The sequence below is a fragment of the Bufo bufo genome, chromosome 7 (genome assembly GCF_905171765.1).
Source record: "Bufo bufo chromosome 7, aBufBuf1.1, whole genome shotgun sequence".
NCBI classification, from domain to species: Eukaryota; Metazoa; Chordata; class Amphibia; order Anura; family Bufonidae; genus Bufo; species Bufo bufo.
The window spans coordinates 141,357,579-141,587,209 of record NC_053395.1 but is presented as its reverse complement, the minus strand read 5'-3'; the positions used below and the strand labels follow the sequence as shown (position 1 = coordinate 141,587,209).

The window sequence follows — 229,631 nt, the reverse complement described above, 5'->3', positions numbered from 1 at the left end:
TAATGAGTGTTTGTAATGTCAGAGAGCAGAGATGAGGAGCCATCAGCTACTAGATCATCTCAGCTATGTACAGAATATTTTAAATAAAGACCTGAAAAAATAAGTATAATGCAATAATTAAAAAAAAATTGCCCCCAAAGGTGTACATATCCTTTAATCGTAAGATGTGACGCGTTGCTTCTGTGCAGCCTAATATTATAGAGCTTTCTTTATTTGCAAAATTTGATTTGTTGTCCTGTGGCTTAATCTATAGCCAACTCTTGACATAAGGGGTTATTCAAGTAGCATTTTAGGATAGGGGTAACACAGGGACAGTTGGACGTTGTAAAATTGTAGGTTACCTTTATAGTCCCACCGCCTCCGTGTTTGTCTATAGGTGACAGTAGCAAGTAGTCTAACATGGATGAGATTCTTGCAATGATCGCAAATCGCTTGCAGTCTTTCACCTATAGGAAAGCACATGACAATCACCACAACGTAGCCTTTCCATAGCCATACGAACCTAATATTTAATAAATCAATATAGTGTATATATAGCAATGGAAATAAAATAAGTGGACTGAATGTCGCTGCTAACCATAAGTTTATCTTGTTAGTATAAACTAGGTATGGTACATAGTATAGCCATGGGGAAGTATTTTGGACAAGATCTTATCTCTTGTGTAGTACTTCTATGTATATGTACTTGACTACAATCAAAGCTCCACTTTTCCGTTGCAGAGCATCCAATATCCAGCAGTGACATAGCTCTAAAGAGGACCTGACTTTTAAAAATAAAAAACTATTCCCTGACCCTATTTTGGCCGCCCTTCAAAGTGTTCAGACTTCATCTGACTCTAAGCGATACTGGACGAGGCATCTCTCGAGGTGGGGTCTTCCACATCCTCCTAACTCTTCCTGTTATGATTGGACAGCGTCAGAGCAATCCAGAAGACTCCATCAGGAGAGAAGGGATGTGGTTGCTGCCCCCCTGGCAAATCACACAAAAGGCTGAATAATCTGGGAGCTGGATGGAATTTGGTCAAGGAATTATTTTTCATTATTTGTCACCAGTTTTATGGTGGGCAGCTTATAGCAGCATAAAACTGGTGACAGATTCCCTTTAAAAGTCATGACAGGTTGTCTTCAAAAGATAACATTTGATGCCTGCAGCTACCACTAGAGGGAGCTTAGCAGCATACTGTATTATTGAGGTCACTGTATAACAGTATGCGGTAAGCTCCCTCTAGTGGCAGCTGCAGGCTGCCAGAAACTTCTTGTTCATGCAGGTAACGTGGAGCTCTAACCACTATAATGGAATGTTAAGAAATTGTGTGGAATTATTATTATTTTTTTTTTTACCTAAATCTACCTTTACTGCACCCAGTTTACTGGTTTGGAAATGTCTTTTTGTTTTCATATTATGCATCATTTATGACCTTTTATTTTACTCCTACAGATAACAGCCACAGGGTAGAAACCATACTATAACAGTACATGGTGCACAAAACCATTATCATGTACAAACACATAGACCGGCGTACACCACCGGTCTATCATAACCCCTAATTTATAGCAAGGCCTACATCTCATCATAAGTTAGGCCCAGCCTTCAGCACTCTGTGCGTCTGAACTTAAATCTACGGCAGCTCCTGGCTTCTTCTAGGCTAGAAAACTGGTGTAAAACAAGATAATTGTGGTGGGCATCTGGCCCCACCCCCACAAAGGTGGAGAAATGCCACTTGTGCAAACATTTTCGCACCAGAAAACTGGGAGAAATGTATGATAAATCTGGCGCCATGTCATTGCCTTTTATATTTCTTAATTGTATCTTTTTAAGCAGTAAAATGCCATTTTCACCTGTAATTTCAAGAGGAAACCTATTTCCTCGGTCTGGTAGGTCTGGTCACCTCTCCACTGTGCCTAAAGCTCTTCTCTTGAGGCCAATGTTTCTTGGTTATTTCCTATAGGAGTCTGTAGGTGCCTTCATAACTAATCTTATAGTGAATTAAACATGCCGGAATATAAAGAGAAATAACGAAGGGTGAGTTCTTAGCCAAAGCATCTGACAGATCTCATTGCTTTCTAATGAGCAGTGTGAACAGAGCACAAAGCTGCATTCAAATGGCCATAATACTGCCGTGTACTGGAACCCTATAGTTAGTGTCAAGGCTATAATCCAGTCCAGACAGCAGGGAGACCTTACTGAAATGTTTTGGGATGGATCTAATCCTGTTCTTGGCACTAAATATACTGTGTCAGTACAGAGCCATATTGCGCTTGTATGATTGAAAGGGAAACATTTGTTACAGATTTCACCTTATGTGGTGCAGAGAGTGAAATCCGCAGTGGGGTCACGCAGAATAAATTGATTTGATTTTAAATATAAAAAGATTTCTTAAAATTTCATCCAGTGCTGGTACGGTAAAGTGAGTGTGGACTTGACACACTCAAATCCACAGTTTATCCATCCCATTTGGACGTACCCCAAATCATACATTTTCATTTAGAAACAAAAAAAAATGATGCTCCATTACTCTTCTCCATCACATGGCACACGCAATGTCTGTTTTATGAGCCTAGGGCACAGTGATTTACAGTATATAGCTAAATATGACATATCAGTAGACTTGATGGCACAGTAGTCATACAATGAGGGCTAAGCAATAAATACATGTTGGGCCCCGTTCACACCGATTTTGAAAAGGCAAAAATCTGCAGTGTATTCTGTGGCAGAAACCCCTCTGTAGATTGTCAATGCCGTGAACCTGCTTGGGGTTTAGCCCACGACTTGAGCTACACCTGTCCGGACACTGCTCCAAGTAAGGGCCCGTCCTTTTTTGGCACGGTCGTGGCTATGAAGTGCAGGGTGGCCTCCCACTGAAAACAATGGGGGGCAAGTTTAGAGCTGCTGCGGATTGTTGGAGCAGAATTGGCACCAAATTTTACTTATGGATTGTACTAAAGCTAGATTGTGGTAGCACTATATTATATACAGCAGTAGTTCCATGCATCCTACCACAGAATACTTATTCCGTGTGTTATTTCTGGCCACTCTGCTCAGGTAGGATCTGCATGATATTCAACAGGATTTACTTGGTCTTACTCAGTATATCTGCTGCAATATAGAACAGTAGTCTCTTAGCTAATGGTCTGTTCCAGTCCTGAACCACCACTGACCCAATATCAGACTTGAATGTGAAATCTGCATGATGAAGCACCTTCTGAAAGGAAAGCCCTGCTTGCAATTAGAGGCATACGGGGGTACACCATGGGTCCATAAACCTCTATGGGAACTATATTACAGTGCTCTGAACTTCTGAACTTGTACAGAGTGTAAATATGGCCATGTGCATGAGGATGGAAGCCGATCCAGTTTATACCAATGATAGATCAGAATATGAAGTATGTAATGACAGGAGGAAAGTTGTTGACCAAAATGTTAAAGGGCATCTGTCAGCAGTTTTGTACCTATGACACTGGCTGACCTGTTACATGTACACTTGGCAGCTGAAGGCATCTGTGTTGGTCCCATGTTCATATGTGCCCGCATTGCTGAGAAAAATGATGTTTTAATATATTCAAATGAGCCTCTAGGAGCAACGGGGGCGTTGCTGTTACACCTAGAGGCTCAGCTCTCTGCGCCCTTTGACAGGGCCAGGCAATGAATACGTTAATAGACCTCGTTCCTGTCAATGTGCATTCAGAGTGAGCAGAGCATCTAGGTGCAATAGCAACGCTCCCAGAGGTTTATTACCATAACTTCATTTTTCTCAGTAATGCAGCTGCACGTGAACATGGGACCAACACATAATATTTGGCACATTCTTCATTAGGAGAGGACCTGGCCTTATCGTTGTAGTCAATGATAGAACTGCACTTCAGCCTTAAAATGGAACTGATGAGAAGAAGAATGTTCTGATCTTTCCAGGATGGCTGCTTTACAGACTGCTTGGTTTTTGGAGAGATGATCGCACACAAGTTTTAATGACTACATCAGTTCTGAGGTTCAACAAGTCTCCTTTAATTTAGATATAGAGCATTGAACAAATGTATGCGAGATGTTCTCACCACACTCAGAATTGTGAGCAGGTAGCTGGTGTCCTCCATTCACCTTTCCCCCAAATTTAACCCAGTAGTTTGTCATATGCACATTGCCATTTATATTGCACCTGATATACAACAGTATTGGGCATAGACCAACAAAGGTAGTTGCAGTTATATATTTCCAAAGTTATGAGTGTATGGGATAAAGCGTAGACCTTTTCCAGAAGTTTGCATAAACTACTTATGTAACTAATATGTAATAACTAAGTGCCTAATGTATGGGACTAGTGGACAGAGGAAAGTCCTATTCACATGTCGGTATTTGATCAGTGATTGTGAGCCAAAACCAGCACTGGAGCCTCCACAGACCTATGGTGCAAGAGAAAGAGCTGCACCTGGTTTGGGCTTAAAATCACTGACCAAACACTGAGTGTGAATAAAGCATAAGGCTGTATTCACATCTGTGTCAAGGGATGTGAACATAGTCTGACCTGTGCAGTTTGTGCTTCTAGCACAGGGATCGGCAACCTTCTGCACTCCAGCTGCCGTGAAACTACAACTCCCAGCATGCACACTTGCTTGGCTGTTCTTGTATCTCCCATAAAAGTGAATGGAGCATGCTGGGAGTTGTAGTTAAAGAACAGCTGGAGTGCCAGAGGTTGCTGATCCCCGTTCTAGACTCTGCTTCAATTCATCTTTGCTATTACATGCTTTTTAGAGCACTAGAGACCCCTAGTGGTTGAGTTGTAGGTTGCAGTGCTATACTAGTAGGAAGGTATACATCTACAGAATTAGTGGAGGTTGTAAATAAATGTTCATATACTTCAGAAAGTATAGACTGATTGTGGATCTGATCAGAGAGCGTATGTATTGAACATGATGCTTGAGGAGTGACCTCATTAGAGGCGGTGAGACGCTGTGCAGCTGGGAGCTTTGGGGGGTTATTAAGCTGACAGTGGCTTCAGAATGTAAGGCAAATTTATATTAATTGTAGTTATTATACTACAGGAACAATAAGGGTGGAAGTGGCTTATAACTGTAATAGAATACACGACAAGATAATGCTATGGGGAGCAGCACTAGATCTTGGGTTTCCATTCTGTTTCCTTTTTCCTGCTGTTTCTTCACAAGACTGGCATGATATTTCTCCTCCTAATATGTATGGTACAGTTGGGAGACCAGTTTATTACTAAGATTTGATCCGCTGTTTTGCCACAATTGGTTTATATTATGTGCCAATAAATCACCTCCAAAGTGACATGGAGAACTGTCCCCCTTCACTCTTTGAATGAATATTGCTGTGTATTAGTAGCTCCTGTTAAGTCCTAAATAAATCAAGTATTAAAGCACAGTTTGCTGTATTGTGTGTATTCAGGATTACTCTGTTTAGACTAAGGCTACACGTTGACTTTGGCCATGACCAGCATCAGTGAGCCACCAGTACAGCCTCAAAAATAATGGACCTGAATGGGGTCACAGTGTGACTTTGAATTTCCCCACGACTCCTGAATCTGTGACCCCCTAACAGTTCCATTATGCTCTGAGGCTGCCCTTTTCCACAGCTGTCTGGGTAAACTTGCCAAGTAGCCCCAACCAGTATGATAACAGTAGTTATGTGCCTCCCAAAGACACATTGTATATTCTATAGAAGAGCCTGCTGCAAAGCAAGCTTCAGCTGTTACATCCGAAGTCACTTCGGATTAATACTGTACGGAGATCTGTCTCTGTATAGTAATAGAACGTATGGGCTCTGATGTGGCGAAGTTAGTTATTCGCACGACTTAGTTGAATAACTTCAGTAATTGATTTTTAAAGTGGAAAACTTCGGAACCAAAGCTAAGGTCGGTTTCAAGTTTTATAGTGTTCTTCCACTTTAAAAATCAATTACCGAAGTTATTCAACGAAGTCACGTTCGACTTAGTGAATAATTAACTTTGCCACATTGGAGCCCATACATGTTAATATTGCGGGGACAGAACTCCGTACAGTATAAATCCGAAGTTTTGAACGAAGCGACTTTGGATGTAACATCCAAAGCTTCGCTCATCACTAGTTATCACCCTTTTCAGCAAAAGGAAGTCTACTCTCCTCGAGTTCATATGTTATGAAACTGGAGAGGCGGATTACATCCCTACCCAAGTCTAAGTAAACTGCCAGCAAAGATAAAAGGGGCAATTTATCATACACTGGCATTTTACACTGGTGTATGACATCCCCTACGCTGCCAGGGGATGCACCTAATTTATGATCAGGCACATGGCCTGGTGGTAAAAAAATTATAATAATTATGCTATAGAATTTATGAATACCACAAAGTGCCAGGAACAGTAATACTATTTGAGTCTAACTAAAAGGGGTTGTCCCAAAATACAAACTATCCACAAGATATTGAATAACTATCTGGTGAAGGTCTGACTACAGGGACCAGCACCAAATATGAGTTCCTTAAATGAATGGAGTGGTGGTCAGGCGTACATCCTTCTGCTTCTCCATTTATTTTCTGTAGGACTACTGGGGATAACTGAGTCCAAAGCTTGACAGTCTTTTTCAGACCTGTAAAGAATGAATGGAATGTTGGCATACATGCCTGACCTTTTCTCCATTTGGAGAATTCGGGACCCTTTTTGTGAAGGGTGGGGATCCCAGTGGTCACCAATCAGATAATTCTCCCCTATTCTGTGTATCGGGGCTAAGGTTATATACTTGTCAGACCACACATGGAGTACTGCGTACAGTTCTGGGCTCCTGTGAACAAGGCAGACATAGCAGAGCTGGAGAGGGTTTAAAGGAGGGGAACCAAAGTAATAACTGGAATGGATGGACTACAGTACCCAGAAAGATTATCAAAATTAGGGTTATTCACTTTAGAAAAAAGATTACTCAGGGGAGATCTAATAAGGCTACATGCACACAAATGTTGTTTGTTTCAGTGTCCGTTCCGTTTTTTTTGCTGATAGAATGCAGACCCATTCATTTCAATGGGTCCGCAAAAAAACGCAGACAGCACACTGTGTGCTGTCCGCATCAGTATGTCTGTTCTGTTGCCCCGCAAAAAAAATAGTGCATGTCCTATTTTTTTTTTCTAGTTTGCGGACAAGGATAGGCATTATTTCAATGGATCCGCAAAAAAAAACGGATGCCATATGTAACGTCATCAGTTTTTTTTTTTTTTTGCGGACCACAAAACAAATATGGTCGTGTGCATGTATCCTAACTATGTATAAATATATCAGGGGTCAGTACAGAGATCTCTCCCATCATCTATTTATCCCCAGGACTGTGACTGTGATGAGGGGACATCTACTGGGTCTGGAGGAAAGAAGGTTTGTACACATAGAAGAGGATTCTTTACGGTAAGAGCAGTGAGACTATGGAACTGTCTGCCTGAGGAGGTGGTGATGGTGAGTACAATAAAGGAATTCAAGAGGGGCCTGGATGTATTTCTGAAGCGTAATAATATTACAGGCTATGGCTACTAGAGAGGGGTCGTTGATCCAGGGAGTTATCTGATTGGAGTCGGGAAGGAATTTTTTTTCCCCTAAAGTGAGTAAAATTGGCTTCTACTTCACAGGTGTTTTTTTTTTTTTTTTGCCTTCCTCTGGATCAACTTGCAGGATAACAGGCCGAACTGGATGGACAGAAGTCTTTTTTTCAGCCTTATAAACCATGTTATATCTCAAGACCCATTTTAAGGTAGATTCTGTTCTTGGTTTGTATTTACTAGGGATGAGCGAATTTCATGTTATGAAATTCGTTTGCGCTTCGTTTGGTGGTAAAAGCAGAGGATTCCCCTGCATAACTGAAACAGGACAGATCAGTTATGCAGGCCATAGACTTCTATTATGATGGAATGAATAACGCAATGTCTCTAAGGCCTCATGCACACGACCGTTGTTTAGGTCCGCGCGGACCCATTCAATTTAATGGGGCCGCAAAAGATGCGGACAGCACTCCATTTTTTGCAGATCTGCGGTTTGCGGACTGCAAAAAACGTCACGGCCGTGTGCATGAGGCCTAAAGGTATTGCGTTATGCATTCCGTCATAGAATTGCGTTATGGTCCGTGGTAACGGAATCCATAAAACAATTCTGCTTTTACCAGTAAACGAAGCGCAAATGAATTTCAAAATATGAAATTCGCTCATCTCTAGTATTTACCCTTTTTCTGCCTGTTTTACATTTGTGATATACAGACACCTGACATTCTGAAAACGGCATCCAGTACTATAAAATGGTCCCTTCATGCAGTTTTTGCATCAAAGTGTAATGTTTTATTACAAAAAATGCAAACAAATGTTTTACCTTTCCAAGCCTCAGGCCTTATGTAGATGACTGTCTCACAATGGCCTAGCTTTACTAAGGGCTCATGCACACAATCAGTATACTGGCCGTTTTTTGAGTTCAGTATGCGTTACTTCTACTGAACTATTCATTTCAATGGGTCAGCAAAAAAAACAAAACTGAAGGGTCTCCGTGTGCATTCAGTTTCCGTTCAAAGATAGAACATGTACTATTATTGCCCGCAAATCACGTTCCATGGCTCCATTCAAGTCAATGGGTCAGCAAAAAAAAAATCTGAACATATACGGAATGTACTCCGTATGTCTTCTGTATCCGTTCCGTTTTAGCGGAACCATCTATTGGAAATTATGCCCAGCCCAATTTTTTCTATGTAATTACTGTATATGCCATACGGAAAAACGGAAAGGAACCGGAAACACTACTGAAACAAAAAACGGATCCGTTAAAAACAGCCCGCAAAACACTGAAAAAGCCATACGGTCATGTGCATGAGCCCTAAGGCTGTAGATGGCGTACGCTTTGACCGGCTGTCTAAACCTGCACCAGATTTATCACAGGGGCTCAGTCTGGATGATAAATCTGGTGCAGGGATGAACACTCTTCTGATTCTATACCAACTATTGGTTGGCTTACTTTGAGACAGATTTTTTTTTTTACTCCAGAACTGCGACATTTTGGTGCAAAAAAATCATAAGATATATATATATATATATATATATACAGGGCTCCAGACTAAAAAAAATATAAAGGAGCCTTTGGCTCCTAACCTGAAATTTTTAGTCGCCAAATTTAAAATACATATAATTACGGTATAATAAAAAAAAAAACATGTCTTACCTAGGGTTGTCACGATACCAAAATTTTGACTTGATTTCGATACCATAAAAAAAGTATTGAGATACTCGATACCGCGTGAAAAAAAATAAAACACCAAAAAAGCCGCGTGCATTCCACATTTTATGGAACGCCTGGACCATAATAGAACAGTCCGATCCTAATTTTTGTCAGGACAAGGTGACTAAAAAATGGCAAATTGCACTTTTTTTTTTTCTTTTTTCTGTTACGGTGTTCACCGCATTTTTTAATATTTTAATAGTTTGCATTTTTTCGGGCATGGTGATATGTAATTTTTTTTTATTGTTTATATATTTTTTATGTAAAATTGGGCAAGGGAGTGATTTAAACTTAATATTTTGGTGTTTGTTTTTTTTAACCTTTTTTTTAATTTTTTTATTTAATACCTATTTACCCCCTTAGGGGCTAGAACCTGGAATCTTTTCATCCCTTGTCCAATTCACCCTGATAGATCTCTATCAGGGTGAATAGGACCTCACACTCTCCCTGCTGCTCTGTGCTTTGGGTTGGGGGCGCACTGCGCCACCAATGATTCGGATTTATAATACTGGGGTTTGGGGGGGGGGGGGGGGGGGGGTGCGGTGCGCCTAGACCCGCCGATGCTCTGCCGCTTTCACAAACTGACATGACACAGGGAGGGGGCTATGGCCACTGCGCCACTAATGAATATCGTTTATGCTTAATACAGACTCAGGCTGCGGATGTCGGACATATCCCATACCCGGCACCCTGGGGGGTTAATAGCGGCAGATCGCAGCGCGCAGTCATAGAGGCTGGGTGCCGGGTATGGGATATGTCCGGCACCTGCAGCCTGTGTCTGTATTAAGCATAAATGATATTCATTGGTGGTGCAGTGGCCATAGCCCCTCCCCTCCTCCTCCCTGCTATCAGCCCATTGGTGGCAGCACAGGGGGGAGGGACTGCCTCCTTCTCCCCTGTGTTGTTGAGAACATGGCTGCGCTGACAGCAGTGCGTGTCATGTCAGTTTGTGAAAGCGGCAGAGCAGCGGCGGGTCTAGGCGCAAATGGCGACAAGACTACAAAGTACAAAGATAGCATTCTTTAGAAATGTTGGCCCATATTGATAGGATAGGATCTTGCAGTTGATGGAGATTAGAGGGATGCACATCCAGGGCACGAAGCTCCCGTTCCACCACATCCCAAAGATGCTCTATTGGGTTGAGATCTGGTGACTGTTCAAGAAACCAATTTGAAATGATTCGAGCTTTGTGACATGGTGCATTATCCTGCTGGAAGTAGCCATTTGGGTGATGGATACATGTTCTCATTCTGTTTATGCCAAATTCGGACTCTACCATTTGAATGTCTCAACAGAAATCGAGACTCATCAGACCAGGCAACATTTTTCCAATTTTGGTGAACTCGTGCAAATTGTAGCCTCTTTTTCCTATTTGTAGTGGATATGAGTGGTACCCGGTGGGGGTCTTCTGCTGTTGTAGCCCATCCGCCTCAAGGTTGTGCGTGTTGTGGCTTCACAAATGCTTTTCTGCATACCTCGGTTGTAACGAGTGGTTATTTCAGTCAACGTTGCTCTTCTATCAGCTTGAATCAGTCGGCCCATTCTCCTCTGACCTCTAGCATCCACAAGGCATTTTTTCCCACAAGACTGCCGCATACTGGATGTTTTTCCCTTTTCACACCATTCTTTGTAAACCCTAGAAATGCTTGTGCGTGAAAATCCCAGTAACTGAGCAGATTGTGAAATACTCAGACTGGCCCGTCTGGCACCAACAACCATGCCACGCTCAAAATTGCTTAAATCACCTTTCTTTCCCATTCTGACATTCAGTTTGGAGTTCAGGAGATTGTCTTGACCAGGACCACACCTCTAAATGCATTGAAGCAACTGCCATGTGATTGGTTGACTAGATAATTGCATTAATGAGAAATAGAACAGGTGTTCCTAATAATTCTTTAGGTGAGTGTGTATATATATATATAAATTTTTTGGGTTGGCATTTTTATTTTGCAGACTTCTCTTCATGTAAAAACCGCTGCACTTAAACACAGGAGGACACTTATCAAGACTGGCGTTTCTATGCACCAGTATTGATCCACCTGCACTTATGCCAGTTTCTGGTGCAAGTTATAGTAAATCTGAGCAGTTGGAAGCTCCACCATTTTTCTTCCAAAACATAAGGGGCTCAAAAAGTCGGAAATATGGTGTGTGCCATAATTTGCAACTTTTTAACATCACTATAGTGGTATAAAAAAAATGTCCCTCATAGTGTAAAATTACCATAATAGCAGGGTCATATAACTAATGCACGCATCAGTTTTTATCTAAAGGTTTTCTTGGTTGTATTCAGTGGAAATAAAAAACAAAGTCGTTGCATGCTCCATCGAGTATCATATGTTTAGAGGAATTCGGGGGGGGGGGAGATTAGTTCCATACATACTAGAAGCAAATAGGTACAATGGACAAGACTATTTGTGGAGCTGTCTGGTAGAAGTTACATGTAAGTTGCAGTTTGGGTTGTATAACAAAAGGACTGCAGGGGTGACACTAAAACATATCTTGTACATGCAACTTTGCAGGACTGAAGGGAACTGTCACAATGAACATGATGTCTGAGCTGCAGCTATCAAGGTATAAATGTAATACACTGTTCAAAAAAATAAAGGGAACACTTAAACAACACAATGTAACTCTAAGTCAATCACACTTCTGTGAAATCAAACTGTCCACTTAGGAAGCAACACTGAGTGACAATCAATTTCACATGCTGTTGTGCAAATGGGATAGATGGCAATTAGCAAGACACAATGAAGGAGTGGTTCTGCAGGTGGTGCCCACAGACCACTTCTCAGTTCCTATGCTTCCTGGCTGATGTTTTGGTCACTTTTGAATGCTGGAGGTGCTTTCACTCTAGTGGTAGCATGAGACGGAGTCTACAACCCACACAAGTGGCTCAGGTAGTGCAGCTTATCCAGGATGGCACATCAATGCGAGCTGTGGCAAGGTTTGCTGTGTCTGTCAGCGTAGTGTCCAGAGCATGGAGGCGCTACCAGGAGACAGGCTAGTACATCAGGAGACGTGGAGGAGGCCGTAGGAGGGCAACAACCCAGCAGCAGGACCGCTACCTCCGCCTTTGTGCAAGGAGGAACAGGAGGAGCACTGCCACAGCCCTGCAAAATGACTTCCAGCAGGCCACAAATGTGCATGTGTCTGCTCAAACGGTCAGAAACAGACTCCATGAGGGTGATATGAGGGCCCGACGTCCACAGGTGGGGGTTGTGCTTACAGCCCAACACCGTGCAGGACGTTTGGTATTTGCCAGAGAACACCAAGATTGGCAAATTCGCCACTGGCGCCCTGTGCTCTTCACAGATGAAAGCAGGTTCACACAGAGCACGTGACAGAATCTGGAGACGCCGTGGAGAACGTTCTGCTGCCTGCAACATCCTCCAGCATGACCGGTTTGGCATTGGGTGAGTAATGGTGTGGGGTGGCATTTCTTTGGAGGGCCACACAGCCCTTCATGTGCTCGCCAGAGGTAGCCTGACTGCCATTAGGTACCGAGATGAGATCCTCAGAACCCTTGTGAGACCATATGCTGGTGCGGTTGGCCCAGGGTTCCTCCTAATGCAAGACAATGCTAGACCTCATGTGGCTGGAGTGTGTCAGCAGTTCCTGCAAGACGAAGGCATTGATGCTATGGACTGGCCCACCCATTCCCAGACCTGAATCTAATTGAGCACATCTGGGACATCATGTCTCGCTCTATGCACCACAGACTGTCCAGGAGTTGGCAGATGCTTTAGTCCAGGTCTGGGAGGAGATCCCTCCAGAGACCGTCCGCCACCTCATCAGGAGCATGCACAGGCGTTGTAGGGAGGTCATACAGGCACATGGAGGCCACACACACTACTGAGCCTCATTTTGACTTCTTTTAAGGACATTACATCAAAGTTGGATCAGCCTGTAGTGTGTTTTTCTACTTTAATTTTGAGTGTGACTCCAAATCCAGACCTCCATGGGTTGAAAAATGTGATTTCCATTTTTTTTTTTTTTGTGTGATTGTGTTGTCAGCACATTCAACTATGTAAAGGACAAAGTATTTTAGAAGAATATTTAATTAACTCAGATCTAGGATGTGTTATTTTTTTGTTCCCTTTATTTTTTTGAGCAGTGTATATAGTTTTGTGGGAAAATGTTCAGTAAAACTTCAAATTTATTAATTTAAATTTCTGTGCTCTCTATAGTGGTCATGTGGGAAGTCCTACTCAGTGATTGACAATATAAGCACTGATTAGGACTGCCCACTGGACTCCTAGGCCAAGCATAACCAGGAATTAAAATAAATGCTATACACAAAACCACATATCAATCTGGGCAGCTCCCCCTGTTCTGTAACATGACACATTCCTTAAAAACTCCTTTTAAAGTATTTTTTATTTTTTTTCCTGGGATTAACTTCAATGGGACTGAGTGCTATACAATGTACGGTGCTGTGCTTGGTACGGAGAAAGCTTAGGCGCTCACAGGAGCGCTAGTGCCTTCTCACACAGCTGTCGGACCCCCACAAAGGATAGGTCATCGGTAATATTTAGGGAGGGAATAACACGAATGCTGTCATGGAGACTATGAAAATCCAGTTACAAGTGTAATTATTACCAAATATTTTTTCATTTTCCTAGATGGCCTTCTGATTATCCAATCTCCTGAGTGGAACTGCAAAAAAAAAAATGCATTCCATGTAATTATGGCCTGAGAGGGGCATTAGAGTAGTAAAGCATTGTCTTTCTATCTGCCTTGTTGATATAGACAATTGAGTCTTTTTAAAGCAGGTAATATGCATATTCAAATATACATATAATAGCTTAAGAAACATTTTGTAATGGGGGTAAATGTAAAATGTACCCACTTAATTAAATACTAAAGGGCAGGCTCTATGGGTAAGAAGAGAGCAAAAGTGGCAAATACAATCTAAAAAATAAAATAAAAATTGACCTGCTCTACAGTACCAGTAGTTAGATCTCCTATTTTACATATCAAATAGAGTACAGGCTACATTCACATCTGCATCGCAGAGTTTGTCAAAGATAGCACAGAGAAAAGTCCTACACGGAGGACGTTTTTTCTCTGCTAAAAGAAAGTTCTCCCGAAACCTAATGGACCCATTATAGTCAATAGGATATGTTAGACTCCATTCCTGTCAGTTATGTGTCAAATCCAGCATTTCTGTTATTTTCCTATAACGGAGCAGAAAAATGGAAATAGGGCCACGTGGGGTCATTATACTGTGTAAATGGCCCTCACACAGTATAATGACCCCGCCCCCGTGGGCCCCTCACACAGTATAGTGACCTCCCCCCTCACATACCTGCCATTGCTGGAGTGCAGGGGAGCTGCATACCTCCCAACTTTTAAAAAACAGAGGGACAACGTGCAACAATTTTTTTCATACTAGGCCAAACCTCTAACTCCGCCAAAAACAATTATACACACTGAGTCCCCTCACATAGTAATTTTTTCCCCTTAGTGACAACAGACAGTAGTAATCAGATTAAGAATATGTGCCTCCTCACAGTAATTATGCCAGATTATTTGCCCCCTTCAGGGGATATAAAACAAAAACTGTAAATTCTCACCTGGTTCCTCCGATGCTCAGAAGCTAGCGCTCCACGGCAGCAGAAGGAATCTGCAAGACATGACACTGCTGTGTAGGAGGAAGAGCACACAGCTGATTCCCAGCTCCTAATACACAGGAGCGCAATATATACGACAGTACATCGTGCTGCTGAGGAGCGCCGGCTGAGGTCATGACGTCTCTGCTTGGCCAGGCCTGGAGGAAGGAAATAGGTGCTCCAGCAATGGGAGCTAACATCTGTATTGATGGAAACATTTATAGCAGCTGACCCTGTGCGCATGCCCACAGAGAAAGCTCTGAGTGCCCTCTCTGGCATGCGTGCTATAGGTTCGCCACCACTGCCTTAGCATCTTGTGAAGCTAAAAAATAAATAAAAAATTTGATCTTTTTTTCTAAAGCCTCATTCACACGTCAGTGTTTTGGTCCGATATTGTGGGTCAAAACCAGGATTGGAGCCTCCAAAGACAGGATATAATGGAAAGATCTGCACCTGTTCTGTGTTTAGAGTCGTACCTGGTTTTGGAAATCACTGACCAAAGCACTGACGTGTGAATGAGGCACAAAACTTCAGCAGCATAAGCAATAATTGACTAAATCAGTGCTTTTAAACAGAGTAAGGGCTCATGCACACAACAGCGCCGTGCTTTGCGGTCCGCAAATTGTGGATGTGCAAAACACGGATGCCGCCTGTGTGCGTTCCACAATTTGCGGAATGGAACGGACTGGCCATAATAGAAATGGCTATTCTTGTCCGCAAAACGGACAAGAATAGGACATGTTTTATTTATTTTTTGCGACCCCACGGAACGGAGCAATGGATGTGGACAGCACACGGCAGGCCCCATTGAAGTAAATGGGTCCACACGAGCCACAAAAAAAATCAGCTCGAATGCGTTACCAAAACACATTCGTGTGCATAAGCCCTAATTTTGGGGCCCAGGATCCATAAGACCCCTTTCACACGGGCGTTGCGGGAAAATGTGCGGGTGCGTTGCGGGAACACGCGCGATTTTTCCGTGCGAGTGCAAAACATTGTAATGCGTTTTGCACTCGCGTGAGAAAAATCGCGCGTGTTTGGTACCCAAACCCGAACTTCTTCACAGAAGTTCGGGCTTGGGATCGGTGTTCTGTAGATTGTATTATTATTCTGAATACAGAATGCATAGTAAAATAGCGCTGGAGGGGTTAAAAAAATAATTTAACTCACCTTAATCCAGTTGATCGTGCAGCCCTGCTTCTCGTCTGTCTCCTTTGCTGAACAGGACCTGTGGTGAGCATTCGTTACAGGACCTGTGGTGATGTCACTCCGGTCATCACATGATCCATCACCATGGTAAAAGATCATGTGATGACCGGAGTGACGTCACCACAGGTCCTGTTCCTGCAATGAATGCTCACCACAGGTCCTGTTCAGCAAAGGAGACAGACGAGAAGCCGGGCAGCGCGATCAAGTGGACTAAGGTGAGTTAAATTATTATTATTTTTTTTTTAACCCCTCCAGCGCTATTTCACTATGCATTCTGTATTCAGAATGCTATTATTTTCCCTTATAACCATGTTATAAGGGAAAATAATAATTATCGGGTCTCCATCCCGATTGTCTCCAAGCAACCGTGCGTGAAAATCGCACTGCATCCGCACTTGCTTGCGGATGCTTGCGATTTTCACGCAACCCCATTCATTTCTATGGGGCCTGCGTTATGTGAAAAACGCACAAAGAGAAGCATGCTGCGATTTTCACGCAACGCACAAGTGATGCGTGAAAATCATCGCTCATGTGAACAGCCCCATAGAAATGAATGGGTCGGGATTCAGTGCGGGTGCAATGCGTTCAACTCACGCATCGCATCCGCGCGGAATACTCGCCCGTGTGAATTAAGTGGAGTCTATATTTGAAGCAATTGTATGTTATAAATGCCATTGAAATTCCTCAAGTCTGGCTTTGCCGAGACTGCAGCCGTGGCACAGAACTGCTGTCCCCTCACACTGCATGGTCTCAATGTTTTTCCTAAGTAATGCAGCTTGAGGCTGTCTGCCATGTCATCTCACTCCCCTGTAGTTTTCTCTGGGCCCACACTGCACTGTCAGGACCTAGGCGCGCACTATGACGTTGTACGCCATCAGGTCACAGTGCTGTGTGGGCCTGGAGAAGACCAGTGTGCGGGGACTGCAGGAGAGAACACCGGACCTGGAGAGTAGTGACGGAACAGGAGAGGTAAGTTACTTTATTTATTTTGGGTCTGATCTGAAGTCTGAGGATCTGCTATGAGGATCTAATATATGGGGTCTGAGAATCTAATATGGGAGGGGTCTAACATGGAGGTCTCATCTGAGGTTTTATATGGGAGTCTGAGGATCTGATATGGCGGTTTGATGTGAGGATCTAATAGAGTCTGATCTGAGAATCTGATATGGGGTCTGATTTGAGGCCTGATATTGGGGTATGACAGAGGTCTAAAGGAGGTCTCATCTGAGGTTTGATATGGTGGTCTGAGGATCAGATATGGGGGTCTGATCTGAAAGGCTTGCTCTACTAAGTGGGCTTCGTATTAAGTGGTGTTAAAAAAAAAAAGGAGTTCTAGTGCTGAGTGATTTTGTGGGAGTGATTGCAGGTGGCTGTGGTGTGGTTTGAAGCAGAGATCCTTGAAAGTTAAGTTTTTGCATTTTAGTAGTGCCATTTAAAACTTTTTTTTTCTCTGCTGGGTGTTGCCATTTAAACCCATTATTTTTTTCTCTGCTTGATTAAGGGGAGTGGCCTGGGCAACCAGGTGCTATAAATTAAACCACTAAACTCCCTGAGCTTGCTCTTCCTGAGGCTTGCTCTACTAAGTGGGCTTCTTATTAAGTGGAGTTTAAAAAAAAGGAGTTGGAAACTAAGGTTGGATATAATTTCCTTGTGTGTTGTTGGCTTAATTCTAGGTAGTCCTTCAACCACAGCAGACAGGGTGTAATTCTAAATCATATTTACTGTTTTACTTTTTTACTGTTGTAATCCCCATTTAGTGTGCTGCACAATTGACAACGCAGTCCAGTGCACATCTTGCATGATGTATGCAGTCCTGGAACAGCCGTTCGAGGGTGTATATCTTTGTTCAAGATGTGAGCAAATTACCCGTTTGGAATCGCAAATAGAGTCTCTAAACGGGCAAGTTGCAAAACTGAGAGGCATTGACAATTTGTAAAAGAGTTTGCTTCTCATCGAGCAAGGACTCTTTGGGGTAGATGAGGGGGAGGGTGACAGAGAGGGGGCTGAGGAAAGTGAGGTAGCTAGCTGGGTAACAGTTAGAAAGCGGGGTAGAGGGAAGAGTGCCAGGGAGGCTAGCCCTGATCTGACACACCCCAACAAGTTTGCACGTTTGGCAGATGAGGGGGATGTCACTGCTGCAGCCGGACACTTCCTCTGCCAGTCAGGGGAATGTCAGCTCCAGTAAGCAGGGAACCAGGAGAGCAGGGCAGGCCAGACAGGTGCTGGTAGTGGGAGACTCCATTATTAGGGGAACAGATAGGGAAATCTGTCACAAAGACAGTGATCGCTGAACAGTGTGCTGTCTTCCTGGCGCTAGAGTTCGACACATCGCGGATCGGGTTGACAGATTACTGGGAGGTAAGGACCAGCGGTCATGGTCCATATCGGAACCAATGACAAAGTTAGAGGTAGGTGGAGAGTCCTTAAAAATGATTTCAGGGATTTAGGTCAAAAGCTTAGGGCAAGGACCTCAAAAGGTAGTATTTTCCAAAATACTGCCTGTACCACGAGCCACACAAGAAAGGCAGTGGGAGATTAGGGAGATTAACAAGTGGCTCAAGAACTGGTGTAGGAAGGAGGGGTTTGGGTTCCTGGAGAACTGGGCCGACTTCTCTATCGGATACAAGCTCTATCGTAGGGACGGGCTGCACCTCAATGGGAAAGGGGCAGCTGTGCTGAGGAGAAAGATGGCTAGAAGGTTGGAGGAGTGTTTAAACTAGGGACTGGGGGGGGAGGGAAATTACACTATAGGAGGGGAAGATGGTGCAGATAGAGACCGGGGGCAGGGTAGTGGGACTGGGGGAGGAATGGAAGGAGGGAATAGAACAGTTCAGAAGGAAAGGTGTAGGGTAAAAAATATACATAAACCTCTCAAATGTATGTATACTAATGCCAGAAGCCTGACTAATAAAACTGGTGAACTGGAATTAGTGATGTGTGAGGAGAACTATGACATAGTGGGAATAACTGAGACATGGCTGGATGATAGCTATGACTGGGCAGTTAATGTACAAGGTTACAGTCTGTTTAGAAAGGATCATCAAAACCGGAGAGGGGGAGGGGTTTGCCTTTACAGTGGCGGAAATAATTATTTGACCCCTCACTGATTTTGTAAGTTTGTCCAATGACAAAGAAATGAAAAGTCTCAGAACAGTATCATTTCAATGGTAGGTTTATTGTAACAGTGGCAGATAGCACATCAAAAGGAAAATCGAAAAAATAACTTTAAATAAAAGATAGCAACTGATTTGCATTTCATTGAGTGAAATAAGTATTTGAACCCTCTAACAAAAAAAGACTTAATACTTGGTGGAAAAACCCTTGTTTGCAAGCACAGAGGTCAAACGTTTCTTGTAATTGATGACCAAGTTTGCGCACATTTTAGGAGGAATGTTGGTCCACTCCTCTTTGCAGATCATCTCTAAATCCCTAAGGTTTCGAGGCTGTCTCTGTGCAACTCTGAGCTTGAGCTCCCTCCATAGGTTTTCGATTGGATTAAGGTCCGGAGACTGACTAGGCCACTCCATGACCTTAATGTGCTTCTTCTTGAGCCACTCCTTTGTTGCCTTTGCTGTATGTTTTGGGTCATTGTCGTGCTGGAACACCCATCCACGACCCATTTTCAGTTTCCTGGCAGAGGGAAGGAGGTTGTCGCTCAGGATTTCACGATACATGGCTCCGTCCATTTTCCCGTTTATGCGAATAAGTTGTCCTGTGCCCTTAGCAGAAAAACACCCCCAAAGCAAAATGTTTCCACCCCCATGCTTGACGGTGGGGACGGTGTTTTGGGGGTCATAGGCAGCATTTTTCTTCCTCCAAACACAGCGAGTTGAGTTAATGCCAAAGAGCTCTATTTTGGTCTCATCAGACCACAGCACCTTCTCCCAGTCACTCTCTGAATCATTCAGGTGTTCATTGGCAAACTTCAGACGGGCCTGCACATGTGCCTTCCTGAGCAGGGGGACCTTGCGAGCCCTGCAGGATTTTAATCCATTGCGGTGTAATGTGTTTCCAATGGTTTTCTTGGTGACTGTGGTCCCTGCTAATTTGAGGTCATTAACTAACTCCTCCCGTGTAGTTCTAGGATGCTTTTTCACCTTTCTCAGAACCATTGACACCCCACGAGGTGAGATCTTGCGTGGAGCCCCAGAGCGAGGTCGATTGATGGTCATTTTGTGCTCCTTCCATTTTCGAACAATCGCACCAACAGTTGTCACCTTCTCTCCCAGCTTCTTGCTAATGGTTTTGTAGCCCATTCCAGCCTTGTGCAGGTCTACAATTTTGTCTCTGACATCCTTGGACAGCTCTTTGGTCTTTCCCATGTTGGAGAGTTTGGAGTCTGCTTGATTGATTGATTCTGTGGACAGGTGTCTTTTATACAGGTGACTAGTTAAGACAGGTGTCCTTAATGAGGGTGACTAATTGAGTAGAAGTGTCTAACCACTCTGTGGGAGCCAGAACTCTTAATGGTTGGTAGGGGTTCAAATACTTATTTCACTCAATGAAATGCAAATCAGTTGCTATCTTTTATTTAAAGTTATTTTTTCGATTTTCCTTTTGGTGTGCTATCTGCCACTGTTACAATAAACCTACCATTGAAATGATACTGTTCTGAGACTTTTCATTTCTTTGTCATTGGACAAACTTACAAAATCAGTGAGGGGTCAAATAATTATTTCCGCCACTGTATGTAAAGTCCTGTCTAAAGCCCACACTCCGGGAATATATAAGTGAGGGACATGAACATGTGGAGTCACTGTGGGTAGAGATACATGGAGCTAAAAACAATAATAAATTACTAATAGGAGTTTACTATAAACCACCTAATATACCAGAGTCCACAGAAAATCTACTACTAAACGAGATAGACGAGGCAGCAAATCATAATGAGGTGGTTATTATGGGGGACTTCAACTACCCAGATATAGACTGGGAAACTGAAACTTGTATATCTCATAAGGGAAACAGGTTCTTGGCAATAACCAAAGACAATTACCTCTCCCAACTGGTTCAGGGCCCGACTAGAGGGACGGCCATACTGGACTTAGTATTAACCAATAGGCCTGACAGAACAACAGACGTTTAGGTTGGTGGACACCTGGGAAATAGTGACCATAAAGTAATAACCTTCCAATTATCATTCAAAAGAGCGTTTCTACAGGGAGGAACATAAATACCAAACTTCAAAAAAGCTAAATTTAGCCAACTAAGAGAGGCCATAGGCCTAACTAACTGGGACAAAGTCCTCAAAAATAAAAATACAGCCACAAAATGGGATATCTTTAAAAACACCCTAAAATCTCATTGTGAGAGGTACATACCGTATGGGAATAAAAGGTTAAGGAACAAAAAAAAAAAAAAAGTGGATAAATAGAACTGTAAAGAAAGCAATAAATGACAAAAAGAAAGCATATACAGTACAGACCAAAAGTTTGGACACACCTTCTCATTCAAAGAGTTTTCTTTCTTTTCATGACTATGAAGGCATCAAAACGATGAATTAACACATGTGGAATTGTATACATAACAAACAAGTGTGAAACAACTGAAAATATGTCATATTCTAGGTTCTTCAAAGTAGCCACCTTTTGCTTTGATTACTGCTTTGCACACTATTGGCATTCTCTTGATGAGCTTCAAGAGGTAGTCCCCTGAAATGGTCTTCCAACAGTCTTGAAGGAGTTCCCAGAGATGCTTAGCACTTGTTGGCCCTTTTGCCTTCACTCTGCGGTCCAGCTCACCCCAAACCATCTCGATTGGGTTCTGGTCTGGTGACTGTGGAGGCCAGGTCATCTGGCGCAGCACCCCATTACTCTCCATCATGGTCAAATAGCCCTTACTTTCAAAGTTTTCCCAATTTTTCGGGTGACTGACTGACCTTCATTTCTTAAAGTAATGATGGCCACTCGTTTTTCTTTACTTAGCTGCTTTTTTCTTGCCATAATACAAATTCTAACAGTCTATTCAGTAGGACTATCAGCTGTGTATCCACCTGACTTCTCCTCAACGCAACTGATGGTCCCAACCCCATTTATAAGGCAAGAAATCCCACTTATTAAACCTGACAGGGCACACCTATGAAGTGAAAGCCATTTCAGGGGACTACCTCTTGAAGCTCACCAAGAGAATGCCAATAGTGTGCAAAGCAGTAATCAAAGCAAAGGTGGCTACTTTGAAGAACCTAGAATATGACATTTTCTGTTGTTTCACACTTGTTTGTTATGTATATAATTCCACATGTGTTAATTCATAGTTTTGATGCCTTCAGTGTGAATCTACAATTTTCATAGTCATGAAAATAAAGAAAACTCTTTGAATGAGGTGTGTCCAAACTTTTGGTCTGTACTGTAAATCACTAAAACAGGAGGGTAGCACGGAAGCACTGAAAAACTATAAGGAAAAAAATAGAACATGTAAAAAACAAATAAAAGCGGCCAAACTAGAGACCGAGAGATTAATTGCCAAAGAGAGTAAAACTAACCCTAAAATGTCCTTCAATTATATAAATGTTAAAAAGTATAAATCTGAAGGTGTCGGCCCTTTAAAGAGTAATGAGGGGGGAGTCGCAGAGAGCGACGAGGAGAAAGCAAAGCTGTTAAATATTTTTTTCTCCAATGTATTCACTGAGGAAAATAAACTGTCAGATGACATGCAGAATGTAAAAATAAATTCCCCATTAAAAGTGTCCTGTCTGACCCAGGAAGAAGTACATCAGCGACTTAAAAAGATTAAAATAGACAAATCGCCAGGACCGGATGGCATACACCCCCGTATCCTAAGGCAATTAAGTAATGTCATAGCCAGACCCTTATTTCTGATATTTGTGGACGCTATACGGACAGGGAATGTCCCACAGGATTGGCGCATGGCAAATGTGGTGCCAATATTCAAAAAGGGTCCAAAAACAGAGCCTGGAAACTATAGGCCGGTAAGTTTAACATCTGTTGTGGGTAAACTGTTTGAAGGTTTTCTGAGAGATGCTATCTTAGAGCATCTCAACGGAAATAAGCAAATAACGCCATATCAGCATGGCTTCATGAGGGATCGGTCATGCCAAACTAATTTAATCAGTTTCTATGAGGAGATAAGTTCTAGACTTGACAGCGGCGAATCAATGGATCTCGTATATCTGGACTTCTCCAAAGCATTTGACACTGTACTACATAAAAGGTTAGCATATAAAATGAGAATGCTCGGACTGGGAGAAAACGTCTGTATGTGGGTAAGTAACTGGCTCAATGATAGAAAATAGAGGGTGGTTATTAACGGTACACACTCAGATTGGGTCACTGTCACTAGTGGAGTACCTCAGGGGTCAGTATTGGGCCCTATTCTCTTCAATATATTTATTAATGATCTCGTAGAAGGCTTGCATAGTAAAGTATACATTTTTCGCAGATGACACTAAACTGTGTAAAGTAATTTACACTGAAGAGGACAGTATACTACTACAGAGGGATCTGGATAGATTGGAGGCTTGGGCAGATAAGTGGCAGATGAGGTTTAACACTGTCAAATGTAAAGTTATGCACATGGGAAGGAATAATGCAAGTCACCCGTACATACTAAATGATAAAACACTCGGTAACACTGACATGGAAAAGGATCTAGGAATTTTAATAAACAGCAAACTAAGCTGTAAAAACCAGTGTCAGGCAGCTGCTGCCAAGGCCAATAAGATAATGGGTTGCATCAGAAGGGGCATAGATGCCCGTGATAAGAACATAGTCCTACCAATTTACAAATCGCTAGTCAGACCACACATGGAGTACTGTGTACAGTTCTGGGCTCCTGTAAACAAGGCAGACATAGCAGAGCTGGAGAAGGTCCAGAGGAGGGCAACTAAAGTAATAACTGGAATGGGGCAACTACAGTACCCTGAAAGATCAAAATTAGGGTTATTCACTTTAGAAAAAAACGACTGAGGGAAGATCTAATTAATATGTATAAATATATCAGGGGTCAGTACAGAGAGCTATCCCATCATCTATTTATCCCCAGGACTGTGACGAGGGGACATCCTCTGCGTGTGGAGGAAAGAAGGTTTGTACACAAACATAGAAAAGGATTCTTTATGGTAAGAGCAGTGAGACTATGGAACTTTCTGCCTGAGGAGGTGGTGATGGCGAGTACAATAAAGGAATTCAAGAGGGGCCTGGATGTATTTTTTGGAGCGTAATAATATTACAGGCTATGGCTACTAGAGAGGGGTCGTTGATCCAGGGAGTTATTCTGATTGCCTGATTGGAGTCGGGAAGGAATTTATTCCCCTAAAGTGGGGAAAATTGGCTTCTACCTCACAGGGTTTTTTTTTTTTTTGCCTTCCTCTGGATCAACTTGCAGGATAACAGGCCGAACTGGATGGACAAATGTCTTTTTTTGGCCTTATGTACTAGGTTACTGGCGCACATTGTAAGGGGTGTACTGGTGCACATTAAAAGGGGTATTTTTCTACTGGCACACATTATAAAGGGAATTATTACTACTGGAGGACTACAGGGAACATAATTACTACTATGGGCACTATTACTGTGGAGGGCATCGTAGCACAATATCAGCTTAGAACTATTATTTTTTGGGGACATTATGTTTATACTATTAGTATCAGGAACACTATTTACTGGGTGCAGTTATATTTTAGGGCACTGTGTGCCAATAAATATTGAGGAGGGCACTTTTTGCGTGGTACTAGTATTTTGAGGGGGATTATCCATTTCTGCTGTATAGTATTGGAGAGTACAGTGGCCACAGTATTGGGGTGTTGAGAAGGTGAGAGGATGATGGAAAAGTAGGAAACTAAGATATCTTTTTGTCAATCGCTGCAGAGACAAGAGATAGCTGAAAGAAATCATCATGGGTGTCTGGTCTGAATGGAGAAGATGAGGAAAGAGAACATCTACAGCAGAGGAGACGTCACTGGATGTAAGAGGTATGTGGCACTGTATTACCCTATATGTTTTCCAAGTAGGTTAGGGTTGAGAATTTGGCGGGGGGCTAGGAAGGGGGTTGTCGGTTTCAATTTTTGCCTCGGCACCCCTGCTCTTTGCCACACAGCACTAAAGGAAGGGGGCCCAAGCTGAACTCTTGCACCAGGCACATGGTGATCTTAGGCCTCCAGCAAGGGCCGGATAGGATGCGGGTGTGTCACGGGAAAATGCATGATTTTTTCGCGCGAGTGCAAAGTGTTTTAATGCGTTTTGCACGCGCGTGAGAAAAAAATCGGCATGTTTGGTACCCGAACCCGGACTTCTTCACAGACGTTCTGGTTAGGTGTTCTGTAGATTTTATTATTTTCCGTTATAACATGGTTATAAGGGAAAATAATAGAATTTTTAATACAGAATGCTTAGTAAAATGTCCATTGAGGGGTTAAAAATGTTGTGGAAATTTTATTATGCGGACATTTTACTTTAGGATGTGTGTGTGTTTTTATAGTTTGTCATCTGTCTCCCTGTGTCTGATTTAGCCAAGGAGCGCTCTAGCAGAGGGCACTTTGGCTGAATCGGGACCAGTGGCAAAACAGTCAGTATGAAAACCTTCTCATTGGCTTGGAGACATATCTGCCTTTAAGACATGCATATCTGCCTTGTCGGTATACTAGTACCGTATACTGACAATAGCCGTAGCAATGCCTCGCAGATAATTTCAAACCTATGGGAACCAGTAGAATGATCTTTATTAGACACTGATCACCTTTGAGCAGTGTTGAATGAGGTCCATGCTGACAGTGATGGGGGTGGGCGGCCACCTGGCTGATCAGACAATGGACATGACTCATCCTTCCTTATACAGGGATGGGGCGTGTGCATTGTCTGCCTAGCCACATTGATTGCCCCGCCCTGTCCTTTGACATCACTTCCTGCATGTTATAACTTCCTGTATCCTTGTCTTGGGCCAGCCCCTTTTACACCTTTTGTTAGTAAATAAAAGGTGAACAGACTGGGGAGCGCGGGAGGAGTCTCTCAGAATTTTCAACCAAGATGGTAACAGATGTGTCTCTCTCTGACTGGGGCTGAAGGAGGGGATTCACCTTTTTCCTTACACAAACTTTGATGCGAGTGGATTACAACTATTAATATTTACCACAACAGTTGGCGACCACGAATTAGAAAGCTAATTTTTTTCCCTGTTATTAGCAGAACTTAAAGGAGACACAGCTTAATTTTCAAAAAGCAAAAAAGGCCGGCATAAGGTAATATCCTTTTCCTTACTCTCATTTTTGAGAAAGTTTTGCTCTTTGTGAATTGAAATCTGTGTACTCCAATCTGCTGATATCGGGAAAGAAATCTACTTAAAAAGAACCTTTTGGTGTATATGGTTGTTATCTGCTGCATCAAGGGGTGTGTAAGTTGATTGTACAGAGGTTGTATGATGAGATTGTATGATGAGTAGCACAGGGTATTGTGTTTTTTTGTAACTTCTTAACTTTTGTTACTTTGATTTTGTAAGAGGCAATTTTATAGAGGTTTATAGAGGCAGCAATTGGTTTTAGTGTTTGTACATTAGAGACAGCGTTTAGAGAGTATTTTTTATATTGTTAACCTGTAAATCACCCACAGAGTGGAGGTTGTGCTCTGCTTTCAGGGAGTAGGGAACAGGGAATATAGAAACTGTTTTTATTGTTGGATATTGTAGACACCATCTTGATTTCCTTTGTGTGATGACCATGTGCTTGTCGGCCATCTTTCGGCCATCTTTACCATGTGCTTGTCGGCCCATCTTAGTCAGTTTACTATGGAAAGCGATCTGATTGTTTTTGCCTGAAATGTTAGTTTTGTCAAATAATTATCTTGTCTTTTTGTAAACTTTCTATGTACAGTTTTATTTTGTTTTGATAAGTTTTGTGCTGGATATCAGTTGAGTGTTCGGTTATGGCATAGCGCAGTGACCAGTCTGATACAGGAATCATTGTGTGAACATTAGTGGCAGTTTAGTGGTGAAATCGTCCTATAGTTGATGATTCTGCTTAATGTTTGTATATCTGTGGCTGTTACACTGAATTGTAGACTTGTTTGGCATAATTAATACGGGTATTACAGTGTAGAAAGGTTCTGTGCCAAAAGTATTGGGACAACTCCTAGAAATTGGTACTAGTGTTTTGTTTTTTGTAGCAACCATTGTGGTGTTTGTTTTTGTGCAATGGAAAGTATTTTTAAAGAAGTAGTAAAGTTGAAGGACACGACGGCCATTCTTCAGGCTATGCAGGGATCTACTGATCCATGGCTGCAGGCCCAGAATTGTGTAGCAAACCTGATCGGTACCAAAAAATGGCGCAAAAGGAAAGGCAAGTATGCTCTGATTTTTGCTGCTGGGTGGATAGCGGATAAATATCAGGAGTCTTGTAGGCTGAAGCTGAGTTTGGAAGGAGAAGTGGAAGATTTAAAAGTGGAAATTGTTAAATTGAGAACTCTTGTCCAGCAGGCAGCTGAAGCTAGCGCTAATTATGAATGTACTGTGAGGTGTAATACTGAGCTGCGGAAGGAAAATGCTGAAAGCCTGACGCAAGCACAGGGTGCTGTAAGGGAATTGCCAGAGTTATTGAAACAACCGTTGGAGAGTAATGTGTCTGGGATTGGAGGCAATGTATGCACTGTAAGCATGGAGAAGTCTGAGGATTGTGGTTCAGATAGTGGAACCGACTCAGGGATGGAGATGGACAATGTGTCTGACCCTGGAGTTGGGCGTATTAACACAAGGCCAGAAGATTCCTCAGATGAGTCCGTGGTAAGTGGACTCAATATGGTTAATGTTGTGCGCCAAATCAAATCGCCATGTGCCCAGACAAGGTATTATGCAGGGAGGCGAGCTATTCTTTGTTTTGCATGCAGGGAATACGGGCACATTGCACGATATTGTAACGTTGCTAATGGCAACAGACACAGGTTTGTTAAGTACCCCAGAACCACACCTAGAAGTGAAGTGGTTTATTCAGCACGATGGGCTAATGGTCCCAGACATGCTTCTTTGCAAAGGCAGAGACCCCAGGGAAAGCAAAGGTCATTGATCAATGAAGCGGATTTTAAATCACAATATGAACGGTTAAAATGTGAAAGAAACCGGTTTTGGGACCTTGTGATGTTAAATCCTGCTTCTCTGGTAAAATGAATCTGAAGCTGTTTGGGGCTGGGCAAATTAACATTTCATTTACTGGGTGGGTAGGAATTTCTCCTGTACGGTTTCAGGGGAACCCTCCAAGACATTGATTTGTTAATTCAGTCCTATACAGTTGTATGTGTTCCTGAGGTTTTAGTTTTTGTATGCGTTTTGGGTTAAGGTAAAATTAACTTTTTACTGAATCTCAATGTATGTAGCAGGACTGTATGTAACTGAAGTTTGTTATGTTTGTTTTTCTCTCCTGTTTACAGGTCTTCTTATTTTACTAATCCATTTATTATTATTTTTAGGTTTTTATTAAAGTTTCTTTCAGTTTTTCCTTATTTACCAACCCATTTTTATTTTTTAGCCTATTAATTTTTTCATTTTTATTAATTTTTTAGGTTTTTCATATTTTGGCGCTTTTCTCTTTTTCCTCTTTCTTTCCCTCTCTTTTCTCTGCAGATTTGGTTAGGAGTACTGGGGGTCTCATGATATTGTGTGGGAACTACTGTCTGAATTCAAGGGTTGCTGCTGAGTGAGAGGTTTTTGATCAGTCACTGCAAAAAGGGCTTTGTGTGCTGTTCAGCTTGACTATATAGAATCATATCGGCAAAGGAAAGCGAGTTGATGAGCATTTTTTTTAAGGAGACAAGGTGATATATATCACCTGGGCATACCAATAGCTGTGTGAGTAACCCCATTCCCCACAGGAGTACTGTGTGTTGGTTTTTCTGTGCACCCCTCATCCCCACAGAAGGTACTGTGTGTTCTCTGTGCACCCCTTTTTCCACTCCAGGTCAATTGGAAGCCCTATCCTGTGGTCAGGTCACTATTCAGAGCCAAAACCGAGGCTGGTATATCTCATTAGGAGACTCAGAGGGCCGCCGTGTGTCGGCGAGAGCCCTTTTCCTCACGCTGTTGCTCCTTTTCCTGAGGTCTAACTAGGGTGAACGGAGTCCGTGTGTCGGTGCCAGAAACCCTGGGGCACCTCAGAGGCAAACGAAGCGGAGTAGCAGCCGTCCAGGCTTTTGTCGCAGGACACTGGAGGTGGACGCACCTACTTTTAGAAAAATTCCTTGCGTAGGTCGCGGGAAACTGTAGCTCGAGCATGAGTTTAGGGAACAGAAGGGTACCACTTCTGACTATAGGACAGCGGAGAAGCACATGAAATCCATCTATGGAGGAGGAGTTGTTAAGCCCCTCAAAGATTGGCACCAATGGACTGTAGGTTCAGAGTGGACCATCCCCAAAGAAGGGACCTTTGAGGTCTGGATTTGGGAAAAGTTTGTCCATGAATACCCCACTAGACTCCAAAGCCATGGTTCCCTCCAGAAGGCAGAACTGTGGCTGCACGAATCCATCGAGCTCCAGCAACAGGGCATTCAAAAGTCCCAGACAGTGCGAACTAACACTCATGTAATCCCGTCCCGCTAAGACTGCAGAGTCCAAGAGAAGTGCTTTTCTCTTTCTCTCATCGCTTCGTCATCTCTCCATCTAACCTTGAGACGATGCACCATGTTTAATCCAGCTTCTCTTCGTCCTGGTTTTAAGGACGATGAGAAGGGGGGAAAGTGGTGCAGAAAACAACGATCTTAAAACTTTCTAACCTCTCAAATGTCAATCCTTTTCTTTGCTGGTACTTGGGTCCGATTTTTGCAAAGAAGGTAAAAATCACGGCCGATCCATGGCCTGAATGTTCCACTGTAACCCTTTTATTCCATCAGGTATGCCCCCAGGCAGCCCCACGGGTTATCACCCGATGTCCATCACCGGGTTCGGGAGTTCTCTTCCGGACCCAGACTCCATAACCAGTGTTCATTCTAGTCAACCAGGTGATTGGGTCGTGCTAAAGAAACATCCGAGGACGGGACTAGAGCCGAGATATCTTGGGCCATTCCAGGTGCTGCTGATGACGCCAACCTCTCTGAAGTTCAAAGGACGAGACAACTGGATCCACACCGGTCACTGATTAATATTAGCTCTGGCTCCTGCTCCTTGCTTATTAATCCTGTATGGGTGTCCGGGCAGCTAGGCGACCCGTAGATGTGGGAAGACCAAACCATGGACCAGATGCAGAGGATCCCAAACCAGCCGGCGACCAACGCGAAACGCCACCTCCTAAGTCACCTCCCGAAGAAAAGAAGACGTGTCAAGATTGACTTTACAAAGACTGTTTTTTTTCAAAGAAGAAGATCGAGATCCGTCGAGGGACATTGGCGAGCATATGACAAAGAGGAGGGACTGTTGTGGAAATTTTATTATGCAGACATTTTACTTTAGGATGTGTGTGTGTTTTTATAGTTTGTCATCTGTCTCCCTGTGTCTGATTTAGCCAAGGAGCGCTCTAGCAGAGGGCACTTTGGCTGAATCGGCACCAGTGGCAAAACAGTCAGTATGAAAACCTTCTCATTGGCTTGGAGACATATCTGCCTTTAAGACATGCATATCTGCCTTGTCGGTATACTAGTACCGTATACTGACAATAGCTGTAGCAATGCCTCGCAGATAATTTCAAACCTATGGGAACCAGTAGAATGATCTTTATTAGACACTGATCACCTTTGAGCAGTGTTGAATGAGGTCCATGCTGACAGTGATGGGGGTGGGCGGCCACCTGGCTGATCAGACAATGGACATGACTCATCCTTCCTTATACAGGGATGGGGCGTGTGCATTGTCTGCCTAGCCACATTGATTGCCCCGCCCTGTCCTTTGACATCACTTCCTGCATGTTATAACTTCCTGTATCCTTGTCTTGGGCCAGCCCCTTTTACACCTTTTGTTAGTAAATAAAAGGTGAGCAGACTGGGGAGCGCGGGAGGAGTCTCTCAGAATTTTCAACCAAGATGGTAACAGATGTGTCTCTCTGACTGGGGCTGAGGGAGGGGATTCACGTTTTTCCTTACACAAACCTTGATGCCAGCGGATTACAACTATTAATATTTACCACAACAAAAATAATAAACTAATACAACTCACCCCATCCACTTGGTCGCGTAGCAGATCTCTTCTTCTTTCTTCAGGACCTGGAAAATAATAAAGATTGGGTCCCCACCCCGATCGTCTCCTTAGCAACCATGCGTGAAAATCGCACCGTGTCTGCACTTGTTTGCGATTTTCACATCTATGGGGCCTGCGTTGCGTGAAAAACGGAGAAGTGATGCGTGAAAATCACCGCTCATGTGCACAGCTCCATAGAAATGAATAGGTCCGGATTCAGTGCGGGTGCAATGCATTGCACCCGCGCGGAAAACTCGCCTGTGAGAAAGAGGCCTTAGGCTTGTTTGTAGCTACTCAACTATAGAAACCCATTTAGTCAAGCTCTGGCCACATAAAGGCTGATTTAGCAAAGTATTTTTGAGTAATTAAGATATTTCCTGATGTGAACAGACGAAGTTATCAATATATTGCAACTGGCCTATGTGTGTTTTGCACCTCGTGCAACAGTTTTAGTAGTCCAGCTGTTCTGTGGTGTGTCATGCATACAAGTGGGGGCTAGCACTCTGGGAGGCCTCTGAAGCCGAGTATACTACAGCTGGCTGCACTGCATAGGCTCCGAAAACGATAGGGCACTGCACAAGCATTGTGCCGAAAGAAAGAAAAAAATGTGCTGTCCATCAAGAGTGAAGGAGGCAGGAGGGGGCAGAGCAAACTTGACGTGTGAAGGCAGCTACCCTCTTGACTTCAAGCTGCTCATTTACAGGCACCGAGCGGGGGAAATAAACTTGTTTTGCTTTGAAGATGGTCATCAGATACCACAACAAAAGACAGTATAAAGAGTACACACGTTCTTGTGTCCTGCAGAGTCCAGTGACTCGGTAACATGGTTAAAAAATAAATAAAATAATTCTACTTTTTTTTTTTTTTTTTTTTTTAACAATGGGACTCTATGGTGAATGGATGGCACTGTATGACATCAGTCTGAGGCATCTGATTAACCCAGTCTGGGAAAAACGCAGTGTGAACCCAGCCTTAGATACAAGATTACTTGAGCTTTAAAGAGGACCTTTCATCAGGCTAGCTCTAGTCTAATTATTATCCTACCTTATAGGGCGGCCCCCACTGATGCCATGGCCCTTTTTTTTTTTTTTCTAAAGAACCCCAGTTCGTCCGCTGTTGGCCCCGTATATTTTGGCACCTTATATTATAATGAGGCAACTCAGTTATACTGGGCAGAGACTTGTATTTTCCCTGGGAGCGGTTATCTTCTCCCTGGCTGTGAGCGCATCCAATCAGAGTGCCCCGCTCTTAGCCAGGGAGAAGGAGATCAAGTTTTCGCGAGAATCGCAGAACAGGTGCAGATACCTCATCTCTGTGGAGGCTTCAATCCTGGTTTTGGCTCACAATCTCTGATTAAAATCACTGACCAAAACACTGACGTGTGAATAAGGCTTTAGGCTGGTGTGGAGGTGGCCTGTCGCCAGTTTTTTTTTGGCTAGCATTTTCAGTCATAAATAGTCAGCACCAGATGTTGCAAAAGAGAAAAGTAGAACGAGTTCTGAATCATAGAGATCAATAAACATCAAGAAGTATCTGCTCCTTTAGATAGAGAAATACAAGCAGCCTCTCAATCCAAGTAGGGATATTCACACTACTTAGAGCCACAACAGTAGTATTGAATCTAAACCGACTTCCTCTCAGCATCCTCCCATTCACATGGCCAGAAAATCTGTGACAAATATAGGAAATCCCTTTTATATCTTCCAGTAATTATATAGGGATGGATACTTTATCGGGGGAAGATTATAATTAAAGGCTTGAAGCTAACACTAGAAAACAGTCATCATTGCATTCAAAGAGACAAAACCTTTTTCCTTCTCACTGATGTAGCTGTAAGGGGGCTGTAGTTTTAGTACTATTAACATGTTACTTTTTATTCTATAGGTCAGTATAACCTAATTCAGAGCATGTTTTTTTTTTTTACTACTTTTGCACGACAAGAACATTTTAAGGGCTCATGCACACATGCTGCGGACCACAAATCGCTATTTGCAATGCACAGGCAATGGCCATGTGCCCGCCATTTGAGGATGCGGACCCTTTCACTAGAATGGGTCCGCGATCCGTAAGATTCAGTTCACACTTCAAAAAAATAGAATGGTTCTATGTATTTGCGTTGCGTATTTTCAAGTGAATGGGTCAGCATCCGTTATACAGATGTCACCATATTCTGAGGCACACAAGTTTTAAATTATTTTATTGAAGACCTGTGCATCACGCGATTACGGCGATCTAACTTTGTGAGCAAGGAGGAGATTCGGAGGATGCAGGCGGTGCTGGGCTCCTTCACAGGGGGGCGAGGCTGGGCTCCAAGAAGGTTAGTACAGCCCCTTGGGCCACTTACCAGGCTGATTTACATATCTATAAAATCATTTTTTAAACACAATTAATAGTACAGGCAGTTTTTGGACTTGGAGATACCCATGATCATTGTTTTTTTATTATTTTAATTTTGTTTTAAGGGGATGATTTCAATTTTCATATTCTTAAAAACAACCTTTTTTTTCTCACCCTACATTAGATTGGAATATTCTGAATTCTGTAATGGAGAAAATACCATTACAGGATAAAAATACCAATGTAGTGCTGCCACCTGCAGGCCTGTATTGGAATAGAACATTGACCAAAGGAGGCATCAAGCAGGCTCCAGCCTATCCCTGCACACCCAATCTCAGTGGGGAAAGTGGTTACTGGAGCGGGTGCACGTGGGTCCTTCATTTTCATCACATTTAGATGCCGTGGTCACATTTGACCACAGCATCTGAGGGATTAAATGTCCAGGATTGCCGTTATCGCCAATTGCAGACATAAGACCCTGGTATCTGCTGTGTGAAACAGCAGGCACCTGGCAGCTATGGAGCTCTCTCTGCTCTGGGTGCCATCTTTAAAGGCCCAACATCCACCGTACATCTACGGAGGACGTCAGGTGCGGGTTAATATTATATTGACTGCAGTCTGACTCCCTGCACCCGCCAATCATGTGTTTGAAGAGGTAGCTGCACTAGCCCGATTGTTGCTTGTGCTTCAAAATTACATACACCTCATCTCAGTTGTAGAGGCGGCGCAGTGTCATTATATCTGTTCCATTCTATTTAAGTTAGACGGAATGAGACATTGTAGTTACACTGTGCGGCCATTGCAAACAAGGTGGTACTTAGGTAATTTTGAAACTGAAAGGAGGGGTGTCGGAAGCTGGACCCCGCAGATCTGATATTGATCACCTATTCTGAGGATAGGTCTCCAATATCTTTGCACTGCACAATGATGATCATTTTATATTTCAGGTTGTATAGACAAGTGGATACCAACAGTCTGCAAAGTTAAGCACTAACAAATGCCATATAGTGATGTTAGGGTCGAACACACAAATACCATTGTAATGTGGCAAGGCAGATGAAACCTGAAACATCACAACAAAAGATACAGGTTCCATTTTGTCATTGTGTATATTTATTGTATACGTCTTGCAGATACGTTCAGCAATAATTAATATGCAGGGCAAAAGAGAGAAGATTACACTGTGTAGCAACAGTGAACAGTTATTTCCCACAACATTACTAGAGCTGATGGTTTTACTTAAATTTATATACAATTAAATTAGTTAAGAAAAAAGGGCTCAATAATGTAACAACTCCGATGTAGCTGCCGCTCTCACTTTTACTAGGTCACTTTAGTTCAGCATAAGGAAAAAGCATGCTGCATCTTCTATAAATCAAAGCTCCTGTCACATCGGCATCTCAGCCTCCTACAGACACAAAAAAGAAATGACATATAATGCTTAGTAGGCGATCCTATAATCTGCACCCAGGTTGGCTCAAACACCAAACTGAACTGGCTGTAAAGCACCAATGAGAAATCAACACGTTGCTTTGTATCTAAATGATGCAATATACATTTGCTAGCGGTGGGACATTCAGACATCATCTTCTACCTACTAGGACAGTCTGGACATTGGAACAAATTGTGCCTATACATACAATTTAAATATACAGTGGCAGTTATTCATCAAGGTGCTAATGTGCATTGACACAAAGCAACAAACCAGCAATTGGCTTTGATCAATCTAGTGCACGGTTTCCAGAACCAAGCAGTTGTCTGCTATAAAACTGCAGATTAGAACCCCCAGTGATGGTGTAAACAGGTACCTTTATTTGGTACTCCCTTGGTTTAGTGTTATGCAACATGCACAAGTAAAAGGTTAAATACTCACAATGATTATATATATATATATATATATATATATATATATATATATATATATATAGCGCCATATTGGGAGAAGTGGGGAAAAACATTTATTCTATTCTGTTAAGGTCTGCCATTTGTAACATACTTAAAGGGATACGGTCAAAACTATTTGCCACTTTATATATGGCGCTGTAAATCGCATCACAGCAAAACCATTACTCTCTGATTACATTTTGAAATTGTAACTTTCCAAATGGAAGTGAGGATCTGGAGTCATCGGGCTGAGTCACCTTCGCAAGCCCAACTGTATTTGACAGATCTCCCGACTGCTCGTTGTAATCCCAAACGTATTTGAAATCCTGTACATCCCATTTCCCTTCTCCTCTTCGGACATGTACAGTGACCTGATGTATATACACCTTAGGAGCAGGTCAAAAGAGATGTATGGTGAACGCACTGAGAATCATGTGGAACAGGCAGGGGGATGTCAATCAAGGTGAGATAGGAAGGCTTGTGGCGGTGACTCCTTGACTTGGCCAGTGAACGGAGATGACCCTATGATTCCAGATCCCCCATATACATATGGAAAGGTAATTTTTCAAAGTGTAAGTAACTTAGCGTTTTCAATTTCGCCATTGAGCTCAGTCATAGGGTCTCAATAGCTGAAGAAAACGCTTCAGTTTTGTCCCCATTCATTGTCAATGGGGACAAAACTGAAAGAAACGGATCCGTGTTGGCTATAGAAGACATAATACAACAGGATCCGTTCATGACGGATGCAGATGGTTGTATCATTGTAACGGAAGCGTTTTTGCAGATCCACGACGGATCGGCAAAAAACGCTAATGTGAAAGAAGCCTAAGGCTCCATTGACACATCCGCAATTCCATTCCGCATTTTGCGGAACGGAATTGCGGACCCATACATTTCTATGGGGCCGCACGACGTGTGGACCCGCACTTCCGGTTCCGCAATTCCAATCCTGAAAAAAATAGAACATGTCCTATTCTTGTCCGCAATAGCGGACAAGAATAGGCATATTCTCTTAGTGCCGGCAATATGCGGTCCGCACATTGCCGCTGTCCATGTTTTGTGGATCGGTGGATCCGCAAAACACACACGGATGTGTGAATGGACCCTAAGGCTACTTTCACATCTGCGCTTTCCCTTTCTGCTTTTGAGATCCGTCATAAGAACTCAATAGCGGTGGGGAAAACGCTTCCGTTTTGTCCCCATTCATTGTCAATGGGGACAAAACTGAACTGAGCGAAACGGAATGTATCAGAATGCCTTTTGTTCATTTTGGTTGCGTCCCCATTGTGGACAGCAAGCAGCGTTTTTCTGTCCACGATGTGGTGCAGAGCAAGACGGATCCATCATGACACACAATGTAAGTCAACGGGGACAGATCAATTTTCTCTGGCACAATAGAAAACGGATCCCTCCCTCATTGACTTTCAGTGGTGTTCATGCTGGATCAGTCTTGGCTATTTTAAAGATAATACAACCTGATCCGTTCATAACGGAAGCAGACGTTTGTATTATCGTGACGGAAGCGTTTTTGCTGATCCATGACAGATCCAGCAAAAACGCTGGTCTGAAAGTAGCCTAATACGAAATAGCAAAGCAGACAGCTGTGATGTGATCTACAGCTCCATATACTTAACGGAGTATGGCAAACTCTGCTTACAGGTTTCCTTTAAATCAGGTTTTATCACAAAAGACAAGATAAAGGTAGCACAATGCACAGATATTAGAGCTGCCACATTCTTTAAAGAGAAGTGATAATCTTAAAACAGAATGAATGAATTGTATCTAATTATACATTATTATTCATTCGTAATACCCTTACAATAAGCATCTTCCGGTGCTTGGCCAGAGGTACCTCTCTGAGAATCATTCATAATTAAATGCATTTTTAAGTATAAATAAAAAAACTAAAAAAAAAAACTTCTGTCATCCATATGAAACATCCCAATATTCCCAACGCTCTGACGTCTGTTTTATTTAATAAGATTTGTAGAATGGTGATGTACCATGTGATTGGAGCATGTGATCTGACGTCACCAAAGGTCCTTTAGCCGACAGCTCATCATTAAAGAAGTAAAGAAGAGACCGGGAACTACGCGGAGGAGGCGAGTTAATTATTATTATTTTTTTAACCCTCAATTGATCACCTACTATGCATTCTATATTCAGAACCATGTTATAAGGGAAAATAATACAATCTACAGAACACCGATCCCAAGCCCGAACTTCTGAAGAAGTTCGGGTCTGGGTACCACAGTCAGTTTTTTATCACGCGCGTGCAAAAAACATTGCACCCGCGCGATAAAAACTGAACATCGGAACGCAATCGCAGTCAAAACTGACTGCAATTGCATTCCTACTCGCGCGGGTTTGCCGCAACACACCGGGACGCATCCGGACACGCTCGTGTGAACCCAGCCTTAGGCTCCATTCACATTCGCATTCTACGGACCGCACATCGCCGGCACTATAATAGAATATGCCTATTCTTGTCCGCAATTGCCATCGTGCTGCCCCATAGAAATGAATGGTCCGCAATTCCGTTCCGCAAAATGCGGAACGAAATTGCGGACGTGTGAATGGGGCCTTACACCTGCAAAGGGTCAGTCAAATCAGCTCTAACAAGGGTTAGTAGGGACGCTGGTTAGCGATAATCTGAAGGGATAAAGGTGTTGCCGTTTACCCGAAGGCAGTCACCTCTTTTATGCATGCTAGAAAAATATCATTTGCCATCAGCAGATTGTGCCATCTAATCACGGTCTGTTGCTGGCAAGTAATGGTTCTGTGTGGGGAGGAGCAATGGCATTAGTGATCGCTGCATTTAATCGCTGAGCAGGTGGTTGTCAGGAAGGAACACTTCAGTTTAATCTCTCAGTGTAATACAGCCCATGCTATCCACCTTCTACTCCATGGAGCCCTGGTTTCCATATCTTGCACTGATGAACAGCTGTGCTTTATAACAGCAATTCTATTGTCAAATACTAGTGGATGGAAGATTGGACATATTTACTTTGTGTTCATTTGACTAATTAAACAGGTTGTCAGACCGATCATTTTATAAAGGCTCAAAGTGGCATAAAAAAGCCATACGTACCTCAACCGACCTTCCACAGTTCACGTTCTGACACTCCCAGGATCCCACAGCAGGTCTCTGCTTTTTAGTCACCCCTGTTGTCAGTGGGTTGAGTAGTCAGTGGCTGAGTAGCCATTTCCTGGGTTTGTCATGAAAGTAACACCACCAGGGACCACTCTACAGACACAGTTTTTATAATGGATAGACCCTTGCACTGAGTAGTACCTTTATTATTAGGTCTATATGGACTCAATAGTAAGGTATTCCATAGTCAGGTTTAAGTTATTTTTGCAGCGTACACCCTTAAAACAAGTATATGGGAAAAGTAATTTGCTTCTAGGAAGAATCAAACTGTACCAATCACCAACAGGATGTCTAATGGATCATTGATGTATCTGAAAAATCAAGACATGGAGCTAACTGGATTTAGAATGCAAATGACCATTAAAGCGATTGTCTCACTTCAGCAAATGGCATCATACAAGGCTCGTATCCAGGGGTTATGGCCACCGCTGCGAGGGGACCAGAACAGGAGCTTATGCACACTCCTGTGGTCCCAGCCACCAGAGAGGACAGGGCTTTTTCTTGTAGTGTGCAGGCATGGCCACCACTGTGGGGGTCGTAACACCTGGAGATGAGCAGTGTATAAAAACATGAATCAAGCCAGCAAAGGTGGCAATATGGATAATCACAATACATTAAGAAGTGCCTTGTATTAACTTTGTCTATGTGACAAATGCCATTTGCTGATGTGAGACAACCCCTTTAAGTTTGCATCGTTAAAAGGGCTGTTTGAGCTCAGCACTAAAAGGTATGGCCAGACAGCAAAGTTGGCCACACATGTTAAAGCCATGTCCACCTGCGGCAGCATGATGGCACAGCTTTGCGGTAAAACTGTGTGATCATTGGCTGCTGCGGGTGGGACAGGCTCAGCCACCTGCAGCCAGCCGAACTGCCCGACTGTTGACTACTGGTTTGTTTTCTTCTTCCAAAAAACAGTGCTAATCTTGTCCATTGGCTGTGTGTAATATCGCAGACCAGCCAAATTTAACCAAATGTTTCTGGAAGACAAAAAACTGTCCGTCTTTTTTTAAATCTCATACAACTTTCTTTTAATGGTCGGTCATTTGTCTCAGAGCACCAGGCGCTTCCAAATCAGGATATAACCTTATCAGAATAGTCATGGCAAAACTTCTTAAAAGTAGAGCTGATGTTTTGCTTGGTAATAGATTTGTGAAAAAAATTATGTAAATTACTTTTCTGGATGATGCACCATAATCATTTTACTCGTTATTTCAGACCATAAGCATGGAAGATCATTGTGGAAGTAATTGGATTAAGACAAAAGGGAAGAAAACAGATAAAAGACAGGGACGCAGAAGAATACCCTCTCTGCATATGTCCTACATGTAAAATGCCAAGTCGCCTACGAAGGCCCCTTTCACACGGGCGAGTTTTCCACGCAGGTGCAATGCGTGAGTTGAACGCATTGCACCCGCACTGAATCAGGACCCATTCATTTCTATGGGGATGTTCACATGAGCGGTGATTTTCACGCTTTACTTGTGCGTTGCGTGAAAATCGCAGCAAGCTCTATTTTGTGCGTTTTTCACGCAACGCAGGCCCCATAGAAGTGAATGGGGCTGCGTGAAAATCGCAAGCATCCGCAAGCAAGTGCGGATGTGGTGCAATTTTCTCGCACGGTTGCTAGGAGACGATCGGGATTGAGACCCGATCATTATTATTTCCCCTTATAACATGGTTATAAGGGAAAATAATAGCATTCGGAATACAGAATGCATAGTAAAATAGCGCTGGAGGGGTTAAAAAAAAAATAATTTAACTCACCTTAATCCACTTGCTCGGGCAGCCCGGCATCTCTTCTGTCTTCATCTTAGCTGTGTGCAGGAAAAGGACCTGTGGTGACGTCACTCCGGTCATCACATGATCCATCATCATGGTAAAAGATCATGTGACGGACCATGTGATGACCGGAGTGACGTCACCACAGGTCCTTTTTCTGCACACAGCTAAGGCTACTTTCACACCTGCGTTAGGTGCGGATCCGTCTGGTATCTGCACAGACGGATCCGCTCCTATAATGCAAACGCTTAGATCCGTTCAGAACGGATCCGTTTGCATTAGCATGGAAAAAAAAAAAAAAAAATATATATATATTTTTTTTGTTCATGATAATTCAAACGGATCCGTTTTGACTTTACATTGAAAGTCAATGGGGGACGGATCCGTTTGAAAATTGAGCCATACTGTGTCAACTTCAAACGGATCCGTCCCCATTGACTTACATTGTAAGTCTGGACGGATCCGTTTGCCTCCGCACGGCCAGGCGGACACCCCCGAACGCTGCAAGCTGCGTTCAGGTGTCCGCCTGCTGAGCGGAGCGGAGGACAAACTGTGCCAGACTGATGCATTCTGAGCGGATCCGCATCCACTCAGAATGCATTAGGACTGGACGGATCCGTTCGGGGCCGCTTGTGAGAGCCTTCAAACGGAACTCACAAGCGGAGCCCCGAACGCTAGTGTGAAAGTAGCCTAAGATGAAGACAGAAGAGAAGCCGGGCTGCGCGATCAAGTGGATTAAGGCGAGTTAAAAAAAATAATAATTAACCCCTCCAGCGCTATTTTACTATGCATTCTGTATTCAGAATGTATTATTTTCCCTTATTACCATGTTATAAGGGGAAATAATACAATCTACAGAACACCGATCCCAAGCCCGAACTTCTGTGAAGAAGTTCGGGTGCCAAACATGCACGATTTTTCTCACGCGAGTGCAAAACGCATTACAATGTTTTGCACTCGCGCGGAAAAATCGTGCATGTTCCCGCAACGCACCCGAACCTTTTCCCGCAACGCCCGTGTGAAAGAGGCCAAAGGATAACAGTGCAACTTATAACTGTGCACGCTGATAAGCTGAAACAGCACATTTCAATTTTAGTTATGGTCAAACCTTTGCAAAAGAAAGATAGTAAATGCTACACACTACCGTAACGTGAGAAATGACAGAATCCGGAAAAAAAACTAATACACACATATGACAATAGCACCCCTTAGCAATTAAGGCAGACCTCAGTTCATGACTTACGGTACTTACTGAACCAGATTACAAGCTCATAAAAATAATAATCTTTCTTGAGGCATATCTTTTGCACCAAGTATCAAGTTTGATGATTGTATACTATTCTTTGGGTGGAAACAGACATATTGAAATAAAACATTCTTGTTATCTTTTATTTTACAGCTGCTATATTATTACTTACAGAATTATATGCCTATTGTAGGAATACATGCAGAGACACACTGCACACCAACGTACACTACAAAAAGATTTCATTATATGTAGATTATGAGTAGACTTTTGGTCCTGTCCATACTGAGAATAGTAACTGATCACCAGATTCTTTTTCTGTCCAGAAAAGTGCACAATGACCCTTATTCTGAAAAGGCAATGTTTGATTGAATATTATACAATGAATCTAAATTAATGGTACATTTGTCAGCCGGGTGTGCAAGTCGTCCAAAAATGTTTATGACATGGGTTACCAGTCTCCAGAAAGTTTGGTATTCTGGTCTCTTTTAGGTGGGGCTGGTGGTGGTCCCCTTCGTAACGTTGCATAGCCTGATAAATGACTGCCTCCATAGCAATTAGCTTTTTGATGATCGCCTAAAAGTTCTGGTGGTGGAGGAGGCAATACCATATCATCCATAGTAGCAGTGGGTTCAGGCCGTGATAAACGGGCTGAGGACAGAGAACTATGTCGAGTAATAGATTTTCGCTGCAGAGTCTTATTTAGGTCAGCAAGGAATCCAGGCTGTACACTAAGGCCAGGCTTGGGTGAAGTTGGAACTTGTGGACTTGCAGGGGCAGGTTCTGTCATTTCAGCTTGCATTGCTCTCATACTATCATTCCGTTTTGGCCTAGTAGGAGGTGGCGCTTTCTTTACAGACGATTTGGACCAGGTCTGCGGCTGTGGATTCACTACTGCTACTTTTGGTGAGGTATTTCCAGAAAATAACATTGGTGGGGCATCTACAGGTGGAGGTGGAGGGGGTAGAAGCTCAAGATCAGCTGGTGGAGGAGGAAATTCAGACTCTGAATCAGAAGGAGGAGATGGAAATTCTGTTGTGTGTTCTTTTGCTGTATGAATAATATGGGCAGAGAGATTTCCTTGTTGAAAAACCATTGGCAAGTTTACCCCTGAAAGATTAAGTTTAACAGGTTTTGGCGGAGCTGCTGGTGGGGGTAATGACTCTTTAGAAGGAGATCCAGGGGGCTCTGAAAATTTACACACAAGACTGTCCACAGATGTCTTCTTGGATTCATGATACTCAGCAGAACTATTGGACTTAATACTAGAATTTCGCTGTGGTGTGGGTGGAGGTTTTTTCCCTCCAGGACTTGATGTCTTGGTTTGTTTCTTAATAGGGGAACCTGTTTTGTCTGGTGTAGGGGAAGGTGGTGGAACAGGGGATGTTGAAGGTGGGGGTGGAGGGGGCGGGGGCGGTGGAGGAAGTAATGCTAAGCTACTTTCAGGAGGAGGAGGAGGAAATTCTGGTGAAGGAACAGAAAACGGCTGCCATTTTGGTTTTGCTTTCACAGCTGGGGGAGACTGAGGAGCAGTACTTGGTGTTGCTGGCTTAGTAGGATCTGACGGAACAGGTGGTGGAAACTGACTAACAATTTGCTTAACCGAGGGCATGGCTGACTGTGGAGAGGAAGGAGGCTTGGTAGAAAAACTTTGCTGTTTCGGTAATGTTGGTGGTGGTGGTGTAGGACCGGATGGAGCTGATGTAGATATTAAAGGTTGTTGAATTTGGGAAGGAGTAAAGTGCAACTGCTTTTTGGGTGCTGTAGGTGGTCCTGTGGTTGCTGTAATTGGTGGATTACAAACAGGGGCTGTAATTTTACTTACAGGTGGAAATTGCTTGACAGGAGCTTGGAATGAAGGTGGAGGAGGAGGGGGTGGAGGTGGTGGTAATGGTGGCGGTGGAGGAGGCTGTGCACTCTGGATAGTAATATTCTGTGGAACTTGATTAATCTTTATAGGAGGGGGTGGTGGTGTAAACTGAGGAGTGGATGGTGCACATGGGTTAGGTTTTAGCATTGCCATAGCAGAACCAGGGGGAGGTGGTGGAGGTGGAGGGGGAGGTGGTGGGGGTGGAGGAATAGCTCCATTTGGAGTGACAACCATTTGAGGTTTTGTACTTAGTGTAGAATGTTGCACTACATGGGTAGCTGATGGTGCCTTAAAATGAGGCCCTGGATATTGGGCAGCATTTTGCAATCTTGTAATTGTACTGTACTTTGCAAATAATATTGGGGTGGATTTGGAATGTGTGGGAAGAGGTGGAGGAGGTGGTGGAGGCGGCGGTGGAGGTGGTGGTGGAGGAGGAGGTGGTGGTGCAAGCGGTGAGGGTTGAGATAACCCATGTGGAGAGACAGCTCTTATCTGAACCTGTGACTGAGGGGTCAATGAAGTTAAGGGACGTGTTAGAGTTTCAATACGAGCCTAGAATGACAACAGAAAAAAACACATGAATATAATCAATAATATTTACATGCAACATTCTTTAAACTGTACTATAACATGGTACTTGGTTAAATGTGTATTTATGCCTGCCTTTAACTGGGTTTTCCGCGATTTTAGTATTGATGCCCCATCTTGAGCATAGGTCATCGATACCAGATTAGCGCGGGTCCAACACTCCCATCGATCAGCTGTTTGAAGAGAAGGCTGCACTCGTGCCAGCAATGCCTTCCCTTCATTGTTTGCCATCGACATCGCAGCGGTGAGCAGGTGTAATCACAAAATGCTGTCCCTTTAATTTCTATGGGGCGGCTCGTTCCTATAAACTTGAATGGGAAGGAGCCGTCCCATAGAAGTGAATAGGACGGCTTGTAATTACAGCTGCTCACCTCTGCGATGTCGACAGAAAGCAGGTAAACAATGAAGGGAAGGCAGTGCGGGCACAAGCGTAGCCTTCTCTTTTAATAACTGACCGTACCCCCGCCGATCTGATATTGATGACCTATCCTAAGGATAGGTTATCAATTTTAAAATCCCAGAAAACTCTTTACAATGTGCAGATCTTGGACATAAACAGTTACCAAACAATATGTCCAGAACTGTAAGATAAACATCAGGGAACAGTTAAGCAGTACAGAACTACAGAAAGCATTACAAGTAAAAATAAAGGACATGGAAGCATGAATGCACATCAGTGACTGATAGATGAAACCGCAGGGCAAAGACAAGTAAGGCTATGTTCACATTAGCTACTGAAAATTCTTTTTTCTACGTTTTTCTTTTCCTTTTAACAAAGGGAAATAAGGTTATGGAATACAGATGAACTGAAAAATTGTATCAGGTTTTTTCATGAATTTTGCCACATTAATTCTGAAACAAATGTGCACTGTCAATGTTTTTTTTTTACATTAGGGTACTTTCACATTAGCGGCAGGGGACTCTGGCAGGTTGTTCCGGCGGGTGAACACCCTGTCGGATCCGTCCTGCCGCTAGTTCACGTGTGCCCCCGGGACTGCCGCTCCGTCCCCATTGACTATAATAGGGGTGGGGGAGGAGTTCCGGCGGCGGCACGGCGAGAGGCAGCCGGACTAAAAGTACTGCAATGGGGACAGAGCAGCAGTCCGGGGGCACACGTGAACTAGCGGAAGGACGGATCTGACAGGCTGTTCACCCGCCGGAACAGCCTGCCGCTAGTGTGAAATTAGCCTTACATTGATGGCCAATGGGACAAAGGGTGTTGCCCAGTTGATATTAATAGGGTTGTCCAAGTTATAAAAAAAAAAATATTTATATATATATATATATATATATATATATATATATATATATATACATACAGTGGGGGAAATAATTATTTGACCCCTCACTGATTTTGTAAGTTTGTCCAATGACAAAGAAATGAAAAGTCTCAGAACAGTATCATTTCAATGGTAGGTTTATTGTAACAGTGGCAGATAGCACATCAAAAGGAAAATCGAAAAAATAACTTTAAATAAAAGATAGCAACTGATTTGCATTTCATTGAGTGAAATAAGTATTTGAACCCTCTAACAAAAAAAGACTTAATACTTGGTGGAAAAACCCTTGTTTGCAAGCACAGAGGTCAAACGTTTCTTGTAATTGATGACCAAGTTTGCGCACATTTTAGGAGGAATGTTGGTCCACTCCTCTTTGCAGATCATCTCTAAATCCCTAAGGTTTCGAGGCTGTCTCTGTGCAACTCTGAGCTTGAGCTCCCTCCATAGGTTTTCGATTGGATTAAGGTCCGGAGACTGACTAGGCCACTCCATGACCTTAATGTGCTTCTTCTTGAGCCACTCCTTTGTTGCCTTTGCTGTATGTTTTGGGTCATTGTCGTGCTGGAACACCCATCCACGACCCATTTTCAGTTTCCTGGCAGAGGGAAGGAGGTTGTCGCTCAGGATTTCACGATACATGGCTCCGTCCATTTTCCCGTTTATGCGAATAAGTTGTCCTGTGCCCTTAGCAGAAAAACACCCCCAAAGCAAAATGTTTCCACCCCCATGCTTGACGGTGGGGACGGTGTTTTGGGGGTCATAGGCAGCATTTTTCTTCCTCCAAACACAGCGAGTTGAGTTAATGCCAAAGAGCTCTATTTTGGTCTCATCAGACCACAGCACCTTCTCCCAGTCACTCTCTGAATCATTCAGGTGTTCATTGGCAAACTTCAGACGGGCCTGCACATGTGCCTTCCTGAGCAGGGGGACCTTGCGAGCCCTGCAGGATTTTAATCCATTGCGGTGTAATGTGTTTCCAATGGTTTTCTTGGTGACTGTGGTCCCTGCTAATTTGAGGTCATTAACTAACTCCTCCCGTGTAGTTCTAGGATGCTTTTTCACCTTTCTCAGAACCATTGACACCCCACGAGGTGAGATCTTGCGTGGAGCCCCAGAGCGAGGTCGATTGATGGTCATTTTGTGCTCCTTCCATTTTCGAACAATCGCACCAACAGTTGTCACCTTCTCTCCCAGCTTCTTGCTAATGGTTTTGTAGCCCATTCCAGCCTTGTGCAGGTCTACAATTTTGTCTCTGACATCCTTGGACAGCTCTTTGGTCTTTCCCATGTTGGAGAGTTTGGAGTCTGCTTGATTGATTGATTCTGTGGACAGGTGTCTTTTATACAGGTGACTAGTTAAGACAGGTGTCCTTAATGAGGGTGACTAATTGAGTAGAAGTGTCTAACCACTCTGTGGGAGCCAGAACTCTTAATGGTTGGTAGGGGTTCAAATACTTATTTCACTCAATGAAATGCAAATCAGTTGCTATCTTTTATTTAAAGTTATTTTTTCGATTTTCCTTTTGATGTGCTATCTGCCACTGTTACAATAAACCTACCATTGAAATGATACTGTTCTGAGACTTTTCATTTCTTTGTCATTGGACAAACTTACAAAATCAGTGAGGGGTCAAATAATTATTTCCACCGCTGTATAAATATATATATATATATATATATATATATATATATATCACTGTAAATCTGATGGGCAGTAAAATATAATTGATCTAAGCTGGTTTTAGGTAAAAACAAAAATAAAAAAAATAATAATATGTATTTCCTCATTTCCCTGGTTCTTTTCTAGCCCTTTGTTTACCTGCAATAACAACAATCTCTGCCCCTCCCCTGCTCTGCAAAGGGAGTGAATAAGGGTACTTTCACACTTGCGGCAGAGGATTCCAGCAGGCAGTTCAGTCGCCGGAACTGCCTGCCGGATCTGCCAATCCGAACGCAAATAGATGGCATTTGTCAGACGGATACGGATCCGTCTGACAAATGCATTAAAATACCGGATCCGTCTCTCCGGAAAAACTGATCCGGTATTAATTTTTTTCACAGATTCAAAGGTCTGCTTATGCACGGACCGGAAGAACGGTTCCATCAATGCGGCAATTTTAATGCACTAATACATTTCAATGGAAATTAATGCCGGATCCGGCATTCCGGCAAGTGTTTAGGATTTTTGGCCGGAAAGAAAATTACAGCATGCTGCGGTATTTTCTCCAGCCAAAAAACGTAAGAGGAACTGAACTGATGTATCCTGAATGGAATGCTCTCTATCAGTTTTTTCCTAATGCATTCTGAATGATTTTTTTTCCGGTATTGAGCCCCTGTGACAGAGCTCAATATCGGAAAAGAAAAACACAGGTGTGAAAGTACCCCAAGTCTGCCCTGAGTGACATGTCTATCTGCTGGGAGACTCAGCAGCATGTCGTATGTGTAGGACTACAGGTCCCAGCTGTACAATGACACTGCTGATGCACACAAAATCTTCCCCTACCTGTTGTGCAATGCTCTGCAGAACTCCTCTATCAGCTCCTGTGCCCAGCATTTGTCTCCTCACTGCCTGCAGCTACTCAGTAAAGCCTTCAGCCCTGAGTCTGTGCTGCTGAAGGGGTTAAGAATCCAGGGAGAGAGCAATAAGCAGAAGCCGGCAGTGCAGGGGGCGTGGCCAGCACTGTGACGTCTGGTGTACAGACACAGATCTGCGCTTGTGCACCAAACATTATCAGAGCAGGGAGAGAAGCTGACATCACAGGTCATGTGACCCTCAGTGAAATCTGAGAAAGGAGCAACTACCGATGCAGTAAATGCATGGTAAAGCTGTTACATTTGATTAGTTAGAAACATACAAAGAACATCAAAATAACTCGGACAACCCCTTTAACAAGAATGTATCTGAGGTGGACAGGATGTATACAAATTATCTTGTCCATCACAAATGTCTATATAATAGCAAATGCCAACCAATGCATTTCAAGGGTTTTTCAGGAGTTCAATATTGATTACCTATTCTCAGGATAAGTCATCAATATCTGATTGTGGGGCACCCCCACCGATAAGCTATTTGAAAAGGCTGCACTACTAAATTGAGTGTCACAGCCTCTTCCTAGGCCAGTGACAATACAATAATTGGTCACATAGCCTAGGCACAGTTCAGTCCCATTCATGTGAATGGAGGCGAGCTGCAATACCAAGCACAGCAGCTATATAAAGTGCAATGTTGGGCTTGGCAAGCTGTGGAGAGGCCACATTGCTCTTGGAAGCACTTCAAACAGCTGATCAGTAGCGGTGTCGGGTGTTGGACCTCCACAATCAGATATTGATGACCTATTCAGAAGATGGTCGGTATGCTTGACAAAGGCTGAGGACAGCCGAAACGTTGCATTATCTGTTTGCACATATGCTTTGAAATACTACAATAAAGGAGATCGTTGGAGATGCTGCTGTAACATCATTTTTTACAATTGTTCTGTGTCCACGTGGGATCTGTGGTATTGGATACAGCTGCTGCATTCCACATACAAGCTCTGGGATACCGTTGTGTGCTGCTTCTATTCACCTTGATTTACTATTCTGAAGATAGGTCATCAATATCGAACTCCCGGAAAAAAAACTTTAAAGACTGTGCGAAAAACAAAATCCCATTAAAATAAATGTAATCCATTGTGACCTCTGTTTCTGAATGCATTTTAGTCACAGAAAAATGGATGTAAACTATGACAAAATTTGAAGGATGTGAACAGAGCCTAAACTTTAAAGAGAAATAGAGGAGGATGGTGAGAAGAGGCAAGTTAAGCAGAACATAACTGGCATTCCTACACTGAAAAGGAGGCCCTAGAACAGATGTAGCATCCCATCTGCAGCCAGTTGGAAAGAGAAGAGTAGTCCTCTGTGTCCCAGTATAAACTTTCTATTTGTATGTATTTTAGCCATTTTAAGCCTAATTTAGTCAATAGAGTGTACATCCAGATTCATCAGTAAATGACTGGTTCTATGCCTGTTGTAGAAACTGCACTCTTGGATCCTTCCTGCAGGTCTCACATGTAACAAAATGGAACTTTTATAAGAGTATGTCCACTGAAGGCTCAGCAGCTTAGCGGGTAGAGGGTCTGTGCAAGTCATGCACCATTCTACTATAACCTCAAACTACAGACCACCATCATGTTTTCAAGTGCAAAATTTAATGTTTCTGAAGAATTATTATTTATATACCAAGCAGAACCATTATTATCAGTTACTAATTTGCACAGTTTTAAAACCTCCTCCCCAAGTGATCATCTCCGGATCTGAAATTGCAAGAACAGGACTGTTTATCTACAAGTAACTTACTGGATTAATCCACAGCTTTCTAGGTATGGCCGATTTGTAACCCATGCGTCTTCTCCATAAATGTACAGACAAATGTAATCCCCACTCCCTAAAGTAGGCCGTCTTAGATGAAATATTAACACAGTACATATTAAAGGGGTTGTCCAAGTTATATAAAAACTTGGGCAACCCCTGTAAATGGCCTAAAATAACAAATTAATGCATACTCACCTATTTTCTCTTCTGCTTCTTCCCTTGCTGCACTCCAGTCCTCCCCACTGGCTGATGCCAGCGATTGGCTGCAGGAGTAACTTTTGCACGGAATGTCACTGTTGCAGCCAAGTAGATGACATCAGCAGCAGGATGACCGGAACGTAGCGCTCAAAGAAACAGCAGAGAAAACAGGTGAGTATCCATTAGTCATTTTAGGCCATTTACAGGGCTTGCCCAAGTTGTTATACAATTCAGACAACCCCTTTAACATGTGGGAGCACAACTCAACTTCTACCTCTCGAAGCAAAGCATAAACCAATCTAAAGCGGAATTCCAGCTGAATTCTGAAAACTACTATTTAAGCCATTAAGGTGCTAAATTGCTGTTTATTCTGTTCACTGTTTGCTACTTTTTACTATCTTTACAGTGCATACCGTATATACACTCACTGACAAAAAAAAACGCACCCATATAGAGATGTCGGAATGCTGCGAAACTGGTGCTGCAGTTGTGTCTGAGGCTGACCTGTAAATGATTACAGGCAGTGTTCCCTGGAAGCTGTGCGCTCTGGAAAGCAGAGGATTAACAAGCCCAACAACAGCTTTAGGCTACTTTCACACTGTCGTTCCTGGGTCCGTTCGTGAGAACCGTTCAGGGCTCTCACAAGCGGCCCAAAACGGATCAGTTCAGCCCCAATGCATTCTGAATGGATAAGGATCCGTTCAGAATGCATCAATTTGTCTGTGCTTGGTCTCTGTTGCGTTTTTGAGGCGGACACTAAAACGCAGCTTTCAGCGTTTTGGTGTCCGCCTGACGATACGGAGCCAAACGGATCCGTCCTGACTTACAATGTAAGTCAATGGGGAAGAATCCGTTTTTCACTGACACAATATGGTGCAATTGAAAACAATCAGTTTTGACTAACTTTTTTTTAATGAATAATGCAAACGGATCCGTTATGAACGGATACAATCGTTTGCATCATCAGTGTGGATCCGTCTGTGCAGATACAAGACAGATCCACTCCGAACGCCAGTGTGAAAGTAGCCTTACCTGCGGCAAAGTTTGGAATTTTTAACTCTTTCAATTTCAGAGAACACAGTTTAGAGGGAACAATGATTACAGGCGTGGTCCGACTAGATACTGGGTCTTGCCACAAGAGGGTGTAAAATTGCTTTCAAAGGATACTTTTGGGTAGTGTACCTCTTGTTGAAAGATCAGAGACTGCGATGGGGAGCATCAGTAGACTGAGAGAAGCAGGATGGTCTTTTCTAGGCCGTTCTGACCTAGCTGTTAGGAGGAGTTGAGAGCAGTGTTTATGTGAAGGCATGCGCACACAGCGAACAGGCCCCAGACGGCCCAGACAGACCACCAGTAAGGTGGCCGACAAGCACACCACCTTCACTACACACCCCTGTCTCTGCGCTTGGTGGAAGGAACTTTGGTGTTATGGCACCCCTTGCTTGCAGTGCTGTTGTGAATGAAAAACCTGGACTGCTAGAGACTGGAACCAAATCAGTGATGAATCCTGGTTCTGTCTGGGATCTGCCGACGGCCAGGTTACAGTATGGAGGCCTCGTGGCGTGCGGTTCTTTTGCTTTGGATCAGCACACTGCCCAAAACCCTGGCATGATGAACCGGGGAGCCATTGCATATAGTAGTGATACGATGGACACTAAGGGTATGTTGACAAAATAGATTTTGGAAATCTGCTTACAAAATTCACGGTGGAATTTGCATCTTTTTTCAGTGTTTTTTGTGTGCATTTTTGGCACGTTATTAACACTTTTTTAACCAATGGGTGTTTACTTTAGAACAAAACTGCACTTCCAATACATGGTTTTGGTTGAGGATGGAGCTGAATATGCATGCACTGTTCAATAGCAGATCCAGTGCGGACTCCACCACAAGATAGGGCATGCTACCCACGTGGAAAAACAAGCAAGTGCTGCTTCCCATTGAAATTAATGAGGGGATGTTTTAAAGGTGGAAATGAAGCAAAATAAACGCCGGAAAAAAATCGGTGTGAACTGAACCTAACAGCTCAGTGACATGCAGGACATCCTGCCTGCACATGTGTTACCTCTTATAGCAAGGCTTCAAAATGGCATTTTTTGAAAGGATAATGCTCATCCACACACATCAAGGGTTTCCCAGAAATGTCTCCGTCAGAATACACTTCCTTGGCTGCCCGGTCACCAGATTTATCACCAACCGAGCATTTATGGGACCAGCTAGGACTCCAGCTTCAGCATCCTACGAGCGCCCAGCTCTAACAACTGTGGGCAGATGTGTGGCCAGACACCATAGGAAGCCTGTATTCTTCCATGCCCAACCACATCTGTATCCGAGCTAGAGGCAGCACAAAAGGGTACTAGAGCCTGCTTTCAGATGTACAGTTTTCCGTAATAAACCTATCCTTTTGCTCTAATATTGTAATCTCTTCCATGTATCATCATTACATTCACACATAGGAAGTTTTATTTGATTCCAACAACTCCTTCTTGGTGCCTTATTTTTTTGTCAGTGAGTATAGACGTCACCAGCAGACAAGCTCTGCATGTTCTCTACGTCTGTAACTTTTTTTTTATTTTTTTTTATGTAACGCCACAAATTTGGGCATAAAAAGTTGAGACACAGACCACAACGTGTCAAATGAAATCCAAGGCACTTGTGCTGCAAAATACTGCTCAGACTGTGGCGGTAAACCAACATATCTGGTACTATTACTCTGTTCAATCTATTAATGTGAAGTTTTTCATGATACCAAGATAAAGGTGTGAAGTTTCTGATGTAATAAATTACCAATTCCATGGATATTTTTTTTTAACTGATTGATCTAGACATATACAGGTCCTCCATAGGCACCATGTTACTAATACGGTGTGCTGGTAATAATAGTAATCTTTTATACAGACCAACATTTACACTAGAAAAGAATGATATTTGGGCAAGGAAAAATATGTTAACCAGAAGCCAGGGGGTGTTTGTGTTAAGGTTCATATTTTCAAGAAAGGATTAAGGATTCTTTTCTTTTTTAGACAGTTAGTCTGGAAAATTCCTGTTAACAACATCCAGGTTAAATGTGCTTTTTCATAGGACCCCTGACCTTAATACTGCCCCGTACAAATCGCTGTGGGCTTGATGGCCTTAGCTGAGGTGGGCTTCACATTTGGAACCTGGGACAATGAGGCAACAGGAGAAACACGAGCAGTGAAACAAAATGCGTGGCGACAGAACAGCAACATGATGCAAATGTGTATATGCTGACCCCATTCAAAAGAATTTCCCATATTACAATGAGATGTTCAAATATATTTGACACTTTCGATTAAACATAGTTCGAGACTCAGATTGGGAAAATAATTGATTTACTGTCTCAAAGAGGTTTCAGCAATGGTCTACAAACTTGCCCAGTGGGATGACCACATGACAACAAAACAAATGGCAATGATCTGATATACTCTATGAGTGACACTATACAGTAATCTACATTATGGAATGGGAAATCAGGTATGGGGCACAGAAATTATAGTTGAAGAAACCAGCAGCCCGCAAGTCATGCAGCCTAGCTGCGCATGCCTTAATCTGTTAAATGGGCATTATCTGCAGGCGTTGCTACCTTGCTGGATTCCTCCAGCTGGGTTCCTCTCTTCCAGGCTTCAGAGAAGATCGAGCTCACGATGCTCTGGGAACGTACATGGCTGGTGGCCAGGGAATCAGACAGTCCACTATCTGACTGGTTTGAATGGTTTGACTGGGATTCTGTATAAGGAAAATAAATAGGATAAAAAAACAACAACATTTCATAATAACTAAATGCAAACGGTAATGACTTGACACGGGAGCTTCCACTATACCTGGTAAACTAGAAGAGCTGGACCCAGATTTCATGCTGGAGCTGGACAAAGATGTCCAGTCATAAGCAGCTTCTGTCCTCTTCAAGGCCTCTTGATAATTAGTGTAAAGCTGCTTCCCATACTACAATGAAAAGAGTAGTGTCTGTAGGTTACAAAGACTCAACATGTAAAACACAATAGATGTAAAGTCATAGTATCACACGGGTGTTTGTTATACACATACAAGCAATTGACAATACACTTATGCACAAGCTGATATACAGTTGATCTAAAAACTTTGGAAAGAGGTGCCCAACGGTGTAGTGAATCCTTATTTGCTGGATGTTAATGTATGGCTTATTGCAGCATGTTACGTGAATATGCCTTCACATAATGGCGAGGCAACATTTGGCAAGAATTATTTTTCACATCATTCTCGTGACTTAAAGCCACTTGCCCTGGGCCGTTCAGTAGTATGACCTAGTGCTGCTTCTTTTGATCTCCTTTAGATCGTGCAGGTAACACGATACAGAATGAGTATGCCGTCAGTAAACTGATCACTGCTTCTTTCACTGGGGCTGAATAAATCAGATGAAGACAATGGTCCTGAACACTTCGGCCCCTGGGCACATGTAAGAAGAGAGAGAAGGTCAGAAATGGGTTGACATAAATTACCTTTGCTATACGGATTCCATTAACCCACTGGTGCAATGTTCGGACATCATCGCAGCACAGATACTTGATATACTGAGACTTTTTCTGGATTTGGGGATGCTGTCAAAAAAAATAAATTAATAACATGCACATCATCCGTAGTAATTAGTGATGAGCGGCATGGGCAATATTAGTTTTTGCGATATTTCGTGAATTTTTCGCATAATATTCGCAATTAATTTTCGAATTCGTGATCTCCAGTTATTATGTTTGCAATTGCGCAAATCGGCACTAATGATGTGCATATTTTTTGCACAATACATGCAACTTCCCATTTTATCAGGTCTGAGTAGATATTACTGATTGGTGCACTAAGTATTGTTGTGACATCACAGCACTATGTCTGTAGCATGTATGTATGGACAGCAGAACCTATCACACTACCTAACACCCTGCACTGGAACCTATCAGCTACACTATATCAGGATCTAACCTACACTGACTATCTGTATTATATATACAGTATGAGCTAACTAACTATCTAATGTCATTGGATAAGGAATAGGATCCAGATGAAAGCACAGAGCTCAGCAATGACACTGCTCTCTCAGAACTGCAAAAAAACTGTAGAAAATGGCTGCTGGGGAGATTCTTATATAGTAAGGGGTAGGCAGCTTTCCTATTGGTTGCTAGGGATGTTGCTCAGCTCAGACAAAGACATTGCAGCCTTCTCATTGGCCCACAACCAAAAAGGGAGGTTACTGATGAAAAAAAAAAAAAAAATCTATAGCACTATATTCTACATCTTCGTGATAAAAATTTTATAAAATGGCCATTCTTAGATATGCTTGTGCAGAGTTTTGCAAACAAGGTGACCAGATTTTAATCATCATCAATTAATAAATATTTTTTCCTTCAGAAATTATATCTGAATGTTCAAACCTGGAAAAAATATTCACATAAAAAAACAAACATACAGTAAAAAGGAATACATTAAACGTTGCAACAAGCACATTAAAGGAAAAAAGCAGAGAGGACTTATTGCAATGACAGCTGCTTGCATTAGTTGCACTAATTAGAGCATATAAGGATTTTCTTCCAATGAAGCCAAGTGAAAATGAATACAAAAAAAGAGCAATTCAAATGAAAAGTACCCGTAGTAGGGTAACTGCTAGACTAAGATTTCATCGTAGTGCTGTAATCCAATATCTTACCACTAGGTGGCAGTATATACACAAAACATTGGAGCTGAATGATGATGTAATTATGTAGAGAAATACACTAATATGAAACTGAAGCCTCTGTGGCCAATAAATTTCCGTAAGTGTGAAATAAAACAAGCCCGTTCCTTCCCCAATAAAAAAAAAAGCTGTTTTTTGCCAACAAGATTGGAGGAATGTGTTGCATAATCTCAGGACATTCCAGCCTATGGGGTTATTACAGAGCACCAGTAATGAAACGTTACCTTTAATACTAGGCAGTAGTCTGTAGGAGCTTTGTACTTGCTCCGGTACTCCTGACCATAGTAAACATTGACATGATCCAGCTGAAGGAAGCAGACAAGGTCTCGAGATGCCTAGCAAGAAGAATGTGCGGTTAGAATAGCAGCAAGTACACAAATAAACAATAAGGAACATATCAATGTGTTTTCCAAGCAGACAAAAGCCGTCAGCCTTAAACCTAATGGCAGTGTAACTGAATTATTCATAAAAAATATTCTCATAAAGTACTAAATATATGGATATTGTCTACATATTTTAAAGTGGTCCATGAACACTGTGCAAATAAAAGCACAGTCTGGGGGAAGGGCTGGGACCTCATCAATACAGATTTCAGTAAAACTGCTGGGTCATTTCAAGTTAGTGACCCATTGTTGTGCTAAGCAGATCTGTCACCAATTTACGGCGCTCTTAGGGCACCATAAAACTGGTGACAGACTCCCTTTAAGAGTTAATTATGTGTTTGATACACCTAAATATGTTTTACCTGATCAATAAAAATGGATCCCTGAGGCAGATACTAAATGAAACCCAAATTTGCCTTCTAAAGTGAATACCCACTCAGGATCTCTTTACCTAATTATTTCCACAATTCTGTGCAGATTACCTTATAGAGGGCAGTTACAAAGCTCCAAGTTTCCTACATTGACAATAAAAGTTTGACTATTCTAGCTGCCAGCAGCCACATCTAGGGAGACATTTGGAGATTCATACATCTGTCTGATAGATGGAGGGGATCTCTAGAACAGGGGTCCACTAGTAGCATAACTGTTTCCGTGATCCCTCCTAATTGTCTATTCAATCACACCCTGCATGCAGCGGCCAGAGGGGTTGGGGGAACCCAATTCTAGAGAGAGGTGCAGGTTTCAGAGGGCCCTTTAGATTAGGATAGATGAGAACTATTAAATATCAGTGAGGGACCTACTAACAACAAGAACGGGGGCCCCTAAACTGAACAGAGTGGCTGGTTGGGGATGCAGGAGGCCGCTCCATTCATTTCTATGGGAATTAGAGATAGCCGGGCACTGTACTCTGTTATCTCCAGAAATCCCATAGAAATGAATAGACTGGCCATACGCATGTTTGACCGGCCACTCTGTTCATTTCAAGGGGCCGTAAGAGGTAGGGGGCCCTCGTTCTCGTGATCAGTTGGGGATCGGGAATACATTAATCTAACTGGAATACCCCTGTAAGTTCCTGCCTGCTGTTGCATTGCGGTAAAGCAACCTGAAAACAGGTTTGCACGTAAGACACCACCTGAGGTATGTGACATATGAGGAGTCCCCAGGGACCACAGGATCATGGATGCCTTGTCTAAATCTGCAGCTACATGTTCCTCACCTTTGCTTTCCCTTTTGGTACATAGTAAATACCAGATGCTCGGAGTAGGAAATATCTCTTCTTCCAGGACTTCTTTCCATCATCCTTCAGCCACAGGACTCCCTCTAATTCCGGGACAGTTACTGAACTACCACAGAAGCATTCCTGCAGACAAAAGACAGAATTTAAACAAATCCAGACACTTTTGTGTCTGTTCTGTTCCCATTGAGCTCTCCCGCATAGCTGAATTGCTGTCAGTTTAAAGAAGAGTACATGAAACTCTCTCTCAAATAAAAAAAACCAAACTGACATGTGTCTACCATGTGGTGCAAGGGAGCGACTAATGCTGGATCAAAGACATTCCCAGTCATGTGAGGAAGAGGACAGAGGCATTTATCACATCATCTACATTTAATATCCTCACCAATAGGGTCCTTACCCCATTGCTTGGAGATAAGGACATAGTGTTGTTGTTGTCCTATGTTGAACATATACTTTGAGGGGCAGGGGGGATTCAAAAGCATAGTATATTATGCTTTTCCATCCTGAAGAGTCCAGCAAAAAAGCACATGCATTAAACGGATGTTTTTCTTTACAATGGAACAGCATTCGCCTAAGGTGTCTAATGTACAGTGCCTTGAAAAAGTATTCATACCCCTTGAACTTTTCCATATTTGTCACGTTACACCCACAAACTCAATTGTAGTTTATTGGGATTTTGTGTGTTAGACCAACACAAAGTAGCAAGTATTTGTGAATTGAAAAGAAAATGATACATGGTTTTGAAAATTTTTAATAAATCAAAAAAGTGTTGCGTGCATTTGTATTCAGCCTCCTGTACTCTGTTACCCTAAATAAAATCCAGTGTGACAAACTGCCTTCAGAAGTCACCTAATTAGTAACTAGTAAAGAGTCCACCTGTGTGTAATTTATTCCCAGTAATTTATTCTAATTCTAAAGATGTTCTGTGAATTACTTAGAGGTTTGTTAGTGATCAAACCGTATCATGAAAACCAAAGAACACACTGGACAGGTCAGGGATAAAGTTGTGGAGAAGTGTAAAGCAGGGTTAGGTTATAAAAAAAAATATCCCAAGCTCTGAACATCTCACAGAGCACTGTTCAATCCATCATCTGAAAATGGAATAAGTATGGTACAACTGCAAACCTACCAAGACATGACCGCCCACCTAAACTGACAGCTGTCTACAGGCCAACTATTAGTCGTGCGCTCCACAAATCTGGCCTTTACGGAAGAGTGGCAAGTAGAAAGCCATTTTTGAAAGCAACCATAAGAAGTCATGTTTGCAGTTTGCCACAAGCCACAGCAAACATGTGGAAGAAGGTGCTCTGGTCAGATGATTCCAAAGTTGACCTTTTTGACCTAAATGCAAAAAAGGCAATATGTGGCGGAAAACTAACACTGTACATCGCCCTGAACACACCACCCCCACCATGAAACATGGTAGTGGCAGCATCATGTTCTGGGGATGCTTTTCTTTAGCAGGGACAGGGAAGCTAATCAGAGTTGATGGGAAGATGGATGGAGCTAAATACAGGACAATCCTGGAGGAAAACCTGGTAGAGGCTGCAAAAGATTTGAGACTGGGATGGAGGCTCACCTAGCAGGACATCGATCCTAAACATACAGCCAGAGCTACAATGGAATGGTTTAGATCAAAGCATATTCAGATTTTAGAATGGCCCAAAGACTAGACTTAAATCTCATGGAGAATCTGTGGCAAGACTTGAATATTGCTGTTCACAGGTGCTCTCTATCCAATCTGACTGAGCCTAAGCTATTTTGCAAAGAAGAATGGGTAAAAATGTCAGCCTCTAGATGTGCAAAGCTGGTAGAAACATGACCCAAAAGATCTGCAGCTGTAATTGCTACAACAGTATTGACTCGGGGGCTGAATATAAATGCACACCACACTTTCCAGATTTTTATTTTATTAAACCTTTTGAAAACCATGCATCAATTTTTTTCACTTCACACATACTTGTTACTTTGTGTTGGTCTACCACATAAAATATAATGCATTTAAAGCCTCATGCACACGAACATATTTTCTTTCCGTGTCCGTTCCATTTTTTTGTGTGGGCCATATACAGAACCATTTATTTCAATGGGTCAGCAAAAGAAAATGGAAGTTACTCTGCGTGCGTTCCGTTTCTGTTGAGCAAAAAAAAAATAGAACATGTCCTTTTATTGTCCGCATTACGGACAAGGATAGTACTATTCTATTAGTGGCCAGCTGTTCCGTTCCGCAAAATACGGAATGGACATGGATGTCATCCGTATTTTTAGCGGATCCGTTTTTTGCGGACCTCAAAATACATATGTTCGTGTGCATGAGGCCTAAGTTTGTGAGTGTAATGTGAAAAATGTGGAAAAGTTCAAGGGGTAAGAATACTTTTTTAAAGCATTATATATGTCACACGATGATAAATGGGACATAAACATTATGTGAACACAGCCTTACACCGCTAACGGATTTCAATTTATCCTCCCTGAAGTATGAAGTAGGGAAAAATGATTGAATTCACAAGAACATAACATATTCGACTATCTTATCCAGGACACAGCTACACAAACACACTACGACTAAGAAAAAATATACCCTACGCCATGATCCCTGAAGAACAGAGGGTTTTCATTTTGAAGACTGGTTTCATATCCCAATATACTCAAGATTAAAAGGCTGGATTCTCAAAAAGTTTTTATTTACCTCTTAGCTAAATAACTTTTCGCAACTAGTACATCTGTTCAGCTTAATATTAAAACCCTGACAGGCGAAGACATAAACCGTTTATCCACAGCTCCTTCCCTGTGATATTCTATTTTGTTGGCACACCATATCGTTAACACGTTGCAGCTGTTCTTTATAATTTTTGAATTTTTACTTATGAAAAGTTAATAAAAGTCTGTTTGCCAGACGAGCAACAATCGGACAGAAAAGTTGTAATTTAACTGCATGAATAAAGCATAGGCACCGTTCTGTCCTTGATATCCAGATGGGGTTTTTCCCCATATTTCAGCAGTATTGATTTGCTGTATACTGTTGGTTATATTGGGCTATGTTTCCCTTTGTCACCTTTTTTTTGTTAAGGGTTTAAATAAAGTAGAAGAATTTAATACAATACAATATTAACTGCTGTGCCTATGTGTACATGAAGGTACTGAAAATGACTTTGATAGTTTTTCCAACCAACACAGTATAATGTCATGTACAGAAATGAGGCTGTAACTATACAGGTAGTATTTTTTTTTTTTTTTTTTTTACAGTGATGGAAAGGGAATACAAGACTTGCATTTGCCACACTAATAACTCAGCCAAGGCCATTTTAATTAAGGGGACATATAATCCTTTACAAGTGACAGCCCATCTTCGCCATCTGATAGGCTGGGATCTGACACCCTGCAGTACCTCCGATGCTGGAAGTACACTGCTCTGTCCACTGCATAACGGACCGAGCTCGGTACTGTCTGCACCAGAGCTACTGCAGAACAGTGCGTCAGGGTGCGAGATGTCAGATGCCCGCCAATCAGTTAGTGTTTGCCTATCCCGAGGACAGGCAATCACTTGTAAAGGGTTGGACAACCCCTGCAAGGAATCTAAATAAAGAAAAACTACAGATGAAACAGAATATCCTAACTAAGACGTCTTACGGGTTGTACTGACAATTACACACGTGCTTAGGGCTACTTTAACAAGAAATGGCAGCAATGTTAGCAGGGCCTGGGATACCTTTAGGAGGCCATAAGGAAGTGACGTTTTTCAGAAGATATAAAGAGCAAAGAAGGAAACAATGAAAAGTAGATCTAAAGAGGTGCGTGAAGAAGGTGGTCAGCTGGTTTCACACATACTAGGATTGCTGTTTGCCAATTGCTAAAATGTGCTGAATGGAGGGAAACAATTATTGACAGAATGAGAATTACTTGAATTAATGGTCACAAACCTGTTAGAATACCGACACTCACCTCTAATAAGACTTCCTTATTTCTGTCAGCCATCTCCGAAGTCTCTTTCCTTCCTAAAAGATAGTTCTGAAATAGAAAATTATTCATTACCACAAGGAGTGATGACTCACTGCTCCATCAGATTCAGTCTGCATTTTGGAAGAAAGATTAAGCAAAAGTATAAATTATTTATACAGCTACCCACACAAGCAATATGCCCATTCAACTGTTCTATACAAAGTGGATTCTGTCTTTTCACAGGTTAGCACAGCAGCCAGAGGGAATCCGTGGAGCGCACAAGGGGATAGCCAAAGATTTCTCACACAAGTCAACAGGGCACGAGGGCAGTTTTGGGTAGTACTGGACTTAACATAACCTTTCATTCTAAACTATTCGGGGGGTGGGCATGTAGCCTTTATACTGGATGATGTAGGAGACACCGATGAAAAGACAGCCACAGAAAGACAGATGGTCCTGAATCTGGGGTAGTACTCAAAGAAAATACAAGAAAGATATAGGACACTACAGTAAACTATGGCAATTCTGCTACAACTGGTAATCGCCCTGTATATTTCTAAGGCCTCACGCCGTTGTGCGACCGTTCCGTGCACTGGGGACCGCAATTTACACGGGCAACATCCGTGCAGCGGCCAGGATGGATTGAGACCTATTCAACTTGAATGGGTCCGTGATCCGTCTGCACCGTAGTGCTTCCGTGCATCCGTTACGCACCGCAACTCCGGATTGCGTACCCATTTAAGAGTCATTTATGGGTACGCAGCTAGTGCCTGCATATTGCGGACCCGCTGTTTGTGGGCCGCTATACGGCCACGGCCGTGTGCATGAGGCCTAATACTGATCTTTACTCAGGTTCTTACACAATCGTTACTTTATAACATTGGCTTATTTTTTCTGTACTAAACATGGTCCACAACACAGAAGAATTGGCAAGCTGCTTAGACTGCCCTCATTCTACCCACCGTGTGCCTTTCGGAAGCTCAATAACCTCGTTCATTCAATTCGCCTTAACACATTCCCCACTGCATCATTCCCAGACACTAATCCCTAGCACTTCTGGTGATTTTTGTACAGCTTTGTATCTGGTCCTACGTAATGTGCTGTTCAAGCTTCATTATATTATTACACTGGTTAATGCTCATGAACACAAAACCTTAATTGTGTGCTTCTGTTTGCTTATCTTATCAGATCCTTCATGAAATTTGCATTGTAAAGTTACTGCATGTAGTGCAGCATTTTCAGTTGCAATTTAACTCTATTTATATGTTTTTTTTCTATTAATATGAATATTACAGTTTTGACAGATGAATTAGATGTGACATTTTTACCTACACATGAAAGCATGTACATAAAAATACACTATAATTGTTCTGATGTAGTGAAAAATAGTGCAGGTAAAGGTGTATCAAACATTAAGGATTTTACTCCAAATAACATAATATCGCAAATTTTTTCTTTTTGAACAGTAGGGATAAAAGAATGCGCATTACAAATTGAGTTTTTAACGTATGCCGGATTCATCAACAGGTTGTGCCCTCTGGGTGCACGCTGCACTGGGGGAATGGCTGTGCGGACATTACACACAACAGCAAAAAAAATAAAAGCAGATAAACTGTCACTTTTTAACAGACTTTTCACTGATGCCTTTCTGAAAAACGGATGTTTAAAATGGTCACCTTCAATTGTATGGGGGCTGTCGGTCAGTGAAAACAGAAAAAACAGAACGTTATTCACTGTCCATCTAAAAAAAAATAAACTGTTGTGTGAATAACCCCATAAACTACCATTGTTCTTAAGGCCTCATTCAGACGGCCGTATGCTGTCCGCAAAGATGCAGATCCGTTCTTTTTGCAGACAGTTCAGCATGTCCGTAAAAAAAAACAAACAGATAGCATTCAGTATTTTGGCGGACCCATAGACTTCAATGGGGCCATGTCCTGATTTTCACGGACAAGTATAGGACCTGTTTAATTTGTTTTGCGGAACCGTGGAATAGAAAAAGGGCCCCATAGAAGTGAATGGGTCGGCATCTAATCCGCAAAAAAACAGATCCGCATTTTTGGGGATAGCATCTGGACGTCTGAATGAGCCCTAAAATAGATGTGTGTCCGTCACACGTCCATTTTTTACTGCCATGTGAATGTAGCCTTAAAGGGAACCTGTCATCAACTTTATGCTGACCGTACTGAGGGCAGCGTAAATAGTGACAGAAATGCTGATGTCAGCGGTGTGTCACACATCAGCTAATAGTAAGTGGTTGCTGAGAACCAACATCATAATCATTGCAGCACAGGCCTTGAAAAGAGTCAAATCAATCTGAGAAAAGTCCTGGTTATTCATGAATTCCTGCTCTCCTGCCCACCTGCCGATGACGGAGAGGCTTCTACCTAGTTTTCTCCCTTTCTCTCTAGGAGAGAACTGCCAATCATCAGCAGATGGGTGACAGTGCGGGAGATTAGGAATAACCAGGACTCTTCTCAGGTAGATGTGACTCTTTTCAAGGCCTGAGCTGCCATGATTATGATGCTGGTTCTCAGCAACCACTTACTTTTAGCTGATGAGTGACACACCGCTGACATCAGCATTTCTGTCAGTACTTTATACTGTCCTCAGTGAGGTCAACATAAAGTTGATGACGGGTTCCCTTCAAAGGGGTTGTCTCACATCAGGAAATGGCATTTATGATGTAGAGGCAAGGCACTTACTAATATATTATGAATGTCCATATTGCCTCCTTTGCTAAATTGATTCATTTTTACATCACATTATACACTGGTCGTATCCAGTAGTTACGACCACCCTGTAATACAACAGTGGTGGCCGTGCTTCCACACTACAGGAAAAAGCATCAGCTTCTTCTATTCCGGCCATAACCCCTGGATAGGAGCCGTGTATAATGCAATGGAAAAATGAATCCATCCAGCAAAGGAGCCAATACGGACAATCACAATACATTAGTAAGTGCCTTGTATTAACCCCTTTAAGAAACGGAATTCCTCATTATTCAATTAGGATAAGAAAAGGCGCTGCAGCAAAATGATTCTGCAGGTAAAACAGAGATAGAACCTTCAAAATCGTGTGGCTACTGATTACCACATGCAGCTGGGGATTTGACTGCATGTGTTGCCACGTGTTTCATCTCTTTTGTTTTTTACATTTTTATTTAATTTTTATTGAATATTAAAAAAATAAATATATGTCACCAGTTTCTTCTCTTTATTTTAGTATGGTGTAACTGGAGAAGGAAATTAAGAGGACTAATGCCTAATGAAGCAGTAGGCATTAGCAGGAAATGGAAGCATTTTTGGCTCGATACATAATAGCCATCTTTGCAGAGACATTTCATTACGGGGAAGGGACGCAAGATTACAGTGTGGTTTGCGTGTCACAAAAAACAGAAATGATGAATCAATTGTACAACAAGAATGAGGATTAAATAGAAAAGAAAAAAAGACATAGCTGTCTTTATTCCTAATGATATTATTGGAATAACCAAATCGAGCAGGCAGCTGTGCGAAAGTCAAAAGCGCTTTGCTCTAAGCAAGACTATTCTATTATACTGTAGCAGGTTTTTCTTACTGCGGCCTTGCAGAACAGCTTCATATAATGTGTCTTTCCGGCAAGCAGCCTCATTGTTCCTGTAAGCCACAATCACACAAGCCTTGAAAACTGGCTGATCATGAACATGTGCATTAACAGCTCTTCAAATGTACGGAGCTGCTGTTCTCTAGACATTGCAGGTGTCAAGGTAATTAGAAAGTCCTAAGCCCCTGGGTACTTGACGGAGATTAGTAGAAGGGAACTTATAATTACTCATGCCAGAATATGTGCTCTCATCCATTTATACAGAAATTCATGGTATAGCAGCACTTCAATAGGAAAGTACCTCGGTGCTGCATGGAGGATGACTAACCAGCTATTACAAAGCCACAAGTATTGACTGCCCATTTTTCGACGGAGGTCCGATTCAGCGGAGGCAGTGGAATTTCAATGTGCACATTCACATAAAATAAAGAAGCCTTTCAAGGAATTTAATAGTTATCTGCCGAGAACCAGATATCTCATGACGGGTTTTAGCAGGCAGATCAAATGGTGTTTTCTCCAAAAGAAGAAAAAAAAGAGCTGAAAGCAATATTCCAGAATATATTACTGTATACAGCGGATTCGGAAAGTCTTTAGACCCTTTCACTTTTTTTTACATTTATTATGTTGCGGCCTTGCGCTAAAATAAAAAAAATGTCAACATTTTTCCCGGTCATTCTGCACCTAATCCCGCTTAGGCCCCTTTCAGACGAGCGAGTTCCACACTCTGGACTCCCACCACGAGTATGCAGCAGCTCCCGTCCTGACCTCTCAGCACTTACAGGTTCGCATAGCATTATAGTGATTTACAGTTCTAGAATCTATTGGATAACACCGACTTTACTAAGGCCCTCCACCCTACCTTCCTTCCCAAATTTACTTATTTTGGTAGGATGCCCAGCCATAGGAAGAGTCCTGGTTGTTCCATACTTTTCCATTTAATAATTATTAAGGCCACTGTGCTCTTTGGAAACTTTCAGTTGTCCTCTTATCCAGATCAGTGCCTTAATACAATCCTGTCTCTAATTCTCTACAGGCAGTGCTTTCCTCCTCATGGCTTTAATATGCACGGTCATCTGTGAGACCTTATATAGACAGGCTGTCGCTTTTCAAATCATGTCCAATCAACTGAATTTACCACAGGTGGACTCCAAGCAAGGTGTAAAAAAAGAAAAAGGGCAGCCCCCAGAGCTAACTTTCAAATGTCATAGTAAAAGGGTCTGAAATGCTCATGTCCATGTGAAATGTTAGTTTTTCTTTTTTGATAAATTTGCAAACATAAAAATTCTATTTTCACTTTCTCATTATGGAGTATTGTGTTGATTGATGGGAGAAAACTTTATTATTATTATTTTTTTCATTTTAGCACAAGATCGCAAAGTGAAAGGGTCTGAAGACACTAAGAATGCACTGTATATAGTGGGGACTATGGATGTGTTGTCCCGAACATGCAGATCTAGCTGCATTTATTTTCAGTAAGTTGAGATTGCAGTTCCCATGAATATTTTAATGCTTTAACACTGGTCATGTATAATTAAAGTTGAGCTCCAACTTTCAACCACTTGAAACCTTGCATTTGCATATTCTGGGATATTACACTGATGGCCTATCCTTGTACTGCAGCTCTTCAAAGTAAGGTAATACTCCAGAAAACCAGTTGAAACGCCTGGTGTTGTCAATACTGGCACTGGTAAACTGACCTGCACTGTGAAAGGAGACTTAAAGGCATGCGGATTTACAGTAAAGACTCACAGATGCCTTTGGGCACCACATCTGAAATCTGCGTAATACATATATTGTATGAGCCCTTAAAGGATTGATCCAGAACAATAAAAATGTGGCAGAAACCAAGGGACATGCTAAAATAATAGAATAAGTATTACTCATCTGGAAAACTTGGTGCCCCTCCAGAGCTCCCGGGTCTCTCTGTTGCTCATGAGCACCCACATATGACTGCCGCAGCCAATCACAGTACACCAATTGGCTGCAGTGGTCACAACGTTATCACCGCAGCCCAGAGTCCAGCAGGAGCGGTGGAGCGATGTGTGTAATACTTATGTTATTGTTAGCACAGTCACTGCTGCCATGACAGCCCCTTTACTTGAGGGTTAGCGGGAATATTTTTACCAATGCTTCACTTTGAATTTTTAATGTTAATTCATACTAAGAAAGTAATTGAATGATGTGTTTGCTTTTCTGTCATTGCTGTTCAAGGTGATCTTTTTTATATTCTTTTAGTAGATTTTTACAGTTAGTGTTTCTTATATACAAGGGAACAGCAGTTTTCTAATATACTTCTACTATATAAAAAAATTAAAAATACATGTTTTGTCCATGAAGCAAATGCTATACTCCTATATTATATAGATCTGTAAGTGCAGGTTCACCAATGGTGATATTTTTTGATTAGCTTTAGTCTTACTTGTGGATTTTTGAACAAAGCATATTTCTCAATGCGCTCCACAAACATCAGCTTGTTCTGGCTATCCCGAGTCCAGTTCAATAAGTTCTCAACTAAATTTTCATGATCTTCAAAGATACGATCTGTGAGGAACACAAAGTTATATCAATATAATATTATCTGTGGTTTGTAACAAAAATGCATTTAATAAAAAGACCTGCTGCAACCGTCCAGCCCACACCATTAACCAAGCTGTCCTACAAGGTGACAACATGAAAGAACGAAGTTGTGCTGCTCTTGTTATTACTGAAAATGACACGTGGGGTTGTAATAAAATAGCAAAATTGCAGCTCTGCTGTTAATTAAACATATGCTAAAAATGTGTTGAAGCTTAACATAGATTGTGCAGGGGACAAGGATTAACTAACCGCTCTGAATAGATGTGGCAAGTGACTATAATGAAGACCGAGCGACTGGTGCTGATGATTTGCTGCCTTTTCCTTAATTACATCATTCATGGCGTATGAGAAGAAATTTAAACCATTTTATTTGGATTATAGAAATAGTTCCACTATTTTAAAGGAATACAAGAAATTAATTACAGAAAAAAAAAAAAAAAAAAATCACAAATACAAGCTTTTTATATGAAATCTCTACAAATGCTCCTGAACTTGCTTACTTAAACACTGTGCTACTTTCTCCTTTCCAAACTATCAGAAAAAAAATATGGATTAAGTGGTGATGTTAAAGGGGTTGTCACCTCAGCAAATGGCATATATTATGTAGAGGAAGTTAATACAAGGCCCTTACTAATGTATTGTGATTGTCCATATTGCCACCTTTGCTGGCAGGATGCATTTTTACATCATATTATACACGGCTCGTTTCCATGGTCATGACAACACTGGAATCCAGCAGTGGTGACCGTGCTTGCACAATATAGGAAAAGGCACTAGCCTATGTGCTGTCCCATGGTCCCGGCCACCAGAGAAGCTGGCGCTTTTTCCTATAGTGTGCAAGCACGACCACCACTGATGGACTGCAAGGTGGTTGTAACCATGGATACGAGCAGTGCATAATGTAATGGAAAAATGCATCCAGCCAGCAAAGGAAGCAATATGGACAATCACAATACATTAGTAAGTGGCTTGTATTAACTTTCTCTACATGATAAATGCTATTTGCTTAAGTGAGACAACCCCTTTAAGAACAGCAGTACATAATGGCTCTCAGGTGTAAAAGTGTCAGTGTTTCCCACAGCAGCGCCCAGTTTTCAGGGAGTAGATTGGTTGCTATAAGTAATAAGGACAGTGCTTTTCAGAACAATATTTGCCCATGAAAGTGAATGTATCCTTAATGGACCACATAATCCGAAAGCTTACAAAATACTGTTTTCTTAAGCATTTGCTTCACCTTCTACCATATTAATTGTTTCTTCCAGTTTAATGATAAACAGTGTATGAGCTGTCAAGAAGTGCGAGCGACAACTGCTCTGAGAAAATGTCAGATAGGTTGTCACTTCTCAAGTCCATTTAACCATTGATGCAATAAATTAAAACAGGAAATATTTACGCTGTCAATACGAGACACATATTAGAATATACAGATACGTGGGAGGCATCTTCCAATACTCTGTATATTTATAGCTGTGTAAAACTGATCTACTAACCCATTTGTAGCTCAGAAATGGTCTCAACTAGTGACCAATCCAGGCTGTATCCACAGTGGGATTTGTCCATCAAGTTGTCCAGGACCTGGCGTACTGTTTGCCTCTCGTCCACCATCATTGTCTTGGAGCTGTCATCTGACATGTGCACTCGGATCACCAGCTGCGGAGAGGGTAAAATAAGGGGATCCGTTAGATTGAGTGCAGGAGATGCTGGGACTTTCCACAATGTTCATAAAATATGGAACATCGCTTAATACACATATTTATTGATATAATACCATAGGCCTAACTAACTGTGACAAAGTCCTCAAAAATAAAAATACAGCCACAAAATGGGATATTTTTAAAAGCATCCTAAAATCAAATTGTGAGAGGTACATACCGTATGGGAATAAAAGATTAAGGAACAAGAAAAAAACTATGTGGATAAATATAACTGTAAAAAAAAGCAATAAATGACAAAAAGAAAGCATTTAAAAATCACTAAAACAGGAGGGTAGCGAGAAAGCACTGAAAAACTATTAAAAAAAATATGTAAATACAAATCAAAGCAGCCAAACTAGAGACCGAGAGATCAATTGCCAAAGAGAAGATAACTAACCCTAAAAAGTTCAATTATGTAAATTGTAAAAAGTATAAATCTGAAGGTGTCTGCCCTTTACAGAGTAATGAGGGGGGAGTTGCAGAGAGCAATGAGGAGAAAGCAAAGTTCTAAAATATTTCTGACCACACATGGAGTACTGTGTACAGTTCTGGGCTCCTGTGAACAAGGCAAACATAGAGCTGGAGAGGGGTCAAAGGAGGGCAAATAAAGTAATAACTGTAATGGATGGACTACCATACCCTGAAAGATTATCAAAATTGGGGTTATTCACTTTAGAAAAAAGACAAGGGGAGATCTAATAACTATGTATAAATATATAAAGGTCAGTACAGAGATCTCTCCCATCATCTATTTATCCCCAGGACTGACTGTGACGAGGGGACATATTCTGCATCTGGAGGAAATAAAGTTTGTACACAAACATAGAAGAGGATTCTTTACGGTAAGAGCAGTGAGACTATGGAACTCTCTGCCTGAGGAGGGGGTGATGGTGAGTTCACTAAAAGAGTTCAAGAAGGGGCCTGGATGTATTTCTGGAGTGTAATAATATTACAGGCTATAGCTACTAGAGAGGGGTCGTTGATCCAGGGAGTTAAAGTGGGGAAAATTGGCTTCTACCTCACAGGTTTTTTTTTTGCCTTCCTCTGGATCAACTTACAGGATAACAGGCCGAACTGGATGGACAGATGTCTTTTTTCGGCCTTATCTACTATGTAACTATGTAATACTAGATTATACAGCATGATAACAATCCGGGCAATGTTCTGGTAATGCGCTATACAATTTATAGGCTTTCAATGTAAATAAATCCAGTTGTGTGCTGCATGATGTGGACTATACCTCCATTTTTAACGATGAATAACTGTTTTTCAAGGTTCATTTAAATGGTGTTCCTGATTATCAGTGCTAGCAGCTTGGTTCTTCTATGGTGCTCCAATGCCTTACTTCCCTTTTACATAAGTAAACTGACTGACTGATCATCCCAGGCTGAAGCCTGAAGTAACGCAACACCCTAAAATGTACAGGGGATTAGTTTGCCAAACCCTTAGCTGTACTTGGCTGTCCGCTCAGGAACAACACTTTCAGGATATTGCTTGTAGGCGAACTGTAACCCTGTCTTCAGCTATAAAACCATCAATGGTGACACTTTATTCTTAAAGGGGGTGTGTCTAGTTTCAAAGTTATCCCCTATCCACAGGGGATCCCTCAACGATCTCAAGAATGAATATCCCCTTCCCTCGATCTGATGGAGAGGCAGGTCAAGTATGCACCCTGTAACTGTATTCATTCTCAGGAAATGACAGAGCACCTTACTCAGCCATCCCTGGTGGTCAAATAGAGAATGAATGGAGTGGCAAGGTGCATGCCCAACCTGCCACTCCATGAGATCAAGGGAATAGGACTTTTATTCTTGGGATCAGTGGAGGTCCCAGCAGTTGGACCACCACCAATCAGTTAGTTATCCCCTATCCTGTGGATAAGGAATATCTTACAAACTAAGCACAACCCCTTTAAAGGGTTTGTCCGCTTTTTACTATTGAAAACCTATCCTCAGGATAGGTCGTCAATATCAGATCCGAGGGGGTCTGACTTCTGGCATCCCTGCTGATCAGCTGTTCGAAGAGCGGTTTACCTGCTTGCTGCAGCAATTGCAGTGGTGAGCAGGTTTAGGCCTCATGCACACGTCCGTTTTTCGGGTCCGCATCCGAGCTGCAGTTTTTGATGAGGACGTTAAACTTGTAATTACACCTGATCGCCACTGCAATGTCTCTTCAAACAGCTGATTGGCGGGGGTGCCAGGAGTTGGACTCCCACTGATCTGATATTTATGACCTATCCTGAGGAAAGATCATCAACATTAAAAAGCGGACAACCCCTTTAATTGTTCAATTGTAGACAGTGGAAATCACTGGGTGTTACTAAACTTGCTCAAGGGGTCTCAAATACTTATTTTAATACCATTCAGCAGCTACAAAGGGAATTTAATTTGCCACATTGCTGTTTTTAACAATACATTTAATTACGACATGCATATCATGCCCAAAAGAAGACTATGTTCTTTACAATAACGACAGAGGTGTGCTTAATTCTAAAGTATCAGACAATTGTGCCTCAGGACTGATCGCGAATAAAGATCTTTTGTCAACCTTCATAGAAAAATGTCTATAATTGTAGATGCATAAATGGGAAGGGGACTTGGGGGACATTTTTAAAGAGCACTGGTCCAGTATATTGAAATCTGTTCCTAATATACGGTATCTTTGAAAGAAGGAAATAGACTCACACAGTTATATATTCTTCATAGAGTGTAGGATGTGGACCAGATATTAAACATCCAAAATGTAGTATGGAGCCTGTGGATCTTCTGTATATGCTACAGAGTTGTGAGTACCGCACCGTATAGTGGAATACCATTCTGAGGATTATTAATAAGGTATATCCTTGAAGATCTATCATTAGATACAGATCATAAAATAGCTGTAGGTTGCTTACTATATTCTGCATGTAAACTTATAGCACACCACTGAATCCCAGCTAGTAGGGAATTTATGGATAAGGTGAATACATTATTGCTACAGGAAAGCACAATTTATCAGAAACGGAGGCTTACTTCACATTTGAAAAGCTACGGCCTCCAGGGTTGGATTCACTGGGCATGGCTGTTCAGGAACAGTCTATTGTGGAACAGGGTGCTACCTCTCCCAATCCATTTGTAAGTACTAATCTGTTAATATTCTTTAACCTATGTATTGATAGTTTGTGTGTAAATCTGGATGGGTGTGTGATTAGAATGGCTTTTGTTTCCAGGACAGACACGGAGATGAAACTGGGAAAAATAAAAAATAAATCCATGTTTTTTGGACTGCGTTCAATGTGCACTAAAAATGACGTATTACAGAATTATAAAATGTATGTAGTTTTTCTCATGCTTTGCTACAAAAAAATAATAATATATAAAACCTTTGAAAAAAATTGTTTTATGTTGCCATATTCTGACACCCATAACTTCTGTATTATATTTTCATATTTATATAAATATTTTACACAATTGTGAGAGGATCTGTTGCTTTTGCATTGTCTAAAGGAATTAAAATAAAAAACTGCACCCTTAGAGGAGCTAAAATAGGGGTGATCGTTTCATCACTTATACCACAGCCTAAAATACTTTAGTACTTCAGTGAATGTGAGGTTTTCCTTTAAAGCTCTACAGCAAGCAAGGCATAAAGGGGTACTCTAGTTGCAAAAAGTTTTCCCCTATCCATAGAGGCCCCCACCGATCATGAGAACAGAAACCATGTACCTCTCAGATTCCCCAAAAATGAAGGGAATAGCCGGTTGAGAGCGCTCCATTCATCTCTACAGGAGTTCTAGAGTCAGCCAAGTTCTTCACTCAGCTATTTCCAGAACTACCATTGGGACCCCCACAGATCAGGAGGAGAGAGACACGAGACAACTTGTTACAAATGGAATATCCCTTCAGAGGGTTTGTCCCATCTGGACATTTGATATATTGATAGGATATGACATAAATGTCTGGATAGGTGTGAATGCCACCCCTGGGAGGTGATTCTGTTACAAAAGAAGGGTCCTGCTATGAAAAGAGGTCAAAGTCCCATAAGCAGTGAATGGAGAAAACATATCGCTATGCCATGCATGCCCAGATGGGTTAAACCCTTTATTAAATAGATTAAAATCGCAACCCTGGGAGCCTTCACAAGGTCCAAGGCTGCAATGACCACAGTTAGGGCAATCCGTAATTTCACCATGGGTGTGTGTATGTGTCCGCACTAGGGTTGGGAGAGCGGAGCACAGAGGGAGCCTTCAAGATAAGGATCTGATTGGTGGGACTGCCAAGAATGAAGTCCCAGAGTCCCTAGAGTGAATGGAGGGGTGGTCACACATAAGCGCTGGCGCTCTACTCAACTCTATAGGACTGCTGGAGAAAACACAGAGCAGCCGTCCCAGAGAGTTAAGTGAACGGAAGTGTGCATGCATGACTGCTGCCCCATTCACTCTAAGGACTAGCATCCCTATAATCCAGGCATGCTCAACCTGCGGCCCTCCAGCTGTTGGAAAACTACAACTCCCATAATTCCCGGAAGGCCTACAGCTATCAGCCTACAGCAGGGCATGGTGGGAGTTGTAGTTTTACAACAGCTGGAGGGCCACAGGTTGAGCATCTCTGCAAATCCATGGGGATGAACCCCCACTAATCAGATACTTCTACCCTATCCTGTAGATATGAGATAAGGTCTTGTAATGGAAATGGCTCTTTAGTGGTCATGGTCATTTAGAGAGGCATGTCCATCAAGTAAAACCTTACTCAGATCACTTATACATTATTCATAATTTCATTGCTAAATTAATTATAACCCTCAATGCAATGTACCCTTAGATAAGCATCTAGCCTTTATGAATGTTGTCATAGTATCTGCCATTGCTATGTCTGGGGGTACAGTACCTTTTTAACTTGAGCTTCTTTTATCTTTTCTAAAGCTACTCGAATCTTCTCTGCCTTTATTTTAGCAGCCTGTTCCTCCTGTGGAAATAGCATAAAACATTTAATAATTAAAGTTGCATAAATTAAACTTTTCTTTATGGTACTTTATCTGACTATACACACACTATAAACAAGAATATACACAAATCAGCCATAATATTAAAACCAAATACAGAGTGGTTAATCTCATGCAGCCAAAACAGGGATGAGTGTAGGCAACAGATCTTGTAAGTTGTGAGGTGGGTCCTTCGTGTATCAGACTAGTTTTTCTGGCACATCCCAGCAGAACATTGCACAGACTATCACACACCTCCGTCTGCCTTCTTCCCACAGAACATCCTGGTGTCATCTCTTATCCAGCTAAATAACACAGAGACCCAGCCATCCACATGATGTAAAAGAAACAGACAAGGACACCTTCTTCCTTAGCTCCATTGTCTGGTTCTGATGGATCAATAAACCCCTCTATAGGTCCAAATAACAGTGAACAGGGATCAGCATGGGCACTCCAATGGGCAGCAGCTATGCCAACCCCAACACAGTAAGCAGTGGGTTCTGATGCTTCTTCTTTTAGGCTAGCTGCACACCAGCATTAAAATCTTCCAGCAAGCTGGCAGTCTGTTCCTCTGCTGGAACAGAGTTCATCATATCACATAGCGGAGAAGGCCGGAGAACCACCAGGCCCCACCGATAATAAGGGGACCCAGAGGGGATCCAGCTTGTTTGTGGCATTAGTGCCGGGATTCGGCTGGACAAAAAAAATGCGCTTGAGGCGCTAATTCTGGAAACAGGCTGGATCACCGACAAGTCCCACTATAGTCAATAAGCTCTGACGGGGAAAGGAAGTATCTGGCCATGCCAACTCTCTGCCGGAACAGCCTGCTGGAAGATTTTAAAGCTAGTGTGCAACTAGCCTTAAAGAGGTATTCATTTTTTCAGCAATATGTGCTACAGTAGCTCTTCAGGTGTATAGGAACAGACGGGCTACCCCCCCCCTTTCACAGGCGCATCAATAATCCTTGGTCCCCCATATACCTAGCAGTGCTCACCGGTTGTTCTAGGTAGAAACTAACCAGTGAATACCAAGAACACCCCACAAGATGCTTTTGGAGATGCTCTCACAATTTTGGTCTTTGTCAAAGCCACTCAGATGCTTACAACTGTCTGCTTCTAATTGGTCACTTGCTGCCCGATATCCCTCCTCTGACAGGTCTCATTCACTTATAGTAGAGAAGTGCCTACATTCAAGGGTGCTGCACATATGAAATACAGAAGGGTTTAAATGCAAACTATGACTAAAGGATAATCACAAATGTTATATAGTTAAAAAAGCATTTAGGGATTTCAGGCACACACTATATTATAGTATTATATTCTGGGTTAAAACCTAATCAGGAACCAACCAAAAACCCTTTGACTGAAGACATACAGTTACATAAAGTACAGCTAACATAGCACAGCTTCCATCATATTATGCCGTTCTCTTATCATATACAAAGTTTTTAATTGAAGCTTCAGCGATCAATGATTGGAAAAAAGCCAAAGCTCTGCTCTTCTTCAGACAACACTGTACATTGTCTACGGCAAAGTAACAAGTGTCTGTGGGCCGAGAGCTTACTTCCAATATGATCTTCAGAAACATTCCTTCTCGAAACCGAGAAACCACTGAAAGCAAATGACCCTCATCCTGCAGTAACTACAGTACTGTGTATTTGTACTGTCCTTTTGATCATTGATAAAACTATCATAATCTCCACTAAGCTGACCAGTGAGTACAATGCGAGTGTGTCAGTCCTTTATCCACTTTAGATTACTAAGAAATAAGGCTACTTGCGTTTTGTGCGGATCAGTCATGGACAGATCCGTTCAGATAATGCAACGTCTGCATCGATTCAGAACGGATCAGTTTGTATTATCTTTAACATAGCCAAGACGGCTCCGTCTTGAACACCACTGAAAGTCATAGCCAAGTCGGATCCGTTTTCTATTGTGTCAGTGAAAACGGATCCGTCCCCATTGACTTGCATTGTGTGTCAGGACGGATCCGTTTGGCTCAGTTTCATCAGACGGACACCAAAACGCTGCAAGCAGCGTTTTGGTGTCCGCCTCCAAAGCGGAATGGAGACGGAGCGGAGGCAAACTGATGCATTCTGAGTGGATCCTTTTCCATTTAGAATGCATTAGAATGCAAACTGATCCGTTTTGGACCGCTTGTGAGAGCCCTGAACGGTTCTGACAAACGGAAAGCCAAAACGCGAGTGTGAAAGTAGCCTAAGCCGGCAACACCCGTCTAATTTACTTTAGTTTTTCCAGTGGAATGACCAAGGTTTAAATGACTTTAGCATACCTGCACATTTTCAAAGTCATCATATTAGTTGAGCTTGCAATTATATTAAGGCTAATGAGCTTAGTCCAGAATTTTATATGCAGATAATTCCAGTTAAAAACTATGGAAGTTTTTTTTTTATAGTTGAATCTTACTCATTTTGGAATAAAAGTCATTCAATGGGTCTTAGCTCAAAATGTTCAACAGTTTTCCCTCTACAGCTTTTATTTCCACTGCATCTCCAGACTAGAGTCCACCAGGGAGCTGCTGTGACAGCTGGATCTGTAGCTCTTCTATCTGATCTCCTGACAGCTCAGTAACACTCGTCACAACTATATTCTTATCAAACTAAGGGTACTTTCGCACTCGCGGCAGAGGATTCCGGCAGGCAGTTCCGTCGCCGAAACTGCCTGCCAGATCCAGCAATCCAGACGTAAATGGATGGCATTTATCAGATACCATGGATCCGGTATTTATTTTTTTCACAGATTTAAAAGGTCTGCGCATGCACGGACCGGAAGAACGGATTTTCCAATGGAAATTAATTCCGGCATTCCAGCAGGTGTTCAGGATTTTTGGCTGCAGAAAATACTGCAGTATTTTCTCCAGCCAAATTTCCATAAGAGGGACTGAACGGAAGACATCCTGATGCATTGAAATGTATTAATGCCGGATCCCGTACTGAGTGTTTTCCGGTATTTCGATGCATTTGTCAGATAGATCAGCTTCCGGATCCCGAAACAAATACTATCCATTTGCATACGGATTTCCGGATCCGGTAGGCAGTTCCAGCAAAGGAACTGCCTGCCGGAATCCTCTAAAGTGAAAGTACCGTAATAAGAATATGACTTCAATTAATGTTTACATTTGCACTGGGTAATCATTATGACTGATCTGGGTGATCATTGTCCTGTGTAAAAGCTAGCTGTTGTAAACTGCATCTTCGTTTTACTTATCCCAAGGCTTAGACTAGATACAGTAAATTCACTTGGTGTCACTCATGTTTCACATACAAGAAAAAAACTGAATTCTTATCTTTTCGACCAAACATATTAGATTAATGTCAGCCAAACCCGCTGTTTTCATCAGGACTAGCCGACTATTTAAAGGGACAGTTTACATCACCGTGTCATTATCTGTTCTTCTAATCCATCAGAAGAACAGAAAAGAAAAAACAATATCAATAAGAGCTCACTGAACTATAGGTCGGCTTGCTATACCACCTAGCTGCTTAATACAATTAATAATAAATGGCCGGCTGTTTATCAATCATATAGCTACATTTATTTTATGTAGAATATACATAAATCACAACAATTTGACACAATAAAAAAAACTTTCAAATGCTTAAAAATAAAACGTATGAAGATAAAGTAATATATAGTCATGGTCCCTCTATTTGTAATTAGTGCGGAGCTCACGCAATTTTCAGAATGATCTTCCACAGCAGTACTAAAGGAGTTCGCAAGATATCCTGTTATTCCAACTCTCACGATATGACGTTCTTAGTTGGTTTACCGTAACCCTAATGTGGCTATTTTGTATATCAAATAGTTACGGTTGTAAAGTCTTATAGTTGCCACTTTTTGACTTACCGTAATTTCGTGCAAAGCACACAGTGATAGTTAAGTGGTTTTACAGTCACTGTTTGATCGATCAATACAACAGATAGCACAATTGTCATGTGTTTTAACCATGCAGCTTATGAGGTTATCGCTGGTAACAAAATCACACAAAAATATAAAAATGGAAATCAAATTTTTCAACCCATGGAGGTCTGGATTTGGAGTCACACTCAAAATCAAAGTGGAAAAACACACTACAGGCTGATCCAACTTTGATGTAATGTCCTTAAAACAAGTCAAAATGAGGCTCAGTAGTGTGTGTGTCCTCCACGTGCCTGTATGACCTACCTACAACGCTTGTGCATGCTCCTGATGAGGTGGCGGACGGTCTCCTGAGGGATCTCCTCCCAGACCTGGACTAAAGCATCTGCCAACTCCTGGACAGTCTGTGGTGCAACGTGACGTTGGTGGATAGAGCGAGACATGATGTCCCAGATGTGCTCAATTGGATTCCGGTCTGGGGAACGGGCGGGCCAGTCCATAGCATCAATGCCTTAGTCTTGCAGGAACTGCTGACATACTCCAGCCGCATGAGGTCTAGCATTGTCTTGCATTAGGAGGAACCCAGGGCCAACCGCACCAGCATATGGTCTCACAAGGGGTCTGAGGATCTCATCTCGGTACCTAATGGCAGTCAGGCTACCTCTGGCGAGCACATGGAGGGCTGTGCGGCCCTCCAAAGAAATGCCACCCCACACCATTACTGACCCAATGCCAAACCGGTCATGCTGGAGGATGTTGCAGGCAGCAGAACGTTCTCCACGGCATCTCAAAACTCTGTCACATGTGCTCAGTGTGAACCTGCTTTCATCTGTGAAGAGCACAGGGCGCCAGTGGCGAATTTGCCAATCTTGGTATTCTCTGGCAAATGCCAAACGTCCTGCACGGTGTTGGGCTGTAAGCACAACCCCCACCTGTGGACGTCGGGCCTTCATATCACCCTCATGGAGTCTGTTTCTGACCGTTTGAGCAGACACATGCACATTTGTGGCCTGCTGGAGGTCATTTTGCAGGGCTCTGGCAGTGCTCCTCCTGTTCCTCCTTGCACAAAGGCGGAGGTAGCGGTCCTGCTGCTGGGTTGTTGCCCTCCTACGGCCTCCTCCACGTCTCCTGATGTACTGGCCTGTCTCCTGGTAGCGCCTCCATGCTCTGGACACTACGCTGACAGACACAGCAAACCTTCTTGCCACAGCTCGCATTGATGTGCCATCCTGGATAAGCTGCACTACCTGAGCCACTTAAGTGGGTTGTAGACTCCATCTCATGCTACCACTAGAGTGAAAGCACCGCCAGCATTCAAAAGTGACCAAAACATCAGCCAGGAAGCATAGGAACTGAGAAGTGGTCTGTGGTCACCACCTGCAGAACCACTCCTTTATTGGGGGTGTCTTGCTAATTGCCTATAATTTCCACCTGTTGTCTATCCCATTTGCACAACAGCATGTGAAATTGATTGTCACTCAGTGTTGCTTCCTAAGTGGACAGTTTGATTTCACAGAAGTGTGATTGACTTGGAGTTACATTGTGTTGTTTAAGTGTTATGTATGTATGTATATATATATATATATATATATATATATATATATATATATACATATACACACACACACACACACAAACCGGATTCCAAAAAAGTTGGGACACTAAACAAATTGTGAATAAAAACTGAATGCAATGATGTGGAGATGGCAAATGTCAATATTTGTAATAGAACGTAGACGACAGATCAAACGTTTAATCCGAGTAAATGTATCATTTTAAAGGAAAAATACGTTGATTCCAATTTTCACGGAGTCAACAAATCCCAAAAAAGTTGGGACAAGTAGCAATAAGAGGCTGGAAAAAGTAAATTTGAGAATAACGAAGAGCTGGAAGACCAATTAACACTAATTAGGTCAATTGGCAACATGATTGGGTATAAAAAGAGCTTCTCAGAGTGGCAGTGTCTCTCAGAAGCCAAGATGGGTAGAGGATCACCAATTCCCACAATGTTGCGCAGAAAGATAGTGGAGCAATATCAGAAAGGTGTTACCCAGCGAAAGATTGCAAAGACTTTGCATCTATCATCATCAACTGTGCATAACATCATCCGAAGATTCAGAGAATCTGGAAAAATCTCTGTGCGTAAGGGTCAAGGCCGTAAAACCATACTGGATGCCCGTGATCTCCGGGCCCTTAAACGACACTGCACCACAAACAGGAATGCTACTGTAAAGGAAATCACAGAATAGGCTCAGGAATACTTCCAGAAACCATTGTCAGTGAACACAATCCACCGTGCCATCTGCCGTTGGCAGCTGAAACTCTACAGTGCAAAGAAGCCATTTCTAAGCAAGATCCACAAGCTCAGGCGTTTTCACTGGGCCAGGGATCATTTAAAATGGAGTGTGGCAAAATGGAAGACTGTTCTGTGGTCAGACGAGTCACGATTCAAAGTTCTTTTTGGAAATCTGGGACGCCATGTCATCCGGACCAAAGAGGACAAGGACAACCCAAGTTGTTATCAACGCTCAGTTCAGAAGCCTGCATCTCTGATGGTATGGGGTTGCATGAGTGCGTGTGGCATGGGCAGCTTGCATGTCTGGAAAGGCACCATCAATGCAGAAAAATATATTCAGGTTCTAGAACAACATATGCTCCCATCCAGACGTCATCTCTTTCAGGGAAGACCCTGCATTTTTCAACAAGATAATGCCAGACCACATTCTGCATCAATCACAAGATCTTTCACCTATAGAGAACATTTGGCGCATCATAAAGAGGAAGGTGCAACAAAGAAGGCCCAAGACGATTGAACAGTTAGAGGCCTGTATTAGACAAGAATGGGAGAGCATTCCTATTTCTAAACTTGAGAAACTGGTCTCCTCGGTCCCCAGACCTCTGTTGAGTGTTGTAAGAAGAAGGGGAGATGCCACACAGTGGTGAAAATGGCCTTGTCCCAACTTTTTTGGGATTTGTTGACACCATGAAATTCTGATTCAACATATTTTTCCCTTAAAATGGTACATTTTCTCAGTTTAAACTTTTGTTCCGTGATTTATGTTCTATTCTGAATAAAATATTAGAAGTTGGCACCTCCACATCTTTGCATTCATTTTTTATTCACGATTTGTATAGTGTCCCAACTTTTTTGGAATCCGGTTTGTGTGTATATATATATATATATATATATATATATATATATATATATATATACATACATACATATATATATATACACACACACACACACACACACACACAGTCGCGGCCAAAAGTTTTGAGAATTACATAAATATTGGAAAAGTTGCTGCATAAGTTTTTATAATAGCAATTTGCATATACTCCAGAATGTTATGAAGAGTGATCAGATGAATTGCATAGTCCTTCTTTGCCATGAAAATTAACTTAATCCCAAAAAAACCTTTCAACTGCATTTCATTGCTGTCATTAAAAGGACCTGCTGAGATCATTTCAGTAATCGTCTCAGGTGAGAATGTTGACGAGCACAAGGCTGGAGATCATTATGTCAGGCTGATTGGGTTAAAATGGCAGACTTGACATGTTAAAAGGAGGGTGATGCTTGAAATCATTGTTCTTCCATTGTTAACCATGGTGACCTGAAAAGAAACGCGTGCAGCCATCATTGCGTTGCATAAAAATGGCTTCACAGGCAAGGATATTGTGGCTACTAAGATTGCACCTCAATCAACAATTTATAGGATCATCAAGAACTTCAAGGAAAGAGGTTCAATTCTTGTTAAGAAGGCTTCAGGGCGTCCAAGAAAGTCCAGCAAGCGCCAGGATCGTCTCCTAAAGAGGATTCAGCTGCAGGATCGGCGTGCCACTAGTGCAGAGCTTGCTCAGGAATGGCAGCAGGCAGGTGTGAACGCATCTGCACGCACAGTGAGGCGAAGACTTTTGGAAGATGGCCTGGTGTCAACAAGGGCAGCAAAGAAGCCACTTCTCTCAAAAAAAAACATCAGGGACAGATTGATCTTCTGCAGAAAGTATGGTGAATGGACTGCTGAGGACTGGGGCAAAGTCATATTCTCAGATGAAGCCTCTTTCCGATTGTTTGGGGCATCTGGAAAAAGGTGAGCGCTACCATCAGTCCTGTGTCATGTCAACAGAAAAGCATCCTGAGACCATTCATGTGTGGGGTTGCTTCTCATCCAAGGGAGTGGGCTCACTCACAATCTTTCCCCAAAACACAGCCATGAATAAAGAATGGTACCAAAACACCCTCCAACAGCAACTTCTTCCAACAATCCAACAACAGTTTGGTGAAGAACAATGCATTTTCCAGCACGATGGAGCACCGTGCCATAAGGCAAAAGTGATAACTAAGTGGCTCGGGGACCAAAACGTTGACATTTTGGGTCCATGGCCTGGAAACCCCCTAGATCTTAATCCCATTGAGAACTTGTGGTCAATCCTCAAGAGGCGGGTGGACAAACAAAAACCCACTAATTCTGACAAACTCCAAGAAGTGATTATGAAAGAATGGGTTGCTATCAGTCAGGAATTGGCCCAGAAGTTGATTGAGAGCATGCCCAGTCGAATTGCAGAGGTCCTGAAAAAGAAGGGCCAACACTGCAAATACTGACTCTGCATAAATGTCATGTAATTGTCGATAAAAGCCTTTGAAATGTATGAAGTGCGTGTAATTATGTTTCACTACATCACAGAAACAACTGAAACAAAGATCTAAAAGCAGTTTAGCAGCAAAGTTTGTGAAAACTAATATTTGTGTCATTCTCAAAACTTTTGGCCACAACTGTACACACACACATATATATATATACATAGGTGAAACTTGAAAAATTTGAATATCGTGCAAAGTTCATTTATTTCAGTAATGCAACTCAAAAGGTGAAACTAATATATGAGATAGACTCATTACATGCAAAGAAAGATGTGTCAAGCCTTTATTTGGTATAATTTGGATGATTATGGCTTATAGCTCATGAAACCCCAAAGTCACAATTTTGAGGTACCCTTTGCTCAGGAGATATGGATTAATTAGCTGACTACAGTGCGACACTTTGAGCCTAGAATATTGAACCTTTTCACGATATTCTAATTTTAACCCCTTCCCGACTGCCATATGGCTATATACGTGCCATCTGCACATGCCCCGTGCAGCTAGCACGTATATACACATGCATGCAGCTGATCAGCGCTGAAATTAAAGCTTCTGCAATCTAGTAGGAGCAGGTCTGGCCCCAGTTGACAGACTCAACGGGGACCCTGAGGAGAAGACAGGAGCGGTTTATTACCGCTTCTGCCTTCTCCTGTGCTGGCAGGAGATCGCTGAAGGAGCGCACAGTGGAGGGAACAGGCAGAACCGCTTCCTCTATTAGTCCCGGCGGTCACGGGGTCTGGAGCAGAGCTGCACGGTCTAAGGAGACCCTGATCCGCTCTAACTGTGTGTAATGCCCCCACAGGCGGTTTTCCTCTATAACTGGGGCTCCTGTGCAATGCAGTGGGTGGACTCTGCAGCAGTATCTCCATCCCTTGTGTTTGTACCAGGTGGCTCTCCATTCTGGCACTATAAGAGAGAGGCCATAGCAGGACATATAGATATGGGGTTCATGCTGTGAGACAACCTCTGTAGCAGCCTGAGAATGCAAACGTAAAAATCTGGAGCTTTCCATTTATGAAGGTAAAGGAAGAGGCATCTCAACATTCATGTACTAATAAAATACAAATAAAATCACAATATGAAGTAAAATTCATCACATGAATCGACTTGTAGGATGAATAGAGTGAAGAGTTAACAAATCAACTCAACAATAGGAAACGAGCAAAATAGCATCAAAGCATTTCTTGTGAATAAACATTTGAAGGAGTTTGCCCGGATGAATTATCTCCCAAGCAACATAAAATATTAAAGAGTAGGCAGCCATCTGGTGAAAGCCATTCAATGAAAGTAAGAGTCCTGTCTATCGGCCTGTGCCAAGCGTGCCCAGGACTCTACTACAAACCAGGATCCTGTTCTCTCAACTCATGGATCGAAACTCAAGGCTCAGGTTTCAGGCTCCTTCTGTCATTCACTGCTGCACAACAACGGGCAGGAAGTGGTGACATGTTTTATAGAGCCTTCTGCACTGTTCGCACCATAACAGACATACACTTTGTGGAGTACGGCCAGCCCAGAAGTGCTGGTTAACAACTGACGTACGCTTTGTTCTGACTACATCTCTTACAAACACAAGAAAAATCCCACTGCAATGGAGAAATCTGGTCTTGTAAATGTTTTTTTTTTTTTTTGTAAATCTTTATTTATGTCAATTTTTTGGCATGAAAACAAACAAAGCTCCGTTGAATACATCAGATATTACAGCAAATAAGAGCAAAATAGTTACACAAATCTGACCATCGGACACAGTGAAAAAGGAATCAACCGTATGGGTGGCCCGTCTCCTGCCGCAATTGAAATAAGCAGTAAGCCCTCGTTTAACGCTAGAGTCAACTAACTCTTCCATACATTGTAAATGTTTTTTCAAGAACACAGCCTACATAAGGGCTCTTTCACACGAGCGGATCCCATGCGTGGAATCCGCTGCGTGAAAGACAGCCAAGCCCCGCTCCGGACAGCAGAGACACGGAGCAGTAACATGATTGATAATGCTCTTTGCCGCTCTGTTATCTTTTTACTACAAAATCACAGTTAGATAAAGTGGTCACTGTGTTTTTGTAGTAAAAAGGTCACAGACACACGGAGCGTTATCAATCATGTTACTGCTCAGTGTCGCTGCTGTCCGGAACGGGCTTGACTGTCTTACACGCAGCGGATTCCACCAACGGAATCCACTTGTGTAAAAGAGCCCTCAGAGTCCGAATAAGAATAAGGCGACATGCACATGACCGTATGTGTTTTGCGGTCCACAAAAAAAAAAACTAATGACATCCGTATGCCATACGTTTTTTCTTTTTGCGGATCCATTGTAACAATGCCTAAAACAGACAAGAATAGGACATGTTCTATTTTTTTGCGGGGCTGCGGAAAGGACATATTGATGCAGACAGCACACTGTGTGCTGTCCACATTTCTGACGGACCCATTGAAATGAATGCGTCAGCATCCTATCCGCAAAAAAAAATCGGAACAGACGCGGAAACAAAATACGTTCGTGTGCATGTAGCCTAAGTGCAAGTTTGTCTGACAAGGGGAAGTGGCTTGGTGGAGAAGGGTGCGGCTTAAATGTACCTCTTTGGACAAAAAAAAAAAAAAAAGAAAAGCAGCAAAATAAGTAAAGCTAAACTAACTTATAGGTGGCGTAAAGTAAAAAGTCTGAAGAGGTGAAAGATTTATCCTCCAGCATCAGCCACTATGATAAATCTGGAACAGTTTAGGCTACTTTCACACCTGCGTTCAGGTGTCCGCTCGTGAGCTCCGTTTGAAGGGGCTCACGAGCGGCCCCGAACGCAGCCGTCCGGCCCTAATGCATTCTCAGTGGAGGCGGATCCGCTGAGAATGCATCCGCCTGCCAGTGCTCGGCCTCCGCTCCGCTCAGTGAGCGGACACCTGAACGCTGCTTGCAGCGTTCGGGTGTCCGCCTGGCCGTGCGGAGGAGAGCGGATCCGTCCAGACTTATAATGGAAGTCAATGGGGACGGATCCGCTTGAAGATGACACCATATGGCTCAATCTTCAAGCGGATCCGTCCCCCATTGACTTTCAATGTAAAGTCTGGACGGATCCGCTCAGGCTACTTTCACACTTAGAAATTTTTCTAAGTTATAATGCAGACGGATCCGTTCTGAACGGATGCAAACGTCTGCATTATAGGAGCGGATCCGTCTGATGAAACATCAGACGTATCCGCTCTGAACGCTAGTGTGAAAGTAGCCTTACACTGACTTAGGCTACCTCCACATCTGTGGTAGCAGTGTTCCTCTAGCCTGTTCCAGCAGGCAAGCGGAGGATCGTCCGGATACAAACCGCAGCATGCAGCAGTTTTTACAGCACTTCACCTTTTTCATTGCAAGGCTGAGATCTGTGACAAAATCGTATCAAATACGCACCAAAATAAGTAAGCAACTCATGCGGTATTTTGTGCGCATTTGGCGTGGAAACACAGAAATTCGTGTGGCATTTCTACAAGACAGCTGGCACCTGTGGCCAGGTAGCCTAATGCTGGTTTGCTTGCTTTTTATTTCTTCACTCATTTTCTCTCCTCATTAAACTGATAGTTCTCATGACTTAATTGATAAAATACATAAAAATGAAGTCATCGTTACTAAATAATGGTACATCTGATCCCCTATCTGTTTGCGCCTGGATTTATTTCAAGGGAAAAAGGGGAGTTTTTGCCATTTTTCTTTCTTTCTGCGACCATATCTCCCTACAAAGTCTACCTTAAGAGAGTTGTCCAGATAGAAAAATAATTGAAAATAGACTTGGTAACATACAGCACTTGAGCTAATAAAGGTCCATCACTCTCTTGGTGTTAGCCCCCAATACTGTTTGACACAGGACAGAGCGTCTGGTCTCATGACCAGTGGCCGGCTGACTCATTTCAATAGCGAAGCCTGACCAGCCAATGCATGGGCAGAGAAGGGGGTGGGCTTTTTTCTAGCTTAAAAAAATGGTAACTTTAAATTTTAAAAAGGTTATTTCATGAAAGAAACTCGTATGGCCACCCTCAAAACCACCCTGTCAAAGCCAGGACAGAAAGCGGCTCTGTTAAAGGTGACTGCACGTGTATCGGAATACACATGGGTTTTACCGTGCTCGCTCCCATGCAAAAAAATAAAACGAATCACACGTACACTTTGCAAATATTTTCAGTGCGGAATTTAACCTGCTGTGCAGATTTAGAAATCCGCAGCATGTCAATTAGGTTTGCTGTTTTAGCTGCAGATTTCAGCCTTTTCAAACGAAAGGCGAGATCTGCGGCAAACCCCATGAAATCTGCTTGTGAAAAAAACACCATTAGAAATAGCAGTTTTTGGTGCGGTTTGGATCCAGAAACACATCAGAAATCTGCATGTTGACCTGCGGCACAGTAGCCCAAGAGAGTCTTCTGCTGTGATGGACTAGGCCAGTATGCATTATATAAATGCCACCATTTCTTGACCTCTCAGAACTGCCTCTTGGCTGTATCCCACTCCTCAATCGGGGGCTGGGATACAGCCTACCGGAGCAGTTCAGCGTTGTAGACTTTGAGATCGATCTATTTCTGTCGGTCCGCAAGCTGTATTTAAAAAAGCTGTTTGCAGAGACCCCCATACAGGGTCCTAACCCCCCCACCGGGAGAGGTCCCTGCCACTATGTCCCAAACAGACTTTCATTTACGGGGTAGATTCAGTGACGAGGAGATAGCTTGCATTCACTTCCTGTCTAACATGGAGCCAGAAGAGCCTTCTGGCAATCAGGGCCAGCCTAACAAGTATACAGGGGGGCGTCAGGTCCACCTTCCTTCCTCCCATGCCGGCCGGCTCGGCGATAGATCTGTTCCACAAGCGAGTGCTGAGAGAAATGTGTGCGCTGGCTTATCCCGCGGCACCCTCCAACCTTACGGTTGTAGAATCCCGCGCTCTCATGTGGTTAAAGAAACAGGATAACATCGTAATTAAGCCGGCCGACAAGGGAGGGAATGTGGTCCTGATGCCCAGGGAGTACTATCTAGAAGAAGCGCATAGGCAATTAGGAGACAGTGTATTTAGAGCTCAGGGGAGCCCCTATACCCGGGATCTCGTCCAAGCTTTTCACGCTTGTGAACCAGTACATATCGATTGGATTTTTATCCAGGGGTATGAAAGATCGACTTATCCCTGCCTTCCCAAAAGTCCCTATATGGTACTTTGTGCCAAAAATTCACAAATCACTGACCCGACCCCCGGGCCGTCCCATCATTCCCGGGATCGGGTCAGTGACTGAGCCCTTGTCCGGCTATATCTACTGGCTCCTCAGACCTTTGCTAGCCAGTACCCCAACGTACCTAAAGGACACAGGTGACTTTCTCCAGGCACTCAGGTCCCTTGAGTGGCAGAGTGAGTTTGACCTGGTGTCCTTGGACGTCGAAAGCTTATACACTAGAATCCATGATTTAGGACTTTGGGCAATCAGCCGAGTCCTTAGTAGGAGCGACAAGGATGTGGCATTTAAAAACTTCATCCATGAAGCATTAGACCTTGTTCTCACTAATAACTTTTTTCAGTTTCACGGACAGTGGTACCGCCAGGTACTCGGCACCGCAATGGGCACACCTGTCTCGTGCACATTTGCTAACCTGTACCTGGCGGTATTTGAAGAGACGTACATCTTCTCGATGGATAACCCCTTCCTGCGGCACATTCGCTTGTTTTTAAGGTACGTGGACGATGTTTTTCTGGTCTGGTCGGGGAGCGAGGAGTCCTGCAATGCGTTCGTTGACCACCTCAATGCAAACCGGATGAATATGAAATTCACCATCAATTTTGGTGGGGAGTCTCTTGATTTTCTGGACGTGCATGTTACTATAAAAGAGGGTGTTGTACACACTAGTGGCTACCGTAAGCCCACGGCGACTAACTCGCTCCTCCACCAGACCAGTTTCCATCCGCCATCGGTAAAGCGGGCAGTCCCGTACGGACAATTTGTCCGTTTACGTAGGATAAATGATACCGATGCGGGCTTCCACAAGCAGGCCAGTGAACTCAGTGATAGGCTCCTGGACAGGGGTTATCCGTCGAGAAGCGTCTCAGCGGCCCTGTGCAGGGCTGCTAAACTGGACCGCAATGTTTTGCTCATGGAGAGGAAAATGGATGCCACACCCTTGCGCTTCGCCTTTTCCTTCCAATATAGTCCTGCCGCTGATGTAATTAGGCAGATCATTAATCAGAATTGGGATCTATTGAGGGGGGACCCCTCTCTCAGCAGCTTTGCTAACGAACGACCTCTAGTTACATTTAGAAGGTGCCCCACAATCAAGGATAAGCTGGTCAGAAGCGTATTGAATACGCCCCCAGAAAAGACCTGGCTTAAGAAACCCAGAGGGAACCACAAATGTGGTCATTGCTCATTTTGCACACTCAATGCCTGTAGTAAGGACTTGCAGATAGGGGGAATTAAACACGTTGTACGTGAATTTATTAATTGCCGTACACCTTATGTGGTATATGTAGTCTTCTGCCCCTGCAAACGTTTCTACATAGGTAAAACGATTCGCCCCCTATTTGAACGCATCCGCAAACATGTCGGCTCTATACGGTTGGGCAGAGGTAGCCCACGTCTCATTGACCATATCCGCACCGCCCACGATGCTTACCCGCGCTGTCTCTCCTTTGCAGGGGTAGAACATGTCCGACCCATCCCCAGGGGGGGTGATCGGCATCGCCTGCTCCTGCAGAGGGAGGCAAGGTGGATTATGCAAACTGGAGCGATGGGAGCGGCAGGGTTAAATGATAAAAATGACATGTCCGTGTTTTTGTAAACGGGATGCATTCATTTTAGGGGGGCGAGCAGCCACACCTGGCCTCCTACACTTATTCTAATGTCACCCATATTTAGATTGCAGTATTTATAGTTGCATTCGAATTTACATTGTTATACAAAATTTTCTTTGTCTTGCGTGCATAAGTTTGCAACCATGCGCCTATACTTAATAGACATTGATATATAATGTTGATTTCATTGACACCTCCTTTTTGTGCCTCCCTACTTTTGTATTTGTACCTGTCCACGCTGGTCCCATGTTTTTAATTCATGTTATAAATTCACGAGCGCACAGCTGTGTCTGATGGTGACGGCCGCTCTGAGTCAGCGCAGGTCAGCGTGATGACGTGCACAGCGGCCAGAAGACGCGCGATCCCGCGCGCGAAACGGCAGTCGCTGCTTGCTACAGTGTGTCCGCCCCTGGATCCTCCATGCACTACTTCTCTTGAAGTATCCGAATAAAGCAGCAACATTGAATCCACTCCGGTAAGTGCCGCGATCTTCTTTATTAGTTTCTCTCCAGATTATGAATCATCCATCTAACCTCTACTTAGCTGAGCACCACGCTGCGGAGTACAAACCACAATTGCGGTTTCCTATTATTTAAGGCTACATCAGTAAAGGCAGTGCCGCCTGGCTTCACTTACTTCATACGTATTATTTCTTGACCTCTGTTTTAAATGGGGATAGCTTCAGGAGACATCCTTTCCAATGTGGATGTCCATTTCTGGACCTGTCACTGTGTAAGGGTAAAGTTCACCTACTATTTATTGGCTACTTTATTCTGGACATACATAGGTGTGCCTTCAGGCGGGCCAAATTTTGTTGCCGAAGTTTTCGGCATACAAAAATCAGTTCCATTCACCTGAAATGTGAATGTGACCAGGCAAATTGCCTCTATGTGAGGTCTCCTCCATTCAAATACACTGTACCTGCCGTAGACTCACAACAGTGCCAGTACAGATGGCAGGTGCAGTCTATTTGAATGGAGGAGACATCACATGGAGATGACTTGTCTGGTCACATGACCTTTCATCAGCGACCATGGACAGGACCTCTGTGCGGACAGAACAAAAGACCTGGCAAACAAGGGGTATACCTTATTAAATATAGGAAACGGCACAGTTTTTCAACAAAGGCTATATTAATAAGTGCCATATTACAGGGCTCGACAAATCCCGGGCTCCAGGTCGCCATGGCGACCAGGAATTTGGTCCTGGCGCTTGGGTATTTGTCAGCCCGTTTTCAAAGATGCGCTCGGCGCGCACCATGGTTTCCTGAGCCAGCACAGTGGAGAAGGAGAGGAGTCCCTCCCCACTGTGCGCGGCTGCCGCTGGCCACTAGAACAGAGTAGGAGGAGAAGGGGAGGGACTGTGATCACTGCGCCACCAATGAATGTGCCGGCCATATCCCGGCCCCTATGACTGCACGCTGTGATCCGCGCGATTAACCCCTCAGTTGAGGGGTTAATCGCGCGGATCACAGCGTCCTGTCAGAGCCTGGTCGGGTGTCGGGAATGTTTGTCTGCATTGGTGGCAGTGGGCAGTTCCGATCGGAGTCCCAGCAGTGTAATTCTGGGGCTCCGATCGGTTACCATGGCAGCCAGGAGTCACGCTACTGAAGTCCTGGCTGCGATGGTATGTTAGTGAGCAGCATTATACTCACGTGCGCCGTGATCGCCGGGCGCTCCTTCTTCTGTCTGTGCGGCTCATTGGCCACTGCCACCAATGATTAATACTGGGGAGAGAGGGGGGTGGGTTTGTTACCAGAGGGGGCTGATAAGAGGGAGGGGGGGAGGGGCTGATCAGAAGCTTGGGGGGCTGATCAGAGGCTGGAGGGGCTGATCAGAGGCTGGGGGGGCTGATCAGAGGCTGGGGGGGCTGATCAGAGGCTGGGGGGCACATGAGAGGCTGGCTGCCATGGTCAGCTCCCTGCTGTTGTGTGCACAAAGCACAGGGCAGCAGGGAGAGTGTAAAGTCCTATTCACCCTGATAGAGCTCTATTAGGGTGAATATATGACAAGGGTTCTAGCTCTTAAGGAGGCTAATAGTTATTAAATAAAAAGTAAAAAAAAAAAAAAAAAGTTTAAACACCCCCCCCCCCCCCCAAATATAGAAAACAATATATTGCATATCGCACATGCTTAAAATTATATCGCAATATAGATTTTATGACGCGGCTCCGCCTGGCTCCTAACTTTTTTAGCTGGCTCCTAGATGCCAAGGAAATTTGTCAAGCCCTGCCATATTACCATCAAACACATTGATCAAAAGTAACGAGAAAGTGGCCAACCCCTTTAAGGAGAAAAACATAAAAAATGTCATTAAATAAACTCCAGAAGATGTGAAGGCATATCCACACTATTACAGTGGGTGTCAAGCTTTCCCCAAGTAACCTTTAACTTGAGTTTTAATGGAGACCAATATAACCTCTAGGAACTATCCCCTCTCATTATTCTTGCCCAGGTATCAGATAGTCAAATCAAGTTTAACAGAATATATATATGTATATAAATCATTCAAAATTCAACAGGAAGGTTGATCACCATATATGAAAATATGAGCCAAATGCACAAGAAAGGCTGCACACAGGCCTTGTGCCAATGCCGGGTAGTGTGGAACTGCAAGCAAGTCTAGATTATTTATTTTTTTGAGAGAGAAATGGTGACATTATTGCACATGGGAAGTTTTTGTGAATGAGGACGAGATCCGTTACTGAACAAAGTACCGCTTGACTTTTTAAAAATTAAAATGTATAAAATACACGTTTTAGAGTGAGGCTTTGCCGTATCTTGATGAAGTAATAGAAAACATGCAGTAAACCCCAAAGCTGCATCCTTGTGTCCATCACATCCTAACAAATGCTTCTAACAATAACTATAAAAAAATATATATATTTTGTTACAATACATTATACATAATATAACAAACTCCTGTCCTGTAGAGGTGTAGGGAAATAAGCAAAGAAATTAACATACTACAAACCACATGTATTAGAAGATTCTCCCCATTGGTAACCATACAAATAGACACAGCCGAGGTACACAAGGGAGAGGGGGCAGCAGTACATATTAGAGTCTTGCACTTCATAGACATTTCCATTCATAATTTAGCAGACTGTGTAACTGATGTGTACAGCAGGGAAAACAGCAAAAGGCAGCTGGAGGCGGATGACTGACACGTGTCTAAATATACATTACATTTACACAGGAAATTTTCATTGCCAGACTATTAAGGAAGAAGCTGATGCAAGGATTATTGTATGTGGAAGATATTCTAATATCTACAATAATAATATCTACAGATACAGCACTAAAGACTTCTCTTTCTATCATAGTAACTTCTGATATGGCATAGACAGACAATTATGGTGGTAGACATCAGACTGGGTTTTGGCTGTCAGGATCTAATCTAACAGATTAATACCTGGTATAACAGGAAATTATTCTTAAAACAGTTTTATACATTAAGGTAATAAACTAAAGTCATGCAGTTAACCGGTTACTATAGATAGAATGTTAAAATGGATACAGTTTAATATGTTTTACAGTGAATGGTTTATGACCTTTAAACAAACTAGATTAGTAAAAGGACATGTGAACTGGGCTGGCTGCAAAAACATGCTCCATCATCTGAAGGTATAGCCGTTTTGCATCAGTTTTTTATAATTTTTTATATATATTTTTTTAAATCCTAACCCCCTGCAGTGCCCTCGGTATATAGTATGCCCCCCCTCCCATACAGCTCCAGTATTATAAATGACCCCCATAATGCCCCCAGTAGCATATATACCCCCATAGCGCCCACAGAATTATAGATGGTCCCCAATAATGCCCCCAGTAGTATATATATGGTGCCATAGTGTCCAATATATTTATCTATATACATAGATATATACACACACACACATTATATATATCCGCCTAAGTTGTGTAGAGGTGCCAGCTTCTACATAACTTAGGTGGACTTCAAACTTGTCTAAAGCTACGCCAGCTCCCTCACTGGCATAGATTTAGACCATTTTCTATGCCTAAAAGAGGTGTAGAAAATGATAAATGAGACGGGCTGCCCTTTTCCCTGCCCACACTATGCCCTCTTTTTTAAACCTGGTGTGAGCAGCGGAAAAGGGGAAAAAAAGTCGCAGATTGTGGCGCAAATACCCATTGCGCCACAATCTGCGACAGATACAAGCCAAAAAGTGGCGTATATCTGTTCCTAAATAACCTCCATAATACATTCAAGTGTTTGCATTTCTCCCCTCTGAGTATAGAAGATATATAGGAGAACGGTGGCTTATAGCAATTAAACAGTACGGGAGCATATGCCTCCATTTCACAGTTGGTACAGTTTAGCTGAAGAGGTAAATCATGCAGATGGAAAGAGCAAGCTTCATCACCTTAGTCAGCAAGTGAGAGGGCTTTCCCGAAATGTTTCTGAGCAGAAGGGAGGTCTCCCTGTCCAGATAGGAGTGCTTGCACAGAAAAAGAAACAGACAGAAAGAGAAAAAAGTGGAAAATACAATTAAAAGAAAAATCTGAGCAGGGCATATTCATTTGTGTGTTCTGATTAATGCAGTAGGCGTGCAAAGGAAAAGATACAACTCCCTAATACATGATATGTTAATGTCCAAATTCCCATATAAAACAGGCAGATGTCCCCATTCTACCATACTACTATGCTGAAATATAGACAAGGCACAAAATAAAATCTCACAATAATTGTTACAGATACTAGTCCACCCATACATACAGGGAGTGCGCAGTCCTCTTTACAATACTAGAAGTTACCCGTTTTCCTTGTGTAAATGGTTTTACCACAGGGAAACTACAACTCTCAGCATGCACACTTGCTCAATTTTTCTCAGAACTTCTATAAAAGTAAACGGAGCATGCTAAGATTTGTACATTTATGGCGAAAAGCAGCCAAATCCCCGCCAGATCCCATTATAGTCAATGGGGGATCGGGTGGTTCCGGCATTATCTGGCTGTGCCGGATACTCCTTTGTCAGAACAGCCTGCTGGATTTTGAACACTGGTGTGAATGTACCCTTAGAGAATCTGTGTATTTGGCCACTATCCATAGATTTTTCTGGGGGATTTTCTAGAGGACTTTACCAGCTATAGGGCTCAGTCCCACAAAAACAAGGGAAAGCACAGTGGCAATCCAAGTGAGAGTCGCAATGGTGACCACGACATTACACGGTTGTGTCCAATCACAGTTTTTGCCACTAGCTATCCATTAAACAATTGATTGGATGGTAAAGGCAATATAAAACAGAACCAAAACCATAAAACAGCAAAAATGCACATATTTATCAATGTAACTTTTTATGGGGCATCTGGTTATCAGAAAGAGTCCTACAGTTCTTTTAGATGGGTCAAGGATCAGAGCAGTTATTGGTGAGGAGCCATCGTACAAAATTCACTCCCAATAATTGGGAAACGCTTATTCATCAGCCGATCACATCTTTTATAGGTCATGTAGTCCTGTGTAAAGAAGGATGCATAGGGAAGAGCAATCACACCAGCGACCAAGAAGACTGAAGCAATCACCTTATCATTTCTTCTAGGAAAGTCCAGTCACATACTTGCATTTCTTAGAAGCAATAATTTTCAATAGGAAACTAGTAAAATTATATGGATAAAAACAATTAAAGCTTCATTATTAGGTCTGCTACAAAAGGGTCCTTAAAGAGGATACCCCCCCTGAAATAACAATATTGTCAAAAATAAAGGTCTTGGATTTGTAAATGTAATTCTCCTTGTGCTGGGTTACAATCTTCCCCGAGAAAGGGTGCAATAGTGGACATAGTCACTGCAGAAACAGATCCAGCTAAGCAATGGCAGAACCAAAAGTTAAGAATTTTGTTGGCATTTTTGGGTCATTTCAAGGGGAACAGCTCTTCAAAACAGCAGAATTCATGCATAGTGGTCATGCTCCACTATTTAGCTGCCTATCATCTATGGCTAAGAACAAAAGGCATGCGGCTCTTTCCTTCAACTTACAGGGCTCACTTCAGCCTCTTGCGCAAAGTCAAGGCGACGCCTGGCTTGAAAGGGTCTTCTCAATATAACATGCTGTAAAATTGGGTCAGACGAGGGAAATGGAAGGAATAAAAGGTGCACAGGAACAGTGGGGTGAGAGAGTGACCAAAGGTTCATGCAAAAGTGACCAAGATAACAAACACAAGTGCATTATTCATAAACCACATGCAGGACAAACATCAGGTAAAAAACAAAAACTGAGCCATGCTTGAGGTTTTTCACCCAAGACATAAAATTAGCAGTAAATCATTAGTCTGAGTGGTAACTAAAGTTTAGAATTTAGTTTTCTCCCTTTTTACAGTTATTTGTATGCTTTATGGAGCATTCATTTTAGTGTACGTGACAGCAGGACGTGCAGCCACGCTGATTATCAGTTTAGAAGTGGCATCTCCGGTAACTGACGGTAAAATGCCTTTCTGTCCACATATACATCACAAAACAAAAAGACAAAAATAAAAAAAAATTGACATCAGTAAAAAATTTTGGTTGCTTTAAAAGAAAACCTGTTGGGAGTGCATTGTTTTTCATTTATTGTATCAAAGATGTATGGTAAAAACGTCAATCCAGGACCATAGAATAAATAGTTTGTCATGTATGCTCCCCCTCAGGTCCTTTGAAGAACTAAAGGACTCACAGGACACCACATGGACACCTCTATTGAGTCTGTGAGGTTATCTTACCGGCATTTGGAAGGACCACAATATAAGAGCAATTGTGCCTAGAAATTCAGTTTTGACAGCTCATATATATTGAAGTGTGTGTAAATATTATATATATATATATATAGATTTTATACCTGGGTACAGCAGGTATACATTAAAGAGTCACTAACTTAAAAAAAAAAAAAAAACTTGGTTGGTGGGGTTGCTTAGGGCTGTATCATTGCTAACAGGCGTTTGAAGTAACGCTCGTTAACGAAGATTTGCCTGAGTAAAAGTGCTGGTTCATTGGGCAATCACAATTTTTAAGCAGGCTAAAAAAAAAAATGTATGTTTGCCGGCGGCAGATTATGCGGTCTAATCACGCTCTGCTGACAGAAAATAAGGATTCAGTATGGGGACGAGAGATGGCATTTGCGATCATTGCATGTAAGTGCGCTGGTCTCCTCCGCTGACAAGCAGGCAATTGTATGCACATATACAGAGCAGCATCCTGAGGAGCGCTGCTCTGCATACACCGGCGGATTCTTTCACCACTCCAAGCAGCCAGACAACACAATACTTTAGCAGCTAGCAGTACAGAGCCGTAGCTGCAATGATGCTTGCACATGGGCCTCAGTTGGGACTAGCCATTCGTGTACATGTGACTGCTGAAGCAAGTGACTGGCTGCAGGGGTCTCATGACCAAAAACAGGTTCCATCACTTCTGCCCACTACTGGAACGGAGGGCACCTTAAAAAGTCAGTGAGCTTTTTCTTTTTTTTTCATCCCACTCCTGCCCACCATTTATTTTTGAATTATGGCGGATGACCCCATTGAGGTCACATTTGCGTCAGAAGATCTGTTTGGGGTCCATCAAAAACCTAAAATAGCACAGGACGCTTGACTTATTTTGCCCTGACTCCCAAATGGAAACCAAATGGACCCCATTATAGTCACTGGTGTGTGTCCGGCACGGCTCGCCCAAGTTATGTGCCTGTTCTGCTCATTAGTGCAGTGAACAAGCCCTAGCTAACTGATCGGCTTTAAAACCCACGGGTGCTTCCTAGAATGCACCGACTTGGCGAGCCTCACTGCAATGTGAGAACGAACGGCAGGAAAATGTTATTTCTGTCACACAACCCAATGCTGAAAGCTTTCTAAACCGCTCCGAGGTTACGGCGATGTACAGCAATCCTCAGAAACAAGCCTCCAGGACTTTTTACCAGAGACTAATTGCATTATCCCATGGGTGCCTTCTGATTGTTTTAGTAAATGTTTCAGTGTTAAAAATCATCAGTTTCTATGGCAACTCGTCAGTGCTCTGGGATCAAGGGACATACAGACGCTCAGATTCTACAATAAAAATTAAATAAAAACATCCCTCATTAGACTAAAACGTATAGACATAAAAATATACTATAACAGGTGTGAGTGCACACACTGCAGGACGACGAAGCGTTAATCATGGGTTGGCTTACGAAAAGCGAGCTCCCAACTGCATGCAGAAGTAGATTAGTACATAATCTCATGACAGGCTGACGGCTATCAGACACCAGATAAACCACAGTCAGACGATGAAAGACAGATCATCCGGGTTTTATAGGTAGGTGGACTTCTCTGAATGACCAGTGATTCATTCATACACATGGAAACATCAGTATGGACCTACCTCAGACCCCAGCTTCCGGCCTTGTGAGATTCCATATTATCTAGCATTTCCTACTGGATGCCACATTGCAGATATAATACTGTGCGCATTTCATTTTTTCTTATTATTTGGAGCAGGGTATACATGACCATTTTCGGTTTAATAGACTGAACTACATGAATGCGCGGCCATAAACGTCTGACAACACATATCATTTATGTACCACTTTACAATTCAATGGGTTGCATTCTGGTGCTACACGACAAAGAATCTGACGACGACCTTTGGGAACGTCATCGTAGCCAAATTATGCGTCTGAAAACAGATGGGATGCTCTCTGGCTCTTGTATGATGGGACACTACAGTATCGATGGGGGTAAAAACAGCGACAGACAAGTGAGTGGCTGAAAGGGGCACACAGACATGCCGCCAACAAGCCCCTAGTTCTATTATATCAAGGCATCTGCATTACTAAGCTAGATGTGAAAGAATACTGTCTCAATACGTGCCTTGTAGCATACTGATTGTGTGTTTTAGACAGCTTCTTGCCTTATTTGACAAGAGGGAGTGCAAGTGGGTATGGCTAAATCGGGAGGCCAAATGTGGATTAAGGGTACGGCTACACTAGTCACGCGACACTTTCTCTGAGTAGTGGTGATCCCATAGAAAGGAATGGGATCGCCATGACTGTTTCAAGAAATCCAGCAGTGTTGGTTTTCTTGCGACGAGCGCAAGAACCCGGCCGCGACACCTGTCACATATCCCGTGAGACCGTGTAGCGCACCCTAAATGTGTTATTGTGTGCCAAAAAAGGGTTGGTACAAAGTTAACCAACCAATAGGTGGTGTAAAGTTAGATTAAGTTAAATCTCTCCTGACATGTCTATTTTAAAAACTTCATGCATTTCCCACGTACTAACAATTCTGGAGCATCTATTCTTATGTCTGTATGTTGTGCCATTCCTTTATTATTTGTACGAGAAGTTATGAATGAATTGCTAGCAGTCTACAGTAAGGGTACAGAGGGGTGGTAACCAGTTGGGGGGGTGTACCTGCACAGACTCACTTTATCCAATCAGTGCTGCCATATTGAGACTGTGCAGGTACACACCCCCAACTGGTTACCTCCCCTCTGTACCCTTACTGCAGACTGCTAGAAATTCATTCATAACTTCTAGTAGAAATAATAAAGGAATGGCACAACATACAGACATAAGAATAGATGCTCCAGAATTGTTATTACACGGGGAATACATGAAGCTATTGAAAACAGGCATGTCAGGAGCGGTGACAGGTCCTCTTTAAATTCCTGTGCTCACCCCAGAAGGAACGGCAGGCAGAAAATACTGGTGTGGGGTGTTAATATGTACGATTCCTATGACAATGACATAATATATAGACCATGTCAATATTCCAATGATAATAGACATAAATCTATATAAATGTGTGTTAATAGTAACAAGGGGCAATAATGGTATGACCTATATATAGGCAACTGATATGGAATTGGGGATATAGATATACTGCTATCTCAGCAGCAGTAGACATGGTTGTGTTTGTGCATGCCAGGTATGGAGGTGGACGTATCAGGCAGGAGCTGATCATTATCACCCACCAAACCAGTTCCTTGTATAAATCCAAGCATCCGTATCACAACATCTGGTAGCAGCTTGGGGACACATGATGACATAGTCCAACTTTTCTTATTTGGATATATACAAACACATTTCATCACAAAATATACAATTATCTATAATATGACTAATCAGGACAGGCCACAAAATAGTCAATGGCTAAAGAGTACACTGAGGAGATAGGAAGGGAAGAACCAAGCAAGAACAGGAGGAGAACGAAAACCACGTCCCCACCTATCCCTTGGTTGTACTTGGACGGATGGACTTATGTCTTTTTTCAACAGTGTTAACTACGCAAGCTGTGCAGGAAAAGACCGCTGGACGGTAGACATGATCATATCCCTATATAATATTGCGCACATCCACAACTGTATATGTTTTGTATAGGTTTTAATTTAGACTATTTTATGTTGGAATTATTGTAATGTTATATGTAGGCTTTGTATTTTGTGTTAATGTTTTATTGTGACATGCTTGTGTTACACATTTATCTGTACTGACCTGTCCTTCATATATGTTGCGATTTTGGTGTATAGGGAGTGGGAGGCTGCTAATCATGGCAACCCCCATGTGCGTTTCATTTTTAAATGTTTTTATGGTGCTAGTTATACATGGTATGCATTTGGGACTTGAATAAAGCTTGACAATATCTTTTAGATTTGCCCTTGGTGTGCTCAACTTTATTGCCTACCATTCTTCTTTAGTGTTGTATGGTTATCTTCAGGTATGGCAGTGTAGCACTCCTTGTATATATTCTGGGTTGTGCACCCGTTTATTGCTGGTATAAATACTTACATTTTAATGCTGTATCCGTACAGAATTAAAATGTATTGGCTCCCTGGAGCCAAAGTTAATTTTGCCCGAAGTCGCACAAGACTTTGGATAATTCCTACTGTATACATATCTGAATATTGAAAAACAATTTAAAATAGGAATCTAAAGTGGGCTTTGGTACCGAGGTACCAGTCAGTAACAAAGCCCAGTTTAGATTGTTATTTTACATTTTTTCAATACTCAGATATGCATACAGTAGGAATTAACCGAAGCCTCGCGCAACTTTGGGCAAAATTAACTTTGGCTCCAAGGAGCCAATACATTTTAATGCTGTACGGAATACAGCATTAAAATGTAAGTAGAAGAAAAAAATAGAAAAATCTGCGGCACTCACAGCTGCAGGGCGTCTTCATTTCTTTCTTTATTGCAGTAGCAAAAAACATGCAGACATAGCAGGGCTGAGGCGGACGAGCCTTCACAACAAACAGCGGCGAGGGGCAGCACGAATGTGCTTCTTACGGCTACCTGTATGACGCAGACCGGTGTGCCAGCCTATTTAAGGAGGAGCATGAGGTTAACCCTAAAAGGGCATAGCTCTAAATCCGCAGAGGACACCACCTGTATGCGTGTTATAAATCAATCAACATAGCAATCAAATTGCATCATAAGTAATAACATGTACATTTCAAACAAATACACTAAGGTCATTGCGATCATTAAGGGCTGTTTCACACGAGCGGATGCCGTGCGTGACATCCGCTCCGTGAATGACAGCCAAGACCCGATGCAGACAGCAGAGACACGGAGCAGTAACATGATTGATAATGCTCCGTGCCTCTCTGTGATCTCTTTACTACGAAATCACAGTGAGATAAAGTTGTCACTATGATTTCGTAGTAAAGAGGTCACAGAGAGGCACGGAGCATTATCAATCATGTTAATGCTCCGTGCCTCTGCAGTCTGCATCGTGTCTTGGCTGTCATTCACGGAGCGGATGTCACGCACGGCATTCGCTCGTGTGAAACAGCCCTAAGGCCTAAGGGACTCATTGCATCCGTACGGATAATCCATCGCGCCTCTTTTTGAAATAGGAGGCGATGCCTATCACCTCCTTGTGTTATTGCTGGAAACACCTCAAGTCCTGCAAAACCCAGGCATTGTACAAATTGACTTCGATATGCTCAAGCCTAGTTATATGTACTGTCTTGAATGCATGCTTAATCAAAATCTTCCAAGGAGGCATAGACTTATCTACCGCGTGACCTAAGACCTTTGGCTGTCATGACTAACAATATGTTGCCTGGAGCCGATTCCTCCGGTTCTGAATCTTTAATGTCCAGGTATAGCTGTAGGTATCCATCTATAAACTGGGGTAATATTCCCAGTAATCTGCGTTGTACACGTGCTGCCGATCACATGATGAACGAGTAAGGCTACTTTCACATTAGCAGTTTTTGCGGATCAGTCATGGATCTGCAAAAATGCTTCCATTACCATAATACAACCGCATGCATCTGTCATGAACGGATCAGGTTGTATTAGGTCTTCTATAGCCATGACGGATCTGCCTTAAACACCAGTGAAAGTCAATAGGGGAAGGATCCATTTTCTATTGTGTCAGAGAAAACGGATCAATTCCCATTGACTTACATTGTGTGTCAGCACCACATCGCGGTGGGAGCGCAACCAAACGGAACAGAATGCATTCTGGTGCACGTTCAGTTCTATCCCCATTGACAATGAATGGGGACAAAACTGAAGCGTTTTCTTCCGCTATTGAGATCCTATGACGGATCTCAATAGCGGAATTGAAAACACTAATGTGAAAGTAGCCTAAGGCTACTTTCACACTAGTGTTTTTGCTAGATCCAGCAGGGTTCAGCAAAAACGGTTCCGTTACTGATAATACAACCATCTGCATCCGTTATGAATGGATCTAGTTGTATTATCTTTAACATAGCCAAGACGGATCCGTCATGAACACCATTGGAAGTCAATGGAGGACAGATCCATTTTCTATTGTGTCAGATTGTGCCAGAGAAAACGGATCCATTTCCATTGACTTGCATTGTGGGTAGAGATGAGCGAACTTCTGTTTTAAGTTCGGCGTCTAAAGTTCGGCTTCCGGTTAGCGGAGGATCCCGATATGGATTCCGAATTCCGTTGTGGTCCGTGGTAGCGGAATCAATAATGACCATTATTGATTCCGCTACCACGGACCACAACGGAATTCGGAATCCATATCGGGATCCTCCGCTAACCGGAAGCCGAACTTTAGACGCCGAACTTAAAACAGAAGTTCGCTCATCTCTAATTGTGGGTCATGATGTTTTTGCTCCACATTCCAGGACAGAAAGCATGCTGGGGTTTGCTCTCCGGTATGAGAACGGAATGCATTTTGGAGCAGTCCATTCTGTTCACCTGTGTTTTGTCCCCATTGACAATGAATGGGGACAAAACTGAAGCGTTTTTTCCGGTATTGAGACCCTATGAGGGATCTCAATACAGGAAAATATTAACGCTAGTGTGAAAGTAGCCTAAAACGTTCATCCATCGGGCGAAATGTTCTTCCATGATCTTCAGCACATTAAATCATCTGCAATCTTCTGCCCAGAAACAATTAATCTGTATGAGGATAAGCTGTAAATAAAGCTCTTTACCTCCACCGACCAAAAGGCAGTTATCGGGAAGGAACTTCCTGATAATTGCCTGCTCCATCGGTACATGGAAATTTGCCTTAAAGGGGTTGTCTCACTTCAGCAGATGGCATTTATCAGGTAGACAAAAGTTTTTACAAGGCACTTACTAATTTATTATTATTCATATTATTTCCTTTGCTGGCTGGATTCATTTTTCCATCACCTTATACACAGCTCTTTACAGCGGTTATGACCACTCTGAAATCCCGCAGAGGTGGCCGTGCTTGTACACTATAGAAAAAACTAGCTCTGATCTATGTGTGTTCCCAGCCACCAGAGAGGCCGGCACTTTCTCCTATAGTGTGCAAGCACAACCACCAGTGATGGATTGCAGGGTGGTCGTAACCCCTGGAAACAAGCAGTGTATAATGTGATGGGAAAATCAAGCCCCCAAAGGAGGCAATATGGACAATCACAATACATTAGTAAGTGCCTTGCGTTAACTCTGTCTACATGATAAATGGCATTTGCTAAAGTGAGACAGCCCCTTTACATTTATACCAGGCACTATGCTCCATTAAAGTCAATAGAGGCTGTCAGGTGCTCTTGGGATCCATCATATGGCTGTCATTTTCATTTTCCTATGGCAAAATAAGAAAAACAGAAAAGTGAACTCTGATGGCAGCCCAGCCTAACACTTGTGACTTACATAGAGCGGATGTCAATAATGGCCACAGGAAAACGTAGCATTGCGGCGCTGGGCGTCTGGATCACGAAGGGATCACATAACCGGTCTCCTTCACAAGCTTAGATAACATAATAGTCCATCTTAAGGGAAAGCTGCAACTATGGCCTGAACAATGGGAGCGTTCGGATCGCCTACAGCAGGGTTTGTGGTTCCAAACACTCCGACAAAGGCCACTTTATTCCGAGATATCTCGAGCACGGGGAAGGAAACAGGAACTAAAGGATTTTACCGCACTGATTAAACCCTTTGAGTAAAAAGATGAACTGACTTTGTAAACTCTACATACAATATGTTTTCCATTACACGCAATTACTAAAGGATTTGACTGGAACGTCATTAAGAAAATAAAGAAAACCTGAATCTTCTGCAATTCTCTGCATGTGTTTCTAAGAAAATGCTTTTCCAAGAACTCCCCCACGAGGAGCAGACGTCAGACCCAGGTTCTACTGTATGAAACCTACAACTAATAGAGGAGATACAGGACATAGGACATATGTGAAGAATCTAAAGCCGCAGACCAAGTCCTGGCCAAGCTTTGACAGGACTTCATTAAAGATGGAGAACTTCAGGAATCCCTCGGGCTACCTTAAAATCTAACAGGATATGCCGTACTTCGAGCTACAATATGTCTCTGTTTTTTGTCTTTTAGGTTGGGTTTAGGTTTTAGCATTGACATTTGCTCCACAATCCGCATACAGTATGCAGCACGCTTATTTTACACGTTGCATTTCAACATGTGCGAACCACAACCAATGGGCAATGATATGCCTAGAATATGCTGCATGATTCCATAAGGCCCCATGCACATGACCGTATTTATGGTCGGCATTTTTTGCAGATCAGATGTGGACCCATTCATTTTAATGGGGCCACAAAAAATGTGGACAGCACATGTGTGTTACACCTTCCCGGGAAAAAAAAAATAATTATAAAAATGTCCAATTGTCCATTATGCAGGCAAGAATTGGCATTGTTAATTGAGAGATTTCGGAATGTACAGACTGTATGCACAATTTGCAGACTACAAATATGGTCGAGTGGATGGGGCCTTAGTCACCATATTTACTTCCATTACAATAAAATAGGTTTTATCGATATGTAGTAGTCTAAAGGCCATACACATTAGAATAACGTCAGCTGAAGCCCCCAACCATCTAATGTGTATGACGGTGTCCCAACTCCCCCCATCATCAGATGACAGATTTCAATATGTCCAATCCATCTGTTCTCACAGGAGAGAAGATACTGCCAGACATGTCTGGCAGCAGCTAACGTCCCCCCTTCCCATTCAAAACACATGCCTGCCCAGGCTATGTATGGCAGGGCAACAATGTCAGAAGAAAAAACAATCAGGCTATTGAAATACAACATGCCCGATCCTTCCAGAACACACGCATGCTTGATCGACTGCGTGGCCTGCTGAAGGCTCTTCTCAATTTGGCTTAGGCTACTCTTACACCAGCGTTTTTACTGGATCCAGCAAAAACACTTCAGTAACTGATAATGCAACCATCTGGTATGAACGGATCCGGTTGTATTATCTTTAACATACCCAAGATGGATCCGTCATGAACTCCATTGAAAGTGAATGGGGGACGGATCAGTTTTCTATTGTGACAGAGAAATCGGATCCGTCCCCATTGACTTGCACTATGGGATCTGTTTTGCTCCGCATCCAAGGACGGAAAGCAAACTACAACATGCTGCGGTTTGCTCTCCGGTATGAGAACAGAACAGAATGCATTTTGGAGCATTCCGTTCTGTTCAGTTTTGTCCCCATTGACAATGAATGGGGACAAAACGGAAGCATTTTTTTCCGGTATTGAGACCCTATGACGGATCTCAATACCGGAAAATATTAAACGCTAGGGTGAAAGTAGCCTTAGACCAAAAAACACATACTCAGCCATTCCTTGCTGATGATTGCAGCCAAAGGGGCAAATCTCTCAGCCAAGCACGTTTGTACCTTATTTGTAAAGATCGATAAAAACGTCCGAAATTCACAAACCTGTAAGAAGATTTTCTAAGCAGATTTATGACCAAAGTTGTTCAGGAGAGGAGCGAGAGTGCTAGTGAGCGAGTCTGACGAGTTACCACAGGACGGCACCGTGCAGCTTGCTGTCTAGTGTATATACATGCTAGTCAAATTTTGAATTTAAACCCCCCCCCCCCCCCCCCCCGCTCCTTCTCAAAAAATGTTTTTAGCACAAAATACATGCAACTCAAAAAATGACATGCAACTATAAAACTATTCAGATCCAGGTGCTGGTTTGAAAAATGTAGAATATCCCCTTTAAGCATTTCATAAATATTCCCAAATGTTTCCCAAGTTCACTCATACTTTCCACATAAGTTTTGTTTCTAGAGATGGAAAATTTTCAGTCACTAAATTCCTTAATGTCACCAGCTAAAAAAAAAAAAAAAAAAGTGACTTTCCAGAACGTAAGCAGGCTTAGCAAAAGGAAAACATTAGTTACTATATTAAAAACAGACTAATTTAAAACAGGTCTAAAAATCCACGGCAGTCTCAGACACGTGTCTACAGCCTCAGACGTGGCCACTTTAAGATCTTTGTGGCACAGAAATGTAACGGTAAAAACTCGTGATCCAATAAAATGGTCATGTGCCTACCAATGCTGCATTACTGACTGCGGATTGTGACACCTCAGTCTTCCTGTGAATGGACACGCTTGTGGTAATAAAAATGCATGTGACAGGGCTCAGAGGGTATGCATGTGTGCTTAACGGGGGGGGGAATCCTTTTGAAAACAAAGGATCGGGCATGTTGAAAGTCAGGACACCCTTAGAGCTCTTTCACACGAGCAGATCGCGTACGTGGAATCCGCTGCGTGAAAGAGCGCCAAGCCCCTTTCCGGACAGCAGAGACACGGAGCAGTAACATGATTGATAATGCTCCGTGTGTCTGTGATCTTTTTACTACAACATCACGGTGCCAACTTTATCTCACTGTGGTTTTGTAGTAAAAAGATTAAAAAAAAATCATGTTAATGCTCCGTGTCTCTGCTGTCCGGAACGGGGCTTGGCACTCTTTCACGCAGCAGATTACCCGCACGGCATCTGCTCCTGTGAAAGAGCCTTTAGGCATCGTCCACAATTCCATGTCAGTATGATGTCATTGAAAATAATCGTCTGGGTTTCACCTGTGAAGATGTCCCTGAAGAACCATGTTTGGTACGTGTCTGTTGTTACCCTGCGTGTGTCATCTGTAATCCACGGACGTTGCTCAGCTGAAAATTAATTTCCAAAGCACCTCCTAGCAGTCTTCTGTGAAAAACAGACGCAACACGGATGCCATCCATGTTTCGTCTGTGATTTTCACTGACCCACAGACTTCAATGGGCATGTTTGGTCCACATTACGGACCAAAGTAGTGCATAGTTCCATGATTGTTTTGTTTTACTGACCTACAGTCTGTAAAAAATTACTGATGTATGAACAGATTCAAATCAATGGGTACATGTGCTGTCCGTGGAAAATGCGGACAGCACACGTCAGTTAAAAATTGCACGAAGCCTAAAACATGTTCATCTAACGTGTATGGCCACCTTTAGAGAGCATCTGCAGATTTTGTACCTATGAAACTGGCTCTGCTCTCTCTGCACCAGCCGGTGTCCTCTGCACTTTGCTTTACAGGGCCAGGCAGTGTAAACATGATCACGCCTGGCCCTGACTTCTCCTAACGTCTCACACCGCACCATGCGCTTCAGTATCCGGCGCAGGCGCAGTACAGGAAAGTGGCTCACAGTACAGAAGAGAGCTGCTGGTGAGCCTCTTTCCTGTACTGCACCTGTGCCGGATACTGAAGCGCATGGTGCGGTGTGAGACGTTAGGAGAAGTCAGGGCCAGGCGTGATTACGTTTACTCTGCCTGGCTCGGTCAATTAAAGAGCAGCAATTCTTTTCAGCAATTCGGGCACGCAGGAACATGGGACCAACACAGATGCCTTCAGCTGCCAAGTGCACATGTAACAGGTCAGCCAGTGTCATGTAGAAATTTACTCAGAGGGGAGGGGGTGCTGGGGGAATTGTGATGCCAATCTACTGCCACTCTTGTGTCGCTCCTGTCCGCCAGTCTCTGTATCCTAGCCTCTAGTGATGATGTTTTAATGATTGGCTGCAGCAGTCAAAGTAATCCCAGCAGGCGTGTTGCTCTCAGCAAGGTATATTCTTTATTTTCATATTCAATAAGAATATTTTACAGGACGCGTTTCGGCCCGTCCAGCCTTTCTCAACTGTACTGAAATGTTAACACTGGAGGCCAACATACAGAGATCGGGGGGTTGATCCGGAAAGCAGTGGCAGACAACTTCTTAGTTTAGGATTACTCATTTTGTTATTTCACACCCCTCTAAACAAGGTAAAAAAGCGGCTGTACAGTTCTCATTCCGATCCTATATAAACTGTACAAACAGAGTTAGCCGGGAATTTTTCTACCGATTGTTTAAAGTGAAATTCCACCTTTGAGTCACAGTTCGGGACACTGGAAATACATGAGGGAAATGCTTAAAAAGAAGTGTCGGAGCAGGACAACCCCGGGCATCAGCCATTATCGCCCTCAGCAGGAGTTCTATGCCAGTCTGGAAGCTCTGTCCATGTAGGATTCAACGGGGCATATAATAAACGTCTAATAAATTCTACAAGCTGTACATCAATAGTAACATAAAATCATGTTAAATATACATTCGCAGTAAACTGGATTATGTTGGTATGCAAGTGACACCACACAAATTTGATCGCAATCTGTAATTCCATTCAAGTACATATTAAATGGTAGCAGAGGTATGCCCGACTAACGGCTTTAGCTGCCGGTCATGGGAAGCAGACTGTTTTTTGGGTTCTGGCTCGTATCAATGAAAAGCAAACAATGCAGAAACAGCTTTGCTTACAAGCCTACATAGAAGGCTTTCATTCTAGGATGTACAAGGCCAATTTATAGTGGTAAGGTAAGGTTTGCTCAGGACTGCCAAACAAGGGGTAGAACATGCCCCTTGAGGATACAATGCAGCAGGAACACTCTTACCAAAGAGCCGAAATCTTAATGCTGACGAAAATTGGGATTGAATAGAAAAAGAGAAGCTCTTGTCAAAAGAGAAAACTTCTAGCAGCACAAGATGCATGGCCTCTCTCTATGAATACACAGCGCTGTCACGTGGCCAGAAAAGATGGGCAAACTACCAACCCCAATGCCATCAATACAGCACGGGCTAATTGGCATTGTAGCCTTTCCAACAACCCAGAGTCATGACAGCCCTACCGACCACAGCAAGTGAAAAGTTACTTTGGGGGGACAAAATACATCTGCACCTTCTAAAGATAGTCATGTCACATTCAGCAGTCTAGGTGGACTTGGGCCTCACTATAAGGCCTCTTTCACACGACCAATTTTTTTTCCCCGTTTACGGGTCGTTTTTTCCGTTCCGTGTACGGAACCATTCATTTCAATGGTTCCGCAAAAAAAAAAAAAAATTGGAATGTGTTCCATATGCATTCCGTTTTCTGTTCCGTTAAATAGAACATGTCCTATTATTGCCCACAAATCACGTGCCGTGGCTCTATTCAAGTCAATGGGTCCGCAAAAAAAAAAAGGAACACATACAGAGATGCATACGTATGTCTACCGTATCCGTTCCGTTTTTGCAGAACCATCTGTTGAAAATTTTATGCCCAGCCCAATTGTAATTACTGTATACGCCATACGAAAAAACAGAACGGAAAAACTGAACAGAAACACAACGGAAACAAAAAAAACGGAACAACGGATCCGTGAAAAACAGACAGCAAAACACTGAAAAAGCTATACGGTCGTGTGAAAGAGGCCTAAGGGTGCATTCAGACAGCCGTAATTCTGGGTCCGCATCCGTTCGGCAATTTTGCAGAACCGATGCGGACCCATTAAATTCAATGGAGCCGCAAAATATGTGGACAGTACACCGTGTGCTGTCCGCATCCGTTGTTCTGTTCTGCAGCCCCGCAAAAAATATAGAGCATGTCCTATTGTTGTTCGAAATCGCGGACAATAGGCATTTTCTATATAACACTAGCCATGTACGGTCAGCAAAATGCGGAATGCACACGGGCGGTATCAGTGTTTTGAGCACCTGCAATTTGCCTATTGCGGTTGTGTGAATGCACCCTACTGTAGTGGTTTTCACTGTACTTTCCTTCACACATACACACATGGTCATACCACAGTTTAAACAGGTTGTCTATTTAACAGTCACTCACTTTCTCTGGTAGCGTTGTTTTTTATTTATTCCAACTTTTTTATTTTATTTAAAGGGGTTCTCCGGGAATTGAAAAAAAAAATATCTTAAATATGGCTCTATAGTACACACAAAACCTGTCCTAATCACACAGCAGGATAAGTTACTTCACAACACTGAGGAAAAGAGCTGCCTCCTCCTCCTCCTTTTCTCTACTTGTGAGGGGAATTTAGTTCATGAGGAGACCTGAAGTACAGAGAGGACGGACAGGACAGGCTGTGGTAATGGAGACTGCATACAAATGATGCTGCTCATTAGCCACACCTCACCCTCCTCTCATGTCTCCTCATCATCTCTATTCCCACAGAGATTCACCTGTATTCAGGATCATGATTCCTGACGAGCAGAGCAGAGTGGAGGATGAGGCAGCACTTTAGCTCAGTGTTCAGAAGTAACTTGTCCTCCTGTGTAATTAGGACAGGTTTTGTGTGTACTGATAGGAGGACGGCCATTTTATTTCTCCTAATGATTCCGTATGACCTGGAGGAGGGGCAGACACTTGGAAAGCTGCAAGCAAATCATTTCAAGTGCTTTTAGTCGTTCATACCTTGCATGATTTACTTTCTTTTTTTTTATTACTAATTAAAGCAAGATAGATTAGAAAAAGGAACAGATTTTACTATTTCTATTTTCTGGGTGTAGATATTTTAAAATCTATTTTCTGTATGCGATTACAGGGACTGTCATCTTGCCTGAGCTCTTGGTAACCGCAAGTCAGAGATATGCTTTATAGCTGCCACCATGGGCCATAAGGCCTCTTTCACACGGGCATTGCGGGAAAAGGTGCGGGTGCGTTGCGGGAACATGCGAGATTTTTCAGCGTGATTGCAAAACATTGTAATGCTTTTTGCACTCGCGTGAGAAAAATCGCGGATGTTTGGTACCCGAACTTCTTCACAGAAGTTCGGGCTTGGGATTGGTGTTCTGTAGATTGTATTATTTTCCCTTATAACATGGTTATAAGGGAAAATAATAGCATTCTGGATACAGAATGCATAGTAAAATAGCGCTGGAGGGGTTAAAAAAATATTAATAATAATTAAACTCACCTTAGTCCACTTCTCTTCTGGCTTCTCTTCTGTCTCCTTCTTTGCCGATTGCAGGAAAAGGACCTGTGGTGACGTCACTCCGGTCATCACATGGTCCATCACATGATTCATCACCATGGTAAAAGATCATGTGATGGATCATGTGATGACCGGAGTGACATCACCACAGGTCCTTTTCCTGCAATCAGCAAAGGAGACAGAAGAGATGCCGGGCTGCGCGATCAAGTGGACTAAGGCAAGTTTAATTTTTTTTATTTTATTTTTTTAACCCCTCCAGCGCTATTTTACTATGCATTCTGTATTCAGAATGCTATTATTTTCCCTTATAACCACAAAACGCACAAGTGATGCGTGAAAATCACCGCTCGTGTGCACAGCCCCATAGAAATGAATGGGTCATGAATCTGGAGACAGCTCATTGTCATTTTCTTCCATAGAATCGATCTGTGACAAAGGTCATAGTGCAAGGAGTGGGAGAAGGTGAGATGTGACAATCACCTACTGTGAATGGTGAATCCTGTGTTACCCATCACTGTAACCCTTCTCGTGATAAGATGACTACTGAAAAGTGATTTCTACAGAATAGGATTTTAGTTTTTTAAATATACATATTGAAATGGCAAATTAAAAAAATGTCCAGGCTGAGCTCAGAAAAATATTTTAAAAAGTCCCACAATATGTTTTTCAAATGTTGGTTTGAGTCCTGATATCAGATAATATATGAATTTAAAGTGACCCTTGGTTAAAAAAAAAAAAAAAAAAAGTGGTGGTGGGGGGGTTTGGGAAACAAACACTTACCTGGTGCCCTCTTTTTCATCTTTTCAGCTGCAGATCCTCCAATTCGTACTGTGCATTTGGTAGTCCAGGACACTTTCTGCTTGCCCAGCCCTGCTCTTGGATTGGCCAGCACTGCTCACGTGAGCGGTGCTTGCCAATCCAAGAACTGAAGGAAGGGTTTTGGGCTACCAAATGCACAGCGTACATTTTTAATTAAAGCTATTACTATAACAGAATCTCAAAACTGTTGTGGGGACAATAATCCAAAGCAGGAGAACACATACTAGTGAGATGGTATAAATAGTTTCTAAATGACTAAAAAACACTGTGTGATGTTAATTGCAAAAATAAACTTTTTTTTAACGGCCTTACCTCAGAAATGGGCTGACTTTGTATCAGGTCTAGCTCCTGAGGTCTTGTCATTTTGTCAATATCCAGGGAGTCCATACTGGAGGTTGCTGATGTAATGCTGGAACGTGAGGAGTTGCTAACAGAACGAATATCACTATCGCTGACTGTGCCTGCTGAAGCTGTCCGCCTATGATGGATGGTTACAGCTGGCTTAGCATCTTCTACAGCTGTCTGCCGTGCCGCCTCATCCATGCTTAGAGAGGCCTGTTCCAACTGTGCAGTGATATCATCCAATGAAAAATTGGCATGAGAAGGTTTAGTTATCCTCCCAGATGAAGAAGGCAATCCTCTTAAACTGCTCTGTTTGGTGCTTGTACGTCCAGCTGGTGGCTTCTGGGAAGACCTGCGTTCATGAGTCTTATGGGTGTTCATGGAGGAATGGGACCCAAAGCTGCTAAGTTCCTGCTCAATTGAGCAGAGGTCTGCCATGAGAGCATCTAAATCCACGGTTTCCCCTTGATTTAAAGCTTCTACAAAGACACAAAATGCAAAAATCAATACATAAAAGAAGCACCCATAACACAGTGCGGGGCATTTCCTAATGCTTTTATGTCTCTAGTGTGGTGTAAAAAACATACAAATTATGGTGCATGCCAGAACTCACGACTTTTTAAGGGGATGGAACTTGGCACAACCCACCAGGTTTACTACAACTTGCGACAGAAACTGACATAAGTTATAGCTCAAGTCTACGCCAGCCTCTGTGCATCAGAAACTACTCCAGGCAGAGTGTAGAGTGTAATTTATTGAAGGGGTTCTCCAGCAATTAAGCAAAGGAAAATACTTAATTAGGACTTTATTATAAATATATTCCCAAATACGTTTAATTAGATTATAATGGTTAATTTTGTCTGGGGAGCAATCATCAGGGGAAACAAAATGGCCACCGTCCTATTAATACACACAAAACCTGTCCTAATCACACAGCAGGACAAGTTACTTCACAACACTGGGCCAAAGAGCTGCCTCATCCTCCTCTCCTACGTGTCGGGGATTATGATAAGATACAGATAAGATCTTCAGCTGAATCTCTGTAGGAATGGAGTTCATGAGGAGACATGAAGTACAGAGAAGAAGTGGGGATGTGGCTAATGAGCAGCAGCACTTGTTTACAGTCTCAACTACCAGAGCCCCACATTACCACCGTCTGTCCTGTCGCCTCTCTTTACATCATGTCTCTTCATGAGCTCTATTCCCACAGAGATTCAGCTGATGATCATATTAAACTGTATTCAGGATCATAATCACTGACAAGTAGAGCAGAGAGGAGGATGAGGCAGCTCTTTACCTCAGTGTTTTGAAGTAACTTGTGCTGCTGTGTGATTAGGACAGGTTGTGTGTGCACTAATAGGACGGCGGCCATTTTATTTCCCGATAACGGCTCCCTAGACAAAATTAGCCATTATATCTAATGAAAGGTATCTGGGAATATATTTATAATAAAGTAATATTTAAGTATTTTCATTTTATTAATTCCTGGAGAACCTCTTTAAGAGATTTCTGCCCCTTAATAAATTAGGCACATCTTACAGGAGATTAATACTGGCGTATGAGAACACTAGTCTTGAAAAATCTCCCCCAGTCTGTTTTCCAGTGATACAATTATTCAAGTAAGCTATAATGTAATGTATCAAATGGTTTTTAAAATGGTCTTTAAATCACTCCTTCAGCTTTAGCTCGACGTTGGGGAAGTGATAGACTGCAGCAAAAGTAAAAAAGAATTATTTTGCGGTCCCTTTGAAGTGAATGGGTCCGCATTCGACCCGCCAAAACGGCGGCGGACCAAAACAACGGCCATGTGCATGAGGCCTTAAAACTATAAAACAGTTTCACTTGTAGAAATCTTAGACAACCTCTTTAAGTGGCCAAAAGTAAATCGAATACTTCAGAGCTCAACTCTAGGAAGTAAGTATCACTTCTTGTATTTAGCTTTTAACACTTGAAGATCAGACATTTAGTGGAGTTAAAAAATTTTTTAATGCTGTCTCTTACCATTTATGTTGTACATGGAAAACCTATACGAAAAGTTAGCAAGATTGGTGTCATGGCGCAGAGGTGATCTCTTCACTGGTTCTTCTGGCTTCTCAGTGTCCAGACTCTGAGAAGAAATGAAGAAAATACCGACATCAGATCTGAGTTTGCTAGTATGTATAAATCAGGCTCTGTTAACATCACATTTATGGCTTCCCTTTAAGGTATACACAAGAAAATACATATGAAATGGATGTCTCCGACAGATGCCAAATGGTTGTATGTATGGTACAAAGATAGATATACTGCATAGGTCTATAGATGATGGAGGTTTGATCTGAGGCTGATGGTGGTCTGATCTGAGGTCTGATGAAGACTGGGAGTCTGATGAGGATTGGAGGTATGATCTGACGTCTGATGAAAAATATTTATATTTTCTTGTTTTACTCCTCTAAATCCTAGGTGCGTCTTATAGTCAGAAAAATATGGTACATTTAAAATATGCATCAATTATTCTTACTAGGTACTGTTGTATGGAATATGTTAGTCTGAAGTATACTGACCAGACAAAAGCCAAAAGGACATTAATCTAGCTAATGTAATCCTATTAGACACGTTTAGCATCTGAGATTTCACAGCATACACCCTAAATGTACATCACAAATGTGCTGTGAACCCAGCCTTACAGACACTAAGTAAAGTGTGACCTTAAATCCTGCCATCTAATTGTCATCCTAACACTTTACTGCACGACAGGGACTGGGCTTGTTAATAATGTCCTCACCACTGCTCTAAGATCTAATACATGTTTATGTTCTGTAAGCTAGAAACTGCTCTAAAGCCAGAGGGGCACATTAATCATATGAAATGCACCAAAAAAACTGCTGCGTTAGACAAATGATCCAAATGACATGTCTGTGGATGTCGACCATTTTTAATCTGTTGTATGACACGCAGTACAGCTTTGAATGATAAATTATAAAGTCATGTCTAAACAACTTGTGATGTTTGCACATTTATTATGACTGCAATATAGTGGCATGAATATAGAAAAGAGAACAGTTGGCATGTGTGTCTAATATCTGGCAGCACTATACATAAAAGTGCCCCACCGTGTCACTGAGTAGGGCAAGGTTCTGTTGTGTGTATATAAAAATATGTCTTAGAAGTTTCACTTAATAAAATATGCTGACGCATTTCAGACTATAGTCCTAACCCAGGTGAGTTGCTCCATTCGTTACTTTGTATTCGTTTATATAGTGATAACATACTATGCAGCACTGACCATACACGCTTGTCATTTGTCATACAAACATCGGTTTTAAATGAATAAATCTAAAAAAGTCAATTCACACTGGCTGATTATCAGGAACGAAAGTGCATACGAAAACTTGTACCAGATAACCGACCCGTGTAAAGGTGCAGCCAATCACCCAGTGACCAAGGAAACATTCGTTCATCAGAGCAGCAGATTATCGGGATTGAAGCGTAGCTTCCTGACAATTTGCTACTTGCTGGTGGAGGAAACTGCTTTATTTACATGCAGCGATCTCCTCCAGAGTACGGGGAGGAGTGATCACTAATGCCATCGCTCTTCCCCATACGACTCGTTGTTTGATGACAGCAGATCATGTCTACACAGCACAATCTGCTGCCGGCAAAGGATGATTTTTGTGTCCGAACAAACGATTAGAGTAACTGGGTAATCGGCGGTGCGTTAACACCGCCAGATAATCGCTCCTTCTTATGAACGTTCGTTAGCGATTATCTTTAAGATTCTTGGTCCATGTAAAGGGCCCTTAACACCCAAACCATTGTTTCTGGGCAGCAAATCATGCTGTGTAAACAGTGATCAGAAAAAATGAATCTGTATGGGGACGGACTTACAAGTGATTAAAAGAGTGATCGCTTTTCCCCATACGACGATGATTGCTACATGTAAACACAGCTCTCGCCTGCTCGGATACGCAATTATTGGGAATGAACAGTTCTTTCTGATAACTGCCTGCTTAGTCGGCCCGTGTAAATTGACTTTAAGATAAATTAAGATAATCTTTGTTTTCACCTGAGTAAGCTTGTCCAGCTCCCCTAGCCAAGCTCCAAACATCTTATCCAGATCCTGGTCTTCCTTATCACTGTCCTCTTCTGCTCCATGATCAATCTCCTCATCTGATAATTGCTCCATCTGCAATTTAAAGTCAAGAGTCAATATAAATTTTATAACAAGCAAAAACTCTAAAGCGAGCAGTCTTTTCAACAGCAAGGTTTAAAAGAAGGATTGGCTTCTTTGTAGAAGTGAGATCCACTCACTCAACCTATGGATCGTTTCTAGTTCTAGCATTCTCTTTTAAAGGCTCTCTTATAGTATGTGTTATTAACAGAACTGGATCCCTGATCAGGACTAATGCTGCACCGTGACCCCCCACCAAAGGAAATGATAGTGAGGGTCCACCTTCCACTCATACAGAACCTGTGCACATTTTCATTGTAATTCTTGTTACAGTGATTGCACACATGGGACAAGAATTTTATAGGAACAAGTAAGGCTACTTTCACACTAGCGTTCTGCTGTCCGCTCGTGAGCTCCGTTTGAAGGGGCTCACGAGCGGAGCAGAACGCTTCCGTCCAGCCCTGATGCAGTCTGAATGGATGCGGATCCGCTCAGACTGCATCAGTCTGGCGGCGTTCAGCCTCCGCTCCGCTCGCCTCCGCACGGCCAGGCGGACAGCTGAACGCTGCTTGCAGCGTTCGGGTGTCCGCCTGGCCGTGCGGATCCGTCCAGACTTACAATGTAAGTCAATGGGAACGGATCCGCTTGAAGATGACACCATATGGCTCAATCTTCAAGCGGATCCGTCCCCCATTGACTTTACATTGAAAGTCTGAACGGATCCGCTCAGGCTACTTTCGCACTTAGAAATTTTTCTAAGTTATTAATGCAGACGGATCCGTACTGAACGGAGCCTCCGTCTGCATTAATATGATCGGATCCGTTCAGAACGGATCCGATCAAGCGCTAGTGTGAAAGTAGCCTAAGGTGGTCATACACATTAAAGTTGATAAAAATTTATTTCAGACACAAAAATTTGTCGGTAGAATTTAAAGGGGTTTTCCAGGACTTGACTATTAATGACCTATACCAAACCCCCCCTGATCAGGTGTTTGAGGAGGTACTGTGAGTGCCACGGCCTTCTCCTGCTCACCAAGCACAGCGGCTTACATTGTACAGCGGCTGTGCTTGGTATCGCAGTTCAGTCCCATTTACTTTAATGGAACTGAGCTGCACCTAGACCATGTTACAGTTAAACGTGTCATCACTGGCCTAGGGAAAACAGAGAGAAGGCTCTGGCGCTACTGGAAGTGCCGCTGCTTCTTCACACAGCTGATCAGCGCGGGTCCCAGGTGTCGGACCCTCACCAATCAGATACTGATGACCTATCCTGAGGATAGGTCATTAGTAGAGTTGAGCGAACACCTGGATGTTCGGGTTCGAGAAGTTCGGCCGAACTTCCCGGAAATGTTCGGGTTCGGGATCCGAACCCGATCCGAACTTCGTCCCGAACCCCATTGAAGTCAATGAGGACCCGAACTTTTGGGCACTAAAAAGGCTGTAAAACAGCCCAGGAAAGAGCTAGAGGGCTGCAAAAGGCAGCAACATGTAGGTAAATCCCCTGCAAACAAATGTGGATAGGGAAATGAATTTAAAAAAAAAAAAAAAAAAATGAACCAATATCAATTGGACAGAGGTCCCATAGCAGAGAATCTGGCTTCACGTCAGCAGAGAATCAGTCTCTTCATGCCATAGCAAAGAATCTGGCTTCATGTCATAGCAGAGAATCAGGCTTCACGTCAGCCACCACTGGAACAGGCCACTGTCACACATTTAGGCCCAGGCACCCAGGCAGAGGAGAGAGGTCCCGTAACAGAGAATCTGGCCTTATGTCAGCGCAGAATCTGTATTCATGTCATAGCAGAGAATCAGGCTTCACGTCACCCACCACTGGAACAGGCCACTGTCACACATTTAGGCCCAGGCAGAGGAGAGAGGTCCCGTAACAGAGAATCTGGCCTTATGTCAGCGCAAAATCTGTCTTCATGTCATAGCAGAGAATCAAGCTTCACGTCACCCACCACTGGAACAGGCCACTGTCACACATTTAGGCCCCGGCACCCAGGCAGAGGAGAGAGGTCCCGTAACAGAGAATCTGGCCTTATGTCAGCGCAGAATCTGTATTCATGTCATAGCAGAGAATCAGGCTTCACGTCACCCACCACTGGAACAGGCCACTGTCACACATTTAGGCCCCGGCACCCAGGCAGAGGAGAGAGGTCCCGTAACAGAGAATCTGGCCTTATGTCAGCGCAGAATCTGTATTCATGTCATAGCAGAGAATCAGGCTTCACGTCACCCACCACTGGAACAGGCCACTGTCACACATTTAGGCCCAGGCACCCAGGCAGAGGAGAGAGGTCCCGTAACAGAGAATCTGGCCTTATGTCAGCGCAGAATCTGTATTCATGTCATAGCAGAGAATCAGGCTTCACGTCACCCACCACTGGAACAGGCCACTGTCACACATTTAGGCCCCGGCACCCAGGCAGAGGAGAGAGGTCCCGTAACAGAGAATCTGGCCTTATGTCAGCGCAGAATCTGTATTCATGTCATAGCAGAGAATCAGGCTTCACGTCAGCCACCACTGGAACAGGCCACTGTCACACATTTAGGCCCCGGCACCCAGACAGAGGAGAGCGGTCCAGTAACAGAGAATCTGGCCTTATGTCAGCGCAGAATCTGTCTTCATGTCATAGCAGAGAATCAGGCTTCACGTCAGCCACCACTGGAACAGGCCACTGTCACACATTTAGGCCCAGGCACCCAGGCAGAGGAGAAAGGTCCCGTAACAGAGAATCTGGCCTTATGTCAGCGCAGAATCTGTATTCATGTCATAGCAGAGAATCAGGCTTCACGTCACCCACCACTGGAACAGGCCACTGTCACACATTTAGGCCCCGGCACCCAGACAGAGGAGAGGTTCATTCAACTTTGGGTTGCCCCACAATATAATGGTAAAATGAAATTAAAAATAGTATTGAATGAGGAAGTGCCCTGGAGTAGAATAATATATTGTTAAGGGGAGGTAGTTAATATCTAATCTGCACAAGGGATGGACAGGTCCTGTAGGATCCATGCCTGGTTCATTTTTATGAACGTCAGCTTGTCCACATTGGCTGTACACAGGCGGCTGCGTTTGTCTGTAATGACGCCCCCTGCCGTGCTGAATACACGTTCAGACAAAACGCTGGCCGCCGGGCAGGCCAGCACCTCCAAGGCATAAAAGGCTAGCTCTGGCCACTTGGACAATTTGGAGACCCAGAAGTTGAATGGGGCCGAACCATCAGTCAGTACGTGGAGGGGTGTGCACAGGTACTGTTCCACCATGTTAGTGAAATGTTGCCTCCTGCTAACACGTTCCGTATCAGGAGGTGGTGCAGTTAGCGGTGGCGTGGTGACAAAACTTTTCCACATCTCTGCCATGCTAACCCTGCCCTCAGAGGAGCTGGCCGTGACACAGCTGCGTTGGCGACCTCTTGCTCCTCCTCTGCCTTCGCCTTGGGCTTCCACTGGTTCCCCTGTGAAATTTGGGAATGCTCTCAGTAGCGCGTCTACCAACGTGCGCTTGTACTCGCGCATCTTCCTATCACGCTCCAGTGTAGGAAGTAAGGTGGGCACATTGTCTTTGTACCGGGGATCCAGCAGGGTGGCAACCCAGTAGTCCGCACACGTTAAAATGTGGGCAACTCTGCTGTCGTTGCGCAGGCACTGCAGCATGTAGTCGCTCATGTGTGCCAGGCTGCCCAGAGGTAAGGACAAGCTGTCCTCTGTGGGAGGCGTATCGTCATCGTCCTGTGTTTCCCCCCAGCCACGCACCAGTGATGGGCCCGAGCTGCTTTGGGTGCCACCCCGCTGTGAACATGCTTCATCCTCATCCTCCTCCACCTCCTCCTCATCCTCGTCCTCCTCGTCCTCCAGTAGTGGGCCCTGTCTGGCCACATTTGTACCTGTCCTCTGGTGTTGCAAAAAACCTCCCTCTGAGTCACTTTGAAGAGACTGGCCTGAAAGTGCTAAAAATGACCCCTCTTCCTCCGGGGCCACCTCCTCTTCCATCATCGCCCTAAGTGTTTTCTCAAGGAGACATAGAAGTGGTATTGTAACGCTGATAACGGCGTCATCGCCACTGGCCATGTTGGTGGAGTACTCGAAACAGCGCAACAGGGCACACAGGTCTCGCATGGAGGCCCAGTCATTGGTGGTGAAGTGGGTCTGATCCGCAGTGCGACTGACCCGTGCGTGCTGCAGCTGAAACTCCACTATGGCCTGCTGCTGCTCGCACAGTCTGTCCAGCATATGCAAGGTGGAGTTCCACCTGGTGGGCACGTCGCATATGAGGCGGTGAGCGGGAAGGCCGAAGTTACGCTGTAGCGCAGACAGGCGAGCAGCGGCAGGGTGTGAACGCCGGAAGCGCGAACAGACGGCCCGCACTTTATGCAGCAGCTTTGACATGTCGGGGTAGTTGCGAATGAACTTCTGCACCACCAAATTCAGCACGTGCGTCAAACCGGCTAGTCCCAGAGCTGCAACGAGATTTCGCCCATTATCGCACACCACCAGGCCGGGCTTGAGGCTCACCGGCAGCAACCACTCGTCGGTCTGTTGTTCTATACCCCGCCACAACTCCTGTGCGGTGTGGGGCCTGTCCCCCAAACATATGAGTTTCAGAATGGCCTGCTGACGTTTACCCCGTGCTGTGCTGAAGTTGGTGGTGAAGGTGTGTGGCTGACTGGATGAGCAGGTGGAAGAAGAGGAGGAGGAAGCTGAGTAGGAGGAGGAGGAGACAGGAGGCAAAGAATGTTGCCCTGCGATCCTTGGCGGCGGAAGGACGTGCGCCAAATAGCTCTCCGCCTGGGGCCCAGCCGCCACTACATTTACCCAGTGTGCAGTTAGGGAGATATAGCGTCCCTGGCCGTGCTTACTGCTCCACGTATCTGTGGTTAGGTGGACCTTGCCACAGATGGCGTTGCGCAGTGCACACTTGATTTTATCGGACACTTGTTTGTGCAGGGAAGGCACGGCTCTCTTGGAGAAGTAGTGGCGGCTGGGAACAACATACTGTGGGACAGCAAGTGACATGAGCTGTTTGAAGCTGTGTGTGTCCACCAGCCTAAATGACAGCATTTCATAGGCCAGTAGTTTAGAAATGCTGGCATTCAGGGCCAGGGATCGAGGGTGGCTAGGTGAGAATTTACGCTTTCTCTCAAATGTTTGTGAGATGGAGAGCTGAACGCTGCCGTGTGACATGGTTGAGATGCTTGGTGACGCAGGTGGTGATGTTGGTGGTACATCCCATGTTTGCTGGGCAGCAGGTGCCAACGTTCCTCCAGAGGCGGAGGAAGAGGCCGAGGCGGCGGAAGCAGCAGCAGAAGAGGCCGAGGCGGCAGCAGCAGAAGAGGTAGCAGGGGGAGCCTGAGTGACTTCCTTGTTTTTAAGGTGTTTACTCCACTGCAGTTCATGCTTTGCATGCAGGTGCCTGGTCATGCAGGTTGTGCTAAGGTTCAGAACGTTAATGCCTCGCTTCAGGCTCTGATGGCACAGCGTGCAAACCACTCGGGTCTTGTGGTCAGCACATTGTTTGAAGAAGTGCCATGCCAGGGAACTCCTTGAAGCTGCCTTTGGGGTGCTCGGTCCCAGATGGCGGCGGTCAGTAGCAGGCGGAGTCTCTTGGTGGCGGGTGTTCTGATTTTGCCCACTGCTCCCTCTTTTGCTACGCTGTTGGCTCGGTCTCACCACTGCCTCTTCCTCCGAACTGTGAAAGTCAGTGGCACGACCTTTATTCCATGTGGGGTCTAGGACCTCATCGTCCCCTGCATCGTCTTCCACCCAGTCTTGACCCCTGACCTCCTGTTCAGTCTGCACACTGCAGAAAGACGCAGCAGTTGGCACCTGTGTTTCGTCATCATCAGAGACGTGCTGAGGTGGTATTCCCATGTCCTCATCATCAGGAAACATAAGTGGTTGTGCGTTAGTGCATTCTATCTCTTCCACCCCTGGTGAAGGGCTAGGTGGATGCCCTTGGAAAACCCTGGCAGCAGAGTCTTCAAACAGCATAAGAGACTGCTGCATAACTTGAGGCTCAGACAGTTTCCCTGATATGCATGGGGGTGATGTGACAGACTGATGGGCTTGGTTTTCATGCGCCATCTGTGCGCTTTCTGCAGAAGACTGGGTGGGAGATAATGTGAACGTGCTGGATGCACTGTCGGCCACCCAATTGACTAATGCCTGTACCTGCTCAGGCCTTACCATCCTTAGAACGGCATTGGGCCCCACCAAATATCCCTGTAAATTCTGGCGGCTACTGGGACCTGAGGTAGTTGGTTCACTAGGACGTGTGGCTGTGGCAGAATGGCCACGTCCTCTCCCAGCACCAGAGGGTCCACTAACACCACCACGACCATGTCCACGTCCGCGTCCCTTATTAGATGTTTTCCTCATTGTTCCCGTTCACCACAATTTTGAGAATGGCAAATTTGGGAATGCTTTTTCAACCCAGAACAAAAAGTCTGCTTTGACGGTCACTACAAATAACTTGACCAGCTAAAACTGTGCAGATTTGGTTGAATAGAGATGTGAGACCTGTTTTTTTTTGTGCTGTGTGACAGTTATAGCTTTAATCACAGAATGACACTTCTATCAGCACGCTAGCGTGTGTCTTAGGTTTTTCTGAATGATACTATCAATAACTTCAATGTAAGATTTTCTTTTTGGGATAGATTTCAAGTAGGCCTGAAATACCACAAACTAGTTATTTTCAGAATGGCAAATTTGGGAATGCTTTTTCAACCCAGAACAAAAAGTCTGCTTTGACTGTTACTACAAATAACTTGACCAGCTAAAACTGTGCAGATTTGGTTGAATAGAAATGTCAGGTCTATTTTTTAGGCGCTGGGTGACAGGCTCAACTTGCCCCTGATGTAATATATGGCCAAAAAATAACCAGACTGTTGATGGTTAAATGCACTTCGGTGACACAGGCTCAGCCTGCAGCTGATGTAGTAAATGGCCAAAAAATAACCACACTGTTGATGGTTAAATGCACTTCGGTGACACAGGCTCAGCCTGCAGCTGATGTAGGATATAGCACAAAATAACCACACTATCGATGGTTAAATACACTTGGTGATAGCTCGTGCTAGCGCACCACAAGTCACAAAATGGCCGCCGATCACCCCAGAAAAAAAGTGATCTAAAAACGCTCTGGGCAGCCTCAAAAAAGTGAGCAAGTCAATAATAGCACTTCAATGATCCACAGCTGCAGATCGATCACAGAATGAAGTCTTTTGGAGGAGTTAATCTGCCTAATCTCGCCCTAACGTCGCAGCTGCAACCTCTCCCTATACTGATCATAGCAGAGTGACGTGCGGCGCTACGTGACTCCAGCTTAAATAGAGGCTGGGTCACATGGTGCACTGGCCAATCACAGCCATGCCAATAGTAGGCAAGGCTGTGATGGCCTCTTGGGGCAAGTAGTATGACGCTTGTTGATTGGCTGCTTTGCAGCCTTTCAAAAAGTGCCAAGAAAGCGCCGAACACTGAACCCGGACTTTTACGAAAATGTTCGGGTTCGGGTCCGTGTCACGGACACCCCAAAATTCGGTACGAACCCGAACTATACAGTTCGGGTTCGCTCATCCCTAGTCATTAGTATTTAAGTACAGGGCACGGTGGCTCAGTGGTTAGCACTGGGGCCTTGCAGCACTGGGGTCCTAGGTTCAAATCCGACCAAGGACAACCTCTGCATGGAGTTTGTATGTTCTACCCGTTTTTGCGTGGGTTTCCTCCGGGTTCTCCGGTTTCCTCCCACACTCCAAAGACATACTGATAGGGACCTTAGATCATGAGCCCCAAAGGGTACAGTTGGATGATGATGTCTGTAAAGCGCTGCGGAATATAGTAGTGCTATGTAAGTGTGTAAAATAAAATAAAAATAAATAAGTTTTGGAAAACCACTTTAACAACAATCATTTTGGCAGACACATAACACTGTCATTCTCAGCCATATTTGAACTGTTTGTCTAACAGACTAAATATTTTTCGTTCTTATGAAAGATCTTTCATCCACAAATGATCCACTGATTCAATGAAAGAATGTTCCCCAAAAAGATAGTTCACTCTTTACCAGATGTTCTTGAACACTTATGGTCAGTGGGAACAGCCCATATGGACAAAAATGTATTCTTCGATCATCAGCCTACTTATAGCTAATGTGTTATTTGAATCTGCCTTGATCATCAAACCGTGTAAAGGGGCTTTAAAGCGTACCTAACCTTTCAACAAACTTTGCATTAAGCAATAGTACAGTGCATATAAATAAGGATTAAAACTATTTCTGACCATTAAATGACATATCTGGCATTTTTTTTAAACAGTTTTCCCTTGTGCATGTTGAATATCTAGTTAACAGTTATCTTAGATCGGGTGGATAGAGACTAGCTGCTATCCACTGCACAAAAAAATAACAATCTAATTTCGAACTTTCTCTTATTCATTCAGAACCAGCCCCAGGATCATGGAGGACGTAACAGAGAAGTACTGAACTGTATAGATATGAATAAAGCACTTGGGCTGAGATATAAACCTCCTATGAAGCTGCAGTAATCTCTTTGTTGTCTCTCTTAAAGGGAACCTGTCACCTCCAAAAACCATCCCAAGCCACCAGCAGTACCTGACAGTAGCCAGCAGCGTGTTTCCGACGATCATTTTCTTCCTGAAGGCCGATGCGGATAAAACGCTGAAAACGTTCTTTTATCCCCTGCCGGCGCGCTTCTCTAGTCATGTTTGAAGTCAAGGGGGCAGCGGCCTCCTTGCTTCAAGTCAAGATAACCACGCCCCCTTCCGAGTTCCTTCGCTGTGACTGACGGCGCTTATGCAGAGAGTTTGACAAAGCGAGCCGAACTACCGGCTGTCAGTCACAGCAGAGGAGCAGGGAAGGGGGCGTGGTTATCTTGACTTGAAGCAAGGAGGCCGCTGCCCCCTTGACTTCAAACATGACTAGAGAAGCGCGACGGCAGGGGATAAAATAACGTTTTCTGAGCTTTAGCCGCATCGGCCTTCAGGAAGAAAATGATCGTCGGAAACACGCTGCTGGCTACTGTCAGGTTCTGCTGGCGGCTTGGGATGGTTTTTGAAGGTGGCAGGTTCCCTTTAAAGTCCTGTCTCACTTAGCTCTTGCTCACTACTCGCCCCTCCTCTTTCTATAGATTTGTATTGATATGTGTAACCTGAACCTTCTATGCGCTGCTCCAGTCCTGGACAATTCAAAGCATATTTCAAAGAGAAAAGCATTTGGCAGTGTGGAAGGGGGAGGGAAGAGGTAAACAGCTGGCATGAGAAGCAGACATTTTTCTCTACGACATATTACAATACTTCTGATGGACGCTTTTACTATCGATTTATGCAAAGTTGTGTGAAAAGTTAATGACCATTTAAAGTTGGATATAGACACTAGATATTTGCTGGAACACTCCTATGCATTCCTAACTTTTAGCTTCTCTTAAGGGATGCCATCTGGATAAACAAGAACCCAACCGGACGCATTTTACCTAGACAGTTCTTTTGTTTTTCCTGCTAATAAGCCCCATCAGATGTGTCTGAAGGTGAAGCCATACAGTCAGGTTTTGTGATGCAGTTTTTGAAGCCGAAATCAGGTACAGATCATAAAAGGAGAGAAGGCATTAAGGACAAAAACTACTTCTCTTTTTGAATCGACTCCTGGTTTTAGCTTCAAAAGCTGCATAAATAACCTGAAACCGTGGCCGTAAATATTACAGTCTTTAAAGGGAACCGGACACCATGAGAAGGCAGTTTAAATCTGCTAGCAGGAGGAGCTGAGCAGATTGATATATAGTTTTATGGGAAAAGGTTCAGCAAAGCTTATACTTTATACAATGAAATTCCTGTTTATTCTGGGGAGGAGGTCCTATCAGCCACAGCTTTTCTTCTATGACTGTATACAAAAAAAATCTGTCCGATAGGACGACTTGACTTCAAAGACCAAATGAGCAGGAATTTAAAATGAACGATATACAGGTTATACTGAACCTTCTCCGCCAAACTACATATCCTATCGGCTCAGCTCCTTCTGCTCTATATCATGCCACACAGCATTTTATAGTGACAGGTTCCCTTTAATTGCCTGCTTCTCTACTGAAACAACATATGTGTTTGCCTGTCCAAGTTAACTGGGGAATCAGCATGATAACCCTTGGCCGAGTGAAGATAATTGTCTGCCAAATATTCAGCCCTAGTTTTCTTGGTTGAATATGAGTATTCTGTTATTAGAGCAGGACGATAAATGGCTGCTGCACATCTTGTTCTGCTTGTCTCCAGGTTAACAAAATAATTATTCCCTCAATGGTAACCCTTTGCCAGGCCTCACATCGACAGTGGTTTCCACTAAATTTGGCATGAAAAGATAAACACCCCATCTTCATGGCACCAAAAATCAGCCGATTGCCAGATCCGGATCTGCAGACTAAAATAATATCAAGGAGCCATTGGCTCCTAACCTGAAAAATGGAGGAGCCAAATGAAATTTGTCGTTTAGCAGCTTTTTTTTTTTTACATTTAGAAAATAAATGAATATAATGCTTTACTCTTTATTCTCAACCCCTCTGCTTGCCTGTCAGTGAATGAAAACCTCTTGTTTGCTGTTTCTTGAGGAAAGATTGCCCATATTCTAGTGCTGCTCACTGTGTAACTGTGGCTGGACATGGACATTCAGTCTGTCAATGTCAACCTTGAAGGTTTCCATTCACTGCCAGAAAGCAGAGATGTGGGAAAGGTAGGGGACCTCCTCTGGCAGCTTAACTAGCCTGTGCTTAACCCCTTATAGGCTGCTTCAGTGCCATTTCCCCCCTTTTTAACTTTACCACATGTCTGTGGAGCAGAAAGGAGCAGCTAAGCGCTCCTTACTGTACAGTATTAGAACTAAGTTTCATGCGAATTGACTTCGGACGTTTCATCCGAAGTCGATTCGCTCATCCCCAGCAGCAATCTCTCCTTGTCAATCTGCGTGAGCGAAGCCCTAGGCCGGGGAGTCCCATTGTTTCATCATTCTGCCAGCAGTAACACGGACTGACGGGAAGGTGGAGAGCTGATCGCCATCCCCTATGTGGAATAATGATAATAGATTATAGGGTTTATCATCAGAAATGGCTACCAGTCTGTGCATTGATAGGAGCTCTGTACTGCCGGGGTCACATAGCATTACATTGATTTATGATGCTATGTAACCCTTACAGTTCTGGAATGTATTGGATAACACCGACACCTTTCACACGAGCGAGAATTCCGCATTGCGCCCGCACAGAATCCAGACCCATTCATTTAAATGGGTCTGTGTACATGAGCGGTGGTTTTCACGCATCACTTTTACGTTGCGTCAAAATCGTAGCATGTCCTATATTCTGTGATTTTCGCGTAACCATGGCTCTATAGAAGTGAATGGGGCTGCGGGAAAATCGCATCGCATTCACTTGAGTGCAAAACCCAGTAAATCACATTGAACCGGCGCGATAAAAACTGAACTGAATGCGATCGCAAAAAAAACTGAATGTATTTGTTTGCGAAATCGCACAGTTTTCACTGAATGCATCCGGACATGCTCGTCTGCAAGGGGCCTAAGGGTTACATAGCATCATAAATCTATATAATGCTATGCGACCCCGGCAGTGCTTTGCAGACCAGGACAGCGGATCCCACCGACATACTGTGGTGTTCAACCAGCACAGCCGGTGCTTATACTTGTTCTTACAGGGTTTACCGACCTCTGGCTTCTCCTGGTGACCCCATAGGGACCCAGTCCTATAAAACACGGTGACTCGCCCGTGCTATCAGCCGTGGACTGTGCAGGAGCTCTGTGTGGCCCTAGTTGAAATGTCTCCAGCAGCTCAGCTCCACAGCACAGACTGCTGGAAGCGGGAGCGCAGGACGCGGGAACCCAAGCCACGCCCACCCTCTATGGCGGGTAGTGTGAGGGGCGGATCTTCACCCAGCAGACGTCTGCAGTGTGTGTCTGCTGGATGAAAGCCTTTTTTTTCTTAAAGAGGCAAAGCAGCGGAGGGTCTAGGTCGAAATCATGCAATTCTAAGTCGCATTGGCGACCATTTTAGTCGCCATCTGGAGCACTGTTCTGAGAGGTGAACAGCGAAGAACCTGTAAGGATTTACCTACACTACGTTTCAGCTTCCAGACAGCGGACTGCTCTTTTAGTGGAGGAGACCGCTGTATTTACATGCAGCGATCTCCTCCACGGTATGAGAGCAAACAGACGCTATTGCCATCGCTCGTCCTCATACAGCTGCACTTTTTAGGACTTGTAGAGTGCTGCATGATCTGCTGCCCAGAGACCATCACTTAGGTGCCTGCACGAACCACAGGATCACACGATGGACGACCGTTTTGCTCATTCACTGGGTGATCAGCGGCAGATTGTTGGGAACAAGCGTTCACAGGAACATTAGTCTCTGACAGTCTGCCAGATAGTCCAACTTTACTCGTTTTGAGCCATTTATGGCTCTGAAGGGGTTGTGCAGCACTAGTATACTGATGAACCATCCGACTCCCAGGACCCTTGCTGATCCATCCAAGTGCAACTACAACTGGCTGTCCCATTCAAGCAAAGGGGATGAGACGTTGTGGTTACACTGCACCGCCGCTATAAGTTAGACAGCATGCAGTGAGACAGCGAAGAGGCCACAGCGCTCACATAACGGGCTCTTCAAACAGGAACTGGATCCCTGCTGATCCGATATGGAGGACCGGTCATCAATATATTAGTGCTGCACAACTCCTTTAATCATTGCATCAGGAGCCTGGCTAAAAATGCGTAAGCGGTTGGGGTGTGCATACCACGGTTTTAACATGTTGTGAAAAAAATTATTATTTTTTTTTTCTTATAGAGTGCTGGAACTACACCATCACCACCTGGATACATCTCATTCATACAAATATGACATCTGGACACTTTTTAATGCTGCAAAAGAAAAAAAAACTGCATGAACTGTATGGCAGAAACAGGATGGGAGAAATGAAAGCTGGAATAAGAGAATGGATACGGTATAACAGTGCATGCAGCGCAAGCAGATCCTCCACCACACCATCACCATTTCCTGTCCGTGTGGTTTCCGCTGCGGGCCTCCTTAAACCCCACAGATAACACACAGACTTATACACTACAGGAACCACAGCACCCACTGAGGGCACTTTTAATGGCTTTTTTTAATTACCTCTGTCTAGAGATTTCTTTAGGGCATTTTGGAGGGGAGGGTCATATCTAGTCCGTTTTGCTTAAATCAGCAGTCTGTGCGCCAAATGTATCACACGTCGCATGGTGTTTGTAAAATCTGCTGCATCTTTAACTCTAATATTTTGGTCTAGAAAGGATACTCCAGATTGTATGCCACTCACCTGCTGGAGTGAGTCTGCCACCATTTTGTGACTTTTCAAAAAGTCTCAGTTGATAAATATGGAGTGAAACTAATTAGCATAGCTAACCACACCCACTTCTCAAAACCGGAGGTAGTGATGCAGAAATGTAAAGTCAGAATGTTTGCGCAAGAAGTGGCAAAGCCCCATCATGGGGTGCATTTCCTATTTGGTAACAGACAATAGTGATGGACGATCTTCATGTTTTGGAGTTAGAGTTCGGCGTTCGGGCAATTTCGTTAACATGGGCCAGAACAGAATTCTATGACTGAATGCACCGCGGAAGCCTTTAAGAGGCATTCCGTCATAATAAATGAACTCTGTGGGCTGCATGACGGATCCGTCTGGTTTCCGTTATGCAGGAGTCCTCTCCTCCCCAATGGAAACCAGATGGATCTGTTAGGCGGCCCACAGACATGACAGAATGCAAAACGGAATGCCACTTAAAGCTATCCCGTTATTCATTCAGTCATAGAATTCAGTTCTGGTCCGTGGTAACGGAATCTATAACGAAATTGCTAGAATATATTGCTAAAAAACATGAAGTTCGCTCATCACTACAGACAACATAAACCTGCACAAATACTGACGAAGCACAACAGTAAGTACCATGGACGAAGCCATAATACAGAAGACTGCACTACGTCCGCTATATACAGAAGGTGTAAAAGTGCCTGTGTACATAGAAGCCTACAACTGCACTGCAAAAAGCAAAGAATGTTCAGTGCACAGCGCCAAAGAAAGACGCAGACGTCAGTCCACAACCTGAAAGAGTGAAAAAGCAGAATCATAGAGCCCTCCTGCTGTGCCAACAAAACTGATGACTGCAAGTACAGGCAAAGTGCTCCATTGATTTGGTATTTTTAACTTAAGCAGAATGCTGATCCAGCAAAGTCTGACACAATCACTTCCTAGACTAACAGCACACTGCACAACAGGATTCAACCACCAGCCATCTGTCAATCTGCAGAATAATATTCACAGGCATCAACAAACAGCCTAAGGGTTCATTCACACGTCCGGAACGTGTTTTGCGGATGCGCAGATCCGCAAAACAAGGACACGGCAATGTGCGTTATGCATTTTGTGTACCGCACATCGCCAGCACTAATAGAATATGCCTATTCTTGTCTGCAATTGCGGACAATAGGAAATGTTCTATTTTTTTTTGGGAATGGAAATGCGGACCCGGAAGTGCGGGTCCGCATTTCCGGAGTCGGGCCGCACATCGTGCGGCCCCATAGAAATGAATGGGTCCACAATTCCGTTCCGCAAAATGTGGAACAAAATTGCGGACGCGTGAATGGGGCCTAATACTTCACTGCCAGTGGTCTTTCTGAAGGAGCAACCCAATCCCATTGTTTATTCTCCCTAGAACATGCCACCAATGCTCAACTGGCAGGTGGTGGTCAAGTGGCCTAGGTGCCGCTCAATCTGATTCAAGGGAATGGGCCTGGGCTGCAATACCAAGTACAGCCACTATACAATGGATGGCACTGTGCTTGGTATGCCGTGACGAGCCCCACTGCACTTTCAAACTGCCGATTTCTTTCCGTGTCCGTTCTGTTTTATTTTTTTTGCGGACCGTATACGGAACCATTCATTTTAATGGGTCCACAAAAACAAACAAAAAAAAAAAGCAAGTTACTCCGTGTGCATTCAGTTTCCGTATATCTTTATATCCGTTCCGCAATAAAATAGAACGTGTCCTATTATTGTCCGCATTACGGACAGGGATAGAAATGTTCTATTAGGGGCCTGCTGTTCCATTCCGCAAAATACGGAATGCACACGGACGTCATCTGACCCACCAGAGCTGGGGTGTGGGGGACTGCAGAGCGGAGTGGCTGACCACACAGTGACTACAGCCAACAGGAGATGTAGTGTCAGAAGGCTTTCCTAGTTCTGCTGCCACTACCTTCTAGCAATATGTCACCTATGTCTACTCCAAGACATCCCCTTTAAAACTGGTCCAACTTATATTAGCACGTGTTGCTTGCTTTTGAGGGTCCTGTGACAAATAAACCAACAACATTTACAAAATACCATCATGGACTAAATCTCAGCTACTGACGAAGGTATCCAAACCCTCAAGTTCGCCCCGGTAACAGACCCTTCCATGTGTAATGCACAAGGAGAAAAGCAGCTGTTTCCTCTATTACGAAATAATCCACCATGAAAAAGAGCAGGAACCTTCCCTCTGTAATCCTCCCTATACCCAACAATGTGCACTTGACATTTCACAGGATCACATCCATCAGCTTTATGCGTTTTCCATATTACTGCTTATTCCCCTTGTAAGGACATTCACCGCAGTAAATGTCACGGCATAGGCTCTGCTTAAGCATGTCTGACAAGTGATGTCTTCCCGTCATCCTGACCGGTTTCATGGCACAACGTCCAAAACTGGACCTGAAGGAACACTTTAACCCACATTGATTAGGAATTACAGCAAAACTCAAAAAAGACAGATTAAGATAGAAACAAGAAGTCTGTGACAGCATGACCTTAAATGATGCACTGAAATATGGCTGGTACTTCAATACATCGATTAGTTCAATACAGACATTGTCCGCTGCAAGGAGCAGCCGACTGAACGCATGCTTCTCTACATTTGGCTTCTCGATACAGCGATCAGCTCCGCAGTACGAGGACGGACGATGGCTGCTGCTGAGCGAGGTGTCGCTTAATGGGCGATCTGAGTCACCTTTAGAGCATTCATAGGAACCATTATTCCAGATAATTGCTCCAAACATCGGGCTGTGCCAATGTGGCTTTAGTAGCCAGCTCTACAGAGAACTTGGCGCAGACATTACCAGGAGCATGCAATGTTCCCCCACGAGATAGAATATGGAGTATGCATTGCCTGCGCCCACTCACTGCACCACAGAATGAAGGGACTCACGTTAATCCTAATGTTGCCACTAGGCTGGATAAATAACGGGGTCACAAATAACTTAGTACCTCCTTGTGCCTCACATTAACAGTAAATAACCCCGTCATGTAATTCACATATTAACCCCAAGGTAGTAAATACATCACATAATACCGCTTAGGGTGAGGCCACGTGGAGCGGCATTGGGGCAGCCAAGAACTGCTTCAGGCTAGGTTTCTCGTGGTTTTCTAATTGACTGTACTGTGTTTTCTGGATGGTCAGAAGAAATACCAAAAGTATAGAGCAGGTCCCCATAGTCAAAGAGGGTCCAGATGCCCTTTTTCCACAAGGCTCAACCCCTTGCTGAACATGTCAGAAAAGGGTGTAGAAACCCTAGATGAGAAGAGTTAGTAAATCGGTGCAGTTGCAGTGGGACATGCCATGTCGAGCAGGAAGGCCCACACCAAGGCTGCTCCTGAAGAACTCGCTCCACCCAATCTAATGCACCACCTGCTGCACAGCGGAAGATGCAGCTGAATAGATGGCTATTCTGTTGGTATAAATGTTGACATTTACAGTATAAAATCAGTGTAACTTCAGACAACAGTATAATGGTACATTATTTCCATGATAAATGCACAGCAAGAAAACTGGCCCGATAACATTGCATCCACATCAACAATCCAAAACTACACTGCAGCAAAGCTTACATGTCTTATCTTCAAGATAGGGGCCCAGATCCCTACAAATCTAACTTTTATAACATATCTATAATGGAAAAATGGGTAGTCAGCAAATCCTTTTAAAATAACACCATGGCCAAAGCTAATACCCAGTGTCATACCTGGTAAAGAACCTGAGGGCATGGTTACGGGCACAGGTTTTGTGTGCCATATACTGCCCTTCAGACCAATAGATAGAACATAAAAATAAAAGGGCGCATTATTATGGTATTTACGCCACTTTTTAGTGTGGGTGGGAGTTAGTGAGGTCGGCAGGACCGACACATTTATCTGCATTCACAGCATTTTTCTGGAGTGAATTAAAACAGAAATCTACAGCAGCTAGGAGGCTGCCATAGACTTTAGTCTGTCGCACGGCCAGCGGGAGGACGAGCCAAATCTACGAGAGGCCTATGTCTCTGCATACATTTGTTGCATCTTCCGGCTGCGCAGGGGGAAATCAAGACCAGCGATGAAAATGTCAGTCTTGATAAACAGTTTTTTCTTAAATCAAATGGATTTAAATATAAAATGCTTGCATAAATAAAGCACATACCGCCCCCAAAACGCGTATCTGTAACGAACACCAAATGATGGATGATTACAATCTTGTGCTGACAGGTCTTGAACAATACGGCTACTAAGAAAGGTCCCAAGCAGATTTGGCTGCTGTACAGTACGCCCTGTTGTAAGGCCTCATACACACGGTCCACAACCCGCAGAACAGCACAACACCGATACCGACCTTGTGCGCCCTGCACCATCGTAGAAACACCTATTCTTGTCCTAGTTTGTTTGTATTGCGGACATGTTCTAGGTTGCAGACAGCACAAGGTGTCCCGTCTCCGACCCTACACAAATGGGTCTGCATCCGGTCGTGTGCATGAGGCCTTATAGTTCCATTAAGGAGCTCCACTCCTAACTGCTGAATTGTGATTGCAGAAAACAGTCTCAAATGTGTTTTGGCTGTTGCAGATATTTGGAAGGAACAGATCCATCTAGTAGGAACGTTCTCCGGGTGCTCTGCCAGAGAATTAAAGAACCTAATTGTTTTTATTAAGGAGCCTATTGCAGCCTTTGACGGTGTAATGCAGGATAGTAAAATGCTAAGAACGCCTGTTCCCTGGGGTTTCTAAAACATGCCTGCAACATGGCTAGAAATCCTGCCCTCTTACTACAGAGAATTCCCATCACACATTACAATGCAACTTGCCCCAACAGGTTAAATAGAAGGCAACGTCTTGCTGAAAACATCCCTATAACAGAATGTGTCAAGGGGATTGTGAAAGGCCATTAAGGAAACTGGATTATTCCTAAATGTTTGCCTTTTATAACCCATTACCCAGATTTGCAGATGAGCAGACAAGTAGACTGCTGCAGCTACAAGGACTAAGGGTACTTTCACACTAGCGTTATTCTTTTCCGGCATTTAGTTCCGTCCTAGGGGATCAATACCGGAAAAGAACTGATCAGTTTTATCCTAATGCATTCTGAATGGAGAGCAATCCGTTCAGGATGCATCAGGTTCTCTTCAGTTCAGTCTTTTAGACTTTTCGGGATGGAGATAATATTGCAGCATGCTGCAGTTTTATCTCTGTCCAAAATTCCTGAACACTTGCCGGAATACCGGGTCCAGCATTTTTTTCCATTGAAATGCATTAATGCCAGATCCGGCCCCGAGTGTTCCAGCAAAACGGATCCGGCATTGCTGTCTGCACAAGCTTAGACCGCAAAAAAGTAAAAAATAAAAATGCCGGATCTGTTTTTCCGGATGACACCGGTGAGACGGATCTGGCATTTCAATGCATCTGTCATACGGATCAGGATCCTGATCCGTCTGACAAATGCCATCAGTTTGCATATGTTTTGACGGATCAGGCAGGCAGTTCCGGCGACGGAACTGCCTGCCGGAATCCTCTGCCGCAAATGTGAAAGTACCCTAAGATACAGTATAAACTTTCTAAGTGCTTTATTCAGAACCATACAGGTCAGTTCTTCTCCGTAATGTCCACCATGAACCAGCTGCATACGTCTGAGTAAGAGAAGGTTATGAAGCAGATTTTCCTCTACTTTCTGTATGCAGAGGATGGTAGCTAGTCTCTTACCACTAGATCTAGAAGGACTGCAAGCTATACAATCACTATACAAAGAGGAAAACTGCTAAAAATGCCAGTTACAAATCATAATGGCCAGAAATAGTGTTATTCCTCATGTACACACACAGTACTATTGATTAAAGGCTAGGTGGCTTTAAGGATCGGCCATCAATTTTTAAAGTCTGCATAACCACATTAAGGGTGGTTTCACATTATGTAGTTTTTTTTTGCATAAACGCTTTGTTTTTCTGTCAGTTTTTCCTAGTTTAAAGATAGGTTCACAAAGGTTTTTTTTAGAAGGTTTTGAGGTACATTTCTTGCACGTTTTTCAGCCCAAACGAGGAGTGGATTTGAAAGGAATCAGGAATATAAAGAAAGGACTTACAGGTCTCCTCCTCTCTGCAGGATCCACTTTTGACTTTGGCTGAAAAAACAAGGAAAATCTGACTCAAAACCATCTCCAAAAAATTCTGTGTGAACCTACCATTACAAAAACACCCCATAAAGGTGTTACACATTGGCCAACAGAAAATAGTAAAATACCTTATAATGAGTTTTATAAATGCATTTTAGGCTAGGGCTATGCTATGACTTTTTTGGGGCGTTTTTTTTTTTTTACTGCAGACCAAATAAATGCATTCAGTTGACTGCAGCTGTCATTCAATAGTTAAAAATCAATCATCGTGCTACAAAAAGTTGCAGTGTAACCAAGGCCTAAGACTGTTTATTTGCATTTTTGCAGCATGCTCTGTGTGTGATATCTTTTCAGATTGTTTCCCATAGACTTCCGCATAGGAAAAAAAAAAGGACATGGATTTTATGATTTTTTTTTTTTTCCCCACAAGTCAAAAAAAATTAATAAAAAAATAATGCTAACAAGGTAGTGTGGCAGCACCGTATTGTTGGAAAACACTGATTCAGTTACCTAAAGAGTCAGTAGTCTGAAGTCTTACAACCACTTGCCTTGCAGTTACATGCTGTACTCTTTAGGCCGCATGCACACGACTGTGGTGTGTTTTGCGGTCCGCAAAACACGGATGGCGTCTGTGCATGTTCCGCAATTTGCGGAACGGCACAGACAGCCTTTACATATAACTGCCTATTCTTGTCCGCAAAGCGCGGACAAGAATAGGACATGTTATAATTTTTTTGCGGGGCCACTGAACGGAGCAACGGATGTGGACAGTACGCGGAGTGCTGTCCGCATCTTTTGCAGCCCTATTGAAGTGAATGGGTCCGCATCCGAGCCGCCAAAACGGCGGCTCTGATGCGGACCAAAACAACGGCCGTGTGCATGAGGCCTTATGCAGACATTTTAGGCTAGGGACAAGGTGAAGATTAGGGATGAGCAAACTTCATATTTTTAAGTTCGTGTTGGGGTATATGGTGAATTGCGTTATGGATTCCTTTACCACGGACCATAACGCAATTCACTGACGGAATGCCTTTAGAGGCATTCCGTTATTCATTCCATCATAATATAAGTCTATGGCCTGCATAACGGATCCGTCCGGTTTTGGTTATGCTAGAGTCCTCTCCTGCATAACAGAAACGGGACGGATCCGTTATGCAGTCCATAGACTTCTATTATGACAGAATGAATAACGGAATGCCTCCAAAGGCATTCAGTCAGTGAATTGTGTTATGGTCCGTGGTAACGGAATCCATAACGCAATTCACATATACTCCAACCCGAACACAAACTCTAACTTCAAAATATGAAGTTCGCTCAGATGTTCTTCAATGGGCAACGGACAGGAAGCTAAGAAAAATGTCTGACCCCATGATCACCACTTTATCTTGCATGTAGCCAGTCATGAGAAATAGCAGAAACACATGTATAAATGACAGATCTCACAGGATGCACTTTAAAGCTGAAGACTTCAACTTTTGTGGTCTTTACGGCAGTATGGCGGGATTTGAGCCTTTTCTCTAGCTGGTAAAGCCATCCCCAATCTTATCTTAGAGGAAACGTAAGGACACAAATACTGTATATACCTGTCACCCAGTCTGGATCACTCTACATGCCAAAGACATTCTATTACCACATGTAGATTTTGTGATAAATTTCCCCCATTTCAAATCCATGGCATTTCCGTGAGCATGTTGTAATGAAGCGTCCATGTATTGTTAGGGATTTACATTCAGAAGTGGACAGTGAAATGTCAGAATCCCAGTTTATGACAGGAAGCGATTTTAGTCTTGTATTTGGAGAGACCAAAATGCTTCCTGTTTCCATTATTGTGGGAAAAGTCGCCTGTGCAGCTGATGGAACGGATGCGTGAGAAAAGTATGGGAGTCTGAAAAATGTGTCTAGTAGAATTTCGCTTCTCTAAATACATCGGTCCCATTGACCAGAACCTAATCAAGGCAAACTGCACATTATTCATAAAAAACATATGCAGCACGGCTATATAAAATGTTGTATGTCCTCCGATTTCAGTAGCGGCAGTGGTAAGAACTATAATGAAGGATAGATATAAATCTTTAACCCTTTCACTGCCAGGGACATATGCAATAGATCGGGACTTTAATCGCTTGTCGCAGGTAGAATACAATATAAAATCTTTAGTGTTACATTAAAGACCAGAATCTTAGCTTTCGAATAATTAAAGGCTCAATAAGGTAGGTAAAAATAAAAATAAAAAAACAGGCACTCACAAGCTGGTATGTCTATAGTAGAATGTTTATATAAAATATCACATAAAATATCACATAAAATATAAAATACAAAATAAAATGCAATGTATCATAATATGCACTGGGGTTGGCACATATATTATATCACATCCGCTCTGTTGCGCAAAATACAAATATTATAGCGATATATTTCAGAAGAGTTGCTTCAATATAATGGATTAATAAAAGAAAAAGAAAAAGAAGCAACTCTTCTGAAATATATTGCTATAATATTTGTATTTTGCGCAACAGAGCGGATGTGATATAATATATGTGCCAACCCCAGTGCATATTATGATACATTGCATTTTATTTTGTATTTTATATTTTATGTGATATTTTATATAAACATTCTACTATAGACATACCAGCTGGTGAGTGCCTGTTTTTATTTTTATTTTTGCATTTGAAGTACATTTGTTACATTGGATGAACGGGTGAGACATCCAAAAAACAGAGCACCTTAACCACGCTAACAGATAAGGGTGAGCCACGATATAATTATACTTTACTTTCAATAAGGTAGGTGCAATATTCGGTGAGCAACTTGGGAAGCAGTATAAAAAAAGTTTTCCTTTTCTTCCGCTGGAACCGTTAGAATCTAGCAGCATAAAACTGCTGACAGATTCCCTTTAATATAAAAACATTATTTAAACAAACAATAGGTCATTTTCTGATGACACATTCCCTTTAAGGCCTCTTACAGACTATTTTTTTTTTTTCCGTTTACGTTCCATTTTTGTATTTCATATACGGAACCATTCATTTCAATGGATCCTCAAAAAAAAGGGAGGTACTCCATATGCCTTCCGTTTCCATGTCCTATTATTGTCCACATAACTGACAAGAATTGTACTGTTCTATCGGGGGCCAGCTGTTCTGTTCCGCAAAAAAACGGAAAGCAAGCACACGGACGTCATCTGTATTTATTTGCAGACTGCAATATACTGAAAAAGCCATACGGTCGTGTGCAAGAGGCCTAAGTCGGGAACCTATGTCTACAGAAGACTGAGAAAATGAGCAGTTACACATCTAAATTACCATAGCACCTAAACTGGTTGTATGCCAGGAACTGGATGTCGGAGCCTTTTGGTCTCCTCCGTTCTGGTGACTATGTGATGATGTGCACACGTATCAGACTTTTAGACACAAGAATAATTATTATTATTTTTTTCTACAAACGACGTTACACTTTGGTGCAAAATTGCATGAAGGTGAAAATTCGTTTTCTACAAAGGTCACTGAATCTTGTATATGTAATGAGGGTCACATATCTAGCATAAAACCCGAGACCCCCTGAGAGGGAAGACCTGCCTAAAGACCAAATACCACAAATGGATCCATGTTATTCTTCTGGTAGCTCTTAGGAGCTTGCTAGACAAATGGTTAGATCCCACTACTCCTGAAAGATCACAAGTGATCACTAGGGTTGAGCAAAGCTGGTACGGACTGCTCTGTCCAAACCCGCTACTGAACTTTGTTTATAACATGCACTCCATCCAGCATTACAATGTATGGGCTCTGCTGAGGCAATCTTCTTATCGTTTAGTCTCGTACCTGGGCCGTTACAGGTAGTTTCTGTGCATACATTAATGCTTCAAAATCCGAATCTGAACTCTGCTTCATTCACAAACCCAAGTTCGGATTTTGAAGCTTTAATGTATGCGCAGAAACTTCCTGTAATGGCCCAGGTACGAGACTAAACTATAGGGCTGCCTCAGCAGAGCCCATACATTGTAATGCTGGACGTAGTGCATATTATGAACGAAGTTGAGGAACGAATCGGGTTCAGACAGAGCTGTCCGAACCGGCTTTGCTCAACACTAGTGATCACCCAGGTGAAAAAAGCTACTTCAATTAAACCGTAAATACAGAACGCTGTAAAAACTTAAAAAAACTGAGAAATTCTTTGATAAATGTCAAATCTTTGTTAATTATCATTATACCAGTTTGGACATTCAGGAGATTAATGGGATCTTTCAAATACACGGAGTGCTATTGTCAGGCAGATCTAAGGAGATAACTGGGAAAAGGTAGAGCTGAACCCGGACATATCCCCATTTTCACCCAGGCAGCCCCTCTGATCTGAGCATTTCATTTCGGGCTTTGTTTGGAGATCCGGTGACGTACCGGGCTCTCCATGGGTAAAGCTAGGCGAAGACAGTCACCGGCACTAATGGGCAGGCTTTAGCGCTGCCCTAGCCTGTAAAAACAAACAGCCCTTGCCCTGCGTGATACAGTGCAGGGCAAGGGAGAGCATCGCAGCATGAAGAGCTGATGCTCACATCAGGGGCGCTGCCTGAGTGAAGATAGGGGTATGTCCGGTTCAACTCCGAAACCAGACAACCCCTTTAAGATGTGACAGGAAGATTGGGGAGACCTGGGTAAGTGGTAGCCGCTGGCCCGGGGGACATTGGCATCTATCTGTGGATGCCCTTGACATTGGATTTGTAGACAAAGATTATTACAGATTTGTATCCCGCTATAATATTTGCATATCCTTATGTCACTTGATGTTATATAATGTTTATAAGGCTCAATGGATATGATGCCTTTTTCTATGTAATGAGAATAAACAATATATTTAAAAAAAAGAAAGGAGGAAAAAAAAAAAAAGAAAAATCAGTAATCAAGCAACAAGCCAAATCCTTTGTGGAATGAACCAATATAGTCAAGTGTTTAATGTAATCCCGCCATGTCGCTGCACACAAGTGGTAACACACACACACCCGGTAAGGGTTCTGACCTAAAAATGCTTAGTCCCTGGCATCTTCTCTTCTCCCAAGTGCCGGGTGAAAACCATCCCTGCTGCAAAAAGAAATAAATTCAGCTTTCTGCTCTATTGTCTGTTGCCATAGTAACCGCCAGGTCTCATTCTCTGTATGGATTAACCCTGAAAAGCCAAGTGTCTCAGAAAAGAAAGAAAAAAAATCACTTTCAATAAGGGCAGGACTACGCCGCCAGATGTAGCTGTAACGGCATCACTTGTGACGTTGCCGTAGCGACAGAATAACCTTCTCTTGCTTTGGGTGATCTGGATGGGATGTAGGAAGCTGCGCATTGCTGTCCGACAGCCGCAGCCATATCATAGCCAAGTCTGCCATTTACCAAGCTAGCAGCAGTAGAACTGGTTAGTGCGGCTGCCTTGTATCTGACCCCGGTTATTCCGGTGTCCCTGTCCAGTCCTCCTAATATATACAGCGGCAGATTCACAAAGACTGGCCTTTCTTACATCAGTTTTAGGCAAACGTCAGTTGGTGTACGATGTGACAAATGTTTTATCAGGCCTCTTAATAAAGGTGTTGCATCTCTGGCTGTCCATGCAGTTACGGGCCGAGCTAGATTTCAGCTATAAAACGTACGCCAATTTTTTGAGCCAAGGAAGTCAAGCCCTTTTCTTCAAAGCCCCTGCCACTCTAAGGGCTCATACACACGACAGTATTTTGCGTTCAGTATGCGGTACATATACTGAATTCATTTCAATGGTTCAGCAAAAAATACTGAAGTGTCTCCGTGTGCATTCCGTTTCAGTATTTCCGTACAGTGAAAAGATAGAACATGTCCTATTCTTGTCCGCAAATCACGGTGCTTGGCTCCATTCAAGTCAATGGGTCCGCAAAAAAAAACGGCACACATACGGAAATGCATCCGTATCCGTTCCGTTTTTGCTGAACCATCTATTGAAAAGGTTATGCCCAGCCCAATTTTTTCTATGTAATTACTGTATACTGTATATGCCATACGCAAAATGGAACGGAAAGGAAATAGAAATGGAAACAAAAAACGGAACAACGGATCCGTAAAAAACGGACCGCAAAACACTGAAAAAGCCATACTGTCGTGTGCATGAACCCTAAAGGGAAGTCATCATAGAATCCAAAAAAGGTGTGAAAACTGGCACATAGCACTGATAGAATTCCCCTGATAGAGTCCCACGGAGGACAATGTGGCAGGATGATGTGGACTATAAGGACATGACCACAATGTACTAATGCTACACGTGCGACACTCAGCCCATGCACATCTGCAAAGTACTTTTTACTAATATCACAACCGGTTTCTACGCCTCGTTACACTGCTGAACACGCTCTTCACTATTCTCCTTTTTATTTATTTTTATGTTCTAGTTAGAAAATGAGGGCCCAGAGTAAATCGTAGGCGTTTGAAGAGCAGTAACCACACTGACCTCGGCTACCCACATATCTGCATACTTAGAATAAGTCACTGCTGCGAAATAACATCATTCTCTGCAGTTTTATTGCCAAAAGTAAGGTTATGGACCTCAAAGAATTCCTTTGGCACAAGTCACGAAAATATAAAAAAAGATAAAAGGAAATGGTTCACAGCTGTTCGAATAAATACAACAGATACTGCATACACCATACATGGAGGATAAAAAAAAGTGACAGTATCCAGGCAGATCAGCAGCGATGCTGATGTGACTGGGGTTCGAAAAGAACCCTTTTTCCTGTTGAGCCCTCCGTCAAGGCAACAACTGCATGCATAAAATTCTCTGGAGGTGTGATGCATAGAAATCTTTCTTTAAAACATTAGTGGTTGAGGGTCACTTGTTTTAGGGAAAAGATGACAGAATAAGGCCTCATGAAGACGAACGTATTTTCTTTCCGTGTCCGTTCAGTTTTTTTTGCGGACCGTATACGGAACAATTCATTTCAATGAGTCCGCATAAAAAAAACCAAGTAAGGCTCCATTCACACATCCGTAATAATGGCTCCGCATCAGTTCCGAACTGGTGCGGACCCATTCATTCTCTATGGGGCAGGAATGGATGCAGACAGCACACAGTGTGCTGTCTGCATCCGCATTTCCGGAGCGTGCCACTGATCTTCCGGTCCGCGGCTCCGGGAAAAAAATAGAACACGTAATATTCTTGTCTGCAATTGCGGACAAGAATAGGCATTTCTATGGGGGTGCCGGATCCGCAATACACTACGGACGTGTGAATGGACCCTTACTCAGTTTCCATTGGTCCGTATTTCTGTTCCGTAAAAAAAATAGAACATGTTCTATTATTGTCCACATTACGGACAAGGATAATACTGTTCCATTAGGGGCCAGCTGTACCGTTCCGCAAAATACAGAATGCACACGGACATCATCTGTATTTTTTGCGGATCTGTTTTTTTGCGGACCACAAACTACATACGCTCGTGTGCATGAGGCCTAAAGAAGATGTAGAAAAGGGAAAGCTTTACCCTTCTACCATGTTCTAAAAAAAAAATACTACAAAAATATGTGCAATCTACAGATTCCCATTAAACTAAAAATTTAAAAAAAAAACAGCACTTCATAGAGCGATCAGGAAATAGCGAACCCAGCGACATCCTTCCCTAATATCACTAACTAGGAATATGCTACCTCAAAATATGGATTTTCTATATACACATAGGAACTGTCTTAACAAATTTGCAAATTTGAAGCAGGTGGTTGCACTCCCCTGCAACAACCTGCACCTTTCAGACCTTGTCGTATAATGAATGCAAAGTAAAATAGTGCTGGAGGGATTAAAAAAATAATAATAATTTAACTCACCTTAGTCCACTTGATCGCGTAGCCCAGCATCTCCTTGTGTCTCCTGTGTTGAATAGGACCTGTGGTGAGCATTAAGTACAGTTACAGGACCTTTGATGACGTCACTCCGGTCATCACATGGTACGTCACATGATCTTTTACCATGGTGACGTACCATGTGATGACCGGAGTGACGTCATCAAAGGTCCTGTAACTGTATTTAATGCTCACCACAGGTCCTATTCAACAAAGGAGACAGAAGTAGATGCCGGGCCACGATCAAGTGGACTAAGGTGAGTTAAATAATTTTTATTTATTTTTTTAACCCCTCCAGCGCTGTTTTACTTTTCATTCTGTATTCAGAATGCTATTATTTTCCCTTATAACCATGTTATAAGAGAAAATAATACAATCTACAGAACACCGATCCCAAGCCCGAACTTCTGTGAAGAAGTTCGGGTTTGGGTACCAAACATGCACGATTTTTCTCACGCGAGTGCAAAACGCATTACAATGTTTTGCACTCGCGTGGAAAAATCGCGGGTGCTCCCGCAACGCACCCGCACCTTTTCCCGCAATGCCCGTGTGAAACCAGCCTAAGGCCTCCTGCACACGGCCGTATGGCTTTTTCAGTGTTTTGCGGTCCGTTTTTCACGGATCTGTTGTTCCGTTTATTGTTTCAGTTGTGTTTCCGTTTCTGTTCCGTTTTTCCGTATGGCATATACAGTATACAGTAATTACATAGATAAAATTGGGCTGGGCATAACATTTTCAATAGATGGTTCAGCAAAAAAACGGAACGGAAACGGAAGACATACGGATGCATTTTCGTATGTGTTCCGTTTTTTTGTGGACCCATTGACTTGAATGGAGCCACGGAATGTGATTTGCGGGCAATAATAGGAAATGTTCTATGTTAAAACGGAACGGAAAAACTGAAATACGGAAACGGAATGCCTACCGAGTACATTCAGTTTTTTTTGCGGAACCATTGAAATGAATGGGGGAAAAAAACGTCCGTGTGCAGGAGGCCTTAGGGGGTTGTGCAGTGGTTTAATACTGATGACCTATCTGCAGGACAGCTCATCAATATCCGATCGGCTGGTGATTTCAGACACCCCCTGACGATCAGCCGTCTGATCGCCGATTCATCTTCAAAATTTTCTGTGCCCCGTCTCCGTTGTAGCAGCAGTGTAATTACAACTGCTCCGTCCCTTTCTTGTACGTCATTCATGTAGATTCCTGTTCATTCTGGGTTTAGGAGTCCGAGGCGGTTCTGTTCAGTACCCTTACCTCTATGACTGGCATGCAGAGCTGTCATTCAGTAATGGGACCGCCTCCTTGACTCCAAAGCCCAAAATTAGCAGGAATCTAAATGCCTGAAATAGAGGTCATGCTGAATCTGTTCCCATAAAACCATCAATCTGCTCAGCTCCTTCTGATCTGTAACATGCTGCCTGCAGATTACACTGCACTTTCACAGTCACCGGGTCCTTTTAAAAATCTATTACTGATTCTGCCTAATCTGTGTCACTTCTGTGTTAAAAAAAATAAAAATAAAAAATAAAAATAAATTGCTAAATCTCAACAATGGGCAAATACCAAGAGAGCAAAGCGCTGAGATTCAGCTTCAATCATTTACTGAGAAGATAAAATGTCTAACAAAGAACAGGTTTTGGGCTTCCAACCCCTTCTTCAGATCAGGACAGATGTAATCTGTGGAGGATATAACTAGACCATCAAACGCAAGGACTTCTATTCCTTCTATATTTTAGGGGTTACGGCTCCATAACCCACATACAAAGAAGCTAAAAACATTTGGTGAATATTTGTGAAATTGTATTGGAGGTAAAATAGCAATTATTTTTCTCACAAGCGGAAAGATTTAGCTTTTCCCCATAATTGTAGTCAGAAGGAGAAGAAAAACTCCCCGCAGCGCAAGAGTGGAGAATCAGTGAGAACTTTATAACAGGATGCACTTCCTATTACTATCCCAAGGATCAGTGCCCTGTGGAGTAATCCCCAGCAGAAGCAGGCGTCCATCAGATACAGCAGCAGGAAACTATGGGAATCTATTTCATGTGCATGTGTGCAGTATGCATGTGCTATTTATATGGTACTGGGAGGAAGTGGCCAAACTATAGTCATTACTGCAAGTGCTACTTGGAAGCAAGAAAACTGTCTAGCGCAGCTGCATCCGTTGCCAAACAAACCAAAAAAATAATATACAGTTGCTATCCAAGCGTGGCTTCTGATGCTCTTCACTATTGGCCATATTTTTCGCAAACCACTAAACCAAGCGGTATTTAGAAAGACCTACATGAACCGGGGAGACGGAAATTGACTTTACTGGGCAGTTTTCTTGAAGTGTGGACTGTGACCTTAGCATCTGTTCTTCATTACTATAGAGGCTTCCAGGAACTCATTAATCTGCTCCATGATAAACACACAGTTGGCTCCAGAGCGGAGGCTTCTGCATCCAGATCATAGTCATACGAGTTGGAGCATTTGCTGTAAAACCATGGACTCACGACATTACTTCATATGTATACAATAGCCAGCAGCTCCCATCTGCCTTGGCGAGAAATTCTTTCAACGTGACATTTCTGGGCCAGGGTTAATAAATGTACTTTATGAAGGAATGATACATTATAAGCGTCCCCTGGAAAAGTTTGCTACGTTGGAAATATCTTATATTGAAAATGCATTTAGTGTCAAGTCATTTCTTCTCCATTCATCTGGATACTTGGCCAAACCAAACAACACTTGAATAAAAGGTATATTAAAAGCAAGTGCTTCCACACAAATTTTCCTACACACTAGGTTGCAATTAAAAAAGGTACACCATAGGCCCAGTGGAGTACCGAGTGCACCATGGGAATAGGAATAATCATGGAACACAACAGACCGCGTACAGCAGGGCACAGTAATAATGGAGGCTTGTGGGAGCACGTTGTACACAATAATGGGGATTGAATAGAATAAAGATACAGAAGACTCTTTAGTGTGCATAAAATGTACAAGTTACTTAGCCCTTAAGCCCACAGTTGTAGTTCTGCTCAATCATTACAACAAATCCTCAAATCAAGCGGTAATTAGAGATGAGCGAAGTGAGCTTAGGATGTTACATTCTAAGTTGCTTCGTTCAAAACTTCGGATTAATTCTGTACGGAGATCCGTCTCCATAAGTATTAGAATGTATGCGCTACATTCGGACGATTTGGGACCAGTCGGAACCAAAGCAGAGTTCGGTTTTAAGTCACACGCGACTTCGCGAATATATAACTTCCGTTCATCAGAGCCCATACATCCCAATACTGTACAGAGACATCTCTCCGCACAGTATTAATCCGAAGTTTTGAACGAAGTAACTTCGGGTGTAACATCCAAAGCCCGCTTCACTCATCACTTGCGGTAATGATTGTTGCGCGGATCAAGTCATTACCTACAACAATGTCAATGCTTGTGCTCAGCTCCCACAGTGGCTGCTCTCCCTTCACTTTCAGGGCCCCATTCTGGATAGATGCTGGTCCCATCTCTTGGACCCGCTTCTATCGGACATTTGTGGCATATCCTAGCCATAGGTCACAAACGTTGAGATGGGAGAAGTATCCCCTCTTTCCAGTGACTGAATATACATCTACAATAGACTTGATATTAATGGTACGTATAGTGTCGCCTCCAAAATCAGTTTCATACTAAGGATACCACCACACAGGGCAAGTCCCCTGCAAGACATAGCTGGATTTTCACAAAGTATGGTTGACCATCTAATGTGTATCAGCCAGTGGCTAAAGGCCCTTTTATATAGGCCTAGGATCAGGGCAATTATCGAGGATGAGCGTTCACTCGATGCTCGTTCATTGGGCTATAGCAGGAGATTGTCCTGTGTAAACAGGGAACTGCTGCCATCAAACAACCATTGATAGTAGCAGCCATCCACATAAAGACGGAACGACTGCGACATAAAAACGTAGCTCTCCCTCTGATGAGAATATGATTATAAAAGAATGTGAGAGACTTAGGGTACTTTCACACTAGCGTCGGGGCTCCGCTTGTGAACGCATCCGTCCAGCCCTAATGCATTCTCAGTGGACGCGGATCCGCTCAGAATGCATCAGTCTGGCAGCGTTCAGCCTCCGCTCCGCTCAGCAAGCGGACACCCGAACACTGCTTGCAGCGTTCGGGGGTGTCCGCCTGGCCGTGCGGAGGCAAGCGGATCCGTCCAGACTTACAATGTAAGTCAATGGGGACGGATCCGCTTGAAGATGACACCATATGGCTCAATCTTCAAGCAGATCCGTCCCCCATTGACTTTCAATGTAAAGTCTGGACGGATCCGTCTGAAGCTACTTTCACACTTAGAATTTTTTCTACAATATAATGCAGACGGCTCCGTTCTGAACGGATCCAAACGTCTGCATTATAGGAGCGGATCCGTCTGGGCAGACCCCAGACGGATCCGCTCTGAACGCAAGTGTGAAAGTAGCCTAACACTAATAAGAAATCTTTAACATTATTTACCACAGACATTATATAATTAGAAGCAAATGCTCCAAGAGATCATGGTTCTATTCACTTCCATCTTTGGAGTTGCTTTCAAATATCACCCGAAAAGCAAAGCAAACAGGAAGGCAGCAGAAATCCCTGCAGTATGCGTGAGATCATTTATTACATCTACATTTTCCTGTTTACTTGGCTAAAGACCCAAATACCCAATAGACAAACAGGTAGGATTATGTGAAACTTTCCGCTACTGCATTACCGATTTTGTACTGAATTTCCCTTGTATTATACTCTAGAGCTGCATTCAAAATTCTGTTGGTTCTTATTGGAAACCGGCAACAAGCTTGTAGACAGGCGCATCCCTAACAGCTTGGGTTCTCTAGAATACAGGGGGGTGGTCTGCTTTCCTACATCAGATTACTCAGAGTAAAGTACAGACATGGAATCAGCAAAGCTTCTACAATTGTGAATACTGCTCTGGAGTATAATAGTAATGCAATGTATTCATTATGTCGTAATATACTGTAATAAGCTAACATACCCTTTAAAGAGCACCTGTCAGCAATTTACAACTGGGCGTTACCATTTCCTTTCTCAAAAGAGCACGTCCCTACACAGTGTGAAACGGTCATCACTGATTGGGCAACGCAGAGTGTATAGGGGCACACGCCTAACTGGCAACACCCAAATGTCAATTTATCCACAAGTTTCTAAGAAGAATAAGAGAGGAAAGGCGTTAATTAATCCACAAGCAAATACCGTTATCATACATGTAATAACACCTATAAAAGTGATGATTATAATCGGCTGTGAAATATGTTGGCGGTATATAAGTCATGGAGCAAAGATGGTTACTATTCATACATCACTCAGTGTTCTTCTCCAGAGTCCTGTGAAGACCATAACCATTAGGCTCCATTCACACGTCCGCAACGTGTTTTGCGGATCCACAAAACACGGAAAGCGGCAATGTGCGTTCCGCATTTTGCGGACCGCACATCGCCGGCACTAATAGAATATGCCTGTTCTTGTCCGCAATTGCGGACAAGAATAGGACATGTTCTATTTTTTTGCGGACCCGGAAGTGCGGATCCGCAATTCCGTGTCCGGGCAGCACATCGTGATGCCGAGTGTTTAAAAGTTTACAACATTTAACCCACTGCAAGAACCTTTCTTTGCTAAAAATAATATGAGGCACAGTTGCCAAGTTTTGAACATCTGATTAGAGGGAAAGGGCTGACTCAGATGCTGCAATGTTATACTGATATATAAACCTTCAATTACATCAATTTGAGGCCGTATTTCTCAAGAGTTCTTTAGAGGAAACCAGCAATGGAGAGGACTGATCTGGAACTTAGTAGCATTAACACTGCTAAAATTGATCCCAAGAGACAAAACGTTTTTTCATATTGCTGTTAAAAGGAACACCAAGTACTGAAAAAGGAATAACAAAAAATTTAAAGCAAAAAAATGAGGCTCTCTAGATCTGGCATTGCTGGATGTTGCCTGAATGCCCGGCTGGCCCCATTAAACTATAATGGGGACTGGCAGAGATCCGGCCGCAACCCAATCGGCCTGACAAATACCGCTGCGCGCAGCCTCCTCGCAGCACACCAAGCACAGTGCAGAGCACTATGAAGCTGTACGGTACATTTGACCCATGTTTTGGCCAGGATTTGTGACTGTAAAAATGCACCTGGATTACGTCATGTTAGGCCAGGGCTACACAGTCATCTTGGCTGCAACACCCGTCACACAACCAAAGATCCCGCTACATAGAAGCATAGTGAAAGCGCATGGAGTCACATGGCGACTTGTGGCTTGATGCGACCACGGCAATACAGACTGATTTCTGGCATCTGTGGTGTTGCAAGGGTCGCAACACAACTCCCGTTCACTCTCACTGCGCTGCGATGTAGAAAAGTGCAATCTTGCGTCGCAGCCAAGATGGTCACGTGGCCCTGGCATTATAGAGATGCTATGACCGTTAAAGGGCGATCTCTGCAGAACAGAAAGTGTCAGCCTATTACAAAGCTCAGTGCCCAGAGTTATAACTGCAGGATTTTAAGATCATTTTCTTTATGTAGAAAAAATATATATATTTTTTTTTTTAAATCGCCACGTTCTTCTCATGAATTCTTTTAAAATGATAAGTAAACTTTTTCACATATTTTGGCCCCACAGCACAAAAGACCCCAACAATAGGCAGTGAGCCTTTGTAGCCTTGATGTTAACATGAAGTGGCCTAAATATTAACACTTAGCCCTGTATTACCTAGCTAGCTAAATCGTCTCGCGCCATTAGCTCCTTATAGGGTTAGAGAAAGGACGCTATATAAACACTATGTCCAGAAGTGCTCGCTAACAACCCACTGTATATATCTGGTTATGGGAGACAGGTCATGTATACAATCTTTATAGACATTTTTATTTAATTGTAACTCAACGAAGACCCTTACATGTCAAGTAATGGCACAAGAAGTGAAAGAATAAATAACCGCATGCAATGGGCAGAAGTCCTACCCCATAGTGAAGACATCCCTATTTATTTTCATGGTAAGCATTATGCAAAATGATATGAAAATTATCCAAACACCAATTCATTGCAGCCTGTCATATGTTCCGTCTTCATGCGATTTTAAGTTGTCTCAATGAATACCGTAGTTGATCTCTGCCTATGCTTTTGGCAGACGCATTAATATCATTTTTCTCTGTCTAACTTTTTGGTGAAAGCACAATAATGGCTGGAACGAAGGATGGATTGTGTCTAATTCTTTTATACTCAAATCTGTACAGTGTTCTATTCACTTCAATGGGGCTGCGAAAGATTGTGCTGTCCGCATTCGAACCTCCATTCCGCGGCCCTGCAAAAGAACATGTCCGTATCACGGACAAGGAAAGGACTGGTCTATTGAAGACCAGACCTTCCATTCTGCAAAATGCAGAACTCACACGGCTGGAATCCGCGTTTTGCGGACCACAAGACACAGTACGGCCATTGTGCACGAGTCCTAAAGAAAAGACAATTCCATAGTGAATAGGGGATGGATCAACAATCTATGCTCCCCTCAGATCTGTATATCAACCCAAAAAGTAACAAAATATGCAAAACTATATATTTTATATACGACAGATACCAAACCGTAAACTATTGCATAGAATGTAATGGAATATATAAAACGAGCCTGCATTCATATAAAAGATATGATGGTGAACTGGATCCTAACAAGAGCTTTCTGTATCTTTAGTTCAGTTATTTCTCAAGAGCAGTGTTCACACTTACAACATGTAAAAAGTGCAGACGCCTTCCAGATCAGCAAGAAATCGATGGCGGTGGGGGCACTTTTAAACACTGCATATTATTAACTCTTTTTTTGGGTTACCTTGAGTTTCTGTAGTAACAGATAAGCCAACAATGTAGAAAGAGGAGGAGAGAATGAACATTATTCTTCTCATCATTTTGGTAGCTTCTATTTCAATACATTTGTAAAACACATCTGTACTTAAAGGGGTTGTCTCATCATGGACAAAGGGGGCATACCGCTAGGATAAGCCCCCATTGTCTTATAGGTGCGGGTCCCACTGCTCATTTCCATAGTTACGACTATCCTCCAATCCATCAGTGGTGGTCCTGCTTGCACACTATAGGAAAAAGCACTAGCCTATGTGGGCTTCCACGTTCCCAGCCACCAAATAGGCCAGCGGATTTTCTTATAGCGTGCAAGCATGACCACCACTGATGGATTGCAGGGTGGTCGTAACCATGGAAACAAGCCGTGCATAATGGGATGGAGAAATGAATCCAGCCAGCAAAGGAAGCAATATGGACAATAACAATACATTAGTAAGCGCCTTGTATTAATTTCCTCTATATAATAAATGCTATTTGCTGAAGTGAGACAACCCCTTTAAAAGTGAACATTGGACACAAAGGAATACAAAAAATAAGGATACAGTGCACTTTTAGAACACATGGGTACATGTTCGCAGGCATGAATTGTAAGAACTACATACAATATAAATAAAGTAGTGACACAGAGTACATACATACAATATATAATATTTCATACTACATGAGCCTACGGTCAGTGGTTACCAAGGTGGCCCTTTTTGTATGTTCTCCATATTATCGGCTGCTCTATTTTGTCAAAAGGAATGTCTTCCGAAAATTGATATTGTTTACATTTTGTTTTTATGTTCAACATCTACATTTAATAAAAATCCTTAAAATCTGCAGTTTCCATCCTGGCCACTAAGCCTAAAAACACGCTAATGCTTTTTGTTCTGTTGAGCTTTTAGGCCTCTTTCACACGAGCGTGTCCGGATTAGGTCCGGATGCGTCCCGATGCATTGCGGAAAACCCGCGCGAGTAGGAACGCAATTGCAGTCAGTTTTGACTGCGATTGCGTTCCGATGTTCAGTTTTTATCACGCGGGTGCAATGTGTTTTGCACGCGCGTGATAAAAAACCGACTGTGGTACCCAGACCCGAACTTCTTCACAGAAGTTCAGGTTTAGGTTAGTTGTAGTGTAGATTGTATTATTTTCCCTTATAACATGGTTATAAGGGAAAATAATAGCATTCTGAATACAGAATGCATAGTACAATAGGGCTGGAGGGGTTAAAAAATAAAATAAAAATTTAACTCATCTTAATCCACTTGTTCGCGCAGCCCAGCTTCTCTTCTGTCTTCATCTGTGAGCAATAGGACCTTTGATGACGTCACTGCATTCATCACATGGTCCATCACATGATCCATCACCATGGTGATGGATCATGTGATGAGCGTAGTGACGTTCATCAAAGGTCCTATTGCTCACAGATGAAGACAGAAGAGAAGCCGGGCTGCGCGAACAAGTGGATTAAGGCGAGTTAATTTTATTTATTTTTTTAACCCCTCCAGCCCTATTGTACTATGCATTCTGTATTCAGAATGCTATTATTTTCCCTTATAACCATGTTATAAGGGGAAATAATAATGATCGGGTCCCCATCCCGATCGTCTACTAGCAACCGTGCGTGAAAATCGCTTGTGGGCCTGCGTTACGTGAAAAACGCACAAGAGGAGCATTCTGCGATTTTCTCGCAACGCACAAGTGATGCGTGAAAATCACCGCTCGTGTGCACAGCCCCATAGAAATGAATGGGTCAGGATTCAGTGCGGGTGCAATGCATTCAACCCGCGCGGAATACTCGCCCGTGTGAAAGGGGCCTTAGAATGCATCTCATCATCAATATGGAGATAACACTGGATCCGCCATTCACAGACCAGGTCAATGAACATTGCAAGTCAACTAACTGTGTACTATGCTCCATGTAGATTCTGTAAAGCAGACCTGTCAGCAGCAGCTCAGGCAAGATGGCTGCCCCCATAATCATATACAGAACGCAAAATAAAAAAACCTATCTTAAAAACAGATGCAAACATTTTTTTTATGTTTCAGTAACAAAAAAAACGGTGATACATTTCCTTTATCTAAGTAACTACTGAGTCAAAAGAACATACCTGCAAAAAAAGAAAAGAAAAGAAGGCCATCCTATTTGATATGGTCTCTCTCAACGCAGGCCTAACTAAAATATGGCTACAGGCAATAACAGTCTAAGGCCGAGTTCACACGAACGTGTGTGACCCGTGCCTGTGCTGCGGACCGCAAATAGCGGGCCGCAATGCACGATCGCCGGCCGCAGGTCAGCCGCATTGGATCGCGGACCCATTCACTTTAATGGGTCCGCGATCCGGCCGTTCCGCTAAAAGATAGAACAAGTCCTATCTTTTAGCAGAACGGAAGTACGGGACGTAACCCCACGGAGGCACTCCGTAGTGCCTCCGAGGGGTCCCGTCCCGTGCGGCCATTCCGCGATTCCGGATTTGCAGACCCATTGAAGTGAATGGGTCCGCATCCGTGATGCGGAATTCACACGGAACTGTGGCCGTGTATTGCGGCCACGGATCACACACGTTCGTGTGAACTTAGCCTAAATCCCAAATTACACAGCCTAGGGCTATAGCTAGATATCAACAGTTCTACTGGGAGAGTCACATTCTTTACCTGTGTGCACATGTACACCTCCTGCTGCCCAGCAGAGCCCTCCATGATGATTGAAGGCCCTAGGGTTATAGCTGGGTGAAGTCTAGCCTGCATTTTAACTTAAAGGGGTTGTACACTTTCTGGCTACTTTTGACCAATGTGTATGGAAGTTGGCTGTGTGACACTTACTAAATACAGCCTCTGTGGATTTTCTATGCTGTTTGCTTTATTTTTCATAAATCATGTCCCCTGGTTAGGCGAATCTTCTGTGCGGTCCACAAAGGGGTCCTGATGATAAATTGGCCTCTGATGAAGGGTCATGATGGCAAACTTTAGCCATCAAGTGACAGCTGTAGCCCACCAGAAAGGGCATCTTAGGCTACTTTCACACTTGCGGCAGAGTGATCCGGCAAAACCCCACAAAAATTCAAATTGTCCCCGTCATTAAGGCGTTAATAACTTGACAGCGCTGTTGAGTTCCAATGGAAAGGGAGCGATTCCAATAAAAACACTATTAGATAATTAGCTGACAATACAATTCCCCAGTTCACAAACTCCAGTCACAGAAGTCTTGTCTTGTTTATTCTTTTGGCCAAAACTATTATATATTATACTTTTGGATTAGATCCAAAAACAGACATATAAAGCCTTCATTCATACTCCTCTGAAGATGGACGCCCGGTTTTGGTTTTCGAAATATCACCAACGCTGCAAACACAATATTTAAATTGAAGTCACGTCGGGCTCTATAGTCATAATGTATTAGGCCTCTTGCACACGACCGTATGGCTTTTACAGTATTTTGTGGTCCGCAAAAAAATACGGATGACGTCCGTGTGCATTCCGTTTTTTTGCGGAACAGCTGGCCCCTAATAGAACAGTACTATCCTTGTCCGTTATGCGGACAATAATAGGACATGTTCTATTTTTTTTTCAAAACGCAGATTATTTCAGCAATTCACAGAGGAGGCAATCCTGACAAAGACTTTCTTCTACTGTTGGTTTTTCCTCAGGATAGGCCATCAGTATGTGATCAGTGTGAGCGCCGCCGCTTTCTCAATGCTTTCCCTAGGCCAGTGACATCACATTCATCAGTCACAACTCTCACAGGTCTTCTTAAACAGCTGATTGGCTGTAGTCACAGGTGTTGACCCCCGCCGATTAGATACCGATGACCTATCCTGACAATAGATCATCAGTATAAAAGCAAAAAGTCCAAAAACCCCTTTAAGCCAGTTCTCTCTGCTCTGTCCTGATAAGAGGCAGTCACCCGATACAGCTGTCTGCAGATGAGGAACTGTCTTAGGCTACTTTCACACTAGCGTTTTAGTTTTCCGGTATTGAGATCCATCATAGGGGCTCAATACCAGAAAAAGACGCTTCAGTTTTGTCCCCATTCATTGTCAATGGGTACAAAACTGAACAGAACGGAGTGCTCCAAAATGCATTCCGTTCAGTTGCGTTCCCAGACCGGAGAGTAAACCGCAACATGTTGTAGTTTGCTTTCCATCCTGGGATACGGAGCAAGACGGATTCGGCATGACCCACAATGCAAGTCAATGGGGACGGATCAGTTTTCTCTGACACAATAGAACTTCCATTGGTGTTCATGACGGATCCGTCTTGTCTATGTTAAAGATAATACAACCGGATCCATTCATAACGGATGCAGGCAGTTGTATTATCAGTAACGGAAGCGTTTTTGCTGAACCCTGATGGATCCAGCAAGAAACGCTAGGATGAAAGAAGCCTAAAGCTACTTTCACACTGGCGTTCGGTGCGGATCCGTCTTATATCTGCACAGACGGATCCGCACCGATAATGCAAATGCTTGTATCCATTCAGAACGGATCAGTTTGCATTATTCTTTTTAAAAAAAAGTTTAAGTCAAAACGGATCCGTCCTGACTTACATTGAAAGTCAATGGGGGACGGATCCGTTTTCAATTGCACCAGATTGTGTCAGTGAAAACGGATCCGTCCCCATTGACTTACATTGTAAGTCAGGACGGACCTGTTTGGCTCCGCACCGTCAGGCGGTCACCAAAACGCTGCATTGGGGCTGAACTGATCCGTTTTGGGCCGCTTGTGAGAGCCCTGAATGGATCTCACAAGCGGACCCAGAAACGCCAGTGTGAAAGTAGCCTTCGCTATAATTCTAAATTGTGCCTCAAGGCCTGTTTAAAAGGTCAATCATTATTGGAAAGCTACATTGCATCTGGTGGCGTTAGAGGCTCAGATTTGCTTTCATTTTAGAAAGAGCAGATTTGCACACCAGAGGTACGCGACTTTTCTTCTTTTCTCATGTAATGCCTTTTCCCCCCAAACACAGTTTGGCTGCATGCACACGACCATGTCGGTTTTGCGGTACGGAAATTGCGGATCCACAGAACACCGATACTGGCCGTGTGAGTTATGCATTTTGCAGAACGTCCGTCACACAATAAAGCAGTCCTATCGTTGTCTGCGATATGGACAAGAATAGGACATGTTCTATTTTTCTTTGCGCGGCCATGCGGTCCCATTTAAGTGAATGGGTCCGCATTCGACCTGCAAAAAATACGGATGCAGACCCAAACCACGTTGTGTGCACGAGACCTTTGTCAAATGCATACGGAGCAGAATTACCATAAATGTTCTCAAATGCTGACTAACTACACCAGCCAGATCTCTTCTTACTGAGCTCCTGCTCAATGGCTGATAGTGGCCCCGATTTACTCATCCCATCTGATTTGTAGACAGTCTTAGGCTACATTCCAACAGAAGTGAAAAACCTATGGAAGTTTATGGGGCTATTCACATGGTCGTTTTATCAATGTCTAGTGAATAGAGGCTGTAAAAAACTAGGGCATGTCCTATATTTGGCTGTTATCACTGGTAGATGGATCCCACTGAAATCAATAGGGCCGTAGTTCATGAGACAGGAGTAGCATTTTGGGGGTTAAAATAATAATTAAAAAAAAATCTCATCCACTTGCACGTGCAGAGGCTCCTCTCTTGATGCTGAAGGACCTACACTACCAGTGTGATGACATAACCATGTGCACCCAGCATGATCGCTGCGCGCCATTGGATGAGGAGAGGAATGCTTTTTTTCCCGGCTTAAAAATAAATAAATAATTAATTACAGCACATTACTACCGCTGGGGGCCACTATGGGGAACATTACTACCGCTGGGGGGCCACTATGGGGGACATGACTACCGCTGGGGGCTACTATGGGGGACATGACTACCGCTGGGGGCCACTATGGGGAACATTACTACCGCTGGGGGGCCACTATGGGGGACATGACTACCGCTGGGGGCTACTATGGGGGACATGACTACCGCTGGGGGGCTACTATGGGGGACATGACTACCGCTGGGGGGCCACTATGGGGGACATGACTACCGCTGGGGGGCCACTATGGGGGACATGACTACCGCTGGGGGGCCACTATGGGGGACATGACTACCGCTGGGGGGCCACTATGGGGGACATGACTACCGCTGGGGGGCCACTATGGGGGACATTACTACTGCTGGGGGACACTATGGGGAACATTACTACCGCTGGGGGGCCACTATGGGGAACATTACTACCGCTGGGGGCCACTATGGGGAACATGACTACCGCTGGGGGCCACTATGGGGAACATGACTACCGCTGAGGGCCACTATGGGAGATATTATTTACTACTGGGGGCCACTATGGGAGATATTATTTACTGCTGGGGGCCACTATGGGGTACATTAAGTATACTACAGGGGTTAGAATTTAAATTTACAAAAAGCCAATGAAAAGCACCCACTTTTAATGACAGGTTTTAAACAGCAGGTAAAAACGGATGCAAAACAGCAATTAACCACCTCCGCCCCCAGTGCTTAAACACCCTGAAAGACCAGGCCACTTTTTACACTTCTGACCTACACTACTTTCACCGTTTATTGCTCGGTCATGCAACTTACCACCCAAATGAATTTTACCTCCTTTTCTTCTCACTAATAGAGCTTTCATTTGGTGGTATTTCATTGCTGCTGACATTTTTACTTTTTTTGTTATTAATCGAAATTTAACGATTTTTTTGCAAAAAAATGACATTTTTCACTTTCAGTTGTAAAATTTTGTAAAAAAAAACGAGATCCATATAGAAATTTTGCTCTAAATTTATAGTTCTACATGTCTTTGATAAAAAAAAAAATGTTTGGGTAAAAAAAAAAATGGTTTGGGTAAAAGTTATAGCGTTTACAAACTATGGTACAAAAATGTGAATTTCCGCTTTTTGAAGCAGCTCTGACTTTCTGAGCACCTGTCATGTTTCCTGAGGTTCTACAATGGCCAGACAGTACAAACACCCCACAAATGACCCCATTTCGGAAAGTACACACCCTAAGGTATTCGCTGATGGGCATAGTGAGTTCATAGAACTTTTTATTTTTTGTCACAAGTTAGCGGAAAATGATGATTTTTTATTTTCTATTTTTTTTTCTTACAAAGTCTCATATTCCACTAACTTGTGACAAAAAATAAAAACTTCGATGAACTCACTATGCCCATCACGAAATACCTTGGGGTCTCTTCTTTCCAAAATGGGGTCACTTGTGGGGTAGTTATACTGCCCTGGCATTCTAGGGGCCCAAATGTGTGGTAAGGAGTTTGAAATCAAATTCTGTAAAAAATGACCTGTGAAATCCGAAAGGTGCTCTTTGGAATATGGGCCCCTTTGCCCACCTAGGCTGCAAAAAAGTGTCACACATCTGGTATCTCCGTACTCAGGAGAAGGTGGGGAATGTGTTTTGGGGTGTCTTTTTACATATACCCATGCTGGGTGAGATAAATATCTTGGTCAAATGCCAACTTTGTATAAAAAAATGGGAAAAGTTGTCTTTTGCCAAGATATTTCTCTCACCCAGCATGGGTATATGTAAAATGACACCCCAAAACACATTCCCCACCTTCTCCTGAGTACGGCAATACCAGATGTGTGACACTTTTTTGCAGCCTAGGTGGGCAAAGGGGCCCATATTCCAAAGAGCACCTTTCGGATTTCATAGGTCATTTTTTACAGAATTTGATTTCAAACTCCTTACCACACATTTGGGCCCCTAGAATGCCAGGGCAGTATAACTACCCCACAAGTGACCCCATTTTGGAAAGAAGAGACCCCAAGGTATTCGCTGATGGGCATAGTGAGTTCATGGAAGTTTTTATTTTTTGTCACAAGTTAGTGGAATATGAGACTTTGTATGAAAAAAAAACAAAAAAAAAATAAAAAATCAGCATTTTCCACTAACTTGTGACAAAAAATAAAAAATTCTAGGAACTCGCCATGCCCCTCACGGAATACCTTGGGGTGTCTTCTTTCCAAAATGGGGTCACTTGTGGGGTAGTTATACTGCCCTGGCATTTTCCAGGGGCCCTAATGTGTGGTAAGTAGGTAAATGACCTGTGAAATCCTAAAGGTGCTCTTTGGAATGTGGGCCCCTTTGCCCACCTAGGCTGCAAAAAAGTGTCACACATCTGGTATCGCCGTATTCAGGAGAAGTTGGGGAATGTGTTTTGGGGTGTCATTTTACATATACCCTTGCTGGGTGAGAGAAATATCTTGGCAAAAGACAACTTTTCCCATTTTTTTATACAAAGTTGGCATTTGACCAAGATATTTCTCTCACCCAGCATGGGTATATGTAAAATGACACCCCAAAACACATTCCCCACCTTCTCCTGAGTACGGCGATACCAGATGTGTGACACTTTTTTGCAGCCTAGATGCGCAAAGGGGCCCAAATTCCTTTTAGGAGGGCATTTTTAGACATTTGGATACCAGACTTCTTCTCACGCTTTGGGGCCCCTAGAATGCCAGGGCAGTATAAATACCCCACATGTGACCCCATTTTGGAAAGAAGACACCCAAGGTATTCAATGAGGGGCATGGCGAGTTCATAGAAATTTTTTTTTTTTGGCACAAGTTAGCGGAAATTGATATTTTTAATTTTTTTCTCACAAAGTCTCCCGTTCCGCTAACTTGGGACAAAAATTTCAATCTTTCATGGACTCAATATGCCCCTCACGGAATACCTGGGGGTGTCTTCTTTCCGAAATGGGGTCACATGTGGGGTATTTATACTGCCCTGGCATTCTAGGGGCCCTAAAGCGTGAGAAGAAGTCTGGAATATAAATGTCTAAAAAATTTTACGCATTTGGTTTCCGTGAGGGGTATGGTGAGTTCATGTGAGATTTTATTTTTTGACACAAGTTAGTGGAATATGAGACTTTGTAAGAAAAAAATAAAAAAATTCCGCTAACTTGGGCCAAAAAAATGTCTGAATGGAGCCTTACTGAGGGGTGATCAATGACAGGGGGGTGATCAATGACAGGGGGGTGATCAATGACAGGGGGGTAATCAATGACAGGGGGGTAATCAATGACAGGGGGGTAATCAATGACAGGGGGGTGATCAGGGAGTCTATATGGGGTGATAACCACAGTCATTGATCACGCCCCTGTAAGGCTTCATTCAGACGTCCGGATGCGTTTTGCGGATCCGATCCATCTATCAGTGGATCCGTAAAAATCATGCGGACGTCTGAATGGAGCTTTACAGGGGGGTAATCAATGACAGGGGGGTAATCAATGACAGGGGGGTGATCAGGGAGTCTATATGGGGTGATCACCACAGTCATTGATCACGCCCCTGTAAGGCTTCATTCAGACGTCCGTATGCGTTTTGCGGATCCGATCCATCTATCAGTGCATCCGTAAAAATCATGCGGACATCTGAATGGAGCTTTACAGGGGGGTAATCAATGACAGGGGGGTGATCAGGGAGTCTATATGGGGTGATCACCACAGTCATTGATCACGCCCCTGTAAGGCTTCATTCAGACGTCCGGATGCGTTTTGCGGATCCGATCCATCTATCAGTGGATCCGTAAAAATCATGCGGACGTCTGAATGAAGCTTTACAGGGGGGTAATCACCACAGTCATTGATCATGCCCCTGTAGGGCTTCATTCAGACGTCCGGATGCGTTTTGCGGATCGGATCCATCTATCAGTGCATCCGTAAAAATCATGCGGACATCTGAATGGCGCTTTACAGGGGGGTGATCAGGGAGTCTATATGGGGTGATCACCACAGTCATTGATCATGCCCCTGTAAGGCTTCATTCAGACGTCCGGATGCGTTTTGCGGATCGGATCCATCTATCAGTGCATCCGTAAAAATCATGCGGACATCTGAATGGAGCTTTACAGGGGGGTGATCAGGGAGTCTATATGGGGTGATCACCACAGTCATTGATCATGCCCCTGTAAGGCTTCATTCAGACGTCCGGATGCGTTTTGCGGATCGGATCCATCTATCAGTGCATCCGTAAAAATCATGCGGATGTCTGAATGGAGCTTTACAGGGGGGTAATCAATGACAGGGGGGTAATCAATGACAGGGGGGTGATCAGGGAGTCTATATGGGGTGATCACCACAGTCATTGATCACGCCCCTGTAAGGCTTCATTCAGACGTCCGGATGCGTTTTGCGGATCGGATCCATCTATCAGTGCATCCGTAAAAATCATGCGGACATCTGAATGGAGCTTTACAGGGGGGTGATCAGGGAGTCTATATGGGGTGATCACCACAGTCATTGATCATGCCCCTGTAAGGCTTCATTCAGACGTCCGGATGCGTTTTGCGGATCGGATCCATCTATCAGTGCATCCGTAAAAATCATGCGGATGTCTGAATGGAGCTTTACAGGGGGGTAATCAATGACAGGGGGGTAATCAATGACAGGGGGGTGATCAGGGAGTCTATATGGGGTGATCACCACAGTCATTGATCACGCCCCTGTAAGGCTTCATTCAGACGTCCGGATGCGTTTTGCGGATCCGATCCATCTATCAGTGGATCCGTAAAAATCATGCGGATGTCTGAATGGAGCTTTACAGGGGGGTAATCAATGACAGGGGGGTAATCAATGACAGGGGGGTGATCAGGGAGTCTATATGGGGTGATCACCACAGTCATTGATCACGCCCCTGTAAGGCTTCATTCAGACGTCCGGATGCGTTTTGCGGATCCGATCCATCTATCAGTGGATCCGTAAAAATCATGCGGATGTCTGAATGGAGCTTTACAGGGGGGTAATCAATGACAGGGGGGTAATCAATGACAGGGGGGTGATCAGGGAGTCTATATGGGGTGATCACCACAGTCATTGATCACGCCCCTGTAAGGCTTCATTCAGACGTCCGGATGCGTTTTGCGGATCCGATCCATCTATCAGTGGATCCGTAAAAATCATGCGGACATCTGAATGGAGCTTTACAGGGGGGTGATCAATGACAGGGGGGTAATCAATGACAGGGGGGTGATCAGGGAGTCTATATGGGGTGATCAGGGGTGATCAGGGGCTAATAAGGGGTTAATAAGTGACGGGGGGGGGTGTAGTGTAGTGTAGTGGTGCTTGGTGCTACTTTACAGAGCTGCCTGTGTCCTCTGGTGGTCGATCCAAACAAAGGGGACCACCAGAGGACCAGGTAGCAGGTATATTAGACGCTGTTATCAAAACAGCGTCTAATATACCTGTTAGGGGTTAAAAAAAACACATCTCCAGGCTGCCAGCGAACGATCGCCGCTGGCAGGCTGGAGATCAACTCTCTTACCTTCCATTCCTGTGAGCGCGCGCGCCTGTGTGCGCGCGTTCACAGGAAATCTCAGCCATCGCGAGATGACGCGTATATGCGTGACTGTGCGCAGCGCTGCCACCTCCGGAACGCGATCCTGCGTTAGGCGGTCCAGAGGTGGTTAAAAGCGGCCAGACGGCCAAAAAATGGATGCAAAACTAAATGTCTTATATGAAGTAAAAAAGAAAAAAAAAAGAAACGGATCCTTTTCCATCTAAAAAAATAAAAATAATTCAGATCTCAGACGGAAATGGCCCAAATGGATGTCAAACGTGCATAACTGATGCATAGGCTGAGTTTTTGACTTGCTATAACTGATGGAAATAACTGACCAAATAACTGAAGTGTGAACTCCATAGGATCTGTTTTTTTTCTTCTGTTTTTCTGGTGGATCAGAAGAACGAAAAATTAAACAGTGATGTAAACTCCCCCTAAAAGAGTTCACTGAAGACGATTCAGCTCTTCCAGTTTAGGCTGAACAAACATCAAGTTTATATTACTGCGTGGTCGGAGAGATCATCACCAAGTGACTGGTGAAGGGTATTGGAAAACTAGCACCTTATTTCTAATTGGTCACATCAGGGCCAAGTACTATGTCAGGATTGGGAAAAGAAGCAAGTAAAAATAAAGCTGAATTACTTTAAAAAAAAAAAAATATCTATCTATATTATATTATAGGACAGCAGGAAAAGAGGACAAACTCACAAGCCTAAAGTGGCTATGTCCCAGCATCCCAATAGCAACAGGTCTGATCCTGCGGTCAGGCAAGGGGTTCCCCACTGCTGACGATCTCTACCTGGGGCCCTCATCAATCAGCTGTAATATCTAGGTATAAGTGTTCCATTGGCGTCCTTTGGTGTGAACGAGTTGTCAGTGTATGAAGGACAGTCCTCCAGAGAAAAAGATGTTCTTTGTAACCACTCTCCACTCTGGCCAAGAGATGTGACTCTGAACAGGACCCCTATTAAAGGGGATGACCTATCCTGGACACCGGGAACCTCCGCCGATTAGTTGGTTGAAGGGAAGGCCGCTGTCCGTGTGAGCGCTGCCTTCCCTTGCAGACCGTCGACAGCGCAGCGCCGAGCAGGTGTCAGTACTAGAAGACAATACATTCACTTTAATGGGACAGCTTGCTCCTCTTCCAGTGTATAGAAACGAGCCATCCCATAGAAGTGAATGGGATGGCTTGTAGTTACACCTTCTCACTTCTGCACATTATTGAAACCCCTGAAAACTAGGGTATGTGGAACTATATAAACCCCTTTAAACCTTATTACAAGATATAGAATGGATCTGAATTTCCATCCATATCAATGTTCAAAGTATGTAGTTCTGATCTGGATGGTTTCTCACATCTTTAATGCGCACTAATTTTTCATCTACTCTACATATTTTGTTTGTAAGGTTTCTATTAAAAGACGACGTACTGGATTTTAACATTGATGCTCTATCCTCCAGCCATCAATATCACTCCTGCTCAGCTCGGTTGTAGCTTCAGTGCTGGAACTACACAGCTCCATCCATTGCATAGTGGTCACAGCTGGGAACTGCAGCGTTGTTCCCATTGAAGTAAACGGGACCAGCACTGCAGTTATCAGGTCCGTCCACTGCACAATATCACTGGGTGTTGGACCCCCCACCAACCTGATATTGACGGCCTACCCGCAGGCTATGCCAAACTCCAAATCCTAGACAACCCCTTAAGATATAGTCAAGCTTTATCACCAGCTGGTAAATGCAACTGGATCGTGCATAACCACAAATCTCATTAGTAAGCAATCCTCCTGTGTGTACGCCTACGAGGATTATTTCTCCCCAAGCAGTTATTAATAGTTCACTCTTCGGCATCCCACATAATTCCTGGCTGCAGTTCTAATCCAAATGTGGATTCAGTGCAAGAATGGAAAATATCAAAATGAGCAAAGAGCGTTTAAAATAATAAGACATTCCCAAGATAATCCTTAGCACAAGTAGGAGTCTACTCAGCGTGGGCTGATGCGTGAAGCTGTGCATGCCAGAATGCCTGAAAGGAGATGGGGCCCTAAGGAGAACCCTGGTGACAACACAACATTTAAGACAAACTAGCATATATGCTACATATTTGGGGTTTATTTTCTTATCCCTGACAAGTAGAGCAGAGAGGAGGATGAGGCAGCTCTTTACCTCAGTGTTGTGAAGTAACTTGTCCTGCTGCGTGATTAGGACAGGTTTTGTGTGTATTAATAGGACAGCGGCCATTTTGTTTCTCCTAATCATTGCTCCCTAGACAAAATGAGCCATTATAACTAATGAAAGGTATTTGGGAATATATTTATAATAAAGTAATATTTACGTATTTTAATTTTCTTAATTCCCGGAGAGCCCCTTTAAGTCATTGCTTGATGACAGCCCATTGCCCTGTGTAGGGACATACTGCTGTCAAACAATCTGTATGGGGACAAGCATTCACAGTAGCCCATGCAGTGGAGATGACTGTTGCATGTAAAGGCAGCTCACAATAAGGCCTCATGCACATGACCGTATGTATTTTGCGCTCCTCAAAAAACTGATCCGCAAAGAATACGGATGACATCCGCGTGCATTCCGTATTTTGCGGAACGGAACAGCTGGCTCTTAATAGAACAGTCCTATCCTTGTCTGTAATGCGGACAATAATAGAACATCTTCTATTTTTTTGCGGAACGCACATACGAAAATGAATGGTTCCGTATATGGTCCACAAAAAAAAACAAAAAAACAGAATGTATATAAGTTAGTGTGCATGAAGTCTAAGGCAAGACTAATCAATTTGTTTCAGAAAATTGTCTAAGCTTTGGTCCACAGAGGGGTTGTCCATCTGGATGTTTATATCGACAGGATATGGCATAAAGCCCGACAGGTATGGGTCCCGCCTATGTGACCTGCAGAACTCTGAATTGAACGGGAAACAAGTCGCACATGCACATCCACCTCATTCATCACTATGGCATAGCCAGTTTGGCTATTTTTGGCATATCCTATCAATATACCATAAACATCCAAATAGGACAACCCATTCTCTACCACAAAACACTGAAAGAGTTGATGCACTGGATGCATTTCTTATATCACACAGCTTCCACTACAATGGGGCAATTGGCAACCACCTCATAGGAGTTTGTGTGAAATATACAAAAAAACAAAAAACAAACATGGGAACACAAAGGGGACATTTATAAAAAGTACAAAAGAGACTGATACTGCTGCCTAAAATTTCAAGACAGGGAAATGAATGACATCCCTAATTTGGAAGTACATGGTCACGGATGGGTATAAGAGATGGCCAGAGCAGAGCAAAAGAAAGGACCTATGGTCATGTTCACACACTGGATCAAATACATTGCAAAATCCTCATGATAACAAGGGCTTATTTTCTGCCCGTCTATGAAATTGGTTATGGAATAAAAAAAAGAAAAAGAAAAAAAAAAAAAAAAAAAAAAGGGGGGAACCAAAATTACACTTTATATAGGGCCATATACAGAAAAATAGGGTTTTCCATAGAATAGGGGATGTGTCTGATCGCAGGGGGACCAACCGCTGACAAACACTTGATTCTCATAGGGTACTCTGGGTCCTCGCTTTGTGGACAGAGCATGGCTATTGTTAGTAGGAAAACCCAATTAACATTGGAGCAGGAGATTCGGACTTCCACTTTTCGTCTTTAAAGTGAAGCACACCGCTTTCTGCATTTTCACAGAAAACAGAATCAGTTCCAATTTTGAAGTAAGCGTCCCTGGAGCAGTCCACAGATGTGCTGGTCTCCTAACCATGCACAGAGCAGCAGGGCTGTGGAGTCGGAGTCGGAGGCAATTTTGGGTACCTGGGGTTGGAGTCGGCAAAAAATGAACCGACTCCGACTCCTACTAGATTTAAATTGGAATAAATAAAAAAAAGCAAGTTTAAATGTCCCAATTCACAAAAAGTTATAATTAATTACCGTATTTTTTGCCCTATAAGACGCACCTGCACATAAGACGCACCTAGGTTTTTGAGGAGGAAAATAAGAAAAAAAATATTTTGAACCAAAAGGTGTGCTTTTGAACTAATGGTGGTCTGCGGGTGGCACTGTTATGGGGGCATCTGCGGGTGGCACTGTTATGGGGGATCATTGTGGGGGCATCTGTGGATGACACATATATAGCATCTTATCTTATGTGTCATCCACAGATTCCCCCATAACAGTGTCCCTGTGTAGTGAATGGGGGCCGGCATCTGTTTCTGTAATGGCAGCGGGGCCCGATGCCTGCTTCATTCATAAAGTGGGCGGAGCAGGCGCGTGACGTAGTGAGCTACGCTACGACCGCCCGCCCGGCCTCCTGACTTCCAAGAAGTTAGTAGTAAGTAGTACAGCGCTTGATTTAAGATGATTGGAATACTTTAACAATACCCACAAGTTAGATATGATTACCGTATACTACAGTGAGCGGGGCCCGGTGTAGTAGAATACAGTGACTGCACCGGGCCCCGCTGCCATTACAGAAACAGATGCCGGCCCCCAGCCCCTCCTCCCTCTCAGTCTATTCACCGGACGGTAGCAGAATTCCCCCTCATAAGACGCACTGCTATTTTTCCCCCACTTTTGCGAAAAATACGGTACTTCTCTACTGTAAGAATAAAGGCCAATACATGCAGTGCGTCACGTTACTGCAAAACGAACACGTTAAGTGACCGTGAAGAAGCATGCTTTTCATATGCTTCACTATATGGCACGCAACGCACAGTTAAGGAGCGGCAATATTTATACTTTCCGTTGTGTTCCGCTGTTACGGGGAACGCAACGCCCATGGTTAACCTAGCCTCTCACTGACAACTGATTAAGTAAATATGTTTTTTGCAGGACTAGAGACACTTGTATAAGTGAAGGGAATGGATAGTCAATAGTTCAAGACTGAAGCTGTAAACCATTTAAAAACTGCTGTCATTCAGCTAAGGCTATAAAAACTTGTAAACTCAGATTGTTAGCTTAAACTTAGCTTAGCTTAAGCTTAAACTTTAAACATGACTATGGGATTCTACTAGGGAAATCATGTTTTACAATAAATGCCCTTTCCTGGATCCTCCCACTGCCATATCTTCAGCAGAAGATCAGCACACAAAGGAGAAGGCAGCAGCTTCCTAGCCAGTAGTTCTGTGGTAATGACATGTATGTTGCCTTTCTTTCATTCAAGGAATGTATAAAACACATTTGCATATTAAATAAAGAGGAGTCGGAGTCGGAAGTACTACTCTCACACTTTCGTTTTGGGCGGATCAGTCATGGATCTGCAAAAACTGATCCGTTACAATAATACAACGGCATGCATCCGTTATGAACGGATCCGTTTGTATTATCTGTAACATAGCCAAGACGTATGTCTGTGAAGGTTCTCAATTATCCAGGTCATGGTATATCTGTAAAGAATAAATCAAGGCAACTGGACGTACTGTAGATTTCTTGAAAACGTTTCACTCGTTCTTCCAACGAGCTTTCTCAATTGTGAGTGACTGTACAAGAATTCTCTGGGAATAAATATGTAACTGAATCAACATCTAGTAATTATACCCAGCATGGGGTCAGAGGTCATTATACCCAGCATGGGGTCAAAGGTGTTGATTCGATTATCCTAATTGGAGTCAGTAGGTGATAAAGACTTCCCAGAAAAAGGTGTCAAGACAGCATTGTATGTGGCAGACAATAGATGTCTAACCCCCCCGCCTCTATTCAAGCTTGGCTTCCCTATTTTTACGTAGATGGCCTCCTTCACACCTTGTTTGTACCAATCGGCCTCCTTATCCAAAACTGTCTTTGAAGATAGTCAAGTACGTGTTTTGGATAAGGAGGCCGATTGGTACAAACAAGGTGTGAAGGAGGCCATCTACGTAAAAGCCAAGCTTGAATAAAGGCGGGGCGGTTAGATATCTATTGTCTGCCACATACAATGCTGTCTCGACACCTTTTTCTGAGAAGTCTTTATCAACTACTGACTCCAATTAGGATAATCGAATCAATACCTCTGACCCCACGCTGGGTATAATTACCTCTGACCCCACGCTGGGTATAATTACCTCTGACCCCACGCTGGGTATAATTACCTCTGACCCCACGCTGGGTATAATTACCTCTGACCCCACGCTGGGTATAATTACCTCTGACCCCACGCTGGGTATAATTACCTCTGACCCCACGCTGGGTATAATTACCTCTGACCCCACGCTGGGTATAATTACCTCTGACCCCACGCTGGGTATAATTACCTCTGACCCCACGCTGGGTATAATTACCTCTGACCCCACGCTGGGTATAATTACCTCTGACCCCACGCTGGGTATAATTACCTCTGACCCCACGCTGGGTATAATTACCTCTGACCCCACGCTGGGTATAATTACCTCTGACCCCACGCTGGGTATAATTACCTCTGACCCCACGCTGGGTATAATTACCTCTGACCCCACGCTGGGTATAATTACCTCTGACCCCACGCTGGGTATAATTACCTCTGACCCCACGCTGGGTATAATTACCTCTGACCCCATGCTGGGTATAATTACCTCTGACCCCACGCTGGGTATAATTACCTCTGACCCCATGCTGGGTATAATTACCTCTGACCCCACGCTGGGTATAATTACCTCTGACCCCATGCTGGGTATAATTACTTACTAGATGTTGATTCAGTTACATATTTATTCCCAGAGAATTCTTGTACAGTCACTCAGAATTGAGAAAGCTCGTTGGAAGAACGAGTAAAACGTTTTTCAAGAAATCTACAGTACGTCCAGTTGCCTTGATTTATTCTTTACAGATATAGCCAAGACGGATCCGTCATGAACTCCATTGAAAGTCAATGGGAGACGGATCTGTTTTCTATTGTGCCAGTTTGGCTCAGTTTCGTCAGACGGACACCAAAATGCTGCAGGCTGAGTGGAATAAAGACTGAAAGGAGACTGAACTGATACATTCTGAGCAAATCCTTTTCTATTCAGAATGCATTAGGGCAAAACTGATCCGTTTTGGACCACTTGTGAGAGCCCTGAACGGATCTCACAAACGGAAAGCCAAAACGCGAATGTGAAAGTAGCCTTACTTACCGTATATAATTTTTTAGCCTTACAATGTCCAACACACAAGACTGTACTGTACATATCTAGATGAAATAAGTGCAGGCACTCTCATAATTTATCCAGCAGGCGCTGGTTTACACAGCAATGTATCAATAGCCTAAGGGAGTGAAGAACAGGAGGAGAGGGCTCAAGCAGAGTAAGAACTCGGGAGGTAAACATATATGGTTTCATAGTTTGTAGCTCACATTTCAGCATCCAAAATCCAACATTGATCAATACATGCATTGTGACCACATAATATACGGGTCTGTATACATGAGTAAATACACAATGTCTGATCTGCACATTTCGTTTATTTCAGGGGACAGAAACCTACAGTGCAAGTGCCCATGCACAAACCGAATTACAAATCTGTGCTGTGCCGCTACGTAACTGAGGGCCCATAGAAGTCTACTGCCGGTTGACGCACAGAGCTTTTATCCACATGGGTTCATACATTCATGGGAATTGCCAAGCCTTATAGATGTTCCTTACAAATGTACATGGAATGCCTGGAAAAGCCCCAGTGGTAACTGTCCATAAATATATGAACACTGATGTCACTGGAGCCGGTAATGGATGCCACACAGTGCCATCAGTACCCATGTGCCATCCATTAATTGTATACTTTTTCAACTGGATTAGGGTTCACGCGCACTAAAGTATTTTTTCTTCCATTCAGTTTTTTTTTTTTTGCGGCCTGTATCACTTCAATGGGTCCGGATATGACTCTGTGTACATTCTGTTTCCATACGTCCACATAGCTGTTCCACAAAAAAGATAAAACAGGCCATATTCTTGTCCGTTTTGCGGACAAAGACAGGCATTGTTATAATGGATCCGCAAAAAAAAAATTAAAAAATGGATGCAATAAGTCATCCGTATTTTTTGATGATCCGTGTTTTGCGAGCCGCAAAATACATACAGCATGTGCATGAGCCTTAAAGGGGTTATCCGAGTTAACTTAATTTCTCTCTATGGCTTTATTTCTCCTATACATTAGTTTTCCTAAATCACTTGCAGTACCTATCTTGTGCCGTTTCTCTGCTATACTAAACAGTCATGTGACCGCCCACGTCATCAGCTGTGACGTTCCGTTTACATGGAGCTCTCTGCTTGTCAGAGTGACTAAGCCATGTAAACGGAACGTCATCAGCCTTGGCCACGCCCCCACCTCTCTGGATTACAGTCCGTGCGGCTGTGAGTTGATCGCGCATGCGCGATCCTCACTTGTGCCGCGGCTACCTCCAAGTTCCTCCCTGCGGCTAATAGCTGATCCAATGGTATAAAATATTCTAACCCCCAGGCATTCCCATGGTGACGGGGACGCTTGCCTGGTTAGAATATACCATCGGATCTGAGTTTTTCGAGCTCAGTGAGATCGTAAAAAACTCAAATCCGATGGTATATTCTAACCCCCAAGCGTTCCCATGGTGACAGGGACGCTTGCCTGGGGGTTAGAATATACAGGGCGCTGTAGTGAGCTCTTTACTTGGATTATTACAGGATATCTCTTACTTTGTCTTAGCTCTGTACTCCGGTAATAGCAGAGCAGGCAGTTCGGGGGGCGGCGCTCACTCACTGTCACTGACGTCACGCGCCTGCTCCTCCCACTAGGCGGAGCAGGCGCGTGACGTCAGTGAGTGAACGCCGCCTGCACTGCCTGCTGTTGTTACCGGAGCTAAGCCAAAGTAAGAGTCAGAGACTCAGAGATTTCAAAATAATAAGAAAATAGCTCTGCATTGAGAAATGAAGTGACTGATTAGTTTATTAATATACTGCTGCTGTGAGCGTCGGGGAGGGGGATCTGTGGATGGCACTGTAGGGGGATCTGTGGTCTGTGGATGGCAGGCAGTGCCATCCACAGATCCCCCTACAGTGCCATCCACAGACCACAGATCCCCCTACCCTAAACAGTGCCATCCACACAGATCTCCCCCCTAAACAGTGCCATCCACAGATCCCCCCTCCCCTAAACAGTGCCATCATGATGATCAACCCCTCCCACAAATATTCATGAGGGAGAGATGAGTCATTGTTGTTACTGCTGCATGTAAACACAGCAATAACAGAACCTAGAAAAGGTGTAAAGATCGTTTTTTTTCCAAAAAATCAAGCTTGACTAATGTATATGTATATCCTGATTAATTTTGTTAGGTTTTATTTTTTTTCCCATAACTCGGATAACCCCTTTAACACTGAATCTAATATCGTAGTCTACAATGATATTCCAGTTTGTTTCGTGGCATACTGACAATCAAAGGCTATGGACTTGTCCAAGAACTAAACCAGCGTACACGTAGATGAAAAATGTGATGTGAACAGGCCCTACTGCCTCCGCTTCATTTTCTGCCCTATCAACAGAATGCAGGCTTAGGCCTTATGCACATGACTATATGCAAACTGCGGATCCACAAAATATGGATAGTGGATGTGTGCATCCCGCAGTTTCTGGAAGGGCCCCATTGTCAAATTGCCTATTCACGTCTACAAAATGGACATGTTCTATTGTTTTGCGGGATGGACACGTGGATGCAGATGGCCCCATTGAAATTAATAGGCCTGCAACCATCTGCAAAAAATGCGGATCGGGGACGGAAAAAAAATATGGCGGTGTGCATGAGACCTTAAACTGATTTATTCAGAACAAGTTTAAAAAGAAATCTCTCTCATAGCACACATTCATGCTTATCCATATCTGTTCTGCAACATGATCCATGGCCAGTGGTGCAGTAGGAGGTCCTACTTCTCCTTGTGGAAGGCTGATAGGCCATGCAAAGCTTCTCTGGTGAAAAGGTAAGCAAATTAGATCTCGGTTAAAAAAAAAAATTAAAGAAAGCTGTGTCTTCAGAACCACCAGCTACCTTCCAACTAGTGGACCAGCTTTCTTCTCATTTCTGGAAAGAAAGCTCCTCTGTATACCTCCAAAGAGAAAGAAAGCCTGCAGAAGAGGTCCTGTCTCCCCATTCTTGAGCAGCAGTAACACCTCGCTGCGAGGGAGTAGGGACAGTACTAATAATCATGAAGGACATATCCTGTGACTGTAGACTGACTAATATGGGGGAAGGGACGTACAGGAAGCACATAATTACTCCTTAGTTAAACACAATCATTAGGTCATATTGGAACAGCTGTAGAACGTGCTGGACGAAGTCCCACATATTGTACGATAGGAAGAGAGGAAGCTATCCTTTCCAAACTATTCTTCCCAGCGTCCTGAAGATCATGGCACAGGCACTGCATTATCCCCAAGGATGCATCACGTCTTTCCTATATACACCATTAGTTCAGACCCTTTGCTTTGATATATATATAGGATCAGCTCACATTTTTGCAGAGTCACTGAAGCTCAAAAATAAAAACGGATCAGTTATTTTTAGTGCAAACTGATGACAACTATGCCCAAAATAAGACGGATCACATGGATGTGAAAGAACACTAACTGGAGTATTACACGGCAACGTAAGGTTTTCTAGGAGACATGAAAGTTGCACTGGCCATGATCTTCTATGCAAAGTGCTTGAAGTCTGTGACCATAGCAGAACTGCCAGCTGTCTTTCAATTTGAATGATGGCAGCAAGACGCTTACAACTCCTGACAGGGAACCATGGCTTTGTTACCTGCATCCATGAGGCACCACCCTTAGGATGCCTCCACACTGCAGCATGTGAAGACATCCAAGGGCCACCTGCACAAGTTGCCGAATAAGCAACGCGCGGATTCAGCGCGAAAAATCCACAGCGTGGTACAGCACCAGCAAAGTCTAGGAGATTACACAAATCTCATGTACACTTTGTGGATTTTTTCCTTGCGGAAATTAACCGTCATTGCAGGTTTCCAAATCCACGGCAAGTCAATTATGTTTGCGGTTTTAGCTGCAGATTGGCGAGGATGAGATCTGCATCTCATCCGCGCCAAAATCCAGACACACTAATTAACACCTCACTTAGGGCCCATGCACACCACTGTAGACCCTTTTGGGATCCGCAAATTGCAGATCTGCAACACACGGATACCGGGCGTGTGCTTTTTGCGGAACGGAAAGATCAGCCCATAATATTTTTACATATTTTTTGCGGGGCCACGGACAGACATACAGATGCGGACAGCAATCTGTTGGGCTCCGTTCCTTTCAGTTATTTGCCGAATCTGGCACTTCCGTTATTTTCTTTCTTCTGTTCCTATAACGGTGCAGAAGAACAGAAATAGTAGTGCTAATATGAAAGACACCCAGCGAGCGTCACCTTGTTGTCCATAGCAACCTCAGCTTTCATTTCCTACATTTCTTTGGAAAACTATACTGCTAACCGGTTTCTATGGTTACACGGCCATTTTTTCCTGCCAGACAGTTTGGATAAATGAAGCCTATTAAGTATAGTCAATCAACGGGCATTCTGTGCGTTACGTCAGGTCAGGAACGGTCAAAACTACAAGCAACAGCTGCTCTCTCTCGCTGCGGGCTCGGTCACAGGGCAGGTGGACTGGCGGCAGTCATTTGGAGCCTTGTTTCCACTGTACCGTGCTTTTAGAGTATAATTTAAAGGGACACTCTGCAATTTAGTTTGGTTTGGGTATGCAGGACCTTTCATACAAATAATGAGTATAATGAGGTTTATTTTCCAATCTGAGGAATTAACGCATGCGTGCTGAGCCATTTCATGTGATCAATTTGAACAGATCATTTTCTTCTTTTACATTCCAAGTGAAAGAACTCGTATAGGAACGAATGATAACGGAAAACCGGGATAAACGGGGAAATCCTGCAGAGAACACAGAGACTAAATCGATGATCTGTTCTATTTTCAGCTAAAGAACTACTAAGGGGCAGGACTTAACCAATGGGGCGGGGCTTATAGAGCGCTCCATCTTATTACAGACAGGGAAGGCTCCTGCTGCAACCAGTAAGGAGAAGGAGTGGGGAACCGTTTTCAGGATCTCTCTCATCGATAACGATATGCGATGCAATATTTTTAGGGAATTGTGCTAGAGGTCTATTTGCTTGGATTTGCAAGGCAAAAGCACACAGAAAGTAGTTATGATCAACTCAAGAACTGAAATGCACAGTGTTTTTCAAAATAAAACATCTTTTACTAAATTAAATAACATATTTGCATTACTGCAAAAGTACAAAACTTGCCATTTTCTTAATAGCACTGCACAGAACAGATAAATAAAATAGAATAGATATAAGAACATGTGTTCATTAGGGCTCATTCAGACGGCTGTATGCTGTCCGCAAAAATGCGGATCATTTTTTTTGCGGATTAGATGCTGTCCCATTCATTTCTATGGGGCCCTTTTCTTCCATTGCACAGCTCAGCAAAAAAATTAAACATGTCCTATACTTGTCAGTGAAAATCAGGACATGGCCCTATTGAAATCTATGGATCAGAAAAAAAAAACGAAATGCAATCCGTTTTTTTGCGGACATGCTGAACTGTCCGTAAAAAAACGGATCCGCATTTTTGCAAACAGCATACGGCCGTCTGAATGAGCCCTTAAAATAAGATTTTCCGAATACTGAACAAACAGGAACTTTTTAAAGAACACCATAGTCAGCAGCAGCAATATAAGGTAATAGACCGCAATTTTTGCCCTATAAGACGCAACCTGCCCATAAGACGCACCTAGGTTTTTGAGAAGGAAAATAAAAAAAATAAAATATTTTTATCCAAAAGGTGTGCTTTTGAACTAATGGTGGTCTGTGGATGGCACTGTAATTGTGGGGGGGGGGATTGGGAATCTGTGGATGGCACTGTAATGGGGGGGGGGATCTGTGGATGGCACTGTAATGGGGGGGGGATCTCTGGATGGCACCGCTATGGGGGGGGGGGGATCTCTGGATGGCACCGATATGGGGGGGGGGGGGAGATCTCTGGATGGCACCGATATGGGGGGGGGGATCTCTGGATGGCACCGATATGGGGGGGGGGGAATCTCTGGATGGCACTGCTACGGGGGGGGGGGGGGATCTCTGGATGGCACCGATATGGGGGGGGGGGATCTCTAGATGGCACTGCTACGGGGGGGGGGGATCTCTAGATGGCACTGCTATGGGGGGGATCTCTAGATGGCACTGCTATGGGGGGGGGGGATCTCTAGATGGCACTGCTATGGGGGGGGATCTCTCGATGGCACTGCTATGGGGGGGGATCTCTCGATGGCACTGCTATGGGGGGGGATCTCTGGATGGCACTGCTATGGGGGGGATCTCTGGATGGCACTGCTATGGGGGGTGATCTCTGGATGGCACTGCTATGGGGGGGGGGGGATGTCTGGGTGGCACTGCTATGGGGGGATTTCTCTGGATGGCACCGTCACGTGCCCGCGCCGCCTGCTTCATTCATTCATTCAGGCCCTCCCGGCCTGCCTCCTCCCTCCTCTCTGCTACGGAACTTAGTTGGATTACAACTGGATTACACATGATTATTATATCTTAACAATGCCTACAGGTTAGATAAGATTATACAACAGAGAGCGGGGCCGGTGCAATAGAATACAGGGACTGCATCGGTTCCCGCTGTCATTCCTAATCCAGATGCCGGTCCCCAGCCCCTCCTCTCTCTGTTGATACACCCGCCAACCGCGCTGTGCGGCATTGTAGGTAATCGCAGCATTTTTGGGTCGGCCAAATCGCCATCATCGATTATCACGATACGATTGCTTTGGCGATATATTGTGCAGGCCTAATAAAATATATATTATATTATATACACACACACACACTTTTTCTGAGTTTTAATTCCAACAGGACAGAAATAGGATTTATAAGATGGAAAACCACTGGGATATTTTTCTATGTTTAGTGTTTCATTAAAGGGGTTTTCTGTACTGATGGCCTATAGGATAAGTCTTCAATATCTGATTGGTCAGCTGTTTGAAGAGGATGCGGAGCTCCGGTGAGCACTGCTGCCTCCTCATAGCTTACAGCACCATACACTGTATGGTGGTTGTGTTTGGTTTTGCAGATCAGTCCCATTTATAGGTAAATCATGAAAAATTAATGTAAACTAAATACACATTTCTAAAATCACATGCACACATTTACTGGCATCAATAGGACATTAAAAAGAAACAAAGCTTTTTTTTATCATACCTACCTTTCAAAGGCTGTAGAATTCATACTCTTGACAACACAATACAGAGAATACCTAATTAGAACGGTCATTGCTCATCATAATTTGGTGCAAAAGTGCAAAATATAAAAAATTACAAATTGATATACACTGAACACCAAGAAAGAAGAAAAACTGTTCAAGGTACCACATAATTCGGTATACTCTTAAACAACCCTTAATTCTTAATAAGAACATATAACAGAAATACACATTATTTAAATATATTTTCTGTATAATTTTCTGAATCTGTTTTCTGCTTTGCCAAGTAGATTGGGACAGAGTCAGCAGATTCAAGTCAACATTCATGACAGATGAGAGCTAGGCACTTACACAGGACAATTACCGTTACCATTTCTTAGCTCAAATTACCGTAACCAAAACTGTCTGGAGCAAATATATAAATTATGAACAATAATGTAAATTACTTGTGCATCATAAATGTAATTGGCGCTTTATTGACATTTACAAAGCATACACCTTGGGAGGGTCATACCAAATTGTTATGCAGCATTATGTGCAGAACATTTAGATGAATGGTAGATTCATACATGGACACAAGCTAAGGACTCATGCACACGGCCATTCTTTGCTGTCCGCAAAACATGGATCCCAGCCGAGTGGATACCGCCATTTCTAAAACTACGTTTGTAGAAACGCCCTTTCCTTGTCCGTAAAACAGACAAGAATAGGACATGTTTTGTATTTTCTTTAAATAAATGGGTCTGCATCTGATCAGCAAAAAAACGCAGACAGAAACTAAGGCTGTGTGCATGAGCCCCAAGTCTCCCAAAGCAATATATGCTCTTGGTTAGCAGCAACCATTATATGACTGACCAAAGCTCTGTATGAGGCCACTCCATGGTCTCCAAGAATATATTAGCAGGTTGACTATACACTTGCACTCATTAATACGTTGATGTGAATTGAAGATGTGCCACATGACTGGATCTCTGATATTATCAAAAAGACATAAAAAAGAGAAATTCTGCAAAATGAAAATTGAGATTCGTCACTGACTCCCTCAGCGATGTTATCACATTAACCGAGACAAGTAGAAAAAGATGATTACCAGCCAAACAGCCAACCGTCCATATGTCACATGCAGAGAGCAAATGTACTGCAGGAACTGTTCCAATATCCAATGCAAGGTCTGTTAGGCTATAATACAAGACTCAACCAACCAATGAACATTCAATAATCATAAAATTTGGCAAGGTATTAACCACTTAAAGGGGTTGTTTGGGTTCAGAGCTGAACCCGGACATACCTCCATTTTCACCCCGGCCATCCCCCTGACAGGAGCAACGGAGCAGTTCATGCTTTGATGCTCTCCTTTGCCCTGCGCTAAATCGCACAGGGCAAAGGCATTTTTTGGAGATCCGGTGACGTATCGGGGCTCTCCATGGGGCTGCCAGGAAGCCCGGTGACGTCACCGGCACTGATGGGCGGGATTTAGCGCTGCCCTAGCCAGTAAAACTGAAGTTTACGCTCGGCAGTGTGTTATTGAAAACAAGATAGACCTTGCAAGGGAGCGCATCGGAGCATGAGATGCTCCGATGCTAGCTTTAGGGATGCTGCTGGGGTGAAAATAAGGGTATGTCCGGGTTCAGCTCTGAACCCGGACAACCCCTTTAAAGGAACCTTGCCGTATATGTACGTCACAGCTGGATGTGACTTAAGGACCAGCGACGTACATGTACAGCACAAGTTCCACCGGGTGCTGAGAGGGAATTGGGGCACCATGGCTGCTCTTACCGGCAGACATCCATGCCAGGTATGGGCAGCATGGTGCAGCAGATCCAAGCCCCCCGATGGGCCAGTCAATGAAGACTGGCACATCTCAGAGCAGGAAGCATTATGGAGCTGTGGGGCCGGTGACCGGTGCTGAAATGGTCAGCACCTGTCTCCTCCGAGGTGAGGCAGGGAACACCAGTGTTTGGCATCCCCTGCCAGCGCTGCGATTGGCTGGAACAATGCTCCAGCCAATGGCAGCGCTATAGCTGCACAGGAAAGAGCTGAACATCCCTGCATGCAGCCATTCTAGCTGGTGACTGCATGCCGAGAGGTTCTGTGCTTTTCTGGGCTGCTTGTTGGCTTGCTGGGACTTGTGGTGCACCACCACTGCGATTTCAACTTTTCCTGCTGAAAGAAGAAAAGAAGAACATCTGGAATTGCTGCACTGATTTTCTTTTCATTTGCAGCCGTTTCAGATCCCTAAACCACCCTCCATCCCTGTACCTTCCCGCCCCCCCAGCCCTTTTTTTAACGGACGCCATTTGGTCCATGCGCCTTTTTTATTTTATTTTTTTTATTTATTTTTTAAAATTTTCCATCTCTGCACCAATTTTTCTGCGTGCGAGCTGTGACCGCCAAGTGCTGTTCAGTGCATACCTGCCTGATCAGCACCTGGGGATTAGGCTACTTTCACACTAGCGTTTGGTGCGGATCCGTCATGGACCTGCACAGAAGGATTTGTTCAGATAATACAACCACATGCATCCGTTCAGAATGGATCCGTTTGCATTATCTTTAACATAGCCAAGACTGATCCGTCTTGAACACCATTGAAAGTCAATAGAGGACGGATCCGTTTTCTATTGTGCCAGATTGTGTCATAGAAAACGGATCCGTCCCCATTGACTTACATTGTGTGTCAGAACGGATCCGTTTTACTCAGTTTCATCAGACGGACACCAAAGCGGAATGGAGACTGATCGGAGGCAAACTGATGCATTCTGAGAGGATCCTTTTCCATTCAGAATGCATTAAGGCAAAACTGATCTATTTTGGACCGCTTGTGAGAGCCCTGAACGGATCTCACAAACCGGAAGCCAAAACGCCAGTGTGAAAGTAGCCTTATTCTTTGCGCTTTTTTTTTTCACATCTGTGTTGATTTTTTTTTAAATGTTTCCTTTTTTTGGTTTAATAAGAAGAAATTGTAGTTAGGGCTTTATATAAATATATATATATATATATATATATATATATATATATATATATATATATATATAGAGTTCTATAAATATATAACTTTTTAGCCAGTGTTAACACTGTAGTGAATTTTTATACTACAGTTTTTGCATGCACGAACAATCTGTAGCACCGACCAATGTGTGCTCATTTACATCTGCACATTTTTTATTTTATTTTTTGTGTGTGAAAAAAAACCTGCAGTAAGTGGTAGTTAGTGAGATATATAAATATATATAAAAATTTCAGTTCGTGTCAGTTTAGAATTTTGCACGAACGCACCATCGGAGTGCGTGCATTTTGCAACCACTGAGCACCGATCAGTAGAGTCCATTACTGCTCAGTTGCACTGCAAGTTGTTTTTTTTTTTTTTGCGCAGAAAAGACTTTACAAATTTTTTTTTTCTTCTAAATTTAATGTGAAACACACCCCTCACACTAAATAAAGGTTTACACATTTCACACGTCACCCCCAATAAAATAAAAATGGCCCGTCCATCCCAACGAGTTTACTCAGCTGAAGAGGCATACGCTATGCTTGCCAGTGAGTGAGAAGAGGATGCCACTTTCCTCTACCCCCTAATCATCATCCACTGATGAGAGACCCTCTAGAAGGCGCCCGAGGACAGCAGCTGAGGCAGCCCCCAGAGTGAACCCTTAGGTACCCCACCCCCTGACGATTATCAGCCTCAAAGTCCGGATTTCGTGGGCAGCTCCGGAATACAGATGGACTGTGCAGGCTTCACTCAACTCGATTTTTTCAAAATTTTGTAAATGTAATGGTGGCCCAAACCAATTTATATGCCCAACAATTCATTGATCAGAACCCTACATGGCCATACGCTAGATGATGAAGTTTTGGGAACTGTGACGCTCTGCGCTGTGATTGGACAGCGTTACAGCCAGGGAGAAGGAGACGCCCACAGAGAAAGAATGAGTCTCCTCCCCATTGCTCCAATGCTAAGTATTAGCATACTAAGCGCGAAATTTGCAGGGGGCCATAACGGGGCACAGTAGCACTATTTAAAATAAAATAAAAAGGCAGGGTGGCAGCATCAGCATCAGCTTAGTGTGCTGTACCATGCAGGTACAGATATTTATCTCACTTACTACAAGCCAATGATAAGTCCTCTTTAAGGCAAAAAATGTCAAGGTCCTGAAGGGGTTAATCATCCCAATAATCATATTAATCACTACGTTCAGAGCAACAAACTGAAAAAAAGTGTCTATTGTCACCATTTCTGCCACCTCTTGAAGAGAGTGAGTGTCTTTCAGCATTCAGAATAATGGTGGCCCCATTTCAAAGCTGCAGTTGAATGCTCAGTGCATATGTGTCCAAGCATCAGTGCAAAAATATCCGACATGGACAAGGCCTTCTGTGTGGAGATCCCAGGTCCTAGAGGTACCACTGTGACCGACCTCTTCAGTGTATCGTTTATGTGGTTATTGTAATGATGGATTATACCTCAATTTATCTGGAGATGTAAAGCTCTGCTCACATCAGGTTTATGGCCTCAGGTTCATACAGGGTCATCCATCATCCAGAGGAGTTCCCCTATATATTACTGGCTACTGCTGTATGGATTCCATACTGGGGATTGGAGTATACTGATATGTACCAGGCAGAGGGCTCTTTTGGCCTCCGTCTGGTTAATATACCTGCATGGACGGGTTTATCATGTCAGAAGCTTTCCTGGCGTACGTGTCAAACAAACAGAGCTTTAACAACTACTCTAGAGGTGGGTACATGGCATTTGGGAGGGGAACAAGGTAATAGAGTAAGATATCTTTTACGCAATGCATTATATGGGACCGCGCGTTCCCTTTCCAATCAGGAGAAAGCCTCTTCAAGCTCAGATCATCCAACTTTATACACATAGGCAAAACATCAGGTCCCACCAATATTGTTTTCCACCAGATATTCCTGTGGGATATCAGAAAATGTACGGATAGTGAAGCACTGTAATCCAATGCTACTGACACTCGTAGGATTATACTCACGAGCGCAAATGAACATGAAATGAACGAAACAAATCCAGACGCTTCACTTTCCTCTCTTGTATCCAGTGTATTGTTCCCACTTCACCTTCGGGAATCGCTGCGGTAACAACAGACTGGAATTTTAAAGCTTTGTTTTATTTAAGATATTTTTTTACTGACTACTGTATATTACCTATGCAGTAATATATATAATGTGTAATATACATACATATATGTGTATCTAAACCAGGGGTGGCCAACCTGTGGCTCTTGAGCCGCATACGGCTCTTTGCTTCTTCGAGTGCGGCTCTAGCAGTGAAGCCAGGAAGCAGTCAGGCCGCTCACTCTCCGCCCCATGCTCAGGTCTCTTCTCCTGACCGGGCACTGCAGCTCCAGCTCACTCTCCACTACGTCCTGATGCACACAGGGTGAGAACGTACTATGTGGAGACATGCACTATGACCTGACATTGTGCTCATCAGGTCACAGTGGAGAGCGTGTCAGACCTGCAGAGTAGCAGGAGCTCAGTGCCTGATCAGGAGGGAAGAGATTTTTTTAAATTATAGATCTGAGCAATGGGGCTCTGATCTAAGCATGATGGGGGTGGGGGGTCCTGATCTGAGCGATGGGGGTCTGATCTGAGCAATGGGGGGGGGGGAGAAGATCTGAGCACTGAGGGTCTGACACTGGGAGTCTGATTTGTGTTGTCTGATCCAAGCATTGGGGATTTTATATTAGGTCAGATGAGGATTGGGGATCTGATTTAGGAGTCTGATCTAAGGTCTGATGAAAAATATAGGTTTTCTTTTTTTCTCTGCTAATGAAAAATAAGAAAAACATTTTTTTTATCAGACCTCAGATCAGATGAAAAATATTTTTTTTCCTCTTATTTTTCTTAAAACCTGGGTGCATCTTAACCTCGGCAAAAAATACGGGGACTCATGTGTAAATGTATAACTTGTGGCTCCTAGTAGTCAAACTTTATTTTTTTTTGGAGCTCTTTGTGTCTGTAAGGTTGGCCACCCCTGATCTAAACCAAGTGGCAGATTTCACCACGACTTCTTCACAGTGATTTCTAAGGTTTTCGTTGTGGATGAAATCGCCATAAAATCAAACCGATCTGTGGGCGACCTCTGCCTTGCTCTGTGGCCCAGACTTCTATCTATGGGGTGCTCAATCATATTACAAAGTGGCCCTGACAGGGGGCTAAATGTCTAAAACCTGCCCTTTTGGCTGTGTAAAACCCGTGTATGATCAACTTTATGGTGACCAAGTAGTTAACCTCCCATTGTGTAATTCCTGGAAGAAAACCCTTGATGTGGCGCCGAGTGCATGCAGCAGGGCCCCAGCAGGGCCTTAAATCTAAATTTTCCTATCTCGCCTCATATGCACAGCTTACTTTCTATGCAAAAGAGAAACGTTCACAAACATCAAAACCAAATGCCGTTTACAAGGGAAGCAAATAGGTCACTAGAGAAGTGGCAAGACAAATACAGGAGGAAACCCAGCTTCTCACACATCAGGCTGGAGAGTAATGACCACATACATGGTCATTCAGAGCATATCTGGCCAGCCCTCAGAGGCACAAACAGCCAGGATGAAAGGGAAGTGGATGATCTCTTGAGAAGTGTCAAATGACAGCGCACGTCGAGTGATCTTCACAGATTTGGCTGTCTCCCATCTCCTGCTGGCAGCGCTTACTTTTTATTAGCATAGTTTTATCTGACAGCACACTCCTTCATGTGTTAATTAACTGTATGCGAACAGCAACATACGCCGCTTTCCTCAACTAAGCGCATCCTAAGCCACACAAATGCCTCTTGATGTCTCTATATGTATACCATCCAGGAATATCCTCTCCTACAGGATAGCCGACTACACTATAGACATTGCTGTCAGTCTCTGTAGTATACAGCTCTATATACCATCCAGGAATATCCTCTCATACAGGATAGCCGACTACACTATAGACATTGCTGTCAGTCTCTGTAGTATACAGCTCTATATACCATCCAGGAATATCCTCTCATACAGGATAGCCGACTACACTATAGACATTGCTGTCAGTCTCTGTAGTATACAGCTCTATATACCATCCAGGAATATCCTCTCCTACAGGATAGCCGACTACACTATAGACATTGCTGTCAGTCTCTGTAGTATACGGCTCTATATACCATCCAGGAATATCCTCTCCTACAGGATAGCCGACTACACTATAGACATTGCTGTCAGTCTCTGTAGTATACAGCTCTATATACCATCCAGGAATATCCTCTCCTACAGGATAGCCGACTACACTATAGACATTGCTGTCAGGATCTGTAGTATACAGCTCTATATACCATCCAGGAATATCCTCTCCTACAGGATAGCCGACTACACTATAGACATTGCTGTCAGTCTCTGTAGTATACGGCTCTATATACCATCCAGGAATATCCTCTCCTACAGGATAGCCGACTACACTATAGACATTGCTGTCAGTCTCTGTAGTATACGGCTCTATATACCATCCAGGAATATCCTCTCCTACAGGATAGCCGACTACACTATAGACATTGCTGTCAGTCTCTGTAGTATACGGCTCTATATACCATCCAGGAATATCCTCTCCTACAGGATAGCCGACTACACTATAGACATTGCTGTCAGTCTCTGTAGTATACAGCTCTATATACCATCCAGGAATATCCTCTCCTACAGGATAGCCGACTACACTATAGACATTGCTGTCAGGATCTGTAGTATACAGCTCTATATACCATCCAGGAATATCCTCTCCTACAGGATAGCCGACTACACTATAGACATTGCTGTCAGTCTCTGTAGTATACAGCTCTATATACCATCCAGGAATATCCTCTCCTACAGGATAGCCGACTACACTATAGACATTGCTGTCAGTCTCTGTAGTATACGGCTCTATATACCATCCAGGAATATCCTCTCCTACAGGATAGCCGACTACACTATAGACATTGCTGTCAGTCTCTGTAGTATACGGCTCTATATACCATCCAGGAATATCCTCTCCTACAGGATAGCCGACTACACTATAGACATTGCTGTCAGTCTCTGTAGTATACAGCTCTATATACCATCCAGGAATATCCTCTTATACAGGATAGCAGACTACACTATAGACATTGCTGTCAGTCTCTGTAGTATACAGCTCTATATACCATCCAGGAATATCCTCTCCTACAGGATAGCCGACTACACTATAGACATTGCTGTCAGTCTCTGTAGTATACGGCTCTATATACCATCCAGGAATATCCTCTCCTACATGATAGCCGACTACACTATAGACATTGCTGTCAGTCTCTGTAGTATACGGCTCTATATACCATCCAGGAATATCCTCTCCTACAGGATAGCCGACTACACTATAGACATTGCTGTCAGTCTCTGTAGTATACGGCTCTATATACCATCCAGGAATATCCTCTCCTACAGGATAGCCGACTACACTATAGACATTGCTGTCAGTCTCTGTAGTATACAGCTCTATATACCATCCAGGAATATCCTCTCCTACAGGATAGCCGACTACACTATAGACATTGCGGTCAGTCTCTGTAGTATACGGCTCTGATATAAAAACATTCAGCCTGCAGTAACCTTGGCTGACACAATTAGTATTGGAAACTCAAAAACACCTAATTATAATTAAAGTAAGCAGTGAATTGTTACATATAGATTCATTCATCAATGGTCTTAAATGTATTGGAGTTCAATACTGATTGGCTATCATCAGGTTAAGGCCTCATGCACACGACCGTTTTTTTTTGCGGTCCGCAAAAACGGGTCCCGTAGTTCCGTGATCCGTGTCCGTTTTTTCTTCCGTGGGTCTTCCTTGATTTTAGGAGGATCCACGGACATGAAGGAAAGTAAAAAAAAAAATCGTTTTGGTGTCCGCCTGGCTGTGCGGACCCAAACGGATCCGTCCTGACTTACAATGCAAGTCAATGGGGACGGATCCGTTTGACATTGACACAATATGGTGCAATTGCAAACGGATCCGTCCCCCATTGACTTTCAATGTAAAGTCAGGAGTCCCTATTATACCATCGGATCGGATTTTTTTCCAATCCGATGGTATATTTTAACTTGAAGCGTCCCCATCACCATGGGAACACCTCTATGTTAGAATATACCATCGGATTTGAGTTAGATCGTGAAACTCAGATCCGACAGTATATTCTAACACAGAGGCGTTCCCATAGTGATGGGGACGCTTCAAGTTAGAATATACTAAGAACTGTGTACATGACTGCCCCCTGCTGCCTGACAGCACCCGATCTCTTACAGGGGGCTGTGATCCGCACAATTAACCCCTCAGGTGCCGCACCTGAGGAGTTAACTGTGCGGATCATAGCCCCCTGTAAGAGATCAGGTGCTGCCAGGCAGCAGGGGGCAGACCCCCTCCCTCCCCAGTATTATATTCATTGGTGGCCAGTGCGGCCCCCCCCCCCCCCCCCCCCCCCCCCCTAATTAAAATCACCTTCCCCCATGATTGGTGGCAGCGGAGAGTTCCGATCGGAAAACTCATCTCTGAAAAAGCTTTTATGCAGACGGATCTGCGGATCAGTCTGTGTGAAAGTAGCCTACGTCCACGGATCACGGACACGGATGTCAATCTTGTGTGCATCAGTGTTTTTTCACTGACCCATTGACTTGAAGGGTCCTTGAACCGTTGTCAGTCAAAAAAAATAGGACAGGTCATATTTTTTTTGACGGACAGGAAACACGGATCACTGACGCGGATGAACAACGGTGCATTTTCAGAGTTTTCAACGGACCCATTGAAAGTCATCCGCAAAACAGGGATACCGGCCAAGTGCATGCAACCATTTTTTTAACTCCTGTGGAAATATCCAACACTTGTCCACAAAACGGACAAGAACTGGACATGTTCTATGTTTTTGCGTGGCCGTTTAACGTACATATGGACACAGGGTGTGCTGTTTGCATCTTTTGTGGCCCATTGAAATGAATGGGTCAGCATCCGATCGGCTAAAAATTGCGAATTGAATGCTGACTAAGGCTACTTTCACACCTGTGCACCTATAATGCAAATGCTTGTATCCGTTCATAACGGACCCATTTGCATTATTCTTTTTTTTTTTTTTTTAAGTCTAAGTCAAAACGGATCCGTCCTGACTTACATTGAAAGTCAATGGGGGACGGATACGTTTTCAATTGCACTATATAGTGTCAGTAAAAAACGGATCCGTCCCCATTGACTTACATTGTAAGTAAGGACAGATCCGTATGGCTCCGCATTGCCAGACGGACATCAAAACGTCCGCATCCAGAGCAGAATGGGAGGCGGAACGGAGGCAAATTGATACATTCTGAACGGATCCTTATCCATTCAGAATGCATTGGGGCTGAACTGATCCATTTTGGACCGTTTGTGAGATCCCTGAAACGGATCTCACAAACGGAATTCAAAACGCCAGTGTGAAAGTAGCCTAAAAATACAGTCTAAGGGCTAATGCAAACGACCGTATGGATTTTTCAGTGTTTTGCGGGGCGTTTTTAACTGATCCGTTTTTCAGTTTCAGTAGTGTTTCCGGTTCAGTTTTTACGTTCCGTTTTTCCATATGGCATATACAGTAATTACATAGAATAAATTGGGCTGGGCATAACAACATTTCCAATAGATAGATACAGAAGACATACGGAGTACATTCCGTATGTGTTCCATTTTTTGGCGGACCCATGGACCATGATTTGCGGGCAATAATAGGACATGTTCTATCTTTGAACAGAACAGAAAACTGAAACAGAAAGCACACGGAGACACTACAGTTCTTTTTGCTGACCCATTGAAATGAATGGTTCAGTATAAGTAAAGCATACTGAACTAAAAAAACGGCCAGTATACTGATCGTGTGCATGAGCCCTAAGTCATCAATAACTGATCGGTGGGGTCAGCGCCTAGCCTCCCCGACAATCAGCTGTTTGTAGAGGCCGTGGCGCTCTGGTGAGCACTGCAGCCTTCTCACAGCAAACTAAGCACCGCGCCATACATTGTAATACAATCCAGGACTATTGACTTGAATGGTACTGAGCTGCAAACAGGCCATGTGACCAATGAATGTGCCGTCACTGGCCTAGGAAGAGGCTGCGGCGCTCTGGTGGTACACAGCAAAGCCACTATACAATGTACGGTTGGTATCCTGGAGGAGGCCGCAGCGATCTTCTGCACACTGTGGCTGATCGGCAGGTGTGCTGGGAGTCGGACTCCCACTGATCAGATAATCGCCTATCCTCAGGGTAGGCCATCTATATTGAACTCCCAGTAAACCATTTTAAATGCTAAATATTATGGGAGGAATTTTCTAACTGATTTAGGCCAGTTTTCTACAAAGTTTCAAATGTCGCACATTTGTGTTAAAACGTGCGACGTTTTACAGTTAAAATAAAGATAAATTTGTCGTGGCTGTTGGCCAGGCCCCTTTGCATGCCCCCTTCAGGAAAGGTGTTGAAGACAGTCTAAAACCGGGGTGATGCAAATATTTTTTTAAAAGTCGCAACTTTTTACCACCACATGGGTACAAGGGAGATGATAGATCTGCCCCCAAGTGTCTTATGAGCAAGAAACCAGGACAGAGATTTACCAGAAAAGACTAGTATTTCAAGAGTAATTGACGACTGTTTCACTGCAAGTGGCTGCTCGGTTAAAATAATACGCAAGCCTCTAGTTATTACTGGCTCCAAAACAGAAACGCTGCCGAGAAGTTGTCAAGTATTTCCAGCTGTTATATCCAGACTATGCAGATAAACTACTACACAATAGACAGAGAAAAAAACTATTAAGTCATATTCTTGTGCGAACAAATGTTATAAACTTGGCTAGGGGCCACCATCATAGTACCACGTAAGAACAACATTTACCATGAGCTACCAACTTCTCTGTTGGACTGTTATCTTCATGTATACAGCCAGCTTGTCGGGGTCCACGCATACAGCCAGCTTGTCGGGGTCCGCGCATACAGCCAGCTTGTCGGGGTCCTGGCAGTCTCTTTGGACTTTTTCTATACCATGTCATTCATGGCACCTCACTGGAATAGCGGATAGCGGTGTGCTACAATACCAGATACAGTGCATCATCAGCACGGGCACCAGTGTGCTTGGGATCAGATGGGTTTCCAGTGGACAGATCAACACTAATCAGACAAGGATGGCTCATATGGATATGCCATAACTGCTCAGGGTAGGAAAGGGATGTCCAGAGACAGAAACGAAATAAAGATCAACACCATTCTATAATCCAAGTAAGGCTATGTTCACACTTACATCAAAGACTCCGTTCAGTCAATGGGATCCAGCAGGACCCAGTGTAAACCATCATACATTGGTTCAGGCAAAGGTGAACATAGCTGAACACGGATATTCAATTCTTATTGTTTTATCGCAGAAGGTCCTATCTGAGGATAGCACAAAGGAAGATATGGAGAACTAATTCAAGAATAATGTACAAATGGTTCACTTCCTGCTCCCTCAATGAGCGATTGACAGCTTCTCATGTGCCAGAGTGCATGGAAGGCTGAACCCCCATTAATATCAGCACTGGAACCCACGGCCGTTACATTTCAATCCGACATGTTAGAAGGGTTGCTATAATGGTAAGCCCTTTTACATATGGAAACTTATTTGGGCTTGTGTTTGCATAGACTGCACTCATAAGCAGCAATTGGTGTGTTCATCAGAAATGCAAGCAGCTGTCGAGCAGCAACCAGACACGAGAGCGGGGTCTGGGGTAGCCTCCTACCACTGCAGCTGCTCCTGGAGCAAGAGGCTACACCCTCCTCAAGCCCCAGCATATCAACGCTCTATACAAGCCTAAAAGAGGGAATGGGGATTCAGCCGGACCCTCACCAAGGCTTTATGATCCTGCTGCAACTCATACCTCTACTGGACAAACAGCACAGGTTGTCACCACACGGTCAATGAACGCATGAGCACACTACAAGATATTGTGGGGTACTGAAGACTGCCTGCCCACCTTTGTCTTGTCTACCATACATGTGCTAGGAAGGTCACCAGGTATTGGACTTTCATGGTGCCCTACGGTGTGACACAAGTATCAATGTGAACAGACACCGGTCACAGGTGTGAGGCTTTATACCTGTCAAACAAGTGAGAATTATTTTCAGTACTAATAACACATTCAATCTTTTTTAAATTATGTCAGAGCTAGAGTTTAGGCATCACTTAAAGGGGTTCTCTCACTAGCATTTACGATGTAGAAAAAGTTAATACAAGACGCTTACTAATGTGTTGTGATTGTCTGTATTGCCTCCTTTGCTGGCTGGATTCATTTTTCCATCATATTATACACTGCTCGTTTCCATGGTTACCACCACCCTGCAATCCAGCAGCGGTGGTCATGCTTGCCCACTATAAGAACAAGCTGTGGTCCTCTCAATGTTTAAGGTGGCCATACACACTAGATAATTGTTGGTTGATGGTGATCGATTGTTCTGCGACCATACGCATTTCAGTCCTTATTGGCCGTTCAAGTTGTTTCAACTGGCCACACATGTTCAATGTAATCAGGGCAATGGATGAAAGATCTTTCTGGGAATATCCTTTTAAAATAAGATCTTTCATCCAGCGTTATTAAAGTAACTTATTAAAAAACGCACGGTAATTAACAACGCCCTTCGAACAACCAATCAGATTCAATGATTTACTTAAATACCAGTGCAGCTTGTAGGACCACTGCATGTAGTATGGCCATGCCTTTTGGCCTCATTCACATTTCCACTTCCGTTTGACATCTATGGAAAAATCCATTCGTGTTTCATCCTTGAAGATACCTGTAAAAGGGACCGTGTCCGTTTCTTGCCCTCTGTGCGTCATCTGTATTGCATGGACACCACTGAGCTGAAAATTAATTTCCAAAGCATTCCTTACTAGTGGTCAGTGAAAAACCATCCGATGTATCCGTGGCTTTTCATGGACCCATAGATGTCAATGGGCGTATTTGAGTCGCATTACGGACCAAAGTAGTGCACTGATGTGTAAATTATCCCATTAAACTCAATGGGTAGGTGTGCTGTACACAGGAAAAGCGCATAGCACATGTCCATGAAAAACAGAAATGTGAACGAGTCCTTAGGGTACATGTCACAGCTGTGCTGCGTTTTTGGTGCAGCAAAAAATGCACCAAAAAAACGCATGTCGTTTTTGCATACAACATACCTGCGCTTAGTGTGCGTTTTCTTCCAGCAAAGGGATATTACATTAAATTACATTAACGTAATTAATTGGATTTGATTACTTTTGTAATTGCATGTAACAAAAAATTTGGCATAGTCACTTATTTATTTAATAAAATGTATTGGAGGTAAGAAGCGTCCATAACAGTAAATCACACTTCCGCACCGGACACGCTCATCTGAAAGAGGCCTTAAAAAGGACCTTTCATGGTTTTGTATTAATGGAGATAAATACCGGTAGCTTTACTTGGGGGGTACCCCCCACTGATGCTGCCAGCATGCCTGATTTTTTAAAATATCGCTCCTGCAGCCCGCTGTGCCCCCCCGCAGTTGTCCCTCTCAGTATGCCAATACTGAGCATCGGTACAGGGAGGAGGAGACGCCAGGGTTCCTCAATGGACATCTCCTCCTCCCTGGCTGTGCCGCGATCCAATCACAGCGGAGAACGTCACAGTCAGAGGAGGGGAGCTTTTTTTTCTCCCTGGCTGTGACTCTCTCCGCTGTGATTGCTCCCTGTACCGATGCTCAATATTAGCATACTGAGCGGGAAAACTATGGGGGAGGGGTATCAGCTGGCACAGGAGCTACATAAAAAAAAATAAAAAAAATCAGGCAGTGTAACCCGTAAGTAAGGCTACTTTCACACCTGTGTTCGGGTGTCCGCTCATGAGCTCCGTTTGAAGGGGCTCACAAGCGGCCCCGAACGCATCCGTCCAGCCCTAATGCATTCTGAGTGGACGCGGATCCGCTGAGAATGCATCAGTCTGGCGGCGTTCAGCCTCCGCTCCGCTCAGCAAGCGGACACCTGAACGCTGCTTGCAGCGTTCAGGTGTCCGCCTGGCCGTGCGGAGGCAAGCGGATCCGTCCAGACTTACAATGTAAGTCAATGGGGACGGATCCGTTTGACGATGACACAATATGGCTCAATCTTCAAACGGATCCGTCCCCCGTTGACTTTCAATGTAAAGTCTGGACGGATCCGTTCAGGCTACTTTCACACTTAGAATTTTTTTCAAACTATAATGCAGACGGATCTGTTCTGAGCGGATCCAAACGTCTGCATTATAGGAGCGGATCCGTCTGAGCAGACATCAGACGGACCCGCTCTGAACGCTAGTGTGAAAGTAGCCTAAAAGGTATTTATCTCAATTAATAAAAAACCATGAAAGGTCCTCTTTAATGCTGCACCAAAAACGTAGCACAGCCGCGACATGTGGCGGCACCCTTAGGGTGAACTACCGACAGTCAGGTTGTGGACAATTTTACTTGTGTAGTCAGATCACAGCTCTACCTCATGGCAGAAGTAAAGCGTGATCTGTGGAATTAAACACGGAGAAGCCTTCATGTTTTACTCTGCGGTACATCTACATGCAGCCAGTGCTTGTGGCAATGAAAACATGTCACACGCCTCGGCTGATCCTGTCGTATGTCCCACAGTTGCCAACGAACACATTTATACATCAATAAACCATTCCTTCAAGAAATGACGAACAGATTACAAATCACTTAGTCATAAAACACACCCTGATAGTGTCTGCTCCTACCGAGCACATTATTATCTGGTGTGAAACCTATTAAATCACAGCTAAGGGCGCCCACTATCCAAGCTGGAGCGAGTTGTGTAAAAATGCAGAAATAACCCCAGAATAAGCCATATAATGAGACTTAACTTAATATTTCCTATAGCCGTGAATAAATCTCACAATCGCAGTTAAAGGTCTCATGCACACAAGCAACACAGATTATGTCAGGATCTGTTCAGGAAAAACTGATGGTTCTGTACGCAAGTTTACTCCGTTTTTTCTGCGATTACGTTCAATGTGTGCGGTTTTTCCCCATCCGGATTGTATGCATTTTTTAGGAAGCCCCATTCACTTATATGGGACCAGGGCTGCATGAAAAGCAATATTCCTGAATGCGGGGTGACGCCTGAAATGAATGGGTCAGGATTCAGTGTGTTCACTCCATGCATGGCATCCGGATGAAAAGTGTGAAAGAGGCCTAATACTGATCAGGGTAGTTCCCAAAGTGTCAGAAATAGCTGACTCCTGGGCGATTGTCACACGGCTGCAATAAAAGATATGTGGAAGGACACATCAAATAAAGACAGAGGTTCCTGTGTGCCGATGGAATAGGACACCCAGGTGTGCAAACACAAGCTCCTCGCCATGGGGGGGGGGGGGGCAAGAAAACAGCCTGTCAACTAAAACATGTCATGTTGCTCTGTCACTGCCTAAGGTTACATTCATACGGCCATATCCGTTTTGCGATCCACAAAATACGGATACCAGCCGTGTGCATCCTGCACTTTCCGTGAGCCCTGTTAAAAACATGGTCGTGTGAATGTGGTCTAATTCAGACAACTATGGGATGAAAATATACAGAGGGGGAGAATTCTAAAAACACTGGTGTAAAAGAAAAGGGGCTTCGTTGCCCATATCAGCCAATTTCATTTTGCAAAGGAGCTCTGAAAAATGACAGTTGGAATCTGATTGGTTGCTATGTAAGTTTTCCTTTCTACCACTTTTTATAAATCACCCCTAACGAGATGAGACAACCCTGCAAGTAAGCGTCCAGAGAACGGTCCTTCATTTAGGAACTCCTCTTCCTGGGACGCAGGCGCAAACGGTGGACTTGGGACAAGTAATACCACACGAAAATAGTATGTCTCCCACCAATCGGATTGGGACAACCCATCACTAATTTATGCCACTGTGACTGCGAAATCCCTCCAGCACCTGGCACCACACACCCCATAAATGCTCGGCTTACTGCCCAGCCTAGTATACTGCAATTCTGACGTATGTCCCCCTCGCCAGCTATACAAGAAACCGATGCAACCAGGAAATGACCAAGTACTGCTATTTCCAAACCAAAGGAATTCTAGTTTGTGCTAATATTTTTGTCTTTGGGCATAACTAGAAAATGGCGCATACAATGAATATATCCCATGAATACACCTCTGTGCTGATTTTACGAGGAGAATCGCTGCCCAGTATCGCAGCTCGCAGTTTTCCATATAGACGGAGCAGTCAGCAGGAACTTCTCTCTGCTCCAGAATGAGCACGTGCCAGAGGCACAGAGGGCAGCCTGCCACCCAACACTCACATATGCTACTAGAAATGTGGACATATGTTACTAGCAGAAAATTGCAGTCTTCACTTATCACACACCTAAAGCTACTTTCACACTAGCGTTTTTTGCTGGATCCGGCAGGGCTCAGCAAAAACGCTTCCGTCATAGCCAAGACGGATCCGTCATGAACACCACTGAGTCAATGGGGGACGGATCCATTTTGTAGGCTATTTTTATGCTTTCTTGGCAACAGTCTGTGATCTAGCACTATGGCCCCAACAAAAGCACCTGGGCCGCAGAAAACGCACTGATACCGCATGTGCGTCTTTCAAAATCAGGAGGCGCATTCATGCCACATGTGCCTTTTCCGGGGGAACAGGTGTATGGGGCAACTAAGTTTAGTTATGTAATGAGGTCACAGGTTGTCTTTGATGTTTTTTTAATGTATGGGCGCAGTAGGCGGTTTTATACGTTTGCAAAAGTTGACCCAATGAGACAGAAAAAGTAGGAATACCGCATTTGCGGTTGTGAAAAATAAGAACATTGCCCGAAGAAGTGATCCATATCGGGATTTCAATGCGATCGAGGTTCCAGAATCCCTCGTTGACTGAAAGGCGGGTTTATAAGGAAAATAGAATGCAGATGCTGTCATTACCGCTGAGGAAGGGGCTTGATCCCCAAAACGCGTCCGGTATACGACAGCAAAGCTCCCGCATAAGTCCTTGAGGCGCCGACATCTAAAGGCAACCCCCTGGACCCCTGCTGAGTGGATTTATGCGTTATTGACATCGCACAGTCCGGACTCTAGGACCCAACATACTTATCTGTTCTTCAAGGAGCTGCGTGGATCACGTGGTGTGCCGCCAGGTCACGTGGGACGCCGCATATGAGACCTTGAGATCACACGGGATGCCGATGTGAGTCCAAGTGGCGGAACAAGGACACCTTATCTTCATCCAGCCTAAGAAGAGGGGTAACGTGCTCTGCCCCACGAGGCTGCATCTATCGATACATTGTCTATACGCCATACACGGCGATTAAGTGCGGTCCTACATTCGGACCAATATCATCGTATACCTCCTTAGGATATTATAGCTGGACTCGGACTGCCCACAGCCTGCATCTGCGGTCATACTGTGCATTTGCACCATACAGGTTTTAGGTTCTATTGGGTGCATGTTGCACTTTTTTATGTATGTATAGTTTTGTCAGTTTTTTATGTATATTAAATAAGGTTATTGACACCCTATATTGATGTTTCCAGGTAATTGAGTGCCCTCCAACAATCTATACATTTTGCATTTTTCATTTCGGATTTGGGTGAATCCGTGGAGTGAGCACCGGGTCCTTTGGGAGAGTTTGGGGTGAGCCGCTGAATACCTATACACTCTTGGCCGTTTTCTATTGTGTCAGAGAAAACAGATTCGTCCCCATTGACTTGCATTGTGGGTCTTGCTCCGCATCCCAGGACGGAAAGCAAACTGCAACATGCTGCGGTTTGCTCTCCGGTATAAGAACGCAATGCATTTTGGAGCACTCCGTTCTGTTCCGTTTTGTCCTCATTGACAATGAATGGGGACAAAACAGAAGCATTTTTTTTTCCCGGTATTAGGACCCTATGACGGATCTCAATACCAGAAAATAGTAACGCTAGTGTGAAAGCAGCCTTAGCCACAAATTCCTGCACTGCTCTACGGCTAAGGGCTCTTTCACACCTGCGTTATTGTCTTCCGGCATAGAGTTCCGTCGTCGGGGCTCTATGCCGGAAGAATCCTGATCAGGATTATCCTAATGCATTCTGAATGGAGAGTAATCCGTTCAGGATGCATCAGGATGTCTTCAGTTCCGGTACGGAACGTTTGTTGGCCGGAGAAAATACCGCAGCATGCTGCGCTTTTTGCTCCGGCCAAAAATCCGGAACACTTGCCGCAAGGCCGGATCCGGAATTAATGCCCATTGAAAGGCATTGATCCGGATCCGGCCTTAAGCTAAACGTCGTTTCGGCGCATTGCCGGAGCCGACATTTAGCTTTTTCAGAGTGGTTACCATGGCTGCCGGGACGCTAAAGTCCTGACAGCCATGGTAAGTGTAGCGGGGAGCGGGGGAGCAGTATACTTACCGTCTGTGCGGCTCCCGGGGCGCTCCAGAGTGACGTCAGGGCGCCCCAAGCGCATGGATCACGTGATCGCATGGATCACGTCATCCATGCGCATGGGGCGCTCTGACGTCATTCTGGAGCGCCCGGGGAGCCGCACGGACTGTAAGTATACCGCTCCCCCGCTCCCCGCTCCTACTATGGCAACCAGGACTTTAATAGCGTCCTGGGTGCCATAGTAACACTGAAAGCATTTGGAAGACGGTTCCGTCTTCAAATGCTTTCAGTACACTTGCGTTTTTCCGGATCCGGAGTGTAATTCCGGCAAGTGGAGTACACGCCGGATCCGGACAACGCAAGTGTGAAAGAGGCCTTACACTTCTTAAAAGAAAATAAACAGAGCACTTCATCCAAATACTGCAAAAAATGTAACACCACAAGAAGAAATGACGACAATGTGATAGATATTATAAAAATAAAGATTTACTATGTGCTCCTTAAGCAAGCAGTCTCGCAGAAATCTTGCAGGGAACACAGGATATGCCAGATGTGGGACCGGCAAATATCTCAGAATGGAGCCACCCTTCATTCACTGCTATGCGAGTCCAAAAACTGCTATTTGCCAGCTCGCCTTCTTTCCAGCGGTCACATAGTGTTGAATGGAGAGGTGGCAGCACTCTCCATTCGCCGCTATGGGATTTCTGTAAAAGCTGAGCACGTGGCAATTTTCGGGACTCTCCCATAGCGATGAATGGAAGCCTGGCACACATGTGCGTTGTGCTGTCCTTTAGTTCGTGGGGCCTTGTTCTAGAGACAGGAGGTGGGACACGCACTTATCGGACACAGATAGCGTATCCTATCGATATGTCATCAATGTCCCAGATGGGCCAACCCCTTTAATTTCCAGGTGTTGGGGGTCTAGCCAATAGCAGGTCGCGACGAGCCTCCCTAGCGTCATCCACAATGCTATGAAGGCTCATCTCTGTAGTGGCCTGCTATTGGCTAGCCCCTCCCGGGGTCAGTATAACCTATATGAGGGGGCCCAGGCATTGGGGGGGGGGGGGGGGGGGGGGTCCTTATAGTGGTTAGATAACCCTTTTAAAAGTGGAAGTGCAGGGATTCTTGCAGGAATTACATGTGGATTTTTCTGCAGATGTGCATACTTCAGCAAAGGGGTTCTTAGCACTACCGTGCAGGGTCCATGAGAATAATAACTGTCCGCCATCATTTTTTTTACACGTTAATGATATATTGGGCTTTGCTAGTTGTTAACGTATAGCATGAGCGGCTTCATACACATACATCCCCTGTGGCATCCACGAAACCCAGGCAGAGCGTCATGATGTTGTGAACCGGCTCCAGCACGTTGCTGAGAAATGACAAGTTGTACCATGCAGGTTTCAACAGCAATAAAAATGTTAGGAGGGCGATCACTTACATGTTACTACAAAACCTGCATAACTTTGGCTCCTGGCAAGCGAGTGCTCCATCAGCAAGCAGACGCCATACCATTAAGAGAAAGCATGGCTTCTAGTCACTAGGACTCTGGTAACACTAGGTTATGTAGACTGCAGAGGACAGGGATCGGCTGCAGCAGTCATGTTCTGTATTCTGGCAGGTCATCACTGCAGTCTGTAAACAGACAGCAGCAGAAAACCGGACCAGCACCACAAAGATTGGCGCTGGAGAAAGAGTATAACTTTTTTTTATATTGAGCAATTTTAGGGTTTGTGCCCCTTTGTTTTTTTTTGGGCAAATTCGCAAAGTGAAGCAAACTTACCAGCTTCCTGGCACCAGCTGCTTCTCCTTTCGGCCTTGCCTTTTAGGATGTAAGTTTCCGTTTTTACACTGTTGCAGCCAAACTCCGGCCGCAGCAACGTCATAACGGAGGTTTACATACTGGGAGCTGAGCGGAGAAACTAAGGACATGCTTTCCTTCACAAGTCTACCAAAGAGGAGGGTTTTCCCCCGTCCGCCCTCCCAAAGGCGCACAACTCCTTTAAAGAGGTCCTGTAACTTCTCATTCCAGAGGTAATAATTCTGGAGCATCTATTCTTATGTCTCTATGTTAAGCCATTCCTTTATTATTCCTGCTAGAAGTTTTGAATAAAATTTCCAAAATAAAAGGTCCAGCTAGGTGTTACTAGACGGGGGTGTCCCTGCACACTCTGACACTAGCACCACTGATTGGATAATATCAGACTGTGCAGGGACACTGATCTGGACCTTCGCTGCAAAATGCTAATAAATCATTCATAACTTTTAGCAGAAATAATAAAGGAATGACACATCATAGAGATATGAGAATAGGTGCTCCAGCATTGTTATTACATGGGGAAGGCAAATAGTTACAGAAATATACATGTCAGAATCAGGCTTAAAGGGGTCCTCCGGGTTAAGAGCTGAACCCCTGACTTGAGCATCGGAGAAGTTCATGCTCCGATGCTCTCCTTTGCCCTGAGCTAAATCGCGCATGGCAAAGGCATTTTTCAAGAGTTCCGGTGACAAACCGGGCTCTCCATCACGTCACCGGCACTAATGGGCGGGCTTTAGCGCTGCCCTAGCCAGGAAAACGGCTAGGGCAGCGCTAAAGCACGCCCATCAGAGCCGTTGAAGTCACCGAACACACTGCCGGGCGGAAGCCTCCACCCAGCAGTGTGTTATTGTAGACAAAAGAGCCTGTGCCCTGCGCGAACTAGGGCAGGGCAAGGGAGAGCATCGGATCATGAGATGCTCCGATGCTAACATCAGGTGGGCTGCCTGGGTGAAAATATGGGTATGTCTAGGTTCAGCTCTGAACCCGGACAACCCCTTTAAGGGTCATCTTTAAGATCGATGGACATTTTCTTGCTGTATGAATAGATCTTGCCTTTGAGCAAATTCCATTAAACAGTGAAGTTGAGCGACTGTGCTTTTCGAACAAGTGTGTCACTGGCAGAAACATCAGCTGAAAGACAAAACAGAACCAGTCCCTATCCAGGGACTGGGCAGCTCAACACTGCTACAATGTGCTAAAAGGTGACGTGACAAGGTCTGCAAAACTCCATTTGCAGAATACAGGCTGCTACAAGCGGGGGTGGGGCCTTTGAGGTGTAATTTCAGAAAACCAAAGAAAAGGGGTTTCCCACTCTTGTTTGAATAATGGCTATTTGCAGCACAACCAAAAGATCTGCATCTTTCGAAAATACCTTGTGTTTCAACATCACATCCACAGAAAAATCTATTTATGAAAGATCCGTGTTTGGTCCGTGTGTCCGTTTTTTTGCCCTCCATGTGTCATCTGTATTCCAGGGACATTACTCAGCTGAAAATTAATTTCCAGAGCATCAGACCAAACATGGATGCCGTTTATTTTGTTTTTTCACAGACCTCTAGACTTCTATGGTGTGTTTGGTTCGCATTATGGACCAAAACAGCGCATGTCTCATGGGTCAGTGAAAAACGACTGATGTGTAAGCAGACACATTAAAAATCAATGAGCACGTGTGCTGTCCACGGAAAATGCAGACAGCACACATCAGTGAAAAATGAATGAGGCCTAACAGACAGGATTACCTAGACTGGACACAAGTGTAGAAAACTTATCTTTACTACAGACCTGTGGATTGGGTTATAAGGATTCTGGCAATCTGGGATTAGGGCTCATGCACACGAACGTAGGGGCTCTGTGCCCATGCTGTGGACCGCAAACGGACTGAACGCAACGGGTCCACGATCCACAAGGTACGGCCAAAGATGGGACATGTCCTACCTTTTGTGGGGTGGAAGCACGGATTTAAAGCCTGCAGAACCACCACAAAAAACGCCTTTGGGTCCGTGCTTACGCACTGCAAAAAGCCAAGACATTTCCTATCTTTTGCTGGATCTTGCAGATTGCGGACCCATTCAAGTCAATGGGTTCACATCCGCAGCACAAGCAAGGGGCCGTTACGTTCATGTGCATGAGCCCTTACTTATACATAGCCCCCAGATAAATTTAAAGAACCTCCAAATTCTCTTTACGGAAGGGGACAGTGAAACGAGACACTATTTCCGCTAACTAAAACATGACATTATGAGATTTTCAACACTCGGGTAGATCTGTGAAGTTTGACACTCCTGCCAGCCATCTTCTGCTGGTGAAAGCATCACACACTAAAATTCTTCTTTCATCAGGAATGCATGTTGGAGAAGAAGGGAAAAGCAGCAGTGACACGGAAGAAAGCCAGGACGAGCAGTAGGTGCAGCAACGCATTCTGATGAGACATCACCGCATACCAGACTTTTTGCCAGAATGGCGTCATAGCGCGACACTTTCTTTTTGCATCAGGTAAATAGAATTTTAAAGGAGTTGCCCTCCGTGACTCTATAAAATTTGCACGGAGGGTTTAATAGAAAAAAAAAAAAAAAAAAACACACACACACTACACTCTGGCACTACATACTGGTTAGCGTTTCTGTCAGGCTGCTCAGCCATGAAGGTACATTGTAGGCAGGATCACATCATTACCATCTATTGCAGAGAAGTGTAGTGAGGTCCCATCCCCTTACTCCCCTAGGCAGCTCTGCAAGCGGAGGCTACCAGTCCTGCTCACATTCTAGGACAGGTTGCTGGTGGACATTTTAAATCATTCCTGGAGAACCCATTTTAGGGTCCATTCACACGTCCGTATGTGTTTTGCGGATCCGCAAAACACGGACACCGGCAGTGTGCATTCCGCATTTTGCGGACCGCACATCGCCGGCACTCTCATAGAAAATGCCTTTTCTTGGCCGCAATTAAGGACAAGAATAGGACACGTTCTATATTTTTTTTTGGGCGGAACGAAAGTGCGGATCTGCAAATGCGGATGCGGACAGCACATTCCTGCCTGATTGAAAATGAATGGGTCCACACCTGTCCCGAAAAATTGCGGAACGGATGCGGACCCATTTTGCGGACATATGAATGGACCCTAAGGCCTCTTTCACACGACCGTATGGCTTTTTCAGTGTTTTGCGGTAGGGAAACGGAATGCATACGGAGTACATTAAGTTGTTTTTTTGCGGGACCATTGAAATGAATGGTTCCATATACGGAACTCAAAAAATGGCCTGTAAACAGAAGAAGAAAAAAAAAAAAAAAAAAAACACGGTCATGTGAAAGAGGCCTAAGGGTACCTGCATCCAGGTGCATACTTGGTGACAGTAAATCCATAGAGATTTCTGTGGGTTTTTCTCTGCCATTTCTCTTCTATTAAAAAAGGGTAAAATCTGCACAAAAAACGGACGTCCTGAGGATTTCAAAATCCACACTCCAGGACAATTTCCGCACAGAAGAAAAAAGCTGCAGTTTTTCCCCACACGGAACAACTGCTCGTAATCTGCATCATGTGCAGGTAGCCTTATGGTCCATTTCCACAAACTACTCGGAATGAGAGCCAGTTTCGGGCAAATTGATCAGCTATTGTTTAAGTGTTCACAGGCAATGACTGGTTTGTGCAAACAACTGTGTGCCGTCACACGCTGCAGATTTAGCTGTGGAATTTTCTGCGACTGAAAAATCTGTTCCATTCATTTGAATAGAGCAGCAAGCACATAGATTTCTGTAAGGGTACTTTCCGGTAAGTTCCGTCCTCCGGGCTCAATACCGGGAGTTTTATCCTAATTCATTCTGAATGGAGAGCAATCCGTTCAGGATGCATCAGGAGGTCTTCAGTTCAGTCACTGTACGGTTTTTGTACGGAGAAAATACCACAGCAAACCCTTGCCATTGAAATGCATTAATGCCAAGTGTTCCAGAAAAACGGATCCGGTTTTGTGGTCTGCGCATGCACAGACCTTTAAAATGTGGAAAAAAAATCTACAGAACACCGAACCCAAACCCGAACTTCAGGAAAGAAGTCTGGGTTCGGATCTGGGTGCCAAACATTCAGTTTTTTAATCACGCGCGTGCAAAACGCATTGCACTCGCACAGAAAAAAAAACAAACACACTTGCATCCCATCCGGCCCTCACTCGCGACGCCCGTGTGAAAGAGGCCTAAGGGCATTATTTTTGTACTCCTCCTTTTCACACAAGCAAGTACCTTATCCCTGTGCATTGAAAAGTGAGGAAATCCAGCAGAGCCCAGATCAGGGGCATGATGCAGCATTCCTGCCACACCTTATCTCTGGCAGTTGCAGCTGAAAAACAATCTTGCACTATGCCCTGGAAGTCCGATCACGGAGCACAGCAGCTGGAAGAGCGGCCAGATGCCAGAGTTTAACCGGCGGCTTGGGACTTCACAGTCACTTTGATAGCAGATACCCTTATCCAGTAGTTCCATCGGTCTATTCACTGGTCTACGTCTAGGATTTGCTCCAGGACAAGCAGTTGGCACAATAATACACCCCATTGTTCTCCAACAGAGCATGAACATAGTGTGCGACTATATCCAGTGCCTCCAGCTTCACAGCAATCTACAACATGGGGACTGGCAGTCACAAAGGCATCCGATGGTGTCACAATGTCCTAAAGGTCTGGTCCTGGTAATAAGAGAAGGGGATGGTAGTAATGGGTTTTTACAGATATGTCCACATGACGCAGCGTCATACAGCCCCAGATCAGACAACTCATGTACACTGCGCTTTTCTTAGGTGACGAAATCCACTTGTGGATTCGGAAATCTGCGGCATGTCAACTTTTGTTGTGCTTTTTGTGTAGACTGCACCCTTTTCAATAGAAGGGGAAGATCTGCGGAAACTTCACAACAAATCCGCACCAAAAACACGATAAATAGTGTGGATTTATGCGAGTTTTTCATGGTGTTTTCACTGCAGTTTTTAAGGTTCCCCCCCCCCCCCCCAAAAAAAAAAACGCTATAGTCCGATGTTTCTTTAAATTCTATACTAATTAATGAAAAGTCTACATAAAAAACAGCTTTTTTTAAAATAATGTTTACATGCATATATTTTTTTTTAGGAGATTCTTTGGAAAGTAATTTTCAGCTGAGCAACGTTTGCGAATTACGGATGACACACGGATGGTAAAAACGGACACACGGACAAACCACGGATCGTTCACAGACAGCTTCACAGATGAAACACGTACACTTTTTTCATTGACATGACACGGAAATGTGAACGAGGCCTTAAAGTGCTTATGAATCCTGTAAAAGTACAGTGTGAAGGAGACCATTTTCTGCCGTATAATTAGATAAATGCCAACTGAAGGCAAACATCTGCTGAAAAGTTGATTTGACTGATGTTTTTGGATGCCTAGTCCAATCATCGTTCATTTTAACTTATGCATGTTGTCAACCAAAACGTCAACTTTCACAGACCAATCGTGACATTCGAAAAACAGCCATCTGAAAAATCTCTTGGGTATGGCCAGCTTTAGGCTAGTTTCACACTAGCGGCAGGCTATTCTGGCGGGTGAACAGCCACCGCTAGTGCACGTGTGCCGCCAAAGGTCCGCTCCGGCCCCTATAACTATAAAGGGGGTGGGCCGGATTTCCGGCGGCAACACGGCAAACATGCTGAGAGGCGGCCGGAATAAAACTACAACATAGTCGTAGTTTTATTCCGGCCGTCTCTCGGCATGTTTGTCGTGCTGCCGCCGGAACTCCGGCCCACCCCCTTTATAGTCAATGGGGCCGGAGCGGACCTTCGGCGGCACATGTGCACTAGAGGCAGCACGGATCTGGCAGGCTGTTCACCAGCCGGAACAGCCTGCCGGAGAAGGCTGCCAAGAGTGTGAAACCCATCATCAGATGAATGACAGCCAAACCCGCCGATTTTAGTGGAACTGGCCAACCACCTAACGTGTATGGGAGTTGGCAGATGTTGGGAAAGAGATGGGTCAGGCATGTTGGAATTCAACATGCCCAATCTTTTTGATCTCAAAAGGGAGACAAGCCAGCACCAGAGGTGTCTTGCGGGCATTTATTTCCCTGTCCCTACCGAGAACTCACAGAAGCTTGCTCAGGACAAGCATCAATGTGTATGTGGGGGCCCAGCTCTGAAAGTCTACTATACCGGCATATTCACTTTCAGGTACAAATATTTTTTAGCGTGGATGAAATCAGATGTGTGAAATGCATAAATTCGGACAAATTCCAAAATTTACTCATCCATAGAATAAAATTAAAAGAGACTCATCCAGGAGAGAGCGATTCCACAATTTGGCTGCAGTGCAAACTGGTCACAGATAGACCCGCTGTCTCTCCCACTGAGAATTCAATTTCACTGGTGCTGCCCGGCCAAAAAGGTAACGGAACAAGTTGTTAATTTTCAATAAGCATATCATTTCCCTTTTTCCCTCAGTCTGCACCAAATTTCTGGCTGTCCTTCTCAAGAAATTCTCACTGATAGGTTTTCAGCATAAGCGCATCACAATATCAGAGCTTTAAAGAACTGCCACTAACATTTTAGGAAATTACTGGGAGACGAGCAGAACAACACTGAAAGAAGAATTAAACAAGCCGGCCTAAATAAAACTGGGGCAACACATTTTACCAAATGTTTTCAAAAAATTCTCCAATTCACAAAAAGTACCCCCCAAAAAAACTTGTTATACCCTAGCCTAGAAAAATTATCCACATTTATAACGCTGGTCTAAGGTAATCAAAGTAATTTGAGAAAATTTATTGAAACCCTAAGACCTCTTTCACACGAGCGAGATTTCCGCGCGGATGTGATGTGTGAGGTGAACGCATTGCACCAGCACTGAATCCGGACACATTCATTTCTATGGGGCTGTGCACATGAGAGGTGATTTTCACGCATCACTTGTGCGTTGCATGCTCTATTTTGTGTTTTTTTCACGCAACGCAGGCCCCATAGAAGTGAATGGGGCTGCGTGAAAATCGCAAGCATCCGCAAACAAGTGCGGATGCGGTACCGATTTTCACGCACGGTTGCTAGGAGATGATCGGGATGGGGACCCGATCATTATTATTTTCCCTTATAACATGGTTATAAGGGAAAATAATAGCATTCTTAATACAGAATGCTCAGTAAAATAGGTATGGAGGGGTTAAAAAAATAAAAAATTATTAAACTCACCTCATCCACTTGTTCGCGCCGCCCGGCTCGTCTTCTTTCTTCTTCTTTGATGACCTGGGAGGAAAAGGACCTTTGGCGACATCACTGCGCTCATCACATGGTCCATCACCATGGTGATGGACCATGTGATGAGCGCAGTGACATCAAAGGTCCTTTAGCCAGGTCCTGAAGAAAGTAGAAAGAAGAGGCGATCCACTACGCGATCAAGTGGATGGGGTGAGTTAAATTAGTTTATTATTTTTAACCCCTCAATGAACATTTTGATAAGCAATCTTATATTAAGAATTTATTATTTTCCCTTATAACAAGGTTATAAGGGAAAATAATAGAAATCTACACAACACCGATCCAAAACTCGAACTTCTGTAAAGAAGTGCGGGTTCGGGTACCAAACATGCCGATATTTCTCACGTGCGTGCGTGCAAAACGCATTAAAACGCTTTGCACTCGCGCGGGAAAAATCACGCATTTTCCCGCGACGCACCCGCGTCCTATCCAGCCCTCACACGCGACGCCCGTGTGAAAGAGGCCTAAAACTTGAATACCATGCCACCTCCGTGAAAACCTTGGCACTTTCCAGATTTGGCAAGTAGACAGAGAGAAAAGTTAGCAAACATACCACAATTCAGAATTCTTACACCAAAAATGATTGTATACTTCTCAAAAAAGGCGAGTAAAAGTATTCTAATATTAGTGACAACCATTAGATTGTAAACTCTTGAGGACAGGGACAAGTCTCCGTTTGGCTTAGTGTTCAGGCAAAATAATGGACCACACTGGTGTAAAGTAGAACTGGCTTAGTTGTCCATAGTAACCAATCAGCTTCCACCTTTCATTTTCTAAAGGAGCTGCAGAAAATGAAAGGTGGAATCTGATTGGTTGCTATGTGCAGTTTGCTAAATCTCCCCCAGCGTTCACAAGTGTCTGAGCTCATGAGGCTTTAGTTTAGTCAGTGATTCATTGCACTTGAAATCAATGGCACTATGCAGTCCTTTTACCATCTGAGACCCTCAGGAGCACTCAGCAGAGGTTCCCTCATTTGGAAAAGGAGGCCAGGTCAAAGCTCAATGTTATTTTCTGCCATGTTCATATACTTTTATTGAAGGGCCACACACACATTTATTTTCCATCGGCAGATTCCAATAAGGCTCCATTCACACATCCGTGGTGTGTTGCGGCCCCGCAAATACCCACCCCTATAGAAATGCCTATTCTTGTCCGCAAGCTGCAGACAAGAATAGGACATGTTCGATCTTTTGCGGAGCTTCGAACCTGAAGATCAGGGCCGCGCTCTGCAAACGCGGATGCTGACAGCACACTGTGTGCTGTCCGCATCCATTCCGTCCCCATAGAAAATGAATGGGTCCGCACCCGTTCCGCAAAATTGCGGAATGAATGCGGACCCATTTGCGGACGTGTGAATGGAGCCTAAAACGGTAGGATCTAGTGAAAATCTGGTGTCTGGGCACAGGCGGACCATGATTGTAATCTATGCGTGGGAGATCGGATCAGTCTCATGTTTGGTTTTATGACCATTACTGCAGCCACTCACAACAAATTTGGTTGACCAAACACATGCTAAGGCCTCCTGCACACGAACGTGTGCGCCCCGTGGTCATGCTGCGCCCTGCAATTTGTGGTCCGCAATGCACGAACACCGACCGTGGGGCAGCCGCAGCGGCTCGCGGACCCATTCACTTTAACGGGTCCATGATCCGGCTGCTCCGCAAAAAGATAGGACATGTTCGGAAGTACGGGACGAAACCCCACGGAAGCACTCCGTAGTGATTCCGTAGGGTTCCGTTCTGTGCTTCTATTCCGCACCTCTGGATTTGCGGACCCATTAAAGTGAATTGGTCCGCATCCATGATGCAGAATGCCCACGGAACGGTGCCCATGTATTGCGGATCCGCAAATGCGGTCTACAAAATGGCAAGGAGCAGCACATGTTCGTGTGCAGGAGGCCTAAAGAGGACACCCATCCTGACACGTCCGTTATAGTAACTACTTGCATCCCGCTTAAAATACGGTAACACTTCTGGAGCATCCTCATATAACGTTACATTGTGCTACCATAAGTGTTTAATGAACTTGCAACTGTTACCAGTTGGGGGGGCGTTCAGTGAAAACTGCACGATTTCGCAAAGTTATTCAGTTTTGTTTGTGATCGCGTTCAGTTTTCATCGCGCGGGTGCAATGCGATTTACTGCATTTTGCACGTGTGATAAAAAACCTGAATTTTTACAAAACAACATCTCTTAGCAACCATCCATGAAAAATCGCATTCGCACTTGCTTGCGAATGCGATGTGATTTTTACGCAGCCCTATTCACTTCTATGGGGCCAACGTTGCGTGGAAAAAAAAAAATCGCAGAATATAGAACATGCTGCGATTTTCACGCAACGCAAAAGTGATGCGTGAAAACCACCGCTCATGTACACAGACCCATTGAAATGAATGGGTCCGGATTCCGCAATGCATTCGCATTGCACCCACGCGGAATTCTCGCTCGTGTGAAAGGGGCCTTAAGGTATGTATTCACACATCTGTGCTCTAACACGGTCCGTGGGTCTGTGGCACAGAAACATGACCTATTTTGTCCACATTTATGGATCCATCACCCCCATTGCAGTCTATTGGTCTGTGAAAAACACGGATCCAACAGAAAAGTCTTCTTCTGGCAGCTCGGTGACCCCCAGTTGCAGTAAATCTGTTAATGGACGGATGCTGCCATTTATATTAGTTGTGAATTTCAGATGCTATATAGAGGACAAAGCCCTTACAGAAACACATGAAAGGCCGTCCGGCCAGGAAGTACTAGAGAGCAGCCATACAAAAGATGGACTTATTAGCATTCTCTGTAGAAGACAGAACGCACAAACTGGAGGCCCAAACAAGGGCCCATTACTACTTCAGGAGGCACCCTCCTCTGTACTGGGACTAAGCTGAAAATACCATAATCGCGTTAAGTCAAAGACCTAAAAACACTACCACAATAGGAAGCTTTCATCGAGACATAATCTTATTCTACACACTGCATTAGGGGCTCACCCATTCACAGCCACGGCCTACTCAATGGGGTCTGCGTATCAGCAGTCCGTAATATGTGTTCATGACGTCCGCTCACAGGGACGAATGTGCGCCAATCCCTTTACCTCCTCATGTAACAGCATTATATCTGAGGACGAAATTATTTCAGGGCTGTGTCTCATTAACATTACATCAAAAATATAAATAAATAAAAAAGTGAACTTTCAATCTGACACGAGATTAGATAACGGTATAAACGGCAATGCCCCGGTATAAAGCCTCATCCACACCTCAGTGTTCCATGTAGGTGTGCTGTACGTGTTCTCCAGGGTTTTACCATGGTCCGTGATTTTAGCACAGCAACATGCTCTATTTTGTCCGTGTTCACGGATCCATCACACCCATTATAGTCTATGGGTCCGTGAAAACCACGGATGCCATCCGTGTTTCACAGATCATTAGGTAGAGATGCTTTGAAAATAATTTTTCAGCTGTGCAGTGTCCATGAAACACGGATGATACACGGACAGCAAAAAACAGACACAGGGACCCAACACGGATCCTTTGCGGACATCTTCATGGAGGCATCACTAACTTCTTTTTCACAGATTTCAGCACGGACACGGACGTGTGAATGAGGCTCTAGATTATCCTCATCAGTAAACATTCCTTTAGTCGCAGAATATGCTGATAAAGCCGTGTTCACATCTGCACTGGTTGACAATGAAACTGCCTGATCTGTTATATGATCGACACCAGCAGTGCCCCCAAGAGAACCCAACCACTATAATGGGGTCCACTGTGGCGTCTGGCATTTTACTCGGAAAACTAGTGCTGCATGCTGTGCTATTTTTCCTGATTCTTTTATAAATGTGAAAAAGCACGTAGATGTGGTTAGAAACTAAACCTATGGGCAATTTCAATATCCCACAGACACTTGAAGACTACTAGAGGCTGTTTATGGCAGCCTGTAGTCCACTGATGGTGTCCAACATATCTGCTGATGGACCTGAAAAGTCACAGGGAATTCAGCAAAACTCTGACATGTTCTTATGAGAAACCAGATTCATTTAAAAGGGGCTGTTTTCATGAGACTTCTAAAGATGACATACATGTAGGGTAGATTGCAGGCTATGGACCTCTCTGGGGGCACTCTCTTAAACTAAAAAGCATTATTTTTTTTTCTAAAAATTATGTTTGTAGATGGTCTTACTAAAATTTGAACTTCTTCTACCTGTGTGTACGCTCAAACACTGCGGGCTGCTCAGAACTGTCTCAAGTCCAGGCTCTCTCTTTGCTCTCCTGAATATTTACAAAGTGGACATCCCTTCTGATTACACAGGGTTGTCCAAGATTTGACCTACCCTCATTGGTGATGGTCCATCTCCCAGCACCCCTGCCTATCAGCTGTTTGAAGTGAAGATGCTGTGGCCTCTTCAATACATACCAAGGGCCTAGCAAGAGACCTCTTCAAGCAGCTGATCGGTGGGGGCATCTGGAGTTGGACAATCAGATGCTGATGCCCATCCTGAGGATCCCAGTTCTTTTTATTTGGTTGTAAAGATGTCAGCTTAGATTTGTGTTCAGGAGAGCAGTGAGAAGAGCAAACTGATTTGTCAGGACTTCATCTTCTGGGGGAAACAAGAGGACGGGTGTGTGGAGACTAAACACACCAGAGACACTGGGTACAGTCCAGGTGGACACTGGCGAGTCTGCCGATGTTTTCGGAGCGTCTACACCCGGCTTCACAGACTGGACCTTCTTGTAATTAAATAGATCAATGAATTTCCAGTAACTTACATGTAAAGTACGTGAAAGTTTTCCATGTTCCTGTTTATCCACTACTCCACTTTATGATTTAAAGGAACAGTCTGTATTAGGCTACTTTCACACTAGCGTTAAAGTTTTCCGGTGTTAAGTTCTGTCATAGGGGCTCAATACCGGAAAAAAAAATTATCAGTTTTATCCTAATGCATTCTGAATGGAGAGCAATCCGTTCAGGATGCATCAGTTCAGTCCCTCTTACGTTTTTTTGGACGGAGAAAATACCGCAGCATGCTGCAGTTTTCTCTCCGGACAAAAATCCTAAACACTTGCCGGATCCGGCATTAATTTCCATTGAAATGTGATGCAAATACGCAGACCTTTAACCCCTTAGGGACCCATGACGTATCGGTACGGCATGGTTCCCGAGTCCTTAAGGACCCATGATGTACCAGTACGTCATGTGTTGTTCCGATCACCGCCGCCCGGTGATCGGAACAAGGTGCCTGCTCAAATCATTGAGCAGGCACCTCGGCAAAATGCGCGGGGGGGTCAATTCAGACCTGCGGTTTGCGGCTTTTACCTGGTGCGGCGGTGCCATCGGGCCCCCATAGGGCTGTGGGGGGGACCCGATGACATGGAAGGCAGCGCGACGCCTTCCTGAGGCATCTGCGCTGCCTTCCGGTGACGAGCCTGTGAGATCCAGCCCCCTGGATCTCACAGGCCGGAAGCTGTATGAGTAATACACACAGTATTACTCGTACAGCCAATGCATTCCAATACAGAAGTATTGGAATGCATTATAAAGGATTAGACCCCCAAAGTGGGACAAAAAATTAAGTGAAAAAAAAAGTTTCAAAAATAAAAAGTTTCCCCCCCAAAAAAATTAAAGTTTCAAGTAAAAAATAAACAAAAAACATAATTTTCCCCAAATAAAGTTAAAACAAATTGGTAAAAAAAATAGGGAGAAAAAAAAAAGTATACATATTAGGTATCGCCGCGTCCGTATCGACCGGCTCTATAAACCTATCACATGACCTACCCCCTCAGATGAACACCGTAAAAAATAAAAACTGTGCTAAATAAACCATTTTCTGTCACCTTACATCACAAAAAGTATAATAGAGAGCGATCAAAAAGTCACTCACCCCAAAATAGTGCCAATAAAACAGTCATCTCATCCCGCAAAAATTATACCCTACCCAAGGTAATCTCCCAAAAACTGAAAAAATTATGGCTCTCAGACTATGGAAACACTAAAACATGATTTTTTTGCTTCAAAAATGAAATCAATGTGTAAAACTTACATAAATAAAATAAAAAAGTATACATATTAGGTATCGCCGCATCCGTGACAACCTGGTCTATAAAAATATCACATGATCTAACCTGTCAGATGAATGTTGTAAATAACAAAAAATAAAAACGGTGCCAAAACAGCTATTTCTTGTTATCTTGCCTCACAAAAAGTGTAATATAGAGCAACCAAAAATCATATGTACCCTAAACTAGTACCAACAATACTGCCACCCTATCACGTAGTTTCTAAAATGGGGCCACTTTTTTGGAGTTTCTACTCTAGGGGTGCATCAGGGGGGCTTCAAATGGGACATGGTGTAAAAAAAAAAAACAGTCCAGCAAAATCTGCCTTCCAAAAACCATATGGCATTCCTTTCCTTCTGCGCCCTGCCGTGTGCCCGTACAGTAGTTTACGACCACATATGGGGTGTTTATGTAAACTACAGAATCAGGGCCATAAATATTGAGTTTGGTTTGTTTGTTAACCCTTGCTTTCTAACTGGAAAAAAAAATATTAAAAATGGAAAATCTTCCAAAAAAGGAAAATTTTGAAATTGTATCTTTATTTTCCATTAATTCTTGTGGAACACCTAAAGGGTTAACAAAGTTTGTAAAATCAGTTTTGAATACCTTGAGGGGTGTAGTTCATAGAATGAGGTCATTTTTGGCTGGTTTCTATTATGTAAGCCTCGCAAAGTGACTTCAGACCTGAACTGGTCCCTAAAAATTGGGTTTTTGAAAATGTCTGAAAAATTTCAAGATTTGCTTCTAAACTTCTAAGCCTTGTAACATCCCCCAAAAATATAATATCATTCCCAAAATGACCCAAACATGAAGTAGACATATGGGGAATGTAAAGTAATAACTATTTTTGTAGGTATTACTATGTATTATAGAAGTAGAGAAATTAAAACTTGGAAATTTGCAATTTTTAAAAAAAATTTGGGTAAATTTTGTATTTTTTTATAAATAAAAATGATTTTTTTACTTTATTTTACCAGTGTCATGAAGTACAATATGTACGAAAAAGCAATCTCAGAATGGCCTGGATAAGTCAAAGCGTTTTAAAGTTATCAGCACTTAAAATGACACTGGTCAGATTTGCAAAAAATGGCCAAGTCCAGAAGGTGAAATAGGGCCGAGTCCTTATAGGGTTAAAAATGCAAAAAAATTATAATAAAAAAATAAATAAATGGAAAAAAAAAAATCCGGATGACACCGGAGAGACGGATCCGCTTCCGTTTGCGTCCGGATTGCCGGATCCAGCAGGCAGTTCCGGCGACGGAACTGCCTGCCCGAATCCGACGTTGCAAGTGTGAAAGTACCCTTAGACCTGTCCAGAGCCTGAGGGGAAGGACCACGACACAGGGAATCACCCTTTGGTGCTCTTAGTCCCTGTGTCGTGGTCCTCAGGTTCTGCATTTGGCATTACAAGGTGTAACTATTCTGACCACAGTTTTTCCTCACGCTAAGGGTACTTTCACCGGATCCGGCCTAGTGAGATAATGCCGTGCACACCCGAGGATCTGGCCTCTTTCCAGGTTTTGGCTCGTCAAAAAGTCATGTGTGAATGACCGCCCACCTGAAACCTGACATTTATGCCGGAAAGCGGACGGATCAGCTATAGTCAATGGAGTCCAGAGGTGCACAGCATTACCCGGTGAACGTCGGCAGAACAGCCTGCCATATAAACACACATGTCAACACCAACAAGGTATCGGAGAAAGCCTTGTACAAGCTGAATGGCAGCCATAGCGTCAGCTTTCTAAGGCTATGTTCACAGTAGCATCATGACACCCGGCAGAGAAACAACCTGCTGGAATTCACCGTATCGATTACGCCGGGAACCACTGGATCCCCTTGACTACAGTGGAATCGGACGGGAATCCGCTCACTTTCCGGCATGACGCCTTTTAGCCACACAAAGGCTACATGCTGTGGTTTTGGTCCGGTCGACAGCCGGCATTTGTGCCAGAATAGGTTTCCGGATTTCTTAATGCCAATATGACCTCGCATAACTAACATGAAGAAATCCAACTGGAGGGGGGCTTAGGATTTTTAGGAGAAAATGCTCTTTAGGCGGCTCAGCAAAAGTGTACATGTGGCCCGGGAGATAGCACTGAACCCTGCAATAAGAAGATTACAAACCCAGAAGCTTAATAAGCCATTGCCGTTCCTGGAAACGTACTGAACTAATGCTCCACCTACAGACGGACCCTACAAAAGCCACACAGCGCAGGAGACCATTAATAATTAAGGGCCGAGGAGAGATTGAATCCAGAGGATAAGATTCGGAGACCGGTTGTTTCTCATCTACCTCAAAGCTCCGCAAGATCCTGCAACCGACCTCCAGTGGTCTGGAGAGAAGATTGCCACATATCTATTACCGTCACGGGATTTTCCAACTCTATCCTAAAGGGAAACATATGATAGACAACCGTCCTTACGAGAAGGTTTCATCCTGCGTGTTCCAGCGAGCCATGCTGGGAGCCGATGACAGGACTTCAGGCTGGTATTTAATGGGTTGTGGTCCTTAGGGGATACAAAGTGCCATTTATATCGGCCCACAAACCGTTCTCCGAGGCGCGCCCCAGAGGGCTGGTGCGAAGGCTCAAACTGAATTGCAAGACTGCCCTAAGAGAAAGGGCCCTGGCCATTAGTGTGATCCGTCTGGACCCCCAGGGCAGGACACTGCAGAGCGCCACCATTTACACACAGGCCACGGAAGACTGTGACAACTGACGGACCACGAAGCACCGCATGTAGCAGAACGGCATTATAGGGAGCCCAGGGCAAAGGAACCCGGATACGTTCTCACATGTTCAGTAGTACGAAGTATGGAAATACACGGAATGCTTCAGTAACCCTGTCATGGCTGGAGAACAACCTCAGGTTCAGCAATGGCAGCCACAGGATCCCCACACAGTTTCCAGCAGGAGATGCCCCTGATCTGTGGGCACCATATACCAGTTGTGGTGCCCTGCATCCCCCATGACGATCCCTCCCTGTGTAACACACACAGGTTCTGGCCCTGGCAACCACAAACGACATGCAGACGTATGACCCACACCCTACAATACACACATACATGACAGGTAGAGCAGCACATGTGTGACCCACACCATAAAAAAATACACAGCAGTGCACACATGACATGCAGAGCCACACGTGTGACCCACACCCTACATTACACACACATATACACATACATGACATGCAGAGCCGCACATGTGATCCACACCCTACAATAGACAGCAGTACACACACACATAGTGCACACACATACAGGAAATGCAGTCGCACATGTATGACCCACACCCTACATTACACACACATACATGACATGAAGGGCCGCACATGTATGACCCACACCCTACATTACACATACATGGCATGAAGGGCCGCACATGTGTGACCCCACACCCTACATTACACACACACATGACATGCAGAGCCGCACATGTGTGACCCACACCCTACATTACACATACATGACGGACCGCACATGTGTGACCCACACACACACACACATACATGACATGCAGAGCTGCACATGTATGACATGCAGAGCCGCACATGTGACCCACACCCTACGTTACACACACACACACATGACATGCAGAGCCGCACATGTGTGACCCACACCCTACAATAGACAGGGCGCATCCTGTCCATGACATCATAGCCCACCGTGTAGCATGTACGTCCATGTGCCCCCTCCCCACACCCTGCACATCCCTGTCCTCATCTTCCCTTCCAGGCCCCGTGTCATGGAGCGGATCCTCCCGGGCACACGCCCCGTGCTCACCTTGGCAGCGGTGTGGTCACAGCCCCGGGATCCTCCTGACGTATTCCCAATGCGGCTCCGGGCACAGCGTGGACACCGGCGGCCTCTAAGCTTCCCTCGGCTCCCGGCTTGAGAGTGACGGCGGCACCGGGGAGGAGGGGGTGAGGGAGGGGAGGAGATGGGAGGAGGAGAAGGTGGGGATGGAGGGCCCGTCCTCCCGGCCGGCTGTATCCAGGGCTCGTCCGCCTCCCTGTGTCCCGCGGCCTGTGCACGGTCTTCTCCGCTTATAGCGCGCTATGCTCCGGCAGTGACCGGCTCCATTATCCCCTATGTCTCTTCCTGTTCCCCCTCCGTCATCTGCTCGTCCTCCTCACCATTATCTCCTGCTCCTTCCTTCTCACCTGGTGTCCACTTTTTTACCCAAAATTCCAAATAATCTGCATCTTTATTAGAGCGCAAAATTTGCAGATGACCTGTATGTGCTGTAAGACCAGGGGATCATGCTCACAAACCTATTTTTGGACATTTTTTTGAGGATCAGATACATGGCCACGAACGGGTTTTTTTGCAGATAGGATGTGGACTGATTCATTTCAACGGGTCCGCAAAAAACGCAGACAGCACAGCGCATGCTGTCCGCATCATGTCCCTTCCGTTGCCCCGCAAAAAAAAATTGTGCATGTCCTATTTTTTTCTAGTTTGCGGACAAGGATAGGCATTATTACAATGGATCCGCAAAAAAAACGGATGCCATATGGAACGTTATCCCTTTTTTTTTTGCGGACCGCAAAACACATACGGTCGTGTGCATGTAGCCTAACTTCCATGGGAACGCAAACAATGCAGAAAGCGCACCCATGTGCTGTCTTGTTCTTGTACAAGGATAGGACAGTTCTACAAAAACCGGCAGGGTGCATGTATGTGATGGCAACGTCACAGAAAATACAGACTTGGTGGAAATTCAAGAGAAAATTCCAAGATGTGACATTGGTGGGCATATAATCATAGGACTATGGCTAAGTTCACACGAACGTGTGTGATCCGTGGCCGTATTGCGGGCCGCAATACACGGCCACAGTTCCGTGTGAATTCCGCATCACGGATGCGGACCCATTCACTTCAATGGGTCCGCAAATCCGGAATCGCGGAACGGCCGCACGGGATGGGACCCCTCGGAAGCACTACGGCCGGATCGCGGACCCATTAAAGTGAATGGGTCCGCGATCCGATGCGGCTGACGTACGGCCAGCGATCGTGCATTGCGGCCCGCTATTTGCGGGCCGCAGCACAGGCACGGGTCACACACGTTCGTGTGAACTCGGCCTAAGGCCTCTTGCCCACGACCGTATGCCCTCCAAGATATACGGTCCGTGAGCGGGCCATATGTCCGGAGCGGCATTGATCGTACGCACGGGAGCACACAGCATCATAGATTACAATGATGCTGTGCACGTCGGGCCGCCCGCGGGGCTATTGTCCCACACGCATATGATCTTATGAGTGCGGGACGCCGACATGCACAGCATCATGGTAATCTATGATATCATGGTAATCTATGATGCTGTGCACTCACGTGCGCACGATCAATGCCGCTCCGAACATATGGCCCGCTCACGGACCCTATATCTTGGACGGTATACGGTAGTGTGCAAGAGGCCCTAAAACTGAGGGGAGTGGAGGAGTGAATTTTCTCACCGTGGCTCTGTTTGTACTGGTTTTGTGGTGTTTCATCAAATCCGACTTGGGTTAGGGCTGCACGGCGACAATCAGGGTACAACTGCATTCCGCACCAATGTAGTGCTACATTTATTGTAATGATAGTCTATGGTGTCACGCTGCGATGTGATGGATTTTTTGCGACTATCGTGTCACAGTCGCAGCACGTCGCAGTGTGACACCATAGGCTATCATTACAACATGTAGCCCCAGCGGTGCTTACATTGCCTCTCCATAGCTGCTGTCTTGTCCCGTATGAATGGCAGGGCGTATGCCTGACATGCTGCTTTATCAGATCGGGGGAACAGGATCGGTCGGGCCCCCAGCAATCAGCAAAGCATTCAGTGCAGATTTTAGCACGGCTCCAGAGCACAATACACAATGAATCGCCTGAAAATCCACATGTGTCTCAAGCATATGTTAAGGCCTGATCAGTCTTACTAATGCCATCAGTTGGCATACGTTTTGCTTGCCGGATCACTCTGCCGCAAGTGTGAAAGTACCCTAAGCGCTCATGCATATGGCCGTTGATCATCCGTGCGGATCCCGCAGACGGATCCAGACCCTTTCAACTTGCATGCACCACTTTTTTAGCGGTGCGGAGGCATGCAGAGAAACCCCACGGAAGCAATCCATAGTGCATCGGACCTTCCAGATTGCCGACCCATTCAAGTGGATGGGTTCGCATCTATGATTCGGGGTGCACACGGCTGGTACCCATACATTGTGGACCCACTGTTTGCGGTCCGCAATACGGGCTCCGCCATGTGCATCAGGCCTAATAGGCATTTTAATATAAAACGAAAAGGTATAATACACTTCAATACAGAAGGACTGCTGTGCATTACATAAGAAATGAATGGATCAGAACGTTTGCTAGTGGGACAAAAATAAAAAGAAGAAAATTCTTTTTACAAATGTTAAGTATACAAAAACAAACAAACTCAGCCTCCTTTAACCACTTAAAATATGAAAAACAAATAAATCCCCACCTCAAATTTGGTGTTCTAAAATGACCTAAGTCATGAAGGTATCACTATATTTAAGCCATAACACCATATCAATTAATAAAATGCTAAAATTGTGCGGAGCGGGGGGGTTGTTCATCTCACTTCCCAAGAAATAAAAAGGATTCAAAAAGTTGTGTGTACCCGAAAATGGTGAAGGTAAAACAATTTTTGGCCATCAATCTCAGATTGGTAGGGGTCTAAAGCCTTCAGCCCCCAGCTGTTCTGCAGTAGCTCCAGGGCCAGAACTACACTGCTCCTTGTGCTGTGGACGGAGCTGGTAACTGCAGAGCTGCTTCTATTCGCTTCAGTGGGAGCAGCACTGCAGTTACCTGCTTTGTCCACTACGGACTATTTTTTCCCTTTTTTAAAATTTCCTAGATATAAAAATAAAAACATAGAAATACTAAAAACAAAGCACCATGTATCACAAAAAAAGGTGCAAAAACTAAATGACACAACCAAACAGGAAAAAAAAAGCTGTCTTTCAAAGACGAAACAATGGAAAATGTGCCTGGTCAGGAAGGGGGGTAAATGTCCTGGTCCTGAACTGAATGCGGCAGAAAACATTGTGAAAATGCAGAGAAATAGGCATGTTTGAACATACTGCCCGTCAGGGATCATCAACCTCCGGCACTCCAGCTGTGGAGAAACTATGACTCCTAGCATGCACACTTGCTTGGCTGTTCTCAGAACCCCCAAAGAAGTGAATGGAGCATGCTGGGACTTGTAGTTTCACCACAGCTGGAGGTTGCTGACCCCCATTGTATAGTTTTTTTTCCACCAATAATGTTTATCATCCACGGTATCCACAAATATGCTAATAGCATAAGCAAAATATAATATGTTGAGTAAAGTTAGGTTGCATTCATATGGCCATGTTAAGGACTCGTTCACACGAACGTGTGCTGCCCGTTGCAGTATTGCGGACCGCATATGCGGATCCACAATACACGTGCACCGCTCCGCGGTGGGTCTGCAAATCCGGAGATGCAGAATGGAAGCATGGAACGGAAGAACTCTGCATCAAATATGCACAAAAAAACACAAGTAGTACTTAGAGATGAGTGAAATTATGAAAAATTTGATTCGGCTGCTTCGCAGAATTTCACGAAGAAATTCGGTTCATGACGAATTACTTTGTCACGAAGCACATTGCTTTGTACAGTCCTGATCAAAAGTTTAAGACCACTTGAAAAATGGCAAAAAATCATATTTAGCATGGCTGGATCTTAACAAGGTTCCAAGTAGAGCTTCAACATGCAACAAGAAGAAATGGGAGTGAGACAAAACTTTTTTTGAGCATTCAATTTAATGAAAACAACGAATAAACTTTTTCAGCTGATCTAAAGTTTAGGACCACACCTCCAAAACAAAAACGAAACCCCCCCAAAACAGAAATCCAACTTCCAAACATGAACTCAGTAATGAGTAGCTCCGCCGTTGTTTATCACTTCAAAAATTCGTTTCGGCATGCTTGATGCAAGCGTTTCCATGAGGTGAGTGGGAACATTTCTTCAAGTGGTGAAGACGGGCACACGAAGGCCATCTACTGTCTGGAACTGTTGTCCATTTTTGTAAACTTCCCTTGCCATCCATCCCCAAAGGTTCTCAATTGGATTTAGTTCAGGGGAACACGCAGGATGGACCAAAAGAGTGATGTTATTCTCCTGGAAGAAGTCCCTTGTCCTGCGGGCATTGTCTACTGTAGCATTGTCCTGTTGAAAAACCCAGTCGTTACCACACAGACGAGGGCCCTCAGTCATGAGGAATGCTCTCTGCAACATCTGGACATAGCCAGCGGCCGTTTGACGCCCCTGCACTTCCTGAAGCTCCATTGTTCCACTGAAGGAAAAAGCACCCCAGATCATTATGGCGCCCTCTCCACTGTGGCGCGTAGAAAACATCTCTGGTGGGATCTGCTTGTCATGCCAGTAATGTTGGAAACCATCACGACCATCAAGGTTAAATTTTTTCTCATCAGGGAATAAAACTTTCTTCCACCTTTGAATGTCCCATGTTTGGTGCTCTCTTGCAAAGTCCAAACGAGCAGTTCTGTGGCGTTCAAGGAGATGAGGTCTTTGAAGACGTTTTTAGTTTTTGACGCCCTTCAGTCTCAGATGCCGTCTGATGGTTATGGGGCTGCAGTCAGCACAAGTAAGGGCCTTAATTTGGGTCAAGGATCGTCCAGTGTCTTGACGGACAGCCAATTGGATCCTCCGGCTCAGTGCTGATTAAATTTTTGTTGGATCTTCCACTTGACTTTTTTGTTCCATAACCCTCAGGATCATTCCAGAAATTCCAAATGACTGTCTTACTGCGTCCCACCTCAGCAGCGATGGCGCGCTGTGAGAGACCCTGCTTATGCAGTTCAATAACCCGACCACGTTCAAAAAAGGAGAGTTTTTTTGCCTTTGCCATCACAACGTGTGACTACCTGACAGAAAATGACAATGAATCCAGATCTTTGCACAGATTTGGCGTTTTAACCCCTTCAGGACACAGCCTTATTTCACCTTAAGGACCAGGCCATTTTTTGTAAATATGACCAGTTTCACCTTATGTGGTGATAACTTTAAAACGCTTTTTCTTAGCCAGGCCATTCTGAGATTGTTTTTTCGCCACATATTGTACTTCATGACACTGGTAAAATTGAGTCAAAAAAATTCATTTTTATTTATAAAAAAAATACCAAAGTTACGAAACTTTCAATTTCTCTACTTCTACAATACATAGTAATAACCCCAAAAATAGTTATTAATTTACATACCCCATATGTCTACTTCATGTTTGGATCATTTTGGGAATGATATTAAATTTTTTGGGGATGTTGTTACAAGGCTTAGAAGTTTAGAAGCAAATCTTGAAATTTTTCAGAAATTAAAAGAAAAAGATTTTTGGGCAGATTTTCCATTTTAATAATTTTTTTCCAGTTACAAAGCAAGGGTTAACAGCCAAACCAAACTGAATATTTATGGCCCTGATTCTGTAGTTTACAGAAACACCCTATATGTGGTCGTAAACTGCTGTACGGGCACACGGCAGGGCGCAGAAGGGAAGGAATGCCATACGGTTTTTGGAAGGCAGATTTTGCTGGACTGTTTTTTTTTACACCATGTACCATTTGAAGCCCCCCTGATGCAACCCTAGAGTAAAAACTCCATAAAAGTGACCCCATCTAAGAAACTACACCCCTCAAGGTATTCAAAACAGATTTTACAAACGTCGTTAACCCTTTAGGTGTTCCACAAGAGTTATTGGCAAATGGAGATAAAATTTCTGAATTTCAATTTTTGGGCAAATTTTCCATTTTAATCCATTTTTCCCAGTAACAAAGCAAGGGTTAACAGCCAAACAAAACTCAATATTTATGGCCCTGATCCTGTAGTTTACAGAAACACCCTATATGTGGTCGTAAACTGCTGTACAGGCACACGGCAGGGCGCAGAAGGGAAGGAATGCCATACGGTTTTTGGAAGGCAGATTTTGCTGGACTGGTCTTTTTGACACCATGTTACCCCATTTTAGAAACTACGGGATAGGGTGGCAGTATTGTTGGTACTAGTTTAGTGTACATGTGATTTTTGGTTGCTCTACAGGGAGTGCAGAATTATTAGGCAAGTTGTATTTTTGAGGATTAATTTTATTATTGAACAACAACCATGTTCTCAATTAACCCAAAAAACTCATTAATATCAAAGCTGAATATTTTTGGAAGTAGTTTTTAGTTTGTTTTTAGTTTTAGCTATTTTAGGGGGATATCTGTGTGTGCAGGTGACTATTACTGTGCATAATTATTAGGCAACTTAACAAAAAACAAATATATACCCATTTCAATTATTTATTTTTACCAGTGAAACCAATATAACATCTCAACATTCACAAATATACATTTCTGACATTCAAAAACAAATCAGTGACCAATATAGCCACCTTTCTTTGCAAGGACACTCAAAAGCCTGCCATCCATGGATTCTGTCAGTGTTTTGATCTGTTCACCATCAACATTGCATGCAGCAGCAACCACAGCCTCCCAGACACTGTTCAGAGAGGTGTACTGTTTTCCCTCCTTGTAAATCTCACATTTGATGATGGACCACAGGTTCTCAATGGGGTTCAGATCAGGTGAACAAGGAGGCCATGTCATTATATTTTCTTCTTTTATACCCTTTCTTGACAGCCACACTGTGGAGTACTTGGACGCGTGTGATGGAGCATTGTCCTGCATGAAAATCATGTTTTTCTTGAAGGATGCAGACTTCTTCCTGTACCACTGCTTGAAGAAGGTGTCTTCCAGAAACTGGCAGTAGGACTGGGACTTGAGCTTGACTCCATCCTCAACCCGAAAAGGCCCCACAAGCTCATCTTTGATGATACCAGCCGAAACCAGTACTCCACCTCCACCCTGCTGGCGTCTGAGTCGGACTGGAGCTCTCTGCCCTTTACCAATCCAGCCACGGGCCCATCCATCTGGCCCATCAAGACTCACTCTCATTTCATCAGTCCATAAAACCTTAGAAAAGTCTTGAGATATTTCTTGGCCCAGTCTTGACGTTTCAGCTTGTGTGTCTTGTTCAGTGGTGGTCATCTTTCAGCCTTTCTTACCTTGGCCATGTCTCTGAGTATTGCACACCTTGTGCTTTTGGGCACTCCATGTTGCAGCTCTGAAATATGGCCAAACTGGTGGCAAGTGGCATCTTGGCAGCTGCACGCTTGACTTTTCTCAGTTCATGGGCAGTTATTTTGCGCCTTGGTTTTTCCACACGCTTCTTGCGACCCTGTTGACTATTTTGAATGAAACGCTTGATTGTTCGATGATCATGCTTCAGAAGCTTTGCAATTTTAAGAGTGCTGCATCCCTCTGCAAGATATCTCACTATTTTTGACTTTTCTGAGCCTGTCAAGTCCTTCTTTTGACCCATGTTGCCAAAGGAAAGGAAGTTGCCTAATAATTATGCACACCTAATATAGGGTGTTGATGTCATTAGACCACACCCCTTCTCATTACAGAGATGCACATCACCTAATATGCTTAATTGGTAGTAGGCTTTCGAGCCTATACAGCTTGGAGTAAGACAACATGCATAAAGAGGATGATGTGGTCAAAATACTCATTTGCCTAATAATTCTGCACGCAGTGTATATTACACTTTTTGTGAGGCAAGGTAACAAGAAATAGCTGTTTTGGCACCGTTTTAATTTTTTGTTATTTACAACATTCATCTCACAGGTTAGATCATGTGATATTTTTATAGACCAGGTTGTCACGGATGCGGCGATACCTAATATGTATACTTTTTTTTTATTTATGTAAGTTTTACACAATGATTTATTTTTTGAAACAAAAAAAAACATGTTTTAGTGTTTCCATAGTCTGAGAGCCATAATTTTTTCAGTTTTTGGGCGATTACCTTGGGTAGGGTATGATTTTTGCGGGGTGAGATGACGGTTTTATTGGCACTATTTTGGGGTGTATATCTCAGCAGTTAGGTCATGTGATATTTATAGAGCCGGTCGATACGGACGCGGCGATACTTAATATGTATACTTTTTTTAATTTATGTAAGTTTTACACAATAACAGCTTTTTTTAAAACAAAAATAATGATGGGCGATTGTCTCAGCTAGGGGCTAATTTTTTGCGGGATGAGGTGACGGTTAGATTGGTACTATTTTGGTGGGCAAACGCCTTTTTGATCGCATGCTGTTGTACTTTTAGTGATGTAAGGTGACAAAAAATGGTTTATTTAGCGCAGTTTTTAATTTTTTTTTGAGTGGTTAGGTCATGTGATATGTTTATAGAGCCGGTCAATACGGATGCGGCGATGCCTAATATGTATACCTTTTTTTTCCCCCTATTTTTTACCAATTTTTTTTTTTACTTTATTTGGGGAAAATTACGTTTTTGTTTATTTTTACTTGAAACTTTTAAATTTTTGGGGGGAAAACTTTATTTTTTTTTAAAAAAAATTCACTTTATTTTTTTAATTTTTTGTCCCACTTTGGGGGTCTAATCCTTTACAATGCATTCCAATACTTCTGTATTGGAATGCATTGGCTGTATGAGTAATACTGTGTGTATTACTCATACAGCTTCCGGCCTGTGAGATCCAGGGGGCTGTATCTCACAGGCATGTCACCGGAAGGCAGCGCGATGCCTTCCTTAGGCATCACGCTGCCTTACATGCCATCGGGTCCCCCCTACAGCTGCATGGGGACCCGATGGCACCACCGATCGCCACCGCAAACCGCATGTCTGAATTGACCTGCGGTTTGCGGCGTTCGTCGACACGGGGGGTCACGGGAACCCCCCGCGCATTTAGCCAAGGTGCCTGCTCAATGATTTGAGCAGGCATCGGGCGGCGGTTATCGGAAATACACAGGACGTACCCGTACGCCCTGTGTCCATAAGTATCAGGGCGTACCGGTACGCCCTGTGTCCTGATGAGGTAAAAGGCATGTGGTCCTAAAATTTGGATCAGCTGAAAAACAGCCTGTTTCAGTTTAATCGTTATTTTCAATTAATTGAATGCTCAAAAAATGTTTTGTCTCACTCCCATTTCTTCTTGTTGCATGTTGAAGCTCTACTTGGAACCTTTTTAAGATCCAACAATGTAAAATATGATTTTTTACCATTTTTCAAGTGGTCTTAAACTTTTGATCAGGACTGTATATAGCAGGCGCAATGATAGGGTAGTGTTGAGCGCAAATATTCGAATCGCACATTTTAATCGCGAATATCGCTACTTCAATATTTTGATAATATTTAGAATATAGTGCTATATATTCATATTCGCGAATAGTGTTGAATATTACATTGCCGAATTTTGCAATCAAGTAAACAATGACTGGAGATCACGAATTCTCGAATTTGCAAATTTATGGTGAATATTCAGCCAAAAATTAGCAAAATATCGCAAATTCGAATATTGCCTATCAGTGATGGCCAGTTCGCCGTGTTCGCCCGCGAACACATGCGGGCTGCCATCTTCACTCACAAGTCCGGCGATGCACAGGTAAGTCCTTACCTGTGCCGGGAGCCGGTCTGAAACAAATGCGGTCACCGGGAGCAGGCAGTTCCGAGAACAGCCCGATAAAGGCCCCCGGCAGCTGTTCTCGGAACTGCTTGCTCCCGGTGACCGCATTTGTTTCAGACCGGCTCGCGCACAGGCACAAGTAAGAACTTACCTATGCATCGCCGGACTTGTGAGTTAAGATGGCAGCCCGCATGTGTTCGCTGGCGAACACGGCGAACTGGCCATCACTGTTGCCTATGCCACCCATCACTACTGCGGGTAAACACACATAAGATCCGCATGAATTTCTATGCGGTCAGCATCTGATCCGCCGTTTTTGTGGGTAGGATGCGGACCCATTCACTTCAATGGGGCCACAAAAAATGCGGACAGCACTCTGTGTGCTGTCCACATCCGCACATCTGTTCTGTGGCTCTACAAAAAAAAACAGAACATGTCCTTTTCTTGTCCGCATTATGGACAAGAATAGGACAGTTCTATTATGGGCCGGACATTCCGTTCTGCAGACTGAAGAATTCACACGACTCGTACCGTGTTTTGCGGATCCACAATTTGCGGACCGCAAAAACGGCTAATTGACTTGCTGTGGATTTGGAAATCTGCAATGCAGTTACATTTCCGCACAGAAACAATCCACAAAGTGTACAAGAGATTTCTGTAATCTCATACATTTTGCTGGTAATGTAATACACGGCGGGTTTTCCCGCACGGGAATCCACAAGGAAAAAACGTGCGTATTCCACAACGTGTGCAGGTGGCCTTACACTGAAGAGTCCTGTTTGATCCTGGGTGTTTTTCTTTTCATATGCTTTTATCTTTAGCATGTTTTTGCTGTGTTTGCTTTACATTTATCTTTTCCACACTTTTTCTTCCGCCACCTGGTAACCTGTTGCTATAGTCAACTCAGATAAGTGCAGTATGACTGGTTACACTAGGTGTGCCTGATTTTACTAGCCAAGAGAATTTGACCCATTTGTGACTGGTAAATTTCACTTATGACTAGGGTACTAAAACAGTTTCATAAAACAGATCAGACTTTCTTGTTGTAACACATCAATAACCAGGAAATTCGTTTTTAAACCTAGTATGGCAATCTTTGCATAGTGCAGTCACATATTTTATTTTATCTAGGGCAGTATTCCTGTGAAAAACGGCAGAATGAGCTGTTAAGTATATCAATACGGTAGAAAAAAGACATAAGTTCATCAATTTCAACCAAGGGATGGGTGGCGATGTGAATTTAGAGGCTGGGTTCCAGGCAGATCGGTGCACCTATGCTGTGCTGCCTTCCTGCCCCAGACCCTCCCTCTCCTTCTTAATATACAGGGCTAGGCTCCTGCAGTATCCACTTACCTGACCCTGAAATCTTGTGTCTGCGCCATCTACTAGAATACTGGCGCATGTGCAGGAGAGACCTTTGCCAGGCTGGGACACAGTGTTTTAATGTACATGCACCGATGTTCCAATCAGGGGTGCACCTAGCCTTTCTGCTGCCTGGGGCGAAATTGAAAAAATGCCCCCCCACATACCAAATTCTCAACCTAACTCCTTCCCTCCTAACATTACATGTATCACTACAGAACATACAGGGTAATACAGCACCCCATACCTCTTATATCCAGTAATGTCTCTTTAGTTTCAAAAATCATTTATTTGGTTTTTGAGAAAGTAAGCGAGAAAACTTACAGAACAAAATACTTCAAATGAAATACAGAAAGAAAAATAGGTAGTCAAGGCATATACACACTTGTTCAAATATCAGCATATTCATAGTAGATGAAGTTCCGTCAAACCCGGGTGAGAGCAACATATATCAGAGAGGGACCCATACATCAAGTGGAAATCGACATAAAAGATTACAAAGAAATACTGTAGCGCATATCTGAGGCATAGCAAGAGGACAGCCAAGGATCCCAATCCTTCTCAAATGTACAGAATGTATCGGTGCGTATGGCAGATAATTTTTCACATTGGAGAATTTTGTTAATCCTGTCAAGCACCATTTGGAAACAAAGAGAATCGGAACGCCACTTAAAGGCTATGTGAATCCTGGTGGCCATCAATATGCAGTAATGTCTCTTTAAAGTAGATGTTCTCTTTCCTCATCTTCTCCTTTCAGACCTTCAGACCAGACCACCATTTTTCAGCCATTTCTCGTCTCTGCAGTTTGAAAAAATCTTAGTTTACTACTTTTCTATCATCTTTCCATCTTCTGGACAAATCATCCTACCACCCCCAATACTGTGCCGCTGTGCTCCCCAATATTATACTGCAGAAACAGATAAACCCTCTGATAATACTAGTACCACACAGATAGTGTCCTAAAATAACTGCACCCAGAAAATAGTGCCCCTGACACTAATAGTGTAAACATAACGTCCCCCAAATATAATTGTGGTAAGCTGATACTGTGCCAAGGTGCTCCCACAGTAATAGTGCTCTCAAAAGTCCCACCAATAGTAATAATTCTCTGCTAGAGCACACATGGTAGTAATGATGCTCCTACAGTGTCCCCAACAAATGCCCACTATGCCCCAGAAGTAATAATGCTCCAATAGTGCCCATACTAGTAATCATGTTCCCCATAGACCCCCAGTAGTAATAAAGCCCACTATAATGCCCCCCAGTAGTAATGTGACAGTACAAAAAAAATGCCCCCTTATGATGTGTGCCAGTGTAAAAAAATACCCCCTTTTAATGCCCCCAGTTGAGCTAATGTCCCCATAGTTCCCCCATAATGTGCCAGTATAAAATACCCCTATATAGTGCCCCCAGTAAATGCCCCATAGTGCTCCTCTTCCCCCTTCCTCCTAGTGCCCCCCATAATGTACCAGTATAAAATACCCCTATAGAGTGCCCCAGTAGATGCCCTCAGCGTCCCCCATAATGTGCAAGTATAAAATACCCCTTTTTAGTGCCCCCCGTAGATGACCCCATAGTACTCCTCTCCACTCTTCCTCATAGTACCCACCATAATGTGTCCCAGTATAAAATACCCCTATACAGAGCCCCCATATAAAATACCCCTTCTTTGTGGCCTCAGTAGATGCCCTCATAGTGCCCCCCAATAATGTGCCAGTAAAAAGTGCCCCCATAGATGCCCCCCCAATCATGTGCCAGAAAGAAGTGCCCCTATAGATGCCCCCCAATCATGTGCCAGTAAGAAGTGTTCCCCCCCATAGATGCCCCCCAATTATGTGCCAGTAAGAAGTGCCCCCCAAATAAAAATAAACACATATACTTACCTCCATCAGGCTGAAAGCTATGCGATGCAGGCCTCTTCCAGCCTGTGTCCCTGCGATGTTCAGCTCAGGTGGTGCCTGCAGTCTATCAGAGGAACGGGGAAGGGAGACGCCTCTCTCTCACATGCATCCCGCCCCCCAGCACATCCACCTGTATCGCTGTCCTGAGGACAACAATACAGATGACTATGGAGATGAGCGCTTCTACAATGGAAGCGCTCATCTCCCTGTGCCCTGCCGCTCCCCACTTGTCACCAGGGCCTAATTGGCGGTGCGGCCCTGGTTCCAATGGACAGCGCAGGAGTGAAATTCCATGGCAAGGTGAAAATGATAATGCAGAAGCTCATTTACATACAAATCCAAGGCAGTTTTTCACTGGAATGCAGCATCAGATAACAAAATAAAAAGTGTGGTCATATTATGCTGAGCTTATCCCAACCAAACCGTTGTACCTGGCTTAAAGGGCATCTGTCAGTAGATTTTTACCTATGAAACCAGCTGACCTGTTACATGTGCACTTGGCATCTGAAGGCATCTGTGTTGGTCCTATGTTCATATGTGTCCACATTAATGAGAAAAATTATGTTTTAATATATGGAAATGCGCCTCTAGGAGCAACAGGGGTGTGGCCACTGGCATAACTATAGGGGTCGCAATTGCGACCGGGCCCTAAGCCAGGGGGCCCCCATTGCCAGTGGTACTGTACTTTACCCTTTTATAAGATGCACTTCATCTTATAAAGGGATTACTAGTGAGCGCTTTCATAATGGAGGCGGGAGTGAAGCGTTGTACTTACCCCTCCTTCTGCTTGCTCTTCTCAGGTCTCACGCTGCTGTGCTCTGGCTGCCTGCAGCGTCAGGACATACAGAGCGCACTCTGACTCTGACCTGACGCTATGAAACACAGAGAGGAAATGCACCAAACAGAAATGCTACTGACTATACTGGGAAGTCATACATGCAGGTATTAAAAGCTGAGACTTTCGCCAATATGTTCCAGTCAGGAAGATATCGGAGCCCATCAATGCACCACGTCACGGTCACTCAGCATGGCAAAGGGTCCTAGCCGCTACTCTAACTATGGTGTGAACATGGTCTGGGGGTGATATAATTCAGCACACAGCCAAGCCTCCACACAAAGGCCCAGCATGAATACTGTGGTAGTACAATGTGAATGAGGCCAGGCCGTGAGCCACACCTATGCCAGACCATGTGATGGAAGTTACCAGGTGCAACAGAGTGTCCAAACACACTCAAATCTAACAAGACAAAAACACAGAAATGAAGTGGCAATTCTGGAGGAGCTGCTCAGCCCCTGACACTGTGGCGTGTCTTTTATTGGGGGAGCAGCCCCACCGCATGTGGACCGCAATAATCGACTAACCCCAGCAAAATATGCATACAATGGAGGACGTCGACGCGGTCCACATGCACCACAAGAGCAAACTACACAGAATGTAGCAAATAAACATATGAAACACAGAGAGGAAATGCACCAAACAGAAATGCTACTGACTATACTGGGAAGTCATACATGCAGGTATTAAAAGCTGAGACTTTCGCCAATATGTTCCAGTCAGGAAGATATCGGAGCCCATCAATGCACCACGTCACGGTCACTCAGCATGGCAAAGGGTCCTAGCCGCTACTCTAACTATGGTGTGAACATGGTCTGGGGGTGATATAA

General features: G+C 43.7%; 1 protein-coding gene and 1 long non-coding RNA gene across 4 annotated transcripts; one reads left to right on the top strand and one right to left on the bottom strand.

Moving 5' to 3' along the window:
* The first annotated feature begins 5,628 nt into the window (after positions 1-5,628).
* LOC121008344 lies at positions 5,629-14,870 on the top strand. The gene is made up of 3 exons (XR_005780562.1): positions 5,629-5,641; positions 14,168-14,172; positions 14,718-14,870. It is a non-coding gene; the product is annotated as an uncharacterized LOC121008344 (long non-coding RNA).
* Positions 14,871-41,660: 26,790 nt separating this feature from the next.
* RAPH1 (Ras association (RalGDS/AF-6) and pleckstrin homology domains 1) lies at positions 41,661-215,169 on the bottom strand. Of its 3 annotated transcripts, XM_040440105.1 has the most exons (16): positions 214,966-215,168; positions 115,892-116,011; positions 113,848-113,953; positions 111,817-112,325; positions 93,605-93,679; positions 73,814-73,891; positions 68,748-68,907; positions 67,100-67,221; positions 61,099-61,164; positions 57,136-57,279; positions 55,761-55,871; positions 54,317-54,415; positions 53,663-53,783; positions 53,425-53,567; positions 52,912-52,981; positions 43,833-43,960 (listed from the first exon to the last, which is right to left on the bottom strand). In XM_040440105.1, exons 2-15 carry the CDS (start codon positions 116,009-116,011, stop codon positions 52,913-52,915), a joined length of 1,923 nt encoding a protein of 640 aa, XP_040296039.1. In that variant the 5' UTR covers positions 214,966-215,168; the 3' UTR covers positions 43,833-43,960; position 52,912. The 3 variants fall into 3 exon arrangements, with proteins under 3 accessions (XP_040296037.1, XP_040296038.1, XP_040296039.1); XM_040440103.1 differs by lacking the exon at positions 52,912-52,981 and having other exon boundaries at positions 41,661-43,960; positions 214,966-215,169; XM_040440104.1 differs by lacking the exons at positions 52,912-52,981; positions 93,605-93,679 and having other exon boundaries at positions 41,990-43,960; positions 214,966-215,169.
* Between the last annotated feature and the right edge of the window lie 14,462 nt (positions 215,170-229,631).

What these genes read in the sequence shown, in the direction of transcription:
- RAPH1 (XM_040440103.1), bottom strand. Translation starts at nt 116,011, where the DNA reads ATGGAGCAATTATCAGATGAGGAGATTGATCATGGAGCAGAAGAGGAC. An exon ending in ATAAGGAAGTCTTATTAGAG is followed by an intron (nt 57,280 to 61,098) that starts GTGAGTGTCGGT and finishes TTTTGTCTGCAG; the next exon opens with GAATGCTTCTGTGGTAGTTC. An exon ending in AGCTGGAGGAATCCAGCAAG is followed by an intron (nt 43,961 to 53,424) that starts GTAGCAACGCCT and finishes TTGTCATTCTAG; the next exon opens with GCTCGTATTGAAACTCTAAC.